At 44.3% G+C, this 276,723-nt stretch overlaps 8 protein-coding genes and 1 non-coding gene across 19 annotated transcripts; 5 read left to right on the top strand and 4 right to left on the bottom strand.

The window, feature by feature from the left end:
* Window positions 1–1,180: 1,180 nt before the first annotated feature.
* On the top strand, window positions 1,181–17,181 carry HTATSF1 (HIV-1 Tat specific factor 1). 2 transcript variants are annotated; one of them, XM_033137272.1, is made up of 9 exons: window positions 1,182–1,423; window positions 7,353–7,557; window positions 7,962–8,009; window positions 9,524–9,678; window positions 10,774–10,937; window positions 12,051–12,150; window positions 14,479–14,568; window positions 15,273–15,410; window positions 16,774–17,181. In XM_033137272.1, exons 1-9 carry the CDS (start codon window positions 1,253–1,255, stop codon window positions 17,056–17,058), a joined length of 1,356 nt encoding a protein of 451 aa, XP_032993163.1. In that variant the 5' UTR covers window positions 1,182–1,252; the 3' UTR covers window positions 17,059–17,181. The 2 variants fall into 2 exon arrangements, with proteins under 2 accessions (XP_032993165.1, XP_032993163.1); XM_033137274.1 differs by lacking the exon at window positions 7,962–8,009 and having other exon boundaries at window positions 1,181–1,423.
* A 5,386-nt stretch (window positions 17,182–22,567) lies between these two features.
* VGLL1 (vestigial like family member 1) lies at window positions 22,568–33,342 on the top strand. The gene is made up of 4 exons (XM_033138059.1): window positions 22,568–22,892; window positions 24,635–24,864; window positions 25,866–26,276; window positions 32,124–33,342. The coding sequence occupies exons 2-4, from the start codon at window positions 24,657–24,659 to the stop codon at window positions 32,162–32,164; spliced, it is 660 nt and encodes a 219-aa protein (XP_032993950.1). The 5' UTR covers window positions 22,568–22,892; window positions 24,635–24,656; the 3' UTR covers window positions 32,165–33,342.
* A 7,223-nt stretch (window positions 33,343–40,565) lies between these two features.
* LOC117039906 (vertebrate ancient opsin-like) lies at window positions 40,566–59,650 on the top strand. Its single transcript, XM_033137292.1, has 4 exons — window positions 40,566–40,944; window positions 48,437–48,768; window positions 51,168–51,404; window positions 59,429–59,650. The coding sequence occupies exons 1-4, from the start codon at window positions 40,566–40,568 to the stop codon at window positions 59,648–59,650; spliced, it is 1,170 nt and encodes a 389-aa protein (XP_032993183.1).
* Window positions 59,651–65,891: 6,241 nt separating this feature from the next.
* CD40LG (CD40 ligand) lies at window positions 65,892–90,338 on the top strand. The gene is made up of 5 exons (XM_033138294.1): window positions 65,892–66,147; window positions 83,540–83,689; window positions 87,129–87,162; window positions 88,843–88,899; window positions 89,730–90,338. The coding sequence occupies exons 1-5, from the start codon at window positions 65,992–65,994 to the stop codon at window positions 90,101–90,103; spliced, it is 771 nt and encodes a 256-aa protein (XP_032994185.1). The 5' UTR covers window positions 65,892–65,991; the 3' UTR covers window positions 90,104–90,338.
* Window positions 90,339–99,964: 9,626 nt separating this feature from the next.
* On the bottom strand, window positions 99,965–134,861 carry LOC117040163 (rho guanine nucleotide exchange factor 6-like). Its single transcript, XM_033137761.1, is given in 23 exon segments — window positions 99,965–100,218; window positions 102,810–102,864; window positions 104,228–104,327; window positions 108,445–108,534; window positions 110,959–111,049; window positions 113,146–113,166; window positions 115,295–115,420; window positions 115,897–115,962; window positions 116,792–116,889; window positions 117,586–117,667; window positions 119,619–119,707; window positions 120,549–120,690; window positions 122,538–122,597; window positions 126,425–126,563; window positions 127,233–127,247; window positions 127,249–127,353; window positions 128,100–128,195; window positions 129,268–129,362; window positions 132,329–132,366; window positions 132,369–132,398; window positions 134,610–134,657; window positions 134,660–134,718; window positions 134,720–134,861. Coding segments are annotated over 23 exon segments (1,869 nt in total). The 5' UTR covers window positions 134,803–134,861; the 3' UTR covers window positions 99,965–100,077.
* LOC117040162 (rho guanine nucleotide exchange factor 6-like) lies at window positions 134,676–173,040 on the bottom strand. Of its 2 annotated transcripts, XM_033137760.1 has the most exons (5): window positions 172,731–173,040; window positions 163,769–163,852; window positions 144,591–144,675; window positions 136,260–136,386; window positions 134,676–134,805 (listed from the first exon to the last, which is right to left on the bottom strand). In XM_033137760.1, exons 1-4 carry the CDS (start codon window positions 172,893–172,895, stop codon window positions 136,262–136,264), a joined length of 459 nt encoding a protein of 152 aa, XP_032993651.1. In that variant the 5' UTR covers window positions 172,896–173,040; the 3' UTR covers window positions 134,676–134,805; window positions 136,260–136,261. The 2 variants fall into 2 exon arrangements, 1 of the variants encoding a protein (XP_032993651.1); XR_004425823.1 differs by lacking the exons at window positions 134,676–134,805; window positions 163,769–163,852; window positions 172,731–173,040 and adding an exon at window positions 152,255–152,431 and having other exon boundaries at window positions 136,330–136,386.
* A 3,379-nt stretch (window positions 173,041–176,419) lies between these two features.
* On the bottom strand, window positions 176,420–188,689 carry RBMX (RNA binding motif protein X-linked). Of its 9 annotated transcripts, none has more exons than XR_004425801.1 (11): window positions 188,577–188,689; window positions 186,280–186,406; window positions 185,988–186,094; window positions 184,673–184,841; window positions 183,298–183,417; window positions 182,566–182,680; window positions 181,825–181,950; window positions 181,636–181,737; window positions 180,455–180,555; window positions 177,771–177,853; window positions 176,420–176,580 (listed from the first exon to the last, which is right to left on the bottom strand). XR_004425801.1 is itself a non-coding variant. In XM_033137031.1 (10 exons), the coding sequence occupies exons 2-10, from the start codon at window positions 186,386–186,388 to the stop codon at window positions 179,651–179,653; spliced, it is 1,260 nt and encodes a 419-aa protein (XP_032992922.1). In that variant the 5' UTR covers window positions 186,389–186,406; window positions 188,577–188,689; the 3' UTR covers window positions 179,359–179,650. The 9 variants fall into 9 exon arrangements, 6 of the variants coding, with proteins under 6 accessions (XP_032992922.1, XP_032992924.1, XP_032992923.1 ...); XR_004425802.1 differs by having other exon boundaries at window positions 180,455–180,540; XR_004425803.1 differs by lacking the exon at window positions 181,636–181,737 and having other exon boundaries at window positions 180,455–180,540.
* Window positions 186,162–186,234, bottom strand: LOC117040537. Its single transcript, XR_004425864.1, has one exon. It is a non-coding gene; the product is annotated as a small nucleolar RNA SNORD61 (small nucleolar RNA).
* A 10,018-nt stretch (window positions 188,690–198,707) lies between the features above and the next one.
* On the top strand, window positions 198,708–246,379 carry LOC117039894 (transmembrane 9 superfamily member 2-like). The gene is made up of 17 exons (XM_033137259.1): window positions 198,708–198,884; window positions 205,039–205,106; window positions 205,773–205,866; window positions 208,354–208,481; window positions 208,966–209,095; window positions 213,835–213,962; window positions 218,594–218,705; window positions 220,014–220,093; window positions 221,343–221,451; window positions 224,662–224,794; window positions 227,032–227,151; window positions 228,050–228,107; window positions 230,288–230,447; window positions 230,965–231,116; window positions 232,106–232,217; window positions 232,990–233,161; window positions 245,731–246,379. The coding sequence occupies exons 1-17, from the start codon at window positions 198,723–198,725 to the stop codon at window positions 245,796–245,798; spliced, it is 1,986 nt and encodes a 661-aa protein (XP_032993150.1). The 5' UTR covers window positions 198,708–198,722; the 3' UTR covers window positions 245,799–246,379.
* Window positions 246,380–276,723: the final 30,344 nt, after the last annotated feature.

Genomic DNA, 276,723 nt, shown 5'->3' with positions numbered 1-276,723 from the left:
TAACCACTCTGAATAATCCTGTATCTGTAAAGTCTGGTGTGTGGTTTCACACTAAGGCCCGGGTGCTGCCGGATCCGGCTCAATCACCTTCCAAATCCAACCCGTGGAAGGTCCGGGAATCATTGTGTTTTTACATGAGTAGAATGTGTCCTTTTTTATTTAAAATGCATCTCTGCATTATTTGTGGGGCATAGGAATTCGTTTTCTTTTTTTCAAAATATAGTCCGCCCCCCCCCCAAGGTCTGAGGGACAGTGGACCGGCCACCCTTGATTTCTGGCTGAGGGGAGCCCAAGTCCACCATACCTCCCACTGAAATTCATCAAGTGGGGTCTTGGGTCTTGATACTTTGGGAGGCACAGCAAAAATGCTGCTTTGTCCAAAGAGAAATAAAAATCGGTTTGCGGCATGAACCCGTGGACGTTGCCTTGGAAACGACCACCCGTGAGTTCGGTGGGCCTTACTTCCAGGTCCAAATAAGCAGAGATGGGCAATCAAGATGATCAGGGGCTGGGAGCCAACCATCAGCCAATGGTTTGGAAAAAGAGCTTGAAAGTCTTGATCCCTTGAAGGGACCATCAGGTACCAGAGTACATGCGCCTTGCTCTCTCATGACAAGAGGTCCGCTTTGTGTGGGGGTGTGTGTGAGCATGCGCACCTGCTTTCTCCTAATCTCTCCCTCACCCCCCCTTCAGATAACGAGGCGTGTCTTTCATTGGCACCCAGATCTTGCTTTTCAATTGGGTTCTTTTAAAAATACACATCACGTGACTACGCCTTTGCTCCTCTCCTCGCGGACTTCCGCTTTTGCGCAGTGTGTGCGCGAGGGATTCCTTCTCTCAGCCTTTTGTAGATAAAACCATCAACCGTATCCGATAAACAAATAAATAAAAGGGGTGGGATGGATAATATTTCTATGCGTGTACGGCCGGGGGGGGTGTGTTAGCGGGCATTTCCCGCGCACGCACCGTTCGCTTCTTTCTTAACCGGCGGTTGTGAGGCGGGGCGTGTGTGGAAATGTGACAGCACCAGCGTCGCATGTGGAGCAGGGCGGAGCCGCGCCTGCGCAAGGGCAGCCGTGGCGCGAGACAGCCGCTCAAGGCCCGCGCGCATGCGCCCGGAACGGCTTCGTGCAGTCCGGCGGCTCCCGAGTAGGAGGCGGCGGCAGCGGCACCTGAGGTGCGGCCTAGCTTGTGAGGCGCTGCTGAGTCGCCCCGCGTTTTCTGCCTCGTCAGCCTGGGCTCCGGCGACAACATGAGTATTGGCGGCTCGGATCGGAACGAGGAGTTCTACCAGCAACTGCGGCTGCAGGAGCTATACGGCAAGAAGGACGAGGAAGGCGGCGAGGACCCATTCACATACACGGACCCGGCGGACGGGACGCAGTACGAGTGGGATCGCGACAAGAGGGCCTGGTTCCCGAAGGTGAGGGGGAGGGAAGGGTCCTGATGGGGAGGGGGAGGGGCCTGTGTACATCATGGTATGGACAGGGAAAGACTGCTGTTGCAGTTGCTTCTTTGCTTCTAATTTCGTTATGTTTGTATGCCGCCTTTCAGCCAAAGATCTCAGGGCGGTTCACAGCACAAAAACACGAAATACATAATATAAAAGCAAGAACAGGAGCAAAGTATGGCTTAGCCTTGCTCTCGTTTATTGCTGCTATTTATACAGTAGCAAAAACGTTCTGAGTGCAGGTTAATAATGATCATGGTAATAATAATAATAATAATGTTGTTGTTGTTCAGTCGTGTCCGACTCTTGGTGACCCCATGGACCAGAGCACGCCAGGCACGCCTATCCTTCACTGCCTCTCGCAGTTTGGGAAAACTCATGTTAGTAGCTTCGAGAACACTGTCCAACCATCTCATCCTCTGTCGTCCCCTTCTCCTTGTGCCCTCCATCTTTCCCAACATCAGGGTCTTTTCCAGGGAGTCTTCTCTTCTCATGAGGTGGCCAAAGTACTGGAGCCTCAACTTCAGGACCTGTCCTTCTAGTGAGCACTCAGGGCCGATTTCTTTGAGAATGGATAGGTTTGATCTTCTTGCAGTCCATGGGATTCTCAAGAGTCTCCTCCAGCACCATAATTCAAAAGCATCAATTCTTCGGCGATCAGCCTTCTTGATGGTCCAGTTCTCACTTCCGTACATTACTACTGGGAAAACCATAGCTTTAACTATACGGACCTTTGTCGGCAAGGTGATGTCTTTGCTTTTTAAGATGCTGTCTAGGTTTGTCATTGCTTTACTCCAAAGAAGCAGGCGTCTTCTAATTTCGTGACTGCTGTCACCATCTGCAGTTATCATGGAAAATAATAATAATAATAATAATAATCATAATAATATTGGTGGGCCGGGTTTGTATGGGGCCTTTTACAGGCTGGCCCAAAGGAGGTGATGGAACCAATGGTAGCTCACTGTGACTTGTTTGCAAAATATTTTGAGCATAAAATTGCTTGCATCCACCAAGACTTTGACTCTGCTGTTACAGCAGATGAATCTCATGGGGCTTCCAGAGCACAATCTAGTCCTGTTGTGTTGGATGAGTTTCAGTTGGTAAGGCTTGAGGATGTGGACAAGGTGCTCTGATCAGTCAGGGCAATCACTTGCGCTCCAGAGTCTAGACCCTTGCCCCTCTTGGCGGATAAAAACCAGCAGGGAGGGAACAGCTGGCTGGGCCAGGGAGGTGATCAATACCTCTTTAAGAGAGGGGGTGGTCCCTGCCTGTTTGAAAGAAGCAGTGGTAAAACCACTCCTTAAACCTTCCCTGGATTCAGAAAACCTAACCAAATACTGGCCAGTTGCTAATCTCCCTTTCCTGGGCAAGGTTGTGGAGTGAGTAGTCATGGACCAGATCCAGGCACTTTTGGAAGAAACTGATTTTTCTGGATCAATTTCAATCAGGGTTTAGGCCTGGTTTTCGATACCATTTACCATGGTATCCTTCTGGAGTGATTCTCCGAACTAGAGGTGGGTGGCACCACTTTATGGTGGTTCCAGTCCTACTTGGATGGTCGTTCCCAGAGGGTGCTACTTGGGGAATGCTTTTCAACCCTGTGGAACCGTCAGTGTGGGGTTCCACAGGGCTCAATCCTATCCCCCATGTTGTTTAACGTCTACATGAAACCACTGGGTGGGGTTATCCGGAGGTTCGGAGTATGTTGTCAGCAGTATGCTGATGACACTCAGCTCTATTTCTCCTTTACATCTGCAGGTGAGGCAGTGGAAGTGCTGGACTAGTGTCTTGCCTTGGTAATGGACTGGATGAGAGCCAACAAACTAAAGCCCAATCCAGATAAGACTGAGGCACTGTTAGTGGGTGGTTCCCCAGACCAGATGACTGGGAGGTCGCCTGCTGTTGATGGGGTTACACTTCCTCTGAAGGAGCATCCTTTGCTGTCACTCGAGTCTCAGGTGGCCTCAGTGGCCCAGAATGCCTTCCATCAGCTTCAGCTGTTGTCTGTGCTCTGGTAACTTCAAGTTTAGATTACGGTACTGCAATGCGTTATACATAGGGCTGCCTCAGAAACTTCAGCTAGTGCAGAATTCAGCAGCCACGTTGCTCACCAGAGCAAGATGATTTGAGCATATTACAGTGTTACCTCTGGTTACGTACTTAATTCGTTCTGGAGGTCCGTTCTTAACCTGAAACTGTTCTTAACCTGAAGCACCACTTTAGCTAATGGGACCTCCCACTGCTGCTGCGCCGCCAGAGCACAATTTCTGTTCTTATCCTGAAGCAAAGTTCTTAACCTGAAGTGTTATTTCTGGGTTAGCGGAGTATGTAACCTGAAGCGTATGTAACCCAAGGTACCACGGTACACCGATCCTGGTCAGACTGCACTGGCTACCAGTTAGTTTCCAGACCCCATTCAAAGTGCTATTTTTGACCTATAAAGCCTTAAACGGTTCAGGACCACAATACCTCAAGGACCACCTCTCTTTCCATATGAACCTACCCAGACTCTGAGATCATCTTCTGGGGCCCTCCTTCATGTGCCTCCTCCTTGAGCGGTCCAGAGGATGGCAACACGAGAACGGGGCCTTCTCTGCAGTGGCTCCCCGTCTGTGGAATGCTTGCCCCAGGGAGGTTCGCCTGGTGCCTTCATTATACCCCTTTATGCGCCAGGCAAAAATGTTCCTTTTTAACCTTTGGTTGAGTGGATTGACATCCGACATCCTGTACCCTTTTAAAATGTGGCTCTTTTTTGGGGGGGTGTTATTGGGTCATTGTTCTTTGAGCTGCCCTGAGACCTCTGGGTATAGGGCGGTATATAAATTCAATAAATAAATAAAATAAATAGCTCAGCAATATATGCAGAGCCAAAGTCCACCCCCCACAGTCCCAGGTCCACTTAGAGCTGGGGTACAGTTAAGGAATCATAATCATAATACAAATAAATGGTGTTAATGTTAGCCAAACTTTTTGTTTTGAGGCTGTTCTTAATATTCTCTGAATTGGACTGGTACTTTTTGCTCTGGTGCAGGGTGGATTTGATTTAAATCACTAGTCATTAAGGGTCAGGGTGGATTTAAATCAAAAAAATCCAATTTAAATAAAAAAATGATTTTTTTTTATTTAAATCGATTTTTTATTTATTTAAATCCACCCTGAGCCTTACTGACTAGTGATTTAAATCAGTTTGCTCTGGTGTGCTTTGCAGTGTAGCAGTTCCTCCCTCCCAGGAATTACAAATTGGAGATCTATGTCTTTTACTTTTATTTCATGTGGGAAAATTCCGTTTATGCCTGGTCCCCACATTGGCAGAGTTAATTAATGTTTATGTGCAAATTTACTTTGGAGTGGCCTTTGTCCGTATCATTTTTTAGTATGTGGATTATAAAACTTACTTTGAAGAAGAAAAACACTATTTCAAAAAGGTCTTGATTTGCAGTCTATTGACAGCAGTACAGTAATTTCCCTCACAGCTCAGTTGCCATGCAGCCACTGTGGAGAATTATCTTAATTGACATGTGCCCTGTGGATGTGAGCTGAATCAGTGATGTAAAATATTTTCAAAGTTTGTTTTGATGCCATATAGGTAATAATAATTTTATTATTTGTATCCCACCCATCTGACTGTACATGTATTTGTCTTTGAAGACAACACTTTGCGTTTCATAATTGATTTTAGAATTTTCAGTGAAATTTGTAAAGAAGAAAGTAATAATAATAATAATAATAATAATAATAATAATAATAGAAATATAAGAAGCGCCTGCTGCATCAGGCCAATGACCCATATAAATCCAGCATCCTGTTCCCACAGTGCCCAACAGGATACCCCAGTGGGAAACCCTCAAAGCAGGGCCCCAGCACAGCAGCCCTCTCACCTCCTACTGTGGTTTCCAGCAACTGGTTATTGAGATGCCTCGCTGCCTCCCAGCTGTGGTGGCAGAGTATATCCATTGTGGCTAGTGGCCATAATGATAGCATTACTGTCCATGAATCCTCTTTTAAAGCCTGTAGGAGAGTGAGTTCCATAGTTTTAAGGAAGTGCTGTGTGAAGACTTTATCTGTCCTGAATCTTCCAAGAGGAAGGTGGGTGAGTGAAGCTCTTGGGGCTCTCCTACAATGCATATTAATATGAGTACAATACAATAACTCCAAAACATCTCCTAAAAAGATCAACATTAACAAATGAAAATAAATAGGGGGAAATACTTTTTAATGTTCATTTGATAAAGTAACCTATAAGGAAACACTATTGCATTATGCTAGGGGTGGCCAATCTGTGGCCTTCCAGATGGTAACTGAATTTTAATTCCCATCAATCCCAAGTAGCCTGGCCAGTGCTCAGGGATGAGGAGAACAGGAGTCCAGCAGCATCTGGAAGGCAACAAGTTAGCCACCTCTGTATTAAACAATACCATACCCTTTTGAATTTCGTAAGGGGTTGTCCTTATAAGTTTTATAAATAAAATTATAATGAAAAAATGCTACAAAGAACAATTTAGAAGGAATAAAAAGATGGCATTGCATCAGTGTCATATTGTGTTTCAGATACGGTGAAGTACCTGCAAAGAATTGCACAGGTCAGACATAATTTCTCTTCCACCCCCCTTCCCCATTTCCAGTTTCTTGGGAGAGAAACTGTTCTTCACTTTATACTTGTGCTTCTGTGCTCAGCCAAAATTTGGGTGGGGGGCTCATCATCCTTGCCCAATAGGGTATGTACACTTGCCACAGTGAACAGGCCTGTAGATCCCTTCTTAGGGTAGTTCACTGTTACATTGGAAAGTTAAAAACAACATATAGTAACGAAAAGGTAAAGAGCTCTTTCCCCTTCTTAACACCAAGCAGTAGTCTAGGTGAAGAGATTTTTTATTTATCCAGACTTTCTAGCTGTTTTTTGAAATCCTGGCTGTACATTATTTTATGCTGCCTCTGTGCAAGGAAGTTGTTTGCTTTTTTTAAATATATTATTGTACAGGGTGAGTCCTTTAAAAGAGGCCCTGTGGATACAGAGTACACATGTTCCATGGGGCCTCTTTTCAAAGACTCAACCTGTATAAAGCACATTCTATATTTTTCTGTTTGCTGCCTTGGGAATGCTTATTAATAGGTTGTCAAAAGTTGTTCATTCAGGATAAATATAAATCATTAGGGACTTAATCTCTTAGATATGCACAGCTGCTGTGGTTCACAAAATGACTTGTACTGATGTACCTATAGCAGCATCCTTATACCTTGTATACCAGCTGGCTGGGACTGATTGAAACTGTAGTGTGAAACAGCTGGAGAGTACCATGTTGGGGAAGGCTGTTATAAAAGATGCATGTTTGTCCTCCTATACTGTCATTTGCAGTTCCATTATGACAGGCCTCTGCCCCATAATTTAAAAAATAGAACATGATCATCATGATTTGTTTCAGTGTTTAGATTGGTACATATATCACATGTAGTAGCTCTGGGGAGCAGGTGGTGCTGTGATCTAAACCACTGAGCCTCTTGGGCTTGCCAATTGTAAGGTCGACAGTTTGAATCTGTATGACAGGATGAGCTGCCGTTGCTCTGTCCCAGCTCCTACCAACCTAGCAGTTCGAAAGCACGCCAGTGCAGGTAGATAAATAGGTACCGCTGTGGCGAGAAGGGAAATAGCATTTCCATGTGCTCTGGCACTCGTCACAGTGTCCCGTTGCACCAGAAGCAGTTTAATCATGCTGGCCACATGACCTGGAAAAACTGTCTGCAGACAATCACCAGCTCCCTCAGCCTGAAAGCGGAGATGAGCGCCGCACCCCATAGTCAAATTCGACAGGACTTAACCATCTGGGGTCCTTTACTTTTAACTTTACCTTTACCTAGTAGCTCAGATGGAATCCCTTATCTATCTCTACTCTGAATTTTCTCTTAGGTTACTGAAGATTTCCTGGCAACATATCATGCTAACTACGGCTTTCCCACTGAAAGTTCAGATAATTCATCTGCATCTCTTACAAAGACTGAATCTAAAACTCCTAAAGATTCAAAGAATACCAAGATCCAGCAACCAACAGATCCAAAAGCATCTCAGGCAACAGATCTTAAACAAAGAGGAGAGAAAAGAAAACCTGATGCAGGCAAGGGGCCCTGTTGTGCATGACCTAGAAGTAGTCTGCTGCTCAAGAAGAAATGTCTATTTCTGTGGAGTTGAGCATTAAACAGCTTCAGTGGCAAAGTTGCATGCATCTTCATACTGAAAGATCTTATTACCATTCAGAAAGACTACTGAATCTCTTCTGAAATTCTAAATTTTAAAGAATCAAATGACAGGCAACTTTTAATGATTTGTTATTTTTGTTAAAGCTGCATAAATATGAATATAGGAAGCTGCCTTAGGCCATGTCAGACTGTTTGTCTGTCTAGCCCAATAGTGTCAGCTCTGATTGGCAGCAGTTCTCTATGGTCTCATGTGAATTTCTGTGGTCTCATGTGCTGGTTTAGAACTGCAACATAACTAATCTAATAATGATCTGCTCCTTAGGATGGTTTCATGTTGAAGAACAGAGAAACACAAATGTATATGTGACAGGTAAGAAAAATACTTTTGGCATTTGCAGATTGCTGAAGATGCATTGGGAAGCATATATGAAAGTCAAACCTTATGGTTTGGAAGACAGTTGTATCTGAATATACTTTAAAAATATATTATTTTACTTTGGATTGCATAAAAGCTTTGCAGTGGAGCAAAACCTTTCTGGAAGTTGAAGAAGAGAAAAATGATGGAATTTTATTCAGGATTTTAATACAGTTTAGCTGGCTGGAATATAGGCAAAAAGAGAAAGGCAATAAAATGATACCACTAGGGAAATCTTAGGTGGGTAACGCTAACAACAAAATAACCTATTTAAAACTGGGTTCTGTGTGTATATTTGAGATATACATAACAGAAATTATTACACAGAAGTTATTTATGCTGAAATGTGTGAATTTTTTTTGTCAGCCTCCTTGCCTTCTCCATTGCCTTTTTGCTTAACTATAATTGAGAGCCACACTTCATCCATTTAGTGGTGATGTGGATACTACTGACTCTTAGGCAAGTGGGACCTGCAACTGCTAACAAATTCCCATTAGGCAAGTTCATCCCCTCCAAGTTAGAAAGCTGCCTTATAGCAAGTCAGGCCATTGGTCCATCCAACAGAAAAATGCCTACGCTGCCAGTGGCCCTCTAGGTTTCTGAAGAAACCTTTCCCAGCCCTATCTGGGGATGCCAGGGGTTGAATCTGGGATCCTTTCTGTTGTTCAACACTTGCAAAGTGCTTACAATTTTCTAAGCACTGTACAGATATTAAAAGTTAAGACAGTTGCTGCCTGCAGGCTTACAATCTGACATATTTCTGTTGAAATACAAAAAAGAATATACGTAAATGAAATGGGGAAATAAAAGGAAAGCAGGCGTGGAACAGCTGTGCTTTAGCAGCTGTTGCATGGGACCAGATTGATCTCTCTCTTGCTACAGATCTCTCGGTCAGTAGCAGAGGCCAGAGTGCGTCTCTCTTCAGCTCTGCAACCCTGATGCAGTTCTCCAGCTTACGTCAGTTGTCCACAAAACCTTTTTTGTGGCCCTGAAACAAGAGGACTGTGACTCCTTTCCTTCCTAGTGCCCCCTCCTGCAACTTCTGCTCCCATCCTGTCTGCTCCTGAACGTGCCAAAGCAGAGTTGATGTTTGAAGTTCCAGATGCTTTCCATGGATTCATTCTGGAAGGCTCCTCTGGATCAGGATCATCAGATTTCAACTCTGGAAAAGGCAGACTGAGGGAGAGTGAGCTCTGCTTCATGACCTCCCTGAATACCGCAAGAAACACCTGCTTTCATTAAAACAATTCACTGCATGGCACATCCTTTGGGATCTTCCACTGTGTACTTAAGTCCAAAAGCCAGGAGATAATGCCAGAAAGCATGTGAGTAGGGAAGACTAAAGGTATGTTAAAGAACACTAGGAACCTTGTCATGAGTTAGAATCCTCTATTCGATTCTTCTGTAAAAATTGATTTTGTGAAGTTGGCAGGTGTATTTCTTGCATTTGTTTAAATTTATTTCCACAGGTTTACCACCAGACATTACAAAAGATGAGTTCGTGCAGGTTATGTCAAAATGTGGTATTGTTATGCGTGATCCGCAAACAGAGGAGCCTAAAATTAAACTTTACAAAGACAAAGAAGGAAATCTTAAAGGAGATGGGCTCTGCTGCTACTTAAAGGTTAGTTGTATGCTTCAGTTACACCATATTTTTCGTTCCATAGGGTGCACCAGACCATAGGGCGCACCTCGTTTTTAGAGGAGGAAACAAGAAAAAAAATATTTTTCTGGTTTTCCTCTTCTAAAAGCCCTGTTTTTTGAGGATCAGCTAAAAGTTTTGCAGATTTTTTGCAAAGGGAAAAGCCCTGGTTTTTTTTAGAATCGACTAAAAGTTTTGCAGATTTTTTGCAAAGAGAAAAGCCCTGTATTTTTTTGAAGATCAGCTTAAAGTTTTGCAGCTTTTTTTGCAAAGGGAAAAGCCCTGGGTTTTTTTTTGAAGATCAGCTAAAAGTTTTGCAAAGGGAAAAGCCCTGGTTTTTTGAGGATCAGCTAAAAGTTTTGCAGCTTTTCTTGCAAAAGGAAAAACCCTGTTTTTTGAGGATCAGCTAAAGGTTTTGCAGCTTTTTTTGCAAAGGGGGAAAAGCAAAGAGTAAAAGCCCCGTTTTTATGGGGTGCAACTCACATTTCTGCAGCTTCTAAAGGAAAGGGAGCCTTTTCTACAGTTTCCAGACAGATAATCTATCAGCCAGTCACATGTCACTGGGGAAACAAACAACCTCCCTCTGCAGTACATTCAACAATGGAGGCCTGGGCAAGAGGGCGGGGCTGAAAGGGAGCCGGGACTCTTATCTCTCTCCCGATCTCTTGCTGATCAGCTGCTGACCGGGGTCCTTTCAACACCCCCTTTTCTCTTTGTAAAATAAAAAGCATGATCCTCTTTTGGCCCCTGGACAATTCAGCTCCAGGGACCACCATTCGCTCCATAAGACGCACAGATATTTCCCCTTACTTTTTAGGAGGAAAAAAGTGTGTCTTGTGGAGCGAAAATATGGTACTTTCACAATGATGCTTTCAATCTTTCACTTGTCTCTTTGTTACTTTGAATTTTATTTTTATTTTGAGCAGTCACTGGGACTTCAAGGTAGCTTATTATGGTAAAAAAATTTTTTTGTAAGTTTTACCTCTTTACAAGCCAGACTTTGTTGTTTAGGTGGGAGGTAAGAGTCCTGAAGTCTGAATTATTTCTTCTATTTTTTATTTTTATTTTTAATAATAGAGAGAATCTGTTGAACTAGCATTAAAACTATTGGATGAAAATGAAATTAGAGGCTACAAATTGCATGTGGAAGTTGCACAGTTTCAACCGAAGGGAGAGTATGATGCCAGCAAGAAGAAAAAGAAATGCAAAGACTACAAGAAGAAGCTGTCTCAACAACAAAAGTGTGTAGTTATTTCTCTAAATAACATTGACTTTTACAGTACTGGGAGGAAATATACAGGCTAAAACCTGAAATCCAAAAATATGTCATTCATTTAAACCAATGAAACAAAGTTTCTAAACTGTCTGGCACACCTTGCAGTTGGCTGTTATACCTTTTATGATTTGTAAACTTCAGAATATTTTGTTGATACAGTGATACCCCGGGTTACGTAAGCGATCTGTTCCGGGTCACAGTACATAACGTGGGCGTGCGTATTATGAATGCATGGAAAAAAAACAAAACCCGGAAGAAACGCGATTTGAGCGCTTATGCACATGCGTGAAGTGCGCAGAATACTTCTGCGCATCCAGGGGTCGCGCACGCTCCAGAAACACTTCCAGGTTGCGGCCGTTTGCAACTTGAACGTCCGCAACACGGGAGATACATAACCCAGGGTTCCACTGTACTGAGTGTGCTGTCGTTTAAAGCTATGCCCAGGTTTATTTTTGTATTAAGTACAGTAAGCCTGCAGCTATACATGCTTGGCAAAAAAAAGAAAGAAGAAGAATTGTAAAAATGAAAAGGGAGGTGGGTGTCTGGGGAAAAATATTTTGACAGTTGCACCTGGCCTTGCATCCAGTGTGTTTTGACTATACACGATATTGTCTTTAGGCGCGATCTTTCGAATGTAACCTCCACATAAGTTGAGGGCTTACTCTAGTGGTGTGACATTTTTACCACAGTTCTTTCTTTACAGCAGCTGCCTGATGATACCTTTATCTCAAAAGCTGCTCCAAATTTCACAAGGGACTAGCTTCAAACTAAATATATACTGCTGGTGCAATCCTTTGCATGTCTACCCAGAAGTAAGTACTACTGAGTTCAGTGGGGCTTAGCCCGAGGTAAGTGAGTATGGGATTGCAGCCTTCCTTAAATTGCCAGAGACTTAAATCAGGTGGTTTACAATAGTTTTTCAGATTCAGGTTGCTAGCTTCATTATGTGGTATGAAATAACTGCCGGTGCTGAAACCTTGATTTAAGAAATATCAAATTTAATGGTTTTTTTCCAACAAACTCTTATAGAAACTGAAGAGATCAGCCCCAACCCCTTACTATTGCTTCATTTCATTAGACTGCTGGATTGGAGACCAGAGAAGAAAGATGGCAGTGTTCGAATGCGGCACGAGCGTGTTATCATTATCAGGAACATGTTCCACCCAAGCGATTTTGAGGTAGGGAAGCACATTCCCCCCCCCCCTGCTGTTTTAATGTAAGGCACAAAAGCTGGGAATGGCAAGTGCAGGTAGTCATGCTAGGAAAAGAATCTAAACTGAAACTGCAGCATGCCTTTTGTTGTTGTTTAGTCGTGTCCGACTCTTCATGACCCCATGGACCAGAGCACACCAGACACCCCTGTCTTCCACTGCCTCCCGCAGTTTGGTCAAACTCCTGTTGGTAGCTTCGAGAACACTGTCCAACCATCTCATCCTCTGTCGTCCCCTTCTCCTTGTGCCCTCCATCTTTCCCAACATCAGGGTCTTTTCCAGGGAGTCTTCTCTTCTCAGGAAGTGGCCAAAGTACTGGAGCCTCAGCTTCAGGATCTGTCCTTCCAGTGAGCCCTTAGGGCTGATTTCCTTAAGAATGGATAGGTTTGATCTTTTTGCAGTCCATAGGACTCTCAAGAGTCTCCTCCAGCACCATAATTCAAAAGCATCAATTCTTCGGCAATCAGTCTTCTTTATGGTCCAGCTGTCACTTCCGTACATTACTACTGGGAAAACCATAGCTTTAACTATACGGACCTTTGTCGGCAAGGTGATGTCTCTGCTTTCTAAGATGCTGTCTAGGTTTGTCATTGCTTTTCTCCCAAGAAGCAGATGTCTTTTAATTTCATGACTGCTGTCACCATCTGCAGTGACCATGGAACCCAAGAAAGTGAAATCTCTCACTGCCTCCATTTCTTCCCCTTCTATTTGCCAGGAGGTGATGGGACCAGTGGCCATGGTCTTAGTTTTTTTGATGTTGAGCTTCAGACCATATTTTGTACTCTCCTCTTTCAGGCTCATTAAAAGGTTCTTGTAATTCCTCCTCCGGTTGTTGATATTTCTTCCGGCAATCTTAATTCTGGCTTGGGATTCATCCAGTCCAGCCTTTCGCATGATGAATTCTGCATATAAGTTAAATAAGCAGGGAGACAGTATACAGTCTTGTCGTACTCCTTTCCCAATTTTGAACCAATCACTTATTCCATATCCAAGCATGACTTTTAGGGCCAACTAAAAAGCAGTGAGCAATCTTCAGTTTGCCAGAACTCCAGCCTAGATACTGATCAGGAAGGAAAAAGAAGGGACAAGTAATGAATAACTGCTGGCTTCTATATTTTTTAAGTGGGAATGGCTATTATTGCTTCACCTCAGCCCGATGTGCTGCAACCTGTTTGCATAGGGCATGGCCTAGCCTGCACAGCCCCTTCTCGATTCCATCTTTAGACTATAGTAGATTGCATACTTTGAGTTACTGCCTCATTTTTCCTCCTCTGTTTTAATGGGTGAGATTGGATAACATTCTAGACCAGTGTTTCCCAAATTTGGATCTCCAGCTATGTGTGGACCACAACTCCCATCATCTGTAGCCTGCAGGACCAGTGGTCAGGGATGATGGGAACTGTAGTTCAAAAATGGCTACAGACCCAAGTTTGGAAAAAATACTGTACTAGACCAAGGAAAAGAGTTCTGGTGAGAGCTTGTTTATTGCTTTGCAACCATTTAGTTGGTGTAATAAAGGGATTGTACAACTGTTGCTATATACAAACCTTTATAAAACTGTCTTAAGAGAAATTACTATTCCCACCAAAGCTTTACTATGTCTACATTAAATGGGCTTCTTAAAAAACAAATGCATGAGTTCAAAATTTCACAACCTGATTTTATGTCTGTGGTATTGCAATGTAACTGACTGCCATTTCACTCTGACTCTTGTAATTTGACTATGGCTTTAAAGATGTAGTCGAAATAAAAAATTGAAAAATAGTCCAGTAGCACCTTAAAGACCAACTAAGTTTGTTCTGGGCATAAGGCTTCTGAAGAAGTGTGCATGCACACGAAAGCTTATACCTAGAACAAACTTAGTTGGTCTCTTAAGGTGCTACTGGACTATTTTTCAATTTTTTATTTTGACTGCGTCAGACCAACGTGGCTACATACCTGAATTTAAAGATGTAGTTCTTTTAATTCTAAGAAAATACTGTATTGTAAAAGGATATTTTATTTCATGTATACATTGTTCATTTATACTGTTTGTTCTTTTTCACATGGGCAACACAGTAGCCCTGCTAAGATTCCATTAATGTTGACCAGGAGCATTCTTCCCTGTAAGGAAGAGGTTTTCCTTTTGGAGTTATGTTTTGAGCATCAGATGAATATGGAACCCAATTTCAATAATACACATTAAACAGTTTGGCCCTGGCTTAGTGGTATAGCCAGTATGTGGAAATTCTTGTTTCTGAAGCAATGTTGGAAAATGCTTTAAAGACATAATCTTGTAACTGGATCTTTTTGCAGGAAGATCCTTTAGTGCTAAATGAGATAAGAGAAGATCTTCGGACAGAATGTGAAAAGTTTGGACAAGTAAAGAAAGTCATTCTATTTGATGTAGGTAATTTCACATGATTGTAGTTGTTAGCCGTATGTAGCAGATACTTAAATTGTATTCAGTGTTAAATATTTTGCATTACCGGTATTTATTTATTTTTTGGAGAAACTGTTTTAGAAGCAGTTTAGATTAACTGCCAGATACGTTTAAAGTTTCTTGGATTTAAAATGCTTCACTTTATTAATAATTGGCCCCCATCCTCCTGAGGAACTCAGGGTGGTATTCCTTTGTCTTCTTCCTCTCCTCTTGATCTTCACAGCTATCCTGCAAGGTAGGTTAGATTGAGAGATGTGGACCAAGGTCACCTAGAGACCATTGTGTCTGAACAGGGAACAGATTCTAGGTCTCCCAGGTAAAAAAGTCTAGTATTCCGTCTAGTACACCATACTAGACAGTCAGATAGTCAGTGAAGATGGTGCCTTGCAAGAATGTGTTTAAGCAGCTATAGAATTCTGATGTTGATACTGCCATTGTAAGTATATAGGCTGACAAATATTTAAGATATTTAGGAATATGATGTGATGATAGCCATCTTGTAATGATTTCAGAATTCCTTTCTGGAAGTGATTCTCTGGTATCATGGTACTTTTATAGTGTTCTTGTTCTTGAAGTCCCAGTAGTCTTCTAAAATCTGTCATTCTGTTTAAGCGTATAAAGGCCTAGATTGGATTTGATAGCCTCTGGCTCTCTTTTGTTTTTATAGAGGCACCCAGATGGTGTTGCTTCTGTGTCATTTAAAGAAGCAGAAGAAGGAGATGTCTGCAAACAGGCACTCAATGGGCGATGGTTTGGTGGACGTCAGCTCTCTGTGGAGACATGGGATGGTGTAACAGATTATCAGGTGTGTCTCTTTCAGCTGTTTGAGAGATTTTTGAAGCTACGTGTATATGATACATGACATAGAGGCTGCTTTCAGGAACCTTACTGTAGGTTAGAAACCAACACATCCCCTCAGGCTGGCTAGCTCAGGATGAAAGCTCTGGATCTCAGGCATTCATAATCACAATGGAGAATTGGAAATTTGAGTACTTTATATTTTCACAGTGCTTTCTCACTTTAAGTTTTGCTCACGGGAAAAGAGCACTGAAGCTACTTAGGAATGAGCCCCTTTTTGAAGTGGTGCAGCAAAGCATGTCCCTTTTAACTCATAACAACAGCAACAACAATGACAAGTCACCTTAAATTTAGCTTGTGGCATAACATGCTGTTACATTCTCCCATCATCCCCTGGGCTGGTCCAGCTTATTACTGTTAATGCAGAGCTTTCCATATATATGTTGCTTTACAAAGAATGAGAAGATTCTCATGGTGGTGTATAATTCAGGAAACAATAGAAGGGAGACAACAGAGGGGACGTAGGAGGAAATGGTTATAGATGTAAACAGAGGAAGAGTACACAATCACTGCAAGTCCCGTTGGGTTTGGTGCAGCTTACTTATTAGCAAAGATGTATAGGAACATTCTTTAGTTCCACAAATCCCATTTATTTCAATGGAATTAAATTAGGAATGATTAATTTTCAAGTTGATTTGAGTGGTACCAGTGTAATTCACAGCACAGATCTATTCACAAGGAAGTCCCTTTGAGCTCAACAGGACTTACTCTTAGACGAGTGTATCCAGGATTGCAATCTAAATTGAGTTGGATCCCAATTCATCATTTTGAATTTTTATTAATTTGTTTTTGCTTGTTTAGTTTACCGTTTTTTAATACCATAATATAGAAGATTATTAGACATCTTAAACTGAGATAAGGATGGGTACAGATATTTATTCTGTGAACTTGAGATGAAGTGTGGTAAATAAATGTAATAAATAAGTTTTTAAAAATCTGGTCTTTCTTATACGTCATACATTTTATGTGATACTCACCTGAATTTAGATCTGATATTTAAAGCTTTGTATACAGAAGACATTGAAACCTAGGTCTGCCTCACACTTAAATCCACTTAGGCTTTCAGCAGCCTTAAGTCTTCTTGTACTGTTTTTTCATAAAAGTTTTATGTGTGTGTGTGTGTGTGTTTTAGTGCAGTTAATTTACTTTAGGTTTGAGGGGCATTCCTGCAATATAAATGTAATACTTAACATAGGTTTTGGTTAGGTTTCTGAAGCTTTGATTATTAAGTCACAAACAAAAAGCTCCCCCACCCCCCCCACCCCCTTTTGGCACAAAACATTTACATATACTTCCATATGTGAACGCAGGTCGAGGAGACTTCAAGAGAAAGGGAAGAGAGACTGAAGGGTTGGCAGAAGTTTTTAGGTGATCCAAATACAGAAATGCCAAAAACAGCATCTGACGCAGATTCTTCGGAAACTGGTGTCCAGCTCCCAGAAGGAGTTCAGCCATCTAAAGATAATAGTGCATCTGAGGGTGGCCCAAAGGGTGAAGCAGCTGAGAGAGGAGATAATGGCGAGGGTGCCACCGAAGATGTCACAGCATCCACAGACAGCAGCGTTGCAGGCAGTGACGAGGAAGCAGAGACCTAACATCTTTAACTCATATGTAAAAGCATGTATGTAGGGTAACCTTTAGACCTCTGTTATCCTGTGCTTCAAAGCAACTGCAGGCAGCATTCAAATGAATATATATGCATTACCCTGTTAAAATATCATCAGCGTGTTTTTGAGGTGTTTCATTAAAAGCAGCATTTAATGATCATCTTCTGCTGCTGTCCAAGCTGTGTGTATGTGTCCATAAGTTGCCAAGAGCCTACTGAACTGACCAGCTGTCTTACATTATACCTTTGCTTGTCAGTGTTCAAAGTCCATCATTGTAAGCAGGTACAAACTTGCAGTTCCTATTAACTATACAATGACCTTTAGAATTACAGAGGTATGAATGCTTTTGATTTTTTTGCTCCCAGTTTCCTAAATGCCCCAATCTTTGGGTGATCCAGTACTTTTTTGGATGAGCTGGCTTTCCTGATACTATGCACTTTTAAAATAACAGATCACTGAGAATACATTACAGTATTGGCACCCTGTACATGTAGCTGGGGAGTGGAAAAAATAATTATCACCCGCAATTAATAAAGATAAATGTTCTGAAAGTACTCTGACTGAAGTTCCCCATTCATTTTAAATCCTGATGAGATTAGATGACAAATAGGAAAAAATGTGTAAATAAGACTAACTGATCTCTAAATTTTTTGATGATAAATTCATATTGGAAACAAAGCGAGAGCTTGTATGGTAGAAGTGTGATTCTTTTCTTCATATTACTGTGTTCAGATGTAGTTTGGTTTCAGGCATTTGTCAAGGGTGATGAGCATATAGAGCCTGTTTTTTTTGTATACTTGGTTTTACTACAGGAGACTACAAACAAAATTGTTTTGCGATTCCCTCTCAAAATTGTTGCTCAGATTTTTAAAGACAGATATTTCTTTACAGATGCAAACCATTCAGAACTAGCAAACATTTGTGTTTTGGTTTTAAATGTACCTGACTTTCCAAATGTTGTATATAAAATTATTTTCCAATATCATTTTTAACAAGATCTGTCAAATCAACTGCACTAAAAACCACCAAACTGTTACTATTTTTAAGCTCAGTTCAGATATAATGAGGAACCATGAACTTCTGTGATGAGAATGAGCAGCAGTGGGCGTCTTCCTCTTAATGTTTAGTATCTGTTTTGTATTTGGTAATATGGGATTATGTTTTAAAAAATTAAAGAGAGATTAAATTTGCATCACATTTGGACTGTTTGCTTGCTTGAACTTGCTGCCAACAGATGAAAAAGCATTTCCATATGAAAACTAGGAATTTGAGTGAACAATGAGTGTTCATTCTAGTGTTGTTGGGATTATTTTTAGATACTATCTGTGCACCCAGAAATAACAGCAACAACAACAACAACAACATTTATTTATACACCGACAATCTGGTTGGGTTTCCCTAGCCACTCTGGGCGACTCCCAATAGAATATTAAAAACATGATAAATACATCAAACATGAAAAACTTCCCTAAACAGAGCTGCCTTCAAATGTCTTCTAAAGTCAGGTAGTTGTTTATTTCCTTGACATCTGATGGGAGGGTGTTCCACGGGGCAGGCGCCACTACCGACAAGGCCCTCTGCCTGGTTCCCTGTAATTTCGCTTCTTGCAGTGAGGGAACCGCCAGAAGGCCCTCAGAGCTGGACCTCAGTGTTCAGGCTGAGTGATGGGGGTGGAGACGCTCCTTCAGGTATCCTGGGCCAAGGCCTTTTAGGGCTTTAAAGGTCAGCACCAACACTTTGAATTGTGCTCGGAAACATACTGGGAGCCAATGTATATCTTTCAAGTTTGGTGTTAATGTGGTCTTGGCGGCCGCTCCCAGTCACCAGTCTAGCTGCTGCATTCTGGATTAGTTGTTTCTGGGTCCCCTTCAAAGGTAGCCCCACATAGAGCACATTGCAGTAGTCCAAGCGGGAGATAACTAGAGCATGCACCACTCTGGGAAGACAGTCTGCGGGCAGGTAGGCTCTCAGCCTGCATACCAAATGGAGCTGGTAGACAGCTGCCCTGGACACTAACTGACCTGCGCCTCCATGGACAGCTGGGAGCCAAAAATGACTTCCAGGCTGCGCGCACCTGGTCCTTCAGGGGCACAGCTACCCCATTCAGGACCATGGAGTCCTCTATTATTATTATGACTGGAACACCCAAGGATTGGGCCATTTAGGAAATTGGGAGCATCTTGGTAATAAAAATGAATGTATTGCCTAGAATGTTATTTTTATTCCAATCTATACAGATAGTGGAGCAGGACACTTCAAACAATGGCAAAATGACATCTCTAAATTTATCTGGCAGGGGGGGGGGAAGCCAAGGATTAAATATAAGTTACTAATGGATGCCAAGGAAAGAGGCAGATTCTCTTGCCAGATTTAAAGTTATATTATGAGGCATCCTGCCTCCACTGGCTTTGTTAATGGATAACGTTAAAGAATTCAGAAATTTTAGATCTGGAAGGTTATAATAACAGATTTGGATGGCCTGCATATCTTTGGTATGGAAAAACAAAAGTACATAAGGGATTCCTGAACCATGTAAGCAAATTTATGCTGTATGGGAAGAATATAAAAATATTTTAGAAGATGAAACTCCATGGTGGTTATCACCATTGGAAGCAATATCAGTTAAAAAAACATGGAAGGTGAATAGGCAACTTACAAAGAACAGTTAACCGAAGTAGGAAACCAATTAAAGGTGAAAAAAACTGAGGAGATAAGACATTTATTAACAGATTAGTTACAATACCACCAACTAAATGATCTGTTTAGGTTGGACAAAGGATTGGGTTTCAGTAAAGAGTTGTCAAGGTTTGAAAAGGATTTGTTGGGAAATAATGAGAGACTATTGTCAAAAATGTATAAACTATTGTTGGAATGGGAAACTAAAGATGAAGAGGTAAAAGCAGTAATGATTCATTGGGTATAATATACAACTTGCTGATTGGGAAAGATTATGGAGGGAGGATTTGAAGTTCACAGCATGCTGTAGCTGTACATTGAAAGAAAATTATATAAAAATGATGTACCAATGGTATTTGACTCCCACAATATTAGCGAAAATGTACAAAAACACTACCAACATGTTGGAAGTGTAAAGAGAATGAAGACACGTTCTACCACATGTGGTGGATGTGCAAAAAGACTAGAGCATTCTGGGAAATTATATACAATGAACTGGAAAAAAAATGTTTAAGATAACTTTTGTAAAAAAAAACACCCAGAAGCTTTTTTAATAGGCATTACAGGAGAAGAAATACCAAAGGACTTAAAAAGACTGTTTACGTATGCAATGACAGTGGAAAGAATGCTTTTTGTCCAGAGATGTAACGAAGACCAACCAAGGAAAAGTGGATAGTGAAAATTATGGAATATGCAGAAATGGCGAAAATGACTGGGAAGATCAGACACCCAGATGATTGTAAATTTTAAAAACAATGGTATAAAATTATAGAGTATATTAAGGAACAATGTAAAGATTTAAAGCCGTTAGCAGGATTGATTTAGCACTTGTAATTTTTAATAAGTAAAGGATTAAATAAGGATTTAATTAAAGTTGGATATATGTAATTAAATGCGGTTAAAATAAAATAAAAAAGTATCTGTGGAAAACCAGAAGGGGGAGGAGGGAAGTCTGGGGGTTCAGGGAATCCCGCAATTGTATAAATATTGTTAAATTTAAGTTTGAATGATGTTAATGATGAAAAACTGAAAATAATTTTTTTTTTAAGGGAAAGGTCATTCAGATTGAAATACTTTTTCGTGTAAGTTTAGCTGTACTAGACTATTAACTGACTAGTGTGATAGTTAATTTTAAATAAAATATTTCTGGAATTGAAATGGCTACTGTTAATGAGAATACAAGTTTTCTGTGAGTCAAGTTTGTGTGTTTTTGGTATAGCACAAATTTACCTTACAATGTTCATTGTTTCAGGGTTGGTTGATAGGCAGAATAAAATCGTTGCATTTCTGATGCAGTATTTCCAACCCAAAACCTCCTGTGGATAACTAGCCTTCTCTGAGGGTGGTCGGCCCCAGAACCAGGTGTATAACCCTAGCAGAGGGGCTTCTGGGCAGGATCAGCCAACCTGCCCAGATACCCAGTCTGCTTACTCCACCTAGAGCAGCATGAAAGGGACTATCTCTACACGCCCAAGAAGGTGGTGTTTACTGATATCATGCGCTAGGTATACATAATGCCTTACAGTAGGAGAGGGGAAACTTTTTTCCTACAGGCCAGTCTTACCCCAACAATGGTCTAATTTGGCCCATGAGGTCATTTCTCTCAAATCACACCCACTTGCAAATCAGATGGCATGACTTTAGGGTTTAATCCTGCATTAATACAGGGAACAGGATTGCACAGCCAAGGCATCATCAGCTGATGAGTATGGATTAAAGCCCTTGGCAAAAGCTCTGGTTGAAGCAGCCTGCCCATTGTTAAGCTACTGGGCGGTGGTGGCAGTTTAAGGCTTACATAAGGGTTACATAGGCCAGAAGTGCCTGGAAAGTAGAGCAGGATCTATGGGAAGCTCTCAGAACAGAGATCCTGCAGTAGATGGCAAGGGTTTCTGACTCTCACTTGTCTTAACAAAATTAGCAACAACGTGATTTACCTAATTAGGCTGTAAAAATGAAAAATGATAATCAGGAATGCATTTTTGTGTGAGCTCAGCTCATTTCTGTTGCTGAAAACAAATGGGCAGGCTTCAGAATGTGCCCAGAACCTATCCTTTAATTCTAACTTCATGTCTCTTGAACCTAGCTTTGGGTGGATGTTCTTGTAGTGAAAAATAAAGTTGATCCAAACAAGCCTACCCTCCCCTGACACAGGCAACTTTGATAGGCTCTAATTAGACAGTTGGGAGAGTCAAGGAGGGGAATGGGCAACTGCCTAAGGCAGAGGCGGAGAACCTCAGGGCTCGAAGTGGGAGACAAATGTGGGCCTCCAGCTCTTTTCATCTGGCCTCTATACTTCACACTGGCCCTCCTTTGCAAACTCCCTTGAGAATTTGTGCCTGGCTGGAACATGTTGTTGAGATCTGATAATGCTTGCTGGCCTGGATAGATAGAGGATATTGAAACCAGTCCTCTGCACAAAGGTAGAATTCAACATTTGTTGGACAACCCACTTTTGCTTATGCCGCTGCCCACCACTGATGTGTAGCGCCCCCACCCCCCAGTCACTTGCCTTGAAGGGAATGTATCCCATGAGCTAGAAAAGGTTCCCCACCCATTGCCAGAAATTCAGTTACAGCTGGGAATGAGGTGAAGTGGGAAGGGATGGATTTAAAGGTTGCACCATGCACAATTTCAGGGAGGCAGTCTATGTTCAGGGAGAGTGGGAGGGAGCTGAGGGTGAAACAAGGGGTTGCCTTTGCGACTCAGTATCTGCACAGTAAGGGGTGGGAGAGAACTGCTTTTTTTACCCTGGCCAGGCACACTGGACAATACCAGAGTCTAGTCTTCTAATATATGCATCAATTCCTCAGGTTGCCTGTGTGCCTCGTTGCCAAAAGCTGCCTTATAGAAACCCACACCAAACAACCCTTTTTATTTTCCTCATTCCTGAAACCTCCAAACCTGGTTGACTTGTCAGGGTGCATTTCGCACATTCCTGCTAGCAAGCCTGAAGGATACGCCTAGTTCAGTCATTGCTGGAAGAACAGAGAACAAGTAGTGTGATCTGACGCAGGCTTCGCTTCACCCTGGGATTGCTGCCGAACTCCAGCATCAGCGTGGAGATGGAAACCTGGAGCGCTGCAGCATGAGCTGTATGGAGGGACAGGAACTCAGCAGGGTGGCTGATAAGAAAGCAGTACGTTGGGGTAAGCAAACCTGGGTAGCTGGAGAAGAAATGCCTTCCCTTAGCCTCCAAATATGTCTTGTTTTGTAAGAGGGATCCCACACTGGAGAGGATAGGGACAATCCCAGTGCATTTAAAGGGCTCAAGTAACATGATGGGAGGACGTGAGGCCTGTCAATAGCCAAATGGGACTTGCAATGACAAAACATTGCAATGTTAATCTGTTCAGGGTTCCAGCAGTTCTGTTCCCCCATCTCTAACAGTCAGTAGTCCACAGTTGATGTGCTTGCTCATACATTTTGGAGGAGGGGGTAAGGAGGTGAGTTTTCCACACACCCTTTTTGCAAACGTGGGTTCCCCCAGAGACCTGCTGAAGCATCCTACTTGTGCACTGGTGCTGCCATTCCTCCCTTTCATGACACCAGAACTCGTGGACATCCAACAAAGCTGGTGTGGTGTGGTGATTCAGGAAGGACAAAAAGAAAGTGTTTCTTCAGGCAGTGCGTCGTTAAACTACAGAAGTCACTCCCACGGGAGGCAGGGAGGGTCACCAACTTGGATGGCTTTAAGAGAGGATTAGACTATTTCATGGAGGAGAAGGCTGTGTTCCACCTTCACTGTTTTATGCTTCTGAATACCAGTAGCTAGGAATTACAAGCAGGCTGTAGATGGGTCATTAGCCCATTCCAACAGGTTCTTCATATGTTCTTATTTGGGCTATCAGCCTATCACAGCTTGAACACTGGAAGGGGCAATATGCCCCTTGAATACCTGTTGCTGGTGAGTCTGAGCAGAGGAAAGCTGGTGTCGTTTGTGTGCTTTTCATGGACTGCCAGGAGGCATCTGCTTTGCAATGGTGGTGGACTAGATAAATTTAACATGATGATCCTTTAAATCATATCCTTTGCAGTTTGCAACCCTCCATACTGACTGGCACATACGAGTCACGTACTGAGAGCATGTCATTCAAATAAAAAAATAAATACAAAGTTTAACGAAGTTCTGGTGGGCTGAAGCTAACTACAATTTCAAGCCTACATGTGTAGGTGCCAACTCCCGAGCACCCACAAAATTCCCCATGAAGGGGCTGGGCACCCACAAATTTCAGTGCCAGGGTCATGCACACTGCATTGCACCCACGGCCCTGGGCACCCACAGTTGTGGGGCCAAGCTGGCACTCCTGACTGCATGTACAGTAATAATTAGTAAATATTATTAATAATAAAAAAAATTTAAAAGCACTCTTACCTACCTCCACCTGCCCTGGGGTCCAGCAACCCTATATTGTATCTATCTCCTTTAACAAGAAAGGCAATTCTTTCTCCCTCATCATCATAGCCAATTTCAAGCAAACAACCCCCTGCCCCACTCTGCTGAGTAATCTGCTCTTGACTGCACAGGTGGCGGTAGCTCAGAACATAAATAGTGACCAGTGATATAGTAAAGTTTGGTGATGTGCTCTTTTAGGGGTAACACAAAAACTAAGGAAAACAATATTGAGACCAGTCTGAGAAAATATGGAAAACCTTTATTGATCACGGTCGGCCTGCTCCCTGCCCTTGATATACTCTAGACTACTCTTCACCTCAAAGCTCCTGTAAAGAAAATATAAAGCAGAAATAAATTATTGAGATTACCAGTATGTATAATTATTGAGTCGTTTTCAGCCTGTTGATTACCCACCCCTTTGATTTGATTTGATTTGAAGCATATTTTTTGAGCCAGAACCCACTCTTCCATTACTATGTTTCTCTTCGTTTTTAGGCACAGACAAAAGTCCCTAGAAATGGAAGAGAGGAAGGACTCCACAAAACTGAGCAAATGCAAGCAGCCAGTGAAAACAGAGTGGGGAGCCCAGTGTGTGGTGTTTACCTACTTCCAAGGAGACATTAACAGTGTGGTGGATGAGCACTTCTCTAGAGCATTGAGCGCATCCAAAACTCCACAGGATTTGAGCAGAAAAAACAGTGGTGAGGATGCAATTGTAAAACATGGTGAGCTTCTCCTCCACATTTTCTGGCTGCTGGTTACTTAACTTACTGCACAGTGACTTATGTAATAATGTTGACTCACTATGGACAAGAAACTTGTACAGCCACAGCTGCACTGTGGTTCACTCCCTCAAAGAATTCTGTGCACTGTAGTTTAGCCATTGCAGAGACACAATTTCCATCAAACTTTAACAAACTACAATGCCCAGAATTCTTTGATGGAGAGAATGTGCTTTGAATGTGCAGTGTGCACACAGCCTCCACGATAGTTTCCAGACAACCTGCTTACTGAGCAGTCATTCTAACTGCTTTGCAGAGAGGTTATACACTGTGGCATCAAAGAAGTGCTACCCTACATTTTCCTGTGTGTTTTCCTGCCCCTTTTTGTGATGAGGGAGGGGGAACAGCTGTCCTCTTTCTCCTCCATTTCATTTATGAATCAAATTGCATGAAGCACCATGAAGTGATTGGCAACCCAGATACAAATACATGAAACAGCCTAAAACAGCCATGGCACATACAGAAGACCAATTCAATTCCATGACAGATACAAACTCAGGAGTGATTGGTAACAACTGGACTTGGTTGGGTGGCCCAGGGTGTGTGGGGTCACTGGAGATGGAGAGATTTGTTTTAGCTTTCTCCTTACCTTCCACTCTTGCAAAGATACTTTGAGGACTTAAGCAATGCAGGTGCTGAAAAAGAAGTAGGTTTTTCAATTGACCAGACTCCTGTGGTTCTTGGTAAACATTGCTGGAGGGCATGATTCTGTCTTTCAATAGCTGAGCTTCCTCGAAGCCTTTGTACAGGGTAAGAAGGAAAAAGATTTCATGATTGTGCCCACTGAGTGATGCTTTCCTAGCACATCCTTTAGTCATGAGTATCCTTATGTTTGGGGTGACGTGTGCTCTCTCTGCATTTTTGGTGGTTGTATTTATTATAAAACAATTTCAAAATGCAATAAAAATGCATTGATTACATCCTTCCTCCCTTTTAATAAACAGAAAGCCACACATCTCCCCAGCAGTGGAACTTCTCGCCGCAATGGGCTAAGCCGTACCATGCACCGCCTCCTTTAAACCTATCCAGCTCCAACGATAATGCAGCTGCTGCAGCGACAAGCCCCTATCCTCCTTCTCTTCTCCAGGGCATCACACCACCAGCTACAGAGCTATGGCAGTTGCCTTCAGGGGGAAACCCAAATTTGACTGCAGCTTCAGTGTACCCTCCCTCCATGCCCGATGTGCATATGACGCAGGGATCTGTGTCAGATGGGAAATACGGGTCCCTGCTGGGTCTCTTGCAACAGGAAAGGTGTCCTTCATCTGTCCAGGAGCCTCTCAATTCTGGATCTGCTTGTCCTACCAGCTCTGCTAGGTTACAAAATATGAGCCAGAGTTTAACTTCTGGGGCTGGTAAGTAAATATTGGCTTGCTTTGATTGTTATGGCTTTTATAAATAGAAAGGAACCAGGAGAGAAGAAGCACTTAAATGAAAAATGCTGGAAGGATATGTTACAACAGCCCATTGCTGCTGTTGAATGAATTAGAAACAAATACGGGTTGAATGATTGTGCAATAGGATCATATGTATCACCATTGAATGATATGATTGTATGATATTATGATTGTATGTTGTTGTGGTTGTATATGATTGTATATGATTGTTTGATTTAATGATATGATTGTATGATAATATGGTTGGATATTATGATTGTATGATATTATGATAAAACATGTAAACAGGAGCATTTGTGAGGGCATCTATTGGGGGAGTTTGAGGGGGAGGCCCGGAGTGCCGTCTCACAGTGTACATAGGACCAAGAGACATGGATGGTGAGGGAGCTGCTGCAGTGACCTGCAACACCTGTGCCGTGTTTCACTTTGTGCCTGAGAATGTGCGAAACTATACCTGCCCCAAGTGAAAACTGGTTGCCTGGCTGGAAGAGAGGGTGCATCAAATTGAGGCCCGTTTATTCACACTTTGAGCTGTTGGTAGAGATGAGGAAATTCTTGATAGAGCAAAGTGGACCGTCTTGGAACAGCAACACAGAGAGGGTGCTCCTAGGGAGGAGGAAGATTGCCCACTGCAGGAGACAAACACCTGGATGAATATAACACACAGAACCAAGAGTGCCAGTAGCCATGCTGTGTCACTGGAGTTGCAAAACTGATTCCATGCCCTCATCTCAGACACCGATTCTGGGACAGAGGAGCAAGGACAGCAGTTGTAGACTTCAGAAAACACAGAGGTGGCTGTGGAAGATGCAGTGTACCAATTCATCCAAAACAACTCCTCAGAAGAAGAAGAGATGTGTGGTGGCAGTAGGGGACTCCCTGCTGAGGGGAACAGAGGCTGTGTGGTGGTAACACGATGTCCTGGAAGGTTCATGATGTGACAGATAAGTTGCCAGGCCTTATAAAGCTCATTGACCACAACCCCTTCCTTTTGATTCATGTGGGTACAAATGATACTACCAGACACAGCCTTCCATGTATAGCAAGGGGCTACGAGACTCTGGGTGGGAAGCAGAAGGGCCTTGGGCCACAGGTGGTTTTTCCATCACTGCTTCCTGTTGAAGGTCATGGCCCAGGAAGAGAGAGGAAAATACTGGAAGTAAACCATTGGCTACACAAGTGGTGTCATCAGGAAGAGTTTGGCTTTTTGGACCATGGTCTCTACTTCCTTGAGGAAGGACTTCTGGCAAGAGATGGGTTGCACCTCCCAGTGGTTGGCAAGAATGTGTTTGCTGAGAGTCTCACAAACCTGATCAGAAGAGCTTTAAATTAAATTTTGAGGGGGAGATTACAGACAACAGGGGAACACCTGGTACTAGGGATAATACACTCACTGATGCACAGGAAACTGACGTGGTGCTGCAGAAACCTGGTAAAGGCTAGGAAACTACAATAAGGAAGCAGCCAGAGGGAATGGCTCATGGTTTCAGATGTTCCTATACCAAAGCACAGAGTATGGGAAACAAGCAAGACAAATTTGAGCCTCCCTAGAGCAGATTGCCAAGCATTCAAAAAGGAGAGATATAGTAGTCAAGGAAGACTTCAACTACCCCAATATCTGTGGAACTCAAACTCTGCCAAGAATGCAAGGTCCAACAAATTCCTCAATTGTCTCACTGACCATTTCATTTCCTAAAAGGTGGAAGAAGCAACAAGCAGATCATCTAGCTTGGACCTGGTCTTCACCAACAGGAAGGAACTGATGGACAAGGTGGAAGTCCTCAGAAACTTTGGAGGAAATGATCATGTCCTCTTGGGTTTCACAGAGGCAAGGGAAAGCTGAGTGTACTTGGGCATGCACTCTGGACTTTAAGAAGGTTGATTTTGAAAAGCTTCAGGAAATACTGGGTGAGATTCCATAGTAGAAGAGGAAGAGTTTGGATTTGATATCCCGCTTTATCACTACCTGAAGGAGTCTCAAAGCGGCTAACATTGTCCTTTCCCTTCCTCCCCCACAACACTCTGTGAGGTGAGTGGAGCTGAGATACTTCAAAGAAGTATGACTAGCCCAAGGTCACCCAGCAGCTGCATGTGGAGGAGCAGGAAAGCGAACCCGGTTCACCAGATTACAAATCCACCACTCTTAACCACTACACCACACTGGCTCTCACAATGGTCAGAAATACTCAAAGAAAAGGGTGTCCAAAATGGATGGGAGTTTCTTAAAGATGAAATATTGAAGGCACAAAAGCAGACAATTCCTACAAAAAAGAAAAGTGGGAGGCATCTAAAGAAGCCAGCGTGGCTGCATAAGGAGCTTACAGGTGAGCTGAGATGTAAGAAGGGTATGTCTAAGAAATGGAGGAAAGGGGAAATCATGAAGGAAGAGTATACACGAGTAGCCAACAGTTACAGGGAATTGCCTCTGTCTTCACCCAGCATGAAAGTAGTGCCCACCCTGGTGTTAACAGAATAAATGATGCAAGAAGGGAAGTGCAGCCCAAGATAGGAAAAGAGGTGGTAAGGGAACACCTAGTTACAATAAATGAATTCAAATAACCAGGGCCTGATGAGCTGCACCCAAGGGTACTCAAGGAGCTTGCGAATGTAATCTCCAAGACTTTGTCTATAATCTTTGAGAATTCTTGGAGAACAGCTGAGGTCCCTACAGACTGGAGGTGGGGAAACGTTGTCCCCATCTTCAAACAGGGGGAAGAGAAGATCCAGGTAATTACCAATTGGTCAGCTTAACATCAATACTAGGAAAGGTCCTAGAGCAGATCAATTAACAGTTGGTGAGCACTTAGAAAAGGATGCTGTGATCACTAAGACCGAGCATCGGTTTTTCAAAAGCAAGTCATGCCAGACAAATCTCATTTTTTAAAATAGAACTACAAGCTTGGTGGATCAGGGAAATGCTGTGGATGTAGTGTATCTTGATTTCAGGAAGGCTTTTGCCAAAGTCCTCCAATATATTCTTGTTGAGAAGGTGGTAAAATGTGGGCTGGGTGAGGTAACAGTTAGGTGGCTTTTTAGCTGGTTGCTCACTAATGGTTCCTCATCACCCTGGAAAAAAGAGACAAGTGGGGGGCTGCAGGGTTCTGTATTGGACCCATCTTTATGGATGGGATGGTAATCAAATAGGGAGAGGTAGCCCTCCATGAGAGGCCCAGAGGGTGGCAACACGGCTTTTCTGCAGTAGCTCCCCATTTGTGGAATGCTTTCCCCAGGGAAATTCAGCTGGTGCCTTCATTATACATCTTTAGCCACCTTTGGCAGACTGACATACAATGCCCTTTTAAATGTGATGTGGGAGGAGGCATCATTGGTTTGTTTTTGTTCTTATTTTTATTATGTATTTTGTGTTTTTTATATAGTAATTTTATGTCGTAAACTGGCCCAAGATCTATGGATAAAGAGAGTTATACAAATTTACTGAATAATATTAATAATACCGTAACTAATGCCTTTGAATACAAAATCAGGATTCAATATGTCCTTAACAGATTGGAGCACTGGACCCAACCTAATAAAATGAATTTCTGTAGGGACAAATGTCAGATTCTACACTTAGGCAGGAAGAACCAGATTCACAAATATAGGATGGGGGACACCTGGCTTACTAGCACTACATGTGAAAAGGATCTAGGGATCTTGGTCAGGGGTCAGCAAACTTTTTCAGCAGGGGGCCGGTCCACTGTCCCTCAGACCTTGTGGGGGGGCAGACTATTTTTTTTTGGGGGGGGGTGAATAATTCATATGCCCCACAAATAACCCAGAGATGCATTTTAAATGAAAGGGCACATTCTATTTGTGTAAAAACACACTGATTCTAGGACCGTCCACGGGCTGGATTTAGAAGGCGATTGGGCCGGATCCAGCCCCCGGGCCTTAGTTTGCCTACCCATGGTCTTGGTGGACCACAAGCTTAACCTGAGTCAACAGATGCAGTAGCAAAAACAGCTAATGCTATTCTAGACTGCATCAACACAAGTATAGTGTCAGACCAAGGGAAGTAAAAGTTCCATTCTATTCTGCCTTGGTCAGACCACATCTGGAATAGTGGGTCTAATTCTGGGCACCACAATTTAAGAAGGAGATTGAAAAGCTGGAATATGTGACCAAGAAGAGGTGACCAAGACGATCAAGGTTCTAGAAGCCAAACCTGATGAGCAACGGTTGAATGAGCTGGGTATGTTTAGCCTGGAAAAGAGGAGACTGAGAAGAGATACGACGACCACCTTCAAATATCTAGAGGGCCGAGGAGGGGAGCAAGCTTGTTTTCTCCTGCTCTGGAGGGTAGGACTCAAACCAATGGCTTCAAGTTACAAAAAAGGAGATTCTGACTAAACATTAGGAAGAACTTTCTGGTGGCAAGAGCTATTGAAAGTGGAAGGGACTCTTTCTGTGGTCTTGGATTCTCCTTCCCTGGAGGTTTTTATGCAGAGGTTGGCTGGCCATCTGTCATGGAGGCTTTAACTGAGATTCCTGCATGGCAGGAGGTTGAACTAGATGACCCTTGGGGTCCCTTCCAACTCTGCAATTCTATGATTATTAGACTATATAGTTTATTAGACTATATAGTGTAAAACTCGAAAATGTATTTTGGTTGCATTTACAGAGTGATAGCACTAGTCACAACTCGCTTGAGCTGTCTTGGGGCTCTTCTTACAACCATGATGGATAGTGGGAGGCTCTTCCTGGTGTCCTAAGTTGCTCCGTGCACCTGTTTTGCTATTGGTGTTGCCTTGGATCTGCTAGGAAGAGTGATGATGTTCTTTGCCCAACAATCGCTTGAAACTGGTGTCTTTTTTCAGAACAACCCGCCTGTTGTGCAGGGCATTTATTAGGGCTTATTTATAGTAACTGAAACAGCAGTTGCCTTGAAAAAATTGCCTCCACCGTGGCCTCTCTTCTGGCTCATCCTCATCTCCCAGGCAGTGATGGAGAGCTCATGCAATGGTTAACTGGCACACCATCCTCTGGTCCCTGAAGCTTATTGGCTGGCTTTGGGTCAGTCATGCTTTCTCTCAGCCTACCCTACCTCACAAAGTTGTTGTGAGAATTAAATAGGGATGTGTGTGTGTGTGTGTGTGTGAGAGAGAGAGAGAGAGAGAGAGAGAGGGGGGGGGGTATAGAATCCAGATGTTCCTGAACTACAACTCCCATGAGCCCCAGCATGGTCAGGGGTGATGGGAGTTATAGTTCATCTGGCAGGCCCAAGTTTTCCCATGCCTGGGTTAAATGAATAGATTTAAAATATTTTGATGGTCTAGCCTTCCACACAGTTAATAAGTGTAAGGATTTATTATTTTTAATCCAAGAGCTTGTAACAACAGTCAAAAACCATCTTAGAATAGCATTAAATGTTTTCTCTTTTGCTCTGGGCCAGGTGTGGGGAACCTGGTGGAATGGCAACATTGGCTAGTGTGAGTTGTACTTCAGCAGCATCTGGAGGGCCAAAAGTTTTCCTACACATAATTGAACCGATTAGTTTATTGAACAGCATGGGCCTAATTATTATTACTTAAATAATTTTTAAAATCACTGAAACTTTATCAGACAAGAAGCACATTAACAACAAAAGTGACATACATAACAAAACCCAACCATGAACTTAGTTCTCACACTGTAGGTTGCTACAGAGAGAGAAAAAATTGGAGCAACCAGAGGACACAAATAATTATCTTTACTCAAAAGTAAATGAAATGCAGAGGTTCCATCAGCCCTCCCTTGTCTCCTGCCCCTGATATCCTCCTCTTTAAGATTAACTATTTCTCCACTAATATCCTCCCTATTTTCCAGGTATCCCTGAAAATGACAGAAGAAGAGATCTCTACTTTTAGAAAATGGACACATTTGTTTATTGTTTCTGGCACAGAGGAATCTCCTTTGTGGACATTTTTTAAACAACAACAATCAGCCACTGTGATGAAGAGGAGGACATCAGTGACCCCCACCTCCAACCTCCGTTTCCAGACCTTCCTGTGCTCCTTTGAAATCTTCAGCTTTCCAGATGTTGCTGGACTACAGCTCCTATCATCAGTGGCCTTTGTCCAGGCTTGCTGGGCTGATGGGAGTTGTAGTTCAGCAATACCTGGAGAGCCAAAGGTTCCCTCCCCCACAACACCTGGACATGCTGCCACTTACACCATGTTTTTTAATTTCCCTTCTGCTTGCCTTTTCAACAGCCCTAATTCTGCATGCTTGGCACATGGGGACTCTTTCCATCTGGAAGATCTCCAGATCCTACTTTTCACACCAGCTGAAGCGTGCCGTCAACTTTGAGAGTGTTTGCTGGCCATCAAAAGAGAACAGAAGCACCAGCTGTGGTGGAGGTGCTTGGCTGCAGGCGTAAAAACTCTACGGGTGTGATAACAAAGCCAGATCTTACGGATCATTGTGCCAGTCTAGATTCTCTAATATCTGATATGTGGTTATGGATGTGAAAATTATTTGTTTTCCTGAAGAACATTCTCAGTTCACCCTGCTATAGATCCCTCAGCTCCCACTCTTCTCTAAAGGAGGGAAATTTAATAAAAAAAATATTATGTGACTGGAAGAAGTAAAAGGAGGTGGAAACACAGCAGTTTTCTTGTTAAATGCTTAGATTTAGCAAAGCAATGCATCTGCAGGCCCTTATTGAAAGGCAGAACTTGCACACTGATGCAACACTGTCTAATTTACATTAAAATCTGGGTTTTCTCGCTTTCAGAACCAAGAGTTGTTTTTGCAACAGAAATCACAACTGCCTGTTTCCATCTCTGCTTTACTAGAAGGGAGGGAGGGGGGGGGAGAGAGAGTAATCATTTTCTTTTTCCACTTTAAAAACCAGCATGAGCAGAAAATGCTATTTCTGCAGGTCTCCCTTGAGGGTGGAAAAAGTCAATAGTGTGTTCTCTGGGACACTGAGGTGTTGTCACACTTGCTGGTGCTTTCATTCCTCTGGGCTCTGTATATTTCTCTAGAAGACTTGGCAAAACATTAGATTGTACTGAGTTGCCACCATCTGGTGCTGCGCGTGTATGTATGTGTGTGTGTGTATATGTGTGTGTATATATATATATATATATATATATATATATATATATATATATATGGCTTCTGTTCCTCCCCAAAATTAAAATATGGTACTTGTTGTACTGTCAGCTCCCATCTGAGATAAACTGGCAATCACCAAGTTCTGAGTTGCTTAAAGTCTGGATGAACTGCAGCATCTAAATTGAAAGAGAATCCATGCATTGATGTATGAGCATCCTTCTCTAGTCTGAAGCAAGTTGTCCTGCCCTACATCTGCATCAGCAGTAGCCAACCTCAAGGGCAGAGCTAGAGGTGTGTGACTGGTTTGGTTACACTGGGCATGGAGCTTCTGGGGTGCAGCAGAAGGCCCACAACTATGAAGTTCAATGGAAGGCAAGAGGCAGGTGTGTGTGTGTGGCATTGCACCACTGAGATTTGAGATGCCAAGGTCTACTACTGCCAGCCTCTTCAGCAAGTGTGCCAAAGAGCCAAGCCTAAAGGATGAGTCAGATTTAGCACTTCAGATCAACCCCTATCCAAAGAAGGAAAATACTGGGCTGACCTGACCCAACCCTGGATCTGGGCTCTGGTTTGATTGGGGGGGGGGCATTCCTAATGCCTAATTGGGGTTTTAAACCCCTAATTAAATTTGTGGTCAGAAGTGGATGGGAGAAGGAGACACTGCATTTAATGTTGTGGGTGTTGCTTCTGTGGTGTGTTCCCTGCAAGGAATCACTGATGAAGTAGACCCAGCATAGGCTACCGGCCTCTTCTCTTCTTCCACATTCCCCCAGCCTCATCACTTTGCCTTTCAATAGCCTCAGATCACTCTGGGTGGGTCCTGTGCAATTGAGGGCTGTCTCAACCAAAGTCAGGTGACTTTGTTTAGGATCTGATGCACAGTCCTATGGAGCAGGAAGTGTGCCGGACTATTGTAAATCTGGTACCTCTCTCCCTGCCCTCATTTTGTGACAAGTCTCTTACATTGTAGATTGACTAAACAAGCACTTGTTTTCTTTAAATCTGTGTACAGTGCTTATTATGCATGCACTTGCTTAAATAAAATGCACCATTGTTTATGAATATATATTTGTACTCACCAACTTGCTTCATGCATTAGGCAGAGGGTTTTTTTGGCCAAGTAAAACATGGTCCACAACAAGGGAGATTGTTCTTCATGGTATCAGCGGGGCAGTTAGGTAATCTTTGGGAAGTTTTCTCCAACCTGGTGCCCTCCAGATGTTGCTGGATTTCAGCTCCCATCAGCCCCAGCCAGCATGGCCAAGGATGATGGAATCTGTAGCCCAGCTACCTGCTTCTCCAGCTCTGACTTACAGGGATGCCTTTGAACAAAAAAAAGTTCTTCAAAATTGGATTAACAAACAATAGTTTGAAATATTTCAAAATGCAGCAGTAAATCCCTCACAGTTTAACACAAATTCAGAGCACTTGCAAAAAGATGAAACAAATTTGCAGCTTATGTTTGTGGGCCACCCGTCTGACTAGGTTGCCCCAGCCACTGGGGCCATTCCCAAGAAAATATTAAAAATACAGTAAAATATCAAACATTAAACACTTGCTGATACAGGGGTGCCTTAAGATGTCTTCGGAAAGTTGTGTAGTTATTTATCTGTTTGACACCTGCTGGGCAGGTGCCACTACCTAGAAGGCCCTCTGCCTGGTTCCCTGTAACCTCACTTCTCGCAGTGAGGGAACTCCCAGAAGGTGCTCAGAGCTGGACTTCAGTGTCTGGGCTGACTGATGGGGGTAAAGATGCAGCCCTGTTTAGGGAAGTTTTTAAACTGTGATATTTTAAATGTATTTTAATGTTTGGTGGAAGCCGCCCAGAGTGGCTGGGGAGACCCAGCCAGATGGGCGGGGTACAAATAATAAATTATTATTATTATTATTATTATTACAAGGCCAAGGCTGAATAAAGTCTGTGGGTGTTTTCAACACAGTCCTAATTTATTGACAGGTGGGTAGCTGTGTTGGTCTGCCATAGTCAAAACAAAATAAAAAATTCTTTCCAGTAGCACCTTAGAGACCAACTAAGTTTGTTCTTGGTATGAGCTTTTGTGTGCATGCACACTTCTTCAGATACACTGAAACAGAAGTCACCAGATCCTTAAATATAGTGAGGGAGTGGGGAGGGGTATTACTCAGAAGAAGCCATCTCACCCCTTGCCTTTCCCTGCAAGACTAATTGCAGCCGTTAACAGGTTTTCCACACCTATCAGCCGATCACCCATTCCCACCACCCTTCTGAGTAATACACCTTCCCACTCCCTCACTATATTTAAGGATCTGGTGACTTCTGTTTCAGTGTATCTGAAGAAGTGTGCATGCACACGAAAGCTCATACCAAGAACTAACTCAGTTGGTCTCTAAAGTGCTACTGGAAAGAATTTTTTATTTTGTTTTGACTAATTTATTGAGTTACCACTAGAGCAGGTGTGGAGTAGTAACCTTTGGCCCTCCAGATGTTTTTGAACTACAACTCCCATCATCCCTGGCTATTGACCTTGCTTGCTAAGCTGCATGAAAGCTGTAGTTCAGTGACATCCACAGAGCCAAAGCTTTCTCACACCTTCCCTAGAGGATAAAGGAGGGCAGAGAAAATATGCCGCCCTCTCTCTTTGCTGTTGCTGCTTTTTTGCCTATGGTTGGGTTGACACCATGATTTTCAGGTGAGTAAACTGAAAGCAGAATGGTCTCTGCATATTGTCCCACACCCCCAAAGTGCAAGCAGCAGGCAATAGTGTCAGGACTGCAGGTTGCTAGTAATGGAAGAGCCTAGACCTATGTAACCCATCATCCCGTTTTCTCAGTGGCTAACCAGATGCCCTAATGGGAAGGACCTGAGTGCAAAAGCAACTCTCCACACATGACTTCCAGCAAATAGTATTCAGAAGCTTCTTGCCTCCAGCAGCAGCAGCAGCAGCAGCAGCAGCAGCCCATCAGAGCCCTGTTTGCTTGGAGATGTTGCCTACTTCATTGTGTTTATTTTGGGGTGTGCTTAGTAAATGTTTTGCCTATTTGTTTTGTGGTGAGTTTCAGTATTCAGTGAAATGGGTGTTCTGTGGCAACCATGACAGTTTCTTACATGTCCAAATGTGCACCGAAACCCACAAAAGTTGCGGACTCCTGGCTTACCTATGTTTTCACCACACCAGCCAACTTGAAGCCCACACACAGGATGCAAGAGCTCCCACTGTTATTCTCCACAGCCACAGAAGTTTTCTTCATTCTGATGGAATAGAACAGGCCTCTGCAGGCTCAGTGACTGGGCTGGCAGGTGGCTTTGAACTTTATGGCTATGCTCAAATGGCTTGTCTTGCTTAGATTGACTCTCTGGGGGAAAGCAGGATTGTGAAGAGAGGAACATCAGACAAGGACAAGGTGTGTGTGTGTCTAGTAACCCTCTTTCAAGTAGCCACTAGAGGCAACTTAAAGGCAATGAAAGAAGTCACCAGACATGAACAAAGACAGATGCCCATTAAAAATGTTGTGGTCGCATGATGTCTGGTTTATAGCACCTGCTCCAAAAACTTGCCCAAAAGCTACTCATCACTCAGAAAACTAGCATGGTACTTACTTGATGCTGATTGTTCTTATGATGTAGGATTTGATCCAACTAAGTTTTACTCAAGAGTTAAGGATAAAGGAAGAAATTAAATTCAGCTTGCATTTAAAGGTGAGCCTACCTAATTGCAGTCTCTGAAACAATACGTGAAACAGAATTTTGCCCATTGTGAAATTGAGAAAAATAGGCAGGACATAAATTGAAATTAATGGATGTAAACTCTGTCCTTACTTTCCAGTGCATCTGCTTTGAGTAAAAAGTAGCAGGATAGAACCCATAGGTGGTTAATAAGATGATCTTTGAATTTATAATTTTATTGACAAACTTTGCTGGTTTAGCTTTGGATCCTCAAAAGCAGGCATAGGCAAACTCCAGCCCTCCAGATGTTTTGAGAGTATAATTCCCATAGACCCTGACTACTGGTCCTGTTAGCTAGGGATGATGGGAATTGTAGTTCCAAAACATCTGGAGGGTTGGAGTTTTCCTATGCCTGCTCAAAAGCAAGTGCCTAGACAGGACACCATCTTGCCCAAATTCAGCACTTTACATGTTTACCCAGAAGCAGTGTTAGAAACTGAGATATGAAAACAAGGCGCTAGTGGCACCTTAAACCGAGGTAATGGGTGCAACAATGGAATGTCTAGGTGTGCTTTTTTATAACAAGAATACAAAGCTGAAAGTGAATAAACTGCAGCTAAAACATTACGTTAATTTTTCACGTGATCTCTAGTCCTTCCCCTGCCCACCGCCTTAATATTCTTTAGAGGGTCTCTTCTCCAGTCTTCACAGAATAGCTGGAAGTGGGGAGGCAGAAAAGGTCCTCCTTTCCTTCCACTCTGCAGTTTTAATTTGAAATCTTAGGCGCGGTACTGTGCCCAGAGCTCAGAAACTGCTCCCACTAATGAAATTCCCTGTTGCAAAATGCGCCTAGAACAATGGGAGTTTCGAACACTGCCCAGAGGCAAGTACCACTGTGCTCAATGAGGCTTGCTCCCAGAGACACGTGCAGCAGCCCTATAATGGGAAAGTTAAATATTTGCTTAAATCTCTCTCTCTCCCACACACATACACCATAATTAAAATAAAGTCTTATTTTGGCTGCATCATGCCAGTTGTCACTGAGAGAACTCTAAGCAGGACCTGACACATTCCTGCCACACACACTTGTGATTACTGGAGAAAAGCAAATACTGGTACATTTCCTTCTCCTGAATTAGTCTATGCATGTGCTACTTTAAACCACACGAGGGCACTATTTGTCTTGCAATCTAGCCAGCACTTGCTTGTAGTCTTCACTTTGTCTAAGACTCTAAGTTAATTCCACCCCTAAAAGTGGAGCCATTATTTGTTTGTTGTCCTCTTCCAGCTTGTTGAGATAGGATGTCTGCTATTTCTCTCTCACCTCTGCTTACCTTGTAAATAGTCCATTCCGTGAATAAAGCCTTTGAACTCCAGAAACTGTAAATGATCTTTTCAATCCAATTCACCCAAGATGCAAGGTCTGTTAACGTTGATGCCTAGCACCAGGCATTCAGACGCATACTGCCTCCAGCAGTGGAGGAGGAACATAGCCAGGGGTCCCCAAACTAAGGCTCACAGGCTGGACAAGGCCCGAGGGACTTGTTTATCTGGCCCATGGCAACCCCCGCCACCTGCTGCCACCGCCCACTCTTACCAGTGCTGCGCTGCGCGGCTGCCCACTTCTGGGTTGGAGGAGCACCGGAAATATTTCCGGTGCACACCCAGGTTGGAGGAGGCCCGTGCACATGCGCGCAAGCTATTTCCGGTGTTCCTCCAACCCGGAAGTGTGCAGGAAATAGCGTGTATGCATGTGTATGGGCATGTGCTCCCCCGCCCTCTGGCCCGCCATGTAATCGACACTGGAGACACTGGCCCGAGGCGCAGAAAGTTTGCTGACCCCTGATGCAACATAGCCTTCATGGCTTTAGTCACCAATAACCTTATCCTTCTGAATTTGTCCAAATATACGAACTTAAGGATTCAAAGGACTGTATGAAATCAAGAATCAGGAGATGATGTGGATATTATTAGGATGCTGCAATAAATGTGAGGTGCTGCAGTCCAAGGCTCCCAGTACTTTCACTTCATAGATCAGTTCCTCATGAATTTGGTCAAACTCTTAACATTTCACATAATGTAGCGATTATGGGGGGATCTAGTCCACACCCCAAGCTCACAAGATCACCCACTAGCAATGAGTATCTGACCCAGCTGTGGGATCTGTAAAATATTTGTCTCATAGAGAAATAACAAAAAAGTTAGTAAGGCACCTAGAAGCATTTGATTTCATACAACCAAGGCAGCACGTGCTGATACTTTTCTGCCATCTTCTCCAGCCCTCTTCCTTCCTTCCAGTCAAATCTGCATTTCAAAAACAGTTTTCAAACACAACAATAGTTATCAAAGTAATTCTAAACCCATTAAACAGCTTGATTTATCAAAAATCCTTCGCCGTATTTCCTGGCAAATAATGCTCCTTACATCCAAGTCTTCGTTGTGCGGCTAGAGGTCTTTTCCTTTTTCCTGCTGTCACTGGACAGCCTCGAGCTCTAGTATTATGAAAAGCGGAATGTGTGTGTTGGGGGGGGGGAGGTCCCTTCCCTCTATTTGCTCCACACGGTGTAGACCCTTCCTGTTTCCCCTCGCAAAGGTGGCGAAGCGAAAGTAAAAAGGAGGCGTAGTAGCAGCCCCTCCCTTCTGGAAGGGAGTTCCCATCCCTTCATTGTCCCGCCGCTGCTTTTGACTGAGCCAGAGGAAATGTATAAAACCCGCCGCACCAAAGCCGCTTTGTTTGGTGATCCGCCTAGGAGCTTGGCGCGGAGCCGCTGCGGAACAGCAGTGCCGAAAACGCGCAGGACTCCCGCTCTCCCTTACAGGGAAATATAGTCTAGACTTCCTGCTACATTGGAAAGGCGCGAGGAGAGGGGCGCGGGAGGCAAAGCTCTCTCCCCGCAAGGCTTGCTTTCTGCACTGCCTTGCCGGGTAGGGGTGGGGGGTGGGGTCGTTGTTTGTCTTTGGTTCCCTCTCGCCCTCCAAGGCTTTGTTAAGGCGGTTGCGTGAGGCGGGGGGCGCCCTTGTGCCATAAACAAAACGAGGGCTCACGGCCGGCCCCTGGTATCCTCCGTGTCTCCATAAGTGTAAAGGCACAGGGATCCCCGTGCGTGCGCTGGCACCACTAGGACAGGGCACAACTTTGCGCGGCATTCCTTCGCATTAGAAAATCGTGGCGAGGCAGGAGGGGCAACGCTTGAAAGGTGCGCTCCTTCAACTCTTCCCTGCGTCTCCGGCTCAAGGCAGGGTGCACTGCTGTGCGAATACGCAGCTCCGTCCTCCTTCCCTGATTTGCGCTCCGTTGCGGCCAAGAGGCTTCTTGGTGGGTCCATGCTCCTCTGATAAAGGCGCACAGATTTCGCCCGCTTCAGGGGTTGGCGCGTGGGTCCCTCTGGAGAAGAATGTGTACTTGAGGGCTTGGTTGGAGAAGGTGCTCCGGGAAGGTTACAGCAGAGCCAGCCGCTGCCCACACGCCTCTCTAGGAACTGTGCTGCATGAGTGTTAGACTAAGTCTCGAGCTGCCCTGACAATTTCTGCCAAATCTCGAAAGGCTTGGAGCAGCTGCTGCCATGCGCTTGGCGCTTGGCGACCGGAGCCTCAACTTTTCCAACCAGAGCGCGGCGGGAAGCGCTGGTAACTTGAGTTTCGACAGCCAGCTGCTGGCCTCTCCTGCTGGGAGCCTGGGGCGGACGGGACACCTGACGGTGGCTGTGTGCCTGGGCATCATCTTGCTCCTGGGCAGCCTCAACAACCTCCTGGTGGTGCTGATCTTCGTCAAGTTCCAGGCCATCCGGACGCCCATCAACCTGATCCTGCTCAACATCAGCCTCAGCGACCTCCTGGTTTGCGTCTTCGGGACCCCTTTCAGCTTCGCCTCCAGCGTGCGCGGCCGTTGGCTCCTAGGCAAGGCCGGCTGCAAGTGGTACGGCTTCGCCAACTCCCTCTTCGGTAGGTTTTTAGAGCAAGGCTCTGGTTTGGCGGATGAGGCTCGAGTCGCGGCATGTTTGGGAAAGCAGAGGGGTTTGCCTTTAGGGTATCCAAAGTTCCTGCGTGGTTTTAAACATCGAAATTTCTGAAGTTCCAGTTCATTTATGTATTAATTTATTAGATAAATTAACTCCTCCACAGTTCTAAAGATCTCCTTCCCTATGAAGTAGGCAGATAGACTGGCCAAATATCACCCAGTGCAAGTGTGATTCATGGCTGAGCTGGGATTCGAACCCTGGTCTCCCAGGTCATAGTCCAACATGCTAGCTGTTACAGCACACTGGCTATGTGGAGACCACACCAGAGAAAGCCATAGAGTTGACCCAGCCTTGACCAAAGAAGCTATGTGTGTGCTGCCGGTGGTCCCATTCACACCAGTAAAGTGCTCCGGAACAGTCATAGAGAATCCTGGGGACTTGTTAAGCATGATAGGAATTGTCACTGTGAGGCCAGCACCCTTTAACTACAGTTCCTTGGGAGAAACTACCGTATTACTGTTAAAGGGTGCTTTAAATGTATGGTGTAGATCTGACTTTTCATTTCTGCCCCCCAAAATTTAGCAAATTGTATGAGTGATGCAAGTTTTCATAATTGCTTCTCTTATTTTGGCCAATTTATGCTGCATTTAAAAAGTATTATTTGCATACTTTACTGTTGCTTTGCCGGTCATGGAAAAAGGCAAAAAGTTATTCTAAGCCTTTGGGTGACTCTGTCCCCTGTGCCAAGTCCAAGACCATTGGCAATTTGACTCTGCAACTCCTCCAGACTTTCAAAACTGTTCATGTACTTTCAAGCCAATCTCCATAGTCAGGAATCTTAGGACTCAGCCATACAGCTGCAAATATAACATTTTAAGTGTGTTTTAAGTGCATAATACAAAAGTTACACTAGAAGTTGATGGCCAGCTTATGACAAATTCAATTTATTTTTTAAACTTATTTTTTTTACATTTTCATAGCATTTTTATATGTGCCTAGATTCCACCCTTGACAGTCTCTTCATTCTGTGTACTGACCAGACCTAAACCTTCAAGGTTGCTGCATCAGTGTGCCCACCCACCATGTGTGTGCTGGGACCTTGCCCTTTCCGTCTTTCCAAACATGCATTTTGCTGCATTCACAGGTCACATTTGTTTGGGTGTACATCTAAAGATGCAATGTGTGAAATTACCATAAACAGCCACTATCTTTAAGGTCGAAAAGTGTCAGAATCTGGGGGTCTGGCAGGGTGGTGGATCTGAAAGCCCAGGCCAGCCCTACCATTAGGTTGAGTGGGGTGGGGTGAATTTGGGTGTCATGAAAGGGCAGCTAATTCTTAGTAGTTTAATTGTGCAAGCTGAAAATAGAAAACACATCTGGACCTGTCATGAGTTGAGCTCAGTGGTTGATCTCTGAGCTGCTACGGGCACCTCTGCAAATGTATTAACTGCCCCTAAAATTCCAGCTTCTTTCAAATATGGCTATCATTTTTGTTGCCAGCAGGGTTGTAGGATAAAGCATCAATGTGCAGCCTGATTCTGCACTAATCTCCTGGGCTTCTGTACCCCTGTAGCTCATCCATTGTTCATGATATTATCCGTATGTGACACAGTTAATCTCTCTAGCTGGGATGTGTCACAGTCCATCTGCTTCAATCAGAATCATGACTTCTCCTGCATGCACTCTTTCCTCTTAGCAGGGACTGGCTACCTTTCCACACATGTCTCACAAAGGAAATTTGGGGTGCCTTGCAGGGGCGTAGCTAGGTAAATTGGTACCCGGGGGCAAAAAAATTTTTGACACCCCCCCCCGCATCTCCATATGTAGCTAAACGTAATGTGCAGAATCAAACCATAGTTTGCTTTTGACCATTTACTGAACTGGATTGGGCTAGTACGTTGGCAACCTGAAATGCTCACATCCATTTCAGCAAGTCGGAAACACACCTTACTGTGTGGATTTCTGGCTGTTAGAAAAGGCAATGCAGCACATTTCCCTTCAGAATAGCCTATTCAGCTATTTTCCTTTCTACTTTAAAAAAAACAAAAAACTGTAATCTTTTGTAAGCAAACTATAACTTGAAACTTAGCCATAGGTTGTCTGCATTGCCCTGCAGAAGGTTTTGTCAATCCCTCTCCCTCCCCGCTCCACAGCCAGCGTTTGCTACAACCTGAGCCTTCTGGCTCCTTTGCTTGATGATCCGTGTTGTTGCTTGTGTCTTTTGCCGGGGCTGCTGAAACGGGTGGGGAGGGGAGAGAGAAAGACGCTGCACAACTGGGGGGGGGGGAGTTGATCTTCCGGAACTAGTAACTGTCACTCATGCATACCCTAAATTTTGGGAGGGGGGCGAGAGATTAAGGCAGCACTTTTCCTCCTGGTTTAATTGATAGCTATAAGATTAATAAGGCAAACCGCAGGAGGAGGCAAGCTGAACGTGATGAAAAAAGAAAGTATCGTGGAAGGAGACTTGCTGCAGAGCCGGTTTGAGACCTCTAATTCAGGAAAGAAAGGATCTCTAATTCAGGAAAGAAAGGATCTCTCCCCCCCCACCCCCCAGCACGCGTTACCCCGGCTTTGCTCCAAACAAATCCATCCCCTCCCCCCAAAAGTTGTCGTTTTACAAGCACCTGAAATCAGGTTTTGTTTTCTTTTTTTTAAGAGAAACCTCTTAAATCGCCAGGGGTTTTTTTCTTTGTGGGGTGGGGGGGGGGGTTGAGAGGCAGTTGTGGGAAGGAGTTTGCAAAAGAGAAAAGTGGGAAAGTTGCCATTTGGGGATCTAGAGGGAACAGAAGCATGTAAAAGTAAAGACAGCAGCTTTGGGAGGAGAAACCTTCGAAATCTTTTTTTTAAAAAAAGGTTTGTGTGTGTTTCCTTTAAAGAAAGCCGGACGGGGTGGGGGGGGGAGGGAGGCAACAGAAGAACCTCCATTCAGAGAGAAAAGGCAGGAAAGAAGTTGGATCTCTCTCGCAATGCTGCACAGAATGTTACCGAACAAAAGATCCTCTTCCCTGACTCCCTCACCTCTCGCTCGCTTTTGCATAGCTGAGTGCCTGGAAGGCATTTCTCATGCTTTTTTTGTCCCTCTTCTCTCCCCCCCAAAGTTGAACACTCTTTGCAAACACCGATCGGATACTCTCCATGCACACGAAAACACACACACACACACATACACACAAACCACCCGGTTCTCCACGAGGGCGCACCATTCTCTGTTTCTCTGTTGAGAAAACAGACGGCAGTTTTACAAAAGAAAAAACCAAACCCCCGAGCAAAAAGAAAGAGAGGTTGGGGGGGGGGTGAGGACATATGCACCCCAGCAACTTCCCAGTTACTTTTCCTGGTCGGTTTCATTTTCTTCCTCGCAGCGTGGGCAGCCTCGGAAAAAGAAAAAATACAAAAGAAAGCTGCAGGCGCGCGGGACGAGGGGCGGGGCCAGCGAGGAGGCATCACGGGCCAGCCAGCCACTAGCGTGGCGCCGCGCTAGCCCGCCCCTCGCCTCCTCTCAGGGCCACCCCCCCCCAAGCCCAGCAGCCTCGGAAGAAAAAGAAAAATACAAAAGAATACTGTAGGCGCGGGCTGGCTCTGGCTGCGTTGCTGATCGCGGGGGTGGGGCCAGCTCCGAGAGTGTCAACCCCCCTCCCAGGGGAAAGCTAGCTGAGCCGGCTGAGAGGCTGAGAGAGCAGCGGCCGCCTGGCGATATAAAGCTAGCCACCGGTCGCACATTGGGCTCACGGATCGCGGCGAGGGTGGGGCTGGCCGCCCGCTTCACCCTCCCCAGGGGTTGAACTGGGGGCGTCCCGCCCCCATCGCCCCCCCCATAGCGACGCCCCTGGTGCCTTGTGTATGAAGATGCAGAGAGCCATAAAGGCAAGACCTGGCTTTTACTGAGGGATAGATGCAAGATGAGATCTACCAGCTCTGAAATCAGGAAACAGGAAACAAAATTCCCAAAGATCACAGAGTCTGGCTTTCTTCCTTGTGAGAAGGTTATTTTCTATGTTTTTATAATGCCAATTTGCAAACAAGCAGGATAAGCCAGTATGGGTGAAGAGGACGGCAGCTGGTTCTGGCCTCTAAATATATGCAGGGTTGGTGCCAGCCTATTTTGCATCCTAGGCTAGGCTAACTACTGTACAGTGGTACCTCGGGTTACATATGCTTCAGGTTACATACGCTTCAGGTTACATACTCCGCTAACCCAGAAATAACGCTTCAGGTTAAGAACTTTGCTTCAGGATAAGAACAGAAATTGTGCTCTGGCGGCGCAGTGGCAGCGGGAGGCCCCATTAGTTAAAGTGGTGCTTCAGGTTAAGAACAGTTTCAGGTTAAGAACGGGCCTTCGGAACGAATTAAGCACGTAACCCAAGGTACCACTGTACTTGCATTCTCCAGCCTCAATTGCTAATTTCAATTTTCAGAAACAGGTGTCTTGTAGAAAAACTGAAATGCACAAAACTTGAAACTGCTAAATTTATTTTAAATTGCAAGAATAAGTCATACAATAATAATGGATTGATTATCTCAAATACAAAAGAAAATGTTTCAACATGCAAATCATCTTGAATAATTTTGTGAACTGTGACCTCAAAATTTAAGTCTCTTAAAAGTTTCCATTTCAGGCACATCAAAATCTTTGCGTGACTTTTCCTTTGCATATTTTGTCACCTTCATCTGCCTTCAGGTCAAGTGAGGATGTTTGGGCATGTTCAATTGATATACCGGTAGTTGCCAGGTTTTTATCAGTTTGAGCTTTGACACTGGAAATGTGAGAAGAATCCTTTGATTAACTGAAACATTAAAAATAGGTAAAGGACCCCTGGATTGTTAAGTCCGGGCAAAAGCGACTGTGGGGTTGTGACGCTCATCTTGCTTTCAGGCTGAGGGAGATGGCGTTTGTCTGCAGACAGCTTTCCAGGTCATGTGGCCAGCAGGACTAAACCGCATCTGGCACAATGGAACACTGTGACAGAAGCCAGAGTGCATGGAAACGCCGTTTATGTTCCCGCCGCAGTGGTACCTATTTATCTGCTTGCACTGGCGTGCTTTCAAACTGCTAGCTTGGCAGGAGCTGGGACAGAGCAACGGGTACTCACTCTGTCATGGGGATTCAAACCGCTGACCTTCTGATCGGCAAGCCCAAGAGGCTCAGTGGTTTAGACCACAGCGCCACCTGCGTCTTATCCACACTTCCTGTTGTCCCATTGCTCCCCCCCCCCCCGGGAAAACAACTCTTTAGTGCTCAATCTGAGCAAACAGCAATTACCGCCCTCCAGTGGATGTCAAAACCGCAGACATCATCTCATTTCACCACCACACCACACCCGCCCCTAGGGGCCCCCCTCCTCCTATGTCACCACCACCCTCCCCCTACTCCTACTCCTCCTACAAACCACCGTAGTCAACACCCCCACTGCCTCCAGCCTGCATCGCCTCCTCCAGAGCCAGGGCAGGTGTAAAAGCCAACTCCATCGACTCCACTGCCACCTCGAGAGCTAGAACGGCCCGAAAAGCCGGCTTCGCCGACTCCACCGCCACCTCGAGAGCCAGGCCAGCCCCAAAACCCACCTCCACTGACTCCCACGCCGCCTCAAGAGCCAGGCCAGCCCCAAAAGCTATCTCCGCCACCGCCTCCAGAGCCAGTCTGCCCCAAAGCTGTCTCTGCTGACTCCACCACTACCTCAAGAGGCACCCCGTCCCCAAAATCTGCCTCCGACGCCTTTTGCAAAGGAGGAATAGATTTGCAAATTAAGTGAGTATTTATCATTGGCAAAATTAACGGCCGCAATAAGAAATCAATCTAAATGAAAGCTAAAAGATGAATGGAAATGCTATGAGGATTACATGGTAAAATATTGCTCAAAAAATAATATACTATCATGCCTTGATTAAGAGATATGAAGTAAATAAAATAGAAAATTTAGAAATGAATTAGGTGAATCAATATACAAATTAATATAAAAGGAAATCTGGAATGCAAGAGTAAGTTTACAACGTTCTTTTTGTGGAAGTCAAATTGGTGATGGAGGGAAGTCAGAGGGGTGTGGGGAGGGGATTTTGGTGGTGGGATAAAGAAAGAAATTTGTGTAAGGAAGAATTACAATGTGATGTAATTTACTGTATAATTTTGATGTATGAAAACTATTGTAATAATTATAAGGTTGTAAATAAATATTTGTTTTTTAAATTTTTTTAAAAAAAACCCAAAGAAAAAGTTAAAACTCACCCACAGTTTTAAAAGGCAAGACTAAAACATCCCATCCCACCCAAAAAGTTAAAAGCCAAAGGCTTTGCGGAAAAGAATAATAAATAATATAATAAACTTTTATTTATATCCCACTCTCCCCGGCCGAAGTCAGGCTCAGGGTAGCTAACATCAGATATATAACATTAATATAAAATCAAACAATAATTAAATTACATCCTTAAAAAAGGTCAAAATCAAATTAAAGTCTAATTAGATGGCTTTCCACAGGGTTAGGGTTGGGAACAGTAAGTGCTCATCGGCCCAACTGTTTACGCTGGTCTTATATGGGCCTGTGAGAATGCTGGGAGGCCTCTTTCATATTAGTTCTTATAAAAAAGAAAAAGAAAAGGGGAGTCAGGCTGAGCCCTGACCAAAGGCCTGGCAAAACAACTCCGTCTTGCAGGCCCTGTGGAAAGATGTCAAATCCTGCAGGGCCCTGATCTCTTGTGGCAGAGCGTTCCACCAGCCGGGGCCAAGGCCAAAAAGGCCCTGGGCTCTGGTTGAGGCCAGCCTAATCTCTCTGAGGCCCGGGATCTCCAATGTGTTATTATTTGCAGACTGTAAGGTCCTCCGTGGGGCGTACCAGGAGAGGCCGTCCCGTAGGTATGAGGGTCCTAGGCCATATAGGGCTTTAAAGGTCAAAACCAGCACCTTAAACTTGATCCTGTACTCCACTGGGAGCCAGTGCAGCTGGTAAAGCACTGGATGAATGTAGTCCCGCGCGAAGACCCCGTAAGGAGTCTTGCCACGGCATTCTGCACTCGCTGGAGTTTCTGAGTCAGCTTCAGGGGCAGCCTCACATAGAGTGAGTTACAATAATCAAGCCTGGAGGTGACTGTTGCATGGATCACAGTGGCAAGATCAGGGCAAGAGAGGTAAGGGACCAACTGTTTAGCACAGCGGAGAAATATTTTTCCCCCCTCCTGGTGCATAATGGTAAGTAATGATGGTGCCTGGCAAACCTCCTTGGGGAGAGCATCCCGCAAGCAAGGAACCACCACTGAAAAGGCCTCTTCTTGTGCTGCACCCCCTCCAGACCCCCCCTTGGAAGGGGCAGATGGAGAAGGACCTCTGGTGACGATCGCAGGTTATGGTTTAGTACATAGCAGGGAAAGGTATTGGGTTCCTGAGCTGGATATCACCTGTCTCCCAACGTCACAGGTTTACAATCCAGCATTCCAAAAGCAGTTCTTTGATCCGTTATCTCTTGGCTGCTCTCTCTCTCTTGCAGGCATCGTTTCCCTTGTGTCTCTTTCCATCCTCTCCTATGAGCGCTATGTCACGGTCCTGCGGAGGCAGGCCAAGCCGGTTGTGTCCAGTTACACCAAGTCCTGGCTTTGCATCATTGCCTCCTGGATCTACTCTTTGTTCTGGACCTTGCCGCCTCTTTTCGGCTGGAGCAGCTATGGCCCCGAAGGGCCTGGCACGACCTGCTCTGTCTCTTGGCATGCCAAGACTCCCAGCAACTTCTCCTACATCATCTGCCTCTTCATCTTCTGCCTCATCTTGCCCCTCCTGACGATGATCTACTGCTATGGGAAAATCCTGCAGACGATTAGAAAGGTAAACCAAAGCCCCCTAACCTCTTTGACAGAATGTGGTGGTGCAGTTGTGTGTGCACACATGTCACGTTGCTGGCCTGAGGTTGTTAGCTTGGATTTGTTAGGAGGGGCAGGTGTGTCTCTTGTTTGGAGCTGTGTCTAGATCAGGGGTAGGCAACCTAAGGCCCGTGGGCCAGATGCAGCCCAATTGCCTTCTAAATGCAGCCCTTGGACGATTCGGGAATCAGCATGTTTTTACATGAGTAGAATGTGTCCTTTTATTTAAAATGCATCTCTGGGTTATTTGTGGGGCATAGGAATTCGTTCTTTTCCCCCCAAAATATAGTCCAGCCCACCACATGGTCTGAGGGACGGTGGACCGGCCCATGGCTGAAAAAGGTTGCTGACCCTTGGTGTAGGAGCTCTTCCAGGGCTCCCACAGAGGATTGTGCAACTTGCACAAAATGTCTCCCTCCCCTTATTTATAGAATCCTACTTCAAGGGAGAAGAACATTTACTTTTGGTGTAAGCTTATGAATGGTTGAATCACAGCAGCATTTTTAAGTTCCCAGGGATTGAGAGGTAGCTGTGAATTCTAGCAGCTGGCAGTTGTGTAAGAGCCGAAAGTTGCGTACTGCGACTTCAGAAAAATCACAGGGACGATAAGACAATTACTGTCATTGACTTTTTTTTTTTTTAAAGAAAGAGCAGAGCCTCCAGAAATGATTTCAGTGAATAGAAGCAGATTAGCAGCAAGGGAAACATGGGAAGCAGTGTGATATATTCTCCTTATATAAATAGCAAAAGCAGTGCCAGGCTTTGAACATATTCATCTGCTTTGTACTGAATCAGATGATTTGGAGAAGGGACACAATTCAATGGAAACCCATTTATTCAGAGTCATGAGGACTAGAATATTTAGTCTTAGGGGTGGAGCCATAGCTTAGCTGTAGAGCATGGATTCTGCATGGAGAAGGTTCCAGGTAGGGCTGTGAAATGCTTCCTGTCAGTGCAGATGTGCCAACCTTGGGTGTGGAAACTTGGATGCCAGATGTGACCCTCAAGGCTTTTCTATTCAGACCTTGAAACTCCCCCCAGGCCAATATTTCTCCCCACAACCCTGCACAGCACCATGTTTGAGTGCTTTCACCTTGCATAAATGTGTCCTGAGATGATGGCAAATCCTCTGTCTTTCTTGGATGTGGGCTTGTGTGGAAACCTCTGGCTTTTGCATGACTAGAGTGTTTGGGGAGCAGCTGGCCCTCCAGATGTTGAACCCAAATATCAGTTGCTGGAAATAGCAGGTAGGGAGAGTGATGTTGAAGCAGACTGGACCTGTTTGCATGCTTCCCATTTGACCTGATCTAGCTTTTCTTATGATCTCCCACCCCCAAAACCACTAAGCTGGCCCTGTATTGTCACAGAGTAATAATGAACAGTCATAACAAGGCTGCCTTCCAAGACCTGGTGCTCTCTAGTTGGGTTGGACCATTCTCATCATCCCTGACCGCTGGTTATGCTGGGTGGGGCTGATGGGAGTTTTATTCAAACAACATGTGGAGTGGCAAATGCTCCCCACATCTGGAAAGAAGGGTTGGAAACAAAGAGGCAAGTACCGGTAAATAGAATGGCAATCTCACTTTTTTGCTAAGTCCATATAAGAAGGTGAGAAGCATCTTACTGGTCCACCAACCCCGTGTGCTATTTCCAACAATGGACAAGCAGATGCCAGAAAGGTTTCAGAAAAGGCCAATTAAAATGATCAAGGGGATGGAGTTATCCCCTATGAGGTTACAGTATTTGGACCTTTTTTCCTTAACAAAATACAGTAGGTTGCATGATAGAAAATAAAACATTATGCATGGTATGGAGAAAGTGGATAGAAGCAATTCCCCCCCCCCCTCCTTCTCATAACACTAGAAGATTCAGGACAGATGCACAGAGTCAAACTATGGAACTTGCTCCCACAAGAGGCAATGATCATCATGTAAAAGAGGATTGGACAAATTCCTGGAGGATAAGACTGTCACTGGCTGCTACTAACCCTGATGGAATGCTTTTGAATACTATTTGCTAGAAACCGTAGGAGGAGAGAAGGCTCTTGTGCTCAGATCCTGCTTGTGGGCCTCCCATAATGGGCCTCAGGATGCCCAACTCAATGGGCCACTGGTGGCACTTATGTTCTTGCACCCCCAGGAAGCTGTCAGAGGAAACTGAAGTTCCTGCTTGTAAATAAATACCTTTGCTACTGGGACCACACAGAGGGCCCCAGGTTTCGGAACGTTGCTCTAAAGAGTTAAAGGAGCTGGTGCAAAAAAATAAATAAAAAATGATTTGGGGAATGGCCTGCGTTTGGGTAAGGTGGTGCAGAGTGCAATGAAGAAGAAACTCTATGAAAATGTCCCCTCTCTCATATTTTAGCAGGTCTGTAGGTTCCACCTGACATCTGTTCAGAAAAGAGAACATCACATCCTGTTCATGGTGGTGTCAATGGTCACCTGTTACCTCCTCTGCTCGATGCCATATGGAATTGTCTCCCTGATTGCGACATTTGGCCAGCCCGGAATAATCAGCCCCTCAGTGAGCATTATCCCGTCCATTCTGGCCAAGACTAGCACGTTTGTGAATCCCATCCTTTATGTCCTCTTGAACAAGCAGGTAAGAACATGATAGCATATCATGAGAACATCAGAAGAGCCTGGTGGAGCAGACCAGTGGCCCATCTAGTCCAGCATCCCTCTTGTGCCCAGGTGCAACACACTCTTTTGCCTGACTCATGGAGAATAACCAGGCAGCACAGCATAATTTTGGGTCAAATCAGGCCGCAACTTTATTGACTACAGATGTAAGAGGTTTGGCATAGGCATTGGGTACAACCATTGGCTTCCAATGTCCTGGTCATAACTTCTCCCTCTGCTCTCCCTTTTCTGACTTCTGCTGTGCATCCATTTGCTGCTACAAACACAGTTTCTCATTGACTGACACACAGTATTACAATAGCCTGTGCTGCCTGGCTCCACCCCCCTCTCCACCCCACCATCTTTTCTCCAAGGTATGTTTAAGCTTCAAATCACCAACTCTCACCTGCTGCTGATGACTTGGCAGGTTGCTGCTGCAGCACTGCTTGCGGCTGTGTGTATGGGGGGGGGGGGACAGTGTGCAATTTTAGCACTATTGTTATGGGAGAGTGTGAAACCTTCCCAGCCCCCTTCTGCTCTGTTTTGAACCAAAATATTTCAACAGTTGGGATGATTTGGGAAAGGGCTTGAAAAAGCATGTGCAGAAAAAGCATCAAAGGACTGTTTGAGAGGCTTTAACTGTGAGCATTTTTGTGACCTGCAAATGGACATGGGTGGCGCTGTGGGTTAAACCACAGCTTGCCGATCAGGAGGTTGGCGGTTCGAATCCCCGCGATGGTGGGAGCTCCTGTTGCTCTGTCCCAGCTCCGGCCAACTTGGCAGTTCGAAAGCACGTCAAAGTGCAAGTAGATAAATAGGTACCGCTCTGGCAGGAAGGTAAATGGCATTTCCGTGCGCTGCTCTGGTTCGCCAGAAACGGCTTAGTCATGCTGGCCACATGACCAAGAAGCTGTATGCCATAAAAGGGAGGGAGAATTTGTGTGTGATTGGGAGGAAGATAGAATGGTGCATATTAGAACATACCACCAGCTTGCAAAACCCAGACTTTGGTTTGGGGACAGGTGGCGCTTACAGCTGAACTGGGTTTCTGGAGATAAGTTTGTGGTGGAGCACATGCTTTGTATGGGGAAACTCCCAAATTCACTCCAGGCATCTCCAGTTTAAAAAGGATCAGATGGGAACAAACCCTTCTCAGCCTGGGCTCTTGTTAAAGGGTTTGTTCCCATCTGATCCTTTTTAAACTGGAGATGCCTGGAGTGAATTTGGGAGTTTCCCCATACAAAGCATGTGCTCCACCACAAACTTATCTCCAGAAACCCTGTGGCACATTGGGTGTTGTTGGGCTCCAACACCCACTGGCCCCAGGCAGCAAGGCCAATGATCGGGAATGGAAGGATATGCAGTCTAGCAACATCTGAGGAGCCAAGGAATTCCCCCTACTGGTAAATTAGAAATGAAGCATAAATGTCAGCATTGCCATTGGTGGCCACAAGGTGGCAGCAAGCAACTATGTCAGCTATGGTTTCTTCAGAAGGCTCAGGAATCTGCCTGCTGTTAGCTATAGTATAATGAGCTAGGACAATTGCTGCTGGGACCCAGTCAGTGTTTTCATAGAATCATAGAACTGTAGAGTTGGAAGGGAACACAAGGGTCATTTTGTCCAATCCCCTTCAATGCAGGAACCTTTTGCCCAACGTGGGGCTTAAACCCACTACCCTAAGATTAAGAGCCTCATGCTCTACCAGTGGTGCTTTCGGTAGATCTGAGGGCCATTGAGAGCCTAACATGAAGGGGTGGGCTGGCTATTCAAGCTGCCTCAAGAGGAATGGGACTAGTTTTCCCACATGTGTTTATCACTTGATGTATGAAAGACAGGAGGACAAACAGCCTGTGTGAAGGAGCTGATCGGTATTATACAACAAAAGCAGTACCATACATCTTTAAACAGCCATGTCTTTCCCCAGAGAATCCTGGGAACTGCAGTTTGCAAAGGGTGCCGATTGCTGGTAGGTATTCAGAATTCTATGATTCGCAGCGTGCTTTAACAATCCATCCCTCTTTGCAGAGAATAGGAGTCTCCTAACTTGCTTTACAAACTACAGTTCCCATGATTCTTTGGGGGTGCAAGTGCTGTGATTCTGCTTTATATATAATGCAGATGGGGCCTTTGCCTAATGCCACAGATTGGTTGTTTGCAGCATCCTAGGAGGTGTTTGAGCAAATAGAGCTGCAGACCCCCCCACACACACTTCATTGAGCTGTCAATCATAATCAAGGAGCAGGGAGGTGAGGCATGTGCAGCCCACACCAGCTGCTGCTGCTGCTGGGATAGGGAAAGACTGAGTGGGTGAACAGCAAGCTGCCTGGGCCAATGGAAAGAGGTGCAATCTGGACTGGGGGAGGCAGTGTCAGGGAGAGGCTAGTTGTTCCCCTAGCAACTGTGGTCCCCTCCTCCTGGAGGTCTTTCTTCTTCTTCTTCTTCTTCTTCTTCTTCTTCTTCTTCTTCTTCTTCTTCTTCTTCTTCTTCTTCTTCTTCTTCGGAATCTTTCCAGACCTGCTGAAAGAGGCGGTCATTAAACTGCTTCTTAAAAAAACATCTTTAGACCCGGCCAGTATGGCCAACTATCGCCCAGTCTCAAATCTACCATTCCTGGGCAAGGTGATTGAGCGGGTGGTTGCTGAACAACTCCAAGCATGCCTGGAAGAAACGGACCATTTGGATCCCTTCCAATCGGGATTCAGGCCTCATCATGGGACTGAAACTGCCTTGGTCGCGCTGGTCGATGATCTCCGGCGGGCTAGGAACAAAGGTGAGAGCTGTTTCCTAGTTCTTCTGGATCTCTCAGCGGCCTTTGATACCATCGACCATAACATCCTTCTGGACAGGCTATAGAGGGGCTGGGAGCTGGGGGCACTGTTATACTGTGGTTCCGCTCCTTCCTCCTGGGCCGTGTTCAGAAAGTGCTGCTTGCTTTGGGAATCCAAAGCAAGAAACTAAATTGAGGGTTGAATGTGATGGCTAAAAAGATTTGCCCAAGTTAACTGCGGTGAGCTTGTTTGTTTTTGCTTGTATGCTGAATTTCACATTTTGTTTGGTTTCCTTCCCCCGCCTCCAGTTTTACAAGTGTTTCATCATTCTCATAAAATGCGGGCCTCCACCAAAGCAACTGCAAACCACTTTGAATTCAAAAGCAAGCCAGGATTTCAACAATGCAGCTGGTGGAACGTTCGAAATCCAATTGTCCTGCATGCAGACAGATGAAATGCCAAACCAAAGGGATGCTGGACTCCCTACTACAAGGAAGCAGAAAACTCTTGTGGCTTCACTATGAGTCCTAGCTTGAAGAGGCTTGTTTTGGCATCTTCAGCCTGATGCCCATTTGGTGACTTGCACCTAGACTTCCAGACTGATCCAAAGTCACACGTGCTTGCTCAAAACTTTGAGAGCAGTTAGAGGTGAGTGGAGGAACTTCTCTCTAGAAATGCCCAATGCTACCCTGCTTATTGCTGGAGTGTAGCACCAGAGTGACGAAGTGTGACCTCTGCTGTATGGAAAAGAAATCAGAAGATGCTGTCAGCTTTTTAGGTTTTGCACAGGAGAGCAGGGTGACTCATTGCTGCCTCTCTCTGCCAGCCAGTTCCAGTCATATGCCTGTCCACACTACTACAACTTTAGGCCAGCTTTATTGCAGTTTAAATGTTGTGGCTTCCCCCAAGATCAGAGGCATAACTAGGCTCTCTTCCACCCTTGGCAAGGAGATTTATTGGTGCCTCCAAATCAAGTGGAGATCATGGACCAGAAATTCAAATGTTTTTGTTGTCACCTTCTGGGCTCTGCAAGTGACTTCCTCCATGGCCATGGGCATTATAAACTACCTTATACTGGTTGCCTTTGTAAGCTAGGCTTCCTCAGTATGCTTTTGACTACAGTTCCCATCAGCCCTAGCCAAGGATGATGGGACTTTTAGTCCCTAGCATCTGGAAGCCACCAGTTTGTGGAAAGGCTAATGCAGCTCAGTTACTGTCAACCCAAACTGGGAACAACTGTCCGGGATCTCAGGCAGAGAGAGGCCTAACTATTGAGAGAGGAGGATCAGGTACTACCTGCTACCCATGCCACCTCTCTCAATCTGTCTTGGCGTTTGTATACTTCCTGGTATGATACAAGCAATGTCCTCAGGCCAGGCCTTGTGCAGAGCTTAGGCCGATGGCTACACAAGGCACCGAGCAGAGCTTAGGTGTTGCTTCAGCGACAGCCAGGGCTCATCCACACCTACGCTTTTCCCGCTGCTTTCCTCCTCTTTACCACTGAATTGGAGTAAACGTCAATTGGGTTTTCTGCAGATTAGCGTTTGCTCTGATTCAGCAATGAAGAATTGGTTGTCCCAGGAAAAGCAGTGGGGCAAACAGAAAAACTGCTCAAACCTGTGGCTAGGAAGCATGGGACAAGCAGAAACTCTCAGACGTATGCTTTCTAGGCATGGGACAAGTTTAAGTATGGACAAGCCCTCAGATGGAGCCCTATGGTGGTAGGTGTATTCCAGCTGCAAGCTTCATATTCACTGCAAGGAGGCTCTGTGATGATGGAGTCCTCCAAATCAGAGATTGGCAATGCTTCATCTGTGAGCCAGAAGAGCTCTGGTGCCACATACTCATATTGTAGATGTGCTTCTGGGATGCACTCTGTGTGCCATTTCCCCCCTCCGAACTAGAGTCCCAAGTCTCACTTGGGATCATGAGACAGGAATGATTCCTGGCTCATAATGCCACCCAACTCACCCTGGTTCAGAAATAGAAGTCAAGAAATGCAAATCCAACCAGCGAGAGGCTTAAAAAAGAAAAGAAAAGATCAATGCAGAACCCACTGTCAGCAGAAAATGAGCCTGAAACTATTGTGACATGAGATCACTAAAAACACAGCACTCAAACCCAACGAAAGAGGGAAACAAAAGAGATGTAAACAGGCTGGAAGAACAAAGGAATCCACCTGACGCCTACTTGTGTTGGTGTGATGTGGCCAGTGGCGGAGCCTCATGCTCTGGCACTGGGGGGGGGAGGCAAAGAGCAGGCAGGGGCAGGGCTGGCGTGCGTCCTGGGGGCGTGGTGCGATCCCCCCCGCACTGCTCTTCCTCTGCCAGTGGATGTGGCTACCATTTGTCAGGTTGGTGCTTCCAATATGTTTCTCCATCTTGAATCTTGAATCACGGAGTTGGAAGGGGCCCTGAGAATCATCTAGCAAAACTCCATGCAGCTGTCTGCAGCCTTGTTGTTATCAGCACCATGCTTTAACAAACTGAGCTATTTTGGGCTGCTACAGCTGATAGGATTTGCAGTCCAAAACACCTGGATAGCACTAGATTGAAGATGTTCTGGGATAGAGTGTCAGACCAGGCCTAGGGAAATTCGGAGTTCATATCTTGCCTCTGCCATGAAGCTCATTGGGTAACTTCAGGGCAATCTTAGCCCAATCTTTCTCAAAGGGTTGTTGCAAGTAAAATAGAAACATCGTCACCCACCTCTTTCCCCCTTTTCTTCCTAATGTCTCAACAAACAAAACTGATTTGTAAAAATGTTACATGGAAAAAATACGAGAGAGACATTGCACATACCTTTTTTAAATCAAGAAAATCTTTAATAAAAAAATAAAAATAAAAATTGCAGAGGTGGGGAGAATCATGTACACCACCTTGAATCCCTGAGCAGTATAGAAATGTAGTAGGATAATAAATCTTACCATATGAATTGTCCCAGACCCTGTAATCATTATTTTAGGTCCTTTTTCACGTGCCTCCTCCATGAGAGGTCTGGAGGATGGCAACATGAGAATAGATATTCCCCATGGTGGCTCCACATTTCTGGAACTCTCTCCCCAGGCAAGCTTGCCTAGCACGTTCACTACATTATCTTTAGGCACCAGCCTTGGGCTGATTAACATTCTATGGCCTTTTACATGTGTCTGTCAGACCGTCGCAACGGGGACACCACCATAGAGCACACCCTCTCCCTAGTAACCACTTGTCTTACCTGCTTCTGTGGCCCGAAGAAGGTCATGCATTTCCCGTAACCCCTGAAATAAAATAAATAAATAAATAAATGGAACATTGCTTTGATGGGACATAAGGCATCTTTCTCAGTTGCAGCTTGAGCCCTGTGACTCAGTATCCTGGTTTCAGAGTCCTCCCAACTCCATTTTAATTTGCTAGTCATTATAGATTGATGTGTGAAAATTAAAACAAATGGATATCTGCCTCTTTGTCTTGTTTAAATTTTTTTTAAAAAGGATCTCGCTGATTGACTTGTTTCTGGCTCTGTTTTGCTAGACCTAGACGTGGCTGATCTGAGCTTATTCCACATGTGATCATGGTACACTTTATTGCAATTTCATTCAGAAGTACAATTCCCCACCCCCAACACTTGCACACTTGCAGTTCGAAGAAATGTAGTCCATTCTACTATTCAACTTGTTTTGCTGGATGTGTCAATAAAATTGTCTAAAACAGGCTGCTGAGTGCTGAAACAAATTGTCCCAATTATCTGGGAAGTGAAGAGAGATCGTTATGGGCCTGCATTGAGAAAAATCCTGTACTGTGCAGTGTGGGTGGGTGGGTGAGGGGAGGGATATACTACAGGACCTCCAGAATTTCTTCTCAGTTTAAAACTGGATAATCATGGAGCATCTCTGAAAAAACGAGTAACTTAGGACCCCTCCTTGAGTTTTTATTCTGATTTGTTCGCAGGAAGGTTATGCAATGATGAGCGTTCATACTGATTTGCTTGTAGCTTGTTTGTGGGTCTTCTCACATATCATTTGTTCACCCCACACTTTTCATTGCACTTCCCCGTCACTTTCTAACTGCAAGACGTCCATGGGGCCCTCCTGACTGGAGTTCTATGGTGAGTGTATTTGGCAAAGTAATAGTACATCACACAATAATAGCACATTAGTGGTGGATATATTCTGTGTTATTGGCTGTTCTGTGATATTTCCTTGATGCCATCATATTGTTGTTGCCCAGGGGAGGTGGTATAGTGTAGCAGAAGTGGGGCAAAAAATAAAGCTTGGGACATTTGTGGTATTAAAGGTTACAAAATTTCATCAGGAAGTTCCAGAATGTGCACCAATTGGAAATGAAGCAGTATGATTGTCCTGAAACCCTTGCAAGCATAAACTGTGGACTCAGCTGGAGAGAGAGAGAAAAACCCCAAGCAATTTTCCATAGCGTTTCCCCCCCTTTGTTATAATAATTTTTAATTTATGATTTATTTATAGAGTTTTTTGTGTAGATCAACCAAAGTATTGAAAGCAGGATCGCATGTGGCCACTTCAGTAGCATCATGAGACCATATTTTCACGAATCCACAAAAAAAAGGATGTCTGGAGGGCCCCTGGTGCTTTTCTTTTTTAATGGAGTTGTTGTGCTGGGGGACAGAGCACTTTAATCCAATTCATCCCTCCTGCAAAACACTGCCAGTCTGGAGGCACCCATAGTGAGACATGGAGTAACTCAGTCCAGAAGAACCCACTCGGAAGAAGGACAAGACAGAGTGATGTATACTACAAAGGTGTGGCTGCAGATTTAACGGGGGCATGGATATACAGGTGAAACTCGAAAAATTAGAATATTGTGGAAAGGTTCATTTCTTTCAGTAATTCAACTTAAAAGGTGAAACTAATATATGAGATAGACTCATGACATGCAAAGCGAGATATGTCTAGCCTTTATTTGTTATAATTGTGATGATTATGGCGTCCAGCTGATGAGAACCCCAAATTCACAATTTCAACTTGGGGGTTCTCATCAGCTGTGTGCCATAATCATCACAATTATAACAAATAAAGGCTAGACATATTTCGCTTTGCATGTCATGAGTCTGTCTCATATAATAAACTCCAGTAGCTATTGAAAACAATTGCTTACGTAAATGGACTTTTCCACAATATTCTAATTTTTCGAGTTTCACCTGTATACAAGTAGTCAACACTGGATTGGGAAGAGCCCAGCTCTTTTGAGGGTGGGCAATTATGCTGTGTCTCTGCATCAGGAGCAAATAAATGAGCTGGTTGGTGCAAATACACTCAATCCAGAACGCTTAGCGGCAGAGGTGTCTTCAGTTCCCTTAAAACCTCCTGGCACAGGGCTGGGCCTCTTCAGGGGGGCAGAGGAGGCCGATCGCCAAGCTGAGCACAGTACAGTTCAGTGGCTGGCTCCTCAGTATGAGAGAAGAAGCCACTCCATTGCTGTGCTTGGCTTCCTCTCGATGTGACATCACACATGTGTTGCGCGCATTACCTCACATGCATGCACTGCATGCTGGGCACATGATGTCACACACACATGTCACATGCCAGCCCCCCCCAGTCTTGGGTGCAAGATGGTGCCTCTGATGCAGAGAAAACTGAGTGGAAAGAGGCAAAGTCGAAACGAAGAATCATGCAGAGATGCAAAAGGCATTATCTGTGGATGGGCGCTTTGGGTGCACATCTACTGTTTCTTGTTTTTTCTCACACTGTGTTAGTTGTTTGCTACGTTGTGCCATTCCTGGCATGGAGTTTGGGAGTTAAAATTGTACCTGCAACTCCTAGTAAAATGCACAGTAGCGGCACGTGGCCCTGCTGCTTCTCCGTGGGTGTGAAAAGCACCAGTGGGACTAGCAGCTCTTGCTTGAAGTAGCCAAGCAACACCAAGTGAAGAAAAGTTGCCTACCCGACAACCACATCCTTTCCTCAGCCTTTGCTCCTTGTGAAGCAACAGCAAAGCCTGTGAGCATTTGTCATAAACACCCGGGAAGCTGATAAGTATTTCCGTAGAACGCAAAAGCCCCTGCGCCACCAGCGTATCTGTTTTGCAATCTACTCATCAGCAGAAAAAGTCCCATAACTAGGTCAGCAAGCATCCAGGTTGCCGATTTCCCATTTGTGTCCATGAGTTGTACTGACCTCAGCAATGGAAGTGAATGAGGGAGCCTCAACTTGGGTGGAGCTTGTTCTGTGAACGTATATGGAGTACGTTTCTGAGCACAATTCAAAGTGTTGGTGCTGACCCTTAAAGCCCTAAATGGCCTCGACCCAGTATACCTGAAGGAGTGTCTCCACCCCCATCGTTCTGCCCAGACACTGAGGTCCAGTGCTGAGGGCCTTCTGGCGGTTCCCTCACTACAAGAAGCCAAGTTACAGGGAACCAGGCAGAGGGCCTTCTTGGTAGTGGCGTCTTCCCTGTGGAACACCCTCCCACCAGATGTCAAAGAGAAAAACAACTACCAGACTTTTAGAAGACATCTTAAGGCAGCCCTGTTTAGGGAAGCTTTTAATATTTAATATATTATTGCATTTTAGTATTCTGTTGGAAGCCGCCCAGAGTGGCTGGGGAAACCCAGCCAGTTGGGTGGGGTATAAATAATAAATTATTAGTAAAGGTAAAGGGACCCCTGACTGTTAGGTCCAGTCGCGGACGACTCTGGGGTTGCAGTGCTCATCTCGCTTTACTGGCCGAGGGAGCCAGCGTATAGCTTCTGGGTCATGTGGCCAGCATGACTAAGCCGCTTCTGGTAAACCAGAGTAGCGCACGGAAACACCGTTTACCTTCCCGCTGGAGCAGTATCTATTTACTTGCACTTTGACGTGCTTTCGAACTGCTAGGTTGGCAGGAGCTGGGACCGAGCAACGGGAGCTCACCCCGTCATGGGGATTCGAACCACCGACCTTCTGATCGGCAAGCCCTAGTCTCTGTGGTTTAACCCACAGTGCCACCTGCGTCCCATAATACATTATTATTATTATTATTATTATTATTATTATTATTATTATTATCCATAGATTGTTTGATCAGGGTGATGGGGTCTAAAACAGTAGGAGGAAACCTTAGGTCCAGGGGCTTGAGGGCCTCTCTAGCTGGCTCTCAAAGCTCTCTGTAGGCCATACATCTCCCTAGCTTACACCTGAGTGCTTTGCCTGGCTGAAATGTGTCCTTCAACATTGGTTGCTTGGCTTGCTGGAAGATAGTGAGGGTTGTGTGAGTGTATGTAGAAACTAGCCCATGGTGTGGAGGTAACATTTATACTTGCTGTTCCACCCACTTTTGCCTCTGGCCCTGCCCACCAATGGCATGTGGCCCTTGGAAGGTTGCCCAGAATGGAATGTGGCCCTAGGGCTGAATAGTTTCCCCCACCTTTGTCTAAATGTTTTGTGAGATTACTCACATCTATAGATGGATGGTACATGTACAGTACATAGGAATCTGCACACATCTGATCTGTTAAGTCCTTCTGAGAAGCTACACTTATTAAATTCTCTTAGGAAACCTAAGAAACTTGTGGGTGTGATACAGTTAGGGCAGGGATGGGAAGCTATGGCTGTTGGACTCCAGATTCCATCAGTCCCAACTGGCATGGCCAACGGCTATGGATGACAGTTGTAGTTCAACAAATACCCAGAGGCCTGCTGGCCCCCCTTCCCCAACTTAGAGGGAATGAGTTGTTGGGAGCATTTTTGAAAAGCTCTTACCAACAGTCAACATTTGTAAAAATGTACACCCACACAGTGAGAGGCACATTGTGCCTTGGTACCTAAAAACAGAGTTCTGAACATGATAAAGGTTAGCTAGATTGAAGTAACTGATGATATCACATATCCTGGTACTATAAACACTTTTGGGGGTTGAACATTCGTAAGATCAAACTTGACTGCGATCCTGATTCAGAATTTATCACTTTGGAAAATCTTGCAGTCACTTTCTTTCTATCTTTTTCTCCTGGTCTCTTTCTTTTGTTGCTGCTGAAATTCCAGATTTCGTTGGCCGATATGCATTGTCTTTCCAGCATGACTCAAGAGCTACGCTGCTGTTGTTTTACATAGACTTTATCCATAATTAGCTAAGTGTTACAAGAAATTCTCCCATGAACAGACTAGAACAGGTCTAGTTAGTCAGCACCATGAGGTATCATGGGCTGGAGATCCTCAAGGCGTTAAACCTCAGCTCCTGTGCGTAACAAACTACTGTTGTGGTTTCCCACCTTTTAGACTCACTGAACCTTGACTCAGCAGAGAGCAGCACTAAGCTGGCATGGTGGCAAGGCACAGTCTTTCCCCCCTTTTTGTGTTAGGGTCATCAATTCAGGAAAGGCTTGCAAATAGCCACTGGATTGGTTGGTTCCCCATGGCAAAGAAGAATGGTCTCCAGATTTGATTGTTGCAATGCATTCTCCATGAAGCTACCCTTAACACTAAAAGTCTGTGGTGGGCCAACTGCTCTAGCCTTCAGGACTCTCCTCAGGCTACAGACCCTTCCCTACTGCACTTCCTATTTTGCACACCCATTGAGTGTTCTTTGCTCGGCTAGAAAGTGTCCTTGAACTCTGATAACACTTCTTGTTTCCCTGGATGGAAGATAAAGGTGCCTACGTTGCTGCTGCTGCTAACCTGCCCTTCACTCTGATCATCCTTCACCTAGTGATCAGAAAATTTTATTCACGTATGCCACAACAGCAGCCCAAATCATAAATGCTTAGAAATGGAAGGAGGGTCTAATACCAACAAAGGAGGAATGACAGACAAAACTGATGGAATATGCAGAAATGGCCAGATTAACTAATAGAATAAGAGATTGGGAAGAAAGACTCTTTAAGGAAGATTGGAAAAATATACGTGGATTATCTACAAAAAAAACCATTGTAAGCAAATTAAGGCGTTAGCACGTTTAGAGTAAATTCAGCAGTATAGGGTTAACTTAGAGAAACTGAGAAGTAAAAGACCAGGGATTTATTAGAATATACAATGGAAATGGGTAACTAAAGCAACCCATGGAGGGGGGTGGAGGGGATGTCGATGTCAAGTATATGATATGTGATTTAGTGACTGTAAAAGTTTGCAAAATTAAAAAATTCTGATAAATATTTCTTAGAGAGAGAGAGAGAGAGAGAGAGAGAGAGAGAGAACACAACCAGTCCTTCTTCCCACAGGACTCTGGGGATTATAACTCTGGGAGAGGAATGGGGGGGGTGTCTCCAAACAAACTAGGATTCTTTGGGGGATTGCTAAAGTGGTATAAGAGTGCTTTAAATGACGCTTTAATTGAAATGCCTGCATTGCAGGGGGCTGGACTAAATGACCATCACGGTCCCTTCCAACTCTACAATTCTATGATTCTATGAATGCCTATAGAATTCTTTTTAAAATGCCTCAAAGAAAAGATGTAACTGTAGTGCTGGATGAACTTGTCTGACTATGAGGTGTGTGTGTGTGTGTGTGTGTGTGTATTGGCATTAGCAACTATATGGAAAGGGATGCTGGAAGCAAAGCTATGTTAGGAAGAGAAACTTAATTTGTTGTTCTCTTTCTTTGTTTGTTTCTGACAGGCAGAAATTCAGCAGGTGAGGAGTATGTGAGTCATTGAAATTAATGTGCATTGCTAACTTGGATTCATAAATTTCCTTGGGACTACTCTATGAGTATGACCAGCATTGGAAACAACCCATTGTAATGAATTGCTTTGAAGTCGTTTCATTCTGCACCAGGTAAAGTAATTTTTAGCCCCCCTCCCAATTCCCCCCTCCAGATTTGTCTCTTATTTTGCACAACCAAAGGTGGCAACCCTAGTTGGATACCACACAATGGAGATAAATTGACCCATTATATTTGTACAAATTTGCATACAAAACCCTCTGAAACGTGAAGCAAAACTCTTTCATTTTTAGACTACAGAGGGTTATTTATTTACTGCAAGCTTTGCTGGCTGTTTAGTGTGTGTGTTTTATCTGTAAAAATATTTCTGGACCACATTTTCTTCATAAGGCCTAGAAGGCATAATGCACCATAGAGATATTAAAATGAATTTAAACACAACAAACTTGAACAACAAAACAAAACAGCTGATCAATCAAAATGCCACAAAGCACTGCAAACTATTCAAAAGCAATTGGTTTAATAGAACTAATATAGCTCATTTCACCGTGAAACAAACTATCTTTATTACAGTGGTACCTCTGGTTACGTACTTAATTCGTTCTGGAGGTCCGTTCTTAACCTGAAACTGTTCTTAACCTGAAGCACCACTTTAGCTAATGGGACCTCCCGCTGCCGCTGCGCCGCCAGAGCATGATTTTTGTTCTTATCCTGAAGCAAAGTTCTTAACCTGAAGCGTTATTTCTGGGTTAGCGGAGTTTGTAACCTGAAGTGTATGTAACCCGAGGTAACACTGTACATCAATTGCAGTTGAATGACCATGGCTTGCCCCCCCCCCCAGTTTTGATCCTGGGTACGCCCCTGTCAGCTACTGTACTTGATGCCCTCCAGAAAGGCTGATAGGGTAACCATTTATTTCCAGTTATAGGTAGGTAGCCATATTGGTCTGCCATAGTCAAAACAAAACAAAATAAAAAATTCCTTCCAGTAGCACCTTAGAGACCAACTAAGTTTGTTCTTGGTATGAGCTTACACACGAAAGCTCATACCAAGAACAAACTTCATTTATTTCCACACACCCCTGTTTTAGATCTGTTATCAAGACATGCGAGGGATCACCCTATTCTTTTTACAAATCTGTGGTGTGACCACGTTTGGAATACTGTGTGCAGTTCTGGTTGCCTTCCCTCAAACAGGTCATGGTAGACTTGCAAAGGGATCAGAAAAGGGCAATCAGCTGCCTGCCTCCCCGGCTCGCTGCATGGCAGGCCAGGTCCTGCTCTCCTTGCTCGTCTATGTCCAGTCCTTAAAGGCTCCTGCGGGGGTGAAGCTACAGCTTTTGCTCCCCCACCATCACGTCCAGAGCGTCTTTGCAGGCTTTGCCCGAGCATGTTGCTTTTGGTTTCCCCACAGTCCCAAAGTCTTTGCTGCTTTTGTTGGGGGATTCAATGAGCTGTAAATCATCCAGTAAGTTTTGCTAATATGAGAGGAAAATGCACATTTCCCCACCCAATGCAGTTTTAGCAGTTTCTAGGCTCATCCTCTCCTGTTGTTCCAGTTACAGGTAGGTAGCCGTGCTGGTCTGCCGTAGTCAAAACATTGCTCTGCAAAAATGTGTACATTAAATGTCACACAAATATGAATATATTAGGAGCGATTCATACTAAAATGCCAACAAATTTTCACAAGGACTTAACAAAAATTGCAAACTGATGTGGAAATGTAGAGAATTTAGTATTGGATGGGAAAAATGAGAAACTGAACCCAGAATTGACAGATGTGCCCGTCCTTAGCCACAGATGCTTTCTTTCTTTGAAGCCAGGAAGAGGTTGGGGTGTGTGTGAAGAGGGGGAAAAAAGTCTGTCTATGATAGGGGGAAAGGTGGGGGGTGGGCAGAAGAATGAAGTTGCTGGAAGAGTAACGCACCAGGAACTTGTGACAACCCATGGAAGCGAATGGCAAACGATGAATTCAGGAAATAACTTTGTTGTCTCTGTTGTTGTGGAAGAGGAGTGTGAACAAATGGAAGATGAGTTTCCTCCGCAGGAAGAGGTGGGCAGGCACACACACACACACACACAGAGAGAGAGAGAGAGAGAGAGAGAGAGAGAGAGAGAGAGAGCTTCACTTGTTGCTTTCTTGCGCACAGTAAGTGGCGAGGTAGATTTCAAGAGGCTCAGAGACGCAAGAATTCAGGAGATAGAGACACATGGACTCCGGTGAGCCTTATCCATCCACAACCCCAAGACCTGCTGGCTTCACCACCACCATGAAAGCCTTCACAAGCTTGATCGCAGTGTTCGTTATCGCACAGCTCATTGGGACAGTGCTTTTTGGCCTATATCTTCACATGAAGGTGGACAAGGTAAGGCTGGTTCCTCGTTTGCTCTGGTGTCACTCTGTAAGGACGGCAAAGGGCCAAATTGAGAAGGAAGGGTTTTCACAAGTGTGAGAACAACTTCAGGGTTTACTGCTGCAGACCATGGTTGGCAAGACTTCCAAGTTGTAGGATCTGCTGTCTTTTTTAAACCAGCAAATTGAGATCCAGTAGCTGGAGGAAGATGCACAGAGGGGTGGGGGTGGGGAAGAGAATACATCCAACTAAATTCTCTTCAGAGAAGACCCGTTGAATTTGTTGGACATTAAGACAATTAGTCAGGTTTCATTTCAATGGGTCTGCTCTGAGTAAGACATGTAACAGAGGGAAACAAATAGCAGGCAGATATGATAGATATATATAAAAAAGTTTTGCATTATGTAGAGAAAGTCAATAGAGAGATTCCCCCCCCCCCCCTCATTCTTTCTCAAAATGCTGGAATCCAGCCAAGGAGCAGGTCACCCAAAGAAGCCAACTGGGGTGAGAGTCATGATAGATAATAGGATATCTTCATGAGTTGCTAATTTGGGGCAATTTGCTGCTGAAAAAATGCTATGATGTCATTACCTCACCTCAGAAAGGATGTTGTAGAGCTGGTAAAATGTTCAGAAAAGGGCAGTCAAAAGAATCAAAGAGGTGGTATGATTCCCCTCTGAGAAAAGGTTACAATATTTGAAGCTTTTTAGTTTAGAAAAAAATATGACTAAGAGGAGAAGTGATAGAGATATAAAGAATTAAGTGTGGTGCAGAAAAAGTGAACAGGCAGAACGTTTCTCTAGCCCTCATGCTAGAATTTAGACGGGAGCAAGCGGGTGTGGAGGACTCCATGCTCCTGAATGGGGTAACTGTGCCCCTGAAGGACCAGGTGTGCAGCCTGGGAGTCATTTTAGACTCGCAGCTGTCCATGGAGGCGCAGGTCAATTCTGTGTCCAGGGCAGCTGTCTACCAGCTCCATCTGGTATGCAGGCTGGGACCCTACCTGCCCGCAGACTGTCTCGCCAGAGTGGTGCATGCTCTGGTTATCTCCTGCTTGTACTACTGCAATGTGCTCTACGTGGGGCTATCTTTGAAGGTGACCTGGAAACTACAACTACTCCAGAATGCGGCAGCTAGACTGGTGACTGGGGGCGGCCACCAAGACCATATAACACTGGTCGTGAAAGACCTACAATGGCTCCCAGTACGTTTCCGAGCTCAATTCAAAATGTTTGTGCTGACCTTTAAAGCCCTAAGCGGCCTTGGCCCAGTATACCAGAAGGAACGTCTCCACTCCCATTGTTCAGGCCGGACACTGAGGCTCCGATGGCCTTCTGGCGGTTCCCTCACTCTGAGAAGTGAGATTACAGATAACCAGGCAGAGGGCCTTCTCGGTGGTGGCACCCGCCCTGTGGAATGCCCTCCCATCAGATGTCAAGGAAATAAACAACTACCTGACTTTTAGAAGACATCTGAAGGCAGCTCTGTTTAGGGAAATTTTTAATGTTTGAAGTTTTAGTCTGTTTTTAAGGTTCTGTTGAAAGCCACCCATAGTGGCTGGGGAAACCCAGCCAGATGGGCAGGGTATAAATAAATTATTATTATTATTCTGAATGTTGGCAAGATTCAGGAGAGACAAAGTCCTCCTTCACATAGTCAAAACTATTGAATTCACTCCCTCAATAATGTAGTGATGTTGCCAGCTTGGGAGTTTTTAAGAGGATCAGGCAAATTCACGAGGTTTTCAATGGCTATTGGCCATAGTTAGTTAGTTTATTTAAAGTGTTTTAATCATTGGCATTTCTTCCTTCTTAAAATAATAATTTTCATTTCTTTGCCGCAGAAGCAAACTAACACATAACCATGTAAGCAGTAGCAGAAGCACAGGTGGAGCATTTTTGGTATAAAACACAAGTTACAGACATGCAGTTACATTTAGCAAGAGTCATATGTAAGGCTGAATATGTAAGATGAGTCTATATAGCACTGATGCAACGAGGAGTGAGTCACAGGAGGAGTTGCTTATATGACTCTCCCAATTTATATAATCAGAAAATGGGAAGCAGTCTGCCTCAGAACTGTCTGATTTGGCTTCACCCCAGATTACACGTCTGGATCTGACCAGATGTTCAGAAAAAAGCAACGCTCCATACATTCGTACGGTTCCCACATAGGAACCTTCGTTGATTTCCAGTGTTTTTCATTAGCATTTGTAAGTTGTAGTACATAAATTAACACCATAAGGCAACAGTAAAAATTAATCATAAAATCAAATTCCTCATTTGTGGAATGTTCTCCCCAGAGAAGCTCGCCTGGCACCATCATTACATATCTTTAGCCGCCAGGTGAAAATATTTCTCTCTACCCAGGCCTATGGCCGTTAAGCAATCTATGGCCTGTTAAATACTTATGTGGAGGGGGGGGGCTGTTATTATGATTTTTATTTTATTTTATTAATTTATATATCACACTATACCCAGAGGTCTCAGGGTGTTTCACAAAATCAAAATATAAAACCACAAAATATATAATAAAAATAAAAATAATTAAGGCGCCAGGTGAACTTCCCTGGGGAGAACATTTCACAGACAGGGAGCCACTGCAGAGAAGGCCCTGTTCTCGTGTTGCTACCCTCCAAACCTCTCGAGGAGGAGGCACATGAAGAAGGGCCTCAAGAAGATGATCTCGGGGCCTGGGTAGGTTTGTATAGAAAGAGGAGGTCCTTGAGGTATTGCAGTCCTGAGTCGTTTAAGGCTTTCAAAACCAGCACTTTGAATTGGGCCCAGAAAGTAATTGGTAGCCAGTGCAGTCGGACCAGGATCGGAGTAATATGCTCAAACCGTCTTGCTCTGGTGAGCAACCTGGCAGCTGTATTCTGCAGTAACTGAAGTTTCCGAACTGTCTTCAGAGGCAGCACTACATATAACACATTACAGTAATCTACCCTTGAGGTTACCAGAGCATAGACAACAGTAGTTAGGCTATCCCTGCCCAGATAGGGGCGTAGCTGGGTCACCAACCGAGGCTGATGGATGGAAGGCACTCCAAGCCACGGATCATTTTATCATTATGCTGTGTATTATTATGCTCTGTATTGTGCTTTTATGATTTTGCTACATAAATTATGATGTTGGGATCTTTGGATAAAGAGCAGTATATAAATAGTATAAATAAACAATGGAAAGATAATATAAACCTGAACACTTCCTTTAAATGCCTGGTGGTATCAGAAAGTCTTCACCATGTTCCTGAAGTGGCTGTCCAATCTGGGGGGGGGGAGTTCCATAAGCTTGGGGGGATACAACACTTCATGCATGATGGCTATGTATCATCTCCTGCATTGGAGGGTGTATGCCTCCCCCCCCCACAATGCCAGTTGCTAGGAATCATAGAATCACAGAACTGTAGAGTTGCAAGGGACCCTAGAAGTCATCTAGTCCAAACCCTTACAATGCAGGAATCCTGCCCACAGCTGTCCTTCGGTGAAGGGACCCATTGTGCCATAATGCTCACAAGTGTGGGGAGTGGTGTTGAGTGCAGGTCTCATTTTCATTTAGTTGACCAGGATGATAGAGTAGGTGGGATTTTGGCCTGATCTATCTGGTTCTGCTCATGTCCTTACCTTTAGGGGTGTGTGTGGGGGGGGATTGGACAAATTAATGGAGGAAATGAAGCATATCAATGGCTCTAACCATCACTTAGAGATTTTTAAAATATTAAGCTGTATATAAAGGTAAAGGTAAAGGGACCCCTTACCATTAGGTCCAGTTGCAGATGATTCTGGGGTTGCAGCGCTCATCTCGCTTTACTGGCCGAGGGAGCCGGCGTACGACTTCCGGGTCATGTGACAAACCATGGAAACAGCGTTTACCTTCCCGCCGGAGTGGTACCTATTTATCTACTTGCATTTGACGTGCTTTTGAGCTGCTAGGTGGGCAGGAGCTGGGACCAAGCAATGGGAGCTCACCCCGTCATGGGGATTCGAACCACTGACCTGATCGGCAAGCCCTAGGCTCTGTGGTTTAGACCACAGTGCCACCCGCATCCCTATTAAGCTCTATATAAATGCTTTTAAATAGATAAATATTGGGGCCAGGTTTCACACAGTGCTGAGCATGACATTTGTATTTAGGGACTAGTGATCATTTCTCTTCTTCACATTTTAATGCAAACCTGCCTCATCTGCACATCCTAAACACATGAGCGAAATGAAACACAGCAGTCCTTCGATATTGGGCACTTTCCTGAGTTTTGTGGTGCAGTTCCTTAACCAAGCTGTCTGCACAAAAAGCAGTATACTTGTGAAAACAATGCAGAAAACTCTATTGTATTATGGGGAAATTGTTTGCAAAAACATGTACATTAGTCAAAACTGCATTCAAGAATGTGCCTGTTAGCAGAAATTTGCACTAAAATGCTTATGAATTCTTGAAAAAATGCAGACTGGTAAGACAGAGGTGGAAACGGTTAAACCCTCCTCACACTTTGTAGCCCCAAACACAATTCCTCCACTTTGCCTACACACACGCACACACACACACACACACACACACACACACTTCCCATTACGAGGTAAAAGAAACCCTCCATGATTAGAGGCAGTCTGCCCCTGAAAGCCAGTTCCTAGGTAGTCACAGCAGAGGAAGGGGTTTGACTTCCTGCTCTTACTTGTGAGCTGTTAAAAGACATCTAGCAGGTCCTTGCTGGAAGAAGGCCAAAATAGACAGGCCCTTGGTCTGATTCAACAGGGCACTTAAAAAACAAAAACACCAAAGAATTTATTTATTTATTTTTTAGAAAAGGGTGTGATAATCTTAGTTTGCTTCATGAGTAGAGAAGTATTGCCTCTTATTTATCATAGAATTATAGAGTTGGAAGGGACTCTGAGGATCATCTAGTCCAACCCCCCGCGATGCAGGAATATGCAGCTGTTCCATGCCAGGATCGAACCTGCAACCTTGGTGTTATCAGCACCACGCTCTAACCAACTGAGCTATACAGCAATGTCATAATAGCATATCAGTCTATAGTGTGCCACGTGTGGGTGACTGGAATTAACCATCCAGGGGTGGAATAAGCCCTTGCCACTTTGCTTATTAGTCTATTGAATAAAAACATTATTTTGCAAAGCTGCAAAGTCTTGAAACTCATATTTGTTTGTTCAGTTTCTTTGCCAAAGTGTTTGGCCAGATGCAATGATGCCCATTTTTGTATTGAAACCTCCATTTTCATCTTTCTAGTCTTTTGCAATTATGGCAGGGCACTTCTGAAGACCTTCAGTAAGGACAGGTGAGAAACTAAATTGGTTTGCAGCTAAATGCAAACCTACCTTGTTTGCACTTTCTGAAACAATATACACACTGAAACACAGCTTTCTTTCAACCCACACTTCTCTGAATTTTGCAATGTAGTTCTACAGCCAAGTAATGTGTAGATATGCTCAGGCAAAGTGTGCATTTATTAGTAAATAATTGCATATAAATATGCATTATTTTAGGAGAAACTGCTTTGCAAAAACATGTACATTAGACAAAACTGTGTTCAAGAATGCGGCTGTTTGGAGTAATTTGCACCAAAATGCTTAAGAAATTTCATAAAGTATTTTTAAAAAATGTGAACTGATATGGAAATGTGAAGACCTTAAGATTGGAAAAATGAGAAATTGAAGCTGGGATCCCTATTCTTGTGTTTCTAACCCACCTCTTTCAGCTCTCTCGTGTGACTCTGACCGGAGAAAGACCCACCAGGAGTTCCAAGCTATGACATTCCTCGCCCCCCCCCATGCTACTCCACTGTGTTTAGCTCCCTAATCTCTGTGGGTTAAACCACAGAGCCTAGGGCTTGCTGATCAGAAGGTCGGCAGTTCAAATCCCTGCAACGGGGTGAGCTCCCGTTGCTTGGTTCCAGCTCCTGCCCACCTAGCAGTTCGAAAGCACATCAAAGTGCAAGTAGATAAATAGGGACCGCTCCAGTGGGAAGGTAAACGGCGTTTCCGTGCGCTGCTCTGGTTTGCCAGAAGCGGCTTTGTCATGCTGGCCACATGACCCGGAAGCTGTCTGCGGACAAATGCCGGCTCCCTCGGCCTATAGAGCGAGATGAGCGTCGCAACCCCAGAGTCGGACACGACTGGACCTGATGGTCAGGGGTCCCTTTACCTTTTAAATGAATCAGCTTCTCTACCCCTTTCAAAAGACATTCTGTCCTCTTACTGAATTTGCTCAGGAACATCTAATGAGAGATCACCTAGTATAAAATCTAACAAATCATTCCTGCAGATTGTTGATGAGGCAGGACTTCTCTTTGCAGAAGCCATACTAATTCTTCTGCAATAAGACTTGTTCTTCAACATGCTTAACAATTTTATCTTTAATAATATGGTTGGCATCTGTCTGTCTCAGGAGTGCGTCTTTGCAGTGAAGTCAAACTAATTTTTTAATAATACTTCCCAACCATTTAATAGGGGTTAAGCTACTTAACCAGCCAGCAATGTTTCTCTTTTTCATTTTAAAACGGTGTTGTGCTCGCTACCTTCCAAGTGCAACCATCTAATATTGATACCAATTTATTTATTGATTGATTTACTGCATTTATACCCCACCTCCCCCCCCAAGGAGCTCTAGGTGGCAGGCATGGTCCCCCCCCATTTAATCTCCATAACCAGGTAGGCTAAGCTAAGTGACTGGCCCAAGGTCACCCAATGAGCTTCATGGCTGAGTTGGGATTTGAACCCTGGTCTCCCAGGTCCTAGTCCAACCCTGTAAGTACGGTTCCCACACCACATGGTTAGAAAATCAGCAGTTTATATTTGGGTAAAGAACTCTTGAATGGGTGCCATCTGGGCTCTGTGACATTTTTTTATTTTTAATCTGTCTCTGAGCCCTTAAATTCCATCCTTTGTCATCTTTGTCTGCCTCAGTTCTTTAGACATCCCTCCAAAAAAATAAAAAAATAAAAAAAATCAATTGTGGTGGGCCGTGTGAAAATCTACCCTGCATCTTCCATAGTGAAGAAAAACTCGAAGAATTCATTCAGTTTCTCTGCAGCCTCCTTATCTTCCTTTAGCATGCCTTTCACTCCTTTGTCATGTAACGGTCCAACTGCCTCCCTGGCTGATTTCCTGTTTTTCACATATTTAAATAAATGTTTGGTGTAGTGGTGGTCATTAAAAAAAAGAATGCTCCTCAAATCCTTTAGTTAGTTAGTTAGTTAGTTAGTTAGTTAGTTAGTTAGTTAGAGCCAGTGTGGTGTAGTGGTTAAGAGCGGTAGATTCGTAATCTGGGGAACCGGGTTCGCATCTCTGCTCCTCCACATGCAGCTGCTGGGTGACCTTGGGCTAGTCACACTTCTCTGAAGTCTCTCAGCCCCACTCACCTCACAGAGCGTTCGTTGTGGGGGAGGAAGGGAAAGGAGAATGTTAGCCGCTTTGAGACTCCTTCGGGTAGTGATAAAGCGGGATATCAAACCCAAACTCCTCCTCCTCCTCCTCTTCTTCTTCTTCCTCCTCCTCCTCCTGCCGTGCAGGCAATTATCCTCTTGGGGCCCACCAAAATGTGTGACCAAGCTTTTGAGTTCTCCAAAATTCTTTATCAGGCTAGCTGTAGAGCAAAGCAGGATTTTTGCTTATTTTTATTTTTGGTAGGTGGGGTGGGTGGTGGGTGGGAGGAAGAAACTGTCATGGTGTTATAGTCATAAAGCCCTCAATAGCCTAGGACCAGGGTACCTAAAGGACCAGGGATGCGGGTGGCGCTGTGGTCTAAATCACAGAGCCTAGGGCTTGCTGATCAGAAGGTCGGCAGTTCAAATCCCTGTGACAGGGTGAGCTCCCATTGCTCGGTCCCAGCTCCTGCCCACCTAGCAGTTCGAAAGCACGTCAAAGTGCAAGTAGATAAATAGGTACTGCTCCGGCGGGAAGGTAAACGGCATTTCCGTGCGCTGCTCTGGTTCGCCAGAAGCGGCTTAGTCATGCTAGCCACATGACCCGGAAGCTGTATGCCGGCTCCCTTGGCCAGTAAAGCGAGATGACCGCACAACCCCAGAGTCGTCCGCGACTGGAGTTAACAGTCAGGGGTCCCTTTACCTTTAGCTAAAGGACCATTTTTTTTACAACCCAACTCTGCCTTCATTCCTTGCTTTGACTCATGGTGAGTTCTGGAGAACTTGAAAGCATCCTCATTATTTTGTTGGCCCTTAGCAAGGACCTGCCCTACTATGGATCCCCCCCCCAATATTCTTCTAATGTGCTAAATACGGCTACTTTGGTTTCTTTTAATATTTGCAAGGCTCCAGTTTTCTGAAGGAAGCTCCATTTTAACCTGCCTGTGGGTTAAGATATAATTTCAGCCAAAGCTTGTATCCAGACTCTGGCCTCCACACGGATCGTTCCTGTTTCTAACCGCAGAGTGGCATTTGACAAGCAGGGAGGCATCTGGAGAGCTGCTCTGATGAACTTGGTCTGGACCCTTTCAAGTAGGGTTAGATTTGGTGGAGGGGCACAGAGTTGAGCCCCATAGAGCAGTTGAACCAGTGCCTCATAGAGCTTTAATGCCGTAGGTATATAGTGAGCACCTTTGGATCTTAAGAAGCTTATAATTGCTGTAGAGAACTTATGGGCTTCGGCTGCTACATGAGTTATATGGGCTTTCCTTAGCCCTTTATCATGGAAAACTATGCCTAAATATTTGAAACAATGTACTTGTTCAATTCTTCATCCATTTATACTCCACGTTCGAATCTTGGGACGTTTAGCAAAAGACATTACTTCAGTCTTTTGGTACCGTGTTTCCCCTATTTTAAGACGTAGTCCTAAAATAAGCCATAGCAGGATATTTTCGCATTTGCGAAATATAAGCCGTACCCTGAAAATAAGACACAGTGATAGGCGCAGTTCTGGAGGGCGCCAAGGAAGAGGCGGGGCTGGACGCAGCGCCTCCCGGCAACAGTTCCAGCCTTGATCCAGCTTCTCATGGGCTTATGAAGCAGTCTGCCTCCACCCTCCGCTCAATTTCCCGTTAAAGGCACAGGTGGCACAACTGGGATTTTGTTTTTTAAAGTTGGCAACCTCTACACCAACTCAGTACCTTTCGATTCTGACTGCATACGGCGTGTGGTGTTTTTCTTTGAGCAGCACCTCCCCCCCGATCTTTGCCCACCCCCAAACCAAAGCTCCCTCCACTGGCTGTGATCGGGGCTGCGTGCATCGAGCAGGGCGCATGGAGGAAGAAGCGCCACTGAAGACGCGCGACTTTGGTGCGTTTGGGGAACAAAAAGCGAGCGGGCGGCTGGCCGAGAAAGCACACACCCGCCTCCCTCCCGGGAAAGCCGTGCCTTTATATGCTGGAGGCTGAGCGCTCACCAGGGACTCCAGTGCCCGCCTCGCTCTCTCCTGCCATCCGCTCTGGCTCCCGCTTGTTGCTCAGGCTGGCTGGCAAGGCGGGCACGTGGCGCGCAGCCGGAGCACACAGCGTGGCGGCGATGAGCCACCTGTGGCCAGGCTGAGCTGGAAGGGGGAAAGCCACAACACTCTGTTGGCTGTTGCTCCCCAAGGGGGGGGGGGCGAATAAAATCCCTCCAGCCTTTAGGGACAAGGCAGACTAACTGGCTCCCCAGGAGCCTCACTACAGCGCCGTTGCTTGGTAAGTTTCCAGCACCATTGTTCTGTGCATGCTTACATAATAAAAATAAGACATCCCCTGAAAATAAGCCATAGTGTGTTTTCTTGAGGGGGGGGGAAATATAAGACGGTGTCTTAAAATAGGGGAAACACAGTAGTTGATAATAAGGTGGTTCTCTTGGCAGTATTCAGCCAGCACCTGAAGCGCCTGTCGTAACCCAACTGGAGTCCTGGATAGGATCAGGGTGTCATCCGCATATAGAAGTATGGATATTGTCCTATCTGCCAGTTGGAGTGGGTGGAAGTCTGATTTTGATAGTTTGGATATAACATCATTGATAAAATAATTGAACAATAAAGGGGCTAATACATATCCTTGATTGACTCCCCGCTGGGTGGGCACCGGACACTCATTGCATATAAAAGTAATATTATTATAATTTATTATTTATACCCCACCCATCTGGCTGGGTTTCCCCAGCTACTCTGGGCTGCTCCCAACAGAACATCAAAAACATCAGAAACTTCCCTAAACAGGGCTGCCTTTTAATGATAGCTCCAATCTCCCTTGACCATTGGTCATGCTGGCTAGGGCTGATTCATGATTGCTGTCCAAAGCATCTGGCGGGCATCCAGGTCTATATATTTAAATATATATTTACACTGAGATCCATCTACCATCTACTTATCTATCAATCTCTAATTGATGTACTGTAATCTAAAAATAGATTACAATTTGCAATATATTTATTGAACTACAATATGAGAATTCAGATTTTATGTGCTCTTAACAGACATGCCTCAGGGCCACCTGAATGCAGCTCATGGACCAAGGTTGGTCTGCAGACCGCTGCTTGGGAACCCTTGCCTAAGGCTGCCCTACCTATGAGGCAAAGGGAAGCAAACCGCCTCAGGTGGCAGGATCCACAGGGGCAGCACTCCTGGTGTAGACCTTTATTCCCCGCTTGTTCCTGATGTAGATCTTCACTTGCCCCTTCTTCCCTGACAGGGAGAAGGGGCACCATTTTGTGATTAGCCTCAGGTGCCAAAATGTCTTGGGCCGGCTGTGCTCCCTGCCATACAGAAGCATAGGTGCTCACACTCACCCTTAATCCAACCCTCATAAGGGTTTTGACTTTTAAGAGAGAGAGAGAAACCCACTTCCTTTTCAGGATTTCAGTATAAACTCAAATGATTGCAGATTCATCATGAACAAGCTGTGGCCATAACTCAAAGGAATCAATCATGTTCCCCTCTGGCACTCCCACTGAAATCAAAAGGGTTAAGCACACATAACTCTGAGTTGGATTTGTAGCTATTGAAAAGGGCTGAACCTACTGTTACCCAGTTAAATCCAGAATGGTTTAAACACCAATCACTCTCCCAAGGGAATTCTATGGAAACCATTGCTCTGTGAGGGAAACAGGGGTCACCAACAGCTCTCAGCACCCTTAACAAACCACACCTCCCAGAATTCTTTGGGGGAAACCATGACTCATAGTGCTTGAAATGTATGGCATGAAGATGGACATGGTTATATAAGACTGAATTTAGCTGGCCTATTATGCATCCTCTCTTAAGAGTCCATATATACCAGAAACAGAAAGTATTTCCCCAAGAAACCACGGCTGGATCTACACAGATCTATAAAAACACTAATAAAACCCCCTGTAATACAGGCTCTCAATGCAATTTCCCACTGATGAAGGTTCACTGCTGTACAGCGCCCTCTGGTGTCACATTTTTTAATTTTTTTGGTAAATAATTTTTATTAAGTTTTCCATTTTTCCATTTTCCCAGAATATCATTATACCAAATATCATAATTCATCATTCCCAAATTGTCCCTCCCCTCCCCCTCCAGACTTCCTTTTTTATATTTAATCTTATAATTTATATATATTTTGTTACTTGTAAATGTTTACTCAAAATCTGCTAATGAGTTCAAATCTTTGCATTGTTTCTGTAGATAAGCCAAAAATGGTTTCCAATCTTCTTTAAATAATTTTTTGTCCTTGTTTCATAGTCTAACAGTTAGTTTTGCCATATCGGCATATTCTGTAAGTTTTTCTTGCCATTCTCTAGTTGGTATTTTATCCCTTTTCCATCTTAGTGCCAATAACATCCAGAGTCTGTGTTTTTCCTTTGGCAAATCTTGACCTAAAATTCCTAACTTCTGGGGGTTTTAACAAAAGTTATCTTAAACATTTTTTTCATTTCATTATACATCATTTCCTTTTTTAACATTCTGATAGCATATTTTATTGTTTTAAGCATAGTATGTTATTTGATCAGTATCTTGAATGTTGGGCTACTGAGGTATCTACCCAATAGATACAGAAAGAAGTTGGTTTTAATATTTATAATTCTGATATACTTCCTTTCAAAATGTTGTAATTTTTGAAAAGTTGTATGATGTTTTCTAGGCTTAACTATATCTTCTCTGCACATATCCTTATGCTATATTTCTTTTTTATTATTGCAAAACTTAACAATGAACATAAAGTGCTTATTATGCATTTTTCATTATCTATCATTTCCCAATAATTTTTAACTATTTTACAATTCCACCATAGAAGATAAAAAGTACCTTCCTTCTCTTTACACTTACAACACTTATTGGAGCTTGCGCTATACATTTTGGCCATTTTCATTGGTGTGATATTCCAACAGTACATCATTTTCATATAATTCTCTTTTAATAACATACAATCAGTAAATTTCAAATTTACTCTTCATAATTCCTCCCAGTCCTCTAATTGAATATTATGTCCTATATCTTGTGATCATTGTAGATTTCACTTCCTCATCTTTGGTCTCCCATTCTAGTAAGATATTATACATCTTTTTTAATGGTTTAAAATTGTCATCTACAATTTCTTTCTGGAATCTAGATACTGTATAACTGAAACCTTTCTTGTTATCTTCTTTAAATATCTCTTTTAATTGTCAATATTGCAACCAATCTTGCAAATGTTCTCTTACTTCATCAAAGTCTTTATGTTTCCATTTTCCTTCTTTCTCCTCTAACAACTCTCCATATATAGGCCAGACTTTTTTTGACTGTTATGATTTCTATTGGGGACAACCACCATGGTGTCTTTTGTTCTAGTGGTTCCTTATATTTCCCCCGCACTTTTAAAAGTGACTTTCTAATGATATGATTCTGAAACACTTTGTGTGCTTTCACTTTATCATGTCCTTCCAAATCTATGAAAGTTCTATGTTTTCTAATTTAATCCATTCCTGTATCCAAGTAATGCAAGCTGCCTCATAGTAAAGTTTAAAATCTGGAAGGGAAAATCCTCCTCTTTCTTTGGTATCTGTAAGTATTTTATATTTTATCCTTGGCCTCTTCCCTTTCCAGATAAATTTTGAAATATCTTTTTGCCATTGTTTAAAGCAGGCAGCATTACTTATCACAGGAATTGTCTGAAACAAGAACATTTTTGGCAATACATTCACCTTAATTGCCGCAATTCTTCCTAGTAATGATAAATTCATTTTACCCCTAATTTCTAGATTCCTTTTTATTTCATTCCAATATTTCTCATAATTGTCCTTATAGATATTAACATTCCTAGTAGAGAGCCAAATTCCCAAATATTTAGCTCTTTTGTGAATCTCTGTCTCTGTAATTTGAGTTAACTCTTTCTTATCTTTTTCTGTTAGATACTTAACTAATAATTTAGTCTTGTTTTTGTTTATTTTAAAACCAGCAACTTGCCCAAACTCCTGTATCCCCCCTCCAAAAACAAAACAAAACAAAACAAAAAACTCTAGGGAGAGAATTATTTTGTTCTTCCACTGTAATAACCAGGTCATCAGCATATGCAATAAAAAGGTCACATTTTTATAGCACACTTTTAATTTTATAACAGTCCAGTGTAGATCAGTCTCATGTCTGAATTAGGGTTTGATGCCACTGTAATTTGCGCAGATATCTTGCCCACTATAAGCACTTCCCACCTTTGCCAAATGACCATCCCCTCCATTAACAGGTGTTACCTAGAGGCATTTCCATTGCGAAATCAGTTCAAATTTGGTTGGTGCTATTAATTCACATTATGTTTTAGGGGGACAACTGTGGTTCAGTAGTTGAGCATCTGCTTTGCACACAAAAGGTCTCAGGGTCTGGGTAGCAGCCTTGTTCCTGATCACCAGATTTTGGAAGGGGCTGGAAGGGGCAACTCTTGTGTCACGGTACTGAAAGGTGTGGAAGATTGCTTTAAAAGAAAAGCTTAAGAATAAGCTCAAAATGGCACGTGAGTGGTAGAAGCTTAAAAAAGCCACAGACAAATTCTTGGCAGAATGGTACTGTTTTATTAAACATGAACAAGACAGACAACAGAGGACTTCCTACAACATGTGAAATCCTTTGGCTGGTTTGATTTGTGAGATTGTGCTACTTTTATTTCATTGTATTGTATTGGGTAATCTGGACTCTCTTTTTTGTGTTCTACATAATGGCTTTATTCTGTGCCATATCATAGTTACTAAGGGGGAAGAACTATTTATTTTGTTGTATATGTGTTGTTGTTTAAGCTGTAAGAAGAAAAGCAATTCCCAGCACCTCCAGATAAGGCTGGAAATGTCCCCTGCCTGGAACTGTGGAAAATTGATTGCAGCTAGATCAGGGGTGGGAATCTTTGCTGGCTTCTTATCTTACCAGATTTTTATTTCCCCACCCCTTGCAGGCCAATGTTATCAGATGGATGGGGCATCCCACCTGTCAGCCACCTGATGCCACTACAGCACCAGGCAGTGTTGGACTTTGAAGCTCCAGTTGTCAGGATTTCAATACGAAGTGTGAGACTGTTTAAAAGCCATTTTACAAATACCCTGCTGCTCTTAGAACCTTAAAAAAAGGAGTCTCAAAGAGCTGCGTGGGCCTGTTTGCAAAAGGGCTTTCAGACAGCCCTGCACAGCTCTTTGAACATTTGGCTGTCAGAGGTTCAAAGAACAGATCTGGGACAGAAAGTTTCAATGGGAAATGATTTCCCATCTGGAGCAAGGCAGGGAATTAGGGAAATGCACCTGAACTCATGTACCTGAACTCATTTGTAGGGTATGTGAAATATACTCAGAGTCAAGTGTGAATTTCATGCTCTTTATTCAGCTCATAGTAGTGAGGAGGAATGCAGTTCCCCCAAAACGTTTGCTTTATATACACTATTTACACATTGGCCCCATGTGATTGGCTAATTCCGGGATACTCCTGTATGCCAATCGGAGTGCGGATTCACTTCCACCTGGGGCTGGATTGGGTGGCTCCTGCGGAACAATCAGACTGCTGCAATCTCAATCCTATTGTTCTGGGACCAGTCAGACTGCTGCAATCTCAATCCTATTGTTCTAGGACCAATCAGACTGGTGCATTTTGGATCCTATTCAACTCAGTACATAACAGTATGTGGGTGTGGTTTGCCCCAAATGGCCTCACTGGTCGAATGGGCAAGCTGCGTGGGCCCACCCCTGAGCTAAATGGATCAGCATTCCTATGTGCTTGGAACACGTTCTTTCCTGGGTCACCCAGGCTAACAGATTAATAACCAAAATAAATTTGTATACATTTGCAATGAAAGAACAAATTTTATTTTTAAATGTTGTTGAGATCCAACTTCCAACAGCTCCCAATAGCATGGTATTTGATCAGGGATGATAGGCGTTGTACCCCAATGAGGGTCAGTGGTTACCCACCTGTGCTTTAGAGTCTAAAAATTGATGATGCCTGTGCATGTTGCATCTGGTGCCATCTTCAGCTGCAATCCTATACCTACCAACGTAAAAAGTGCCTTCTGGATCAGGCCAATGGATCATCTAACCCACCATCTTCTTCTCACAGTGACCAACCAGATGCCTGCAGGAAGCTCACAAGCAGGATATAAGCTCAAAAGTGCTTTCCCCTCCTGTGGTTTCCAGAAACTGGTATTCAAAAGCAATACTGCTTCCGTCTGTGGAGGCAGAACATAGCCTAGCCATGGTGGCCATTGATAGCCTTCTCCTCCATTGATCTGTCTAATCCTTTTTCAAATACATCAACTTGTTGGTCATTACGGCCTCCTATGGAACCAGGAGTCCATTGTGTAACTATTGACTGGTGAGTAGACCAGCCTTCAAGCCATCCAAATCCGTGGTCATCCTGGCCTCCTGGGGAGCAAGTGTTGAATTTATGTACGTGCTACAGGAAGAAGGACTTCCTTTTGTCTGTCCAGAATCTTCCAAAACTAAGCTTCATTGGATGTCCACAAGGTCTAGTGTTGTGAAAGGAAGAGAAAAGCTTTTTTCTATCCACTTTCTCCATGCTGTGCTTATTATTATTATTTTTTTATAAACTTCCATCAAGTTCCCCCTTAGTTGCCTTTCCTCCAAACATAAAAAGCCACAAAACAACATTTCCTCATTGGGTACCGTATTTATTCTGTATGCTTGATTATTTATTTATTTATTGTTTATGGATTTTTCTCAGTTTTCTCTTTACAGATCATATTTCCACCCTTCTACAATAATCCACAAAGACTTCCTCACCCAACTTTCTTTCCATGGCAGTTCAGATACATCTTATTTAACTACATACCCATTAATTTATCCACCCTGTTTTATCCCTTTCCCTATCACTGTTAAAGTTAAATTTAACGTCATATCTTTGTAGATATTCCCCAAAGTTCCCCACTCACTCATCACCTGTTTTTCATTTTGATTTCTTATTTTAGTGGTCATGCTTGCTAATTCTATGTATTCTGTCAGTTTGTACAATCCTTGTTCTTTTCCTGGAATCAATTTGTTTCCAATTTCTAGCGTACACTGTTCTTGCTGCTGATGTTGCGTACAAGAATAAGTTGCAGGCCTTTTTTTGTATTTCATCTCTTATTCTGTATGCTTGATCATACCTGGGAGTAAGCCCCATTGGACTCAGTGGGAATCACTTCTGAATAGTCAGATATAATAAGATGGCACTGTTAGAAGAGACACTCTCTCTTGGGTAAGAGTGAGGAAAGGATGCCTCTTCCAAGATGCTGTTTGCCACCTGATTTTTCTATAAGAATTTATATGTAAACAACACATTAACACTTAGAAAACTGTATGGCTCAGCTGACTGGGAATGCCTCTTTAGTCAATTTGCAGAGCAATCCTATACAGATTTACTTGCTGGGAGTACACTGAATTAATTTGGGTGCAATTCTATTACTGGAACTGTTTTACAGGTTGAAGAAAAGCATTGTATTGTCTATAGGGGTGCCAACTCGTCAGGGCCGAGCCCTTTTGCCAGCCCCCAATATTTTTGGGAGGTGCCTGAGCTCCCCCCCAATGTCCCCCAAAACCAGGGAGCAGAGGAGGTCTTCTCCTCCTGCTGGTGCGACTGCTGTTGCAGAGGGGAAGAGGGTCGAAGCAGCCCACCATCAGTGGAGGGTGGCAGGAGGAGCGGGAGCCCCTGGCTCCTCCCAATGTCCTGACATCATGCATGATGTCGGCTCCCCCAATCAACCCTTGCAAGCTGGAGCCTCTGATTATTTTCATATATGGAATTGTTTTGATTATTGTATTTAGGGAACTGTTTTCAAGCTTGTTTTATCACTCTAGCTATTTTAATTGTTTTATTATTTTGTATTTTATTATTGTAACCCGCCTTGGGATCTTGTGATAAAGGGTGGGTAAGAAATCCCAATTAAAATAAAATAAAATGTGTAGGATTGCACACTGTGAAATGGGTTTTCAATTAACTCATCTAACTAATGAGTCCTTTGTTCTGCTATCTGGTGGCAAGCTGACTTCTCGTGATCATTCCATCTGCCAGGTCGGAGATGAGATCAGCCTGCGGGAAGATTTTGTGTTCCTCAGAAGACTGCAGAAGTGTCGGAAGCCACAATACAGTGATGCAACCTTCCTGGACTGTGCAAAGATATTGAGCAGCTTCCAGGACCTACTACAAGACCAAAAGAGCAAGGTAGAAGCAGGCGTGGGTTGGGGGGGGGTGATTATTGGAACTGGTGGGGCAGAAGGCAGGAATGCCAACAGGAAGTGAGACCAGGGCCAGGTGCAGGCAGAGCTCAGTCTCTTACTGTCTGAGTTCTGCAAGGAGAATGTTGCGTACCCTGCATGACATTGATGGCGAAAACTGGTGTGCCGTCTTCTCATTTTTTCTCACGAAAGGATAGTGGTCATTTTGGGCATCATGATCTCGTGTGATTTCATGCTGAAATTTCTCCTTGAAGAAAGCCACTTAAAATGTGTGTTTTAGGGTGCTATGCTAAGGTTGCCAGACGTCCCCATTTCCCAGGGACAGTCCCCAGATTTACAAATCAGTCCCCTGACAAAATCCATCTATTTAGTAGGAAGTTGAAAAGTGTCCCCAGATTCACTGAAAATCTGATAACCTTATGTCATGTGAGATCACTGCCCTGAAAAAAAGCGTTTTTGGGGGAGGAAATTGCAGTTCAAAATGGCCACCGTCCTCTTGCAATATAAAATGGGACGCCCCAGTTTTTCCAGGACACTTGCAAGGTAGGAACACTGAGACTGTGGAGGAAGAAGCTGGTGAGCAGGCCACTCCCCAACTGGTTTTTATGCAAGAAGACAGGCAGGAGGGGGGGAAGAATGAGGTTGGTGGGGCAGTGCCTTGTTCACCCTTGTGAATCAGCCTCCACAGGGCAAAAGCCGGTCCAGGACTGGTCTGGTTGGTTTTGATAGGCAGCAAGCTCTGCAGAATGAGACCGACCCTCCCTGCTTATTTGTGAAAGCTAGTGGCTCCTCATTTTTTAAAAAAAGGTAAAAGAACCCCAGTTGGTTAAGTCCAGTCAAAGGTGACTATGGGGTGCAGCACTCATCTTCGGTTCCAGGCCATGGGAGCTGGCGTTTGTCCGCAGACAGCTTTCCAGGTCATGTGGCCAGCATGATTAAACTGCTTCTGGCACAACGTGACATAAGCCAGAGTTCACGGAAACACCTTTTACCTTCCTGCTGCTACCTATTTATCTACTTGCACTGGCATGCTTTCAAACTGCTAGGTGGGCAGGAGCTGGGACAGAGCAACAGGAGCTCACCCCGTCACAGGGATTCGAACCGCCGACCTTCTGATCAGCAAGCCCAAGAGGCTCAGTCCTTTTGACCACAGTGCCACTTGTGTCCCTTTACCCACCTCCCCCCTTTTAGTTGCAATCCATGAAGGCATGTGCTGTAATAAATGTGTCAGGTGTTGCAAGCCTGTTTTTTTTCCTGCAAGAAACTAACCTGGCTACCCATTCGGCAATTTTAGCATCTTTGGGTGCTCTTCTTCACCAGGGCTAGGGAACCTCTTTCAACCCGAGGGCCGCATTCCCTTTTGGATAGCCTTTGAGGGCCACATGCCAATGATGGGCAAGCCTAAGGGCAAATGTAAGCTCAGCAATGAATGCAGATTTTGCTTCTGAGCTGTAGGCTACTTGCTATGTACACTCACACAGAGACATTCTCTGTCCTCTGTCCAGGCAAGCAAGAGGCATTATCAGAGTTCAAGGACACAGACCAGCTAGGCAAAACCACTCAGATTGTGAAGTAGGACCAGTGGAATGTGTGGCCTGGGGAGGATTCTGAGGGCCAGGCAGAAAAGCCTGGAGGGCCACATGTGGCTCCTGAGACCAAGGTTCCCCAATCTTGCTCTCTGCTATATGACCAAAAGGTTGAGCGAGGCTGAATGCAGCGATGCAAAGCTTTGGGTCTGGTAGGCTCCATCCTTTGCCTGCCCTCCAGCCCTGCCCTTCCCCTTCATAGCGGTCCTCACTGACTGCATATATGCCAAACACTTAAAGCGCATGCCTAGCAATACTCTAGCAAATGATAATCACCTAATGGTTCCTGAGCAGTTTGATGCACAGGAATGCAGGGTCTGTTCCTATGCACATCTACCTGGGATCAGGCCCCTGCTAAATTCAGTGGGACTTCCTTACACACATATATACATGGACAGAAACCTTTTCCCACCATGGAGGCAATGGAGTGATGGGGAAAGCACAATCAATAGCAAGCATCACGTTCATTGATGCCAGGAAAGGCCAAAGCTCATATTCGAGGGCATCAGCCTTACATGCAGAAGGCCCCACTTCAAACCCCCAACATCTCCAGGTAGGGCTGGAAGTAGCCCCTGGAAAACTGCTGCCAGTCAGTGTAGATAACACTGAGCAAGATGGATAGGCAGTCTGACTAAGTAAAAGGTGTTTCCTATGTCCTGAGTTGCTTCAGATGTCTTTTTGCACAAGCTTTCACTGACCAACAATATTGTACCCTGTTATTTATGCATTCCTGGTTTGTTTGTTTGTTTACTTGTTCTGGTATTTATGATCCTGTTTTATTGAGGTGGGGTTGCACGGCTAAGATTTCAAAATATTAAGCTGTTGAAACATGTTTTTAAATAAATAATGCAGAAAAGTGTCATTTGCAGAATGCACACCAGTCAGGCAGCTGCAAATGCACAGGAGCTCTGTCAGAGAGAGAAAGTTGACAATTCTAAAATTAGCTTCTTATATGTTTTAATGAGCAAGGAAACCTGCAGTGTTTCAGCTTCTTCTTAGAATATGCCCATTGCGTTTTCGCACCCTCATTTTTTACTTCAGCTTGATGAGTCATTCTTGTACTTGTTCCCAGCATTTTAACCATGCAAAGTCAAGAAAAGCAAAATCTTTTGTCTTTCTTTTTGAAAATCTGATTTGTAAGCAGTAGCTCTGCTACACACAAGGGTTTATTTTTTGCAACCAGTGAGAAATAGGGAAAGCAGAATCTGTAGGGCAGCTGGGAATGGAGGTGGCCAAACTGAATGTCACCTGAAGGAGGGGTTAACAAAGACAAGAAAGGAAAAAAAGAAACTTTCCATGTAAGAATTTATGGAGGGGTATCATGTGGTAAGAGCTTTGGGATGCTGCGTAGAAATGAAGGGTCCAAGGTGAGATGATGGACAACCACAGAGGAAAAGTTGGAAGCTGTGGCAAAGTGAAAGATGATGCCCAATGTGTGAATCAAACTTTTCAGCAAGGGGGCAGAGAGGAAGCGGCTGTATTTAAGAAGGGAGGGGATACATGAAAGTATCTAGAACAGCCTTCACTCACCTGATATTTTCTGAATGTTTTCAACTACAGCTTCCATCAGCCCCAGGCAGAACAGCCATGGCTGGTTGGTGAAGGCTGCTCTAGATACACGATAGCTCATTTTTGCATCTCTGCTGATGAAAAAACAATCACCTATTTGGAATGTATTCAGGGTGAGAGGGCGAGGAACGTAACAATGGGCTTGCTACAGAGATGCAATGCTGGTTGGCTGCTCCTAGGTTTTGACAACTGGAGAAGCATGTATGTATTGTATCACACAGATGCTGCCACGCTTTTAATATTATCTCCTGCCTCTTCAAATTGCTCTAGATTCCCCAAGAAAGCCTCCTAGCCAAGAGAACAGGTATGTAAGGAACCTTTGAAATGAAAACTCAAATAGAGAGAATCAGGCCAAAGAGCAAAAAAAAGAAAAGAAGGGGGGGGGGTCTGAAGCACCAGAGCTGGGGTGGAGATGACACTTTTAAAACTCCAGTGCCAAAAAAGAGGTGATGTAATTTGGGGGCAAATCATACTCCCCCCCTCTCCCCAGAAAGCAGCAAGTTGAAGAAGGAGGGTTGGGTAAAAGTTGTTCAGGTTTGGGTGGGCTATGCACTTAGTCACATCTGCAGACCCTACATTTAAACCACATGGCTCCCCCCCCCCCCAAAAAAAAGAATCCTGAGAGCTGTATTTTGTTAAGACTGCAGGGTTGTAGCTTTGTCAGGAGTATGTGGCAGTATCCAAGATTCTTCAGGCAGAGCTGTAGCTACAGGGAAATAAAATCTAGTTTTGCTCCTGCTTTGGGGGAAGCTATGACTGTTACAATAGTATAAATGTGCTTTAAAGGCAGGGTGTGTGAATGTGATCCATTCTGTACAATCTGGGTGGAGACTGGGTCATCGTATCTAAGCTGATCTTCTGAAAACTTGGCCACTTTGTCTTGTTTGTGCAAGCCTTGCTGGGCTGTAGCTCAGTGGCAGAGCTGCTGCTTAACACGCAGAAGCTCCCAGGTTCAATCCCCAGCATCTCCAGGTGTGGCAGGGAACTTCCCCTCTCCAAAAAACTCTAGAGAGTCAACTGCTATCCAATGTTGACAGTACTAACCTAAAGGTAAAGGTAAATGGACCCCTGACCATTAGGTCCAGTCACGGACGACTCTGGGGTTGCAGTGCTCATCTCACTTTAGTGGCTGAGGGAGGCGGCATACAGCTTCCAGACCATGTGGCCAGCATGACTATGCTGCTTCTGGTGAAGCAGAGCAGCGCACGGAAATGCCATTTACCTTCCCACCAGAGCGGTACCTATTTATCTACTTACACTTTGATGTGCTTTTGAACTGCTAAGTTGGCAGGAGCTGGGACCAAGCAACGGGAGCTCACCCCATCACGGGGATTTGAACCTTCTGATCGGCAAGCCCTAGGCTCTGTGGTTTAGACCACAGGGCCACCCGCATCCCAGTACTAACCTAGAGGAACTAATTGTCTGGTTCGGGGGGGGGGGGAGCTTCCTATGCTTTCCAAAATGGGCTACTTCTCTGACACCAGTGTTGCACACACTCCACTCCTCTGCAGGATACTGGTGGTGTTCATAGAATCACAGAGTTGGAAGGGACCCTGAGGATCATTTTGTGCAACCCCCTGCAATGCAGGAAAATGCAACTGTCCACTTTGGGGATCAAACCTGCAACCTTGGCACTATGCCCTAACCAACTGAATGTTGTAGCATTTGCTTTATTGAGCTAATGTGAGGGACTCAATTTAATACTGGAAACATCAGAAACTGTGAGAAACCAGACTGATCGGTTTGTCCACCCCTAGGTTGTACCTTCAATCCCATCATTCAAGGAAGGGGTCATAGCTCAGCATTAGAGCTTTGCATGCAGAATGTCCAAGGGCATCTCCAAGTAGGGCTGGAGGGAAGCAGTCTGAAATCTTGGGAGAGCAACTGCCTGTCAGTATAATAGATAGTGCTCTTCCTGCATGCATGATGGCCCTGAGGTGGGATGAACATGGGCAAAGTCATATGGAGGCTGTTTCTCTTCCAGGTGACAAAAGGCAAGCCGCGAGCATCCACCTGGCTGGCTGCAAGAGCAGCAAGAGAGGTGAGGACTGAGAGTTTGTGATAGTCTATCACTCATACCCATGTGGGGGAGAGTGTGTGGTTTTTGAGGGACGGAAAGAGCAAAGTGATCAACACTTTCCTCTCCTTTTCTTTCTGTGCATGTGAGAAATTTAAAATGCATTCAGCATTGAATACAGAGGAAAATATTTCGTGAGGAATTTGGGTCGGGTTCTACCCACTGAACTCTTGAAATTAGCCCCATTTAGTAATTCAGCGAGTTTTCGTGGGCATCCAGTGAAGCTGGATGTTGGGAGATACAGAACAGAAAATAGAAAAGTCCTCCTTCACACAGTGCGCAGTTAAACTATGGAATTTACTCATGCAGGAGGCAGTGACAAATTCTTGGAGGAGGGTTATCAATGGCTACTAACCAGGATGGCTCGGCTCTGCCTCTGTGGCAGTGATGCTTCTGAATCCCAGTTCCTGGAAACCACGGAATGGGAGAGTGCTCTTGTGCTTGGGTCATTGGGTTTCCCATTTCCCTGAGGCGCTTGGGTGGCCATGGTGGGGGAGAAGATTCTGGACTAGATGGGCCATTGGCTTAATCCAAGCAGGCTCCTCCTATGTCCTTATGACAAGATTTGCCCATCCCTAGAGACAGCATATCTCTGTCTGGGTATAGTGGACATTATTGTGATACTGAGTGGGCTGTCTTCACTTTAGCAGCCCATATGAAACAATACAGAGAAGATTAGCATGGCGCTGGGTGAGAAGTGAGCTATTGAGCTGAAATGCTAAGCACAAACTCATCCAGCAGTGCTGATAGAAATGCTCCTCGAATAAATATAGCCTATCTTTTCTTCCCCACAGTTTTGCAGTGGAAAAGGTCACCCTATGCTCCAATGGATAATGACACATTTTCATACCAAGATGGGAAAATCAAAGTTGGCAAAAGAGGACGGTACTATATTTATTCGCAGGTTGCCTTTTGCACCAAGCCAGAGACACACGCACCGTTCAGCCTCTATGTATATCTGAACCTTCCATCAGAGGCAGATCAGCTGCTGTTGAAAGGAGTGGGGACTCACGCCACATCATACGATCTGTGCAGCCTGCAGTCAATTCATGTAGGGAGAGCTGTTGAGCTCCAGGAAGGTCATGTCATCTTTGTCAATGTGACAAACTCATCTAGAGTGAATTACGACCATGGATATACATACTTTGGCATGTTTGAACTATCCTAGGAGAGGCTGAGAAGATGGAGCTTTGTTGAACAAAGCTGGTCCCCCAAATCCTATTTATAATAACCCACTTCATATTTTGTTTTATTTTTCCCTACACCCTGTATATTTTATTTTATTTATTAATGAGAGTTGGAGCACGACTCCTCAGAACCAAAATGTAATACTGGAAAGCCAGCCTTCAACAGATGCAACACAGGTGTCAGAAGTTGCACTGGGCTTGTTGATATGCTCCATCCTAAGCACTTTTGTGCTGGCACAAGTCTTGGGATTACTTTTCACATTGCTTCCACTTCCAGAGCTACTAGCCAAATAGTTAGAAAAATCAAAATGCAACTCATACTTTTCAGACATGATACATGTACCATGGGGGAAAGCCCATAGCTGATTAGTGCATGTTTTGCATGCAAAAGGTCCTAAATTCCATTCCTGGCATCTCAGAATGGGGCGAGGGGAAACCTCTACTTGAAAGCCTAGAGAGCAACGGCAAGTCAGAATAGGCAATACTGATCAAGCTGTAGCTTTTGAGCTCTTATTTTAGAAGCTACCACTGCAAAGGTAGCAATTTTCCAACTCACCTTTAGCATCACAGTCTTGACGTACATATGATGCAGAGTTGTGTAACATTATTTTCCAATACAGGAAAGAGCATGTTATGTGCAAGAGATCTGACTGAACAAGAGAGAACTTCACATGCAGAAGGAGCTGCAGATGACAATGTTCATGCAGCACTTCCTGAACTTTATGGATGCCCCCGACTCCAGCTATCCCCACTATCCCAAGTTGCAACTGGCATGCAGAAAGTGCAGTACATGCTGGCTTGCAGCCCTTGTGGGGAGAGCTCAGGCAGATCTTCCACGGCAATCCTACATCCCAAATGCATGAGTGTATTTAAGGATCAGTCTTTTTATAATGACCTTCCTAAACTTTTGTGAACATTGTTTGAAACGTTGCTTAATTTAGTGCAGTTCCTCCTTTGCAAGTTAAGTTGGAAAGAGAAAACAGTCTCTAAAAGAACTAAAAGTGTTTTGAAAAAGTCCCACAAGTCATTCGGATGCTTCTTTTGCCGCCATTCTCACCTCTGGTCAAAGAGGTTTGGCAAGTTTTCAAAAGCATAAAACCCTACAAAACCTATTTAGCCTAGGGCATATGCACAATGAGTTTACGGACCATGAGTGCCAATCCTTCTTTCAAATTGCCTTCAATTCTTGAGGTGGGAAACCCCATAAAGTTTAAAACTGACGTATCTTTGCTGTGCCTTATTGGCTTATTGGTTTTTTTTTATTGAAGTGGATATTTTAAGACAGGGGTCAGCAAACTTTTTCAGCAGGGGGCCAGTCCACTGTCCCTCAGACCTTGTGGGGGGCCAGACTATATGTTGCCATGATTATGACCCACATTTTTGGCAAAAACCCTTATTGAGACCAACCCCAATGATGCCCAAATGTGATTTTTTTTTGGGGGGGGTGTTCCCTCATACACCCACGCTGCTTCCTTTGCATTTTACTCATTGACAGTTATTATTATTCTCTCGTAAGTTGGGGTGGGGGGTGAGGGGCTGAGGTAAGTGCGCCATTTCTGTCAGCTCTGGAGAGCATGTGCACATGCGTGGGTGAAGGGAAAAGCCTTTGGCCACGCTAAGTCAGGCCAGCGCCGCTCAAGCAAATCCATTATTTTCCCTGTGTGAGGGAAGACGAGGCGGTGGCGGCTATTTACCTTTCCATGGCTCACACAGTGTAGCTAACGAGCGGCCTCCCCAGCAGAGTGCAGAACTGCTTCGGAGTGCAGAGTCTCCCAGGCGCTCCCCGCTTCCTCTGGCGGGGAGCACCACCACTACAGACACCGGTGGGTGACGCTCCAGAGGTGCCTCCGAGCCCCTGCCACCACAACTGCCCTTCCTGAGGTCAGTCACCGGCAGCTCCATGGTGGAAATCCGAACTGCGGCTCCTTTTCCCTCCCCCCCCCCTCGGAAGAAAAGATTGCTGCGCGTGCATGATGGACGGAAAAGGGGCTTGTCTCCAGCAGGCGCCTGCCCCACTTTTGACCCCCAAGCCTGGCTGAGTCACAAAAACCATCACGCGTGGGTGCTATGCCGGTTGCCTGGATTCCCGGGCCGTCTGCAGGCTGGATCTAGAAGGCAATTGGGCCTGATCTGGCCCACAGACCTTAGTTTGCCAACCCATCTTTTAAGAGGTTTACGGGTGAGGTCCAGGTGCTGCTGCTGGAAATCCAGACTCTCTCTGGCAAGGCAGGAATGGCAATGGAGACACATTCCTGTGCTCTTCATTCCCTTTAGCACCTCCCCCCATTGCATCTCCAGGGTGGGGGGATTTAGACCAGCTCCTGAATCACTCTCCTGTTTTGGGGGTGGGAGAGGCTAGCACAGCTTCACAGTTGGACTGGGTCCATCATTAGGCTTCTGATACTGGTTCTTTCAGGGTGTCTGCAGAAGGAGCAGGAGGTCCGGTATTGCAGGAGTGGAGACCCACAGGCCATGGGGTCAGATGTGGCCCTCCAGGGCTCTCTGCCTGGCCCTTGGGGGGCTTCACACAGGCAACACCTCCTCCCCAGGCCCCACAGCTCACTGATGCTGCTTCACTCTTTCCTTGAGTTTTCATTTACCTTGCCTTGAACTGTAATAACACCTCCTGCTTGGCTGGATGAAGAGATATACATGCAGAAAAACGTTGCTGGGCACAGAGTCACCCACTGCTGGGATGTGGCTCCCAGAGGGTTGCCCAATAGGGAATGTAGTCTCCAGGCTGAAGTAAGGTTCCCCACCCTTTCCATATTGGATCTCCTCCTCTGATTTTGGAGCTTTTTTATCTCTCAGCACACCCACAAGACATATGTAAAGTGGTTTAATGAGCAGTTGCTTCTTCCCAGGGAACTCTGGGAGCTGTCATTCTCTGATGGTGACACGCAAGGTCTCTTAACAATTCTCAGCACCCTCAAGAAACTAGTCCCTAGGATTCTTTGGGGGAAATCCCAAGAGTTAATGTGATAAGAAAATGCTTTAAATATACAGTGCAGACAAATCCTGTCTTTACTAAGAGAGACCCGATAGCTTCCAAGATGCCATACGATCCCACTCTAAACAAGTCAGACTTTATTTTGCTATCTTATGTAATCTGCCTTAAAGGCAGTGATGATAAAGAAATGTGTAATTCAGTAATTTTGTGTTGGAGGTGACCTATGGAAAATGATATTCTGTGCTACTCTCTTCTGAGATCTTGTCATCCTTGTTAAAAAAAACCTGAAGTTTGTCTAAATAAAAAATGTTGTTCTACTGCTGTGGCTCATTTGTGTGCAGTGCAGTCCAATGAGCAGCTGCTCAGAAGGAAGAACCAGTGAGTTCATTGGGACTTACTCTTCTGCAAACAGGTATAGAATTGCAGCCTCTATCCACCAACTGCTTTTTTTTTTTAACAGTTCTTTTTTCCTTTTCAGCTCAGGATCATTGTGGATATTTTGCAATTAATTCTAGGGTTTTTTATTTAAACAATTTTTAAAAAGCAAACAAATTAAAAAGAGATTAGAAGATAAGTCGTAAGGAAGAGCACACATGCATACAATTATTTTTCTTTAAAACCCTTTTTTATTTTTGTTGAAAACCACAATTTAAAAAACTGCTCAAAATAAAAGCAGGTTAGAAAAAGTTGAACACGCACCAGTCATCGTGACAGAAAATAAGAACATGTATGACAGGAAGGAAACACGAGAGGCAAAGGGTTAATGTGTGGGATGCAACAGGAACCTATTTACAAAGAGCTGTAAACAAAGAATATATATCTATATGTTTGAGAACACTGAAGTCAGAGTCACACATGGCTTCTGCTCCTTTATGATAGCTGCATATTCTTCCTTGTTTTTACAGCACAATCCGGTGGGTGTTTTATTCAGAGTAAGTCCCTTTCAGTTCAATGGGACCTCTGTTTGAGAAAGGGTGTTTAGGATTGCAGGCTTAATTTTCCTTAAACAAACCAACACACACACACACACACACACACACACACAAAACTTATTAACATCTGGTGCACACAGTGCAAGCAAATGCTGAATTTGAATAGCAATACCAGAGTTTCCCAAACTTTTGACACCTGGGGTGGTGGTTGGGTGGGTCACAGTGTTTTTTTTAACTGGATCTATGGGAGAGGCTGCACCCCAGCTTTAGCATGCAGGGATTCCTAGATTCATCCCCTGGCACTCTCCAAGTTTCCTTTCTTAAGCAGAGCCTAGGTAAGCAGGGCTGGCAAAGTCTCAACTAGGGCCTTGGAAATCCACTATCAGCTGGCACCTTTCCATACCTGCCCCTGCTCCAAATGTTCTGGACAAGCTTGTTGGGGCTGATGATCGTTGTTGCCCAAGATATCTGGAGGGCTCTACCATTGGGGAAGGCTGGCATGGTCCGTATCGGGACCTGCTAAGCAGAATTCAGTTATATAATGCAGCTTTCCTACATTCAAACCTGGAGGCACTCTATATACCGTAACTCAGAAAAAAAATAAAGAAACCACATATTAGTTCTCAAAACAAGAGTGCAGGCAATCTCCTTGAACAGGGGTCAGCAAACTTACTGCGCCTTGGGCTGGTGTCTCCAGCGCCGATCGCACAGTGGGCCGGAGGGCGGGGGAACGCATGCCCATATGCGTGTGCACACACTTATTTCTGTCGCACTTTTGGGTCAGAGGAGTGCTGGAAATAGCTTGTGCACATGTGCATGGGCCTCCGACCTGGATGTGCACTGGAAATAATGCTTGCACATGCGCACAAGATATTTCCAGTGCTCCTCTGACCCAGAAGTGGGCAGCCGTGCAGTGCAGCGCCAGTAAGAGTGGGCGGTGGCAACGGGCAGCGGTCGTCGCGGGCCGGATAAACAAGTCCCTCGGGCCTTAGTTTGGGGACCCCTGTCCTTGAAACGAAGGGTGTTGCCTGCTTTTGCATTGCCACAAACAAAGGTGAAAGAAGACACATGCCTGCATATTCTAAAGTATATGCATAGATGCAAATCTAGAAAGAATGACCCTAAGAGAAGTACAACACATACTGCCCCAATGGGGGAGATGATGAGCAGAGGAATATTGTGCCTGCTCAGTTTGCTGTCTTGGACCAGGCAGCCATTCAAGCAGAGAATGCCTGCAGACAGACAAGTGTACCCTATACAAGTAGGGCACACAGTCACCTAGTGTGTGCCTCAACCTAAAAGATACCATCCAAATTCCAACATTTCATGATGGAAAACAAGCAAGTTTGAAGGCTTCCCCTAGCTGGTTTCCCTTCTTACGGCCAGAGTCGGCCCAAAGGTGAGGGTGAAGCACACGCCTCAGATAGCGGAAATGAAACAGGCAGGGCGCCTCCCGCCTTATTGCTTCTGCCACCAGTGGAACACACACACCCCTTACCGAATTTCGGCAAGAGGAGAAGTGTTGTGGCGTATTGCGTTGCTGCTTGTCTTGCTGCCCCTGGGGCAGAGAAGGTGCACGGAAATGCCTTGGAGAATAATGAAGATATTATTTATACTCCACCCATCTGGCTGGGCTGCTCCAGCCACTCTTGCTGAATTTGGCAAGAGGGGAGCAGTCTGGCAGCACTGGAAGTGGGTAGTGGGCCACGGGGGTGGGGGCAGAAGGGGGCAAATTCCTGGTTTGCCACAGGTAATGAAATGGGATTACCTTTAAGCTGGACTTGTGCCGGACACCTGTGCTGGCAGGGGCTCATGGGACCTGTGCGTTGCTGATGTGTGCCCTGGCACAAAGTCTGGGATTTTCTAAGCAAGAATTTATCCAGCTCCTTAACAATTCTGCTCCCAACTGGTAGGGAAGGAACCTGCTACGTTTTCAAGTTAACAAAAGCTGGAAACACACAAAAATGTTTTTGGAGCGTCACGGACTCTGTGTCAGTTCCGTCACTGCATTATGTGCATCTTCCTTACCAGGGTTGCGTTCTGGAGCTAGGGGAGATGGTGCAGCCATGTTGGGAGCAGAAGATGGCCATGCACGAGGCTGATTGACCAATATCTGTAACATCACCAAGACACTCCAGCCCCTAGATCAGTTTTGTGCTTTTAAAAATGTTTCTTTTTATAAGGTGACAAATGAGCAAACAAACACATACACATTCATGCAAAGAAGAAGAAAAAGCTGGCAGCATGGGCGGGAGAAGTTAGATGGACCAGTATGGACCTAGTTGGACCAATTTTCTTACTCAGCACAAGGCAGAGTCCTATATTCCAAATCTTTGCACAGCCTGTCTTGAGTCCTTTAAAGGCATGAAACTCTGTGTCCTCCTTTCCGTTCTGCTGCACCAAGATGGTGCCAGCTGGTTCAACAAAAGTGCTTTCCCTTACAAAGTTTAGGGTCACCTAGTGGCAAGGATCTTCCCTCCTTGCTAAAAGCTGACTGTGGGTGGATTAGGAAGGCCAGAGTTCAGCCACTGCGGTGACTCAGTTAACAACTGTTAAAATTCCAAGTTTGGTTTCGTAGAGCTATTGGTAAAATGGAATTATGCCAGCAAAAATAAAATAAAGCCAGGGGAAAGGGAGCAGGAATACTCTTTGAGGAACCTGGAAATAAATGAAATGTGCAGGTTATATTATAGGCAGAACTGGCTGGCCTGCATATTGTTATGGTTAAATATTTCCTTTAAGAGCACATACAAAAAGGAGATTCACTCTTCATTTGATTTAGTCTGTGTTCCCTAAGTATCTATAATCTCTTCTTGTCCTAGATGGAGCTGGATGAAAATTCATCCAGTTTCCATAAAACATTCCTCAAACGGTTGTGAATATCTGAACTATCTCCCCTCCCACTTATGACTACAGAATATACTATCCTGTTTTTAATTTTATTTTTTTAAGTCTCTGCTGGGTACTCAGCACACAATCTCAGCATCAGTGCTCACACTAAAGGGGAACAGCAAATACTCTGTCAAAAGAGAAAAGGAAACATATCATGAGGGCTATCAGCCGATCTACAAAATCGACTGAATCAGACAGGTTTTGCTTTGATTCCACCTACATAAATTAGCTTGCGACTAAATGCACTCTTCTGAGGAAAAGTATTATTTGTTTTTAGCTGTCAGAAGTACCTTTCATCCAGTAAGTATTTTCTCAGAAGAGGCATCCCCTTCCTACAGCAGAGGGAAGGGACTGCAGATTCAAAAGTAGAGCATTGCATTGCATGTAGAAAGTCTCAGGTTCAATTCCTGGCACCTCCAAGTGCAACTCTAAAGAGCCACTCATTCAGTGAAGATAATCCTGAGCTAGAGGGACCAATGGCCACACTCAGTCATCAGTGGCTTCCTCTGTCCCCATTTATCATATCCCTTTATACAGGTCAATGAGGACTAGAATATTTTCTTTTTTAAAGGATCCAGTTAAATCCAGTTTCACAAGGAGCAGGAGGACAGGGGCATTTTTCCTCAGCCTGAGACCAAGGAGTGGCCTTGCTGGAGAGTCTAGATTAGGAATGGGGAACCTCAGGTCTAGGGGTCCTGTGTGCCCCCTCCTCAACTGGCCATCAGGACTCTCCCTAGGCTATGTCCCTTGCTGGCCCTGCTTCACTTCTTCCTTGGCTGCTTTTGCCTGGATAGATTGTGGCTCTGAACTGTGAGCGGTACATGTTTTCTATGTGTGTGTATAAACAGTTGTGTCTGTCACCTTGCCTACATTTGCCTCTGGCCATGCAGCCTCTAAGTCTCCACAGCCCTGGAGTAGCCAACACAGGGCTATACAGTATATGAATGGTCTGACCTGTTAGAAGAGAAGCTCTGCATATCCAAAGAGAGAGAGACTGAGGCCACACCATACATTTGAAGCAATATCATGCCACTTTAAACAGTCAAGGCTTCCCCCAAATAACCCTGGGAAGTCTAATGTATTAATAGTGCTCAGAGTTGTCAGCCTCCAAGTTCCCTGAGTCTCCTGGGAAGAAGGCTTGATTGCAACTCTAGGAGGGGAATAGCTCTCAGCACCCTTAGTAAATGGCAGCTTCCAGGGCGCTTTGGGGAAAGTGGTACCAGAGAGCTTTCCATGTGTGGTATGAATGCCTCTTCTAAGCCAGCAGAGGCATTTTCTGGTGCTGCTGAGTCGTGATACTCATGCAGCCTCCCTCTCTCTCAGACATGGAAGGGAAAGCCACCTCCAAGGTGCCCCTTGCCACTTGATTGTTTTCAGTGCAAGTGGTTTTTACAAAAACTATTTTTAAAATAATAATAATAATAATAATTAAAAAGTTGTGAGCTATATCCAAATAAGTTTTACTCAGAGTTGAGGTTTATCCACGCTATAGGTGGCAGGTTCGATCCCCAAAGGGGAAAGCTGCATATTCCTGCTTGCAGGGGGTTGGGCTAGAGGGTCCCTTCCAACTCTACAAGTCCATGATTCCATGAATCCTGGGAACTATAGCTTGTTAAGGGTGCTGGGAATATTAGCTCTCTCTGTGTGTGAAACTCCAGTTCCCAGGATTCTCTGGGGGAAAGTATGGTGCTTTAAATGTATAATGTGAATCTGATCCAATTTAAATCCATTGGCTTAAGTTAGGGTGGTAATCAGTGCTAGTCCTGCACAGCATAGACTCACTAAAATTAAACAAACCTAGGTCCATTAATATCAATAACTCTATTCAAAGTATAACTTGGTGGAATACAATCCAAGGCCACCCTCATCGTTTTTAAAGGGTTGTATCTAATGCTAGTACTACATAGAGTAGACCCACTGAAGTTAGGACAGGACTAACTTAGGTCTGCTAATTTCAGTGCATCGACTCTGGGTATTACTCATGCTGGGTACAGCCCCTAGGATTGATTGGGGCCACTGTTTTAACTCGGCTGAGATGTTTTAAAGTTGATTCATGTAGCTGATATGTTGAAGCCCTAGTTAAAACCCAAAGGGCACACACATTCACACACATGCATGTGAAGCTCACACACTCCACAGTGGTGAGCAAAGCTCGCTGCTGTGCTCTTAAGCCCTCGCTGCTCAAAAGAAGAACTACTGAGGGATCTCTGCAAACTCCCAGAGAGCTCAGGACAGCAACTTTGGATCAGAGGCACCCAGACAAATGTAGTCGAACGTACTATATTGCCCATTGCATATTCATATCCATAGAAAGGCCATTTCAGAAACAACTGTATTGTTGTGCTCTGTGCCTCAAGGGCGCAGGTAACAAACAGTTGTTATTTAACGTGAGGGGAAACCTAATTCGGTTTTCCTGATTATCTAAAGAAGTGCAAATCACCTTTAACTTTCTTTCCTGATTGTGATTCAAGGAACCATTTCCCCCTTCCCCCCCCCCACCAAACCAATAAATTAAGTAACAGGCATTTAAAAAGAAAAAGAAATAAAGTGGGGAAAGACGGGCGGGCGGGGGAAGCGTTTCCTCTACAGCTTCCACTCAGCGGATCTTCACTCCGAATGGCATTTGGTCAGTTGCAAAGTCCACATTCCTAGAAAAAGGTGCAATGAGGTACCTAGAGTTACAAACAAAGATGGTTCTCAGAGACTCAGGGGCCGAAGCATGGCCTGGGGTGATTCTTGTTTTTTTTAAAGAAAGAATTGCTCACTGGCTGTTGCTGGCTTCTTTGAATTGGGCGGGGGTTGGGGGAATAAAGAAATCAGCAGAGCCTTTTCCTTTCTTGTTTGTAACAGAACAAAACTAGAGCTGTCTGCCGGTTGCACGGACTCCTTCGGAGAGTGGTGGACTCTCCCTCCTTGGAGGTTTTGGGGCAGAGGTCCGGTGGCCTTCTGTCAGGGATTCTCTAGCTGTGATTCCTGCATTGCAGAGAGTTGGGCTGGATGACCCTTGGGAGAGGTCCCTTCCAACGCTAAAAGTCTATGATGCTGTGAAACCCCCACCCCCACCCCGAAACAAAAGCAGAACACAAAGTCCAATATGATGAGTAAGGGGAACCAAACCCCTCAGTTCCAGGGAATACCTGATGTTGTGAGCTAAGCGCCCCGTGTGAGCAGGGTTAAGAAATCAGGCGAGCACGGAGGACCTCCGCCCAGCGTCTTCCCTGACACACTCATCTGTTTGCTTCAGTAACCTCCAAACCAACTTCTCTAGATCTTTCCTGGACTTCAGCTCTTCCTCCAAACACTGTTTCATCTTTTTGTTCTCCTGTAGGCACAGAGGAAGAAGGGTGTTAATATTCCACATAAGAAGCTTCTCACTTTCTCTCCGCTCCCCCAAACCAACCCATCTGCAATGATGTCTTAGTCAGCGACAGAGAAATCTTGACTGCCAAGCCTAAGTAGGCTCACCAAACAGGTCACCGGGGGGGCGGGGGGTGCCAAGTCAGGCACATCTGAGCCAAAAAAGGGGTGTTTTCAGCAACATCAATCAGCTGATTGGCAGAACCTGCAAAGCCCATGGCCTGCAAAGAACCGTACGCAGTGCTTTGTGGGCACAACAGCCAGCTGACTGTCAGGACTTCAAAGGTCCAAATGGGCCAAAACAGGTCCTCTGATGTCATTCTATTGTCAGATAAGAACATGAGAACATAATAAGAGCCCTATTGGGTCAAGCCAATGGTCCACCTAGTCCAGCATCCTGTTCTCACAGTGGATGACCAGATGCCTGTGGGAAGCCTGCAGGCTGGATTGAGGCCCAAGACTCCTCCTGTGGTTTCCAGGAGCTGGTATTCAGAAGCATTACAGCCTCTGACCATGGAGGAAGAGCATTATCATCATGGCTAGTAGCCATTGAAAGCCTGTTCCTCCACTGATTTGTCATTCTCTATCAAACTGATCAAAGTTACCTAGCCATCCTTGCCTCCTGTGGGAGAGAGTTCCACAGTCTATTGATTGGTGAAAAGCCCAGCCTTCATGTCAAATTTGGCCTAAGAGAGGATGGAGGAGACCCTGGCCCACTGGACAGATCCAGGATGGTATTCAACTAAGTTTTTACTCAGAATGGACCCACTTAAACTTATAGACCTAACCTAGTCATGCTCATTCATTACCATGGGTCTATGCTGAGTAAAACCTTGCTGAATACCACCCTGTTTGCCACCTGCTAGGCTAAGTTCTCTCCAACACTGGTGGAAATTACAGCCCACATTTTGATCCCTGGTTTATACATTTATTCATTAGTGTATGTTCAGGGGGCACAGATTTTTTTTTTGGGGGGGCAGCCAAGATGGTGCCTTCCAAATGTAGCTGGGCAACAAGCCCCATCAGCCCTGGCCAGCAGATTCATTGGGCAGGGATGGTGTCATTTGAAGTATTTCTGTATTGCTTTTCCATCAGAAAAGGTCACAGAGCAGTCTAGGAGGAAATCAAATTCAATTAGATATGGCAATTAAATAAAAGAGATGAAAAAAATCAACATCAATGAAGTAGGGTTCCATTCACTCAGAACATTTCCACTCACTCAGTACTCACACAAATCCCCCACCCACAAACACACACACACACACACACACACACACACACACACACACACACTGCATTTGGAAAACTGTACGGTTCTGGTTGCCTCACTTCAAAAAGGGTATTGCAAAGCGGGAGAAGGTTCAGAAAAGGGAAGCGAAAATAATCTAAGGGTGGGGCGCCTTTGATGAAACGAGAAATGAAAGACTGCAACATTTAGGACTTTTTGGTTCAGAGAAAAGGTAAGTAAAAGGCGACAAGTTACAAGTGCATAAAATAATGCATGGCTTCGAGAGAGTAGACAGAAGGGCGGGGGAAAGGTTTGCTTCCCCTTTCCTAACTCTGGAAATCATGAGTATCCAATGAAGCTGAACGTTGGAAGATTTGGGGCAGATAAAAAGGAAGCCCTTCTTCACACAGCACATGGCTAAGTCATGGAGCTCCCTTCTCCGGAGGCAGTAAGGGCTACCAACTTGGATGGGCTTGCAAAGAGGATTGGACAAATTCGTGGAGGAGAAAGGTATTGATGGGTTACTAGCCTACATTCTGCCTCTGTGAATGCAATGATGCTACTGAATACCTGTGGTCCTGCTTTCAGGTTTCCCACAGGCACCTGGCTGGCCACTGTGAGAACAAGATGCTAAGATGCAGGATCAACCAACCATGCGTCTAACCCAGCAGGCTCTTCACTCTGTCATTCTCAACAATTACAGGTCCCAACAACCCCCAGCATACAAATTCAAAAGGTGCACATCACAGTCTAATGGCAGTCTAATGATATGACGCTAAAACCATATTTCATCTAAGGTTTCACTAACCTCAATAAAGTCCTCTCAGTCCATGAACATCTAGGCTATGCCATGTTGTCTATCTTCCCTCTTCCCTCATCAACCTTCACAACAACCCTGCGAGGTGGGTTGAGCTGAGAGATGGTGACTGTCCCAATGTCACCCAATGAGCTTTGTGGCTGAATGGAAGTTTCCTAATCCTGACATAATGCTCTTACCGCTATGCTACACTGGACCTTGCAAACACATCTTGCAATATTGTGCATGTATGCGAGGGTGTGAATAAGAATTTTTCCGGGGGAGGGGAACTAAAACACTGAAAGGGGGGAGCAGGCTAATTTCTCACAACCCCTCCACCTTTGAAAAGAACAACACCTGTACATTTTACTTCTTATCTTAGGTTCTACTAATGTTTGAAACTTCCTCTGTTATTTTATGTGAAAGATGGAGTTAGGGGTCATTCAAGGTGGGACAACTCTCTCCCCCCCCCCCCCGGTGGATGCCCATTTATGTACATGTCTTCCTGGAATAGGGTGATGCTTTTGATTACCTGTCTAAGTTCCTTGACCTCGTCCTTCAGTGCATAGACGGTGTCCACCAGACTCCTAGGAAAACAACCCGACAGTCAGCAGCAAAATGCTAAGACGCAGCCAAAGAGAACTCCTAGACAAACACACTCCCTGCCGTTTCAAAAGGCCCTATAGATTGTTTAATTAGTGAAAAGGCCTGGGAGAAGAGGAATGCCTTTGCCTGGTGCATAAAGATATGTAGAAACAGTGCCTGCCCCCAGGTAGGTAGTGTCAAGGCACCCCCAGACTCTCATATCTTCTGGGAAGGATTCAACGGTGCTCTGGGAAATCTTGGTTTGTGCAATTAAAGCGACTTAAAGCACTTCTTTGCCAGGGTTTCCCAAACTTGGATCTCCAGCTGTTCTTGGACTACAACTCCCACCATCCCTAGCTAGAAGGGCTAGTGGTCAGGGATGATGGGAACTGTGATCCAACAACAGCTGGAGACCCAAGTTTGGGAAACCCTGCTAGAGCAACAGATCATCTGGGGGGGGGGGAGACTGCTTGTGGTTTAGAAAAGAGACAGAAATGTGCTGAAAACACAGTTTGCCTGTCCCCATCTGTTTTTCTTTCAGCTTTGGATTGGGCAGCCAAAGGGTTTGAGTAGATGACCCCCTGGGTCCCTTCCAACTCTACAATTCTATGAGTCTATAGGTCATATGCAGAAGCAGTCAACCTCAACAGGAATGGGATGGGTGCCTCTACAGCATGTTCCCTTTGCAAAGTTCAGGCCTTCTGCAGAACAGCTTTGCAGGGTTTCGTTTTGGTTTTTTTTTGTTTCATCTTGTTTCTTTGTTGGCAAACAAGCCTGTAAGAAAAGGATTCCCGCAATTGAAGAAACTGGCCAAAGCTTAAGGGATAAGCAACAGAAACAAAATAGCATTTTAAAAGTGGCAAAAATTTGCAAATCAACCTCATTTTGAGGGGAAAAAAGAAAATAAAACCTATTTGTTTTGTCTTTTTATATGTCTTTAGGCAATGCTTGGTCCTATTGCCTGCTTAGGCATAAGACGAATACGCAGGGAAGTGCATTGTTGTGGAGTGACATAGCAAAATGCCCAAGTTGTGTTACGTTGCAAAGCTTTATGCTGTGTGGTTTCATGGCGAAGTTACGCAGTACAAAGGTTTGCAACATTCCAATCAAGAGGCAGGATGTGGACACTGGCAACATTAAATGCTGCTTCATCGAATGCCTTCTTCATTGAATTGTTTACCTAAAAATGGATACCAAATGCAGGGCAAGAGCAAGATATTCTGTCCACTAGAACAGAACTCTTGCCACCCTGCAGTTGACCTCATGCACTGACCTCCTCTTGCTCCTTTTGATATTGGGTGGGTGGGAATTAAATTTCTTAGGCTTCAGCTCACCTGTTCTGGGGCCCACCCCAATCTCACTCACTTCTCCTCTGTGATTGTCTGCCCGTTGCTTCTTGTTTCCTCAAAGATGATTTTCTCTTCTTCCGGAAGCAGGACCTGGGGGACGGAATCTTTACGGGAACCTGGTGGCAAGAGAGGACAAATCAAGGGGCAGCTTTATTTTGGTGCACACAACAAATAATCAAGAACATTGGCATGTCCCAGTTCAGAAATAGGAGAAGAGCATTTCCCTGCTCTTTTCCCCACCGGAACATCATCATTGTCAAGACTGAAAACAACAGCAAGAAAGAAAGAGACTTCCTGTCTGGCCACCATGGCGAATGGCTGTCCCCAAACCAGCGGAGCCTTTCTGTGTGGCTAATGAAGATAATATGGGAGTAATTATCCTCCCAAAAAAATCCCAGGGCCGGGGCGCCGATACCTGCCGTCCGTCCTGAAGGAATGTGGGGGGCAGGGGGAGCTGGGTGCTTTGCACCGCGCATATCGGCAACTCTCCAAAGCTGTCGCCATGAGCGGAGGACACCTGCTTTTTAAGATAAAATTCAAACTTAATTAACGCCTGCTTCTTGGGAGAAAAGCAATGACAAACCCAGACAGCATCTTAAAAAGCAGAGACATCACCTTGCCGACAAAGGTCCGTATAGTTAAAGCTATGGTTTTCCCAGTAGTGATGTATGGAAGTGAGAGCTGGACCATAAAGAAAGCTGATCAGAATTGATGCTTTTGAATTATGGTGCTGGAGGAGACTCTTGAGAGTCCCATGGACTCCAAAAAGATCAAACCTATCCATTCTGAAGGAAATCAGCCCTGAGGGCTCACTGGAAGGACAGAACCTGAAGCTGAGGCTCTAATACTTTGGCCACCTCATGAGAAGAGAAGACTCCCTGGAAAAGGCCCTGATGTTGGGAAAGATGGAGGGCACAAGGAGAAGGGGACAACAGAGGACGAGATGGTTGGACAGTGTTCTCGAAGCTACCATCATGAGTCTGACCAAACTGCGGGAGGCAGTGGAAGCCAGGAGTGCCTGGCGTGCTCTGGTCCATGGGGTCCCGAAGTGTCGGACACAACTAAACAACAACAACAACAAAAATTGATTCAGCCACTGGGTGCCAAGGATTCGACCTGGAGAATGACTTTCGTCATAATTGGATTGGTATGTTGGGGGAGGTGAGCCTCCATTATTCTCTCTTGATATATTTTGCATTTGCTGTTTTATTCGGCAAATCTGACTGCTTGAAATATGAAAGCAGGATTGAAAGAGTATCTTGTTATTGTTATGGTTTAACTACAAAATGAGTGTGTGAAATTTTGACTATGATTCTGGCCACAATTCTTAATGGAATGATAAAAAGAATTCATGATGGGAGCTATGGTGTTTTTACTGAGGCATCAGCTTGTTTGGAGCTGGAATGAGATCACAGAAGGGAATTTTGGATATTAGCCCAGCGTTAATGGCAGAAGGCTAGATCTCCCTCTGTCTTGGATGTGACGCATTGAGATTTGCCTTTGTGTGCAGAAAATGAAACTGGCATCGATGAGGACTTTGGACTACAACAGGAAAATAAAGAAGAAGAAAATTAAAATTATTTCACACAGAACTACAAAGGACTAACCCGCTTGCTAAACTAATTCAGAGGCTGTTAAAAATAAATGAAGGATCAACATCGGAAATGTTTTATTGGGATTATTTCGGCTAATTAAGGAATGCAGTAAAATATTAGATCATCACTCCCCGAACTTCAGAGCATAGGAAGTCACCCAAAGATATATAATTTGGCATTGAATATTTGGCTTTTTTATTGTATTATAATTTGGAATGTTTTAATGTGGTTTTTATTGGATTGTTAAAATGTAAAACTTAATAAAAAATATTTCAGGAAAGAAAAAAAGAAAGAAAGAAAGAAAGAAAGAAAGAAAGAAAGAAAGAAAGAAAGAAAGAAAGAAAGAAAGAAAGAAAGAAAGAAAGCTATCCCATAAGTGGGGTGTCACCACCAAGAAGGCTCTCTCCTTTTTAGCTACCCACTTCACCTCATTTGATGGCAGAACATGGAGCAGGTACCAGATATCAGGGGCTGGGAATCACAAATAACAAGAGTGTTGTCACTATTGTGGGCTGACACTTGTGGGCTTCACCATAGGCATCTGGTTGGCCACTGTGAAAACAGGATGCTGGGCAAGATGGGACGTTGGCCTGATCCTGCAGCCAGCTCTTCTATGCTAAGACACTCTTTCAGGTAACCTGGTTCCAAGTCTTTCTGGCTTCGTTGATTAAAACCATCACTTCATAATAGACCAGGAAATGGGCATGTGTTTTCTGATAGCTTAACAGCTGACAAAAGTTACACAAAGCAGCCACATTTCGGAAGGAGAGGGCCACACCCATTTTACTACCCCTCTCTCTCCCCTCTAAGAGTACACAGATTTTAATCTGCCCTGTCAATGCAACTGACTAAATGTTTGCATTTCCATCACTTCAGAAGATGTTAGCACTTCACTCAGGAAGCAGCTTTTTCTGAAAGGTGCAGCAGATTAAATGATAGTGCCCTGTGCTTCCTAGTTGAAGCTATCTCTTGCATTCTGAGATTACCATCAGTTGCTTGCACAGTGGAATGGGAGGGAGCTGGGTGAGAAGGGACTGCCATCGTCCTCTACTGTGCTTCCTTTGCCGCAGGGCATGAGGTAAGAGTGAGGCAGCAGATAGGAAACATAGGAAACTGCCTTATTTATAGGCAGACCATCAGCCCTTGTAGCTCAGGGCAAGTGAAATGATCAAGGGCAACTCCCCTATGAGGAACAGTTGCAGCATTTGGGACAGCTGCAGAGGTAACACAATGAAAGTTTATAAAAACTAAGCACAGCATGGAGGAAGCAGATATGAAGAAGTTTTTCTCCCTCTTTCAGAATGTTGGGCATCCAATGAAGCTTAGTTTTGGAAGATTATGGACAGATAAAAGGAAGTCCTTCATCATTGCAGCACATACATAAACTAAGAACTTACTCCCCAATGAGGCTAGGGTGACCACTGAACTGGGTGGCTTGAAGGCTGACAGGTAAACCATGGAACTCCCTCCCACAGGAAGCAGTGTTGGCCACCAACTTAAGAAGGCTTCAAAAAAGGACTGGACAATTTTTCGGAGAAGGCTATGAATGGATACTCATCACTACAGCTCTGCTTTGCCCCCGCAGTTGGAACCAGTCAAAGTTCCGAATCCCACTTGCTGGAAACCACAGGAGGGGAGAGGGCTCTTGCACTCAAATCTCTCACAAGCACCCAGTTGCCCACTCTGAGAACAGGATGCTGGACTAGATGGGCCATCAGCCTGATCCAGCAGGATCTTCTTATGCAGAACACCTGCTTTGTAGTAGACTGTGACTTAAAAGGCATTTTTGACCACTCTTTACGGAGAGGGCTAATTCATGGCACATTATTTAGCCATGAAGCCTATGTGAAACATTCATATAGAACAGATGATCTACTTCTGAATGCTAATTGCTAGGGGAAAACAGCAGGGGAGGGCAATCACTCAATCCCAGTTTATGGTCTTAAGGTATGTGAGGATGCTGCTCTGCTGGAAGCTAAGCAGGTCTGGGTCTGGTCAGTGCCTGGATGGGAGACCTCCTGGGAACCACAGGTAGGCTACTGTGGATTCCACGATGGAAGAAAGGCAGGACATAAAGGGTTAAGAAGATAAATACGAAAGTAAACATCTTTCTCATGCCCTGCTTGTGGACTTCTCGGAGGTATCCAGTTGGCCCCTGAGAGCAACAAAGAAGATGGGTTTAGATCGACCTTTTGGTCTGATCCTCCAGGGCTCTTTGTAGGTTCTTATGAAAAGTGGGTGCCAGGCACAGGGAAAGGTTAACCTTTGGTCCTCCCAGTGTCACTGGACTACAACTCCCATCATCCCTGCTCAATGCCTGTGTTTGATGGGACTCATAGTGGTTGGAGTCGAACAGCATCTGGAGAGGTTTAGGTTAAAAGAACCCCACTAGGAGCTAAAGACGACAAAGGTAGATAATCCAAGGCTTATAAGGACCAATGGTCTGGCTCAATGGAAGACTGCTTTGTAAGTTCAAACCCCAACTAGCACACAATGCTTGGCAGAGAGCCTCCCACGCATTGCGAGAGGAATGCACCAGGCATAAGCTAAGCTGCCAGCTCGCTGCACCTCACTTATCTCAAAGCTACCCCACATTCAAAAGTTTCTAGGGATGAGGTGCCACCTTCAAGCCACTCACCTGAGCTGAGGGTTTGCTGGAAGCTGGCGCCTGTGCAATAGGCCTCAATCACTTTAAGGATCTGTGCATCTTCTTCCAAGGCAGCAGTACCTGTCAAATGTCGCAAAGGCAGGTGAATGCAAAAGACGACTCTCACCCAATCTGGCTTCTATTAACTTGAGAACCTACACGCGCTGCCACTCCCTCCGTCACCCTGGGAGCGGCAGCGCACGGCCCGACGACGGAGTGCGCCTGCACGCGCAGGCGCACTCTGTCATCGGATCGCCGCTTCCACAGCCTCCTTTTGAGCCGGAGAGCTTAAAAGCGAGCTATTCGGCTTAAAAGAGGGCTGCAGAAGCGGCGCCGGCACCCCCGGAACCGCCCTGGGGGCGGAGCGTCATGACGTCACAATGTGATGTCACGACGCCCCGCCCCCGGGGCGTTTCCTTTGCCGCCCCGGGTACCGCGGAGCCTTACTCCACCACTGGCTCAGCATCTAACATTGATTTCTAGCTTTGCTGTTAGGTGGAGCGGAACAATTTGTTTTATGTTTCATCTCTGCCTCACAAGAGCTAGAACACTCATGTGTTCTAGTCAGAAGCGAGGGTTGTATGCAACTAACTTTTACTCAAAGTAGGCCCAATTAAATTAATGGCAATGACTAAGTTCATCCAGATTTCTTTTTGTGTCCAAGCACTTTTTTTCCTTTTGGCTGTGGTGCTTTCCCCACGAAAACCCGCTCTTTACCGCAATCTACAAAAAAAAAACAGTATTAAAGAAAGGTTTTTCCTGGGGAGAGGGGCAGAGCGAAATAAAAATAAAAAGTCCTTGAGCAGAGACTGTGGGAAAGCACGGAGCAAAAGGTAAGTGTGGATGAGCCATCAATTAGGTCTATGGATCTACTCCGAGTAATAAAATGTAGTTGAATACAACCCTGAGAAACTGCTGATTTTCTAATACAGTGATACCTTGGTTTTTGAATGTAATCCGTTCCGGAAAACCGTTCGAGTTCTGAAACATTCGAAAACCAAAAACTCAATAGTTGACAGCCAGGCCTCAGGATCTTACACTCAGCGGAAGCAGCATTTCATGTTTGACTTCCGAGGCGTGTTCGAGAACCAAAGCATTTACTTCCAGGTTTACGGCATTCAAAAACCGAAATGCTCATCAACAGTGACATTCAGAGTACCACTGTATTTAAAATGGAGGAAGCAGGTACAGTGGTACCTCGGTTTACAAACTTAATCCATTGCGGAAGTCCGTTCTTAAACCAAAACTGTTCTTTAAGAAGGCGCACTTTCCCTAATGAGGCCGCCCACAGCCAGTGCCCTTCCACCATTCGGCTTCCATTCATAGACCGAGGTAAAGTTCGCAACCTGGGACACTACTTCCAGTTTTGTGGAATAGTTCGTAAACAGGGCTGTTCTTAAACCGAGGTACCACTGTATTTATCTTGGCCCCGGTGACCTTGAGAGCAGCAGGCAATCTTTTTGAGTCCTTCAAAACGCAGTGTGCATTGTGTATTCATGAAGTTTTCTGCTCACGGTGGTATTGGGGCAGTCATACGTGATCGTCAGTACCTTTCGCACCTGCAGAAGTTTCAGGGTGGTCTGCTTCATTTTCAAGCAGTGCATGAGCTGCAACTTCCTACAGAAACCCAGTAACTTTTCTTTTCTTTTTACTGCAAATGTTCCAGTTCACTCCCCCCCCCCCCCGTCCCTATGCATGGCAATCATATAGTAACACTGGGGAAGCATCGCAGAACAACTAAGTGGACAGTCCAGTATAATAAATCCATCACTAATGCACTATTATGCAGAATACACCACCCCCAAAAATACAGCAGAGTGGAGGAGCCTACCCACAGCATGCCTCTGAAGACTAGTTGTTGTGAATCGCAAGTGGGGAGAGAGCAGGTTACGTTCGGGTCCTGCTTGCAGGCTTCCCACAGGCATCTAGTTAGCCACTGTGGGAACAGGACACTATATTACACAAGTCTTTGGCCAGAACTAGCAGGACTCCACTGTCCTTAATTGGACCAGCTCTTTCCACCGTGTAGTGAAAAATCACCTCTGGGGATGCCTGCAGTGATTCAGGGGATGCAGAACTCCAGCAGAAGTCTGTGGTTCAGCAGCTGCCCATCTGCTTGCTGGCTGACCAGGGTCACATTCTACTTGCTAAAAGGTGCTGAACGTTGTTAGGAGACCCCACCCCCCACCCCCTGCTTGCAGAACTACAAGTCTCAGAGTGGCTTAACAACCAATCTATTCCCAGGATAGTCTGGGAAATGTAGCTCCGTGAGGGGGATCTCCTGTTGAGATGGGTCTCTTAACAACTCTCAGCAGCCTTAAACTACATTTCCTAGTAGTTGCCAAAATTCTTTGGGGAAAGGCGTGGCTGTTTAAAGTGGCATGATACTGCTTTAAATGTACAGTGCAGATGGGGGGGGGGGTTCTTAGATATTACACTGGAGAATCTGTGTATATTTTTTTTAAATGCAATCACTACAAGTACAAGTCATGTAAGTCAGCTCACTTTTTCTAATGACAAATTCCTCATCAGATGTTTTCCTGTCTTTCCTTTTTGGAAGGAACTTCTTCATTGTCTTTGGGCTCTTGCTTGATTCCTGTTTTTTTAACAACAACAACAACAACAACAACAACAACAACAACAACAACACATATTTCACTTAATAATGAGACAACCAAGGTTATAATAAAGAAATCTTAGCTGACAGTCATCTCAGTCTCAGCTGATAAATCTGGGCGTGTGTGACAAAGCAATACTTATAGGACAAAAAGCAGGGCTGGAACTTGGTAATACAGCCAGAGCCATCTTTCCTATTGGGCTTACTGGCACCTTGCGCCAGGGTGCTGGCCTCTCAGGGGTGCCCCAGTGAGTGGGGGAGCTGTGTGGCTTTGCCGGCAGCCTCCCCTTTCCCTGCACGCCCGCCAGCTGTGCCCCGTCAACTATATGGCTGGCAGGCGTGCAGCTTGCCTCCCAAGCCTCTGCAGGAAGAAAGCGATCCCCACAGAGGCTTAGGATGGAAGCTGCGCCCCGCCAACTATATGACTGGCAGGCTTCAGCTTCCTTCCCAAGCCTCTGTGGGAGGAGAGCGATCCCTGCAGAGGCTTGAACCACCTGCACTTTTTATAAGTATTTTGAGTATCTATTCATCTTTCCAATTAACTGGGGATATCTTTTTAGCAGCCAAAAGTTGTTTTAACTGATGGGGCTAGTGAAAATTAGATGAAACCATGAGACAGCCCAGTCTCTAGCCCTTCTAGAAAGAAAGTTATGAAACAAAATGCGCAGGTAACCTTCTAAGTGATTTCTGTGAAATGAGCAAATCTGGTGAACGAATCAACTCAGAGATGCGATTGCTGAGTGAGTTGTTTGGACACCATGCAATATAAATCTCTGGGGTTCCAGAAGGGATATTGTTTTCCTGTCTCCTATAATGCACTTTTCCTGCTTCTGTCCTATTTTGTAAATTCTGCAGGCTAAGCCTTTTTCTCATATGGGAACATATAATTATGTGGATGCCATCTTGAGGTCATCATGGAAAATACAAATGATTTCAAACCTAGTGCCTTTTGCATATTACTGAACTCCAACTCCACTCCCTGCTGAGCAGGTGACAGCAAAGGTTGCAAGGTTTTTAGCTGGGGCAATCAGAATAAGATCCACTATTTGACTATTGATTCAAAACCCTAAAATGTATTTTATATAATTATTTCTATTATTTGTATGTAGTATTGTTGTTTTATTGCTATGGCCAATGGCTGACACAAATGAAGATTCATTCATTCATTCCCCTCCACTCCCCGCTACCCATTGGCTGTGCTGGTGAGGGGGGGATGAGAGCCATTGGCTGCACTCAAGGGGTAGTTATTCTGTTTCCTAAACTGTTGATTTCCATGTTATTTCTGAGCTCTCGCGTGACCTAGAAGCCATTTCCAGAATCATAGGTGAACATAGTGCAAGTTTTTGTGTTATTTGTTTCCGGGGGGTGGGGTGGAGGAGGGAATCTGTTTGCAAATAAAATGGAAGTGAGAGCTATACTCTAATATAGTTTTATGTCACATGAAAGCTTAAAATATAATGCAGAAATTAACACTTAGGAAAACATCAGGGAAATTGAAGAAACTGCCTCATGAATGCACACAGAGTCCATAACATCTGGACTCTGTGTGCATTATTGAACCTTAATCCCAAGATTTCCAGCTTTCATTAAAAAAGAGAGAGGAAATTTCTAATATTTGCAGATCCTGAGATGTGATGCAGAATGTACAGCCGCTATTCTTCCCAGGGCTTTCTTTTGATAGAAATTAGCTTGCTCCCTCACACACCACAAATATTCCTGTGGGCTCCCATGATCTGGAAAGCACTAGGTTGGGAAAGGATGACCTAAGAGCCACAGACAGATGAATCTTTTTTTCCATGCTCTGAATTCAGCCGCAGCATTAAGTGTCCTTTGCGGAAGTGCTAGAGAGTGAGTCCCACTGCTTGCAGTCAGGACAACGCAGTAAAGTGAACGGCAATGAATTGCAAAACAAACAAACAAACACAGAGCTTTGCTCTGGGAAAGTATGACACACGAATGCAGAAGGTCGTGGGTGGGTGGGGTGGAGAGAGAAGGGGAAAACCCACTTTGTCCTTTGTTAAAACATACATGCAATGCAGCGACCCAGAAAGTCATGGAGATGATTCCATCCTTACCTTTAAAATGTAAGTCATCCTCTACCGAATGAACATAAAAAGAAAAAAAAAACAAAGACAAACATAAGAAGGTAAGCATGATTCATGAAAAAAGCGGCTGACTTTTTTCAGTCTGGTATCTTAACGGGGTGGGTAGGACTTGCCCTTACTGATTCACCACTGGAAGAGCATTTTATTTATTTTGCATTGCTCACTGTTTAAGTTTTACTTTCGCTTATTGCATTTCTTATCTTGTTAAGCCGCTCTGTAAAATGACTGACAAATTTGATTATACTATTCATAATAACAAGGTGGAAAGGCATCGATTAAACACTGGAAAACTCCTGTGGGACGAGAAGCTCTCTGTTCATGGAAGAAGTTTCCTTCTGCAAACTCTGAATGACTCACTGCTCAGGGTCTCCCCCCTTCCCAGCTAGCCTCTGCTGCAGGAAGGGGGCTAAATCTTCTACTCCCCCATGTTGGATGTGGTCAGCTCACTCAACTGCTCCTGAGAAAGGGTCACCCGCCCTCAAAGGGGACCTATTTCCACCCACCTTCACCTCCCGGCTTCATCACACGCATCTCCCAAAGGAGAGTCACTGCTCACTCAAAAAGGGCAGGTGAATAGGCAGTTACAAGGAACAGTAGAACTGGAGCAAGGAAACTCAAGGGCAGGAATAGGTAACCTTTTCACAGAGGAAATTCAACCATGGAGCCTTGGCCAATGGTGGGTGGAGCCAGCCATGGTGGGCGGAGCCAGAACACAAAACAGAAGCCAGCACAGCCTCCTGTGAGCAAGGCTTTATCCAACTACCTTATAGCATGGTTGTTGGATTTCCAACGCCCACTTGATATTTCTCTTTGGTGGGGCAATGCTGACTGCCATGATGAGCTCCCCCCACACTTAAAAACTGATGACCACACCAGTGCTCAGTTACTTAGACCCATGGACAGCAATGGAATATACTCCCAAGAAAAATGGACACAAGCATACTGAGCAAGACAAAACCAAACATCTTTGGCAATGTCTGACAATGTTTATGAAATTTTAGGAACAAAAATAGGACCATCAGCACCCGTGTACAGAAGCCAGCAAGCCTCCAGCACAAGCGGTATGGTGGGTGAGTCGTGTAAAAAAATGAGTCATTAAAAAAAAATCCCTGAAAAGTATTGAAGAGTGATTTTATAGTAACACCGTCCGGGGGTTGTGACACAAGTTTCCTGTATGATGCAAATAACTCCCTATGCCAGCCCAGTTTCCTGTTATAGTGTGAGATTAAATTGGATGGATGCAATTAAGTGGGGAAGTGGATTTCTTTCTCTGTGAGACGTTTGGCTGCTGAAGCAGTAAACCTTTACCTTTTTACCAAATATGAAATATACTTTTATTCCTAAGAATCCCAGGTTTTCTATGGGTTTAAAAAGACAAAAAGACACCCAAAAGATAAAATTGGGGGGGGGACTTCATAAGAGAGTTGCTCCACCCCCTGATCATTCTGGCTGGACTTTCCTGAACTTTTTCCAAATCTACAATATCCTTTTTGAGACAAGGAGCCCAGAACTGTGCACAATATTCCAAATTGCGGTTGCACCATGGATTTGTATAATAGCATTATGATATTGGCAGTTTTCTATTGGGTTCCTTTCCTAATAATGATCCCTGGCATGGAATTTTATCTTTTCTGCAGCTGGCCACATACTGGGTCAACACCTTCATTGAGCTACTGACATGACACCCTCCCCTCCAAAGGAGACATAAGAGCAGCCCTCAAATATTTGCAGGGTTGTCGTGCAGAACACGGAGCAGGTGCCTTTGTTGGACCAGAGTGCAACAAAGCAGATTTCTGCTAACCAGCAGGAGCTGCTCCTCCTCTGGAAGTATTATGTAGAAGCCAAGTAGCCATCCCTCAGGGATTCTGGAGGTGTGTCCTAAATTATAGCTCCTGCATTGAACAGCAGGATTTATAACTAGATGACTTCTAAGGTCGATCCTAAAATTCTACGGCAGTGGAAAACCTTGCCTTTGGGTTGCCCTTCTGCCTGGATTTGTAAACATGTTGCTTAGTGGAGCCAGCCTTCTGTGTTAAGCTTACACATCCAGTCACAAAGTGAGACAGCAATGCCCAGTATTCATCCAGCGGCACAACCCAGACCCATTTGTGACAATTACCTCTTTGTAGCTGAGTGCCACCGATGGCCGGAGGGGAGGTGCTGGGCGGAGGCAACTTAAGGTCCAGGGCTTAAGGATTTTGGGCGGCTCCAACGGGCCACGGGCTTGTCCAGTAGAGCTGAAAGTCTGATGATAAAACAATTCTTATTTATTGATTTAGCTTGTTAACCTGCTGGGAGTTCCCACATCTTCCAAGGAAAGGAAAAAGGACCCCATTTTGGTTGTGCTGCTTCATTTGGGGAAGGGCACCTGCCCTTGCATGCAGAAGGCCCTAGGTTCTATCCCCAGGTAATGCTGGGAGAGAACACTGCCTGCAAACCTGTGGAGCCACTGCCAGTTAGTGTAGGCAATACTGAACTAGATGCTCGACTCAGGATAAGGCAATTTCCTAGGTTCTTGATGTTCAGATTCTACTTGAGCTTTCACACAACATAAAAGCCACAAAGGGAAATATAGTGGAGCACAGCACAATTTATGTTGCTCATTTCCACTACAGTGGTACCTTAGTTCTCAAACTTAATCCATTCTGGTAGACCGTTCGACTCCCAAAATGATTTGAAAACCAAGATACGGCTTCTGATGGCTGCAGGAGCTTCTTGCACTCGTTCGGAAGCCATGGAAGCCGCGTCGGATGTTTGGCTTCCGAAAAACATTCACAGACTGGAACACTCACTTCCAGGTTTGTGGCGCTTGGGAGCCGATTTGTTCAGGAGCCAAACCGTTCGAGTACCAAGGTACCACTGTATTTGCAAACCTTTTGTTAGCGCCCCCCCCCCCCAATTTTTCTTTCTGGAAACTTGCACTAAACTTACACTATTACATTTCCAGAAGTGGCAGAGGAATGGAAATTTTTGTGGGGTATCTGGAAAACAACTGTAAACATGTGAAATCGTTGGTAGGATTAGGGTGAATTCAACAGATAACACATGGCAAAGGAACAATAAAGGAATAAGGCAGTTTAAATGGATATATAAGAATATGCAGGATAGGGTGGGAAAATTAAAGGAACCAGGGAAGAAGGGAATGTTGTAAATGACTGGTTTATTTAAAGAAAGATAGGGATGGGGAAATGTTTGTTTTAATGTGAATGTGGTTTTGTAACATTGAAAATAATAATTTTAATTAAAAAATCCAGGAAGTGGCTTTTCACAGTTGGGCGAAAGCTCAGATATAATGTGGAAATCAACAATTAGGGAAACATCAAGGAAACAGAATAAAGAGCTGCAGGTTTGGCCAACCCAAACAGTTTAATAAATGAGCACACAATGCAAGAGGCTTCAAAAGGGATGTGAGGGGCAGAGGGTGAATGCAACCCATTCTCTCTTCAACCTACATAAAATTCTGATCATAGTGGATTCCAGCACACTAGCAACCCCTGCAGGAATGGAAGGTGTGTTGCCTCCCTCCCAGGAGCTCGGAACCGACCAAGATTGCCCCACAAAGCAGATTCAACTTACAGAATGAGAGCCCAGGAATGTGTCTTGGAGAGGCTGCCGCTTGAACCGTCCCCCTGGTGAGCCTGTGCAAATGGTCAAGCCAGTCGTGCAGATCCTGGCTGCTGTTGCAATGCACTGTAATCCGGTCGACCAGGCTCCCTGTACAACCAGGTTAACTCATTTAAAAACAACAACAAAATAGCCCACTCATTCTGTGACAATCACTTGATTGACAGAAGGAGCGGCCTTGTGGAAAATGCCACCATGGGCCAAACTGGAATGCCCTGCCAGGGTCCGGATTTTAGCCTACGGGCCAGAGGTTCACCACCATTGCAATACACCATTTATTTCCACTAAATAAGGCTACCAACCATGGTGCAGCATCTTATTTCCATTGTCAGAGGCCATCAGAAGGATTCAACTCAGTGTTACTGAAAATATGCACACTGAAACTCATGGACCTCAGTTTGTAATTGTTTTCAGTGAGTCTACTATGAGTAAAACTTAGCTGAATGCCACCTGGCATCTCTCTGAATACCAGTAGCTTGGAACTCACAAGTTGGGAGAGTGGCTGGTGCACTCAGTTGCTGCTTGTGGGTTTCCCCACAGGATGTAGGCATGGCCATTGTGAGAAGAGGATGGTGGGCCTTTTTGCCTGATCCAGCAAGGTTCTCCTGATGTTCTTACGTTCCTATGTATTTTATATTGTATTCAGCATTTTGCATCATTGCTGCATGTTGCTTTTTTGCCTCCTATTGCAAGCCGCTTTGAGTATCATTACAGTAGAAAAGTGGGTATAAATATTCAATCTAATCTACTCAATGCATGCATCTAAGCTGCTAGCAGCACACTGACCTGAAATTTCAAAAGCATGTTCATTGACTTCCACATCTTCTAATTTTGTGACAATCATACCTATTAAAGGGAGCTTTCCCTGCTCGAAAGAAAGAAAGAAAGAAAGAAGAAAGAAAGAAAGAAAGAAAGAAAGAAAATAAAGGTATTATGTCAACGTTTTCTTGAGCAACTTTGACTGACTTTTTGCAGTATGTAAATTTTAGGGACTGCCACCTTATTAAAGAAACCCAAGTCAACTCATCAAATCATTTAGCTGAATATGCACAATCTGTATATGACTCAAATAGTAGTTTTGAAAGGGAGGGAGCAGGGGAGCTGGGTTTCTTTGATCTTAAATGGTACTACACGTATGCCTCAGCGCATCTTAAGTGATGTGTGCCTTCCTGTGTTAAATAAAAGCGAAGAGAGAAAGCCTGCTCTAATCTAGGGCCAGGTTTATGGTGCTTCCATAGGTAAAGGTAAAGGGACCCCTGACATTAGGTCCAGTCACGGATGCCTCTGGGATTGCGGTGCTCATCTCACTTACTAGCCGAGGGAGCCGGTGTTTGTCCCACAGTCAGTTTTTCCGCGTCATGTGGCCAGCATGACTAAGCTGCTTCTGGCGAACCAGAACAGTGCACGGAAACGACGTTTACCTTCCCACCGAAGCCGGTACCTATTTATCTACTTGCACTAGATGTGTCTTTCGAACTGCTAGGTGGGCAGGAGCTGCGACAGAGCAATGGGAGCTCACCCCATCATGGGGATTCGAACTGCCAACCTTCTGATCAGCAAGCCCTAGGCTCAATGGTTTAGACCACAGTGCCACCCGCGTCCCTAAGGTGCTTCCATAAGTATTTATAAAAATAAAAGTTGTATTGCTCCTTGGAAAGATTGGCTTCATAAAGTCTGGAATTTGGCTACACTGTCAAAAGTACATCTAAGGATGAGAATGCAAGTGAATATGGAAATAAATTTTGGGGAAACCAAATGTCAAGAAATAATTATTCCTGCAAAAGCAAATTCAAGGATATTTTGAGGGGGTTCTTTTGGAAGAATATTGTCATTTATCTTAAGTCATCCTTTCTTGTAAAATATTATGATTTCAAGTCTTTTTTTTCTGGAGCAGTTTTGTTGATTATTGTTAATAATTGTCAAATGATTAGATTTTTTTTTTACTTAATGCAAACCTACCTCATTTACATTTCCTGAACTAATAGGGAAACTAAAATGGAGCTCTCCTTTGAATTTCCTGCTTCTTTCTAAATTTTGTGATTCAGCTCCCCAGGCAAAGTGTGTGCACAAAAAAAGCATATTCTGCTGCAAATAATGTACAAAACTACATTATTTTAGGGAAAGCTGTGTATATTAGGCAACCTGCTTACAGAAAAAAAATGCATCTGTTAGGATAAGTGGAAGCGCATCAATGTATGCGTAAGGAAAGTAAGTAAGTAAGTAAAGTAAGTACTTTATTACGGTCGACGACCAGCACACACACACACAAAAAAGACACATACAGAATCAATAATAAATGCAATTTAAAATTGATCTGAGATTTGATCTAAAAAGGGGTTGGCCGTATTAAAATTAAAGTACATTAAAATTAATAATTATTGCTTTAAAAGAATAAATTTAGAAATTAATTTAAAAATCAACAATTCAGATTATTATAATACTTAAATCAAAGAAGATCAGGAGCCACCTAATTGTGCGGACCGTAGCTTAATAGCGACAGCACAGAACATGTATGAGCATTTTTGTGCAGACTTTTTAAAAGGAACGCCATCTCTCTCCCCACAAATTGTTGATGAAACGGACTGAACCAAATGTAAGCTGGAAAAAATCAAGAGTAGAAAGTGAAATTGACAGAATTGTCCAACTCCAGCTGCACCTATGAATGGCAGGGGTCAATTAGCAAAAAAGGCTAGAAAAGTCATAGGTATCCCTCTGGTGGATTTTTTTGGGGGGAAACACGTGGCCATAATGCACAATTGTCCTTCCACAAAAAAAAAAAAAAAAAAGCCAAAATTCCTGCAAACCCAAGAAGACACTACTCACTTGATACATAATCCGCTCATCCGAGGACTGGCAGAGAGAATCAGCAGGGGCATAGAAAACAACATGAGGTATCTCTCTTCTTTTCCTGAAACAAAAAAGGAAAAGTCACGCGTGTTGAATTTTTTCAGTTTCAAATTCCGAAATGAGGAAAGTGCTAAAAGTTGTAACATGACTTGGGGATTCCAAAATATATTTTGATTACCGGTCAATTAATATAATTTAGTTTTGACCGGCAAGTAAAATGTGTGTAAAACTGCACAGAAATCATTAAAAGACTGCCAAGTACTATCAGTTATAAATTAATATTAATATTAATAATATTAATAAATTATTTAGCAATGCCAGCATTTTCAGAAGGCAAATTAAAATTATTCGGGTTTCCAAAAGCAGTTCATGTTCTCTTCATCAAAACATAGGTTTACCAAGCTAACTGTTCTCCAAAAACTTTAGGAGATTTGAATTCCTCACACCTAAAACCACCATTTTAAAGACTCCATTCCTGTAGAAATTTGCAAAATTAAGTTTCACCACTCATAAAATGGCACACCCTGCTGCTACCTGAGTCTCACACCATCACAAGCCCGGGAAGGGGCTGAATTAGATATGCTGGAGAATTCTGCCAGAAATGTAAATGCGAGCGAAAATCCCCACAATCCTCCTGTTCATTTAAGGTCAGGGAGGGAAATCACAGAGGCCAAACACAAGTGGTATTCACTGGTCTTCTTCTCTTTAAGTCTGCCCTCTCAGCTCCCCACTTCTCCCATATTGGACTTGAGATGTGTAAATGAGAGAAACCTCCTTTCTGACGGAGCTGGGGGAAGAGGGTCATACAGGGCCCTTGACCACAGAGAACAGACAAAGAGGTGATGGAGAAAGAGTCCAGCCCTCAAGGTTTAGGATATTAAGTCCTGCCGCTCTCACCTCACTCCCTCCATACTGGACCAAGGCTTGTGACATATACAGGACGTTGCCCATTGATCTTATGTCTTCGCCCTCCCATCCCTGGATGGCCTCTGACAGGATCTGGAGCTCAAGCTGTTTCCTCTTCCTCATCTCCTGACACTGGGACTGCCAAGAGAGAAAAGAAAGGCTTTGGATACAGATCAGAGGGCAAGCATAAAAAGCAAGGCAAACACAAACCCCCGTTTCACTTCCCTCTCCAACAAAAACACAAAGAAATGGGAGCAGAGGGAATAGATGCCTAGTTCTGGATGCCTCATTTAAGAACTGAAGGATGGTTCGTGGCTCCAATGGCTGCTAGACACAATGGCCACGTTCTGCCTCAATAGCCTCTGCTAGTTGCTAGGAATCGCAAGTGATTCGGGTCCGACTTGTGGGTTTCCTATTTGGGCATCTGGTTGGCCATTGAGAGAACAGAGTGCAGGACTAGAATTCCCCTTTATACTGACCCAGCAGGGCTCTTCAGTGTTCTTATGATTAGCAGCAGCTCTCCAGGGTCTCAGGCAGAAGAGAAGGATTTTTCCTGCTCTTTTTTTGTGGAAATGTAGGGGGTTGAACCAGGGACCTTGTGCGGGTGAAGCACAGCGATGCCCCCACTCCCCAGCCATCTGAGCTAACTCAACGCCTCTTTTCTTTCCTGTTTTCAACCAACATTCACCTCCTTCTTTGCACCCAGATTCAGAAGTCTCCTGCCCACCTTCCCACCACAACATGTGCTTCTTCTGTGATGAGGAAGGAAGCGGGTTATCCAGACTGGGCTACAGTGAAGGCAGCGGAAGAGGCAAGAGAAAGAAAGAATCTTTGCTTTCCTAAGAACAGAAGATCAAGCTTTGAGTAGGGAAAGGGTGCCCCCATGTGGAGAGTTTAAGTCCCCCTTTTAAATCTCCACAGCTTCTGAATTTATGTGAGTGAACATTCCTAGGAAAATGCACACGGGGGGGGGGGATTCAAAGGAGCACTCCTTACACATACTAGGGGTGGAAACATCTGTACTGGGGGTCAGATGTGGCCCTCGCAGTCAGATTCTCCCCAGGCCAAACTCCCTCCCCAGTGAACTCCCTGTAAGACACAGCCCTCACTTCATATGCTCCTTCAATATTTTTCTGCCTGGCTGGAATGTGCCTTGAACTCCAATAACTTGTTTGCCTGGATGGATGATAGAGGTGTTGGTGGAAGTAGAAAGGAGCATTCCATGGAAAGGTAAAATTTGCATTGTTGATCTGCCCATTATTGTCTCCAGCCACCCCTCCCACCACTGGCACGTGGCTCCAAGGAAGTTGCACAGAAGTGAACTGGGCGCTTGGGTGGGTTCCTTACTCCTATCCCATACAAATGGTGAACTCGTTCTACAAGCATAGACCCATATCTGGGCAAAACAGCACCATCCATGCATAAGTCAGAGGAAGGATTAGGAAGACCCAAGGTTTGCAGAAATAAAAATAAAAATATAAATATTATAATGGTCAATGCAGACCTCTATGTGTTGCCTTTCAAACAGATCAACTTATTTTCTGTGCAAAAGAATGGGCAGACAATTTGATATGCTCCAATATTTCTTTCAGAGTAGCTTAACTTGTGTTTTCCTTGTATGTAGCAGAACATGCAACCACCTTCTTGAAACTGAAGCACCTTGTTTTTTCCAGTTTCCCTAAATGCTGCGCTTTGGAACACACGGAACAATCTGTCCTCTGTGTTCTTCCTGTGCACATTCTCCAGAGTGACCCTAGGAGCCAATCCTCAGCGGCTGACTCACCTCCTTCCACTTTGATTGGGTGAGAAGGTGAGAAGACACCTTCTCAGTGGCTGAAAAACTCCCCTTTCATGCCAAATGGGCAGACATTGGAGACGGGGACCCCGCTGCAGAAGTAGTCATGGGTCTTTGACCCTCCATTATCCCCCTAGGTTGCTCCACTCCTGGTGATGTGTGGCTCACAGAGCCTGCTTCCAAGACTTACCACAAGACTTGAAGGAGGTGTGATTGCTCTCAAGACATCTTCGTGGTCTGGATGAGCTTCCTAGGAAAAGAAGCTTTAGCGAGTGTGAAAGGCCAGGTACGTGTGTATGTGTGTGTGTGTGTGTGTTTTCATAACACATTCCCCCCAACCTAAGATGCTGCTAGTTGAAACATAGGATGGAGCTGGGTGTGGGTGTGTAAGTCAAACTGCAGTAGATCAAGGGGGCGCAGGTTATATTAGGACCCATTCTTATTTTTTGGAATCATTTATATACTGACTTTTACCCAAAGGATATTAAGGCGGTTTACAACCATCCAAAAGTGGGGTGGGGAAGCTCAGGACTTGTGGGATGGGTTTTAATGGATAGGAGAGGATATATTAATTGCAATTGTCCCTCCAGGTGCCCTCGTCTGTGGGTTGGACAGTTTCAAAATCCCATCTTTGGCAGCAAAAGTAAAAGCATAGGAATTAGACTTTAAAATCTTGTTTTGAGCAAGTCCAGTTAATGAAGTAAACTGGCTCTCTCTTTCTTAGACGCCGCTTAACACAGAGCTGGGCAACAACCTGTAAACTAAGTTTAAAAATCTGATTTACTTACTTATAATCATGCATTGGTTCACAGCAATGGTAGCCATAAAAACTATGCAGGCAAGATACTTATGTTTACTGCATAACCAGCTTCAGGCATGTGCCTAAAGCTAGGGCAAGTGGAGGCATGTCTGCCTCCATCACTGGTCAAAGGAAGAGAGAGTTGGAGGAAGTTTGATCATACTGTAGAGTTGCAGAACCTATAAATTAGGGCTCTTTGCAGATGACCTAATGGTCACAACACCAGACCCTTTAAACACAGCAACCTCCCTAATGAGAGAACTCAACACATTTGCAGTGATATTGGGCCTACAAGTAAACTTTGCAAAATCAGAAGCTATGTGCTTCAACACCCCCCTCACACCCAAAAAGAACTTACTAATATCACCAAGATAAAACTTGGTCACACCAAGTTCAGATACCTAGGGGTACAAATAACCAGAAACCTTAATAAATTATATCTCCACAACTACAAGCCCTTGTGGTGACAATAAACAAAGACCTGAAGAGATGGAACAACACAAATTTCACTCTCTCAGACAAAATAGCCATGATGAAAATGATCACCCTCCCAAAACAAACCCTCCCAATCTGGATTCCCCAAACCCAACTCCGAAGATGGCAGCGAAAATAACACTCCTTTATCTTCTCACACAAAAAACCAAGAATAAGCCCCAAACCCTGCACCTCCCCACCTCAGAAGGAGGATGGGGAATCCCCAACATAGAAACATACTATATTGACAACCAAATATGTCATATAATCCCATATATACTGTACTTGAAGATGAGACAAACCAATGGACACACCTAGAGAGGGACACAATTGAAAATACCTGCACCACAGCATACCCTCTCCTCCCAAACAAACTAAGGAAAATTCCCACAACACTTAATAGGTACACACAGACCATGCTCAAAGCATGGAAAACAGTAATAGGCAAACTATCCCCAACCCCATCCCCACTAATTCCCCTGGCATACCACCCATTATTCCACCACGCAGCACAAAACCTCCAGATTCAAACCTGGCAAACCAGAGGCTTATATCGCCTAAGAGACTTGTATAAAAACACAAGAAATACAAGACAAACTAGAAGACACCCAAATGCCCTGGTTAACATATCACCAATTACATGCCCTCTTAAACAATCCAGCAGTAAAATCAGCAGCAACTAGGCCCCTGATAACCTTTGAAAATCTCACACTAACAACAAAGGGACACGGCAGAGGGATGGTATCCGCAATATACAAAATACTACTCCAAAATCCCACGAACCCTCTAGACACAATCAAAAAACAATGGGAGGAAGACATAGGCTATGAGATTAACCCCACTCAATGGACCAGAAAGTGGTCTAACCCCCCCCCCTTTAAATCCATATCAACGAAAAGAAAAGAACTCACTCTGAAACTCACCTACAGGTGGTACCTAACACCAAGAAAATTACCGTAGCACTAATACGCCCAGGAACCTCACCAAAATGCTGGAGAGGGTGCACCTCCACATGCACATACCTCCACATGTGGTGGGAGTGCCCCAAAATCCATTCTGGCCAACAGTCATACGAGAAATATGTAAAATAACCAAGCAAGTATTAGAAATCACCCCAGAATTGGCCCTACTAAACACCTTCCAAGACAATAATGCCCACTTACACCACAAAGAACTCATAACCCATCTACTCTCAGCAGCCAGAAACATCATAACCAGGGACACTGGAGAGATCTGTCAGGAGTAAGCATGGACCAATGGTACCAAATAGTATGGGAAACGGCCTTACTAGAAAAATTAATCAATAAACTGAAACTGACATGGGGACAAATAGAAGAAGACCCTTCACCCCGGTATGGCTCCCCTTTATCACACACACACAGCCCAACAATACAATGACAAAAATCCACCAACAGCATACAAATCAATATGGCTAACCTGATCCAAAACACCCACCCACCCCATTCACACATGAAAACAAAGACCACCACAGCCAACCACAAATGAACAATCACACACCTACGCCAACCCCAACCTCTCTCACCACCAAAGGAACACAAGCGAACAACAGAGAACCTGCACAAACAATGCTGACACCCCACCCCACATATATTAAGTAAAATAGAAACATCATCACCTCACCCAACCTATCTCCCCACCCCCCTTTTCTTCCTAATGTCTCAACAAATGAAACTGATTTGTAAAAATGTTACATGGAAAAAATATGAGAGAGACATTGCACATACTTTTGTAAATCAAGAAAATCTTTAATAACACACGCACACTGACAAAAAGAATTGTAGAGTTGGAAGGGACCACAGGGATCATCTAGTCCAACCCCATACAATGCAGGAACGTTTCGCATTACCTGGGGCTCAAAACTACAACCCTGAGAGCCTCATGTTCTACCAACTGAGCTATCCCAACTCTTCCTTCCTCTGCAGGAGAGGAGGGGAAATGACATCACAGAGACTCCTCTCTACCCATTGCATTTCTATGGTCTGAGTATCTGCCTCTCAGCAATACAGCTCTGTGGTCTGAGCCCCTTCTCATGCTTGCAAGAGCATGCATCAGTTAGGTTTTGCTGCTAATCTCCCACAGGGCTGGGGTTCAGATTCCTCCAAAACTCTCTATCAGCCCTCCTGAAGCACTTTTGCCTGGCTGGAATGTGCCTTGGACTCTGAAACTGCTTTTTCCTTGCCTGAATGGGAGCATAGATGGTTTGCGAGAGAGTGCATGCAGAAACCAGCCTACTGTATACAAAGATAACCTTCATTTCTCTGCCTGCTTTTGCCTCTGGACCTACCTGGTGCCCAGAAGGTCAGAGGTGAAACAAGACAAGCTAGTATTTGAGGCCTGAAGTTGGGTTACTCGTGTCGGCAAAAGCTGCAAATGAAAATCCACAGAGCAGGGGTGGACAACCTTGGTCTAATTTCATGTGGTCCTTGGTCTAGTTTCACATGGGTGGCAATGAGGGGAAAGCGGGGGGGGGGGGGCGGCAGAAAGAAAAGATTCCTGCATGGCACTAGATGACCCTTGGGTCCCTTCCAACTCTACAATTCTATGAAAAGGAGAAAGAGGAGCTGAAGGAAGAATAAAGGAGCGTGGCCACTTTGCCTTTGGTTCTGCGCATTTTCAGCATGTGGCCTCTGACTTACAATCCCCTGGGGAATGTGGTCTTTGAATGGCTGACCATACCCTGCTGTTGGGAGTTGGCCAAAAGTACCAGGGACATGATTGCTCAGAGGGTGCAAACCAACCCTTCTTTTGCTAGCAGGTATGCCTCTCCCGGCCACTGAGCTCACCTCCATGTGCCGCTCAAGCTCTTGCAGAAGGATGATGTATTTCTCCAGTCGTGTGAATGGTTTGCTGAGGTTTGTGGTTAAGGTCAGTATCCCTGGGCAAGGGGCTCCCTGAATCTCCATGAACTTCTCCAGCTCATCACTGGAAGACAGGTGCACAAAAAAGGCATATGGAACAAAATGGATTCTTGCTCTGAAACAACATGGCTGCTCTTAGGGTCTCTAGCGGGTACCATTTTGAATGGCACTTTTAAAACAAAATAAAATGTTTATGAGTTTAAAAATACACTGTAATTCCTATATCTGGTAACTTATTGTTGCTACATGTACAGTAGATAAGCAATCAACATAAATAAATACCTTATAATAATATTTAATCACACCTAACCAGCAACAAGGTAATAGAGAGGAATAACAGGATGTGCCAAAATAAAATAAAAAATCCTTCCAGTAGCACCTTAGAGACCAACTAAGTTTGTTATTGGTATGAGCTTTCGTGTGCATGCACACTTCTTCAGATGCACACTTCTTCAGATGGTATCTAAAGAAGTATGCATGCACACGAAAACTTATACCAAGAACAAACTCAGTTGGTCTCTAAGGTGCTACTGGAAAGAATTTCCTATTTTGTTTCGACTATGGCAGACCAACACGGCTACCCACCTGTAACTTGCCTTTTCAGATTCTCCATAATTCAGGATTTTAGAGTTCCTGGATTGCACAGGGAAGAAGGGGGGATTTAAAAGGGAAGGAGGAAGAGGAAGAAGACAGGGAGAGAGAAAAGCTAATAGAATAATATTTTAATTTTTACCTGTGCTGAGTCAACGTTGACTGCAGAAGGATGGTTAGCGCAATAGGTGAGGTACAGAGACCTGAACTGGGGCATCAGGCTTATGAAGCAACTCCCCACTTTTTGCTGGTGCTCTGGGAGCCTGCAGGTAATATACAAGGGAAGGGTTTCAGAGCAGGCTTCTGTGTAATGGTTAAGGGAATGGGGAGTTGGTCAGGAGGTCATGTCTTGCACCCCAGCCAGGAGCTCACCTGGCTAGCAAAGCACAATCTCCCAAACTCAAGCCCTTGCCTACAACATGCATATGAGCAAGCAAGGCCAAGAATTTGCTAAAGGTCACAGAACATTTCCAAAGACAAGAAGCATTTTGCAAATCAGGTTTTCTTATATCTAAGCAAGGATGGAGCAATCACTTCCATTTTTTCCTAACCTTAAATTAAGTTTTCCATATTTCAGTTTATACTTTTTTAAAAAGATCCCCCAAAAGATATGTCAGTGTGTTAAGTTTACATTTCTCCTGGCAGATATAGTTTTGTGCACAATTCTGCAAAGTGCGCACCTCCTTGTGAGCGATTTCCCCTAGAATAAAGTGTGGGTGGTATTTTCATGAATGCATGTATCCAACCTTTTTTGGTTGGAGAACTGAATTGGAAAATTCAGAGAAGTGAGAATTTTAAAAGGCTGGCAGTACCGTACTTTGGGTTGTGCATTGCTCTGGCAAGTGTGGCTTAGTCAGGCTCACATTAAAAGCTGAACTGATATGAATTTCTCCCCCTTCCCTACATATATTCCAACTGGACAATCCTTTCCTCTTGACCCCACCCCTCCCAATTAGCAGGCTTCAAAGAAATGGGAAATATTTGCCCGAATGCAATGTCAAGCACTTACTGAGCACATTCTTCCAGCACCTGGTTGAGAGTTTGCTGAAAGGTGCAGATTTCATCCACATTTCCAAGTAAAGATGCAATATCCATGGCACTCAGCCTAGAATTCAAATACCAAGACAGTGGGCAACTCAAATCTGCTCATTAAAAAGCACTGAAGGAATATGGCGGTTTCATTTCATGTAACAGGAAGCTTCCATTGGGCATGGGGAGGAAAACCTTTTAGGGTCCACAGGCTTAATCCTTATTAGGATGGGCCTTGGGGGTCCAATTTGCCAGGCGGGTGAAGCCACGCACATTGTCAAAATCCTTTGCAGGGTTCCCAACCCTCTGCAGACTAATTTGTCTCAATTTTGGGAGCACTGAGGACAGAAGCTACAGGAACCAGGAGACACTGGAGGTTGGAAGCGGGTGTGTGGGAAGGTTTGCAGAGTCCACCTTGCACTGGTCCTTTCAACCTTGGACATCAGAGGTTGAAAGGATCAGCATGGGGAGGCTTCAAGGAGCATCACTGGGAGGAAAAAGCAGGCCCCCCCTCCTTGCACTCCTGCTGCCTTCTTCTGTTTCAGCAAAAGAGCAATCAGGAGGCTATTTTGAGCTCCTGATTGTCCCTTTGAAGCCTTGCCCTTACCCACTCCACCCCTGACATCACGCATGACACTTGTCATAGGGTGCGTGGGTGGGCTTTCCTAAAATGGGGAGGCATGGTGGGTCAAGTCCAGTCCAAAGGTCAGAGGCTGCCCACCCCTGAAATAGACTGTGATCATATCAGTTACAGTGTTTTGATCTTTGATCACCAACAACCTGTTCCTCAATTTCCACAACACACTTGAATTTTGAATATGTATCTCTCCTCCTGTAATAAGAGGACTCTTTTGTCCATTTTGGGGATAAGCTTAAATAATGGAAAAGAAATATAACATTTGAAAGGAACCTTAAAAATCTGTGAGTAGGGTGTTTAAAAGTTTTAAAGCTGTGTCCATCACTAAAACTTTTGGATTCAGAGCACATTCAGGTAAAAATATATTTTAAAGCATGAAGTCTAACCAGCGACAGGCTCTGGAGCTGGGGAAATCTAAATAGTAAATAACCATTCAAGAATTTGTACAAATCAAGGACTAATCTCTATCCATCTTGAGAAGACATCAGCTCAATAGCAAGTTGGATCTTACTTGTCATAGGACTGGAGAGGTCTCAAGTACGTTCCCAGAAGCACCTGAAGCTCCTTGGCATAGTCTCGTTCGGTTTCCAGGATATTCTGAAGTACCTGTAGCAAGTGAGGGTGTGTGTGTAAGAAAGAGAGGGGTGTGTGTTTTGAACACACACACACACACACACACACACACACACACACAGAGAGAGAGAGAGAGAGAGAGAGAGAGAGAGAGAGAGAGATCAGCCTTATCAGGGGCTCATCCACCTGGGAATGCAGCCCATCTAGGAGAGGGAAAGCTGATCCTAAACCTCCACTGCCATGTGGGATATATTCAGGACAAGAAATCTACACAAATCCAGAATGGAGACCCTAAGATGGTTGGATGGCGCCTTGCATGCCTCTTTTCATCAACTCCAACAGCCAAGCGGGTGCCAAACGCCTTGCTCTGCTTTCGTTTGGACCATATCCTTTGGACCAAAGGGAAGGTCTTGTCCTCTGGGCAGCCCAGGACCTCAGGCACACTGTCCACGCTTGCACCCCAGAAAGGTCATTTGGTGCTGCTAACACAGCAGTTTGACTTCACTCACGGAGGTGTATTCGGTTGTTTCTTGAGACAGATGGATGCAACAACAACCAGGAGATGCCAGGGATTAAATCTTGGGACTTTCTGCATGCAAAGCAGATGTTCTGCCACTGAGTTCCCTCATGGGAAAGAGGCCAGCATATCATGCATGAAGGGCTTTGCTTTTGGGAAGCTTCTGGGTTCGAACCTGGATTTATTATTTATTCCATTTAAGATGGATGATTTAAAAGACACAGCAGCTGCTAGAGTGGGCGGTGGGAAGGCGATAATCATGTGGTGTGGAGGGAGAATTTAACCTTTTCCCTGCTGTGGTCTTCTTCAGAAGCTACAATTTGCCTTTCTCTCTCATAATCCCCATAAAGCGGCATTCAGAGGCAGAATCACCTCTGGCAGTGGTGGCAGAACATAGGCATCATAGCTAGCAGCCCTGACAGCCTCCTTTTCCATGGATTTGTCCAATCCTCTTCTCAAGCCATCCAAGATGGTGGCCCTCACCATCTCTGGAAGAGCCAGTTCCATAATTTAACTATGCAGTGCATGAATAAGTGCTTTATTTTCTCTGTCCTTAATCTCCCAACATCCAGCTTCATTAGGTGTCCACAAGTTCTAGTGTTATGGGAGAGGACTGATTTCTGCAGGCTGGGCACCTAATTACTGCGCCATAGAGTCTGCTGCTCTGATGAAGGAACCAGTTGAAGCCAAGGTGCTAACATCAGGGCCAGAATTTACCAGGGATCAGATGCTCTCCGTAAGCCAACTCCATGCCACTTGCATGCTATGGCAATCACTCCATGGTTAAAAAAGGCACGGCCATTGGTAAAAAAAGGATATGCAGAATCTCCCCACTATTCAATCCCTGCTCAATCTCTACTTCTGTGAGGACACAGTGGAGGAGCTGAGTCGTTCTCTATAATCAAACAGGGCAAATAGATACTCCAGCTGCAGAGATCACGAGAATCAGGTCTCGTAAGGAGTTTCAGAAGTCTAAGATTGGCATCCTTTATTGCTTATTTCTAATAACAAAATATTTTCTGGCATACACTGTAGGAACATCTTAGGCTGCACACACAAACATGCATTTAAAGCTCATTCTTTCCTGCAAAGAATATTGGGAACTGTAGTTTCCCCCCCCACAGAGCTACAATTCCCAGCACTATGCTAAAAATGCAACTCAGTTAGGACCCAATGTTCATTCCTCTCTTCAGTTTCTGTTCAAAGGAGTCTGCTTGTGCTGGAACCACCAAGCCAGGGAATTCAACACAATGACGTAGATCTATTTTAAATGCCAATGTATTCTGCCTGCTGTCTCGAGGCCCAACTCTGTTCTCAGCCGGAGCATTTTCCTACCCCATTAGTGTCACATCCTGTGTGTCAAACTCACCCACATAGCACCAAGATGTCTCAACGGTAGGTCAAGCAGATTTAGAGAGAAAGGAAGGGTGAGCAGAGACATGCAAAATGATCTCAATAAATGGGAGCCCTGGGGCAGATCGCTGGGGTAGCCGAACATGCTAGCTTCGCCCAGATGGCTGCTTGCCAGCATTTCAAAGGGAAGATTAGGTTTCCCCGCCCCAGTATTTAACACACATGGGCAGGCTGTTACACTGTGCTTGTGCACCCAATAGACTGCCTCAATCTGCCTTCCATGCTCCAGGTCATCGAGTAACTGGATATAGGAAGGGGTTAATTTCCTTCACTTAATGATATCATTGTGTGATGGTATGATTTTATATTAAGATGTGATATAAATGTGTGTGTAATATATATATATATAATATAATATATATAATATATATATATATATATAAAATATCATCAGGAGCATGTAGTTCAGACTTTGCTCCACTCTTAAATCACTCTGCACATGGCAGAATGCTTGCGTAAATGCCTCCAGAGGGAGCTCTCACGTCTGGTCACTTCCAGATTGTGGTGATCTTGGGATTCAGTCACATCCAGGCAAATTTAGATGAAGCAATCAATGCTCATTCAATGGCCCTGTGCAACAAAACCTGTTTCCCTTGGAAAACTGGACCTTTGCAGGAAGGAAAGTGATGAGGAAAATGCACTAGAAGGTGTAGGGTAACAGTTGCTTGATGCATCGTCGTCTAACCTCCTCCCCGCAAACAAGTCAGAATGAAACGCTCAGTAAATACCGGTAGTTCCCTCGAAAAGCTTTTTGGTACTTCTCTAAATCTCATGGCAAAACATATAATACAACTTAAAAATAAAGAATATATTTACATATATATTTATTTATTTTATATATAAATGTCGACAGCAAATGTTCAAATGCCTCGAGGGAAAATGCTCCCATTTGGAACTCTTAGTAACTTCTCTGGTTCAAATGAGAATATGGTAAGACCTCAAGGACTACACCTGCAGTCTTACAAACAACAACAACACAACAACAACAACACAACAACTCCCTGTGGATAATAAGAGTAATAATTCTAATTAACAGCACTGAGTGATAATGGGGACTTAACAAACTTACCACGGCATAGTAATTTTTGGTGAGCTGAGGGCTTTCAATCCTTTCAAAGCTTTTGGAGAAAGTGGTTTATCTGGAAAAGAAGCAGTGGGAATTGTTACATAGAATTGCCCTTATTCTGTCAGGTGCTGGTGAGAAGAGTGGCATCTCAAGCAAAATTTAAACAACTGTGCAGGCAAGAAACAGATTGCAATTGCCAGGCTGTAGTATTGACTGATGTTGACAATAGGTTCTTTCAGTAAAGCCAGCAAACTGGGTAGTTTTAGAGGTTCCTGAAATTTATTTACAGCAATTTTTTTAAACCACCCAGTACAACTCTGGTGTACCAGGGTGACTCTCACATTTGTAAAACTGGCCATATTCCAGCTACACAAAAGCCAGAGGTTTTTACATTTGCAACCTGTTAGCGTGACAGGACCCAGTCTTTGGAACTCCCTGCCTATTGACACAAGGTGGGTGCCTTCACTGTTCACTTTCGATTCCTGCTAAGAAAGATTTTGTTTAGGAAAGCCACTCGAGACATGTAGAAAATGCTGGCATGTGCCTTAATTTGGTTTTTTAGTTTACTGTTGGCTTTTATGTTGAAGGTTTTTACATTGTTGTTTTTAGCTGAGAATTTCATTGTTTTATTTTTTGTAAACCACTTTGAGGTTGGGTTTTTTACAATCAAGCCGTGTGTAACTTTTATTAAATAAATAAATTCCAGCCCCCCCCCTGCCCATCTCTCATCCAAGCAAGCAAGCAAATAAACACAACAGACCAACAACAGCAGCAGCAGCAACAGCAGCAACAGCAACACAACTTATTATTTATACCCTGCCCATCCAGCTGGTTTCCCTAGCCACTCTGGGGGGCTCCCAACAGAACATTAAAAACAGAATAAACTTCAAACATTAAAATCTAAACAGGGCTGCCTTTAGAGGTCTTCTAACAGTTAAACAAACAGAAGGCATTATTTAAGGGCACATTCCAGCCAGGCAAAAGCAGTGTGGAGAATGCAGAGCAGGCTGTTAAGTCGCGTGGCCTGGAAAAGAGCACGAGAGCTTCGTTTAGCCCAGGTCGGAGTTTATCTGTCTCAGATTTACTTGCTCCTTTATTTCCTTATTTGTATCCATACTTGTAGCTGTTTGTTTCCAATTTTTATATATTACATTGCCTTTAAAAAAAAAAAGCATTGCTGTAAGGACAGCTCCCTGCCCGAAGAGCTTGCGACCCAGTGTTAGAACCTATGGTTTGCCCAGAGAACAAGGCAGAAGTGAAAGCAGCAATGAGCAGAGCCATCTGATTCCCCCCACCCCACCCCCAAGGTCACACTCTGCCTCTATTTATTGCTCATTCCCTTGCAGTGCTTTCTGGCTCTGTAAGAGGGCAGATCCTGTGGCACTTCCAAGACGTCCCTAGAAGCAGGACAGTGGCAAGCCAGCCTTGAGCCCCCAGGACATCCCAGGATGCCAAGAGAGATGACCATCATATGACAGCCACGCTGGAACAGATCAAAGCCTGTCTTGGAGACGTTGTCCTTGTGGGCGGGGAGTATGATCAACATCTCAGTGAGAACTTCGCTGCCCTGATACAAGGAACACGTGTCGATGGCTGTAATGATAAATTTGGGGCTGTTTGGCCTTATTTCCTTAAAGCTGGGTGACAAACCCAAACGGTCCTTTTCATTTAGAGGAACAGGAACAAGGAAGCATTCTCTGCCTTACAGTGACAGACTGAAAAATATGAAAGCACAGCCAGGGGGCCTGGAACAAGATCCTTAAACCAATATCTCACCATCCCAATTTCAACGAACATATGAAGCAGCTAGACCATATGAAGGTTCGGTCTTACTGAGATATGGGCAACCACACGGTTTAATGCAGGAATGTAGAATCTGGCTCTGCAGATACTGTATTGCTAAACTACAACTCACATCCTTGGCTAGGGATGGAGGCGAAATTTGGTCTGGCACAGATTTTAGTGCAAACCTTCCTGATTTGTACCTATCGAAACAGCACGGGAACTGGAACACAGCCATCCTTTGGTATTTGCAGTTTTTCCAAATTTGTGATCACAGTTCTCCAACCATTATGCACAAAAGGCACACATTAGGGGAAAGTGTGCTCTAAAAAGCTATAGTAGGGAAAACAGGAAAAAAGCATTTCATTTATTAACCTTATATTCTGCCCTTCCAAATGAATCAATTGGGGGCAGCTGCTTACAAAAAGTATGCAACCCCATAAGCGGGAAGAGAAAAGAATAACAGTTAATATTAATACCAATTAATAATAGGTTCTCTTACCAGTAGATTTAATTTCTCTGACATAGTTACTGGGGAACCAGCCTGTTTCCCATTAAGGGTCCCCTCCCATCCTCCTTCCTCGACCCGGGTGACGTAAATGATGTCGCCTTATGATTGACAGCTCGTCTTCATTGGTCTGCTTAAACTGGAATCGGGCCTTGACCAACAGCTGGTGATTGCCATTTTCAGTCATCTCCTAATGCACAGGAACATCAGATAAATTATAATGGAAACAAACAAACAAGGAAATAAATGTCAAGGGCGCTTCTCAGCATGGCTGATGGTTAACTCTTTGCTTCTACAGCTCTCGTATCTAAACAATATCTAGCATCTAGGCAGCTATTCCAAGGTCTGCTCTATGGAGCACTTGCAGCAAAGGGGGCCACACACTCCTTCCACCTGCATGGCAGCTGCCGCTGCTCTTCCCTCTTCAATCCCCTCCAAGTTCTGGAGACAACGGTGCAAAGGGCCGGCGCGTCCATTAAGGCGAACTAGGCAATTGCCTACGGCACCAAAATGGAGGGGGCGCGGCCAGGCTTGGGGGGGGAGGCGGGCAGGCTAGCAGCAGCTTCTCGCTGTAGTGGGAGGTGCTGCTTGCCCCCTACACCACCCCGGCTCCCGCTAAAGCAGGCTTTGGCGGGCAGCGCCAGAAGGTGTTCTGCCTAGGGCGCAAGAAACCCTAGCATCGGTCCTGGGTGCAAGAAAGGGCAGGGAAGCATCCAGCCCTTCACTTGTCCATCCTGCCTCTTCTTCCTCTTCCTCCAGGCTGCATACAGCCCCGAAGCTTCCCTGTCTGTGACTTTTTCCTCCTGGCTGATACACTTCCTCACAAATCCATAGTCAGACTCCAGCCCCGTGCACACAGCATCCTGCCAGTCCCTGACAAAAGTTCTGTATGTTCTGGGTAGGCAAGTCATTGTGGTCGGGATAATAAAATCATAGAATCATAGAGATGGAAGGGACCATGGGGTTCATCGAGTCCAATCCCCTGCAATGCAGAAATCTTTCGCCTAACATGGGGCTCGAACCTGCAACCTGAGATTAAGAGTCTCATGCTATACTGACTGACTCATATCATGTTACTCAGCATTAAGCAGCATTTTTTACTCTCAAAAGTGCTCTGCAGAAATGATGAATGTTAGAAGAGCCTTGGGATCAGGAAGCATCCGTTCTCGCAGTCGACAACTTAAGGGGACACCACAGGCAGGATTTCAGCTCAGCAACAATGCTCCCCATTTGTGGCTCCCAGCAACTAGCATTCAGAGGCAAAACTACCTTTGAATGAGTGGAGGAAGAACATATCAATCAAGGCCACTACCTGCCTAAGCCAAAAGCCATCCCTACATTTATCGAAGGAATTCACATACTTCAACTATGCACTTTCAACTGCCCTTGCAACAACCCTGTAGGGTAGACCAATGTTAATATTCCCATGCTGCAGATGTGTGGGGGAGGTTTTCTGGTAGGGTGGGGAGGAGGCAGCAGCTTATTCTTGGGGAAAGTGGGCTTGAAGCTGAGAAATTTCTCTGTCCCAGCTTAAACCTTCCTGCCCCTGCCCCCCAGGCCACAGAACTTGCACCTTAGACTCCTTGCCTCTCCTTCATTTTCTGTCTCCCCAGGATCCTGGGGTAGATTTTGAGCAAAACCTACCACTACTTTGGACTGCCGTGAAATGCTTTCGGCGACTTAGGAGACGTTGTTTGCGTCGAGGGATGGCCGTCACCCGCAGCGGAACTAGGAGGCAACAGATGCAAGCATGGCCGGGTGGAGCTCCGATCTGTTTAAAGACGAAGAAAACAAAATGAATAAAAGTCCGCACTGGGAATTTAAGAAGAGCCCACTGCTGGATCAGGCCAACAGCCCATCGAGTCAATGCCTATTATGAGAAGCCCATAACTGGGGCTTGAAGGCAAGAGCCCACTCTGGCTGTTGCTTCACAGTGGCCAGTATCCAGAGGTATCCTGCCTCATGCACTGGTTACTTCAAGGCTGGAGTACTGCAGTGCTCTGTGTGGGGCTTCCCTTGTGCTTGATCTGGAAGCTGCAGTTAGTGCAGAATGCTGCAGTGCAATTGTTGACAGGAATGAGGCTTTGTCAGCATATAATGCCTGTGTTCAGAGATCTGCAATGCTTGCCAATGTGCTACTTGGCCAAGTTCATGGTGTAATAATAATAATTAATTATTATTATATTATATTATTATATTATTATTATTATTATTATTTATACCCCACCCATCTGGCTGGGTTTCCCCAGCCACTCTGGGTGGCTCCCAACAGAATATTAAAAACACAATAAAGATCAAACATTAAAAACTTCCCTAAACAGGGCTGCCTTCAGATGTATTCTAAAAGTTGAATACAGTGGTGCCCCGCTAGACGAAAATAATTCATCCTGCGAAAATTTTCGTCTAGCGGGTTTTTCGTCTAGCGAAGCAGCAATGCAAGCCGCGTTTTCGCTAGACGAAGGAAAAAAAAGACGAAAAAATTTCGTCTTGCGAGGCAGCCCCATAGACTTTCTCGTCTTGCGGGGCTGCCTCGCAAGACGAATGCCTTCGTCTAGCGAGTTTTTCGTCTAGCAAGGCATTCGTCTAGCGGGGCACCACTGTAGTTGTTTATTTCCTTGACATCTGATGGGAGGGCATTCCACTGGGCCAAGAAGTCCCTCTGCCTGGTTCTCTGTAATCTCACTTCTCGCATTGAAGGAAGCACCAGAAGGCCATCGGAGCTGGAGCTCAGTGTCCAGGTTAAACAATGGGTGTGGAGAGGCTCCTTCTGGTATACTGGGCTGAGGCCGTTTAGGGCTTTAAAGGTCAGCACCAACACTTTGAATTGTGTTCGGAAACATTCTGGGAGGCAATGTAGGTCTTTCACGACCAGTGTTATATGGTCTTGGCGGCCGCTCCCAGTCACCAGTCTAGCTGCCGCATTCTGGATTAATTGCGGTTTCCGGGTCACCTTCAAAGGTAGCCCCACATAGAGCGCATTGCAGTAGTCCAAGCAGGAGATAACTAGAGCATGCACCACTCTGGCGAGACAGTCTGTGGGCATACCAGAAGGAGCTGGTAGACAGTATAACAGTTGTTCTCAAACTTTTTTCCTCTGAGCCACACTTTCAGATTAAAAATTTGCTCATGCCACAATGACTTTTTAATTGATAAGAAGTACATTGGAAAACGAAAAGAAACAACTCCCAGCAGTTGATTTATAATAGAACACAACTACTTTATAATCATGGGAATCAAGGAAGTAAAAGAACAATGCAGCTGAGCTACATAGGAACATGAATCATTCCCAAAATATAATGTTGGTTGTCCTGCCACATTTGCCATCCTCTCCTGCCACACCAGTGTGACACATCACACCTTTGAGAACCACTGTTATAAAGCTCTTAACAACTCACCTGCAAGATTACGTTACCCGCATATATGCAACATAATACAGTACTCATTCTGCATTTATAAGAAGTTGTGGTTTTAGTGTGATTGTACTCATTCTTTGAAACTCCCTGCCTGTTGATATAGGCAGGCATCACCTGTTAAAAACATTACTTGCTTAGAAAAGTCTATCCAGACATGTAGAATGTTGAGATATGTTTTAATCTAGTTTTTAGCTTATCATTAAGGATTTATGAATGTTTTAAATCATTTTTACTGATAATTTAATGGTTTTATTTTTTTACATAATCCTCTTTGACTTTTTTCAGCCTCAGATCCTGAAGTTGAGGCTCCAGTACTTTGGCCACCTCATGAGAAGAGAAGACTCCCTGGAAAAGACCCTGATGTTGGGAAAGATGGAGGGCGCAAGGAGAAGGGGACGACAGAGGATGAGATGGTTGGACAGTGTTCTTGAAGTGACTGGCATGAGTTTGGCCAAACTGCGGGAGGCAGTGGAGGATAGGGGTGCCTGGCGTGCTCTGGTCCATGGGGTCACGAAGAGTCGGACATGACTGAACGACTGAACAACAACAACTTGGACCTTTTTAAAACAACCAAGGAGTATATATATGCATTTTATGAATTAAAAATAAATATAGCCATCTTGGTTAACATGCACAGTGTCATGAATCTGTCTGATACTCTTTTAGTCTTTCTGTGATAAATTTTAGGGGGGGGGCAGGAATTGTGGACCACTGAAGAAGACACCCCTATGTTGAAACATGTTTGGTCTTACTGCTTCTCACACTTGTTTGTGGATCAAAGAATTCATTTGGATATACTGTATTATTGCATTTTAAGTATTTCTATTCATCATTTTATTGTGTCATTTAAATATTTTAACTACTGTGGCATTAAAGTCTGCACAGTCGTCTCTTTAGCACTGCTTTAGCAGAAGTTACATTTTGATTTCTATTCCTACCCCTTTTAGGGTTGCATGCAGCTGATCCACTGAGATGAATGAACCCAAGGTACTTGTGTCCATTAACTTCAGTGGGTCTCCTCTGAGTAGGACTAGCACTGGATACAAACCCTATCTGGTTTTCTCTCAGTAAGTCTGACCACTTAAATTCTCCTTGCGCTGATCGGAAATCTCTTAACAAAAAGTTTGTAGAGTCATTGAACTTTTGGTTCACCTATCTCAGTAATGTTTCACATGGACTGACAGCAGCTCTCCAGGGTTTCAGGCAGGAAGTCTCTCCCACTCCTCCTTCTGCATGCAAGAAGAGCTCTACCACCGAGTTACAGCTCTTCCTCTACAGTATGTCCTAGGAACATTGGAAACTGCCCTATCCTGAATCAGACCATGGGTCCATCTAGCTCAGTAGTGTCTACACCGTGGGAGTATTTCTCAAACTTGGGTCTCCACCTGTTGTTGGACTACATCTCCCATCATCTCCAACCACTGGTCCAGCTAGCTAGGGATGATGGGAGTTGTAGTCCAACCCAAGCTTGAGAAACACTACGAGTGGCTTGCAGCACCTTCCAGGATTTCAGATGGAGACACCTGCAGCCCTACTTGGAGATGGACCTTTGGCCTTCAAAGCATACACTCTCCCTCTGACCTATAACAAAGTGCAGACTTGTTCCCACATAAGACAGGGCATGTGCTCACACATCAAAGTGGCAGATTGCTTGGCTAGGTGGGCTGAGGGTGGAAGGAGAAAACCTTGATCTGTACCTCCCTGCTCTTGCCCTTGCTGCAACTATGCCAAGCTTCCCAGGGGCCTCTCCTATGGAAAGCAATTTTGTTCCAAGCCATTTGCAAGATCAGGGGAGGGAAGGGAAGGGTTTCGCAGAGAGCGGGTCGAATTGCTCACTGCTCTGCATGATTTGCTTGCCGAACAGGACCCTGGATTTTGGCAGAACAACGGATTGTACGCAAAACCCACACTCTGCACACGACTGAAAAACATGCTGACATTTGATGCAAGTCACCACAGCTGTTTGCGGAGAAGTGGGAGGGATCGCAGATGGAGGGGTTCTGTTTCCAACCCACCCCCCTTGCACTGCTGCCTTCCTTCCACTGACAGTGGAAGGCAACTCTCCCCACAACACATCAATGCCATATACTGTCCCGTCCCCCCTCCCCAATCTTGCCATCACATTCTATGCAATGCAACACTCTGGAGTTTCATTTCCCCCCTCGGATTCAAAGGCGAATCCCGAAAGATCAAATACTGAGCTTACACCGTGCGCTCCAAGGAAGCTGCTTGCTGAAGATGCATCACAATCACAGCCCACGTTATTTTCCCTCCAGGGTGGCACGCTGCCAAGGATAGCTTGCCGTTGGAGGGCAAAAGATGATCCAACCTTGCACAGTTCCTGCTGCTCAAGGGCTGCCAGCGTGTCGTTTCATGGGGACACATGAAGCTGCCTTACAGACCATGGGTCCATCTAGCTCTGTACTGACTACACTGGCTGGCAGCTGCTCTCAAGCATTTGAGACAGGGGACATTCCCAGCCCGACCTGGAGATGCCCCAGGGGATGGAACCTGGGCCTTTCTGAATGCAATGCAAGTGTTCTAACATTGAGCCTTAGTAACAGATACAAAGCTGCCTTATTCCAAATCGGACCATTGGCCCATTTGGCTCAGTAGCACTAGCATCTGCACCAGTTGGCAGCAGCTCTGGAGCATCTAAGGCAGGGACATGCCCAGGTCTATGGACATGCCCCAGTTGAACCTGGGACCTTCTGCAGGCAAAGCAGATGCTCTATCACCAACCCTAATTATTAGGGGAGCTAACTATTATTTCTTCCCCTTTTTATTATTTCTTACCAGCATGGTGACAAACCCCAGAAGACAGACCCTCTGTGATGAAGAGGAGGAGACAAGGAAGTCCCGAGGGCAGGAATTACCTCCAGAAGACACCACCCTGTTGGAAACCTCAGTGTAAGGGGACCCCCAGTAGCTCGTCCAACAGCCATTGATCTCCCCAGGCATCAGAGACTCCACCTTGACCTGCCTGCAGCCTCCTTCAGTTGGCTCTAGCATTTTGCTGGTCTACTTCTCTTGGTCATACAGATCCAGCCAGAGGTCTCCATGGGTCTAGTTCCTTGCCTGAACTCTCACTTTGCTTTCCCAGTTTTCTCTGTGAACTCTGCCCAGGACAGGATACCCGATTGTCTCCTGCACACATCTATAACTAGGGAAGGGCAGCACCTAACATTACTTATGCATAGCTTCGTCATAAGTTACTAGCTCTCACTGCTGAGATAAAGACATTATCTTCTTGTAAAGTTCAGCATACGCATTTTGAGAATGTTGCCCGACATGGGGGGAGCAGGTTTCTGTCTACATTTGAATACCACTAGACACCATTTTGAATCAAGATGGCAGACCAAACCATTCCAAGCTTCACTGGTTTAGACACCTCTGAAGATGCAGTCACCCCATTTGTTGTGATGGTTCCTGAAATGGAGTAGTGGGGATATATTTGGATATCATAAGGCAGCACCTGGTATCAAGATTACCCTTTCAAAATTGCACTGTTTTGATTTGTTTTCTTATCATTCCTGAGCAATGCTAGGCACTTTTTGCTAGTAATATAATTACACACATATACATGGATGTATGCCACTATGTTTTACTCAGAGCAGAGAAGAAAAATACAAGGTCACAGGAATTCAAGAAATAATGACCATTTGAATATGCATATACTCCAAGTGCATGTTTAAATAATCATTATTTATTATTTAGCGGGTTGAACTTGGTGACCATTATAGTCACTTCCAACTCCACAATTCTATGATTCCATTATATCCTTTATTTTGCTTTTGGTCTTTGTATTTGGGGACCCTCTTTTTGTTACTCAGAGTAGAAATAATTGAAATTAATGGACCTAAGTTAATAGTGTCCATTAATTTCAATGGGTCTCCTTTGTGTACGAGTAACAATGCATATAACCTCTTATATATCTATGTTAGCATATGCAAATTCTATGCAGGTTTGTGTTGAGGGCCTATGCCTCAAGTATTTTAAGCATCTAGCAATGCCCCTCTCTATCCAAAAGATATCTCTTCACCATTTCTCGATAAGCTGTACTGAACTGCAAAGGTCTGTGGTTTCATTGCCTGTTTCCCAATTCCTTCCGGGAGAAAACAAAAGATCAGCAACCACCAGTATCTAAATACCAACCACAAATACAGAACTCAGTCGTAACAAGGCACTACCCTGCCATGCTTTCTCCCAAACAGTCCATTGATTTATTCTAGACAGCGCTCTGCAAGCAAAATGATGCATGCTGAGACACTGGAGCCAAAGTCTATTATTAGAATCTGGTTAGAATTTAGCTGAAACGTCTGTTCGGCAACATACATTGACAATTCACTGTTTGCATTTTGTAAGGATTTAAACTTTAAACATTGGGTTCCATTGCGCTTTGCCAGCCAGACAACTCTGCAGGAAGGGCGCTGCTTGCCAAATATCTGGCAATAATAGGAGCTCTGGATTTGCTGCCTTCTCCAGTAATGATAGGGTTGCATTCACACGTGGGGTTTATTTTGTTAGTTTTACTTATTCAGGGTTCAGCCACACTTTTGCATGAGAAGCTGATCATACTGCACACCAATTAATTCCCCCTGGTCTGAGCGCTTTTCTTGTTCCATGGTTGGACTTTGCAAAAACCCAGTCTTACCTGCTGAACTGAAGCATGGTTAAGCAAAACCTCTCTCTGGATTTTCCACAATTCAGCAGGTAAGTTAAGACTTTTGCAAAGCACAGCCATGTAATAACGAGAAAAGGAATTGGGCCCAGAAAACCATAAAATTATAGTGTTGGAAGGGACCCCGAGGGTCATTTAGTCCAACCCCCTAATCAGTACACAATACAATCGGAATACAGATCAAGCAAAAGTGTGGACGAACCCTGTAAGGCTAGTGCTTCTGCCCCCTTTCACACTGGCGTACCAATTTACAGCTATGTCACGCTAAATTTCATTCACACCAGTAGGCTGTTGACATCCTTCTGTCTCCAGAGACGATGGACTGCATCTCTGTGGGGTGAAGTCAAACCATTAGCAGCACCAAAGTGACCGCTCCAGGGCACAACCCTGGGGTGCCCAGACGACAAGACACACACAACTGCCCCCCCAACATGCATGTAAAAGGCCATAGAACAATAATCAGTCAAAGACCCGGTTGAAAAGGAACATTTTCACCTAGTGCATAAATATCTATAATGAAGGCACCAGGCGGACATCCCTGGGGAGAGGGTTCCTCAAATGGGGAGCCACTGCAGAGAAGGCCCGTTCTCGTGTTGCCACCCTTCAGACCTCTCATGGAAGAGGCATGCGAAGAAGGGCCTCAGGTGATGATCTCAGGGTGCAAGTCAGTTTATATAGGGAGAGGCGGTCCTTGAGTATTGTGGTCCTGAGCTGTTTAAGTGTAAGTTTTGTTTCCTAGCATTCAGGTATGGGATTTGCCCTGCTTAACAGTCCAGTCCAGGTCATGAGAGTTTGGTTAAAGGGAAAAAAGGAATAGGACTATAAAATTTAATATAGGGGTACAATAATAAAAGGAATGTATTCTCCTTGTTGGATTGGTGCAAAAGCCAATTTATATACTCAACAGTTAGGTGGCACAGTTTCTCCAAGACTGTACCATTGCAGGAGGATGTTTGTGTGTGTGTGTGTTCTGATTGCTCCTGCTTCTTCAAAACAAAAGAAAGAACTCAGTTGCACATGAAGCAGTTGTGCTGTAGAGGAACAAGATGCTGCACTTTCTCACTTCTGCACTGACAGGCTGTTTCAGCAAACTGGCCACACCTCTTTAAAGGCACAAGGGACATTTCCTGCTTTGCACCTGATAAAACGAAATTGGATCATCTCACACTGAAACTACCAATGGGGAAGTGCAAATGCTGCAATGATGGGGGTTGGGAGATGCTTCCGGTAGAGACATTCAGCAGAAAAGGCATAAGGAGAAAACTTTTTTGGGTGTGTGGACAATTGAAAGAAGGCCTAATTCTCTTATTATCACAGAGATAAATGGGCTTAGATATACAGTATCTGGGAACTGAAGCTGATTAATTTTGTTCTCCGTTACTCCTTAATAATATCCTAAATTACGGAATTGTTAGAGCTTCATACATGCATAAACTGTCTCCAAATTGAGGAGAGCATTCATGTGCTACTCTCTGCATTGATAAACAGATGATTTAATAATATCCTGGTCAACGAATGTCATTTTCTGTGCGTAGCTACAGCAACAGAGTATGTTGATCTGGTTTTTTTGCTATGTAACTTGTATAATGAGTGCACAGAGAGGGACTGATTCTCCCCCTGTGAAGAACCCTGCTAGGAAGACCTTCTGCAGATTTGGAATTGTTTTGCTTCAGGAATGCTTCTTCCCAGATTACGGAGGAGGTTGCAAAAAGAAAAAAAAATTATCTGACTTCAGTGCCGATTAGGAGAAATGTTTTGTTGGATTCATAGTTTTTATTTTTTTTAACCAGTTGTACGATTTCAATAGTGTATTTAATTTTATCAGTCCATCGCCACAGCAAACATTTCATTCAGTTCAACTATTTCCCCCCTTCTTCTTACCTTCTGTAGCCTTGTTTATAGCTGCAAGGGTATTCAGTACCTGGGGGAAATTGTCTCCTGTGTATAGATCGTGTGCATCAAACAACTGTGGCCAGAAAAGAGAAGGGGGGGGGAGAGACATCAAGTCAGTCTTCCAAGCTCCCACTTTGCAGCCATGTTAAATGAATGAGACAAAGCTATCAAGACATAATAAAAAAAATACATTTTATAACTCATAAAAATGTGCCAAGCTTTCAAGTTCTCAGCAGGCAAGTGGGGTAGAAAAGCTTTAAAAATATATAGAAAAAGGAGGCTAGAATTATTTGACCCACTGCCCACTGCTTTGCACTCAGAAGATCTGAGTTTCAATCCCTAGCATCTCCAGTTAAAAAAGAAAATGGAAGCAGAAGATATTATGCCTCTGACTGACCCTTGGCAGCGGCTGCCAGTCAGTGCAGGAAATACATAGTAGATGGGCAAATTGCCTGCCCTGGTAAAATGCAGTTCTCCCTTGGTGCTGCCAGGACCGCACTCATGACAATGAGCCTGAGGGCCCCGTAAATGCAGCTAGGGCTGGCATAGAACATTTTAAATAAAGTAAAGAGGGGAGATGTCACCTACAGGTGGAGGTGTTCCGTAAGACCATTAAGTCCAGAGTTTGAAAGTGCTTAACTGCATTACTGCTTCCTGCCTTCCGAAAAAGACTAGAATCATAAGCATCACACTGCTGGTCTAAAAGAGAACTGGGCTTTTGCTCCATTTTCCAGGGTTTCTGTGCAGAGATGCCGGGGGTAACAACCTCACTGTAGTATGCCCTTAGGAGAATCCTGGCTGATGTGACCCTAGTCTTTCTCTAGCTTCAACTACCCACCATTCTGCCCTGAGCTCAGAGTCCATGGTGGGCAAGCATTTGCCTTCAGCCTCAGCTTCCCATCCGTACAACGGTACCAGATATTTTGTTGTTGACAATGTGTTGCACAGGTCATTTGGCTGTTTCGTGCTGATCTTTCATTTTAAGCAAATAAAGGACACATGGTCTGAACACTGGCCTACACCGCAGGGGTGCTGTGAGGGCGAACGTGCTAAATGCCATCATGTGTCTTTTTTAAATAAACAAAAAGTGAGTTGTATCCAATGATAGTCCTATTCAGAGTAGACCCATTGGAACAAATGATTGTGACTTACTTAGGTTCATTAATTTCAAAGGGTCTACTTGGAGTAGATCAGAACCCATAGTGTATTTCAAGCTTAAAATTGTGTTAGAAACTGATTTAGTGCCTTATAACATACCCCACCCCCCAAAAAAATCAATCCCACAATACTTTTCAAACCCTTTAACCCCTAATAATGTGGCCACTCAAGTAAGTGGTTTTTAAACATTTATAATTAAAGGAAATAAACATTTCCCTCTCCCTCCTTCCTTCCGAACTGCTGTTTTGAGCTACATGGGAAAATTACACAGAGTTTACCAATCAACGAATTCTTTAAAAGCAACATGTTAGTTTTTTAGAAAACAATTCTTTTGTTAGTGAGCAAGTCCTGCCTCGTGACAAAAGTCTCAGTGGCTTGTGCAATACTAGATGTGTGCAGGGTGGGGAGGAAGGAACATATCGCTCCCCATGCCAGCAATTTTGCAGCTGTGCCCCTTGAAAACTGCCAATTGGCTCTGTGGCTTTGGCTTTCATGAAGGCTTTCCTTGGTGGCCACGCTGCGACCACAAGGCAGGCAAGCATTTCTTCAACCATGCCCTCAGGCTCCAACCTATAATTTGAATTGGGAGGGGAGGGGGCAAGTTTATTTTCAGCCTATCTGCACGGCCGACTGCAAAGTGGGCAATGAAATCATACCGAAGTGTGTGGTGGTTGTGGGTAATTTTGCGCCAATGTGCCGCTCCCTTGAAACATCTGGAGTTAATGAAGCTGCAGGGAATTTGGGGCCACGTAACTCCTTGTGCCTCGCTCCCTATGCATGGCTTTCCTCATGGCCTGAGCTACGTGGGGATAGTCTTGGAGGGGAGGGGTGCTTATTGGCTTTATTTATTTTTATTGCAGATAACGGCCATTTTGTGTGGGGAGCACATTTCCAACCCCCACCCTGCCCCATGCATGTCAGTGGAGCATGCATGAGCTCCTTACACCCTGCTCTGCCAGTCACTTCTGGGTTGCAGTGATGCACATGCACATAGTCATTCACATGTCGGACAAGCGTAAAAAGGTTGTTGCCTGTACGGTTATTACCATCCCACAAAGGCAGCTCATGCCAAACAAAAATACTCCCACCCGATTTTAAATACAAGTAAAGACCACAGGCTTTATTCAACTGAGCCCTACTCAGAGTAGATCCAGTGAAGTTACTGGACCTAAGTTAGTTGTGTCCATTAGATACAGCGCAACAGCAACCTTCCACCCTTCAAACATGCCAGGGCAGTGGAAATTCCTAATAAGAGGCCTTGAGGTACAGAAAAAGTCTCAGCACCCTTTGAAAGGAGGGAGGAGAGGGAAGGGCAGGACAGAGCTTCACAGGAAGAGAATTCAGGAAATGTGGATGGAGCCACTACCCAAAAAGCCCTGCGCCTGGTTGCTGGCCACTCTGATCTCCCCAGCGGGCGAGCTGAAGGGCTAGATTTCTGAAGATGATTGTAAGACCCTTGTAGACTCTTGTGTATGGTTGTAGCCAGGTGATGGTCAGTGTTGGTCATGCTCAGAGAAGACCCCCTGAAATCAATGGGTTTGGTTTATATAGCCCTTGATGTCAATGGATGTTAATGAGTTAGCTGGGTATCACCCAGCCCTCCTGGTTTTGTTGAACTACATCTCCCACAAACCCCAGTCGGCATGGCTAACAGTTAAAGCTGACGGGCAAGAATTGTAGTCCAACATCTGGAATCCCAAAATGTTAAAGACCACCTTCAGGTGGCCTGCTCCAGCTGTTTAGGGCTATAGGAAGCTGCCTTGGTCTACTGAGCTCCATGTTGCTGAGTGACGGCAGATCACCAGGAATTCAAACAGAGAGTCTTTTCCAGGAAAGGGACTTTTTTGGTAGCAGCTCCCTCCTCACCCGATACCTTCTCAGCAATAACAGGCAAACATATTTTCATTCACCCAGGCTTTTAAATTTTATTTTATGTTGCCTCTATTATGCCAATTCAATTTACAGCCGAGGCTTCACAATGAATGACAAAGCGCTAAAGCAAGGCAAAATCATACAACTGAAGTCTGTAAGAGTTTATAGCATAAAAGTTTAAAATTTCAATGCATTAACATAACTGGAGCAAAGCTTCTTAGCTCCAAGAGCAAATTTGGCTACCAGGTGTTGTAATTTGCATATATTTATTGGCTAAGAGTTCAACTATCACTTCTGGGGCGGGGGGGGGGGGATAGATCTGAGAACCAATAAAAAATAGGAGAGAAGAATTTTTCTCTGGCCATCATATATAAAGGGCAAAACAACATAAAGTGCATGATATCCTGATTTCATCCATAGTCCCATGGACTGCAAGAAGATCAAACCTATCCATTCTTAAGGAAATCAGCCTTGAGTGCTCACTGGAAGGACAGATCCTGAAGCTGAGGCTCCAAGTCTTTGGCCACATCATGAGAAGAGAAGACTCCCTGGAAAAGACCTTGATGTTGGAAAAGATGGAGGGCACAAGGAGAAGGGGATGACAGAGGACAAGATGGTTGGACAGTGTTCTCAAAGCGACTAGCATGAGTCTGACCAAACTGCGGGAGGCAGTGGAAGACAGGAGTGCCTGGTGTGCTCTGATCCATGGGGTCGCGAAGAGTCGGACACGACTAAACGACTAAACAACAACATGCCGTATGAGCTATTCCAATGTTTCTCCCCTCTAAGGATGCTGAGAGCATCTGCTGGAACATACTGTATTTACTCGAGTCTAATGTGCTATCGAATCTAATGCGAACCTTCATTTTCGCAACGTAATTTGGCCAAAAAAGATGAGCATTAGATTCGGGTAATTTCAGTAAGTTCAACAAAGGCCCTGCATAAATTGCTCCTCCTTCCCACTGTCTTTTGATGTCCATTGATGATTTTGAACTATTCCATGTTGTGCTTCTAAACATTGTTCTGCTGTAAGTCACGCAAGGATTATGTACTGATAAGTGGCTACATAAATTCATTTAAGTAATAATAGCTGCAGGTGACCCCTTACAGATGTTTAGGTTGAAGTGCACCCTATGCTTCTATAAAAATGCTGTGTGTTCTCTCTCCCTCTCTGTGTGACTTTTCAACCATAAATGCTTTCATCCATGGGAGCATTTCTGGAATGATGGTTGTGGAGCAGGAACAGGCAGATGTTCGCTCACACAGAATCATAGAATCTTAGGGTTGGAAGAAACCCCAAACGATCATCTATTAGGCCAACCCCTCTGCAATGCAGAAATCTCAACTAAAGCATTCAAGACAGATAGCCATCCAACCTCTGCTTAAACCCCCTCAAGGAAGGAGAGTCCGCAATCTCCCGAGGGAGACCATTCCAATGCAGAACCGTTCTTGCTGTCAGAAAGTTCTTCCTGGTGTTTCGTCAGAATCTCCTTTCTTGTAACTTGAAGCCATTGGTTCAGGTCCTACTCTATGGAACAGGAGAAAACAAGCATGTTCTCTCTTCCATGTGACAGCCGTTGAGATATTTGAAGATGGCTATCATATCTCCTCAGTCTCCTCTTCTCTAGACTAAATGTACCCAGCTCCTTCAACCGTTCCTCACCAGGCTTGGTTTCCAGATCCTTTATCATTTTGGTTGCCTTCCTGTACACACCTTCCAGTTTGTCAGCATCCTTCTTAAATTGTGGCACCCAGAACTAGACACAGTATTGCAGGTGTGGTCTGATCAAGGCAGAATAGAGTGGTACTATGATTTCCCTTCATCTGGACACTAGATTTCTGTTGATGGAGCCTAAAATAGCATTCGTCCTCTTTTTGCTGCTGCATTATAGTGTTGACATGAACACTTTATTTAGAGGAGGGGCTGTAGCTCAGCAGCAGACCACCTGTCTTGCATGCAGAAGATCCCAGGTTCAATCCCTGGCCTCTTCTTCCCTCTGTTGGAGACTCTAAAAGGTGGTTGCCAGTCAGCCAACCAGAGTCAGTCAACATGGTGGTGTCCTGACCATTGGATACGTTGTTTGGGGCTGATCAGGCCAGGGATCCAACAATATCTAGAGGGCACTGTTTTGGCTATCCATTATAATGGCAGTGTTCTTCAACCCCCAAGGAGTTCTTGGACTACAACCCCCATAATCCCTAGCTGGCTTAGTCAGTGGTCAGAGAAGATGCAAATGGCATCATTCATCATTCATTCATTCATTCATTTCATAGTGTTTATACACAGTTTCCTTGTGTAAAAAACACACACACCCTCAAAGTGGTTTACAAAACATAAAACTGTAGAATCAAAAAGAAACTCACAACCAGACTTTAAAACATACAAATGTTAAATACCCACCAAGCTCCCACCTACCTAGATGGGGGCCCCTTTGGCCTGATCCAGGAGGGCTCTTCTTGCACTCTGTTTGTTTGTTTGTTTTAAAAAGGCACTGACATTGAGCGCTGCCTTAACTGTTCAGAGATCCTGAGGAACCATTCCTGCTTTAAAACTCACAGGTGGCCCATGAATAATGGAGAAGCAAGACTGAAGTCAACCTACCTATGGCTGGTGTACACACAAAGGACACTGTGTCATAACTGATAACTGTTCATGTCTTGTGGATTTTCTTTTCCAGAAACAACCACAAGGAACCAGCAGGAGTACAATATTCTGCCCACAGATCTTTCCTGAAAGCTCCCTTTCAGCATTTTGCTTCTATGCAGTAGCAGAACCGGATGCCTTCATCTGCCCCAGCTGCAACAAACATGTCTCTCCCGTATTGGTCTCTACAATCACAGCACGCACTGCAAGCTCCCAGCAGATTGACCTCACCCCCAAAGGCGCACTCCTCTGTTGTCTCCTGAGACAGACAGATGCCAACAACAAACAACGCTAGGTGTGCACTGCATTTAACACACACATCCGCAACATGTATGTAAATAAAATTCTGCCACTTGCATAAATAATGGCAAAAATGGCAGCAAATTACTCATTTTGCATTATTTCTCAAGCTTCTCTAGGTATTCCTAAAGGCTAGAACTGGCTGGGTTCGGGGTTTTTTGTTTTTAAGGAAATTCAGGTAAGTGAATTGCTCCCAATTCCAAAATATGGGCTGCTGTGCAATTCAGACAGCCTTTCATATATAATCTTCTTTGAGGAAAACACTCACACAAATCATGAGTCTATCAGAGGTTGGTTTGGAACAAACACAATCAATCACTTTATTTCAGCTTTAAGCTCATATAAAACAAACTAAGACAAATACACATACACAGTTGAATTTAAAAATTACTGACAATAAAAGCCTTAATAAAGATACAAAATTAAATATGGAAATTATAAGGAAATTTCACTTTCAGAACAGCAGTCCAATACGTCGAAGAAACACATTTATCTCAGTTTCTGGAATTTTCAGCCTTTCAATGGAGGCTCATCCATTGCCCACCAAGCTCATTTGGCCCCCAGGAGCCCCCCCCCCCCGGCCCGCCTGCCTTCCTATGTACAATCAGTCCAGGGGTTGGCCTGGCTGTTAGTCAGCACCACCCCATCTCAGTATTGCTCTTGTAGAGTTTTTAGTCCAGCAACATCTGGAGGGCCATAAATTTCCCCCACCACTGTGGCAGTTTCATGCAGAAAAGCCACACGCACCTGGGAGGTGTGGATCAGAAGAAGTCAGACACAGAAAACGCAAACACTCAGCACATGCCAGAACGGACAGAAAAGGCAGACATCTGTGGATGCAATGGATAGGGGATGTTTCACTGGGGGGTGTTGGTTTGGGTGTGGCAAAGTGGGGTTCTCTGGTGGTCTTTCACATCCCCCGCTGCAAGAAAGAAGTGATGCAGACCAAGGCAGTCCCATGCAAGCCTGTAACTCTCCCTAAGCATGTGCAATTGAAATAACCCCATACTGTGCTCCTGCTTAGCAGTGCCTCCACTGTTGTTTTCCGTGTGTCCAATTTTAGCCTTGTAAGCTCATCTGGGCAGGGACCTGTTCCTGTTTCTGCTCTGTAAAGTCCCCGTGCGGAGTGCCCCGTGCTCTTGCCCGCTGCAGGGTAGAAAGCGGTATAATAATAGCGGTGAGGGAGGGCAAGTAAAGGAGGCAAGAGACCCTAGTGAGGGAGAAGGAAGGAGGGCATGGGAAGAGAAGCCTGGAGGGGGAAGCATGGGGACAAGCTGACCCTGGTATGTACCGGTAGGTCCGGGCAGGAAAGAGCTGAAGCTCTCCCGACCAAAAAGATCAAGCAAGCACCGGCCAGAGAGGGGAAAGTAAGCCTCCGAACGGAGGGAAAGATCTCAGAAGAGACCAGCTGATGAGAAGCAAAAGGGAAGGTGGATGAGAGACTTGAAGGGCGCAGGCAGACATCAGGGTATCTGCAAGCGGAGATGGCGAGGGCGCAGACGGGGTTTGCTGAGGGGCGCAAAGTGTGGGCGCCCCTGCTATGGAGAAGAGGGGGCGCAGAAAAGGCGAGGCGAACGGGGCGGTGGGGCGACGCCGAGCCCATGAATGGAGGGGCTTAGGAGGGAGGGGGATTCGGAGGAAAAGTTGGAGAAGAAGGAGGGGGCGGCCAAGCACTCACCCGGCTGCTCAGGCTCTCCTCCGCGGCCGTCCCATGTTGGCAGCAATCGCCGCCGCTGGGTGCAGCAGACGGAGGGCTGGGGAGGCGCCGCGCTCTGACCCGGAGCTGGATCGCAGGCGGGCGGCGCAAGGAAGGGGAAGTGGCAGGCGGCGGCGGCGAGGCGGGCAGGGTCGGGACTCGGGAGCACCACCCCCAGCCGAGCCGGGAGTCCCCGAGGCGCGGAGGGGAGGAGGAGAAGGAGAAGGAAAGCCAGCCGCCCGCTGCTGAAGCCTGCGCGCACTCAGGCTCCCCCTTCCTCGCGCCTCCTTCAGCGCCGCTTCAAAACTCGGGGCGGGAGCAAAGAGCGTCGGGGCGTGCGCAGAGTGCCTTCTCTCCTGCAGGCAGCAGACCGAGGGCGCGCCCTCGCTCGCGCGCGCGCGCACACAAAATGGACTATTAGTAGTAGGACGCAAATGGTTCCTTCTCCACAAGGGTCTGTCAGAGCTTGATGAACCCTCCGGGGAGCCGGGAGAAACGGGCCGCGCCAGGGTATGGGTTCTATTATGATTTTGTTGAGATTCCTGCACTGCAGGGGGTTGGAGTTAACGACCTTCAGGGGACCCTCCCAACTCTACAATTCTATGATTCCAGGAACATGGGCAGGTGTGTAGCTCAGTATTGCCTACCCTGAATGGCAGCGGCTGTCCAGAGTGTCAGGCACGGACTCAGTGCTGCATGGAGATGCCCGCCGGGATTGAACCTGGGACCTTCTGCACGCAAAGCAGCTCTAGTCCAACTGCTGAGATGCAGTCCTTCCTTCCCTTTGCCCAGAGTTTTTACTTGCTGGAAATAAGGGTTTGATGGGGCGGGGGGGGGGGGGCACCGGTGCCTCTTTGTGTCTGTCTGCATATGTCATCCTTTCCTGTCAGGAAGTTATGGTGACATGCCTGGCTTTCACGCTAACATTTTGCCCTTACAACACACCTGTGAGGTAGGACAGCTAGAGAGGCAGAGAGAGGTTGCTCCAAGATTGTCATATCAGGTCCATTATGAGTACTAAGGGTATCCCAAGAAACGGGGGTTTCAAGAAGAGGTAGGGTGCTTCCTTGCCTGACACACACACACACAGAGAGAGAGAGAGAGAGAGAGAGAGAGAGAGAGAGAGCGTGCTCAGTTGGTTGAGCATGAGACTCTCGGGGACATGGGTTCAAGCCTCAAACTGGGCAAAGGATTGCAGGGAGTTGGATTCGATTACCTTTGTGCTCCTTTCCAACTCTAAAATGTTAGGATTCTCTGACATCCGGGGATCTAGCTTTCTCCAAGGCATGTAAGGCCAGGGATGGCCAAGCCCCTGAACCTGTTCTCATCTAACAAATGCCAAAGAAAAGAGTACATCTGAGCATACACCATCATTTATATATCTCTTTATTTATATCCCGCTTTCCTGCCTAGGAGCTCAAAAGTGGCATCAATGGTTGCTTCCCACCATCCATTTTACACTCAGAAGGTTAGACCAGAAGACTGCTGTGTACACACCATACCTTTGAAGCACACCCAGAGCAAACCCCCTCCCTGAAAGAATCCTGAGGAACTATAGTTAAAGGTGCTGGGAACTGTAGCTCTGTGAGGGGTAAACTACAGTTCCCAGATTTTGTTGGTATAGTCTGTATGCAGTCAGTGGCTGGCCCAACAAGGCACACCCAGTGGGTTTGTCTTTTCTCCTGGGGATGTGTTAAAACCTTCTGCAGGCCAATTTATTTATAAGCACCCAGCACCACCAACCAAACACAGCTCAGAAGCAGTTTCTCCCAACCTTCCTGCTCCTTGTCAACCTTCCCTGTTTTGTCTCTCGGCAAAACCCTGTCGGATTTATCTTCACGGTCTGCCAGTGTGTGGCTAAGTTTTGACATTCCACAGGGTGCTGGGTCATCAGTGAGATGTGGCCATCTCCAGCATTATTACCTTTAAAAATATATCCTGGGATTCCCCAGGCATTTGGTGGCTGCAGAATGCTGGTCCTGGCAACCCTGTGACCACTGGATGGAGGAATGTTTTCTGCTGTAGCTCCTTTAGGGTTTTTAAAAATGCAATTGCTTTTGTTTAGAATGCCTTAACCGTTCCAGCATGTTTTTGCTTTGTTTTCAAGTTGCATCCTTGTTTGCTGCTGAGTAAATGGAAGGGTATAGATCCAATAAATAATAGCCATTTACGCTTGATTGATAGGGACTGCCAGCATGACGCAGTGGAGGGCAAAGCCGGGCCTTGGGGGGTGGAGGGAGACATGCTGGAATGCCACAATTGACATTTCCACATTCCACATTATGTCAAAAGCATTCACTTCTGATGGCCAGATAAAATCCAGGCATCTGCTTCAGTTTTCTATCAAGCCCCTACCGTGGCGCAGAAATCAAGGGATATTCAGAAGCAATTCTGCCTCAGTGACAGTCACATTAGGCTGCGAAACAGCATTTCCACTTCTCGCATCCCCACCTCTTGTTGGAAGAATTAACTGTTCCCCCACATATGGCACTTGGTGGGAGTTGCCATATGTAGCTACAACTAACTTCTTTTTCTATTATTTTCTTCCTTCGCTCCTCTCTCTCTTTCTCCTGCTGCTGTCCTGCTGGTACCTTAAAAAAAAAAGCAACCAAAAAACCAATTCCCTTCCAGGCAAGCTTCCTGGGGGTGCATGCTAGCGCTGGTCAGGGCCAAAGGCCAAAGTGGACAGAGCAACAAATGCTAATTTTTTACCTTTGCAAAGCAAGCTAGTTGACACACTCACAGATGCCCCTCACCACCCTCCACCCATGCAAGCAAGGGGCACCATTAGAGTTTTCAAGAACATGCTCCAGGCTGGGCAAGAGCTCTCCAGGAGGGTGCATAGCAAGGCCAGTAAGGGAACGTGACCTGAGAGGAATCCTAAAGGGGCCCGGAAAGAGACATTGGGAGATACTGGGGCCTGGAAGGAGACATTGGAGCCCCTGGGCCTGAGGCTCCCCCCCCCCTACACACACACACACACACACACACACTGTAAACCCAGCAAAATTAGCATTTCCCAAGATGTTGGAAACAACATCTTTGCAATTTTGCAACAACACATGTGTGAAAAGTGGTGCCTTTGATTCTGGACCCTGTGTAGCTTGACTGAAAAGAAGGGCATAATTTGTGCCACAACTCAGCATCGGAATCTATTGTTATGAGTTGGTGGGTGCCATACTCCTTTAATCCCTGGATCTGGCAAGTATTAGAATTTAATCAAGGCATGGGGGGTTAAGCTGCAGGTCAGACAATTCCAATCTGTGGATCCAGCAAGTGTTAAAACTTTCATAAACCAGGCTAGCTTCCTGTGTTCAGCTGATTGCCTGGATGACAGGCCATTAAGAGAACAAAGCAAATGTGCCAGATGGCAAATGGGTGGGGGCCCTTCTCCAGCTCTTACATAGTGAGAAGGACAAACCCTGAGTTTGAGGGCAGTTTGCTGTGCTGTTGGATTTCCGCTGGAATCCGAGGTAGTGGCTATGGGAGAAGCAAGACCCTTTTGGAATGTTAATGCTGTGAGCCCCTCCATCACAAGATCAGGTTGTATACATGTGTAAACAAACCATCTATCATAAAAACACCACAGTCTCTGCTGTGCCACATTTCCAAAAGGAATAACAAACCCCTTGTGAGTGCCTGGAAGCCCTAGAATCTTGCAGTACTTGGAAACGGGTGGTGTGCAACATTATTTTGAACTGCGGAGTCCTCACACACAGATCATCCCTTCCACTTGCTTTGTCAAATCTCAGTGAAATCTCTCTTTTGCCTCTGGCCCCACCGCAACCATGTGGCCCTTGGAAGATTGTCCAGGATGGAATGCGGCCCGTGAACTGGAAAATGTTCTCTACAGCTACACTAAGCCAAGCCATGGCTTAGCTCAGTGTGCTGCCGCAGCAAAATGACAATTGAGGCACATAGAATCATAGAGTTGGGAGTGTGGGATGTAAGCACAGAGCAGCCAAACACAACACTCCTAGAGAGGACATGAAGGTAACTCAGTCCTCCAGGCTTAACTTCCTGTTTACCTGGACTGAGTTACAGGAACCAGAAGTAGGTGTGGTCTTACCTGGGAACAACATCCCAAAGATCACTCTCCATTTTGCCTCATCCTTTGAAGAAGCAGCATGCTCTCTCTCAGCCTGCAGCTGAGAGAAGCAGAGGTGAAGCCTGTTCCCTCATGGAAGCAGCTTCACTGCATGTAAATACATTTATCTAAGTTTGTCTGCCTCCTTGAAGCATGTACTGTAACTCATGGATGTCTGTAAGTAAACTCCTTTTATATCTTATAATCAGTATTGTGTCTTTCTACTTTTAAGAGGGAACAAGGGGAATATACCAGGAATATAGCTGGCTTAAGCAAGCCTATGCAAACGTTTTTCTGCTGTGTTTTAAAAGGGAATGTAAACTCTGCTAAATTTGGAGCTTGCTCACACAAGCTGGGATTGAGATATATAAATAATATATACTCATCCACACTCCTAAACATTCCCACAAAGGGTTATGGGCCCAGGTATTGCATATTTTTGTGTATTTTTGAAGGATTGCATTGGATTGTGTTTTTGAGTTGAGTTGGATTTTTTTTTAAAGTACTTCCTGGTGAGCACATGTTTCTTTGTCTTTGTTCTTTGTGCTGAAAAGGGATTAACCCCCTCCCCTCCCTCAGAGTTTACAGTACTCAGAGGCAGTGAAGATTTATTTGAGGTTTTTGTATTTTTGAGCATTTTTGAGGTTTTGATTTTTGGAATTTTTGACAAATTTTTGGATTTTTTTGAAATTTTTTTCAACTTTTTGAATTTTAAGATGGCTAGTGTAGCTTTTGTTAGTGAAGCAAGGCCAAACTATATGCTGCTGAACGACCATAATTTTGTGCACTGGAAGCAACGCTTAATGGTATATCTGAGTGCAAGGAACGTTCTGCAGGCTATAAAAGATGAAAAGCCTACAGGAGATAAAGAAGAAGATTTAGCCAAAATTGAAGCCTGGGAAAGGAAGAATAGCGAAGCCAAGCACATAATTTTAAGTGCACTTCGCGATGAGCATCTATCCTTAATAAACATTGAGGATGATGCATCCCAGATTTTAAAAGACATTGAGCGGATTTATGGAGCATCTACACAGAACTCCTACAGGCATTTGCTAGATAAATTGCTCAAGTTAAAGATGAACTCCAGAGAGCAGTTCACAGAGCATGTTAAGAGTTTTTCAGAGATTGTGCAAAGAATTGCTCTCACTCCTGAAGCTCTTAATGAAGTGACTAAGGTGACTTTCTTGCTAGCATCGCTAGGACCAGCATTTTCTTCATTTAGAAGCCTAATGGATCACACAAAAGATCTGACTTTTAATGAATTAATCAGCCACTTAAGAGAGGAATGCAGAGAAAGCTTGGATTCTCAAGAACGCAACTCTAGGAGAAGTGACTGTAATTATGCTTCTAAAGCAAAGAATTCCCAGACCTTTCAGCAAAAGGCAGAAAGGAAGGAAAGATTTAAGTGCTCCATGCTGTTACAAGAGAGGAGTTTAGCTGTCCAGAATTATGAAAATGTGCATAATACGTGGATTTTAGATTCTGGAGCGAGCTCCCATTACTGTTTTTTAAAAGAATATTTTAATGAATTAAATGATCAAGAATCTGAGATCGAAATAGCTGATGGCCGCATTTTGAAGTCGGAAGGTGCAGGTTCTGTGCATTTGGAATTCAATGTAGATAATGAGTCTTTTAGAACCAGAGTGTCTGGTGTTCAGTATGTGCCAGAATTGAACTGCAATTTACTCAGTGTGTCCGCTTTGGACAAGAAAGGCTTCAAGATCACATTTGAGAATGGACAATGTAGTGTAACCAAAGATGGTGAAGTGTATGCTGAAGCCAGACTAACAAATGGAGTTTATGAGCTTAATGTTTCAGAAAAGCAGTCTGCAAAAGTCGCCCATTCCAGCCAGAAGGATGAAGCAGATTTAACGCTGTGGCACCGAAGATTGGGACACAGAGACAGAAACGTCATTCTGGATCTACAAAAGAAGGATCTTGTAAGAGGTTTGCAGGTAAAAGGGAGCAACAACCAGGCTCCAACAAAATGCATAAGTTGTATAACTGAAAAGGCTGTAAAACCTTCTTTTCCACGTTGTGCAGAGCAAAGAAGTACTAAAGTTTTGGACATTGTGCATTCAGATCTATGTGGACCAATCAATGTTCCATCACTTGGAAACAACAAATATATATTGATATTTCTTGATGATTTTTCGAGATATTGTGTTGCATATTTCATCAGAGAGAAATGTGAGACAGTAGAAATGTTCAGAGACTACATTGCCATGGTCAAGAACAAGTTCCAGAGAGCTCCAGGTGTGTTGATGAGTGACAATGGAGGTGAGTACTGCTCACGTGAAATGCAAGATCTCATGTCCAAGGAAGGTATCATACATGTAACCACAGTCGCATATACCCCACAACAGAATTCGATAGCCGAAAGGAAATTCAGATCCATTATGGAAATGACAAGATGCATGCTAAAGGAAGCATCCTTGCCCCAAAGACTATGGGGAAATGCAGCCCATACAGCCGTTTATCTCCAGAATAGATTGCCCACCAAGGGGGCAGAGCGCACACCATTTGAACTTTGGCATGGAAGAACGCCTAATTTGTCACACATACGTGTGTTTGGTAGTCTGTGTTACTATCACGTGCCCAAGGAACACAGACACAAGCTAGACTCCAGAGCACAGGCAGGTATCCTGGTTGGGTACGCCTCTGGAGGAAAAGGATACAGAGTGATGGACTTACGAACTGGTAAGGTCAGCGCACAACATGCAATCTATTTTGATGAGCATGCAAAGGTTGACACAAGGAAGACTGTCATTGACTGTTCCAAGGAGTCAGAATGGACTCAAGAACTTATACACTTTCCTTCTGTAACCCCACAAAGTACTAATCTGCCTTCTAGTGTCATAGCGCCCCCTACAGGTGATGCACCAGAAGACGCAGAGGACCAGAATCCTGGCGGCTCCAGAGACGAAGAGGATCCAGAAGGGGACATGCCAGCGTTGGAGGATGATGAAGAAGCTGATGCGGTTCAGGAACCAGAACCAGAGGTCAGACGCTCATCCAGAACCAACAGAGGTGTTCCACCGGTAAGGTTGTCCTACCTTGCAGGGTCGGCGTCACCACAGGAACCTTCCACATGGGAAGAGATTCAGCGGATGCCAACTGCAGAAGCTAGTCTCTGGAAGAAGGCCGCGCAGGAGGAGATGGATGCACTGCATCAAAACAAGACTTGGACCCTCACAGAACTACCTCCGGGTAAGAAAGCCATTGGCTGCAAGTGGGTTTTCAAGGTTAAGAAGGGGTCAGAAGGGGAAGTGCAACGCTACAAAGCAAGGCTAGTAGCACAAGGATTTTCGCAGAAATATGGTGAAGATTATGATGAAACGTTTGCACCAACTGTAAGATACAGTAGCGTAAGAATGCTTTTGAGCATAGCAGCCTCTAAGCAAATGGACGTGCGTCACATCGATATTTCGACTGCGTTTTTGCATGGCGAGATTACAGAACAGATTTATATGAAACAGCCTAAGGGTTTTATAAAACCGAATGAGGCTCATCTAGTCTGCAAATTAGAAAAAGGACTTTATGGATTAAGGCAGGCTGCTAGAGCTTGGAATCAGAAATTGCACAGTATGCTGGTGCAACTTGGATACAAGCAAGGAAACGCTGACAAATGCTTGTACAGTAAGTCAAGTAATGGACAATTTTCTTATATATTGGCTTTCGTTGATGACTTGATTATCGCAACATCTAATAACAGAGACTATGTGCAAATTGTGAAACACCTCAGCAAAGAGGTGGGAGTCAAAGAACTAGGAGATGTCAAGTACTACCTAGGAATCCAGGTGGAAAGAGAGGAAGACGGATCATTCCTTCTCAGCCAGCGACAGAAAATAAATGAACTGATTGAATGCATGCAGTTGCAAGATGCAAACACAGTTGCAACGCCCATGGCCACAGACTTCCTCAAGAATCAGCAGGATTCGAAGCTGTTGCCAGATAACAGTGAATATAGGTCGGTAATTGGTAAACTTTTGTATTTAGTTACCACATGTAGACCTGACATAGCCAATGCAGTGGGGATTCTTAGCAGGAAAGTGAGTTCTCCCACTGAGCATGATTGGGCTGGTGTAAAGAGGGTGGTGCGTTATCTGAAGGGTACAGTGAACTGTAAATTAAGGTTGCCAGCTGTCAGTGACCCTAAGTTGGTGGGGTACACTGATGCAGATTGGGCTGGGGATAATGCTGATTATAAATCAACAAGTGGTCATGTTTTTATGTTTGGGGATGGACCTGTTGTGTGGGGCAGTTATAAACAGAACTGTGTAGCATTATCTTCCACAGAAGCTGAATATATTTCTGCATCGGAAGCGTGCCGAGAGATTGCCTGGCTCGATGAACTCATCAAGGACTTTGGTTTGGTGAGAAAGCAAGCTGTCAGTTTGCTGGAGGACAATCAGAGTTGCATAAAACTGACTCAGAGTGAAAAGTTCCTTGCCAGGACAAAACATATAGGTGTGAGGTACCATTATATACGTCAGGCAGTCCAGGATGGACTTGTGGAACTGTCGTACTGCTGCACCAATGAGATGGCTGCGGACATCCTGACGAAGCCCCTCCCAAGAGAGAGTTTCCAGAATCTACGTGTCAAGCTGGGACTCTGGGTGGTTGAATAAAGTTGTATATGTTTGTATGTTGTGTTCGTCTGAGAAGGGGTTTGTGGGATGTAAGCACAGAGCAGCCAAACACAACACTCCTAGAGAGGACATGAAGGTAACTCAGTCCTCCAGGCTTAACTTCCTGTTTACCTGGACTGAGTTACAGGAACCAGAAGTAGGTGTGGTCTTACCTGGGAACAACATCCCAAAGATCACTCTCCATTTTGCCTCATCCTTTGAAGAAGCAGCATGCTCTCTCTCAGCCTGCAGCTGAGAGAAGCAGAGGTGAAGCCTGTTCCCTCATGGAAGCAGCTTCACTGCATGTAAATACATTTATCTAAGTTTGTCTGCCTCCTTGAAGCATGTACTGTAACTCATGGATGTCTGTAAGTAAACTCCTTTTATATCTTATAATCAGTATTGTGTCTTTCTACTTTTAAGAGGGAACAAGGGGAATATACCAGGAATATAGCTGGCTTAAGCAAGCCTATGCAAACGTTTTTCTGCTGTGTTTTAAAAGGGAATGTAAACTCTGCTAAATTTGGAGCTTGCTCACACAAGCTGGGATTGAGATATATAAATAATATATACTCATCCACACTCCTAAACATTCCCACAGGGAGGGACCCCGGGGGTCATCCAGTTCAACCCCCTGCAATGCAGGAATCTTTCTGTCCAGCTTGGGGCTCGAACCCACGACCCTGAGATTGAGAATCTCATACTTTTACATTCTAGATTTATATCCTGCCACTAGAGAACAACAACTAGAGCCCATCTAGTCCAACGTCATTTTCTCATAGTGGCCAAACAGATAAAGCTTCTGACAGCGGAGGTAGAACATAACTCGCCACCCCAACCCCCACCCCGGAAAAAGCCCAAACAAGGATTCAAGATTCAAACAAAATATGCATTTTAAAACAACTCATCAGAGAACTAGTACAAAGCCACAGAAACAGAAAACCAAATAAATCTTCAATAGCAGCTGGAGATTAAAACCGTGGCAACAAACAGGAATTCAATCCCTTTTTCCCCCCTTAAGAAAAATATTTCTGTCTTGTGCTAGAAGGCTGTAAATATTGACAGAGCTAGGTATTCAAAACATGCAATGCCCCTCGAGCGCAGGTGAGGGACCTGCTGACAGAGGAAGATTTAGGGTAACACGACCAGTTCCACCACACTGGGTGCCAAGCCTAGGGGGCGCTGTGGGTTGGTACAACTATGACATTGTGAAAGCTCCCATTATTACTGTCATTGGCTGGGGCTTGTGGGAGTTGTAGTCCACTAACTGTTCTGCACTAAAGAGAAGGTCCATTTTTTGGTACCCACAAGCTGAATCACAGAAATCAATAGTTTTCAGAGGACCGTACCAAATAATCTCGGGGGGGGGGGAGTGGGGAACGAATGTAGAGGAGGGCAACCAAGATGATCAAGAGTCTGGGAACTAAGCCTTATGAGGAACAGTTGCAGGAGTTGGGTATGTTTAGCTTGGCAAAAAGGACACTGAGAAGAGATATAATAGCCATCTTCAAATATCTCAAGGGCTGTCACATAGAAGAGGGAACAACTTTGCTTTCTCCTGCTCTGGAGGGTAGGACTCGAACCAATGGCTTCAAGTTACAAGAAAAGATATTCTGACTAAACATGAGGGAGAACTTTCTTACAGTAAGAGCTGTTCCAGAGCTGTTTGGAGGTTGAGGACTCTTCTTCTTTGGAGGTTTTTAAGCAGAGGTTGGATGGCCATCTGTCATGGATGCTTTAGCTGAGATTCCTGCATTGCAGGGGGCTGGACTAGATCATGGGTAGACAAACTAAGGCCCGTGGGCCAGATCCGGCCCAATCGCCTTCTCAATCTGGCCCGCGGATGGTCCGAGAATCAGCATGTTTTTACATGAGTAGAATGTGTGCTTTTATTTAAAATGCATCTCTGGGTTATTTGGGGGGCATAGAAATTCATTTATCCCTCCCCCTCAAAAAAATATAGTCCGGCCCCCCACAAGGTCTGAGGGACAGTGGACCGGCCCCCTGCTGAAAAAGTTTGCTGACCCCCCTATGATACTATGATCCAGGAGCAGGCAGTCCTTGAAATACCTTGTTCTCAAACCACATTATAAAAGCTCTCAGCACTTTAAACACCAGCATGCTAAGAAAACATAAACAAACAAAAAAACACTGGAATGTAAAATTATTTCGTTTATTTGCTTCAACTATTGTGATCTTTAAGCTTAAAGGCCTAAAGAGTCTAAAGTGTAAAAAACAACAACACCAAGACATCCACAACACATAGAATTGTAGAGTTGGAAGGGACTCTTATGATCACCTACTCCAACCCCCCCCCCCTCCGCCCCCCGCTATGCAGGAATATGCAGCTGTTCCTTATGGGGATCGAACCTGCAGCCTTGACATTATCAGCACTACAGTCCAACCAACTGAGCTATCGAGGTGTAAGAGAATGAACTTGAATAAGAAATCCTTCTGCCCCAAAATGAACTTAAATCACATTCCTTTCAATCGACAGTTATGGGAGATACTTTCAGCTGTAATACAGAGATTATTTAGTGAACATCATTTCCCACAGCTCCCTCTGAAGAGGGCTTGACTGTTAAACCACTCTAAGATTTGTAGGTCTGGGAGGGGAGCAGTCCTAACAACTCTCAGCTCCCCTCAACAAACTACAGCTCCCAGAATTATTGGGGCGGAGGATGGGACCGTGACTGTTTAAAGTGGTATCGTGGCGCTTTATATGAGTGGTGTGAACGTGGCCGTGATATGAGGCAGCTACAATGGGTTGGCACTTACCTCGACTTTAAGTGCAGCACACCCGTTTAGGAACTCCTCGATGTTGCCAATGCAGTCGGCTTCTGTCCTGGGCTCCCGGCAAAACTAAAGAGAGAAATTTTTTTGCAGGTTAGGAAAAAAAAAACATCACCTATAGCAGCAGCCAGAAAGAGGTTACGAGCCCCGTGGCGGCTCCTGTCAGATTAACCTGTTTTGTTCTCAGCAAAGCCAGGGAAGATGTTAGACCGCTTGTTGGCAATAAAGCAAGCTTGCTGCTGGATGGATTTTGCAGGAGAAGGTGGATTGCAGCGTGGGTGGCGGGCGGTAGAAAGGAGGGAGGGAGGCAGGCAAGCTGTCAGCCCAGGAAGTACAAACAGGCAACAGAGCGAGCGAACCAGAAAGCGACAAGCTCACATCCCTGCTCTGAACGTCAGAGGGTGACACTGATGGCCCCTGAAGATCTCCCCTCCTCCTACCCAAATTGCAGCCGGATCCTTTCAGAAACGGGTGGACCAAGAGGTGGGGGGGGGGGGGGGAAGAGAAAAGAACCCCAATAAATAGTTGTGGGTTTAATTAGCAATTTGGGGGGGCAAACAGAGGCGCTCCCTTTGCAACTCTGGGAGGCATGATTTGTGGGGCTGTCTTTCTTTCTCGAAATTTATATGCAACTTCTTTGTTAACAGCAGCAAGACTTAAGGTGGTTTACATAGAAGGATCAGTGGAATTATGGGGGTGGGGGATCAACCGTTTAAAACCTTCAAAAATAACTAAAACCAGCAATAACTTAAAACATGTGCCTGCATTCTGCAGGTCTGGCTAGGCTTGCCTAAACAAAAATGTTATTTGCAGGCACCAAAAGAGTACAGTGAAGGTGTTTGCCTGATGTCAATAGGCAGGGAGTTCCAAACATGCAGGTGCTGCCACACTGAAATATCAATTACTTATAAATGTGTAAGGAGTGTTATGAGGCACCTATACAGTGCCAGCGTCTTTTAAGATGCCTTGGGCAATGCAAATTTATTTATTTATTTATTTATTTATTTATTTGTATGTATGTAGGTTCCCCCCACCACCACCATGGTTTTCCCCCACCCCCATTATATCCACTCAACAACCCTAAGAGGTAGGTTAAGGCAGGGGCAGACTTGGGTAATATGGTGCCCTGAGCGAGGGCAAAACTTGGCACCATCCCTAAATATTTTCCCAATGATTCCTTTTGGTACTGTTGCTTTTAAAAATGGATCTTCTCAGTAGGTCCCCATATAAATATAGGTTTTATCATTAACATTATTTTGCACCCCTTGGCTTGGTGCCCTGTGTGGAGGGGCCACCTGTACCACCTTAAATCCAATTCGGACATCCCATCAGATGTCACACAGATAAACAACTACCTGACTTTCATAAGACACCTGAAGGCAGCCCTGCCCTGTGTAGGGAATTTTTTTAATGTTTGATGTTTACTGTGCTTAAGTTTTTAATTTGTTGGAACCTACCCAGAGCAGCTGCGAGAGGCAGTGATTGGTCGAAGGTCACCCAATGAACTTCTTGACCAAGTGGGGATTTGAACCCTGGACTCCCAGGTCTTAGTCTGACATTCAAATTGATGCACCACAAGATGTAGCTAGATTGTTGAAGGAGACCAGAAGCATGGAATACTGTATACATAACCAGCTCTTAAACCATTTCTCTGGTCTGTTGTCCAACCACAATTCCATGCGCTGTTTTTTAACCTTGAAAGCCTTATAAGGTCACAGAGACCCAGCTATCGGAAAAGCCCATGTTCCCACATGGATATGCTAGATGATTGCTGCTCTTTTTAGTATATTGTGGGCCTATTTTAAATTGTTCTTTTATTCTGTTCCTGATTCATTAAAAAAAAAAAAAAGACTTGAACGGGTCAGGTAGAAATATTTCTCACACACAAAGGCTGTGTGCAAACTATATCCTTCACAGAACATTTGAAGCACATCCTCCCCCCCCACCCCGAAAATTATGGGCACTGTAGTTTTGCGCTCACAGAGTTACCATTCCCAGCAGCCCTTAACAAACTATAATGCCCAGAATTTTTGAAGGAATGAATGTGCTTTGAATGATTGTCAGAAGCCCTTTCACTAAGGCAGACCATCAGAGAGTAGCTGCGTGGTGGGCAGAGAGGGGTGAAGCAGTAAATTTTGAAATACAGGAGGTCCTCGTGATGCCCACCTCCCATAGCCATTCTCCCAAGGAAGGTCCAAAAATGCCGCTGGTTGCCTTCGTCTATTGTTACCCTCATAAACACCACAGATAAGTATATAGCACAGACCCCAATTTATAAGGATCTGCATGACTAAAATCATATGCAAAAATGCCTGGGAGTAAGCCTCACTGAACTCCTGGGTGCTTATTCCTAACACGCAGTAAGTTCAGTTTTCAAACACCTTGGGCTTTAACAAAATGCCACTTTTAGCTTTTGATTGGGAATGCAAACAATCTGCAACAAAGTGCTGTCCTTTAAAATGTTGGTGTGAAGTAGGAACACCATCAAAGACAATGGAATTAAGGATCCAGACTTCTCTCCTTGCATTCTGAGTTTGTCTGCTCCAATCTGCCAAAAACAAACTTGGAAGTCTCCATTCTCTTACCAGAGCAAGGAAGATCAGCCAGTTATCCTGATACACCAGCAGATGATGTTATCCCTCCTGCTCTGAAATGAACCCAGAAGTGGTCACTAAACCATTGGAGGTCAGCTATGATTCCCTGTTTATGGAGCATTTTTTGCAGGACGCAGGTGGTGCTGTGGGTTAAACCACAGAGCTAGGGCTTGCCAATCAGAAGGTCGGCGGTTCAAATCCCCGTGGTGAGCTCCCGTTGTTCGGTCCCAGCTCCTGCCAACCTAGCAGTTTGAAAGCACGTCAAAGTGCAAGTAGATAAATAGGTACCGCTCTGGCGGGAAGGTAAACGGCGTTTCTGTGCACTGCTCTGGTTCGCCACAAGTGGCTTAGTCATGCTGGCCACATGACCCGGAAGCTGTACGCCGGCTCCCTCGGCCAGTAACGCGAGATGAGCACCACAACCCCAGAGTCATCTGCGACTGGACCTAATGTTCAGGGGTCCCTTTACCTTTACCTGATGTCAGCTACCAGTGTGCTGGGTGACCACCCTTTCTATTTACTCAGGTCTTTAAAAGCATTTCAACGCTTTCCTTTTTTAGCTGCTAGTGTTGCTGTTTCCTAAAGCTGTTTAGTACTGTACATTGGTTTTGTACTTTTTGGTTGTTGTTGTTGTTGTTGTTGCTTCATTTGTCATGCCGCGTGTTCCCCTGGGGGGGAAGCAAGTTCGTCCTCAAATAGAAGACAACTGTGTTCCACCGTTGCTCCTGCAGTTGCCTCACTCTGCCCAGTGGTAGGGCCAGCCCTGCAGGAGTGTTTTTCCAGTCCTACCTGTTGAGGACTGAACCTGGGACAATGTGCATTAGGACCATGAGTATGCTGCTGAAGTGAAGAAAAGCACAGTCCCCACAGCAAGGCTCTGGGCAGCAGCAGCAGCCTCGAAGTTGCAAAGGTATGCTTGCAAGCAAGACATGGTGAAATCTCAGAAGCCACAGGCATTGCTTAATAATAGCTCCAGCGCTTAGAGGGGTGGAGGATAGGGCTGTGTCCTGCAGCAGCCTGCAGCCTGCCTGCCTTGCATGCGCGCACAAACACACACCCTGCCACCACAGGATTAACAGAAGCAGTAGAATAGTAACGGTTTTCTGACCCGATAAAGAGGAAACCACACACATCCAGAATCCTGACTGTGCATGGCACCTGATTTAGGTCACCAGAGTGTAGAATTTGTAATTATTATTACTTGCAGTTAATTTGATTTCTTACCCACCCTCCACCATGAGGTCTCAGGGCTGGTTGCAGCAATTTACAACTACAACATTAAATACAGTTTCAAACTAATTGTGCAATATAATTGGGTTTTCCTCTCAGCTTGGAACATAGGAAGCTGCCTGATACTGAATCAGACCTTTGGTCCACCCAGCTCAGTGTTATCTACACTGGCTGGCAGCAGCTGTCCAGGTTTTCAGGCAGCAGACATTCCCAGCCCTATCTAAAGATGCCAAGGGTTAAACCTGGGACTTTCTGCATGCAAAACAGATGCCATATCTCTGAGCTCTGTGTGTGTGCGTGTGTGCGCGTGCACACACACACACACACACACACACAGAGAGAGAGAGCCCTGCTCTTGAGCTTCCTTCCATGACAACAACAACAAAAAATGTCTAGGATGTCAATCAACCAACCACTACCTTGAATGTTTCTGTTCCGCCCCAGACCCTCACATCCTTTTATGGGGCATTTCACAAGTATACAGGCCTGTCCTTGAGGTATACATTTAGCCAATCAGAGTGATTTTGCAGCTAAAAGGTTCCCTTTTTTGGAGAACAGGGAGGAACTTAGAAGGCAACAGCCAGGGACAAGCTGGGTGGGTGAATATTTACTATCCCATCTTGCTAACTGTCTTTTATCGCACTGCTATTTCCTCTTTCCTGCAAAGTTCTTTCCATTTTGTCTTTCCAAACATTGCTGATTTGGGCTGCGACCCACAGATCCTCCTGTTCAGCTGGAATGGGGGGGGGGACTTATGAGTTTTTAAACTCAAATGTTGCTTACACTGCTGCTATATTTGCTATTCTCCACCAAACTCCAATCTCACTGCCTTGTTTCCCCACTTCCATCTGAACTGCTGCCTTTCCCAACATTACAGCTGCTGAAAGACTTCACCTGTGCCACATAGATGTTGTCTGTTTGACCTCTGCATGCTGCAGTTTTATAGATGTCCTTGACCCTCTGATACGCCAATGACATGGATCACATGCAAAAACTACATAGCCTCCAACATTTCTTCAATGAAAATAGGGGCGTCCTACCATACCCTCCGGGACGTGGGTGGTGCTGTGCTCTAAACCACAGAGCCTAGGGCTTACTCCCTCGGCCAATAAAGCGAGATGAGCGCCGCAACCCCAGAGTCGTCCGTGACTGGACCTAACGGTCAGGGGTCCCTTTACCTTTACCATACCCTCCAATATATTTATCTGATGCAAATAGGGACTTACTATGGAAAAGCAGGACATTCTGGGATCAAATCAGAAACCGGGATGGCTTCTGTAAATCTGCGAGTGTCCCTGGAAAATGGGGACATTTGGAGGTCTGATACCACCCAGTGCCTACCTACCAGCCAGAAACAGCTCATCTTTTCATTCACATCAATCATCCTACGCAATTGCCCTGGGATGCAGGAGATAAGCTGCAAAGTCAGGTGCTTTGCAAAAGAGCCTTGACATTCTACTCAGTTATATGACCTTATAGCTGGTGAAAACGGGAAAACAGGATGTGCATTAAGAAAAATATACCTGAGTACCCACCCTGATCCATTCCTTCCCTGCCTTTTGGATCCATTTCTGCAGCACTAGCCTCTGCAGGGAGAGGGCTGCTATTAAATGGACCACAATCATTTCCTTTAAAAATGGGCTTGGGTACCACTGACTGCAGCCTCAGCCATGACCCTTGTGACTTTTCAAACCAGTAAGCCCCACTGAATACAGTGGGAGTTATGTCCAAACAAACATAGATCTCGTGTTTTTAAGGGTGCATAGGCTGCAGTCCTAAAGACACCCACCTACTGGAAAGTAGATCCCATTGAGTGGGATTGCTGTTGAGGATTGCACTGTTAAAATCACAATTGACTTGATTGCATCAGTTGCAGAAGTGTTTTCAGGGCTGTACAGAATGACAAATGACTCGTAGAAGAGAATCCAGGTGTCTGTCTGTGTGCACAAGGCTCTTTGGGTCATTGGAATCCCTTATAGCTGTTGAGCCATATGGTTGCAAACATACTGGCAAGACAGAACAGTGCAGTGAGATAATTTTAGGCTTTGGACTTAAGGAGGGCCTTATGGAGGGCTCCTTCTTGGATAGCAATGTGCATAACTCCAAAATGTGGCAAGCTACCAGTCCTGCTGCATGGAGGATACTTCCTGCTCATTCTGCAGAAGAGGGACTTCAACAACTCCGCTCCAAAGTCTTGCCCTGGTGGTGCCACTGCAAGGCATAGGCAGCTGCCTTTTACCAGGCCAGGAATTTACCCATCACATCACTTGCTACCACATCAAGACCTCCTGCATGCAAAGCATCAGTTCTGCCATAGAACCACCAATTGGTATTGCTTTTCATTACACATGCAAATGAATCAAACCATGCATTACATCCACAATCAATGCATGGTGATCTATGGAGGGATCTGTCTCTGCAATAGCTCAGCCAGTACAGCATAAGACTCTCAGGATCATAGTTTTGAGCCCTGTGTTGGGCACAGGGTTGGCGAGTGGATTAGATAGTCCTCAGGATCCCTTCCAACCATTCTATGATTCTTTAAGGTGATTTCAGTAAATGTGCACAACTTCTCACAGTGTGCCATTCAAAGAGATAATAGTGTGGCTGTGTATTTTGTTGATTATTGCTTCTTACACATTATGAAAATAAGTTAACAATATACATTGGGGTGGGGGAGAGAATCCTCTGCCATAGAGCAATAGTCCCTATCTGGAAAACCCAAAGCACGACCTACATGAAAAGATTTTGGTGCCTGGACAGATTCCTATGGAGGTAAGCAGCCCTTCGGGTATCCTGGTCCATAGCCCTTAAAAGGGTAAAACCAGGGCTGGAAGCAATGAATACAGTTCAGTAACTTAGGAAGCTTCAAGACCAGAGGTCCACCTGCCTCAATATTGTCTCCACCAACAGTGGGAACCTCCAGCCATGAGCCATGTTTGGTTTGGTAGGAGTCCCAATTTGCTCTGGGAGCCTATTCTCCCATCTCCATCTGGGCCACACACAGCTAGGAAGTGAATAAATATTAATTCAGTTCACATCTAAAGGTGAACCTACCTAAGTTGCACTTTCTGAAACACAACCATGTGTACACGTTGCACGTAGTGGTGTACAGTGTGCTTCAGAATTTCATACATTTTTATTTCATGTGTTTGTATTTTATTAAATACAAAAAATGCATTATATTTTGACCCGCAAAAGTATGTATATTAGGACAAACCCACAGTACAATGCTGGCAGATTTCCAGGAGGACTTCGAAAGGATTTCTTACCATTGCAAACAGATATGGAAATGTGGAGAACTGAACTCAAGAATGGAAGAAGGATAAATTGACAGAACCTGGATTTGACAAGATTTGCCCAACCCCTATACCTCATCATCATATGCAGCATCAGGTATGAGGGTGGTAGAGAGACGGCTGCAAAAGTACAGCCAGGAACCTTAAAGTGCACTCACACATGCCTAGCTGGGGCTAGTTCATAGAATCACAGAATTGTAGAGTGGAAGGGATCCCATAGTCTAAACCCCAGCAATGTAGGAATCCCAACTCAACTTCTGCTTTAAAATCTCCACTGAAGGAGAGTCTATCACCTTTTGTGGGTGTCTGTTCTCCTGTCTAATGGCTCTTACTGTCAGATAGTGCTTCCTGAATCTTTTGTAACTTGAATTCATTGGTTTGGGTCCTAGCCTCTGGAGCAGGAGAAAGCAAGCTTGCTCTAACTTCCATGTGACAGCCCTTTAGATATTTGAATATGGCTATCCTATCTCCTCTTTGTCTCCTCTTTTTCAGGCTAAACATACCAATTTCCCCCAACTGCCCCTCATAAAGCTTGATTTCCAGACTCTTGATCTTCTTCCTCTGCACATTTTCCAGCTTGTCAAGATTTCAGGTGTGGTCTGACCAATGCAGAATAGAACAGTATATTGATCTGGACACTATACGCATGCTGATGCAGCCTAGAACTGCATTAGCTTTTTTTGCTGCTGCATCACACTCTTGACTCATGTGAAGCTTGTGGTCTATTAAGACCCCCCAGCTCCTTTTCACATTCACTACTTGCAAGCCAGGTGATCCGCTTCTTATGTTTGTGCAACTGGTTCTTCCTGCCTAAGCAGTGCCGGATTACCAAATGGGCAGAATAGACACTGGCCAATGAGACCAATGCCTTTTAGGAGCCCCGTAACAATGGATCAAAATAATATTGATTTGATCTTGAAAGAAAATTACAATCAAGCTTTTTTAGTTCAATGTTATGCCAACAAGAGGGGGACCCCCGAGATTTTGACTGCCTAGGGGTCTCCACAGGGTTTAATCCAACACCGTACCTAAGTGTAGAACCTTACATTTGCCCCTACTGAAATCCTCTCAGAAGCCAATTTGCTTCCATAGCAGGGTTCACCGCTGTGTCCAATCAGTGGGTCTGGGGGGGGGGGGGGATGAATAGCATTTGGGATTCCTCAGCCTAGTCAGTTAGAGGCAACAGAACTAGGAAAGCCGTCTCTGCCAGAAAGCTACTGGTCGAGGAAATAATGTGACCAGTTATAAAGCAGATGCTTATGTCTCAAATTCTTATATCACCACCTTCCATGAAATCAATAGACAGCAATAGGCAAACCACTCTTCTTTCAGCTGCATTATTCCCCCCCCCCTTTCTGCAGTCTGGAGATAACAACACCACCAGCAGCCTACTCTACAGGGCTATTGCAAAGTTTCATAATTGCTGTTATGAAAAGCATTTTATTTTTATGCCAAGACACCTTAGTCACTCTGGTGGCTGATTCTGACAGCAGCTTTAACCCAATTGACAAAGCACTGGCTGCTTCTACATAGTTTGGGGCTTGTTGTCTTAGTGTAGCAGGCCTGTTGTTGCTCCCGTACTAGCAGAGTAACACAACCACTGCGTGCCATGACCATGCTTATTATCATCAACTTTCTTTTCTTCTTGCAAATATTAAAGTTTGTTGGAAAGAACTAGGGGTTCAAATTTAAAGCAATGGCCACATCCTTGCAGCAGGACATTGGAAAATATATAGGATCACTCCCAAATGGTACCTCTATTACAAAGCCTGGAATAAAGGCTTTCATCAGTGGGCAGGTGAACAACAACTTTCATGGTCTTACCTTTCCTACAGATCCTGGAAGAAGGCGGAGAAGCAGTTTGCACAGAACGACCCCATCTTTCAGAGATGTTTTCAGGAACTGCACAGGGTCGCCAATAATCATTTTGGGAGAATTTAAAGCCCCCAGAGAAATCAGCCACGTTATGATTTGCTCTTCTGGATTCATGGTTGAAGATTTAGTGTCTTCAGCTTTGCAGATCTTGCATGCAACGTTGCCTAACCCACATCCGTGACTGTATCTTCCTGCTTCTTCTGGAGTGAGCAGAGCAGCAGTAGAGGTTACTTACTGCCCTGCACTTAAAGCCACAAACGGGTTGATGGGGGGGGGGGGAAGAGAGAGATTACCAGAAACAGACTTTCCTCTGACTGGTGGAACGGGTTTCTGTGCATTTGCATGATGGTTTCTGGTCTTCTGCGATCATTTCTGAAGAAGTAGGAAGGGGAAGAGCTTTTGTGACGGATGTTTTGCTGCAAGTATAGAGGTGCCCTTATCCTGTATCTCTCAAATGTTTACTTTGCACTCCGCGTTAACATAAAACAGAGACCTTGACTACTCTTGCAGCAGAATGAGCCAGTAGAGGGGATCTTGGGAAATGCCCTTTTTGAGTATTCCCCTGTGCAAAAACAATAAAAAGCTCACCAGCAAGCAAGTTAAGCCCAGCCTGAGCCTTGCTGCACTAGCTTTTTACATGCAGGGCTTTCTTTAAATGCAGGAATCAATTAAAAATGCAGTCCTGAGGTGATACAGATAAGTCTACCTCAGTCCCTGTCACTTCATTCTCACTCTGTTCTGCTCAACAGCTAGATCTGCACAGGAAATGTTAAAGAAGTGTTAGCTATAACTTTCAAGACAGCAGCCATTTTTTAATTAAGATTGCCGGAAAAAATATCAACAACCTCAGATATGCTGATGATACTACCTTGATGGCAGAAAGTGAAGAAGAATTAAAGAACCTTTTAATGAGGGTGAAAGAAGAGAGCGCAAAATATGGTCTGAAGCTCAACATCAAAAAAACTAAGATCATGGCCACTGGTCCCATCACCTCCTGGCAAATAGAAGGGGAAGAAATGGAGGCAGTGAGAGATTTCACTTTCTTGGGTTCCATGATCACTGCAGATGGTGACAGCAGTCACGAAATTAGAAGACGCCTGCTTCTTGGGAGAAAAGCAATGACAAACCTAGACAGCATCTTATAAAGCAAAGACATCACCTTGCCAACAAAGGTCCATATAGTTAAAGCTATGGTTTTCCCAGTAGTAATGTACGGAAGTGAGAGCTGGACCATAAAGAAGGCTGATCGCCGTAGAATTGATGCTTTTGAATTATGGTGCTGGAGGAGACTCTTGAGAGTCCCATGGACTGCAAGATCAAACCTATCCATTCTCAAAGAAATCAGCCCTGAGTGCTCACTAGAAGGACAGATCCTGAAGTTGAGGCTCCAGTACTTTGGCCACCTCATGAGAAGAGACCCTGATGTTGGGAAAGATGGAGGGCACAAGGAGGGGACGACAGAGGATGAGATGGTTGGACAGTGTTCTCGAAGCTACTAACATGAGTTTGGCCAAACTGCGAGAGGCAGTGAAGGATAGGCGTGCCTGGCGTGCTCTGGTCCATGGGGTCACGAAGAGTCGGACACGACTGAATGACTGAACAACAACAAAATCCCAATTTAAAGGGGAACTCAGACCCAGACCAGATATGCTGGGCAAGGCTGAAAAATGAACACAGATAATTGCCATTTAGATTCACTGTTACCCTAAACCAGAGGTGGGAACCTCAGACACAGGAACTGAATGTGGCCCTTCAGACCTATGCACCCCCCCAGACCTGTTCTCCAGTGTGTTTTTTTACTAGAATGCATGGCTGAACAAAGCCTTGCCTCTTTTAGACCTGGAGATGTGTAGAAATATCTAGACTTATCTATGACAGTCTTTAGAAGCTAGAAGAGGGCACATAATTTATTGCTAGTCTGACAGTCCCAAAGATGTGGGCAATATGTGACTTATATTGCAAAACATGTTTTGTAGCAAGTGTGATGGCATTGATGCAAAATTGTTTTAAAGTGTTGTTTAGATTTGGTTGACACCACCATTTTTTCCTAACGGGGCTTTCTTCCCCTGCCTTTTAAGCACATAATTCAACCAGCAACACATTTCTCAGCTTAGCAGCAGCACATCCTACTTTGTAATGCAGATGGCACATCTAATGGTCACTTAAACCTGGCTGGTCTCCACTGAAATTCAAGCATCAGTACTGTAGTTATTGCTAACAATGTGTGGGTAGTCAATAATTTCTTAGGACTCTCCTCTGCTGCGGCACTATAGCTCAATTCTTGTCCAAGGACAGGCAGTAAATGTTGTGGAACCACACACATGTAAGCACTGAACCTCCAAGCTCCCCCCTAATTTCGCACCTGTGATAAAATGAGCTACACAGGGCCTTCTCTTGCCCAACACTGGAGCTTTCTTCAGAAGTTAAGTTCAGTATGAGGGCTTTAAAATGTGTAGGTAGGCATGTGGCACCCCCCATACACACACCGGGGCCTCGCCTCCTCCACCGAGCAAGATCAGATGCTCCCAAGGGTGTCTTAGCAGAATGTGCAATTACCAATGCTCCAAATTCAGTAAAAGTTTAGAAGTCTCTTTCAGACCTCTTGGCTCATATAGGAAGGCTGAGGGTTGAATAAGCAGGGACTTATTGAGGTTAGTGTGCTCTCTAAATTTCCTCCATCCATTTGAGTTCGGCCTATGTGGCACTGTGCTTCATTCTGAAACTAGTACCCCCATTTAAAAGGCACACAACTTTGAAACAATGAAACGAGTCTTAAAAAGAAATGAACACTTTTATTCCAATAATGGAATACAATTATCTTGATTAGTGGACCTTTAAAGTTGTCAGAATCTCCATTTTGGGGTTGGGACCTTTTTCTGGTTGACATGTCTGTTTGAACAAGGCAACTTCTTATATCTGTAACAGTAACTCCCTTGGAACCACAAGACACCCCAAGTTTTCTTAATGATCAATCTTCACAACTTTTTCAGAACCCTTTTTTTCCCTAAACACATGCAATTTTGTGCTTCCTGAAAATACTCTAGAGAACGCCTGAGGCATGTTTATTTCATTTGCCTTCTAGCTCTAAACATTAATTTGCCAAGCTGTAAAAATTTATCCTAAATCCATCATAGATAACACTTCAGCTTGCCTCATACCAAAGACTCAAATACAATGTTACAAGCATTTAACTTGCAGGATTTGATCCATTTTTACAAACTTGTTTTTAAAATTTTCAATAAACAAAACACAACATACATGGTTGAAGACTCCTGGTTGAAATCCTGCAAAGTTAAAAGCAAGCAAAGCAGAGAGCTGAAGAGTTTTTAAGCTCTGCCTTGCTTGGGATGGGGGTGTTGAGGCCCTCTTGGCATGCTAGCTCTGGAAACCCTGGGATGCTCAAGTGTGTGGGAGTTCCACAGGCTAGAGAGTAAGTGTTTTTATGTATACATGGAACCCCTGGAATCAAAGTCCTGCACAAGATGTGATCATATAGTATTGTACTGCCAGAGTAACACATTACTGCCAGAGTAGTACATTACATGCCAACAACTTTTGCTACACAGTATTTGTAACAGGGCAAAAACAATCTGTATCCAGCTGTTTCTGACATTTAGGGCTCTTCCTCTTCTCTTCTCTGAACATCCAATGCTCACAGCAATGACTGACACTGGCATTTAAGATCTGACTTCCCTCTGAAATGTCTTCATTAAACACTGTAGACATATTTAAGCTGCTCAGCAGCTGCATTCTCCATGGGCATCCATTCCTCAAATGTCAGCCACAATTAACCTTGTACCTAAGATAAAAAGAGTAACATTAGCAGTGCCTCAAAAGGAAGTTATCAGAAAACTATGATTTGCTCAGGGACAGTCATGAATGGGTATGCTTTGATGCAGATAACAAACTCAAAATAAAGGCTTTATAAACTACTATGGTCTACAACTCAAGACTTGGAAAAAGTGTTATTTTAGTCAGAAGCTGGCACATGATCCTTAAGGGATAGAAGAGGCTTCCTCTAATACAGCACAGCCAAACCCACAAATATTAAGATACTCAAGGATTCTTATTAGGTGCAATGTGGCTGCTGAAAGCCTTATTCTGGTCACTGCTAATGGTTTTTTTTTTTTTTTGCAACTGTTTAGCTATGGCAGGCATCGACAAACTCTGCCCTCCAGATGTTTTTGGACTACAACTCCCATCATCCCTAGCTAACAGGACCAGTGGCCAGGGATGAGGGGAGTTGTAGTCCCGAAACATCTAGAGGGCCGAATTTGCCTATGCCTGAGCTATGGCATCTGCCCACTACCTTTCCTTTTGGGTTTGGGGGGGGGGAGAGAGAGAACTGAAGTGTTTTTTTTTTAATTCTGGCAAGCTTCCCTAGGTGGATGACTATGTCTTTGCCACGGATGTCTTTTGTTTTTAATTTTATCTTGCTATTTTTCTGCTGTTTTAATTTTATTTCATACATCACCTAGGGATGTATATGGAAGGTGAAAAATAGTAATACTCCCAAGACTACTGAACAGCATGTCTGAAATCCTGGCTGAACCTTTTAACTAGTTTTCATCAGAGATTGAAGTCTACAGCTTTCTATGCCACCATTAAGGCCGTTCCAGGTATCAGGGCAACAAGTGAACTGAACCCTGACAGCATGTTTACCTCATTCTTTACACTGGTATTGAAGTCACCATTCCTAGTGGAGCCCCTCCAGATGGCACTCTTATCAGTGGCATCTGCATATTCTTTTCCCGAAATGCCATTCACAGCTTGCCTTTAAAAGAAATCTAGTTTATTCTCTCCTCTTCCCTCAGAAATTTGCAAAGGCTAGATTCCAAAATAGGATGGCTATTTACCCAAATTGAGCAGCCAAAAACTCACCACAAACTTCACTGAAGGTATCAGCAATCTAAGTTGTACACTCTATCTGCCCATCTTTAATTTTCTAAGAGTATGCAGTGTTCCTAACATTGCATCCATCCAGCTTACCTGTTGTACTAATCAGAATAGAAATCCATGTTGTCCACCAGCACTGCCATGCACCAGGTCACATCTTAAAGGCAGCAGTCATCCTGCAACAATTAAAACAGGCATGAAAGATTATTCTAGCACAAACTGCCCAAGCCCCTAACCACCCCCAGAAACACAGCAAGAACGCCTGCATTTGCCAATTAACCTGCTTCAAGCTCTAATGCTTTAAGTTTGAGAGGTGGAAGGTTCACTGGATTGGAATGAACTGGAATGGCTTATGGATTCTCATTTCCTTTCCACTGGTGCTTTTCATGGTAAATCCATAACTTGACTGGCATATGTTTTGAGGATTATAGCAGAACTTTAGTTGGAGGTCTTCAAGTCTTACTACATTTCAAGAGCATCTTTTGGACTTCCTGGCTGCACCTGGGTCATGACAACTTGCCACAGGTTTGCTATTTGTATAAAAACTGCCCACCCAACTTAGTACAAAAAAGTCAGGCATCCAACTAAACATCAGGTTCGTATTAACGGCTTGTCTGAAATTCCCCAAGCTGGTATAGATTTTGGCTATTTAAGCCAATTTCTGATTTGTTAGCATTTTAATTTCCTAGTATAGTATAGTACAAGCAGTTGTTGTTTTTTAAGTTCTTCATTGAAACATACTGGGCAAAAAATAAACCCCTCCCAACCCTTTAAAGAAATGTTTGTCTACAGTGAGTTGCTTTCTTAGTGTTGCTTTCAAAAGCTTTGTGCCATACACAGTTTCATCTAAGATAAGGTTATGTTGAATTTGTAAGGCTTCGCCTAAGGCTATCCAGCAGTTTTTCCATTGGGTGCTGCTTTAAAATTTAAAAGAGCTTCCATTGCCATGATGTACAGCATGTCCTACCGTATTTAAGGACAGTAGTTTTGGTTTCAGTTTGACTAGACTGAAAAACTAGTTCGCTTTGCTTACCATCTTTGCTGTTTCACACGCATTTGATGCTTTAAATCTGTTGTGGAATGCTGAAAGTTGAAACTTGTTTATATGAAGCCATAAGCCTTTCAGAAGTTGGAGAGAAAGACTTCTTTGCTTATCTTATTTTCTCCATTTTGCCTTTGGAGTCAAAGATGTTCCTTTAAAAATGAGACACTACAGGATTGCAAAAATTTGAAACAGTAAGAGCAAGTACCGTTTTGCAGCTTCTTTGATGGAACTGGCCAACCTCTTACTTACAGATCTGTAGCTTGCTTACTACAGGTTAATATGTTATTTTTGGGGGTGAGGTTCTTGCAAATTCCCAAATGAAATATGTAGAAAGGCACAACGTACATTCAGTATTATCCGTATGTCGTTTTGATTTAATGACTGAATGGTATCCTGAATTTTTACACAAGACTGAAGAAATTTTCTATTTTGGAGCATTGTGTGCATTTCAGCATGGAGAGGATGTTTTAACATTTTAGTTTGGCACACATCCCACCACCCTCCAAAAGCTAAAATGGGTTTGCCTAGAAAGAAGGCACACGTTTGCATGTGTAGAACGATCCATGGCCATTTTAGATGGCTGCACGTTGTACGGAAAGCCTTAGGGTTGCCGGTTTCATGGATGAGGTGAGAGCGTTGCATTTCAGGGTTAACCTTTACTTTAAAAAGTTACAACACTAGTACACAGGCTAAAAATGTCATACATTAACATCTGCTTTCTGAGAGAAATATTAACAATTTTGAAATGAATTAAAACAAGTTTACTTTCTCCTCACAAAAAAACATTAAGTAATGGAGGGGAACTTAACAAGCAACAATAAAAAAGATAAAAACAAATGTTTCAGTAGTCCTCTGGAGTGAGGATAGAACTTCCACATTCCATTTGTTGGGAGGAAAAAACTGATTTGGTCCAGCACTTTAAAAGGTTTCAGTATCTGCTTCGGCCTCCACCTCTATCAGAGCGGCTCCCTCCACGGCCGCCACCTCTGGGTGCTCCGCGGCTGGAGCTGCTGTAAGAATCACGTGGAGGAGCATAACCCCTTTCCATAGAAGGGGGGAGGCCTCTGTCTTGTCTTCCCACACGATCACGGCCACTTGAGTAGACATCACTTCTGCTGCTTGAGTAACTTTCTCGACTTCCACCATACCCATCTCGGGTGCTCCCATAATCGTCATAGCGACTGCTTCCACCATAAGATGGAGGGGGCCCTCGTGCAGGTGGAGCACTACGTGAGTTACCTGCAGGTTCAATGGTCAGGTAATAGGACAACACTATAAATCAAATCACCACAACTTTACATCTGAGTTTAAAAGAATTTGTATCAATGGTGTCTGTTACTCTTTTGTATTAACTGAAAGTTTTAATATAATCTCACATGTTGGGACATTTGGCAGGGGAGTATCGGGTAGTGAACGAAATAAAGGCTGTTTGAAGACGATGATATTTCTCAAGGCAGCTCTTTTTGGGATTATTCCAGAACAGCTTGCTATTTTTACAGCAGAAATTCCACAATTTTTTTCCAGTGATAGATGCAATTCAGAACAGTTGAACTTTTGCTTCGTTAGTTTATGGGAACTGTAATTCAATCATTTTGTTAAAAATGAAGTAACGGTGTATTTTCACTGCAGTGGACAAGCCCAGAATGCCAATTCCCCACTTAAGTAGATGCAGTCTATTAAGTCAAGAGTGAGGCCTACTGAGTTCCTTAAGACCTTCAAAATAAGCACTTACCATAACTCTCATAGGAATCTCTGTATGAGCCCCCACTTGGGTGATCAGAATAGTCCCGGTCACGCCCTCCATAGCCATCACGATCGCTGTAAGAGGAATAACTGCTGGGGTTTAGTACAGGCCATCGCTAGGTGACTTTTGCACAGAGTAAGGTAGCCCTTTCACTTATACCCTGTTCTTCCTCAAAAGAATCTTAGATTTGGTTCCCAAGTAGTCTCCCATCCAGGTGGTTTTGAGATGAGCCACCCTTTTGTCCCAATACCCTGCCTGACTCAGTCTAAGTACACATAACTAAAATAATCAAAGATCTATATCTATCTTTGCCTCAATTACCCTTCTCACTATTTCCTTTGTGTCTATGCAAGTCCCTTGGGGGTAAGAACTAGACAAAGCTGTTCTTTGCAGAGCATCATGAATATCAGGGGTGGTAGTCAGAAGATAGATCTGGATCTATTAGTAGATCAGCAAGTATTTGTGACTCCCAATTATAGCAGCAAAATGTAGAAAGCTTGTGGCAACCATTAATGGATCTGTGTGTAGAACATGAGCACTGTTCAGTTGAACTCTTGGGCTCAAAATTCTTTAATTCCAAGAACATCATTTACACTAGGCTCCTGTTAATAAGATTCCTAGGTTTTAGTTCCAAATAAAGTATATTCCACAAGCCTGAAGTCTGTGCCATCCCTGATAAACATAGATGGTGCTATAGAAAATAATGACATATAGCTTCCTATAGACCTACATTATCCACCTTCACATGGCTGGCTAGTGGCTTTAGAACTGCTTAAAGAAAGCCAACAATTGTTCATGTGAGGTATGGCAATTTGGTTTCTCTTGTGTAACATAAAAGGGGTATACATGTTCTTGTAGCACCTTAAATATAAACAGATTTATTATGGCATAAGCTTCCATGGACCACAGTCCACTTCACCTGACACATGACGTACTATCCTTAGTTGCAAGTAGGTATGATAAGACTTCAAAAGTGTCTGATGAAAAGGACTGTAGTCCACCAAACCTTCTGGCTCAAGGTGCCACAAGACATTTGTTATATTATTGTGCTTATCATTTGAATAAATTACAAAGAGGCACACTGCAAACTGAAACATAAGCTTGACTAACTTGTTGAATGATATATTAAAAGATTTGTTTGAGAATACACAAAAGTGAACGTTAAGTACCTGAAACCTCTTGAGGGATACTCATCACGTGAACGGGAATGACCATAGTCACGGTAGGCATAATCTCTTGGAGGTGAAGTATATTCCTTTGTGTCTCTGGAACTTGCCAATTGAACAATGAGCTTGACTAGCTTGTTAATGGAATATGAGAGATTTGTTCAACAACACACAAAATCGAACATTAGCTACCTGTAGCCTCTTGAGGGGTATTCATCACGTGAACTGGAGTGACCATAATCACGGTAGGCATAATCTCTTGGCGGTGGAGCATAATCTCTTGTGTCTCTGGAGCTTGGATAGTCCCGACTGGAATAGCTATGGAAATGAAAACTAAAATATTTTTTTCTGGTAGTGGTGCAGGAGCTCCTCATAACAGCTCACAGCCATACGCTCAAGCAGAGTCCTAATGCAGCAGCAGACACCCTACCATAAAGTGGAGGAGACATAGTGTAACATCTAATTAGGCTTGGCTGACAAGTCACAGAATACTGAACTTCAAAAGGTAGTGTAGCCGCTAGCATCTTAAACTTTGGTTGCAGAAACCTGAGTTAACATCTCTGATTAGCAAATAAGAAATACAACCAATTCTACAATTAATTGCTACAATTTAAATGGCCAGCATTAAGTACAAATTCAATTAAAAGAAAGAAAATATCCAGCCACTTTGATTCTCCTCATTCTTCCTTTATGCAGGTAACAAATTGTTCATAAACAGTAAACACCGAAAGCCTTATTATCTCATTGATTTGCCAGAACAAATCAAAGGTCTGGTTGTCCTGACAGATGGGACACACCCAGTCCAAAAAATGTCCCAGAGATGTGCTCCCCCTACACCCTTTCCATTAAACCACTACTTCTGCAATCAAAATGCAGTAAGATCAATAATTAAGTTCCTTGATCTGAAAAATATCCAACAGGGTTTGATTTTACCTGTCTTTAGTACTGTAACCATCATCTCTTGGAGACAGGTAGACATCTCTTCGTGATGGCAGTGGTTCTCTGCGTGGCGGTCCTCCATAACTGTCTCTACCGCGTGAAAGGGGTGCTTAAGTAATCAAACAGAAAATGAAATATTTTTGAAATAAAGCATTCTGAAAACAAGGTATTAGTAGAGAAAGTTGTTCCCACACCATACTGGATCAAACTTTTCTGTGGTGGTTTAAGTTCAACACCTCTATCAGCAAGATATATAGCAAAGTCCTACATTATACTGAAAGAAAAGTTGCTTTCAGTTCTTCCAAACAGAGGCCTAGTCAAACTAAGCATACATCAACAAGGCTTGACTAAGTGAGTATTTAGCCCATATTCTACAACTCAAGAATCCTTTTCAAATGTGTTGCATAAGACTCACATGTGGAGATATGCTGAACACCGCAGTCATCCAGCATAACTAAGGAGTGTCAATTCACACCTCTTCATCCAGCAAGGGGTATCTGCCCTAACACAGAGACACTAGCGGGGACTTGCTCCCAACATAGGAATGCTAGAGGGTCCTGGAAAGCAGCACATCTACTTTGCTATTTCTGATTGCCAGTAAAACTCAGTACAGTTGTAAAAGCCTTTCTCCAATCACCACAAATTTGTGGATCCATGCAATGGACAATAAAAAATACTTTATTACATTCACATGCTGTTTGGCATCTAAGTGATAAAAAAAATTACCTCTGCCTCCCATTCCACTACTACTACGAACAGGTCCAGAAGGAGCAGGTCTTTTAGGTGGTGGGCCACCGCTACGTGGGGGTGGGCCCCTTTTCATCGGTAGAGGGCCTCTAGAAGAACCTAGAAGCGCAGCAATGTGTCAGCTAGGTAGCAGAAACAGGATTCCTCAGACAGATCTCCCTCACTGGGAGCACAATGTAACACTGTAGCAGTACCCATGATACACACAGAATATTCCTGCACTGTCTCTTCCCAGAGAGAGACTGTCATCTGGAACAGAACAGATTCTCAGCAGCTCTTTCCGATAATTTGAATTACTATGATTTTATTGTTCTGTTTTCATAAATTTGTTGTTTATTCATTTGCTGCTGTGTTTGTTATTACAGGGATCGCAATACTTGTTTTTTTAATGTTACTGTGAATTTTGTGACCCCCTTTGAGCTCAACATTTGTTGTGGGAAAAGTAGAACACAAATATCAATCAAATCAAACCTTCGATTCTAAAATTTGGAGTTCAACAAAGACCATGGGCTAGAAAAGATTCAAACTGCTATTTACTGTTTAATCTCAAAACAGCAAATAATGCAGGACAGCTATAAACAGCAAAAACCGCTGTCAATAGCTTATACGCAAATATTAAGAAACTCACCTTTGTTTAAGACATTAAAAAACCGTGTGGAGCAGCGTAAACTTGTTTCAACATCAAAAAACACTGAAGAACATCAAAACACGGATTGAATAACTTCTGCCTAAACTTGCAAAATTTCAGTTAAGGCAAATCACCAATTTGCTTAACATGAAATTAACCCCTGGACCAATTTCCAAAATACATCTCAATGTTTTAAGCAAGCCTACAAGTTTGCTAGCTTCATCTCTATACTTGAGTACATCAAACACAAGAACAGCATTCATCCTGTGAAATAGCAGAACGACAATCTTTTCCCAAACTTCCAAAAGGGGTAAAATAATCACCAGAAATTCATCATCTGTATTGTGTCTAGAGCTGGACGATATATTGGTAAATTGTCTGAAACCAGTATGGCATTCAGATTGTGGTATGTTTCAGATGTTTTGAGGGGCTTCTTGCCCCTCAGCCAAGAAGTTTAAGTCAATATGGGACCTTACTTAACTGCCTATGTATCTAGGCTGTTTATTCCTCCCCTAAGGTGGAGAGAAGCAGCAGCTGAGATATATCATGATGTTTGGAATGCATCAGTATATCACAATATTTAGCAGCTGATTATATATAAAAATGTTGAAAAGCAGATATTGTAAAGTCCTAATTGTGTCTTGATTTTGAGAGTAGGCTGTAAACCAGCATTCTCTATGAAGTGTCTTGTTTGCTGCCCAATTACACATGGGAAAACACACATACCCAAATAACTCCCTCTTGAAGGAGGACCCCGTGTTCCACTTCCACCTCTTCCGCCTCTAAAACCTCTTGGAGGACCTCTGCTCCTTGAAGGGGGAGGGGGCCCACGTCTACCGGTTTCAAAGGATGGCTTGGTAGCTTGTTCAACTTTAATTGATCTTCCGTCTAAAGACTGAACAAAGGAATCTAACTCAGCATTAATTGCAAATGCTTCTTTTTATTATTATTAAAGATTTTCTTGGTTTACAAAAGTGTGTACAATGTCTCTCGCATTTTTCCATGTAACATTTTTACAGATCAATTTTGGTTGTTGAGACATTAGGCAGAAAGGGGGGGAAGAGGTGGGTGGGATGGGGGAGGGTGGGGTGGGGAGGCGATGTTTCTATTTTCCTTGGTATATGTAGGATTTGGTGTCAGCATCGTTTGTGTTGGTTCTCTGTTGTTCGCTTGTGTTTCTTTGGCGGTGAGAGGTCACGATTGGCGTAGGGTGTGCTTGTTCCTTTGTTGTTGGCTGTGGTGATCTTTGGTTTTCTGTGTGAGTGGGGTGGGTGGGTGTTTTGGATCAGGTTAGCCATATTGATTTGTATGCTGTCGGTAGATTTTTGTCATTATCTTGTTGAGCTGTGTGTGTGATGAAGGGGGACCATATGGGCAAATGCTTCTTTTTGTAGAACAGAGTTCCTCAGTTCTGGTTTCTGGCAAATGTGTTTAGTTTGGTATTATGCAGATAAAAAAAAATCTAATTTTAAAAATGAATATATTGTTTTAACCCCATTTTGTAAACCACTCTAGGATTTAACCAACCAAGGACAACTTAAAAATTGAACACCCATATTCTACAACTACATGCTTTCAGTATGTCAATCTTATTTGTTTACATACAATTCTTCTAGATCTTTAGTTTCCAAGTGCATTCAAACCAATTTTCAGAAGCAAAGGTGTTGCCATGATGTGCATGTTATTAAAAAGCAACAGTTACTACAGGTATTTTCTAGGACTGATTGAGCCATCGCAATCAGGGAACAATTTCAGCAGTTCTTGAGACACCCAGTTTCGTTCTTAATTTAAGAGCAGCCATAGAATGCCCGTACTAGCATTCTTGAAGAAAATATGCCATCAGGCTTTATTTGTTTTAAAGCTAACCCGTAACAACCTTAAACAAATTCCCTTAACATCCCTAAATGCTATTACCCAAGCATTCACTCCATTATAACACACCACTGAACTTGTCTCATTTAATGAATAAAAGCAACTCTGTCAATCAATCAATCCAATCACCCTCAGCTTGACACTCTGCAATTAACACATTACTTCCTACCTTTCCATTCATATCTCTGGCAGCATCCTTGGCATCTGCTGGACTCTCAAAGGTAACAAAAGCAAACCCTCTTGATTTGTTGGTTTCACGGTCTTTCATAAGGAGAACTGAAGAAAGACAAAAGTGTTATTCCACTTTCATCATAGAATGATGTATCCCAAGTTGTACACAAGCCTGCTCAGAACTTCTTAGAGGACGTATAAGCTCTATCATTTCAACTGATCAAAGCTGTTAAGTTCATCAAAGCAGACCTTTAACTTAATATTATGCCCTAAAAAGGCTGTGTGCTTACCCTCTACTATATGGCCATATTTGCCAAAGACAGATTCAAGAGCCTTCTCATTAGTCTCTGTGTTCAGCCCACCAATGAACAACTTGCCAGGACGATCTGCTTCAACCATTTTGACACAGTTTGGGATCTGGAACAACACACATTCAACTTGAAATAGGGGAGAGGTTTGCGTCCTTTGTTAATATTTGACAAAACAACAGGATAATTCCTCAGACAGCAATATGCAGATATTGAAAAAAACTGATTGGGGATTGATGGCCCTTATCAGCTTGTCCAGTTGCTAAACAGAAATGGCAGCATCCTTTCTGTGGTGACCAAGGCCTTGCTTAAAGGCATCTAATTGAGAACAAATATTGACACTAAAAACACATTGTCTCAAAATCCAGAACAATTAATTACTACCTGCAAGCAAAAGCTCTAATGCAAGTAACTGTAATGTTTGCAAGTAATTTTTAAAAAGAAAAGCAAACCTAGTTTAAGATAAGGAAACATTCATAGGGGAAGAAAATACAACAGCTCCCCTATGATTTTTCTAATACTGGAAAAGGTTGAAAATGCACCACAGTGGTTACTACAAAGGAAGCTGTCTCCCACAGGGATATTTATTTATTTATTTTGCTTTTCGTAAACTTTATTGAAATTGATTAATAACAAAACATTCTTTTGCATGGTATGTCCAAATATACAAATAAAAATCTATTCAAACTTAAACAATTCCTTTCACCATACATTCTTATTCAAATACATATGACTTCCCATCACCCCCCACTGTATTTACCATTTCTTTTTTTCTGTTGTACTAATAGTTGTTACTTTGTTCTTTTTATGCTATACTTCCTTACATCTTTTTGTATCCATTTGCATTATTTTTTGCTATTTTACACAGAAATATACCACAGGGATATTTAAGTTGTCCCCCCCACCTGTTTTTGTTTGTTGTTGTTCCATTAAAAGGAAAGCGGGGGAACTACTTAGCCCTTTTATTGAGATAAGGAATACATTAAGAATTCTACCGAACAGTTCACTAAACAATAATATAAACAAGTAACTTCTGAATATATTAGACCACTATGTATGCTTTGCAATGTTTCTATACTCCATCATCACAAAATTATTGGCTAAAGGCTCAGTGAGGAACTTTCATTTCTTTAAAAATTGTGTTCAGCAAGGTCCATCAACAGCCCAATCCTACCCACACATACTTTGAAGTAGCAAGCTGACCCAAATTCATAGCAGAAAGGGAGACCTTAAATCAAGTTATGGTGCTTAAACACACCAAACGGCAAGGAGTCACTGCTCTTAACTCTGTTATATGAATAACAACTTGAGGAATTTACACACAGTAAGCTAATTGGTACATCCAGCTCAGTGTTGTCTGCTCTCCAGGATTTCAGGGGTCTTTGCCAGTCCTGCCTAGAGATGCTGGGGACAGGACCTGAGATCTCATGCCTGCCAAGCAGATGCTCCACCACTGAGCTACAGCCCTTCCCCAAAACTTGCACTTGAGGCGTTTGCTCTCCCCTCCTCCATCCTACACCTTTTAAAATTTATTTTTAGACTCTTAAGCCCAAGGACAGCGGCTGCCATCATAGAGATTTATGCTTTTATAATAGTGATTTTATAAGCCGCTCTCAGAGGCTTTCTTGGCTACAATAGAGAGGGGGGAAGGAAACTCAGAAATTAAAGAAAAGCAAGAAACTGAATATACCCAAAATGACAAAAGGCTACATTTAGGTAATCCTGCGGCCGCGCATGCGCAATGCTGAGACCGCCAAGAATAGGGGTGGGGGGTGAACGCGCGTTCCATTAAGAGGCAAGAAAAGAACGAGTCGCGCCTGCGCAGTCGCGGTTTCTAGCGCCCACGGGGCGCCCTCGCGCGGGATGCGCACTTCGGAGAAAGGGGAGGGGGCCACAAAGGAGGGGCTGAAGGCGATCGCAAAATGGCGGTTTGGGCGACCCTCCCTGCCAGCCCAGCCCCCCTTCCCCTCCCCCTCCGGTTCACTTTTCCCTCAGGGCAGGCGCAAGGCGGCTATCGGCCCCCGCCCGCCCCTCCCTCGCTGTTTAAAATGGCGCCTCCGTATGAATGAGAGGGACGGGCGTTGAGGGGGTGTGGGCGTATGAGAAATTAAAAAGGAATAAACGGGAGATCGCAGAAGGCGAATCTCCCCCCACGCTCACTGCCGCCGTTGGAAAACAATTGGTGTGTGGGGGGGGGATAGTAAAGGGCGGGCGAATCGAAAGGCGTGCGCGCGTGCGCTTCTCTCTGGTTCCCCCCCCCCCCGCCCGCGCGAACTTACCTCCAAACCGCCAGTAGATCAGCAACGACGCACTGAGAAGGAACAAAGGCGCCGAGGGCCTTTATATAGCTGACGTCAGCACATTCGTCTCGAGGCCAGAAAGCCCGGATGTAGGAGTGGGAGGGGGGAAGGGGGCGGAGCAAGGGGGAGCAGGGACACACCAGGCAAGATGCCTTTTCAGATAGGAGGAGGGCAACTTGCTCTAGCGAGCAGTTGTTGGGTTGGTATGTTGCAGCTTACTCTGCAGAACTGTGGGGGGGGGGGGTGTGCATAAGAAAAGAAAGAAAGAAAGAAAGAAAGAAAGAAAGAAAGAAAGGGCTAAATCAGAACAAGCACAATAATATTTTTAAAAAAATCAAATGGAAGGGGGGGGGGTTCTACATAACAGTGCAAAATGGTCCCCGACTGTACTGTATTGTTGCATAACGCCCCAATTTCTGAGTGTGGGGGTTCCTGGAGCTTTACGAAGGGTCTGTGATTTCTTCTGGAAATGAGGCACTGTGTTGTCTTTCTGATATATGGGTAATTTGCACATATATACAACCTTGATGGCTCATCTTCCAGGCGTTTTCCTCATCAGGAAACTGGCCTGCCTTATGTTTTAACCTTTCCTGGATCCAGAGATTCAGGAGACTTGGTTAAATTCTAGCACTTACTGGACCCAGGAATATTATATATTGTGCACACACAGAGACATGCACGTACAATCTCAACATGGATACATGTGTACATACATGCCCTCCAAGATTTCTCCAATTAAAATAAAATGGGGACACCCTATTCCATAATAATAATAATAATAATAATAAAGCAGGAAATCTAGGAACAAATCAGAAAGTGGGACAGCTTCTGTAAATCTGGGACTGTCCCTGGAAAATAGGGACACCTGGAGAGTCTGTACATATATAAGTAGTAGGCAACCCAAATTCTCTTCTAAACGCCATCCTGGCAAAGACTACCTGGTACAGTGCTGCAGATCTTTGCTCAGCATTTTTAGCATTCCCTTAGCACCTGAGAGTCAGTTTCTTTTCACTTTTACCTGGAAAGCAAGCCAACTAACATGGACAAGGATGCCCCAGGGGTACGCAGTCACCCACCATATTCTCCTCAATTCTGCATCAGGATCTACAGGACCTACTTCCGCCTGCAGGGTCCGTGATGTTACAGTACGTTGGTGACCTTTTAATATGTTCTACCATACTAGGGTTAGGGTTAGGGTTAGGGTTAGGGTTAGGGTTAGGGTTAGGGTTAGGGTTATGGATCACTGCCTTGTCGTGGCGAAGGGGCTTGAATTACTCAGGAAGCTATGGACAGGTCAAGATGGACAGGTCATAGTGGAGAGTTTGGACCAAACGTGATCCACCTGGAGTAGGAACTGGCAAGCCACTCCAGTATCCCTGCCAAGAAAACTCCATGGACAAAGACAACAGGCATATAAAAGATATGACGCTGGAAGATGAGCCCCTCAGGTCGGAAGGCGTCCAACATGCTACTGGGGAAGAGCGGAGGACAAGTACAAGTAGATCCAGAGCTGATGAAGCGGCTGGGCCAAAGCCGAAAGGACGCACAGTTGCTGATATGCCTGGAAGCGAAAGGAAAGTCCAATGCTGTAAAGAAAAGTATTGCATAGGAACCTGGAATGTAAGAACCATGAACCTTGGTAAGCTGGATGTGGTAAAAAATGAGATGGCAAGAATAAACATTGACATCCTAGGCATCAGTGAACTAAAATGGACAGGAATGGGCGAATTCAGTTCGGATGACTATCATATCTACTACTGTGGGCAGGAATCCCGTAAAAGAAATGGAGTGGCCCTCATAGTCAACAAAAGAGTGGCGAAAGCTGTACTGGGATACAATTTCAAAAATGATAGAATGATCTCGATACGAATCCAAGGCAGACCTTTTAACATCACAGTAATCCAAGTTTATGCACCAACTACCAGTGCTGAAGAAACTGAAATTGATCAATTCTATGAAGACTTACAACACCTTATAGAAATGACACCAAAGAAGGATGTTCTTCTCATTATAGGGGATTGGAATGCTAAAGTAGGGAGTCAAGAGATAAAAGGAACAACTGGCAAGTTTGGCCTTGGAGTTCAAAATGAAGCAGGGCAAAGGCTAATAGAGTTCTGTCAAGAGAACAAGCTGGTCATCACAAACACTCTTTTCCAACAACACAAGAGACGACTCTACACATGGACATCACCAGATGGGCAACATCGAAATCAGATTGATTATATTCTCTGCAGCCAAAGATGGAGAAGCTCTATACACTCAGCAAAAACAAGACCTGGAGCTGACTGTGGCTCAGATCATCAGCTTCTTATAGCAAAATTCCAGCTTAAACTGAAGAAAGTAGGAAAAACCACTGGGCCAGTAAGATACAATCTAAATCAAATTCCTTATGAATACACAGTTGAAGTGAAGAACAGGTTTAAGGATTTAGAGTTGGTGGATAGAGTGCCTGAAGAACTGTGGATGGAGGCTCGTAACATTATACAGGAGACAGCAACGAAAACCATCCCAATGAAAAAGAAATGCAAGAAAGCAAAGTGGCTGTCCAATGAGGCCTTACAAATAGCGGGGGAGAGAAGGCAAGCAAAATGCGAGGGAGATCGTGAAAGATACAGGAAATTGAATGCAGATTTCCAAAGAATAGCAAGGAGAGACAAGAGGGCCTTTCTAAATGAGCAATGCAAAGAAATAGAGGAAAATAACAGAATGGGAAAAACCAGAGATTTGTTCAAGAAAATTGGAGATATGAAAGGAAGATTTCGTACAAAGATTACCACAATTAAGGACAAAAGTGGAAAGGACCTAACAGAAGCAGAAGACATCAAGAAGAGGTGGCAAGAATACACAGAGGAATTATACCAGAAAGATATGGAGGTCTCATACACCCCAGGTAATGTGGTTGCTGACCTTGAGCCAGACATCCTGGAGAGTGAAGTCAAATGGGCCTTAGAAAGCCTCGCTAACAACAAGGCCAGTGGAAGTGATGATATTCCAGCTGAACTATTTAAAATTTTAAAAGATGATGCTGTTAAGGTGCTACACTCAATATGCCAGCAAATTTGGAAAACTCAGCAGTGGCCAGAGGATTGGAGAAGATCAGTCTACATCCCAATCCCAAAGAAGGGCAGTGCCAAAGAATGCTCCAACTACCGCACAATTGCACTCATTTCACACGCTAGCAAGGTTATGCTTAAAATTCTACAAGGCAGGCTTAAGCAGTATGTGGACCGAGAACTCCCAGAAGTGCAAGCTGGATTTCGAAGGGGCAGAGGAACCAGAGACCAAATTGCAAACATGCGCTGGATTATGGAGAAAGCTAGAGAGTTCCAGAAAAACATCTACTTCTGCTTCATTGACTACGCAAAAGCATTTGACTGTGTCGACCACAGCAAACTATGGCAAGTTCTTAAAGAAATGGGAGTGCCAGATCACCTCATTTGTCTCCTGAGAAATCTCTATGTGGGACAAGAAGCTACAGTTAGAACTGGATATGGAACAACTGATTGGTTCAAAATTGGGAAAGGAGTACGACAAGGCTGTATATTGTCTCCCTGCTTATTTAACTTATATGCAGAATTCACCATGCGAAAGGCTGGACTGGATGAATCCCAAACCGGAATTAAGATTGCCGGAAAAAATATCAACAACCTCAGATATGCTGATGATACTACCCTGATGGCAGAAAGTGAGGAGGAATTAAAGAACCTTTTAATGAGGGTGAAAGAGGAGAGCGCTAAATATGGTCTGAAGCTCAACATCAAAAAAACTAAGATCATGGCCACTGGTCCCATCACCTCCTGGCAAATAGAAGGGGAAGAAATGGAGGCAGTGAGAGATTTCACTTTCTTGGGTTCCATGATCACTGCAGATGGTGACAGCAGTCACGAAATTAGAAGACGCCTGCTTCTTGGGAGAAAAGCAATGACAAACCTAGACAGCATCTTAAAAAGCAAAGACATCACCTTGCCGACAAAGGTCCGTATAGTTAAAGCTATGGTTTTCCCAGTAGTAATGTATGGAAGTGAGAGCTGGACCATAAAGAAGGCTGATCGCCGAAGAATTGATGCTTTTGAATTATGGTGCTGGAGGAGACTCTTGAGAGTCCCATGGACTGCAAGAAGATCAAACCTATCCATTCTCAAAGAAATCAGCCCTGAGTGCTCACTAGAAGGACAGATCCTGAAGTTGAGGCTCCAGTACTTTGGCCACCTCATGAGAAGAGAAGAATCCCTAGAAAAGACCCTGATGTTGGGAAAGATGGAGGGCACAAGGAGAAGGGGACGACAGAGGATGAGATGGTTGGACAGTGTTCTCGAAGCTACTAACATGAGTTTGGCCAAACTGCGGGAGGCAGTGAAGGATAGGCGTGCCTGGCGTACTCTGGTCCATGGGGTCACGAAGAGTCGGACACGACTGAACGACTGAACAACAACACCAGCAAGGAAGCATGCAAAACAGACACTAAACACCTCATCACAGCACTAGGGACACATTCTTGGGGTCGGCATCCAGAGCTTGGCCACAGATAGGATAGAAGCCGTCACTAAAAACCCCTAGCCAAAAACCAAGCACCAACTGTGAGGCTTCCTTTTTTCCCCAAAAGAATTTATTGGATTTTAATAACCAAAATACACAAAACACAAATACAAACACTACAAAAACCACACAAAATACACACAAACAAAACAGTTATTTACTCATCCTTATCCTCTTTATAATCCTAAGCTTGTGACTTCCTCACATCCTCTCTTTTGCGTTCATTTCTAATCTTCTTTGGGAACTTTGTAACATTGTAAAATCTATTTTCTTACATCTAATCTTAGTCTTACAATTATAATCCACATATCTTAAATCCTGAATCTTATTCTTATCAAATAAAACATCAAATTCCACTTCTCCACTTCTTTTATCCTCTCTTCATTTAACTTTGTTGTGCTGTAGCCTATATTTCATCTGATTCCAATTTCAAATATATATACTGTATATATAAATCAATACATATTAACAAATACCTAAGTATTTCTTCCATCTCATAGTCCATTTTCCCTCTGGTGTCAGAGTGCCGTGGTCAGTCTTTATAATACCCCATTAATTCATACTTTACCCCACCCTCCTCCTGTCCATCATCACCCTTCCCTTTGCCTTTCCCATCCCCCACCGGTCTCCCCCCCCCCCAACATTCCCCCAGTCCAGTTTCTTCTTCCTTCATGTTCAGTTTTACTTCTTTTCCTTCTGTTATTTCCTTCAATTGTAGCTTCCACTTCTCCAGAATGTAGCATTCTTCCTGATGAACAGTTGCAGCAACTTTATCACAAAGTAACTTTCTTCCACTCTCAGCTCCGAATTGCATTTTCCATGATTGTTGTTCTCGAACCTCTGGGCTGCCACCCCAGGGGTTCTTTGTACTATCCAAACTGTGGGCTCCCCGCCTCTCACGCCAGGGAAGCCTTTCTTGTTTTCCACCTTGTGTATCCTCCCCTTCAGAAAAATCCTCTGGATCAGCATTATTTCCATCTTTTTCATCGAGTGGGTATATAGAACAGTTATGCAAAGTAGCTCCTATCTGAGCAAACTTGTCTGAAACATTCTGTTGAAGTAGTTGCAGTTCAAACAATATTCTTTTCTGGAGTGGTATCATTGTTGAGTCTAGCACTTCAAGGACACCGTGGGATTTGAGTAGGCAGGAAGTTATTTTTCCAGCTGCGCAATCCGGACCCAAACCGCCATTCCTTGCCTGACCCAGACTCCTTAACCAGAGGGTTAGCGGTATCTCTCCTTTTAATTTATAGTCCACAAGAAGAAATAAATCAAACTCCCAATCTTCCCCCCATGCAGGGTTTTCTAAAGTATACAAAATCAGCGTTAAACTTTAAAGCAAGTCTTAAGCGGCTCCAGCTTCATTGACGTTACTTTGATCTTGCCGCTGTCAGAGAGAGACGGACTTCCTCATTTTAAATCTCTCTCCGTAAGCCAAATTTCAGCCTTTTAGATTCGAATTGAGCTCCGTACTTACAGAGTCCTTGTTTTAGGTCCAAATTGAGGAAAATCGGAGCGCTCAAAATCCGGCAGTACCCGCTGCTTCGTGCCTTCGGTTAGAGATGGCTTCTTCAGCGCTGTCCCGGAGCCCCACTCGCTCAAGCCTCCCTTTTACAAGGGTTGCCTGAGAGCAGGGTCGGGACTTCTGGCACCTGCTAGAAACCCAAGACCGCGGGACGCTCTTCCCGCGGTTTAACGGAGCCCACAGCGTGGTTGCAGTAGCTCCAATCCCCGAAGACACCTGAGCTGTATCGGAGCTGAGACAGCTCCCGACTGCTCGGAATGGCGCTCACACCAGAAGTCCTTGTGAGGCTTCCTAAGCATGGCAGTATTCCGCAGGGCTTGGATAGCTGAGTACAGCGAAATAACAAAGCCACTATCAGCCATGACCTGACAAGACCATCCCAATGAATTAGTTTGGAACGATGATGCATACTCAAGCTTTGAACGCCACAAAAGAGAATTAAGGTCCGCCCCAGCACTAGGTTTGCCAGATTATCACATACCATTCAACCTGTTTATTCATGAACAAATGGGGGGTGGCCTGCGGAGTTTTAACCCAAACTTTCTGCGACTAAGAGAGACCAGTAGCCTACTATAGCCTACAGTTAGATAACACAGCAAAGGGTGCAGTAGGATGTCTGAGAGCCATTGCTGCTGCTGCCATCCTACTCCAAAAGGTGCAAGAGACATTACTATGTCATGAAATCACCATCTATGTCCCACATGCAGTCTCTACTCTCTTAACCCTGAAAGGCTGCCACCACTTCTCAAACCCACACTTAAATCTCTATGAAGCACTCCTCCTCACCCCTTCAAACATAACCATAAAAGAGTTAACTCCTTGAACCCATCTACACTATTACCTTTATCAGAAGATGGCACTCCACACCATGACTGTACCCAGATAGTCCGACAAGCCAATAAACCCCGAGAAGATTTAGACCACCTCCCCTTAGACAACCCTGAATTAATATTATACATGGACGGAAGGTCCAAAGTAGTGAACAGAGAAAGAAAATCTTGATATGCAGTAGTTTCTGATTTTGAGGTACTCAAGGCCAACCCCATAAACCCTCAATACAGCACCCAAGCATTAGCTCTCATTAGGGCGGGGGTGTCCAAACCTTTTTTCAAAGAGGGCCAGATTTGATGAAGTGAACATGCGTGAGAGCCGACCAAAGTTGCTGACCTTTTTTAGGATTGAAGTTGTTGAGGTTTTTTTAAGGACTTCCTGCTTCTTGCCGAGGGAAATGGCTGCCTCCCATGAGATCAGACCCCCAGTGGTGCCAGAAATTCAGCACTGATATGAGAGTGGGAACTACATACACCATACCACCCAGCTTCGTCTGGGCAAGTAGAGCACATGAATCAAGAAATAAAAGTTCAACTAGGGAAAATTTGTAGTGCAACTGGACTTAAATGGGTAAATGCCCTACCTTTAGTTCTACACAATATCTGCAGCTTTCCTAGAGGCCTCCTGAAACTGTCTCCCTATGAACTCTTGTTTGGGAGACCCTCTTCAGTCTATAACACTCAGTTTCCCCTCTCAGAACGGGACGTGGGGGAATTGGAACTTATTATGTTATTCAGCTTCAGAAACAGTTGCGTCGCCTTCACAGCTACGCTGCAATTGAACGACAGATCCTGCCCAATGATGCTCGAGCCCACTCTTTCAAACCTGGTGACTGGATCCTTACAAAGGTGTACCCAAAACAACCATTGCAACCAGCCTGGGAAGGACCGTACCAGATTCTGCTCACCTCGTGTGATGAATCCAGGCGTTCATGAGTCCCCACGCTGCACCGCACTGGTTTAGCACAGCATGCGGGGGACTCGCCGAGTGAGCAGCTCGGTTCGGGGGAAGTTAGTGGGCCGGTAAAACGGTCTTCATGGGCTGCATCCGGCCCATGGGCCGCACGTTGCCGACCCCTGATCTAGTTCATCTAGTCCAATTAGATATTTGCATATATAGGTACATGTGGCATGTAGAAACCTGCAAGCATGATCTGAGCACAAAGTACTATCCTGTCCAGTAGTTACCAGCAACTAATATTGAGAAGCACCTTACAGACTAAAGCTGTGGTCTGATATCCATTTACTAAGGCGTTAGCCCAAAGTGAATGGGATTTACTGCTAAGTAGACATGACTAGGATTGCAGTGCCTCACATTTATTTTAGGATCTTAATAACATCCACATCACCAGATGCCTCAAGTTGGTTCCTAATTCTTAATTTCATACAAGCCAGTCCTGTGAATCCTTAGGTCCATACTCACAAAGGATAAGGCTATCAATTGCTACCAGCCATGAAGGCTATGCTCTGCCTCCATTGTTGGAAGCAGTATGCCTCTAAATGCCTGCTGCTGAGCATCAGTGTTAGCAGATCTTACAGGTTGGGTGAATTGGATGGAAAATATTGCTTACTCTGGAGTACAAAGGATTTATTCACGCAGGAACTATTTGCAGGATGAGAGAGAGATGGCAGACATCTTGCCTCAACAAACTGTGAGAGAAAAACAAACAACAAATGGGTCCACTTTTTGGGGTGGTATTCACGTAGACGAAGCAAAGACTACAAACAAATGCTGGCTAGATTGAAAGACAAACAGTGCCCTTGTGGGGCTTCGACTAGCACATGCATAAACTAGAATGTGTTTGCTTTTCTTCAACAACCACAAATGTGTGCGTGAGCGTGAGCGTGTGTAAGAAAATGTGTCAGATTTTGCCTTGCAGGCTTCCCGGTGACAATTAATGGCATGATGCAGTCCAAATAAGATTGATTTTAATTGTGGTGTGGGAAAGTTTTAAACAAATACTTAACTTTCTCATTATGAGACTGCACATGTCTCTGAGAGTAAGCCCAACTGAGTGCAGTGGCACTTGCTTCTAGGTAAACTTGTGATGTGCCTTATTTTGGCTAGATAATGTCATGTCTAGCCATTCACTGGTGAGCTCATAAGAACCTAAGATGAGCCTTCTGGATCAGACCAATGGCCTATCTAGTCCAGCCTTCTGTTCTCACAGTTGCCAACTAGGTGCCCTTTATGGGAAACCAGGCAAGATGGGACCTGAGCACAAGAGCACTCTTTTGCCTTGGGGTTTTCAGCAAGATTTTCAGAAGCATCACTGCCTCTGACAGCAGTGGAAGAGCATAGCCTCCATCATGACTAGCAGCTCCTTTTGGTAAGAGGACTGACTACCCACCTAGAAATTATTTTATTAACTAAGAGTTATAGCCTGCTTTATCAATGAAGTCCTCAAAATGGTCCAGAGTACCGTATTTATAAAAGGCAGCAGGTGCATTATAAACCATACACACAAAATGAATCAGCCAGGAGCAGATGTTGGACGTTGTTTTCACATGCCTTCTCTTCCTCTCACCTATGGGACAGCCGGTGTTAAATGGGCGATAGATACATGTATACATTTACATACACATCTATGTAAATAAATACGTACAATTTAAATGTGCCTATTTCTATATATCACATTTATTTATACTTGCTCCAATAAATTTAGGAAAGAATGCATGGTTCCCCTACATGTATTATTATATATTATATACTATATTTTGATATACAGTATAAGTATTAGCATGTTAACATTTATGTAAATAATTATAATTTTATATAATTATTAAATATATATATACACACACCTACATATCTCCATATCTATATTTATATCTTGTATAAAATTATACCAGTCTGTGCAAAAAAAGAAAACAAACGTAAGCAGTGTGGGGGTGGGAGGAAGAAAGCCCCCCCCTTCCTCCGCTTCTCTCATTGCAAAGGTTTCGGACAAGGGGGCGGGGCAAGACGCCCTCATCCAAGATGGCGTCGGCGGCGTTGTGTTCTGGCACGTGGTCAGACCCACACACCCTTCCCGCTCCTCCTCCTCGGGCGCAAGGCGATTGTGACGAGTCCGCCAAGGAAGACCCGCCCCGCCCCAGCGCTTTCTCCCCCCTTCTCCTGCGCGTGCGCTCTCTCCACCCCGGCTGGGCTTCCCTTTCCCCTCAGTACCTAGCAAAAGAGCGGTGGTCGCGAGAAAGCCGGCCGGGCCGCGGGAAACAGCCGGAGCCGCCACGATGAGGAGTAGAGCGCCGCCGCCGCCGCCGCCGCTGTCTCTGGCTCTGGCTCTGGCGGTTCTGCTTCTGGGGGGCCCGGCGTCCCTCTGCGGCGCCTTCTACCTGCCGGGCTTGGCTCCTGTCAGCTTCTGCGACGAGGGAGGCGAGAAAGCCGGATGCAAGGTGGGTAGGAGAGAGGGAGGGGGGGGGCCCGAGAGGAGTAGCCCCTTCCTTGGGGTGGGGGAGGGGCGCGCGCAAGGACCCCCTCCCCTTTCCCCCAGGTGTACCCCCCTTGTTCTAAACACCCCCCTAAGCTTTTCGCCTGGGTGGGAAGAACCCCCCCCCCCCACTGCCAATCTTATCATTACCTTTAAATAATTCATACCTAGTACAGTAGTAGTAGTAGTAGTTGATTCATGTGTATATATGTTCCTCTATAATATATTCATTTTCCCTGACAAGGGGCTCAAGGCAGCTTACGGATAAAAGCAGAAACAGATGAAAACCTAGGAGGAAACGATGTTCTTTTTTTTAATTAAATACCGATAGAATGAGCATTTATATACACACATACACACGCACACACTGGGAACTTGACTGGCAGAGCTTTCCCGGGTAGTGCAGGACCTTTTTTTTATGCGGTCTGGTCTGAAGGAGGTGGCAGGAAGGATGGTAGTAGCAGTTCTCTCCTGAGTTGTTTGCAAAGCATTTTGAAGGGTGAAATCTGCCGGGAACATTGACTCTGCTGTTAGAGCAAATGAATCTCAAGGCGTGTCCGGAGCACCGTCCAGTCCTGCTGTGTTGGATGAGTTTCTGTTGGTCAGCCATGGGCAAGGTGCTTGGGTCGGTCAATGTGCTCTGGGTGCTTTCCCCTCTTGTCTGATTAAAAACCAGCAGCTGTGCCCTTATCTGTATAATGACAGCTTAACCTCAGTTGTCTGTCCTCTGCTAACCTCTAGGCTGGGTTACTGCAATGCATTATTATTAATGCTGCCCCTGAAGACTGTTCAGAAACTTCAGCTGGTGCAGAATTCATTGGCCAGGTTGCTCACTGGGGCAAAACACTTTGAGCATATTACACAAATCCTGGTCCAACTGCACCAGCTGCCAATTAGTTTTTGGGCCCAATTCACCTCTTCCCATGGCATATTAACTGACTGGGGCCCTTTGATCATTCTGAGGCCCTTCTCATGCCCCTCCTCCATGAGAGGTTTGGAGGGTGGCAATACAATAACGGGCCTTTTCTGCAGTGGCTCCCTGTTTGAGGAATGCTCTCCTCAGGGAGGCTCACCTGGCACCTAAATTACGTATTTTTAGGCACCAGGTGAAAACACTTCTTTATAACCAGGCCTTTGCCTGATTAACATTCTATGGACTATTAAATGTGCTTGTGGGAGGCGGGGTTATTGGTTTGTTGTGCTCATTTTCTTATGTATTTTGTTTTCTCATTTTTTATATTTGTGTTGAGACCCAGGCTGTGATCTTTGGATGAAGGGCAGTATACAAATTTAATAAATAAAAATGTATTCAGTGTACATAGGTGTGCACAATGCTTTACAAGGTGGATAAAAATCAATGATTTAATAATAATAATAATCAGACTTTTAAAATTTAAATTGGATTTTTAAAATAGAATGCTTTTGGTGGAAAAATCTTTCTAAAGATAATTTTCTGTTTAAGTTACATTATAGTCCAAAGGCTATTCATCAGGAAATAAGGATTTGTTTTAAGTTTTTCATGTGTGCTAAAACTCAGTCTGGGTTTTTAATAAAAAAATTTGTTTAACCACATCAGTTAACAAACATGAATGCATATGCTATAATGTTATTGTTTTAGTTAAATAAATTGTTTAAATTATTATTAAGAAAATGATTATTTTTCTCCTTCCAATAAAGCAGAAAATTTGTCCAAATATAAACAGTTAACATTTTAAACCTCACAATAATTTCATAACTATCTGTCTATGTATTTCTAATAGTATAACCAAATCAGTAATTTTTGATATAAATGTAAAAACTACTCTGAAAATTTATTATTCCAAAAATGAAACAATCTGGTTGTAAATATTAAGATTATACAAGCAAGAAAGTGTCTTTCTGTTAAAAATTTATTTAAACCAAGTCTTACTGACTAGTGATTTAAATCGTGATTTAAATCGATTTGATTAAAAAAAAACAGAGAGGCAAAAGTTGTTGAGCCAACTAATGTCGGAAGAAGTCTAAAAAGGATCACACTTAGGACGCAACGTAGGGACAGAGCAAGGGGGGTGGGGGCAGATACATTCATTATACCGGTACATTGCTTTTAATCCCACGATCAATAAGGATCTCGCGATCAACCACGATCACCCAGGGATCTACCTGTCAATCGCGGTTGACTGGTTGGACATCGCTGCTCTATGCCATTCATAATTTTGTACACTTCGATCATGTCAGCTCTTGCCTTTTCTCTACACTAAAAGTTCCAAATGTTGTAACCTTCTTTTCATAGGGGAATTGTTCTTGGTTGCTCTTTTCTGAACCCATTTACCTCACACTGCTCTGTTGTTATTATTGCTATTGTTATTTTATTTATCAGTTGCTTCCTGTGAAACATCTCAAAGTGGTTTCACAGTGCGGTAAGAACATGTTGCTATGAGTTTGGTTGTGGGGGAGACTTGCCATAACCTCTAGATGCAGTAAAGAGCTAGAATTTGAGCAAACTCATAAGTTCATGAAGGAAGCAAGGTTTGGTTAATTAAAAAGCTAAGCATTTTAGAATCACAAGCCCAGGCAGCTTTACACAGCTAGCCGGGGATAAGCCTAGCACAGCTTTTTCCTGATTGAAGTGCAGAGTGTTTGAGGATTGGGACATTTGCAGGGAAACCAAAATGCTTGTTTACAAAGCTATTGTACTACTGTATGCTTGTGAAAAATGCATCACTTATAAATGCCATCTCCAACTCCTCAAAAGATTCCATGAATGGCGTCTCCGAAAAATTTTACACATCATTTGGGAAGACAGGTGAACTAATACCAGTGTACTGGAAGAAGCAAAGATCACCAGTGTCAAAGCAATGATTTTTCAACATCAACTTCGTTGGACTGTTTGGATGCCTGATTATCATCTTCCAAAGCAACTACAGTACTCTATTCCAAACTTAAAAATGGAAAGCATAATGCTGGTGGTCAACAAAAGAGGTTTAAAGACTCTCTCAAGGCAAATCTTAAAAAAATGTAGTATAAATACCGAAAATTGGGAAACACCGTACTTATGAGCGCTCCAATTGGTGAACAGCCTTTACCAAAGATGTCATGGACTTTGAAGACGCTCAAACTCAGGACGAAAGGGAGAAACTTGCTTAGAGGAAGGCACGTTTGGCAAATCTTCACCCTGTTCAACTCCTGCCAGGAAACCTATGTTGCCACTGTGGAAGGACGTGTGGATCCAGAATTGGCCTCCACGGTCAATTATGGGCTCACTATTAAGATTGTGTTCATGGAAGACAATCTTACTTGGCAAAGTAAGTGATTGCCAAAGAAGTAAAAGAAAAAACTGTAAGGTCTGGACTCCCTCCAACTAAACTTGGGTGTAAATATGTGAATAAGTCATATTTCTTAAAGCCAAGAGAGCCTGTGCTGTGTCTTGATTTTCAAAGGAACATAGACCCTGTGTGAGTTCTTGGAACCCCCTGGAATTTTGCTACCACTCAGCTGAGAGTGAAGGGTGGTGGCATCCAACATTTGTAGCAATATATAAAGCAGTTGCATTATATAAAAACTATTTCAGATTAAATATAGGCACTGACTGGGATAACAGCCTCCACTTGGAAGGCTTGTTTGAAGAGGCAAGTAGGTGCCGAAAAAGCAATAGAGAAGGTGCCTGTCTGAGATGTAATGGGAGTGAGTTCCAAAGGGGAGGTGCCACCACACTAAAGTCCTGACTGACATTGCACAGAATAGCCTTACTGAAAGGATGCCATCTGCAGGATGCCCTCTTTTGCAGACCACAGTGATGGTTTGGGCATATTAGGGATGAGATGTATGAGACTGTGTACTTCAAAGCCAGCACTTTGAGCCTCCCCGTGGAGTTGATTATCTGCCAGTGCAATTTTTTCAACAGCGGCATAACGTGATGGCGATACTCTGCTGCAGAGAGTGAAGGAGCTGCTGCATTTTGCACTGGCTGCAGTTTCCAGGTTGACCTCAAGGGCAGCTCCACATAGAGCACATTGCAGCGCAGCAATCCAATCTGGAGGTTACCTGGACATGGACGGCAGTGGCCAGGCTGCCAAATGAGAGAGGTGGTGTAGTTGCTAAGAGACTGAATCTGGTACTCCCTGGTTTGTATCTTGTCTCTGCCGTGAAGCCTTGACCATTGCTTTATTTATTTATTTGAGTATTTCCCCCCGCTCTTCAGCTGGAGAAGTCTTCCGAAGCAGCTTCCGAAGATTGATAATTAGGCAGTGCCTGCATTCAGGCTTTCATTGTAAAGGACACAGCTCAGTAAGAAAAGCAATGGGGGGGGGGAGAGCACACTCAGGTGCTAGTTTTTAGTTACAGAGCTTTTGTAAGGATCAGGTGGAAAGGGGAAACTGTTTAGGGAGAGGAGGAACCAAAAGTTTCAGGTCTCTCAGCAGAGTTGGTGGAATGGGCTTCTTTACCTTCTCTCTCCCCCTTACATAGACTAATTTAAGAATCACAACTGAATAATGCATGTGGAGCACTTGGGACACTTGAAAGCACTAAGTCTTTTTATATAATTATTTGTAGCAATCAGCTCTTTAAGGAACTGAATATTTTAATACATATTTTTTAAAGTGTTGTTACCTACTGTCTTTATGTGTTTTATCTTGTTTTTTTGTTACCCACCTCAGAAACTTGGCTGAAGGGCAGCTTATGAATATATGAATAAAAATCGTGGTTCCTCGTTTGATTACTTTCCTTTAATAAGCTATCTGAATTTCCTCTGTATGTTACTGATACAGGAAGCAAGGCTGTATTTGTTTTACTACACCAATTCAGCTGGAGTAACTCATTGTGCTGGTACCAGGGGAAAAGGAACCACACGACTCCCCCCCCCCAAAAAACAAACAAACCTCTTTTCCCCCCTCTTTTATTCCCAGGCTACTTCTAGCTTCAGATTTATGGCAATGTAAAGTCTCTGCATCATGGTTTCATGAGAGGCATTATATGATCAGGTGGATTGGAAGACTTAGTTTCAAATTATGCTTCTGCTTTGGGCCCAAAAGGAAGATTCTGCTTATAAGAACATCGAGCGCAGCTGGATGGATCAGGCCAATGGCTCATCTAGTCCAGCATTCTGTTCTCATGGTGGCAGACCGGGTGGCTGTAGGAAACCTGCAAGTGGGACCCAAGCACAAGAGCACTCTGCTCCCCTGAGATTCCCAGCAGCTGGTATTCCCCTGAGAATACCCAGCAGCTGGTATTCAGGGGCATAGTCCCTCTGACATGATCCCTCAAGCTCATTAGTCTGTCTGAAATGGGAATGCTAACGAATGACCTGCTAGTTAACTGTGGGAGTGCACAAATAAATACAACAAGATGCTTCTTGTGTAGAAGAACAGGGATGGGGAACCTATGGCCCTCCACATGCTTTTTGGGCTCCCAGCTCCCATCTGACCCAGCCAGCATGGCCGGTAGTGGGAGAGGTAGTCTGGCAGTATCTGGAAGGTCAGAGATTGTCCACCCCAGCCTAGAATTGTCCATCCCTAGATTGTCCATCCCTAGCCTGGGGTTGTGGAATTGTCCATCATTAGATTGTCCATCCCTCCCTAGCCTGGGGTTGTGGTGTGGCTCAGTTGGCTGGTAAAGTATGCACATAGGATAGGACAACATTTCCAACAGTGAGCCTGCCTGGTGCCTCCTCATTTGCCTCCACTGCCTCTCTTTTGTCCATTCATGGAAATAGGAGTGCATAGCATGGCTGGGGAGAGTCCCAAGGGCCTGATCAGCTTGGCAGTTTCCTAAGCACTCAGGTATTGGACTTGACTCATTGTGATTGCACACAGAAATAATTAAATTTACTGTCTGATCTAACTCTATTTATTGGGCACAAGATCCACTGATTCCAATAGGATTTGCTTCCTGTTAAACCTGCTTAGAATAACAGCATTGTGCAGAAATCCTGAGTACACTTATTAGTGAGGAGGAGTCATTGAACTCAGTGGGATTTACTTCTGAGTAAATATGCTTAGGGTTACAGTGTTGGGATAACTTCTTTAGAACTGTTAAGTGTGTAGAATGCTTTAATGTTCTTTAATAACTTTTTTAAAATTCCGTTTCGGATTATTGCATTCAACTCAAAGTGTCTAAATCAGCTTTTTCTGTTCTTCTAGTCAAAAATAGAGCTGTTTGTGAACAGACTGGACTCGGTTGAATCAGTTCTACCATATGAATATGATGCGTAAGTATATCCAGATACCATTAAGCCTGTGTTTGCATTTCCCCATTAAAATGTTTGTTTAAGCAAAGTGTCATCTAATTTGCAGAGTATTCAGATGATTGCTAACTGAATGGTAAAATTTCTTTGGAATAGTTTGCACAGGTAAACGATAGAGGCAGAATTGGCTTTGAGATGATTTAGGTGTCTAGCCAACGCCATCTGACAAACGGTGGTTTATGAGTGACCTGAAACCGTGATTCGAAACTTTGGTTTTGGCAAACTGTGGTTTAACTTTGCATCCAAATCAACCAACTGTGGTTTGGGATGTTACTCCCTGTCAGAACCTACTGCTTGGGAAGGGGTTCTCAGTGAAGGTTGGTGAAGAGAGTTAGTACAGAAATCAAGATGTGCCTGTACATTAAGAATATACATCATGGTTTGGCATTAGAACTATAATGAATGAAAACCATGTTTTGGGTTGTGTCTACAACATAATCCATCAGTTAAAAAACCCTTAAGGAACCTGCAGCCATCTTTCCTAGCCAGCATAGCCAGTGGTCTGGGATGATGAGAGGTGTAGTCAAAGAACAGAATACCACATGCTTGATTTTGATTAGAACCTAGTTATAAGTGCAACTCTTGTAATGCAAAGTGGAAACAACCTCCTTCTTCTTTGTTTGTTCATAGTTTTGACTTTTGTCAAGATGCAGCAGAAAAAAGGCCTTCAGAAAATCTTGGCCAAGTCTTGTTTGGAGAGCGAATAGCATCATCGCCCTACAAGGTTAATGCAACTTTTCAGTATGATTTGGATGACTGTGTGTGTGGTGTGTTTGTGTGGCTAAATCCTGAAGGTTTGTTTGTTTTGGTAGAGATGGGAAGGCCTGAAAAAAACAGGGAAAATTGGGAAAAAACCAGGTTCCCCCCCATTTTTTCCTGAAGCCTGAAAAAAATGGCTTTGGGAATAAACAGAAAAACCTGTGCCCCCCCCCCAATTTTTCCACCCCCCCTGGCCTTCCAGCACCCATACTTTGGAGCTCCCTGCTGACCGACACCAGGCTCTCACTGTACTTTTTCCGGCAACTGCTCAAAACATTTTTGTTAGGGCAGCCCATCTGAACACGTAGAAGCTGCATTTAACTGTGTTTTATCATTCATTTTAATGTTCTGTTGTATATTTTTGTAAACTGTTTAGAAGCTCTCTTACCATCCTATGGTTTATAATATATAATAACAAATTCAATTTAAAACACACACACACTCATTTTTCTTTCAAACAGAGTTTGAGCCTTAGTGCAACATACTATTCAGTAACTAGATGTTGGTTCCTTCTGGGCCTGGCATGAATTTTTTTTGCCTTACGCCTTGCTCCGGCTGCCCTCAAGTAAAGATGGGAAGGCCTGGGGAAAACCGGAAAAATTGGGGGGGAAAACAGGATTTTCCCTGTTTTCCCCCAAAGCCGTTTTTTGGAAGTCCATGAGAAAAATGACAAAGAGGAAGAGGAAGAAGAAATGGAAAATGATAGCAGTAGTTCAGAAAATGAGATAGAATAAACTGCAGGTTCTGTTGTTTTTTAAAGCACTACTCAAAGGGTAGACCTTCTATGGAGCTTAAATATTGAGGTGGACCTTAACTTTATTTGCTGTTGGTTCTAAGGGGCAAATCTGATTATTATTTATGTTGATGGTTTCTTGCTTTTTTTGTTGCTTTTGAGGGAAAGGGGGATGGTTACCTGTTTTATTGCAAGCATAATACTTTTTATATACACTGCGTTTCATACAATTTGTAAAACTACTCCACACTGAACTTTTTTTTTTCAATTTTTCCATAATTTCCATTTCCCACCCAGAAAAAAGGGGAAAAAACACCCCCCATGTAGTAACTTTAATAAACTATTTCTGCTTTTCAATGCTTAGTGGTTACAAATGTTAAATTTATGTTGGCTTCATTCAGCTCCAGGCATTTCAAGGCAGCATAAATTGGTCTTAGGTCCAATTTGCAAGCATGCATGTTTGTTGGGATGCTGTGTTGTTGATAATGCACCAATATACTCTTGCCCCATGCAGTAGATTGCATAAAATAATATTTGGAAATAATGAGCAGCGATTTTTCTTGTCTTCTAGCATGGTTAAAAAACAAACTATTTGTGTGGTTCAGGAGAGGCATTCAGGAAATGCCTTAGGAGCAAGGACATTTATTTACAATCATTGCAGAACCATTGCTGCTACTTAAGGCAGTTGCTTCTTGAGACATCTGCCTGACCAGTTATGGAAACTGAGTACTGGCCTAGATTGACCAGCAATACATTTTATATGGACTTAGCAAAACAACGAAAGTCGCCTCCTTGTTACTTTCAACTCCTGTATGCCCCAGCTAGCCTGGCCAGTGGTGATAGGAGATGGGAGTTGCAGTCCAGCAATATCTAGAGGACTAGAAGTTGCCTACTCCCGCTTTTCCCAAACCTTCAGATTCTCTGCAGGTACCTTGCTCTGTGTTGTCTCACTTCATTCATCAGGGACTGGTAACTGCTAGGGAAATGACTTTTTTTTGGCAGTGCTCATCCCTGCAAGTTATGGAACAGCCTTCCCTGGGGGTGTTGCTTGACTCGACTCCACCTTTGTGGTTATGTTGGTCCCTGGCAAAGGCCCTGTTGTTCATTCAGGCTTTTCAAATGATTTGTTTAGCCTGGGTATTTTGTTTCTTAATTGTGTGTTTTAACATTAGGAATGTGGAGAATGTTGTACTTGTTGTACTTTGAGTAGCTTTAGATGTGGCTTTATGCCCCTCATTTTGTATATAAAACTTTTTTTTTAAAGTATTTATTTGTATCCTGCCCAGAGAATTTTTTTGTTATGGGGCAACTTCAATGGCCTTCCAATGGTATTTAATTTTTTTTTAAAGTCAGTTAATTAATTTTGTGTTTTCCTTTTTTTAGCTTACCTTTTCATAGGGATTGAAAACTTGCTTTTGAAAGGGAAAGCAAGTATTCTCTGAAAATACCTATATGGTTGCATGTATTGTACCTGGAATTTGCACAGGTGTGTGTGTGTGTTTGGGGGAGCAGGAGGAGGGAAGAGATTTCAATTTGGGAGCACTGAAGAGAAAATAAAACTGCACAGAATTCATAAAGGTGTTTAGATGTTAAATGGCAGCTTTTAAGTTAAGGGTTGGGCTAATGATGATTACAAAAGTGTAATTTTGAATGAAAGAAAACATGTCATTTCCAGTTGCATGGAGTAAAAATGTTAAAACACTTCTGTGCTTATATCAGTTTATATTTAAGAAAAACCAGCAATGCCAAGTGGCCTGTATGAAGTCTTATGACCCGGAGAATACAAATGACAAAAACAAGCTGGAATTCTTGAAGAAAGGAATGCGGTTGAATTACCAGCATCACTGGTGAGTCCATATGTTCTGTGAAATCAACAGTCTGTGGAAGGAAGGAATGGAAATGGTCTATCGAGATTTGAAAGATACCCCAAATTTTGTCCTATACTCATTTCATAAAAGAGAGTGAAGTAATTCACATGCAATTCTGAAATGCATTTTATTTAATTTTTTAATTTTTTATTGAAAAATTTGACACGCTCACATACTAATTCTCACATACATTCTTAACATACATTCATATACACACATACACTTAAATTATCAACTTTACAATAACACGTCTTACATATCTTCAATACATATACCCACCACCACCCTCCACCTTGCCCCCCCCTGTTGTGATAGACTTCCAATCACGTATATTGTAGTATCTTTTAGTCTCTGTTAATTTCCCTTGCGTATTAATATGCATTTTAAAAGCAAATGTGCCAATAAACTTGAGGCCGTTTCTGACTCTTAACAGAATTATCTGCTTGTAATTTTTCTTGTGTAGGATTATTGATAACATGCCAGTGACTTGGTGTTACGATTTTGGAGAATTACATAAATTCTGTAATCCAGGATTTCCAGTTGGATGCTTCGTGGCTTCAGATGGCAGAGCTAAAGATTCCTGCACTATAAATGTAAGTGGTGAGGGTGCATTTCCTTAATGCTTTCTGATAAGGTATTAGATACAGACCTATGGCATTTTTTAGAATCCTGTGAAGGTTCAAATGCAGCACCAAATCTTAGAGCAGTGTCTGAACCCACAGTGTCAAACCATGGTCTATGTGGCCATGAAACCACTTGAAACCATTGGATGAAGCTGGCTTGCAGAGCAGAGCTTGAACAAAGTAGCTTGGCATTAGAACTGAACAGGAAAACAGTGATTGGGATGTTGCTCTGCCCGCAGTGGCTATTGTTTGGGATAGCATCTGGCAATTCTCGGGAGAAAGGGAAACAGTATGACTCCTTAGCATTCTTGCACTTTTTGAACACAAACCATGGCATGAAGTCTAAACTATGCTTAGCAAAAGGCAGTCTCTACCACAAAATGTAATAATGGTCACCAATTTGGATGGCTTTTAAAAGGGATTAGCCAAATTAATGGATTATAAGACTGTCAGTGGCTTCTACTCACAATGGCTGCATAGCATCTCCAGAGTATGCTCAGAATGCCAGCTGCTGGGGAGCACACATGGAGAGGATGCTGTTGTGCTCATGTTCTTCTTGCAAATTCCTCATAGACATCTGGTGAGAACAGGATGTTGGGCCAGATGGGCCTTTGGTCTTATCTAGCAGAGCTGCTCTTGCATTCTTGTGGCTTGGCATTGGCTGTGTTTTTGTGTCACACTAAATCATGGTTTAGCAAGATGGGTGGCTTGTCTTTGACACTGAGCATAGTTGGAATAAACTGCAGTTACTTGGTTATATTACATGATAAGCCAAGATTTAGGAAACTGAAACTACACACTGCAAAAATCATCTTCCTCGTCATGGGTGGAGTAGGAGGGGGAGTGTATGCACCCAAGATTCACAGTGGCTCTTTCCTCCTCGTGCATGCCACACTAATCCGGTTTGCCTCCCCACCACTGGCATGTGGCCCTTGGAATATTGTGCATGATAGAATGTGGCCCTCAGACTGAAAAAGTTTCCCCATCCCTGCACTAAATGGTGGTTTAGCTGGTTGTGCAAATGTTATGCCTGAACCATGCCTTGTTGGTACGTGCAAAAACTCCTGCTGAACAATTAAGAAGATAGATGATGGGAGAAGGAAATACAAAATGTGTGTCATGAAGGATGAGTCTGAGCATGTTTATTTGGACTGGTTGCCAGCTGTGTATTGAAGGGCTTAGTTGATTATCACTTGCTAATTCATGATTTTGATTGAATTTTTGGCCCTCTAAACATAGCCAAAATTAAATAATCAATGAGAGCCTATAATTAAACAGAATTAAAAATAAATGTAGGCTACAGATTACAAGATAAAAGAAAGTAGACAAGAGAATACCAGCATCTGTAACTCAGCTGGGAATGACAATAGCTCACTGGTAGAGCATCTGTTTCACTTGCAGACAGTCACAGGTTCGATCCCCGATATCTCCAGGTAAGGCTGGAAGAGACTCCTGCGTGAAACCCTGGTGACCTGCTGCCAGCCAGTGTAGGCAGTGCTGAGTTAGAGGGACCCAGTGGTCTGACTCTGTATAAGTCAGTTTCCTATGTTCCTATCACCATCATTACTATTGCATTTAAGGATTACTTCCTATGAAGGACCTCAAAGCAATTTACAATACAGTCATACCTCGGTTTACGAACTTAATCCATTCCGGAAGTCCATTCTTAAACCGAAACCATTATTAAACTGAGGCACGCTTTCCCTTATGAGGCCTCCCACCACTGGTGTCCTTCCTCTGTTCGGCTTCCGTTCTTAGACTGAGGTAAAGTTTGAAAACCAGGACACCACCTATACTTCTGGTTTTGCAGAGTTCGTAAACCAAATTGTTCGTAAACAGGGCTGTTCTTAAACCAAGGTACCACTGTACTGTAAAAACATGTAAAACAATTACATATATAAAACAATTTTTTTGCATATAATACAGTTAAAAAACTATGTAAAATCAGTTTCAAATCTGACAGAGGTGCCATCGGAGATAACAAAACTCCACTTAGAAGGCTTGCTGAAATAGGTAAGTCCTCAACAAGCACCTCAAAGACAAGCACTTGTCTCATATGCAATGGGGGAACGGCCCAAAGGGTAGGTATCGCCACATAATAGGTCCATTAACAACATGGTACAGAACAGACCTCCTGATAAGATGGTAGCTGCAGGATTCCCTCTCCTGCAACACAGGGTTTGGTTTGGGTCTATTCTAAATGGAATGAGATGATCTGTTAGGTGTTCAAAGCTCGCTCCGTCATGGAACCAAAACCACCCTTTGCTAGTCTGGTGCCCTCTAGATATTGGCATCAGCTGCAGCCAACATGACTGATGCCCAAAACATCTGTCTAAAACAGCCAGAGGGTCTCTGGTTGACCTAAAATATCTGAGCAGAGCACTTTCACATGGGAGCAGCTTGGCCAGAAAATAGAAAAGCAGTTTTGAATTCCATGGCTAGTTCAGATGCTGTGTTTGTTTGCTTCTGTGTGTTGTTCTGCCCATCCCAGAGTATGCATTAGGTGCCCAGAAGTAATGCGAGAATGAGGCGATGGTGGTTCAGGTCTTGCAGGAGAATTCTCAGTAGGTATTGCTGGGCATTGGAATATCTACAGGAAGAAAGGGCTGCTTAATGTCTCTTTGTACAGTGGCAAATTTCTTTGGCTATAAATATATTATTGCATATTATTATTATTATTATTATTATTATTATTATTATTATTAACAAGGCATAGGACCAAAAAAGCAATCAATGATGGTCACAGGGGAACACATTGATGTGGATGTATACTAAAAGTTTAATTTGAGTGCATTTTTATTTCTTTTGCTTTGGAGCTGCGTCCATGAAAAATAAACAGCAGATAATCAGCGTCAGGTAATGACAGTGTAATTAAATATATTTGTCAGTAGGTTTTCAGAGATTGAGAGACTCATTCTCCAAAGTAGGTTTTAGTAATAATAATAATAATAATAATAATAATAATAATAATAATAATAAGTACTTGAAGCAGCTTTCTGAAATTGTCATTTTTCTTCCCTAAGATTCTACAGCAGACTTCCCAGAGTCATTAGCTTTATTGCATTAGCCTGGAAAAGGCCATTGTTCTCTTGAGGAACTGCAGCCACTCTTCCAAAGCCCACCCTTTATATGTCAGAAACAAAGGGCTGCTTTACATATTGCATTGGAAATTAACAGTGTGCGTTATTGGGTAAGGCTGGAGGTGCATGAAAAAGTAGAGCCTGAACAGTTGAATGGAGGAAAAGTGTGTACAGGGATTGAAATGGGCAGGCCCTTGCAGAGCCAGGCAGAGGCCAGGGCCGGGTAGATAATGTCCCCCCCCTTTTTTTTTTACCCTGGGGATTTCAAGGGTTGAACTGTATCTGCATATAAAGACAAAATGGAAAATATAGATATACATTAGTGCTTTTAAAAAAATGCATAGGGAAAAGGATTATTTTAAGTATTTACATTTAAATAATGGTGAGCGATTGTGAATATGCTGACGGAGGCCCCCTTTGGAATCGTGGGCCCGGGCCAAGTGGCCCATGTGACCCCCCCCCTGTTTGGGCCTAGAAATGGGTAGTGGTTCCTATTCCACTCCCAAGAAAAGCACCTGTGTTTCCGGCACTTGTTTTTGGTTTCCTTGAACCTGCGGTGCGACTCCAGTGGTTGGATCTATCCACACAAGATACAGACTGAATACACACCGCACATTTATTATTACTATTTTTTCCAAAGGTTTTTTATTTTCTAAAATAAGAACATAAAATAAAAAACAATACAAAACAACCACAAAACCACTAAACAAACAAACAAACAAACAAAACTAACAACATCAATACATTATCATATTCCAATACATCTTCCTTTACATGGTCTTAAGGACCTCCTCACACCCTCTCCTTCTGCGTACATTGTATCTCATCTGTAGTAACTTTAAACCACATAAATCTAACCATTAGTGTATACTTTCAAACCTATACTTTTAATTCTAAATTTTACTAGCTGTTGCTTTTTACTTTCGTCTGCTCCTCTTAAATGTTTATTTTAGCATGATTTCTTAAATATTCCTTAAATTTCTTCCAATCCTTCTCCACCACGTCATCCCTCTGGTCACGGATTTTCCCGGTCATTTCCGTGAGCTCCATATACTCGATCATCTTCAGCTGCCATTCTTCAACTGTCGGGATCACCTCTGTCTTCCAGTTCTTTGCTAACAATAACCTTGCTGCTGTTGTGGCATACATAAAAATTACTTTATCTTGGACTGGGATTTCCTGATTAACAATACCTAGTAAGAAGGCCTCTGGTTTTTTAACAAATGTGTTTTTCAACATCTTTTTAAGTTCATTATAAATCTTCTCCCAGAAGTCTTTTACTTTCGGACATGTCCACCACAAATGAAAAAAAGTACCTTCCACTTGTTTACATTTCCAACACTTATTACTAGAACCATGATAAATTTTGGCAAGTAAAACTTGCCAAAACTTACACACCGCACATTTAAAGCGCATGACTATTTCTGAAACATCCTAGAAACTATAGTTTGTTATGGGTGCTGGGAATTGTAGCTCCATGAGGGGTGAACTACAATTCCTAAAATTCTTGGGATTCTTGTTTTTTATTAAAAAAATTAAGCTGTATTAAAAAAACTTGAATAAATAATACTGAAAATAACCATAAATACGTTTAGGCATTTAATGGCTCTATTTCTCTCCCCCGCCCAGTCTGAGTTCAACAAGAAGAACACCTACTATCTTTTCAACCACGTTGATATTACGATCACATACCACAGTGCGCAGAATGAGAACTGGCTCGGAGCTCGCCTGGTTACAGCTCGCCTGGAACCCAAAAGGTAACCGCTGGGCACTTGACAATTTACAGTGTGTCACTTCACAGGCAGATACTATTCGTACTGAGCTCAGTTTTGGTTACCTGCTCTATTTGGTGTTGGGGTGCTAAGCAGTACAAGAAGCCTGCAACATGCACCCGCTTTCTTACACAGTTGCGACCTTTCACAGGTGGGGAATAATAAAGAAATGGAGAGTAGGGGAAGCCCACAGTTCCCTGCTCTCTATTTATTTATTTTCCCTTCCACCCTTTGCATTCAGAGAGTCTTTAAGGCTTTAAGGCGGCGGTGCGAGGGCCCTGGGAGCATTCCACTTTTTGTGTTCCTGCATTGTTCTTTACCCATATATATGTTCTCTTTCCTGTTTATGCTGGATACTGAATCTGTTAAAATCTGTCCTTAAGGAAGTGCAGACTCGGAACACTCTTCGTCCTGTTCATATCTGCTCAATTGATGTACGATTTGAATTTACCGTACTGCAGAGATTCTTAAAACTGTGGTCTGTGGAACACTGTTGGACCCTCAGTGTTGTTCAGGTGGTCTGTGGTGTGCCTGTGGATTTGTGGTTGAAGGTGGGAGATGGCACATTCATTAGAGAATTGTGGAATTGTAGAGTTGGAAGGGATCCCAAGGTCCGTCTATGACAACCCCCTGCAATCTCCGCTAAAGCGCCATCCAACCTCTGCTTAAAAGCTTCCTATCTTATATTTGTGTCGCTGGTTCTTCCTGTCTGAGTGCAGAACCTTACATTTATCCATATTGAAATTCATTTTTATTAGTTTTGGCCCATTTCTCCTATCTCCAATCTGGGATTCATCTGCAGCATTAGCTACTTCTCCCAGTTGGGTGTCATCTGCAAGTTTTATGAGCATCCCCTCTATTCCTTTGTTCAAGTCGTTTATAAAGACGCAGAATCCTGTGCCACTCCACTTTTCCCTTTTTTCCAGGATAATGAGGAATCAATAGTGAGCACTCTTTGGGTTTGGTCAGTCAACCAGTTTGTTGCACCAAGTACTCGTATTAATTTTTAATGGTCTTTTTGATTGCTTATTTTATTTCACTTATTGTACAGTGGTGCCCCGCTAGACAAATGCCTCGCTAGACGAAAAACTCGCTAGACGAAAGGCATTCGCTAGCGGAAGGCTGCCCCGCAAGACGAAAAAGTCAATGGGGCTGCCTCGCCAGATGAAAAAAATTTTTTTTAGCGAAAAAACCTCCGCTTTCCATTGCCGCTTTGCTAGACGAAAAATTCGCTCTACGAAGACACTCGTAGAACGAATTATTTTCGTCTAGCGGGGCACCACTGTATTGCAATCTGAAATCTATGGAATGCATCCAAATGCATTATATAAGAAATAAGAGAAGCTGCAAAAATGCAATTAAAAACCACACAGCCTTTAGCACAGCTCATTATGGTTCCTACAGCAAGGCAGAAAAACCATTAAGTGATCCACCAAGAGTCTCAGCAATTTTCAGGTGGGGGAAAAAGAGTTTGGGAACCACTGCCCTCCTGAATGGCTTGCGATAACTGTTTTCGGGTAATACATTCCACAAGGGGGCATAGCTAAGTTTTCTTTCACTGCCTTGTTTCTACCCATCTCTCATTCTCTAGTGTTTGTCTTTATGGGAGGCACCGTGAGATTTTGTGCTCAAGAAGAGGTTGAAACACATTCTCTCTGTGTGTATCTACAATATCTGTCTATCTATCTATCTATCTATCTATCTATCTATCTATCTATCTATCTATTATCTATTACAAAACTGATGTTCGCTGCCACATGTAGTCTGAAGATATATTGTAAGAGAGTGGTTTGAGGTGCTTGAAAATACGGGTTGCTTCAGCTGAAATGCCTGCAATCTTTTCTCCCTCCATTAGGTGGTCCTGTAGTTCCTTGTAAGAGTACTGATCTACTTTGCTTCAAGGGAAGGAGACGGGTTAGAGTGAAAAAGTTAGTCTTTTCCTTTGGAGTTGAGCTTGACCTGGCCTGTGTTTCTTCTGTGTTGCTGTCAGTGGCATTGAACCTGCTCTGCAAGCAGCGGGAGGGCACTGCTGGCGAAATGTGGATGGAGTTGCATCTTGTAAGGCTTCTCAGATCACAATGAAGATTGCTTTTATTTTTTTAAGCTCTGCATTCTGGAAACTTAACATTAAACAGAAGCGGGGAGGTGTTCAACAGTTTGATCCAACACCCCAGCAAACTGGGGAGGGGCCATAGCTCAGTGACAGCACTTTGCAAGCAGAAGGTGTCATGTTCAATCCCTGGCGTCTCCAGGTTGAACTGGGGATGCTCCTGGTCCGAAATCCTGGAGTACCATTTGCCAGTCATTGTGGACAATCCTGAGCAAGATGAACCAGGAGCACAAAAAGCTGCCTTATACCATGTTCTGGCTCCCCAGTTTTGGAAGCAGCATCAAAAATAATTTAGATGCAATGCTGGTTGAGCAGAGCTCTGTGCCCTGGTGGGAATGCAGATATCCCAATCATCAGATCAGAAATGGTGCTGGGGGCAATATCTCCCCCCCCCCAAGCTAATCTGCATGTGTCAGCTGAGGAGGGTGGACTGTACGTGTGTCGTGAGAATGTGCGTGCAAGATTGTGGAGTGGTCATACCCTCCGCTTTCATGTGCTGCTTGGCTAAAATTAAAATTAAAATTGGCCGTCCTTGTTCTACAGCTATTTAAAGGAAATAACTGGCAGCAAAACATTAACTGAGAGGGTTGAAATCTAAGTGTATTATGGGTCCAAAAGAGCTCTTATAGTAGCTGTTTCCAGGCTGTTGGAGCTGACCCACAACTACTGGAGGACTGTTGAGAGAGTGTTGTTTCTAGGGCTCAGCATCAAGAGTAGCCTTCTTAGGTTAAACTCTGCTCTGTTCTCCCTGCCCCTCTAGTTGGTCTGCTTCCTGTGTCTTGAAGCTCCTTGCCAGAATGATGGGGAAGGGTTGTGAACCAGATACCAGATAGGGATGGGTAATGCGCATTAGGAGCCACGTGGCCCAGATTCTACCATGGTCATTTCCCTTCCCTTCTGACAACCCTCTGATGTCAGAAGCAGCTCCACAGGTATTGCTTTTTCTGCAGGTCTGCAGGGATGGTGAAAGTTGCATCTTACGAACCCTTTCCCAGCTGCATTGCTTTTTAGAAGTATGTGAGCTCTGTTCATGGTGAATCTAACAACCTTAGGCTGAGTTGTTTGCATGGAATTAATATGCAAATATTAAAACTTCTCTTATTTGTCAGGGAATCCTAAGATTTCAATCCTATTTACCTCTTCAGTGGGCATACCTTCATGTTTAGGAACCCCCCCAATTCACGGGCAGGTATTGTAACTGGGGCACAATGAGTCAGTTGCAGAGGTTATTCAAGGTGTCCAGGCCTCTTTTTTTTCTCATGTTGCTAATTGTTAGGTTCACACAACATGAAAGTTGTTACAAAACTCACCTGGACTTGAAATAATAATTTTAAAAGCTGCCCTTTGAATTCATAGCTGCAGGGTAACTTAAATGTCTTCCCATTGCTTTGTTCGCTGCAGATTCTTCTACATTAATAAATAAATTGCAAGTTGTATTGCTATGCTTCGGGGATCTGTTCCTTTGCTTTGGGGTCTGTTCCCAGTCTTCTTGCAGAAGTAAATTCCGCAGGTTGCTTTCAATTGTCATACATGAAAAATGGCTCAAGTGTCTTTTCCACTGCAATTATCAGAACAAAGCAGCTGATACATCAGGGATGGGGAACTTGTTGCCCTCCAGTTGCATCCATCTTTTGCCTGCACAGCCAGAGGCTGTATGCTTCTGGATATCAGTTGCTGGAAAATGCAGGAGGGGGTAATGCTCTTGTGCTTGAGTTTTTGTTTTGGGCTTCCCATGGGCATCTGGCTAGCCACTCTGAGAACAGGATACTGGACTGGATGGACCATTATGTTCCTATGCTTATAGTCAACATCTGGGGTGCTCAAGGTTCCTCAGTTGTGTAATAGGTGTCTTACATATTCCTGGGTTGTGCTGGGTGGGAGGGGATGCTGGTACTTCATAACATAGCAATGTCCATATTCTTAAGGAAAAATTGATAGTTGATACCGGTAACTTGCAAAGTGGCCCTTAACCTTATAATGCTGCTTTTGATTCTGCGGGTCCTCTTGGATCTCACTTTCTTCAGGTTGCATATGGCTACCCACCTTGAATTAGTCAACATAGTGTGGGGGACAATTGTTTAATGACCATATTATACCTGGCATGTATGCTGGAATGTCTGGTTCTTGGCCTCTTACGTGGCGTGTATCTAATACTAATATTAAAAAACTTTTTTGGGAGGGGGGGAAGTGTTATGACCCTGGATTTTGGAGCTGGTGCATAAAGCTAGCTTGTGGTTTGAAGGAATAAGCCCCCAAACAACACTGGAGTTTACATTCAGACTTGTTTTGTGCTCAGAAGCCATATTCATTGTTTTTGTTCATGGGGAAGTTTTTGCAATGTGCGTTTAATTCACAAAATGTCTCTGGACTCTGAGGAACATTTGGCACTTCAGGCAAATAGATTCAGAAAAACAAAAACCTTTAACACTTTGCCAGTGAATCTGTAAAAATTGCAACGAAGGTTCTTGCATCATCAGGTGTGATAAACTATATTTTATCTTTGTAGTTATAAACAAACGGATATAAACAATTTGTCTTGTGAAGGCCCCCCCATGGAAATTTCTGCAGAGTTTAACAGCAAGCTGAATCTGATTTACAGTTACTCTGTGAAATTTGAAGTAAGTACAAGAGAGATGTTTTGCAGCTATAATTTCTTAAAACGGTTCAGATTATCAGTTTTTATAGGCAATGGGGGAGCAACCTGGGTACTTACTTTAAATTCGGAGTTAGCTGTCTATTTAGCCTGAAACCTCAATAAGTTGTTTAACGTAGTTCATTTTTAAATAATCATACAAACATCCCACAATTGAACACGTAAAATATACATTGCACTCAGTTACAAATGACATAAATAGTCGATTAATATTTCTCCAAATAGATCTTGTTTTTCATGATTATGATTAATATATACCATGTGCTATCCAAGAATAACCTTGGATTTTTTTCTAAGGGAGATTGGGAGCCTTTTCGTCACAAAGGAACAAGCCCTTCTCTTCTAGTTGCTTAGCCTATATTGAGCATGCATTTAGTTGCTGATCCAAATTGGGGTGGAAGGAATGACTCTGCTTTAATCTCTTAATGAAAAGTTGGTGTTGGCACTGAACGACTGATTGACAGCCTGCTTAGAGGAGAGTCCTGATTGAATATGACACAGCATGGTCAACTGCAGAGAGGGCTTAGTAGCTTGATTTCCATATCCACTCCAATCCCAATAGCTGTGTTGAGACTAACCCCAAAGGGTGGCAATTAAAGTTAGGTTTTTGTGATGCAAGACACCTGTATTGCAAGGAAGTCAGCGGAGACCATTAGCTAGCTTTTGCCCAGGCAGCCAAATGGCCGTCACGGGCTAACTACTTTCATTTTTCCTTCCAAATGGAATGTGACTTGAACCCATGACCTTGAAGTGCAAGGTTCTGTATCCTGTTACCATTCCATTGAGCCACTCAGTCCTCTTAATTTGACAACATGAATGAACTGCCTGTCAATATTTGGCTTTTTAAGAAGACTTAATTTAACTTGGGTATGTAACGTTAACTTCATTAAAAAGCACAAGATGTGTTGTGCCCTATGGGAGTATCTGCTTTTACAGGTAAACCGCCTTGCACCAGTACGGTAGCTGTAGTGTCCAGACTGAGCTCAGTATATGCAGGTACTGCCCCCCCCTTGTCTATCAATCAGATTTTTCTATGCAGCACCATTGCACATTCCTCACTATAGAAGAGGACAATTCTTGAGCGCATGGATTGAGACCTCCTTTTAGCTTTCGGTTGCAGCTAGTGGTTTGTTTTCTGGTGCTAACAGACACAGTTGTACCTACTCCCAGGTTAGCTTACCCAATGGGTTAGTTTAGCTAGTGATAATTATATGTATGAAGACTTATTTTCTGATAAGTGTTTCATTGTTCATCTCATACTTTTTCCATGCAGGAGAACAACAATATTAAGTGGGCTTCGAGATGGGACTACATCTTGGAATCCATGCCCCATACCAACATCCAGTGGTTTAGGTAAGGGATGTTGAAAGTTCTGAAAGAAATAGCTTGCAGCAAAACTTGGAAGATCTGAATCTTGCTTTATTTTGGGGGGAATTGGAACTTGTGGTTAGAAAGCAGGCAGCTAGCATTCAAGCCAGCAAACGTCTCATGTTTTCATTTGTGGACTTACTTTCCTCAGGACTGGCCCTCTTGGGAGCTGCTCGAAGTATTGTGTTTCATGCAAAGAATGTGCCTTCTGTATCCTGAAGAAAAGCAATCGGCACATTTTACTTTTATCTTCTCGTTTCATAGAATTTCTGAGATGTTACAATTGATCACATTCTTTTAATGCTGTCATGTGATTTGCTTTGGAGTTTTATCTCTGAAGTTAGTATTTACTGTTAAGGAAAAAAGCTCACAGTGAATATGGATTGAGTTCCCCCCCTTCCCCTTTAAAAAACAATATGATGATAAAGGGGAAACCTCTTTTCAGTCTTGAGGCACACAGTACAAAGTAAGCGTGTATCAAACATTAAACTATGGTTTGAAAAACCAGACTGTGGTTTGTTACATCTGAACAAATATCACCTGACATACCATACTTTGTAAATGGCCAGAAACTAGGATCTGATACTACATTAGAAAACCACAGCTGAAGAAAAACTGTAGCTTGTTGTTCACATCCAAACAAATAAACCAAGGTTTGGGAAGTTGCTCTGCCCTTGGTGTCTGATGTTTGAGATACCATCTGCAATGTGCAGCTGGAGGCGAAATGACCAAACTGTGTCTTGTCTGTACTTGGAAACCCACTTCATGGGTTAGAATCTAAACTCTGTTTAGTGCAAATCATGGTTTGTGTCGGAGTTCAAAGGGGCATAAAGTTCATATTCACGTGTGCTTCTGATACATATATTTTAATCATGAAATGCTTAGTGAAGGGTTATAAGGCATAAGTCAGATATTTTAAGAGCCTGTCATAAAGCAGGTCTGCAGGGTTTCAGTCGTTGAGTCTTTCCCAGTCCTGCCTAGAGATGTCAGGGCAACACCTAAAACCCAACCTAAAATACTTTTCATCAAGCAGTTCATCATAGCACCTTCCCTTGTTCAGTTTTGACTATTTAATCCTTTTTAAAGTTTCTAATCACTTTTGCAATGCTGCTAGTTTTGGCACTGATCTCCTGCTCTGGACTCGAGTGTTCAGTGCCACGTCATAGACTTAAGAATTGTGTCTGATGCCACATGGGATCGGTTTACTATCTCTGGGTTTGCTTTTCACTTGCAGCATAATGAATTCCCTTGTAATTGTGCTCTTCTTGTCTGGAATGGTTGCCATGATCCTTCTGAGGACTTTGCATAAAGATATTGCAAGATACAACCAGATTGACTCCTCGGTAAGTAAAATGGGGTTCTGAAATTGAGGGGGGGGCAGAGCTGTACTAATGTGCAAGTGCTGCAAGGCTCCTTGGAACAAGGGGGATTCTGAGTAGGTTTGTGAAGTCTGGAGGCTAGCATAGCAGTCCTCCTTCACGGTTGAGGGCAAGATGTGCCACTTTGCTCCCTACCTTCTTAACACAAGAACACAGGAAGAGCCCTGCTGGGACAGGCCCAAGGCCCACCTATTCCACCACCCTGTTCTTCTCACAGTTATCAGAAAGATTTCTATGGGACACCCACAAGCAGGACATGAGTGCAACAGCAATTCTCACCAATTTTGATCCCCAGCAGTTGGTATTCAGAGGCATGCTGCCTTCTACAGTGGAGGTAGAACCTAGGCAATATGGCTACCATCCATTCATGGCCTTGACCTACACTGATTTCTCTAATCCTCTTTTAGAGACATACAAGGTTGTGGCCATGGCTACCCCTAGGGAGAGCAAATTCTACAGTTGCACTGTGAAAGAAGTACATCCTTTTGCCTGCCCTGAATCTTCCAACATTCAGCTTAACTGGAAGACCCCCAAGTTCTAGTCTTGTGGGAGAAGGAGAACAGATGATGCAGAGCTGAGAGGGAGGTGACAGAGGAACTCTTGCCCCTTCTGCAGCAACCATTTGTTGCCTTCCTTGGGAGCTATATTCCTAAAGGCCAGGCATTTCTTGCTTTCCTTTGTCTTTCCATTTTCTCAGCAGCTCACTAGAAAGCTACAGGTGGTCTGCTTGGGAAGTGGCTCCAGTGGCGGCCTCAGTGAAAAGCTCTTAAAACTTTAAGCAAATAGGTAGTATTTACTTAGCTAATTAAAGCAAAAGTCTGCAAAATACAGACTTTCCATCAGCTGTCATTTGGAAGTAATGAACAGCCTTACAAAAATCCTGCTTTCCCAAGGTGAGGAGTGCTTTGCTTCATATGAAACAAATCAGGGGCTCAGCTCTCATGCTTTACTTAGGTAATTTGATTTCTTCTCTGGCAAGACACTATCAAGCTTTAAAGACGGCAGTGTTGGTGCGGCAAGAACTTTCTATGTCTCAGGTTTCTAGGGAAAATATTTTTTGCTGCATTGTCTCTTTGCAGGGGGAGTTAAACTTCCCCAGATATGCTGCATGAGCAGTGATTTGGCAACCTAAACATCATATGTTGGGGAACCTTAAACTTATATTCTTAACTAACCCCATAGAAGCTTTTCCTTTCAGCTTCCTAGGTATTTGGCTCCCAGGATTCCAACCAAGGTCACATAGAATAGAATGTGTCCTGCCACACCCGTCTATGGAAAGTGCCCACCTTTGGAGGGTGGAAGAATTGCTGGGTGCCTGAGTACCTAGAATCATAGAATCTTAGAGTTGGAAAGGACCCAATGATCATCTACTGCAATGCAATAATCTCAGCTAAAGCATCCATGACAGATGGCCACCCAATCTCTGCTTAAAAACCTCCAAGGAAGGAGAGTCCCCCCCCCCACCTTTTGAGGGAGACCATTCCACTCTTGAACAGCTCTTACTGTCAGAAAGTTTTTTCCGAATGTTTAGTCAGAATCTCCTTTCTTGTAATTTGAAGCCATTGGCTCGAGTCCTACCTTCCAGAGCAGGAGAAAACATGCATGCTCCCTCTTCCATGTGACAGCCCTTGAGATATTTGAAGATGGCTGTCATATCAGTCTTCTCTTTTCCAGGCTAAACATACCCAGCTCCTTCAAGTGCTCCTCATAAGGCTTACTTTCCAGAGCCTTGATCATCTTGGTTTCCTTCCTCTGCACACCTTCCAGCTTGTCAACACCCTTCTTAAAGTTTATCCTACCTAAAGTGTCTTTGTTTAGTGCAGGAACAAGATTGCAGAGGGCAAGAAACAATTTCCAGGCCACGTTTCAATAAGGAATGTAGCTTCTATTGGTAATGATAGGGAAGTGAAGAAAGTTATTGAGCTTCTATTTCATTGTTTTCCCCAACTGCAAATTTGGTAGAGAAGGAACGTGTTTGAAGCAAGGTTGTCGCTTTCAGAGGAGTTACTCTCAGAATAGCTCTGTGGCCTGTTGGCTAACACGCTCTTCCCAGAAAGGCCTCCAGTCAACCCAGAGAAAGAAAAACATGTTTGCAAACTGCCAATGTGTTTTATATTTGGAAAGATGAATTGCCTTCATTGGGGCATCTTAGCAACACATTTTTAAAAAAGTATCAGAACAACCCTTTAAAATAATTTCCCCTGAGCTATCTCGCCATGGAGGCTCAGCAAAATATGTGCTCAAGTATTTCTTAAGTGAGTGTTGGCACCTCCTTTTTCTAGACTGGCTTTTGTTAACTGGACAGGAATGGAGATGCCCATTGCCGAATACTTTGAGATACATTGCACAATGTTTGATTTGAAGGAAATTTTGAGCTTGGAAAAGGGAATTTACCACTAAACCTTTGCCATGAATGTGTTGTTCTCTGCCATTGGGAACGAGAAGAAAAGTTAAGGATGTTAACAATACGGACTGAAAAAAGGGGTGACTAGTTTTGGGGAGGAGTATTCTGCCACAAAGATCTGTTTAGAGAATTTAAGCTAACATTTGGTCACATTGGTGCAGTAATTAACCCCAGATGAAAAAGAGGGAATCAAATGCTTCAGCAGTGTTGGGGGTGCAGAACACAGCATCTTTGATTTGGAACAGCGTTTTGATTTCATGTTTTATTCCACTGCCTTGTTGCTCTCTATAGTGCCACCCTATAGTGTGTGGAAACCACAGGAGATGACACCTGATAGAACCTAGACCTTGGTTTTGTGGCATGGTATTTCCTTTCCTTTCATGTCAGATTTGAAACTGGCTTGTTAGGCAACAGAAGACAAAGATGGATAAATGTGTTGAGTGCTCGTGATACCACTTAAATTGAACATGATCTTTTGTTTAATATCAATTAACATTGCGGCACTCTAGCTAAGCATGTTAATGTTTGTTTCTCCTTCTCAAGATAAGTGTTTCTTAATATATCTGCATCCTCTGCACACGCAAGCTCCCTCCCCCCAAGCAGCAGTCCATTAGGGAGTTGTAAAACCAGTGAGTAACAACGCTGATGCAATTAGTCGCCTTCAGAAACAAAACCTGGAAGATAATCAGGCTAGGAAAGTGAATTTCACGTCTGGCTTGTACTAATTCACTGTTGCATGATGTATGCCTAATAAAGAGATGTTATTACAGGAGGATGCCCAGGAGGAGTTTGGGTGGAAGCTGGTCCATGGAGATGTGTTTAGGCCTCCCAGGAAGGGCATGCTGCTCTCTGTCTTCCTGGGGCAAGGGACGCAGATTTTCATAATGACATTTATTACCTTATGTAAGTAGCAGGAGGTTGGCTGAAATCATCGTTATTTATGCAACACCAGCTTTCTGTGTGTTTGTTATTACCATTATTATTATTAATATTTATCCGCCTTATGCCAAGTCAGACCTTGGGTCCACTTAGCTCAGCATTGTCTACACAGATTGTCAGCGGCTCTTTTGAGAGCAGCTGCCAGTCAGTGTTCACTGTACTGAGCTAGATGGACCAGTGGTCCGACTCTGAATAAGGCAGCTTCCTGTGTGTTCTTGTGCTGCCTGTTTTGCATGTGCAATTCCACCCTGGGTAAACCTGGGGACAGCTGGCCGCTGGGAAGATGGATACTTTGAGGCAGCAGCTGTAGCCATCAGGAGAAAAGATTAAAAAATAATAATTGTGTAAGCTCACCACCCTACAGTTATGCACAGTGGAGCTGAGTGGTCACAAAACCACCTGAGATCTTGAGGACTAAACCTAGGAGGATGCCTTATTCCAAGTCAGACTATTGTTTCATCTAGCTCAGTATTGTTGTCTACGCTGACTGTCAGTGGCTTAAGGTGGAGGCATCCCAAGTCCTACTTGAAGATGCAGTGGGGTTGAACCTGGTGTGTACTGCTTAGCTGCAACCCTTCCCTCACACACACAAAAAAGACAGACAGGAATGGTGTACTTTTCTAAGGCAGAGTATTTCGTTGTTTGTTGTTTCAGGAAACTCTGAGCTTTAGCTGAGATTCCTGCATTGCAGGGGGTTGGACTTAGATGGCTGCCAGGGTCCTTTCCAATTCTACAGTTCCATGGTTCTTTTCATTGGGAGCTTGCCAAGGGTTCTTTGGTTGGGAGGATCAGTACTGACAAGCAGGCTTTCCCTTTCAGAAGAAGCCTTGCTATCAATACTGATCATCTGCACCCTCAGTTCTAACTGCAGAATGGTAGAGTTGGAAGGGACCCCAAGGGTCATCTAGTCCCTGCAATGCAGGAATCTTTTTTGCCCAGCGTAGGACTCAAACCCACAACCTGGAGAATTGTAGTCCTGTGCTCCGCCGACTGAGCCATCCCAGCAGTTCAGTGAGGCTGCCTAGTGCTCCCATGCATTTGTCTGCAGACATGTCCCAGAAGCCTCTGCAGCGTATTGGGGTCCTGCGATGGGTCTTCCTTGTCAGGTGATTCTCATAGGGGAAAGGATTCCCCACAGGACATAAAGCTGTTCTAAAACTGGGATGGGGAACCTCTGACCTTCCAAAAGCTTGCTGGGCTCCTAACTCCCATTAGTCCCAGCTGTTGTGGCCATTGGTCAGGGCTGACACAGGTTGCAGTCCAATGATAGTTGGAGGCCCACAGGCTCCTGACCCCTTTCAAAAGCTTGGTGGGTGAGGGGAAGGCCTTATCTTGATGGTAGAGCACCTGCTTTGCATGCAAAAGGCCCCCTCATGTCTCTAGGCAGGGCTGCCCCCTGACCTGAAATCCTGGAGAGCTGCTACCTCCCCACAACTGTGTACAAGTGTGGCACAGGAAATAATTAAATAACATGTTTTAAACTGCAAAATGTCTGGAAAGGGGCAGAAACAGCCCGAAAAGAGCAGGAAAACTGCAAATATGGTATGAAAAGAGTGGGGAAATGGGTAGCAATCTCAGGGGCCTTTACAGCTTTGACCCCATGAGCCTTTGCATTGACCTTTGAGGCCTGTGGAGAGTTGGAGTTTGAGAAAGGAAGTCTGGAGAGAGCGATTGTGGTGGAGTTTGGCGGAGTTTGGCTTCTTAGATGGTTTTCCCCACTATATGCGATTTCACATGTATGCACGGTACCCAGGAAAGTTGACTCTTGCGTTAGTGGGGAGATAACCTGTATTGAGCTAGATGGACCCAATGGTCTGAACTTACATAAGGCAACTCCTTAGATTCCGATTTTGGGTGGGCACATTTATGATCTTTAAATTATATCCTGCCTTTATTCCCTTATGGAGCACAGGGCAGCTAACAGCAGGTCAATCAAGCAAACAGATGGAAAAAAATTCCCATCACTAAAAACCACAATATTGCAGTTGAAATACAGTAAAACCAGCAGTTGGTAAATACCTGTATCTTGGAAAATCATATACTTCAAGATCTAAATGCCTGGACAAATAGGAAATGTCTTCACCCTGTGTTTTGAAAGTTTCAACCCTGGGGGCACATTTGCATTTTTGGAACATTGCGCCAATTTACACCAGGGAACCTCTTCTGTCACACACTTTTGTTCTCTGTGTTCACACTTTCAGTCCTTGCCTGCCTTGGATTCCTTTCGCCAGCCAACAGGGGGGCCTTGATGACCTGTGCCGTCGTGCTGTGGGTCTTACTGGGGACCCCAGCAGGCTACGTATCTGCTCGGATGTACAAAAGTAAGTGCAAGTCTTGTGTAATGGAATGTGGCCAGGCTGTCGTTGAAACCACAGAGATTGTGCTCAGCGGCTGGTGGTACCCAATTGAGACTGGTAGGGTGGAAGGTGGGGGGGGGCAACAGTAGGAGGACAATGATAGGCTGTTAGAGCCAATGACTGGCAGAGCCTTCTGAATCTAGTTTTGAAATCATACTCCTCCCATCTGAATTCTATAAGGGCAGCACTGAGGCTAAGGAAGCCAACAGACAGTACCACCCCCTGGGTTGTTTATATGTTGGAAGGCAGGCAAGTGTGGGCTGGCTGGGGGTGAGGGGGGGCAGTGCCCCCATTCACCTCCACTGATCATACTTGGAAGTGGAAAGCCAAGGGTGGTTCCTGCCCAGCCCTTGATTGGCTGTCCTGGGTCAAATCTCTTAGCCTTCCTTCTGCCTTTGTAGAATGGGAACTGCCAGTGATTTTTCACTGGTTTAGCAGGGACGGGAAAGACCAAGAGGTAACAGAATAAGAAAATGGTGTTCTTAGCAGTGCTTTCCTCCCCACTCCTTTTCTGAACTGCAGTGCCCTCTCTCTTTCTCACGACCCTTTGCAAATTAGTTGTGAAATATGGGGAGGTTTGCTTGAAATGTAACACAAATACATAGGGTGGGGAGAGAGCCTGAAAAGCTTTCCTGGATCCTGGCTGTCAATTATGAACAGGATATTGAGCCAGTTTGAATTATGGCAGAGGATCATTATCAGCACTCCTTGGGGTTCAGATTCTATAAGCAGGGAAGATTCAGAGCAGTTCATAGTACTATGGTGAGCAATCTAGTGTTAAAATGATTGAGACTTTAATTTTTTTTCTTCCAGCTACTATAAATGTGTTAAATGTAGTGATTACTTTTTCTCCTCTTCTCAGCATTTAGAGGTGAAAAATGGAAGACAAATGTGTTGCTCACAGCTCTGTTGTGTCCAGGGTTAGTATTCCCCATGCCTTTCTTTTTATAAAACTCATTTTCTGCATTGCAAATTGCTTAATATGCACAAAGGCCTATGCTTCTTACATCACATGACTGACAGTTGCTCCAGTTCTAGATTCAGGTAGGTGTTGGTCTGATGCAGTCGAAATATATAAAAAAATTGTCCAGTAGCACCTTAGATACCAACTAAGTTTGTTCTTGGTATAAGCTTTCGTGTGCATGCACACTTCTTCAGATACACTGAAACAGAAGTCACCAGACGTCAACGGGTTTAACATACCCTGTCAATCACTTGTCAATTACTACCCTCCTGACAAAAACCCCACCCCACCCTCCCACTATATATAAAGGTCTGGTGACTTCTGTTTCAGTGTATCTGAAGAAGTGTGCATATTCAGTTACTCCAGTTGTAATCTAATCCAGTTGTACACATGCAGCTCCTCTTCATTTCCATGTTCTTGAGTGCATGCAACTATGAACCAGATCCCCATGTTTGTAAGTGCATCAATGTGTTCCTGTTTCACTTTGTTTTCAAAATCCCTCTCCTATTTTAACAAACTATCTTTGGAAAGTCTTGAGTGCCTTAACTGTGGTTTGTTTAGTACTGAAGCAAAACTTAACTGTGGTTTGCAAACTCTTCAAGCTATGGTGTCATGAATTGGCTTTTAGTCGATTATTAGTGGTGCTTTAAGTCAAGAGTCTCAGATTCTAAACCTCTGCTGCCTTGTGGGACATCTTTGGGAGGAGAAAAGGCTAAGGAGTAAAGTCTACCCAAATCTGGAGAGTGAGTCCCTGCGGCGGTTGGGTGGCACCTTTTACACCTCCTTCCGGCAACTCCTGCAACCCAGCCATTGCTAAACATATTGCTCTGCTTTCGTTTGGACCACATCAGCAAGGCTGAGATGGTTAAGAGTCACTTCTGTATTGAGCAAACTATGGTTAGGGCAGTGTTGCCAGTGTTTCTGCTTGCAAAGTGACATGTGGGACTTGACAGTCTTAGGAAGCATGGTTGTGTTAACCCTTTCATTTCAAAATTTAAAAATATCAATAGACAGTGGACTAGAAATTTGACTGTTTGGCAGCAGGGTGTGAAATAGCCTGACACTAGAAGTCCCAACCAGAAATGTACATCTTGGCTGTCATCTAGATGACTATCTTGGCAAAGTCCAAAATGGCAAAATACCACGCTGGTAGTTTAAATTCCAGTGTGCAAATTCAATTTCATAGAAGTTGAATAATTGCCTGGGGTAGTGGGGAGAGCACAAAATAAGAACAGATGTCTTGATTATGCTGTGCTAGTTCGGCAAATTTGCATAATGCCATAAACAGCCCAAGGCAGTTACGTACACTGGATTGATTTTGAGAATTTGTAGACTAGCAGGATTCCCCTCCCCCAACCCCCTTCTCCTTTTGGAGGAGTGAAAGAGATTTGCTTTGCTTAGTCAGAGCTTAACAACAACAACAACCTGCCTTTGTACACAACAGTGATAGGTTTGCAAGGATATCATCTTGCAGGAGATTAGATGGCATTTGCCCCCTAAATATTCCTGGCTGAAAAAGAAAGATACAATTTTTCTATGACTTAATTAGAATTGGCTTGCTCTTTGCTTTTGGTCCAATATGGCAGTGCATGGAGCATTGTACCTTTGGCTCTAAGAATGCTTTTGCAATGAGTCCCAGGCTGCAGAGTGTGGCAACGGCCTTGCCTGAAGCCAGCTGATGTTCAGCTGATGCTCCCTTTTGTTCATTGCATGGTGGTGGTTTCAGCTGCTGCTAATTTGCTACAGTGAAACTATGGCTTCTGTAGAGGACGCAATATATTGGTGCAGGCATAGATGCTGCTTGTGGTAGGATAAGGAAATGAATTCCTTCCCTTGAAGGGCCCTTACATGCACCTGTTGGTTAGGAAGGGGCTGGGGAACCTCAGGGTTCTGCCTCCACAGTCTGAGGTAGTAATGCTTGTGAATACCAGTTGCTGGAAACCATAGGAAGGGAGAGTTGCTGTTGCTCTCTTAGGTTCTGGTTGCAGGCTTCCCATTGGGGCACCTGGTTAGTCACTGTGAAAGCAGACTACTGGCCTGGACGGGCCTTTGTCCTGGTCCATCTGGGTTCTTGTTAGGTTCTTAAATTAGGAATGCCATGCCAACACTGAACCTGGTCGTCTTCTGTTCCCTCAGAATTGTCTTTGCTGACTTCTTCATAATGAACCTTATTCTTTGGGTGAAAGGATCCTCAGCTGCTATTCCCTTTGGCACACTGGTTGCTATCTTGGCCATGTGGTTTGGAATATCTGTCCCATTAACCTTTGTTGGTGCATACTTTGGATTCAAGGAGAAGGTGGGTTAGAATTTTAGTAGAATGTATTATATATATACATATTAAAAGCTCCTTATTATACCACTTGTGAATTCCTTTCCTTTCCTGAACCCATGGACCTGGGTCTAAAGGATGATGAGCAGAAGGAGAAAATATATTCATGTTGTTTGGCAACCTTTGCACAATCACTGCCAGAAGACTTCTTGCGGTATAGCACCACTGTGTTGCAGCCAAATTAAAGAAGTTCCAGGCTGTAGCATTTCAACTACAGCAGCCCATGGAAAGTTTTTGAGGGGGGTCTTCTGCAAAGAGAGGAACATCTCTGGATTTGGGACTGCTTTTCTTACACAGTGGTCTTTCACTCAGATCAGAAATGGCCCTCCCAAGTACCTGGGTGCATTAGCCATAATTATTCACTGTTGTGGGAATAATCATATTTCTACATATTGAAATTGTTGCACCTTTTAAACGTGGCTTTGCTGTTTCCTTAGATGTGTCTGCCATGTTTATTTTTTTTAATTTTTTTTACTTTCCCTAGCCCATTGAGCACCCGGTGCGTACAAACCAGATTCCTCGTCAAATCCCAGAGCAGTCCTTTTTCACCAAGCCTCTTCCGGGCATCATCATGGGAGGCATCCTCCCCTTTGGGTGTATCTTTATCCAGCTCTTCTTCATTTTAAACAGCATTTGGTGAGTATTTTCCCCTTTTCTGAATTCGAACTTACCAAGCTACATGCCGGGCACACTGCTGTTTCTTTGTGAGAAATAATTAAATGAAGAAAGACTGCTGTGTCTGCCCAAAGCACCCATCTATAGAAGAGGTTGCCTGCTGGCTCTCTGCATGGTTTACTGCTCTGGGCTTGTCTCCTTCCCATAGCCTCCTGCTGGGGTTTGGACATTCATTTGTTCTTCAAAACAGCAGGGGCTAGTCTGGGTGCAGATCCCTTAAAGATCTTGCCCCTAACTGAAGGGAAGTGAGTGCAATGAAATACAGATGTTGCTGATATACAGCTCCCAAATGCCCCCAAAAGGGGAGGGACCTCAAAAAAACTTGGGAAAGGAACAAAAAAGTGCAGAAAAAGAGAATATATTTTACAATGAAGCAACATCCAAACTAACCAATATATCATTCAGGAATTGATGTTATCCAATTATGGAAGTTTATTTATAAAGTTCCATAGAATGTTTTATATAGAATTTCAGTTGGGCCACGAAAGGAGCCAGAGAGGATCTTGCATACTTAGAAAGTGGTTCTAAAATTGAATCACACCCTGAAGCTGTTGTGTGTCTGTTTGAGTCACTGTTCTGGACCCATTGCCTTCCAGTTGGTAATCTATGTACAGAACAGCGACTTATTCAGAAGCACAGGTGCATAAGTTGGTATGTGATAGAGAGAGGCTTCTGAGTTCAGGTAGGTGAGAGGTGGGAACCTGACAGAGGGAAGCTAGTTTGGCTGAGAATTTGTGGCTTTGGATACTCAAAAACCACAGCCTAATTGCCAGGCATTAAACGTATCATGAACTGTAGTCCTTAACCAATGGGGGGGGGGCTGGGACTCTTCCTATTGTGACAGTGCCATCTCCAACCTTGTTAGGACTTCATGATGCTGAACCTTGAGAAAGGAGGGCGGGTGCAGAGATCTTGGGCAAAGGTTGACCTGGTGACTTCTCTCATTCCAGGTCTCACCAAATGTACTACATGTTCGGCTTCTTGTTCTTAGTCTTTATCATCCTCCTGATTACATGCTCAGAAGCAACGGTCTTGCTGTGCTATTTTCATCTATGTGCCGAGGTAAAACCGACCTGCCGCTTCCGTTGCCAAGCTTAGTATGTTGCTGGACGGGAATCGGCTGCCAGCTGGCAGCATCAGGGAGGCTGAGCCAACACCTGCAGTTTGCTGGTGCATCAGTGCCCCATTGCGTTGGAAAGATTTATGTGTGTTGCGGCTGCCAGCTGTGCGTAGTAGACCTGCTGGTTGGAAGGGAAAGTGGGTGACGCTGTGCTTGGGAAGCCTGGACTCCTTTCTGTGGAATAAGCAGCTTGGCTGTGAGGGCAACTGTTTAGGAGTAGCGGCAGAGGAAAACACTTCTGCATGGTGGCAGTAGGCCAAGATACCAAGGGGTGGGGAGTGAAACTGAGGATTCCCTCCCTTTCTATTTGTTGTTGCCAACGTAACAGACTGCTGCAGCTTTCAGTGCCAAATCAGTCTTTTGTAATGTATCCTCAAGATGCGTTTGCATCTGCATACCAGCTGGAATGAAAGAACCCCAAAAGCATAGGTTGTTGTCCCAAAGAAGCACCTAACTTTGCAGGGGCTGGCAGGCCATGGAAGTGGCTTGGTAGGCCAGATTTGTCCTGCAGGGATTTGTGAAATAGAATTCTAGGAAACAAATCTAATAAAGCATAAAGTTCAGACTAGTAAAGCATAAAATTCAGACTAGTAAGTGTGTACAGGTGCAAGGACAGCTTAAGGCTGGTCCACTAAATAAACATGGGAAGCATTTTTTTTTGGGGGGGTCTTTCATGCTTTCCCTGCCTCTCAACCTCTTTTGATTTGCCTCTAGGATTATCATTGGTGGTGGAGGTCATTCTTAACCAGCAGCTTCACCGCCGTCTATCTCTTCATCTATGCAGTCCATTATTTCTTCTCAAAACTTCAGATCACAGGAACTGCCAGCACCATTTTATACTTCGGATATACAATGATCATGGTCTTGATTTTCTTCCTTTTCACTGGTGAGTCGATTTCTCAAGTCTTTGAGTGTCTCAGAGTTGGAAGATGTGTCTTATGTCTAGGAGCATATGCGAAGGCACCTTTTACCAAGCTAGACTTGGTTCCATGCAAGTCAGGATTCTCTGCCCTCTGCCTTAGGTGAGTCGTCCTGACTGTGATCCTTTGAACAGGAGGTGCTATGGACTGAAGGTGAGGCCTTCTGCTTGCAAGGTTCATACTCTGCTACTCAGCTGCGAGCTCCTCCTTTCTCCCCCACCCCTGTTATCTTAAAGTCCCAGTATTGCACAATATGGGCTTAAACAGCCTTCCCTATCTGGGTGGCTGCCATATGATCGGGACTACGAAAGGCCAATGGTCAGCGATGTTCAGAGTTGTAGTCTAAAACATCTGTAAGGCACAAGATAGGAGTATGGGTGGGATTAGAGCATGTGACACATGGGACCCACTCAGAGCACAAAGGCATCAACCACCTTCCCAACATACATTTAATGCACTTTGATGCAACTTTCAGCAGCTGGAGCTTCCACCAAAGAATTATGGGAACCAGTCTGTTAAAGGTGCTGAGAGTTCTTAGGAGACTCCTATTCCCCTCACCGAGTTACAGGTACCAGAATGGTTCAGCAATCAATCCTTCCTAGGGAACTTTGGTAATTGTAGCTCTGTGAGGGGACTGGGGTGGGGTGTCTCCTAACAACTCTCAGCACCCTTAGTTAGTTGCAGTTCCCAGGATTCTTTGGATGAAGCCATGGTTGTTTAAAGTGGTGTGATACTGCTTTAAATTTTGGGTTTGAATAGGGCCATCATTAATTCATGCATTCCTGGGCCATTTTATTCTGGGTGCTTTTTTCCAGAGTATTACTATGAGGCTGTGAATGCTCTTCTGTCATATAAAGGGCTCATTCAGCACTGAAAGGAGATTTCTAACATTCACCTGCCGGTAATCAAATGTGCACATATGCTGATTTCTTAATGTACGTGTGAACCAGGACAATGTGCATTTGAAGGGTGGATTGAGCTTACAAATGGATAGAGTATTCATGGAGCATAACATGATAAAAGTGAAAAAATAATAATTCCCCAAATTCTGCTAGAATCATGTTTCTCTTGGTATTCATGAAAACAAAGAGTCTTTTTGGCACCTTAAAGACAAACAAAATTATCAGGTGTTTATTATGATATTTTGAGTCTTTAAGGTGCCACAAGACTCTGTAAAGGCTTTTGGCTGATGGCAAGGGTAGAGTGGGGGCTTTAGCTCTATGGCAGAGCATTTGCCTTGCATGCAGAAGGTTCCCAGGTTCAATCCCTGGCAACTCCAGGTGGGGCTGGTGGGAAAAAAAACTTTTCTCTGGAAAAACCCTGGAGAGTTGCTGCCAGTCAGTGTAGGTATTACTGAACTAAATGGACCCAATACTGTAGTCTGAATCTGTATAAGGCATCTCCCTGTGTTCCTACTCTCCCTTGCATAAAAAAGCAAACATGGCTGCTCTCCTGGAAGCTTTCATTAAAGGGTTTTCTCATCCTTGCTTGTGGCCTTGCAGAAGGATTTCTTCTTTAGCTGTCTTCAGTCTGATGGAGGTAGAAAGCGAGTAGGATTTAATCTCACCAATTTAAAATTATTAGTAAGTAAATATGGGAATTGGTGTTCCCAGCTAAACCCTTCTTTAAGTCCACAGCTCTGCAGGCAAGTTCCAGATGGCCCCCCTATAATTCACCCCAAATAAATTCTAGCATTAAAAAAAAAGTTTTAATTCTGAACTAAAGCAGTATGCTAATGCCCGTCTGGGTTTAGCTTGGGTTAGCTGCCAATTTCAGTTTCGCTTGTGTGATGTAAATTGCTAGAATCAGAAATATCCTTTTCATATAGGAAATGATAATTGAAATTGTTACAGCTGCTGCTGAAAGGGATTAAAATCGTCAGATATGTCGGCCGTGATCTCCTTGATACAAAGGGCAGTGAGGCTTAAATGTGCCGTGGCAAAGTTTACACCTGTGTGTTCTCACGTTAAGGTCTGGTTTAGACGTCATGTGCCGATCACAGTTTGGAGGCTTAGGAACATATTACTTTGCTTGCTTGTTCTAGCCCTCTGAGTGCTGATTATTGTCTCCAAACTGTGGCTTGCAAACCCACTTTCAAACCACATTTTAGAATCATGGCTTGAAGGCAATTCCTGGTTTGCACTATTGGCAAACCATGAAAAAGAGGAGGTAATCAGCTTGTGAGAAGGAAGATGGGTGTGTTCCTTATCATTCAGACGGTGTTCTGACTGACGGTCGAATAAATTGTTATTATTATTATTATCATTCAGACTTTGGGTTGGAGGTTTGTACTCACTGAAGAGTTGCAGTCTGGCCAAACAAGTGCCATGGAAAATACAAAGCAACCATGATATCCAGCCTCTCTGTTTTGCCTTCTGATCTCTCCCCAGAATATGCCCCCCTTTGAGTGCTTTCGCCTGGTTGGCATGTGTCCTTGAATGATAATGTTGTCTCTTGCTTGCCTGTAAGAGGGGGAATGAAGTGTGTGTGTGTGTGTGTGTGTGTGTGTGTAGACCTGTGGCTTGCATGGGTGGGAAATAACCTACTGAACTACAGCAAGTTATGTCCATTGTTCTGCCCACTTTTGCATCAGGCCCAATCCAGCATTGCTATGTGGCTCCCAGAAAGCTGATTTGATTTACAGTGGTGCCTCGCAAGACGAAATTAATTCGTTCTGCGAGTGCTATCGTATAGCGAAAATTTCGTATTGTGAAGCACGGTCAGAGGAAGCACGGAAGAAGAAAAACCACAAAACGTTTTCATTTTGCGAGTCGCGGCCATAGGAAACTCCGTCTTGCGAAGCACCCTTTCGCTAGCGAATGCCTTTCGTCTAGCGAGGCATTCGTCTAGCGAGGTACCACTGTATTATAATTCTATTCTGCTTCTCATTTGGATGCATCCCAAAGCAGTTTACAATAAATAGCAATAACATTATAGAACATCCCACGTACAGCATAAGTCATATAGAATAATCAACAAATAATTGGTGGAACAATTACAATCCCTAAAACACTGTTAACAAAGCAGCAACTTAATAAATGGGCTAAACATCACAATTAAAGCAAAGGTCATATTATATGATGAACAAATCAATACAGCATTTGTAGTCTATAAAACAACGTTAACAAAATAGCAGCCAAAAAATAAATTAAGCACTGCTAAGTTCATGCACACATACTCCAGAGACTCCCCTGGAGATGCAGCTGCACAGGTGAAACCAACTACCCCCTGATGGCAAACAGTCTCTCACCCCTCTGTTCTTCCTCTGGAAACAGCTCTCTTATGAAGGCTCCTAGGGCTGGAGGGCGGAGCAAGGCAGGTGGGGAAAGCCTTTACCTGCTGGCCAACACTGAGTCTCTCACCCCTCACAGCTGTTCCTGCAGCAGCAACACCCTCCTGAAGGTTCCTTGGGCTGGAGGGTGGGGCAAGGCAGGTTCCTCTTTAGGGTATGTGGCCTTCTGGCTGAAAAAGGTCCCCCACCCCTACATTATATGAAACTGCCTTTGCTAAGGTGTCTTTCATCCAGCATTGTGTCATTGGTCTGGTCTTAGCATCTCTTTGAAGTCTCAGGGGAGGGGCTTCCACAGCTCTGTGGCTGCCAGGATTTGACCTGGGACCTTCAAATGAGCAGAGCCCCGTGTCATCTTGTGCAATAGGTTTTTTCCTTGCTGCCAGTCAGTGATCCTCACTGGGTTCCCATGCCCAGGCAACAAGAGCCAGAGCACTGAAGGAGAATGTGGCTGGGTGGTGCTCTACCTTTCCACGGAAGACAAGTGGTTTTATGGGTGAGGTGGCAGTGCCTGGATTTGTGTGTCTGACTCTAACCCCCTCTCTCACCCCTTCTGGGCCCCTAACTTGGGCTTCTTCAGGGCTCCTCCAATAGCCCATGAGGGTAACACAGGACCTCGTTGTGCTGGCCTAATACCATGCTGCTTCTTGCAATTATTATTTCTGTTCTTCTAAATTTGTAGCTAGCAATTTTCAGTATGATTCTCCGGGTAATAATATGGTAAGTGAATGGGTATATTTTGTGCAGGGATAGCTTTATGATTACTGTCCTTCTTACGTGCTTGGACACAGAAGAAAATGCTGCATTTAGTTGGAAGCAGGTGGCTACTCTACACCCTCTGTTTGTGATCATCATTTTCACTTGTGAGTTCATGCCATTTTCAAAATTGAGTTTTGATCTCCTGGGTAAATTGTGTTTAGAATTCCAGATTCCAAAAGCAGCCCCCACTGTGTGGCGATTGAAAGCGGTATGATGTAGAGAGTTCTTGGGTTCAGAAAACCAATGCGCGCGCGCGCACACACACACACATTGCCAGAGTGCAGAATATATTCTGTTTTTTGCTTTCTTGCAATTGGCCAGAGCTTTGAATTATTCTCTCTCTCTCTCTCTCTCTCCATTAAAGAGTGAGGTGCAACATAGACAGTCTCATTTCAAGTACTGTGACATTACCTAGGAACATAGGAAGCTGCCTTATGAAGCATTGGTTCCTCTAGCTTAGTATTGTATACACTGACATGCAGTGACTCTCCAGGAATTCAGACAGGAAGTCTTTTTTGCAGTCGTAGCTGGAGATGACGGGGATGAAACCTAGGATCTTTTGCAGAAATTTCACCACTGAGTTATGGTCATTGGTGGTGGGGAACCAAGAAACACACTAAATGTAAAAATGCAGCTTTTCTCCATGTCAGCACAGAGTACTTCTATAGAGCACTTGCAGACTGGAAGTAGTTCCTGATCTGTTGCATTACTGACTTATAGGGTGTTTAGAGGAGGGGGAGAACAAAAGATCAAAGAGAAGAGGTTGGGATTTTAGTCTGAACATAATAAAATGAGCCTGCATGTTGACTAGAGAGGATGCTTTGGCCAATTGCAAGAAATTGTGTGTGTAACATCCCATCTAACACTTTTATGGCAGGGCAGCACTTCAGTGAGCAAGGTTGTCCTACATCTCTATATAGAATTGGGGAATGCAGAGTGACCAGCAGTAAAACGCACATAGTTAACTTGTGGGATTTTCTGCCACAAGACTATGGCAATGACCACCATCCTGAATCCACCATCCTAAAAAGGAATTACTTGTTTTATTATTAACACCTATGTCCCACCTTTCCTCCAGGAAGCTCAAGGTGGGGTACATGGTTTTCTCTCCCCCCCCCCATTTCATCCTTGAAACAATTCTGTGTGGTGGGCTAGGCTAAGAGGCTGTGAACTTTGGGGCTGAGTGGGGTTTTGAACCCTTGTCTCCCAGGTCTTCTTCCTACTCTCAAACCACACCATCATACGAGCCTACATGCATATCATTCCATGGAGGAGGAGAGGTCTGCCAAGGTTTATTAGTCATGGTAGCTGTATGGCACCTCTGGGTGAAGGGTCATTGTGCTTTCTTGGTTCCTGGGAGGCACCTGGTTCTTCACTGTCGGAAATAGGTTTTTGAAGTAGGCATGCCTTTGGTCTGATCTAGCAGAGCTCCTCCTTTGTTGTTAATGAACTCTGGGCTGCTTATTTGGCAAGAGTGATGTGCCACAAGTTTGGAAGTACATGTCTGCACACCCAAGGAAGAAGCAGTGCTCACTGCATTGGACCATCTCTAAGTGCCAAACTACAATGATTCTATGACCAGACTGGTGGGAATAGGGTTGGGATGTTTCATACAAAACCCCTCCTAACATATATACGTGTGTGTGTGTGTGTGTGTGTGTGTGTGTGTGTGTGTATTTGGGGCTGTATCCAGTGCTATCTGCCTACTACCACCAAGGCTCTTGCACTAGCATATGGGTGAGTTGCAAAGTTGTGCAACAGAGGAATAAAATGCAACTCTTTTGCTAGTGGAAACTCGTGCAGTATATTGTGCAACAGAGTTACTAGCAACCAGCTTGTCCGTTCTTTTGTACAGCAGCGTTTCATTAGCGCAAAGCATTTCTCTGATGAAACAGGTATACCACTGAATGACTTTAACTTACTGCTGTACTGGATACAACCCATAGTCTCATGTGTGCGCACACAACACCAAGATGTAACAGAAAAGGGAATTGACTGACCTCGTAGCTTGGCTATAAACACTTTGCAGACATTCACGATTTATATGCATACACATGAGATTTCCAGCTGAACCTCATTGAGATGCATCCTGCCTGGTGAGCCTCTCCTTTTTTTGTGCAATGTTATGCCCTTTGCATTCTTCATGCACTCAGAGCTTCCAGAGCTAGTGATGGAGGCTCTGGCTTGCAGAATGTTGCGGCAAGAGATACGTGAATGCTGTGCCCTTTCTAGAAGAAAGGGCACTTTGGACAAACAGGCTGCTTCAGACATTTATTAGAATGATGTCTATAATGCAATAAAGGGGGAGGGAGGGGTGTAATCCAGACAAGATTATGAGGAAGAGAATCTGCTACCAGATGTGTGCTTGTCTTTCAGTGTTGCGTTTTAATTAGAGAAGTGGTCCCTGTAAATACATGGTTTGGAAATAGCTGGTTCCCTCCGCTCAGGCCTGTAACTAGAAGGCATTGCCATCTACATCACCAGAGTATTTTGCGAACCCCTTGTCCAGTGTGATGCAGTGAATCCTCCAGTTTAGCTAATGTTCCATTGAAAAAAGTGTCCTCTGTTGAAGTGCATTAGGGCAAATGGGACGCTGCCCCACCAACTTCTGCCTTTTTACCAGCCTCCACCAACAAGCAGTCTGGGTGGTCTGGGTCGCTGTCAGTTTTGCCTTCCTTAGCCTCAGGTTTCTTCTTGTGGAATTTAGCAGGGAGGAGGATGGGGACAAAACCAGAAATAGCTGGCACCAACTGCCCTTGGCTCTTTCTCCACCCATGGTTAGCCTCCCAGCCTTCTGCCCTTTCAGTCACAAGACACTTCACTCTCGGGGCTAGCAGTAGCCAGAGATCAACAATGGAGGAGAGAGCTGTTCATCTGGCCCACCTCCACAGCCACTGGGATTCCCCCTCCTCTCGAGGAAGCAGGCATTTTTGCACCTTTGGCCAGTGGAGGGAAGACTGCCCTGTTCTACCCCCTGCTGACTGGATGACTGAGAACCCACCTGGGCTGAATCTACCAGGGGAGTAGGGGCTGACACTGCCCCCTTTGTAGGGAGCGGCATCAGGGAGAGGCAAGCACCATCCCCATAACATTATTTTCTCTGGGGATGGCCTTGCCCTAATGGTTTAAAATGTTTAATTTGTTTTACAGTAACTGCTTTTTATCGTGTGTGTGTGTGTGTGTGTGTTAATAATTTGGGTTGTCCCCCCCCCCAAATTAAGGGAGGTAAGGTGTGCCTGGAATGAGAGGAGCTGAAGAGAGCAGGGGAAACCCCAACTGCAGTGGTTCTAGGCAAGGGGGAGATACCATATGTGGGGTGGGGCAAGCCTGGTGAGGAGCACAAAGCAGAGGCAGTTAGTGGCTCCTTCCAACCTGGGGAATTGTGGTTGTCTTATCAGCCAGCCCTCAGGTCCGCAGTGCTGCTGTTGAATGGCAGGTTAGCTTTGAATAAGACCTCCCTCATCCGTGATCTGATTGGGAATGAGGGGGCCAATCTGGCCTGTATCACTGAGACTGAAGCAGTGTTGAGGGACCTCAGCGTCCATGCCAAAGCAGGTGTCTCAAGACTTCATGGCAGCCACAACAAGCACAGGGCTGCTCTAACATATCATTGACCCAATGCATGTGGCAGGTCACACTCTGGACCTTGTTTCCTTGGCTGGGCAGGAAGAGGGTGATCTGAAAGTGGGGAATATTGACATCAGTCCCTTGTCATGGTCACATCACTTCCTGATGAGATTTAGGCTCTCAGCACCTCCCCCCCCCCGCAGTGGTGAGGGACCTATGAGGATGTTCGGCTCTCAGAATTTGATGGATCTAATGGTTTCCCAGATAGCCCTGGGGGATTTCCTGGTTTGTTTTTATTATTACAGTATGAATTTTGTATTTGTTTTTGGCTGAAGGGCAATGCACAATTATAATAATAGATATCAACCACTGGAGGGGGACTTAGTTTCTTCATGAAACGTAAATTCCATCTTCAGGAATTCCATATTTTCTTCAAATAAAGAACAAGAACTCCCTTACTGGTGAGAGCAAATGGTTCATTTATTCTAGTATATTCACCTCTGATAAATCCTACTATCTAGTGTTCCATAAAATGCCAAGAGATGTGTGGTGTTCTGCCTTCAAAGGCGTTCTTCTCCTGATAAGGGCTTTTTTCAGGCTTAAGTTTTTTGGGGGGAGGACATGAGCAACTTAATGGATCTCCCCCGCCCCTCGTGTCATCTGGCAAGCTGCACAGAGTAGCCTCCTTGTTCTTCACATTCAGCCTGTAACCTTTAAGATAGGAACCCTAGTGACAGTTTACAATGAGCTATCAGAATGGTATTTTATGTTCCATAAAATGCTTTTATTTAGGAAAACATCCTGTTTCGCTTGGTGAAAGCTACTGATAATGCAAAACATAGCCTTGTCAGCCAGGCACTTTTAAGTTGGATGTTATAGGGAGGTTGGATTTGGACAGCTACCTCTGTAGTGAGAGAGGTGCGTTGAAGGGTCTCTGTTTGCAAAAACACGGGGAGTGGGGAATGCAGCTTTGTTCTTGACCTGTGTTTCCAATTATTTCTTTTGCTTGCACTAATTGATCACAGGTTTTAGTGTTGGCAAGGACGGCTGAACTTGGATAGCTGAACAGCTTTATTGAGTTTCCTTCCAGGCACTACCGTATCGCTAGATCGCTGGCGTTGTGGTTTTGCTAAAGGAGATCTTGGTTTGCAGTAATTCTGCAGCGATGGAATTCTGACCTTTGCTCTTTACCTTGATGGAGCCTTTGGAAGCCACACTTTGACTTTGAGTCCAAATAATTAATATGGGAATGCCCATTTTATTATTCATGTATTAAGATCCACAGGCTCTCTGGTTGCTCGAACTTTTCTAAATCTTCAGCTTTTTTGTTGGGAATGCAATATGTTTATGACATAAGATCAAGCCAATGGCCCATCTAGTCCAGCATCCTGATCTCACAGTGGCAACCCAGATAAATGCCTGTGGAGGGCGCACAAGCCAGAGTACCAGAGCACTTGCTCCACCTGCAGTTCCCAGCAGCGGATATTCCGAGTGTAGGGAGCAGATAGCCATCGTGGCTAGTAGCTGTTGAAAGTTTTATCCTCCATGCATTAGTCAAATCCTCTTTTGGTGGCCATCACTATCTCTTGTGGAAGCAAGTTTCATAGTTTAACTTTGTATTGTTTGAAAAAAACACTTCCTTTTGCCTGCTTTGAGTCTTGCAGCACTCAGCTTTACTGAGTGCTGCATGAGTTCCTAGTATTCTATAAGGAGTAAAACTTTTCTCTTATCCAGTCTCTCCACCCTATGCCTGCTTGAGCTTATATTAGAACACAAATAGACTCTTGGCTGTGTTTTATTCTGCTTGAGATGGTAGGATCCCAAGGGAGTTTGGGGAGCCTTGGTCCTAAGGGAGGCTAGAACTGACTCATTGTGAGGAAGTGTACCGGTAGTTCTGGCATTCCATTTAAAGCTCTTCAAGGAACTACCAGGGGTGAGAGGAGAGGTTACCTCCCTCCCCAAATCTACCCCTCCCAGATTCAGTGGGTGTTCTTAGCTCAGAAGGTTATAATGCACCCATTACTTCCTAAAATAAAAAGATAGATGTATTTTACCATTTTAGAAGAAAGCTCTGCTAGATATCCATCCCATTGGCTGCTGGTTGGTCACTGGGAGAACAGGATGCTGGACTTGATGGGTAACTGGCCTCATCCAGCAGGGCTGTGCTTATGCTCTTATCCTGCCCTCCCCCAGTTGTTTAGGACTTTAAATATCAACAATAACACCTTGAATTTGGCTTGGTAGCTAATAGGTAGCCAGTGCAGATCTTTCAACACCAGTGCAATATGTGTAAAGCCTGTCGGAACATCTAGGAATTGGGAATACTTTTTTTGAGCTCCTAGATGTTTATGTGTGCATGGGGAGTGTGTGTGTGTGTGTGTGTGTTTATGTTCATGTTCTCTCTGTCTGTCTAACTCTCCATTTATCCATCTGAGGATCCCTAGAAATCAAAAATTCTATATGTGAGATCTGGGAGGCCACAGAGGTCACACTAGCGCCAGATAGGAGTGCCTCACACAGTGGGGAGGAGTGAGAATCGACTGCAGACTGGAAAGACTTTGAGATGTCAAGCCCATAAAGGAATTAAATATCCTTTTGTGGCTGGCGTATGATCTCCTATCAAGCGCAGTAAATCTGCTGTCCCCCCACTGTTTGAAAGGATGATAGCTGCAAACCCTGTGGAAGAGGGTAATCTGCAGAACATGATAGCAGGCTGTGGGGGGAAAAGAGAGAAGTGTCAATATGAGGGGACTAGAATAGCAAGCCAGGTGTGTGTTGTGGTGGTGGGGAAGAGGGCAGCAGTGCTTGCAGGGGGAGAGAGTTGGGGTGAACCCTTTTATTTTTCCTTTGTAAGGGTGCCTTCTTTTGGTTAGCAGCAGCTACTGACCTGCCTAATCTGTGTGCATGCATAAGGAGTCAGTTCATAAGGAGGTGCTTACAAAGCCATTGTGCTTCTCTTATGGCTCGCTATCTAGTAGGGCGTATGGGATGCATTTGTGATAGAGATAGTTCTGCAGGAAATGTGAATATCTTCGAAACAGATAGCAACCAGAGTTTATTTCTTAATGCTGCTTTCCCCCCCTTAACCCATAACACCCCCTCCCCCACCTCTAAAAATAAGGCAGCTCAGAAGAGTGGCCACAGGTGCAAAATTTAAGTAGTAAATTTTAAGTAGCAGAAATCAGAATGTTGGCTTCCTAGCTTAGTATTATCTACCCAGGCAGTGACTCTCTAGGATCTCAGTTACTGGTCTCTCCCAGCCCTGTCAGGAGATGCTGGGGGTTGAACCCAGATACTTATGTGTGCAAAACAGTTGCTCCATCCACCACTTGAGCTATGTCCTTTCCCTGAAAAGAATGTGGGGGTAGGTCATTGTGTTCTTGCCATGTCCACATATGGTGCGAAGAGCCATCCACCTCTGTACAGGGTGGCAAGGGAGTTGGGACCCGGTCTGGTGTCCTCACACCTCCGTCATTGTGCTCCTCTTTCCAGTGGATGTTTGCTAAGCTGAATACCTGCAGAGGGACACCTGTGTGCACCTAGCTGTGCATGAACCCTTGATCACATGGAAGATGCATGCATGAAGACTGTTGCACATGCATAAGCACCTCTTGGCAGGCATAACTAATCAAGCTCAGGTGTGCCCAGTGGGGCACATCTCCACTCCCTCTTCATGTTTGGTGTACACATGGAGGGAACACATGACATGAGCATTGCTTTGTAGTTATTTGGAGTATTGGAATTCTGGCTTTATGCTCAACCATGATAGACCTTGGTGCGCATACTGTTATTGGCATCCGTTTGTCTCGGGAGACATTGGAAGAGTGCACCTTCAGGGGTAAAGTCAAACCGTTGGGAGAGTTACAGCTCCTGCTGTGCCTGTAGAGACTGACACAGGAGAGAGACATGTGTTGTTGCAGGTGGGGCGCATGAAGGGGCCTGGTGTTGCTGCAGATGCACCATGGCGTTTCTTCTCTCTGCATTCCTCCTCTGGTTTCTGCTATGGATGCACAACTTGACTGTCTCCAGGCACTGCGGCGATCTGCAAGGAATTCCCACACAGCAGGATTCATGTTGCAAGCCTTCATGTCACGTTTGCAGGCACGTTTGTAACATAGAGTCAGTGCACAAAGAGGCAGGCAATTCCATTTGCAGTTGCTGGAAAATGCAGGAGGAGAGAGTTGCTTTTGCACTGAGGCTCTGCTTGGGGGCTTCCCAGAAGCACCTGGTTCACCAGTGTGAGAACAGGATGCTGGATTACATGGACCACTGGCCTGGTTCATAGAACACTTTTAGTCCAGAATGATTGACTTGAGTCCTTCTATCTCCATTCTCATAGTGGTGTACTGTACATTCTTCCCAGCTTCCCAGAAGTGACTCTGGGTAGTGAGTTGCAGGGTTAGGCCAATGGCATTGCCACTGAGAAAATGTTGGGTGAACAATACAGTGGATATTCAGCTTGGATTGTAAAGCTTAAATGTTAAAAATGATATATTGATACACACATACACACACAGATGGCTGCTAGGTTAACAGGAACTTTGTTTCTTCTTGAGCGAGGGTGGGTTAACTTCAGCCTTACATGATCTATTATTATTTTAAATAGATAATCCCTGCATGTGACTTAAGTTTTCAAGGCAACTTTTCACACTCAGGATCTCTTTAACTGCAATTTTGGCGTAATTGATGTGCATGTTAAGTGATCCTGAGCATGTGGTTTTGCTTAAAAAGGAAATATGTGCCTTGCAAACTCAGACCAACACTCCCTCTAGCCTACCATTCTCTGACAAAAGAGAAAGTAACCCAAGCAAGTGCTAGGTGGTGTAACAAGAACTACCCAACAATTTGCCCTGTTCAGGAATGGCACCTTTTGCATTCCAGGAGCATGTAAACATCTCAACTTCTCTTCTTCTTTTTTAGGAACGATTGGATTTTTTGCTTGCTTCTGGTTCGTTAGTAAGATTTACAGCGTTGTCAAAGTAGACTGAAGATCTTCCACATTTCTCTTGAACATATCCAGCAAGTCAATGGATATATATATTTTAACCATGTACTGGGATAAACACGACACCTTAAAAATAGACATGCAGAGTTGGTAACTTGGCACCAAAAAGCAGAATGGGACCCAAGGAATGTTGGACAATCCCAGAGAACTTGACTTTTATCACTTTTTACAAATGCCGCATCCCAAGTTGTTTATTATTATTATTGTTGTTGTTGTTGTTTGCAGCTGAAAGAACGAATCCAGTTTAACAACGTGTGTGTTGCACTCTTTGCTTCTCCCAAGCTGGGGTTTCTTGTGACTTTGCTACTTCTCTTTTTACACAGTTATTTGATTATTCTGTTCACAGTATAGGACCGTCCGGTAGAATCCTATGTAAAAAAAAATGTGACTTTTTGAAACTTAACATTTAAGTACAGCTGTACATAATAGTCTGCATCTCCTTTGCAGGTTAGCTGGACACCTTATACAAATGTACAAGAATTTAGTGTCAAATGCAGATCTCTTGGCAGGAGGAGAAACACCACACTGTCTTCGCTTTGAATAAAGCTGCACAGTTCCAACAGACTGGTGTGTGGCTGCTTCCTCAGTTACCTTGAGTTGGTTACTTTGCTGAAGTCCCAAAACCATTTGTTTGTGCATTGTTATAATAGGAACATAGGGAGCAGCCTTATCCTAATTAGATCCTTTGTCCATCTAATGCAACGTTTACCTACATGAGGCGAGGTGTGGGAAACCTTTGGCCCTCCAGATGTTGCTGAACTATGGCTCACATCAGCCCCAAAAAGCATGGCCAGTGGTCAGCGACAAGGGCGTAGCAAGGTAAATTGGTACCCAGGGGCAAACTTTTTTTGTCACACACCCCCCCCCAGGCATAGGAAGGTCAGGTGGTACCCAGTGTGGAAAATTTCTTGTCAAACCCCCCCCCCCCATTGATTCCCCCCTGCGCAAAAATGGTTTTACGTTATTTCATATTTTCTTACAAAGGAATAATAACAAGTAATAATAATAAACTTTTATTTATATCCCACCCTCCCCGGCCGAAGTCGGGCTCAGGGTGGCTAACATCAGATGCATAACATTGGTATAAAATCAAACAATAATTAAATTACCTCCTAAAAACATCTCAAAATCAAATCAAAGTCTAATTAGATGGCTTTCCACAGGGTTAGGGTTGCGAACAGTAAGTGCTCCCTGAACTGAAATTTCAGCCTTCACGACATAGGAAAACAGCCAAGTTAACAGCTATTTTGGTGGAGGAGGGTCAAGATATTAACCGATATGCATGAAATTTCATATATAGCTATATAATCCCTAGTATAGTAAGATAAGACCTTCGGAGCAGGCATTTAAAAAACAAAATTCTTTTTTTTTTTTGTTCCTTGATAATTTGTCACCCCCTCTATTATGGAACCCAGGGCGGCCCGCCCCCCTTGCTATGCCCCTGGTCAGCGATGAAGGTTGTAATTCAGCGACATTGGAAACTGCAGCTAGTGCAAAATTCGGTATCCAGGTTACTCACCAGGACAAGGTGGGTTGAGCATATAATGTCAATCCTGGCCCAACTGCATTGGTTACCAGTTAGTTTCCAGGCCTAATTCAAAGTGCTGGTGCTTACCTATAAACCCTTAAATGGTTCAGGACCCCAATATCTCAAGGACAGCCTCTTCACATGGAAATTGACCAGACCCTGAGATCATCACCCAAGGCCCTTCTTTGTATTTCTCCTCCATGAGAGGTCCGGAGGGTGGCAGCATGAGAATGGGCCTTTTCTGTGTTGGCTCCCCATTGTGGATACTCTCTGCAGGGAGGCTCACCGGACGCCTTTCTAACATATCTTTAGGTGCCAGACAAAAGCATTCTTCTTCAACCAGGCCTTTGGCTGTTAATCAACCTATGGCATCTTAAAGTGGGTGGTGGTGTCCTTTTTATTATGTGTTCCATGTTGTAAACCACCCCGTGGTCTCTTGATGAAGAGTGGAATATAAATTTAATAAACAAATAATAAATAATAACATCTGGTGGGCCATAGGTTCTCTACCCCTGGTTCCACATCTACCTAGAGATACCAGCAATCAAACCCCAGAACCTTTTACATGCAAAGGTCTACAACCCTCTCCTCTGTTCCCTTCCCTTTGTTTTGGCTTGTTACATACGGCTAGGAAGGTCTGCCCTTCTGCAGTGATGGAGCCAGGGATTTATAGTTGACATAAGCATCTGTAGTAGCTGATGTGATTTATTGTCTGTTTTCAACTGGAGGAAAAACACTTGGACATCTGACTCGCTGCATTGAAAACACAGATTTATTGCAACAGTGAAGCAGAGGGCACCCCTGGGTTGTTCCATAAAGAGCCAGATTAATCAGTTGTGCACGTTGGCCATATTTTTGTGTTTTGCTTTATTTCCCCCTCCTGTGCTGTTTGTTGACAGGCATCTTAATATATTGAAAGGCCATGGAGCCGTTGTCAAAATGCCTTAGACTATATGGCCCGGAGATCGTATATATTCCTTCTTCTTCTTTTTTTAAACACCTCCAAGGAATTCTCCTTTTCAGGCACAGAATAATGGGCAAATAACCGTGTGCGGAATCAAGGCTCCCATTGAAATTTCAACTTCTTCCAGAAGGTTTGGGAGGGTGTTGGGGGGGGGGAAGGGGAGAAGAAGCACACCTTACCATAAAATTGTGAGAAAATGACAGTACTGGAACCAAACTGGTAGTTTACTAGTAATGTTGCTTTTCAGAAAACATTTGTGTCGTTATCACTTGAGGGCACCCGCACAAATGGGTAAAACACATGGCTTGATCTGCCTTTGGTGCCAATTGCAGAGGAGGAAAATAGGGAAAATTTGTATTTGGAAAGGGCAAAAGAAGAAGAGGAAAAAGAAGCAAGCTGGCGGACGAACTCTTGAGCGATTTGGTTGTCCAGAGGAGGGCAACCAAAATGGTCAAAGGCCTGGAAACGATGCCTTATGAGGAACTGCTTAGGGAGCTGGGTATGTTTAGCCTGGAGAAGAGAAGATCAAGGGGTGATATGATAGCCATGTTCAAATATATAAAAGGATGTCATATAGAGGAGGGGAAAAGGTTGTTTTCTGCTGCTCCAGAGAAGCGGACACGGGGCAATGGATTCAAACTACAAGAAAGAAGATTCCATCTAAACATTAGGAAGAACTTCCTGACAGTGAGAGCTGCTCGGCAGTGGAATTTGCTACCAAGGAGTGTGGTGGAGTCTCCTTCTTTGGAGGTCTTGAAGCGGAGGCTTGACAGCCATCTGTCAGGAATGCTTTGATGGTGTTTCCTGCTTGGCAGGGGGTTGGACTGGATGGCCCTTGGGGTCTCTTCCAACTCTAGGATTCTATGATTTGGTTCCATGAAGATTAAGGAATGGGGTTTTTTTCTCCCCATAATGCACAGTAATTCTGAGCTGTGTGTTACAGGTGGTAGGGAGAAGGCTGGAGTCTTGCATTTAAAAGTTTCTCTGCAATCATTACTTCTTCCTTTGTTCTATCAAGTTTGTCATAATTTCATCAATACATGTAGTACGCCTTCTAATCACTATCATACCATCCCTTCCGCTTACAACGTAGAATGCACCATCATATATGCATGTCCACAAGGCCCACCCTCAACAACACAGTGTTCATTTATTTTGAAGAAGGAAATGTCTAGAATTTTAGTCTGGATTGGTGAGAAATGTATACCGGTAATTGTATGCAACGTGTATAAATGTATGAATGCACTATTACTACATTCATAGCATATGTAATCGACTCCTAAAACGCAGTATATTTAATCATTCTATATTTTTGCAGCAACTACTTAATATACATTGCGTTAAATTTCAGGCTGCATTTAGGTATAATCCAGTGCGTCTCATTGTGCTGTGATTTCTTTTCTGAATATGTAACAGCCCTGATTTCAGGGCTCCTGGTGGTGGCAGCAACACCTTGTCACAGATGGTGGATTTCATGCTAGTCCTGATGAAACCATGCAACAATTTACACATAGGTATATACAGTGGTACCTCGGGTTAAGTACGCTTCAGGTTAAGTACGCTTCAGGTTAAGAACTCCGCTTAAGAACAGAAATCGTGCTCTGGCGGCGCAGCGGCAGCAGGAGGTCCCATTAGCTAAAGTGGTGCTTCAGGTTAAGTACGCTTCAAGTTAAGAACGGACCTCTGGAATGAATTAAGTACTTAACCTGAGGTACCACTGTATCTCTCTCTGGCTCAACTTTGCCTTTTGAGCCAAATGTGTGAACGGCCAACTTCACTGAAAGTATTTGAATATAGAAACACTTGTCGTAGTCCCTTGTTCTCTGATGGTGGAGTCTTGCAGTCCCTTGAAGATGAACAGATTGGCTGTAGAATCAGCTACGATTAATGTTGGTCTTTAAGGCATCAAGTGACTCTTTGTTGCAACATGCTAAAATGGTTGTCCCTCTGGAAGTTGCTCTGTGGCAGCTATTTCCTGTGAACACAGGAAGCTGCCTTATATAATGTCAGACCATTGGTGTAGCTCAGTGTTGTCTCTACTAAATGGTAGCAGCTCTACCATGGATTTCAGACCATGGCTATTCCCACTTCTATTCAAAGAAGCCAGGGTTTGAACCTGGGACCTATTGCATGCAAAGCAGATGCTCTACCACTGAGCCACACAGCCCTTGACTGAGTTTTAGTGGTTTGGAAAGCCTTTTAGGATACCCTACAAGTGAGAAGACCTGCCACGAAGACTGTTTCCTTACAAAGTTATATTGCCTTATACTGCATGGTTTAGCCATGGTCCCACTTTATGTGGGTCAGCCAAGAGGCCTACCCAGCCTGAGTGCATGACTTAAAGCAGTGTTTTTCAACCACTGTTCCGCGGCACACTAGTGTGCCGCGAGATGTTGCCTGGTGTGCCGTGGGAAAAATTGAAAAATTCGAATATCAGCTTTGTGTTCAGCCAAACAGACCCAGGTTGCGCACTGAATAAAGTATTTTATAATTTTTCATATTTCTGTTTACTTACTATTTCATAAGAAAGTAATTATAAAATACTTTCTTTGTGTTTATTTGATTCCTATTCAAGAGAATTACTTTATATATAGTCAATATAGGCACAGAGTTAAATTTTTTAACATTTTCTAATGGTGGTGTGCCTCGTGATTTTTTTCATGAAACAAGTGTGCCTTTGCCCAAAAAAGGTTGAAAAACACTGACTTAAAGGCACCAGCTTGCTGAAGCTAAGTAGGTTTGGGTCTGGTCAGTACCTGGATCAGTGACAGTTTTGGAACCAGAAACCCCCAGTTTTTAATATAACTGCAAATGTGTGTTCAGTAACATGCCCCCAGCACCCTCCGCGACTCACACTAATCGACAGAAAGATGATTGAGGGCCTGCAGTTCAGTGGTAGAGATAATGTGTTGCGGACAGAAGGTCCCAAGTAGGTATCAAGGTGGATTTTAAAAAAAAAATTATTTATTGAATTTATATACCACCCTATACCTATGGGAAAAGGGACGCGGGTGGCTTGCCGATCAGAAGGTCAGCGGTTTGAATCCATGCCATGGGGTGAGCTTCCATTGTTCGGTCCCAGCTCCTGCCAACCTAGCAGTTCGAAAGCACACCAAAAAGTGCAAGTAGATAAATAGGTACTGCTCTGGTGGGAAGGTAAACGGTGTTTCCGTGCGCTGCTCTGGTTTGCCAGAAGCAGCTTAGTCATGCTGGCCACATGGCTGCTGTCTGCGGACAAACGCCGGCTCCCTCGGCCTATAGAGCAAGATGAGTGTGCAACCTCAGAGTCATCTGCAACTGGACCTAACGGTCAGGGGTACCTTTGTTGTCTTTGTTGTTGTTCAGTTGTTCAGTCGTGTCCGACTCTTCATGACCCCATGGACCAGAGCATGCCAGGCATGCCTATTTTTCACTGCCTCCCGCAGTTTGGCCAAACTCATGCCAGTCACTTCGAGAACACTGTCCAACCATCTCGTCCTCTGTCGTCCCCTTCTCCTTGTGCCCTCCATCTTTCCCAACATCAGGGTCTTTTCTAGGGAGTCTTCTCTTCTCAGGAAGTGGCCAAAGTACTGGAGCCTCATCTTCAGGATCTGCCCTTCCAGTGAGCACTCAGGGCTAATTTCTTTAAGGATGGATAAGTTTGATCTTCTTGCAGTCCATGGGACTCTCAATAGTCTCCAGCACCATAATTCAAAAGCATCAATTCTTTGGCGATCAGCCTTCTTTATGGTCCAGCTCTCACTTCCATACATTACTACTGGGAAAACCATAGCTTTAACTATACGGACCTTTGTCAGCATGGTGATGTCTCTGCTTTTTAAGATGCTGTCTAGGTTTGTCATTGCTTTCCTCCCAAGAAGCAGGCATCTTTTAATTTCGTGACTGCTGTCACCATCTGCAGTGATCATGGAGCCCAAGAAAGTAAAATCTCTCACTGCCTCCATTTCTTCCCTTTCTATTTGCCAGGAGGTGGTGGGACCAGTGGCCATGATCTTAGTTTTTTTTTTTTTTTTTGATGTTGAGCTTCAGACCATACGTTGCGCTCTCCTCTTTCACCCTCATTAAAAGGTTCTTTAATTCCTCCTCACTTTCTGCCATCAAGGTTGTGTCATCAGCATATCTGAGGTTGTTGATATTTCTTCCGGCAATCTTAATTCCGGCTTGGGATTCATCCAGTCCAGCCTTTCGCATGATGAATTCTGCATATAAGTTAAATAAGCAGGGAGACAATATACAGCCTTGTCGTACTTCTTTCCCAATTTTGAACCAATCAGTTGTTCCATATCCAGTTCTAACTGTAGCTTCTTGTCCCACATAGAGATTTCTCAGGAGACAGATGAGATGATCTGGTACTGCCATTTCTTTAAGAACTTGCAATAGTTTGCTGTGGTCGACATAGTCAAATGCTTTTGCGTAGTCAATGAAGCAGAAGTAGATGTTTTTCTGGAACTCTCTAGCTTTCTCCATAATCCAGCGCATGTTCGCAATTTGGTCTCTGGTTCCTCTGCCCCTTCAAAATCCAGCTTGCACTTCTGGGAGTTCTCGGTCCACATACTGCTTAAACCTGCCTTGTAGAATTTTAAGCATAACCTTGCTAGCGTGTGAAATGAATGCAATTGTGCGGTAGTTGGAGCATTCTTTGGCACTGCCCTTCTTTGGGATTGGGATGTAGACTGATATTCTCCAGTCCTCTGGCCACTGCTGTGTTTTCCAAAGTTGCTGGCATATTGAGTATAGCACCTTAACAGCATCATCCTTTAAAATTTTAAATAATTCAGCTGGAATATCATCACTTCCACTGGCCTTGTTATTAGCAGTGCTTTCTAAGACCCATTTGACTTCACTCTCCAGGATGTCTGGCTCAAGGTCATCAACCATACTACTTAGGGTGTATGAGACCTCCATATCTTTCTGGTATAATTCCTCTGTGTATTCTTGCCACCTCTTCTTGATGTCTTCTGCTTCTGTTTGGTCCTTCCCACTTTTGTCCTTTATTATGATAATCTTTGGACAAAATGTTCCTTTCATATCTCCAATTTTCTTGAACAGATCTCTGGTTTTTCCCATTCTGTTGTTTTCCTCTATTTTTTTGCATTGCTCATTTAAGAAGGCCCTCTTGTCTCTCCTTGCTAATTTTTGGAAATCAGCATTCAGTTTCCTGTATCTTTCACATCTCCCTCGCATTTTGCTTGCCTTCTCCCCCCCGCTATTTGTAAGGCCTCATTGGACAGCCACTTTGCTTTCTTGCATTTCTTTTTCATTGGGATGGTTTTCGTTGCTGCCTCCTGTATAATGTTACGAGCCTCCATCCATAGTTCTTCAGGCACTCTATCCACCAAATCTAAATCCTTAAACCTGTTCCTCACTTCCACCGTGTATTCATAAGGGATATGATTTAGATTGTATCTTACTGGCCTAGTGGTTTTTCCTACTTTCTTCAGTTTAAGCTGGAATTTTGCTATAAGAAGCTGATGGTCTGAGTATAAAGGGGTACCTTTACCTTTACCTTTATACCCACAGGAAGCAATCCTGAGAGGTGACCTCAACCTAAATATGAGAGGCATCTCCCTGAAAGACACCCACCCTACAACCCCATCGGCATCCTTCCTTCGAAGGAAACCCCAAACAATTAGGCAGCAAAATTAATGTTCAGCATTCCCTTACTCCACGCCACCCCATTAGATTAGATGGCATGCTTCCCCAAAAACCAGTCCCAGGGGATCACATCGATTCGTAGATGACCGTATTGCTATGAACATGTTAACTTTCAGTGTGAGGCGCCATTAAAGTGTTCATCTGTTTGGATCAGCAATGGCTAAGCCTCAGAAATGTGAACTCCATTTGGAGAACAAAACTGCCCCTTACCAATTAGTACCTGCTTCTGACTTTTGCTTCTAGGGTTCTGTAGTGCTGGCCTTTTTTTATCCACTGCCCCATATACTTTGTGCTTTCCTTTGCTCTCCCTGTTAATGAGTTATCTCATGGCAGTGGGTAACTTCAGAACTTGGATCAAAAGACATGCAGAATGCAAATCATCCGCCTTCTGAAAGTTCTTTTAAGTCGCTACAATAGACAATTATACTCCATTACTCTTAACACTTATATCCCACTTTTTCTGCAGGGAACTCAAGGTGACATACACTGTTCTTTCCATGGGTGTAGCCAAGGGGGGGGCAGGGTTGGGCAGTTGCCCCCCCCCATCAATAGAAATCAATAGAAATACATAGCTAACTGAGGTTCTGTCCCCCCCCCCAACAAAAGTCCTGGCTACACCCATGGTTCTTACCTTCCTTCATTTATCCATGCAACAACCCTACAAGACTGGTGTAACGGATCAGCCCTTAGGGAGGGTATGGTCAGGAGCCCAGCGTGCTAGGAGTTAACATACACTCTATGTGACTGGCGGCTCACTCGCAGGAGGCGGGACTTTTCGCCCTTTAAAAGGGGGGAATGGCAGTTGGTCAAGAGGGTTAGAGGGTGAGAGGGTTGGAGAGAGATAATGAGAGGTTAGGCTTTAGGGGATGGGAGGAAAGGTCTTTACCATTGCTATATTATAACCAAGCTGAATTACATGAGAAGAAGATTTGTAACAGTAATAACCCTGGACATCCATGTTTTCAAGTTACCTAAATAAAGTTAAATGTGTTTCAACTTTCGTTGACTCTGGCAGTGTATCCGTACCTTAGGAGGTGTGACTAAGAGGAGAGAACAAGATTTTCCTGTGGAAGAGGAAACGGTTTGCTTATTCTCCTGTCATACAGAGGGCTGGACAGTGAAGCCAAAGGTGGGCAAAAATATCTGGTGCTGGGAGGAGTGGGAATGAAACGAGGTCTTGCAGAAAATGGAATGGATGGCTGGCAGACAGGAACACTCCACACTGCAATATTTTGTTGCAGATCCCACAGCCTAAAGTGGTTCAACAATCCCAGGAGACTCTGGGGATTGCAGCCAAGTGATGGGAATAGGGGGTCTCCTCGCAGCTCTCAGCAAATTACAGCTTTGGAATTCTTTTGGGTCAGGGGAGGGGGGCTATGACTGTTTAAAGCAGCATGTTCCTGCTTTGAATGCATAGCACACATGGGACCCCATTCAGGGCATAGAGAACGGCTGAGCTTACGGCACCCCCCCAGCCCTATTTTACAGAAATGAGTATTGTTCTGATATTTAGGACGTATAACAGCATAATCCCTAGGGGTGGAAGAGGATCTCCACTTTTACAATGCCTTTACAAAGAAGCTGAAAAATATATATTTAAAATGGGGCTTGTTAAAAATCGTTAATTCTCATATAGGAATGACAAAGGGAAGGGCCCCCCAACTCCGCCCCGCACAATTTAGCATCCCTTTTTCACCTGCAGCAGAATCTATAAAGCTGAATGTGTGACATAATTTCTACGGCTGCCTGCTGTGATTTCATAAACGAGGGAGGGCGATTATAGTGCAGGATCAAGGTGAAGCTGGATTGCAGAGGAAAAAGAGCCCCTATTCAAATGCAAATTTTCCAGTAATAGCAAAAGGAACACCACAAATTACAGGCAATTTCTTTTATTTGTGAATAAGCATCCCATCCAGCTTTCTCTCTCATATACTCTCCTTCCTTCCCTCCCCCCCAGTGTAAAAGCTTTAGAAGTAATATTGGAGGGAGGGAGAAGCAGAAATAAAACATTTCTTTAAACACACACTCTCCAAGGGAATAAACATAGTTTGTGGAGCAGGGATCAAAGTAATAATCAGCTAGTATTCTTAATGTACGCTAACTCAGTTCCTCTTTCCTATAAAATCTCTTAAAGTGCTTCCAGGATATTAATGGATTACCCTTTGCAGAATTTCCACTGAGGTGAATCTTATTAGCACCCCCCCCCCTCTGCTCTTTTTAAAAAATGTACGAAAGGTATGTGTGTGGGTGTGGAGCCTTTAAGTTTAAGATCAGGTTAGTTGGAGAGGACATGTGGAAACCAAGGATGGGTATCTACCTAAAATATAACCTGTGGCTGTACGTCTAAGTAGTTATAGCTGCAGTCCTGAACACACTTGCTGGGAGCACACACCCCTCATGAAACACAGGGAGACTTACTCTCAAGTAAACATACACAGGCTTAAATGCTGAACGTGGATATTTGAATATGATTGGCAAATCGGAAGGAAATGCAGGGCATTCAGTTTTTATGTTTGTATACATACCATGCATTTAAAGCACTCTCCAAAGAATCCTGGGAACTATAGTTTACCCTTCAATGAGCTACAGTTCCCACATTTGCTTTTCCTCCAGAGAGCTCAAGGTGGCCTACGGACTTGTTCCCCTGCACTGCATTTTATCACCACAACAGCCCTGTGGTGTAGGTTAGGCTGAGAGCAAGTGACCTGCCCAACATCACCCAGAGAGCTTCACAGCTGATTGGGAATTCGAACCCTGGTCTCCCATACCCTCGCCCAGCACTCTAACAATTACCTCACACTCTCTAGTAACAAATTACAGTTCCCAGGGTTCTTTTGCAAGGGGTGGGTGGGATTAATTTGCTTTAAATATATGGGAGCAGCTCTTTTACACGTGGAGAAAATAGGAGAAAGCAGACAGGGCGTCTTTTAACCGAATTGTTTGCTGAAACGCAATGCAGTAATTTTTAAAATGAAATGAAACATGGTGCTGCTATCTGTGTATGAGTTCTGGTTTTTCTGCAATTGTCCCCTGTTTCCACAGAAGACAACCCCCCCCCAATCACCCCCCCCATAAACCTATATGCTGGCTGTGGGGCCTGCATGGTACCTGCTGCTATTAAGCTCAGAAGCCGTAGAAGTCATAGTATTTCTTGAATGGGCCTGCTCTGTGGAGTGTGCTCAGAGGAAAGCTGGAAGGGTTAGAGAGAGGGGCGTGTGCGTGCACCAGCGTGCAAGGGGGCATTATTTATTTATTTGCTCCAAACAAGCTGGCATTTAAACAGTTTAATCCAGGATTAAACTAATTGCTTCTGTTAAAAACACCATTCCCATACCATCTTGCCTGCATGTGTTTACCCTGGGAAGGGCAGCGTGTGGGGTTGAGGTGGGGAAGGGGGGGGTGGATCAGTGTGATTCAGCAGCAGGCAGATGGTCTCCTGGATTTGAGTGGCTGCTTGCCAAGAAGGTGCCATTTGGTCGCTGGCGGAGACAGAGCAGAGTCGTCACGCGAGCCGCGGAGCCCATATTCCCTGCTCAATCACTCCTGCTTGGCTTTTAATGAAGATGAGGTTTAATGCATCTAGTCCCCCCCCCCCAACCTGGAATTGATGAAGGGTGAAGTCTTGTTCGTGTCATGGGAGCCAAGTTTTGACCTTACTCTTATAGGATGTGTACACACTTTGCCTTTAACGCACATTCAAAGCACAGCTTTCCCCTCAAAGAATTCTGGGCACTGTAGTTTGTTGCCAGGAACTGTTTGCTCTGTAAGGGGTCAGCTGCAGTGCCCAGAATTCTCTGAGGGGGAAAATGTGCTTTGAATGTGCATTAAAGGCAAAGTGTGCACACAGCCTAAGCAAATGAAAGTACGTCTTCTTCTAAGGCAGCTCACAAATCACAGTAGGCAGTTAAAAATAGAGAATCCTAGAATTGCAGAGTTGGAAGGGGCCACAGGGATCCTCTAGTCTAGTCCAACCCCTTGCAATGCAGGGAATTTTCACCCAACATGGGGCTTGAACCCATGACCCTGAGATTAAGAGGGCCCACAAACTGAGCTGAAGCTGCCTGATACTGAACCAGGCCATTGGTTCATCTGGCTCAGTGTTGTGCACACAGACTGGCAGCAACTCCCAGGGGGTTCAGACAGGGGATATCGCCCCCCCTCCACCTGAGGATGCTGGAGATTTTACCTGGGACCTTCAGAACACAGGTCATGTGCACTACTTCTGGTGGTGCAACACATCTGCAGAAACATAGGAAGATGAATTACACTGGGTCAGACCATTGCCCACACTGTCTGACAGAGGCTCCCCAGGGTTTCAGGTTGTTTCCGCCAGGTTGTTTTCTATGGGGACAAGGAATCTTTTCCCAATCCTTCTTTGAGATGTTGGAGATTGAAACTGGGACCTTCTGTACGCAAAGCAGATGCTCTACCACTGAGCTACAGCCCCTCCCCAAGAAAAACAGCACACCGAAAGCCACAAATAACAGATATTTATTAAGAAGGGGGGGGGGAGAGAGAGTTCAGTTTGGTTTGCATTTGAATACGAATCTACCTAATTTGCCCTCCCCAATACAATATGCAAACCAAAACACAGCTATTTATTTATTTTTAAATCAGCACTTCTCTGAAGTTGGTGATGCAATAAATGTGAATGAAAGTACTAACATTAGGAGAAATAATAATTCAGTTTACCTGTTAGTAAGTCCAGGGCCTTTGAACTCATTGGCCAGAACGCTGGGACGTAGGAGCCAATCAGTATCTTGTGAAACCTGCACAAAATGCTGCAGCATGAACTGGTTCTGTTTAGTTGTTTTGTTAGCAAAAATGTCTATACTGCATCATTAAGGAAAAATATGCAGCAATGAACAACAACAACAAAATATCTCTAAGTTTATATCCATAAAACAAATCCAATAGACGTTGTTGCTGCTGCTGCTGCTGCTGCTGCTGCTGCTGCTGCTGCTGCTGCTACTGCTGCTGTGGCTGTAGAGACCAAAATGGGAGAGACATGTGTTGTTGTAGTTGGGGCAGATGCAGGTGCTGGCTTGTGCTGATGTAGGTACACTGTGGCGTTTCTTCTTCCTGCGCCCCTCCCAGCAGTCATTTCTCTTCTGGTCACTGCTGTGGATATGGCATCTGACTGATTGTCTCCAGCTGCTGTGGCCAACTGCAAAAACAACCCCAAAAGCAACCAAGATAGATTTTAAAGCAGCAGCAGCGGCAACAACAAAACAAAACAACAACAACAACAACAATCCATAAAGCTGGAGAAGCTCGTCAAAACAAGAATGTTTTCATTTCACTCTGGAAATGACAAATAGTGGGTGCTTGCTGTGCCTCAACAGGGGATGCTGCTCCACAGAACAGGGTCAGCCATCTAAAGCCCCACTTTGAGTTATTTTGGTGTGAGTTTCTCAGTGGTGGCTGGGGCTGAGGGCAGAAGGCAGGGAGGACAAACACAGGTGGAACCAGAGTCAATGATGGGGAGAGCCAGCTATTAAGGACCGCATCCAAATCATACATTTGGAGCCATAGCCTATCATTTTCAGCCATCATGGCTTCCCCCAAAGAACCCTTGGAAATGTAGTCTGCTAACAGCACTGAGAGTTGTTAGGAGACCCCTATTCCCCTCTCATGAAGCTACAATTCCCAGAGTCGTCTAACCATCCATCCCTCTTTCCTGGAAACTCTGCTCTGTGAATGGAACTGGGGTCTCTTAACAACTCTCAGCACCATTAACAGACTTCAGCTCCCAGGATCCTTTGGGGGACGCCCTCCCTCCTTCCTGGGAGGGTTCACATGGTGAAAAAGAATGAGAACAAAGAGGCTGGTAACCCTTTCCCCCCAAGGTGTGTGACCTAGCTAAGCCTGGCAGGACAGCTTACTCTGTGGTCTTAACCCTTCCATGCATTAATCACAATTAAGCATGTTGGTTATATGAGGCTGGATACATCCCACAAAGGCAAGCATAGGCATTTCCAGAGGTAGCCTAGTCCACATTGTTTGGGATCCAGTTGTGTGCCTCTAGGGGCAACAACCCTTCTCTGTGTTGGGCTGACAACAACCTGTGTCAGCTCCATGCTTGTCATGGAAGCCACAAGGTCCTGAGCTGACCAACAGGCAACCTCAGTGGGAATCTTGAAGTTGCCCCAAACAACCATCCTGGGTTCCTCCTACTCCACCTCAGGCAGGTGAGTTATATACTAGCAGCACCCCCAGTCTGTCTCTATGCCGATTGCCAGATTCAGGCTCTCAAGTCCAGTTCCAGAATCATTTCCTGATGTTGAAGATGGATGTCCTGTGAGCTACAGCAACACCTCCCTGACCCCAATCTGGTTAGCCTTGCACTGACTACTCAGGCAGGGAAAGCTGAGCAAGATTTGGCTTACAGGGATCTTGGCAATGAATGCCAGGTTGGCACCCTAATTCCTGATCCAATTGTGAAGGAGTGAAGTTTTGCTCTGAACCAACCTGGCATTAAGCAATAGTGCCATCAGAGCAGGGAGTTCAGTGGAAGAGCAGCCAAGTACACAGGCAGAAATGCAGGAACCACAGAGGGAGGATGGGTTGCAAGCATATCTGGCCCTGCTTTTCTTTCAATTACCGGTACATTTTCTGGTCAGGATGGTCTGGTGTTGCTGGTGGGGTGCTGAAACATCTGCCCCAAGATTCCTGTGAGCTGATAGAAAGAGGCCTCTCAAAGTTTGGCCAGGCCAAGGCTGTTTCTGGGGAGTATCAAATGGCAAACGAAGATATTAAGAGGGTGCACATATGGAAGCAAGATGCCTTGTGGAAATTAGTGGCTTAGAAATCCAGGCAAGCTTGATAGGGTGGAGTGGTCCTGTAAGAAGATTACCCAGAATCACCACCTAATCACAATGATCCTGAGCTCTTGGCAGCAAGCTGACCTTCAGCCATGAAGGGCCCTGTGCAAGCTCCACCAGTGTGTATGTCACTCAAATTGGCATGCTGTGGGGTGCAGCTTATTAAAGAAGGTGGAAGTGGTCTCTCTCCCTCTCCCCCCCCCTCTGTCTCTCTGTGTGTGTGCACATGTGTGCGCTTGCTTTTGCTTACACAGGAAGTTGCACTTTGGGAGAGCTAAAGGTTAGGCAAAGAACAAGACTGTGCCACTGTGCCTTTGTACAAAGGAGCTTATGGGGCAACAAATATGTTTGCCAATTGCTTACTATTTTAACGACCCACAAATTTTAAACTGTCCCATTGGATAGCTAAGATGGCTGTCTGCGAAAAGGCAGCACAAACAGAGTTTTTGGCAATGGTTGGATCATGCCACTTCCATTCTGCAATGCAAGAAGTTGTGTTACACCAGGGCAGCCTGTTTGCCTATCTAGCTCAGCATTGTCTTTCCTGAGTCACAGCAGCCCTCCAGGAAGATGACAGATTATCTTTCCCATGGCCTGCTGCCTGGGATGCTTTCAAATGTCACTGCTGGGGATTGAACCCAGGACTGTCTGCATGCAAACCATGTACTTTGCCACTGACCTACGTTCCTTCTGTGGTTCCTCTGACCTGCCACATTCTTCTTGCTTCTTCTACTGTCCTGCCAGATTCATTTGTTTGTATTCCTGCCCTACTGTTCATCCAAGAAGCTCAGGACCTCTGATTCCCTGTCCCTGCCACCCACATTTTATTTTCCCAACAGCCAAGTGAGGAAGGTGAAGCTGAGAGCACTGACCGCCTTAAGTATGTGAGTTTCACAACTGAGTGGAAATTTGAACCTGGGTCTTCCCAGACACGATACTGCACCAGAGCCAGTTATTCTTTAAATAAAAAAACCCTACCTGCAAATCCTTCAGCAGAGCACAACTGTAGGGCTCATTTTGGCTCCATTCTGAGACCCACCACTTAACAGACATGGTATTTAAAACAGAGGCCGTCACGGCAGTGCTCCTGGGCAGTGGTGTGCCGGCTAGGGCCTCCTATGGCATTTCAGAAGATATCCCCTAAAACAATCCAGAACACATGAGAGACCGTTCTTCCTGATCAGCTCTTCTTTGCATGGGCTCATGCCCTTCAACACTGAACCCACTACATGGGGTGGGGGACATGTTCTCTCCCTTTTGTGGTCCTACCTCTTTTTTCTGGGCCCAGAAATACCTGAAGGAGCGTCTCCACCCCCATTGTTCAGCCCAGACACTGAGGTCCAGCTCTGAGGGCCTTCTGGCGGTTCCTTCCCTGTGAGAAGCAAAGTTACAGGGATGGGATCAGGTGGTGAGGGGTGGGGCTGTATCCTTCAGGTGACTGGTTCATGGAGTGGCTTCATCAGCTGGAACTAACAGATGGAGGAAGAAAATGCCAGGGAGATCAGTGTTCCACTCTGGTGCCTCCAGCTCAGCCTGTGTGGGATAGATGCATGGTAGGCCAAGCTGCAGCCCTGTTTGCTTTTGGGAATCATTTGCAAACTATGGGAAATGGCCATGTTGTTTTACAACTCTCTGGGCTAAGGAGAAGAAGAGTTTGGATTTGATATCCCTCTTTATCACTACCTGAAGGAGTCTCAAAGCGGCTCACATTCTCCTTTTCCCTTCCTCCCCCACAACAAACACACTGTGAGGTGAGTGGGGCTGAGAGACTTCAGAGAAGTGTGACTAGCCCAAGGTCACCCAGCAGCTGCATGTGGAGGAGCGGAGACGCGAACCCGGTTCCCCAGATTACGAGACTACCGCTCTTAACCACTACACCACATACCCCCCTTTTTTACTTGCAAAAATGAATTGGGGTGGGTGGGGGAGAGGACTCGTCTTTACATTCTTTAATTTCTGTTAGCAGAAGCAGACACAGTTGTAGTTGCAGGGTTCAAAAATGATTGCTGTAGTTAACTGTAGTTGACCCACACCAAGTTGCAATTCTCAACAACCCTTTGCAAACTACAGTGCCCAGAATCCTCTGAAGGAAATAATGTGCTTCAAAATGTGGTTTCAAGGTACAGCGTGTGCACACAAGTCATGCTACTTCCACAGTCCCCACAGCTTCACACCAAATGGCAGGTGTGGAACAGGAGCTATGAGGCGAATGCTGTCTCCGCATTCTCCCTCTGCTAACTTTTGTTTCCTTTCTCATGCAGGCCCATCTTTGCAGCTTACAAACCAATAAAGCACAGCCTTAGAAGTGTTTGCTTTAGCTAATTATAGGCCTATATGAAATATATAGGATGAGAGAGTGCTGAGACTCGCAGAAAGGCTTGACTTGTGCGACAGTGAGAGCGCTCAAATGATGGGCTGTTTCTCTCCCAGCAGAGGGCGCTCCTCTGTAATTAAAGCCAAAACTGCTTGGAAAAGCCTTGTGTTTAAACTTGAAGCCTTGTCCAACCATTTGCTGAAAGGGAATCCAGGTTTCGTGTGTGTGTGTGTGTGTGTGTGTGTGTGTGTATAGCCTCCTCATTTTTGTCACAGTCTGTTCCACATTTCTTGCTTAGGCTTAGGCTTGCTGGATCACAATATCAAACCAAAGGAAAGATGGAAGCTCCATGTTGCAAACCAAAAGGGTTGGAAATGAACAGTATTACTATGATACAGTGTTGGACTAAGACCTGGGAGAGCAGAGTTCAAATCCCCACATGGCCATGAAACTCACTGGATGTGACCTTGGGGGGTCCAGCCACTGCCTCTCAGCTTAACCAGCCTTGCAGGATTGTTGCTGTATGGATAAAATGAGGAGAAGTGTGTATTCCAGCTCCTGCTACTTGGAGGAAAGGTGATATAAATAAACAAAGTAAAAAATAATAATAATCACCCAGAAAAGTTATGTTCTGCTTTAAATAAGGGTAAACATGAGACGCCTGGCAAGAGCCCTTTATTTTTGTAGTGTGCACACACCATACTTAGTAACATAAAATAAAAAAACAAATTCTACTTTACCCAGGCATTCCAAATTCTGGGTTCCTACCAATTAAGTTCTATTCAGAGTAGATCCATTGAAATGAATAGATCAAAGTTAGTCATGCTCACCAATTTCAATGAGTCTACTCAGAGTAAAACTCAGCAGCTACAACCCTCTGAGTCCAGAAAAAATGGACAGTGGGTAGGAAGCTTGTACTTTGGGGGCACTTGTGGGTTCCCTGCCCCCATCACCCTGTTGAAAGTTGTGACCCAGGAAGAGAGAGGAAAATACTGGAAGTAAAGCACTGGCAGCACAGGGGGTGTTGTATGGAAGGTTATGGCTTCCTGGACCAAGGTCTCCACTTCCTTGAGGAAGAACTCCTGGTGAGAAGGGGTGCACCTCATGGGGGTGGGCAAGAATTGGAGCTTTTAATACAAGATAGCAGATTTGTGGCTTTTGGGAAGTTCTGGGCAAACTGACACATGCTGCTTTGTGCATAAAGGCTATATGAGTGTGCTTGGGCACGGACAAGTCATGGCGACCTCTCACTGTTGCTATGTCCATCTCACATCTGTAAAGGCAGTGAGGGTCTCTACATGCTGTGTTGTAAGTTTACACCTTAATAAAGCACTAGAATGGGCCATTCTGGCATTTTTGTTGTTTGGTATACCTGCATCAAACCACTGGCACAGGCCCTCCTCTGGGCCTATGGTTCAGAACATCTTCAGTATGGTTATTCACTGCCAACATGCTGCTTTTTGGGATAATTGGTCAATGCCTTTTGAAGTGACATAGAAGAAGAAGAAGAAGAAGAAGAAGAAGAAGAAGAAGAAGAAGAAGAAGAGTTTGGATTTGATATCCCGCTTTATCACTACCCGAAGGAGTCTCAAAGCGGCTAACATTCTCCTTTCCCTTCCTCCCCCACAACAAACACTCTGTGAGGTGAGTGGGGCTGAGAGACTTCAGAGAAGTGTGACTAGCCCAAGGTCACCCAGCAGCTGCATGTGGAGGAGCGGAGACGCGAACCCGGTCCCCCAGATTACGAGTCTACCGCTCTTAACCACTACACCACACTACACCACATAAGAAGAACCTGCTGGATCAGGCCTATGGCCCATCCAGTCCAGCATCCTACCCTCACAATGGCCAACTAGATGCCTGTGAGAAACCCACAGGTAGGACCAGAGCAAAGGAACAATTTCCTCTTTTGTGGTTTCCAGCAAGTGGTCTTCAGAAACATTGCTGCCTCCGACTGCCTCGGAAGCCCTCTCCTCCTCCCCCTCTAAAGCCATCCAAGTTGGTTGCCATCACTGCCTCCTGTGGAAGTGAGTTCCACAGTTAAACCATGCACTTCTGGAAGAAGGCCTTTCTTTTATCTCTTCTGCATCTTCCAACATTCAGCTTCACTGCATGCCCAAGAATTCTAGTGTAATAAGAGAGGGAGGAAAACTTTTCTTTATCCACTTTCTGGATGATGCATAACTTTATAAACTTCTATTATGTCGCACTTCTACATGTATATATGTGTGAAGGTGTTCCTGTTCTCCAAAATACTTTGTATCCAGAGCCTTTGACAACTCCAAATGGTGTGCATGTGTGTGTGTGTGTGTGTGTTTTAAAAAAATTCCAGGACCCTTGATCATTTGTAACTTGAGCTCAGCCTTGGTTAACGTCGCTTGCGCTGGGAGGCTCTGATGACGGCAGAAAGGCCTTCTGAAAAGATTTCATTTAATCACTTCTCCTGCATTCAATTAAAAAAGTTTCGGTGCCTGAAAGTTGCTCCGGCAAAGGAGCATGTTGGGCTTATTATAAGTGGACTTTTGCACCCGAATAATGGGTTGGATTGTGTGACAAAACATTTCGAGGCTCAGAGTGATGTGAAAATAGCTTTGTATAAATGTGATAATTAGATGAAGAGGGGCATTTGGCATTCGGCTAATTAAATTTGCATTGATAAGTCAACACATTGGTCTCATATGGCTTAAAGAACCCCCTCTTTTAAAACTGTTTCTCTTGTTTAGATAACATTAATTAAATTCACACATTTTTCCCATCTGAAGTGGTTACCTTTTTTTTTTTTTTTGGTAACGGCTCCCAAGGCAAAAGTTAAAGCTTTGGATTCACCTTCAAACCAAGCCTTCAAATTGAAAAGCCTCCTCGCTTCCCCTCACCCCCTTTGCTTTGCAAATCGGTGGTTGCTCCCTCCCTTCCCTTTTCTGAGAGTTTTTTTGGGGGGGAATTTTGTAAGATATTGTCAGAGGATGACTCATTTGAGAAAATGTGATTCCTGCACAATGAAACCTTGTCAGAGTGATCAATGCCTGTTGCTTAAAAGTCAAGTTCCTAACCACAGCTTTAAATTACACACCATCATTGAGAGGTCATAAAAATGTTTCAATAAATATGTCTCAAAGGAGAACTTGGTAGGGAACCTGCCCCCGCAACACAGTTCTTCACAATAGCTCATATGTTTGGGTCACTAATGAAAAATGGAGGGTCACACACCAGAGAATTATGACCTGTTGCTGGTCATATTTTCAGAAGTCAGAGGACCATAAATGCAGCAAGTAACCTGAGAAAGTTTGTCCCACAACAGTGAACAAATGTAGCAAGGTTTCACCACCTTTTCTTTTTGAAATCCCATCCCCTTTCAAACTTAAATATATTTTGCAATAGAACAGTTAAGGCAAGAGTATCACCTCTCCTCCTCCTCCTCCTCCTCCGGATAAGGTCATTATTTATTTATTATGGGTCATTTTATTTTTATATAATAATAATAATAATAATAATAATAATAATAATAATAATAATAATAATATAATGGCTTCTGTATTTTCTCTAAACTCAGGTTTAATGGATTAATTAGATTTGGCTTATAAAGATTTAACCAACTAAAAGGCTGCTCCAATCATGGAAACATAGAACTTTAGGGTTGGAAGGGACTCCAAGCATCATCTAGTCCAACCCTCTGCAACGCAGAGATCTCAGCTAAAGCATCGAGGACAGATGGCCACCCAACCTTTGCTTAAAAACTTCTAAGGAAGGAGAATCCACTTCCCTTGATCTGCTTCTGTGGGTGCAGCCTAGAATAGCATTAGCTCCCCCCCCCCCGTATTTTTTTTTTGGCTGCTGCAGCACACTGTTGACTCATGTGAAGCTTGTGGTCTATTAAGACCACAAAATCCTTTTCACATGTACTACTGCCAGCCAGGTGTCCTCATCTTAAATATATTCAGTTAGTTCTTCCTGCCTAAGTGCAGAGCCTGACTTTTGACCCTATTGAAGTTCATTTTGTTAGCTCGCTCCCAGTTCTCTGATCCATTAAGATCATTTTGAATTCTGGTACTGTCTTCTGCAGCATGAGCTCCCCCTCCCAGTTTGGTGTCACCTGCAAATTTAATGAGCATCCCCTCAGTTCCTTCATCCAAGTCATTTTAAAGACGTTGAACAATCAACCAGCTACTCATACATAAACCACGCATGCACAACAACATTAACAACCTATATAACAAAGGATTGCAGCCAGGCTTAAACCAGTACAACTCCTTCCCATCTCTGAAACACTGCGCCATCTTCATTAACTCTGGTTTCAACACAAGTGTTGAGAAACATAGGGACCTAGCCTGTGAAGGAGTGAATGGTGACTGAGGGAGCTACTGCTTCCCCATGCAACCTGGCACCTGAAGCAGCTGTCTCCCTTTGAACAATGGTCAGCAGTAGTGCCAACTTGGCCCCATGACTGTGGGTGCTAGGTGCCATGGGTGCCATGCAGCGTACATGAGCCTGGCACTGAAATTTGTGGGTGCCCAGCCCCTTTAAGGTGGAATTTTGGGGTTGCTCGGGTGCCCAGGCTCCCAATGGAGTTGGCACCTATGATGGTCAGGCCAGCTCTGCATGAGTGAGGCAACTTCCTAAGCAACTAAGGTCAAAGAAAAAAGAAAATAAAAACTAAAAAATATTCCTTCCAGTAGCACCTTAGAGACCAACTAAGTTTGTTCTTGGCATGAGCTTTCGTGTGCATGCACACTTCTTCAGATACACTGAAACAGAAGTCACCAGACCCTTATATATATAGTGAGAGGGTGGGGAGGGATATTACTCAGAAGGGTGGTGGGACCGGGTGATTGGCTGATGGGGGTGTAAAACCTGTTGATGACTGTTAACGACTGCAATTAGTCCCAAAGGAAAAAGCAAGGGGTGAGATGGCTAAAGATAGCTTTTTCATGTATAATGAGATACGAATAAACAAACTTAGTTGGTCTCTAAGGTGCTACTGGAAGGATTTTTTTATTTTTTATTTTGTTTTGACTATGGCAGACCAATATGGCTACCTACCTGTAACAAGGTCAAAGAAAGTAATCATATTTAGCTTGTTTCAGAACAATTGTTTTACTCGGATGCAAAGTTAATCAACATGATAGAAGTTTATAAAATTATGCATGGCTCAATTGAGATTCCCCCCCCCCCCCACTCTCATAACACTAGAACTCGTGGGAATCCAGTAAAGCAGAATGTTGGAAAATTCAGGACAGATAAAAGAAAGCCCTTCTTTATGCAGTGCATAGATGATCTATGGAACTCTCATCCACAGGAGGCAGTGATGGCCGCCAACTTGAAAAGAGGATTAGACAACTTCATGGAAGAGGAGGCTCCCAATGACTACCAGTCATGATGGCTATGCTTTGCTGCCATAGTTGGAGCAATGATTCTGAATGCCAGTTGCTAGAAACCACAGGAGGGGGAGACTTGCTTTTGTGCTCAGATCCTGCTCCATGGTTTCCCACAGGCATCTGGTCGGCCACTGTGAGAACAGGATCCTGGACTAGATGGGCCACTGGTCTGATCCAGCAGGCTCTCCTTATGTTCTTAATTAACCCAGTGGTCGGCTCAGATTCCTTTAACTGAGCAGACATCAGTCATAACAAGCACACAATTTGTAACCGTCACAGGTGTACTCTCAAAAAGTCTCAGGCACACACCTGCTTGTGTAACAGGTGAAGAGGCCTCTTCTCTAGAACTCACTCAGCATTTTTTTCCATTCCATCCTGTTTCATTTCGAGGGCGCTTCAGTTTCTGCAAACAGGCAGGAGGCCTCCTCCAGGCAGCTCAAATTGTCTGGGTGCTTTGCTCTCCAGACTGACTACCCACAGCGATGGCTTTCATCAGGAAGGGTGAAATCTTGAAACCAGAATCCTTTGTACGGGTATGTAAAGCAAGCACTATGCACGATAATACTGACTCATCACCCAGTAGTCATTAGCGAATATTCTATTTTCTGTCAATAAACGGAATTTAAACACTTAGTAGCTAAGCTTCTTAAAATTCATAGCTGATGAGGGAGCAATTAAGGCAGGATTTTAATGAATACCCATAAACTCTGACAGCTTCTCCCAGGAAGAAAGCTTCATTGCTTGCTCGCTTAGTAGGCTCCTTTTTCGTATTTTAATTTGGAATATTGTTCAGACAGATAAATGGCAATGAAACACTATTAAAGAGAAAACCTTTATCTTTCCAGCTAATTATGTTAATCTTTCACCCATTATCTCATTTTATCAGCTGACTGGGAAACAGGTGCAGTGTGCCAAACTGGGGGAGAGCCGCCATGGTGGATGGGGACTTGGATGTGGGAAAGAAGGAGGAGCTGGGTTCAAATCCCTGCTGAACTTACAGCTCCCCAGTTGACTTTGTACCTCCTAGCCTACCTTGCAGGTCTGTCATGAGGCAACTGGCCCTGAACCCCTTGAAGAAAAGCTGAAGTGCTAATATTGGGGAGGGGGGAATAAATAAGTGATTGTACCCCATAAGTTTTCATTGCACTGTGAAATCATTTTGAGATGCTTCATGGGAAGCGATTCAATAATAATAATAATAATAATAATAATAATAATAATAATAATAATAATAATAAATTTATCCAGCCACTCAGGGCAGCTTCCAATATCATCTCTGAGGGGGACTTGCCTTTGAAAGACAACATGAAATAACAATAATGAAATACTATTGTTACTATGACTAACTACTGTAATATTAAATTTAATACCAAACTGTCACCAGCATGTGGGTTACAACCATTTTAAATTCAAAATTAGAAGCAGTCAAAACAACTCAGAATGATAAAAATAAGGTGGGAGCTAAAAAACAACAACATCAAGTGTCAAGAGCCAGGGTGTGTCCTTAGCATTTGCTGAAAGCTGTATAGTGAAGTTTCCAGAGACCTCTGTGGGGAGGGAATTCTGCGGCTTAGACACTGCCACAGAGGTTGTCCTCTCCTGAGCTTTTGAGGGTGGTGGAGCTAGCAAGAGGTTTCTCTCTGCTGATCTTAACACCCATGAAGGCCTGGAGGAAAGTAGGCAGTCATTCAGACATTTCTTTGGACTTCAGACACTAGCGTGAGCAACTTGAATTAGACTCGGAAATGAACAGGGAGCCAGTTGTGATAATAAAGAGGGTTTCTGAATATGAGGTGAGGACCCCTTTCAGTCACCACCATGTAAGCAGTGCTCACGTCCACCGCCCCACAACTAGGCTTCCACAATAGGGATGATAGGCCAAGTCACTGCCGGATGGAGCTGTCCATAAGCAGAGGTGCCACCATGGATGGAAAAAGTTTAGGACTCAGAATGCCATCTGGAACAGATAGGCCTTCAAGGCAGTTTCATGTCATGTATGCCAACCTCCCCCAACCTCCAGATACCATTATTGGATACCAGCTCCCATCAGCTCCAGCCAGAACAGCCAATGATCTGGTTTGATGGGGGCTGTGGATCCCATGACATCTGGGGAGATACTACTACTACTACTACTACTACTACTAATAATAATTTTATTATTTATGCCACAACCTATTTATACAGCTCTCCCATCCTGACTTTACCAGGAAACTTGGGCCAGTTGGCATTTTCATATTCCTCAGTCTATCCTACCTTGCAGGGTTGCTCTGAGGATAAAATTGGTGCACTGATCCATATGCACAGAGGCTCTATTTAAATGTACCGGTATATGAACTTATGCAGGTGCCTTGTACAAAGCCAAGCCCTTGGACCCTTAGGCCCAGTATGGCCTGCTTCATCTGGGCACTGCTCTCTGGTACACGGCAGCAGAGATCCCATCTCAACGCTCCCATCATCTTTCCCCATTAGCTACGCAGCCTGGGGACGATAGGAGTTGTAGTCCAAGCCATTTAGAGGGTAAGCGAAGGCTGCTATGAAACAAAGCTATGAAACAGTGAACAAGGCTGAAGAAATACGTCAATTTCCTTTTCTGAATTTCCCCAGTCTTGAGTGCAGTTTGTCACCTAGTTGCATCAGTTTGACTAATATAATAATAATAATAGTAGTAGTAGTAGTAATAATAATAATAATAATAATAATATAGCCTCGTGAAAATGTACACATTTCTTCTAGTATACACATTTGTATGAAATCCCCCCACATGTGAGCAATATTCATCCAATGTGCTATTTTCAATAAAATATGCATTATTATGTGCACTTTCCTCTAACATACGCATTTTTAGACACATCTTTTGGCTGGAGAACTGCACTGCAAAATTTGGAGAATTGGGAATTCAGAAGAACAGGTGTACTTCAGTTTTCACATTCTTCTGGGAAATGCAAATGAGGCAGGTCTGCATAAAATTGCCAGATGAACCAATTTCTCCCCACATTCCTACCAGCGATGCACTTACTTCTCCCTGAGTTTGTCCAGTTGTTATAAAAGGAAAGCAAAGCCAGTGGCTCCGGCCACCCCTTACAGCCTCTGACAAGTGTATTCTGCAGGCATGTGGAGCACAGCTGGGTTTGTGGCCGCTGTACCACTTGCCCATGTTGTACCCTCCACCTGGTGCAAGAATCTCATGGCACGTATGACTTTTTGGCGACCTTCTCTTGTCAGTCACTCCCTCCGTTTGCATGGTTCAATTGTGTGCCAGATGAAATGCGATGCGCTCTCTGTGCCTTTGGCGAGAAGAAAATTGGCCATCTTGGATTCCTGCCACACCCGTGGGGGCCTTTGCTGCCAGCACAGCGCTCCCCTTGCACACTGCTGCGTGGGTGTCCCCCCCACCCACCCCCCACAAATTTGCTTGCACGAAGGCACATTTGGACATCCACAAGACTCCATTTCTTAGCACTCCCGACTCTGCAAGACCTCCGCACGCCACATCGCAAATCCAGGTGGGGATTTGATTCAAATGGACAATTGACTTTTTCCTCTGTGCCTATTTCAAAGCACTGGAGCAGAGAGGCAGGCGCTGGTACACTCCGGAGCCATCTGGGGCATCCGTTGACCTTTCGCTGGCCTTGATTTGTAATCAACAATTTTGTGAATTTCAAATCACATCAGAATCACAGTGTGTAAAAAACTGTCAGTTTACCAACCATTAAACATGCAGTAAGCTGCCTTCGGGGGGTTCAAGATACCATGATACTCCCCCCCTCCAGACTGTGTTTTCCACATGACGTAATGCGAGAAACCTTGAGAGAGTCTCAGAAACATTCAACTGTATCACTTCTTGGTCAGGTGATGCTTTCCTGAGCAACACACGGGAGACTGAGGGATGTGCAAGCGAGGATCTTAAAAAGAAAAAAGAAAAAGGCGTTGGACCCGTATTGAGCCTATAAACATGGGTGTTGAGTTAACAAGAGTGTTCTCTTTAAATATAGGTGAGCTTGCAACTTAAAATGCACACCCAGTTTCAAACACGCAGGAAAAAGATGCAAGGCTCACATAGGATCCCTGGTCTTTTTCTTTGGTAAAGCTGAGAGGTTCTGTGAGGGACAGCTTTGCATTCCCATGTTTCAGGCCATACATATTCATTACTTACAGACACCAGTCAGCTGACTGGTTCTGTTTGCTGAGGCTTATACTTACCCCTGGAAGTGGGGTAGGTGAATCTGTCAACTGCAGTGACTCCCATTTCCCTCACTTTTTCCAATCTGAAGTTCAGTTCCTCACATTAGTTTGCATTTTTAAACAAACAAACAAACAAACAAACAAACAAACAAACAAACAAACACCCTCATGAAAATTCACCAGCATTTTGTGTGAGTTTTGCCTAAGATGCACATTCTTAATGCAATTTTGTCTCACATCTTTTTGCCCAATGTAATGCAGATTTTTTTTTTTTTGCAAAGCAATGCCCCATGATATAACACATTTTTGCATATGTTCTTCAGGAATATATGTAGGCACAAGAATCTTTGGCAGCTTTGCAGGACCCTCCTATGATATTTCCAAAGTCTGGCAAGGAAGGAAAACCCGCTGGGTGTGCAGGTGGGATAGGAAAATAAATAAGTGGAGATCAGGGAACAGTGGGTTTCTCCCACTTCCATTTATTTATTTATCCCCGCCCCCCTATCCATGCAAAGCTGCAATTGCATAAGTGTAAGATGTGCATTGCCTGTACTAACTATATTAAATGGGACGTGGGTGGCACTGTGGTCTAAACCACTGAGCCTAGGGCTTGCCAATCAGAAGGTCAGTGTTTCAAATCCCCGCGATGGAGTGAGCTCCCATCGTTTGGTCCCAGCTGCTGCCCACCTAGCAGTTTGAAAGCACATCAAAGTGCAAGTAGATAAATAGGTACCGCTCCAGCGGGAAGTTAAACGGCGTTTCCGTGCGCTGCTCTGGTTCGCCAGAAGCAGCTTAGTCATGCTGGCCACATGACCCGGAAACTGTACCCCAGCTCCCTCGGCCAGTAATGCGAGATGAGTACCACAACCCCAGAGTCCGACATGAGTGGACCTAATGGTCAGAGGTCCCTTTACCTTTACTATGTTAAATAAAAAATATAAATAAATAAAATGCTACTCGATTATCTTGCCTTTGTCCTTTTAGTCAAATGAACAATTTATTTCTATGAGTGTACGACTGTCTCACAGGAGTGAGGAATTTCCATATTTTATGATACCTGGAGCAACCTATTGCAGTGTTCTCCAACCTTGGGCCTCCAGAGGTTGCTGAACTACAACTCCCATCACCCCCAGCCACCTTATCCAATATTCTTGGATCTGCTCAGTGCAGCAGTTTTGTCCTCACAGTGGCCCTGCAGGGTGGATTAGGCCAAGGAGTAGAAACAGGCCAGCTGGCCCAAGGTCACTTGGTGAGACTGAAGTCAAGGTGTGGGAGATGCGGCTGCCTAGATGTTCTAGGACCCACAACTCCTGTCTCCCCTGGGCATTGGCTGTGCTGGCAGGGGCTGATGGGAGCTGGCATCCAACAGCTATTTCTGGAGCCCACAATGCCCCCACCCCTGATCTTAAAGAACGAGGTGGAGATTTGTGCCTGGATCTTCCCGGTCCTAGCTCAACATTTTAGGCAGTTTCTGAAATCAGATGCTATGCCATGTCTACATGGAAGCGGTTGTATTATAGTGACTGCATCTCTAGCTCAACTCTGGCTAGGACTGTCCCTGATTATGTCTCTTGCATTTCATGACCATTTGACTCCGCTCTTTACACCACTGCCCCTCCCCTTTGGGTATGTTTGCATTTTGCCAATTGAGGGCAACAGCTTCATGTATCTGACAAAGTGGGCTGCAGCCCACAAAAGCTTTATGCAACAATGAATCTGTGAGTCTTTAAGGTGCCATAAGGACTCTTTGTTGTTTTCATCAGGAACAGCCTTTGGGAGTTGCAGGTTGGTAGGAAACCAAGACCGTCCCGATTTAAATGGGCAGGGACGATGCTTTTCTTTGCCGGTCAATTTCCCCTTGAAAGAAAAATCAATGTGCTTCCTCTTGGCCTAGTCTCTCTGGACTTCAGTGATCTCCTGAAGCTGCTGAAATATTGACTTCTTGGCTGCCGATCCGTTATGAGATTCTAGAGATTTTTATCTGCAGTGGATTTGGCAACCAGAGGCACAATGCCAAGTACACAACTAGCCCATGACACATTTTTGCAGATGGGTGCGGAAGTACATGAAATGGTAGAACTTTCAGTAAATGGTAGGGCTTTCAATAAATTCCTGCTGTAACCTTAAGGAGGAACAACAGCAGATGATGACTGTTGTTGTTGCTGTTACATTTCTATCCCATTTTTTCTCTAAAGTGCTTGAGGCGGCATTTGCGGTTCCCCCTCTCCATTTTACCCTCACAACAACGCTATGAGCTAGGCCAGGTTTGAGAAGGTGAATGGCCCAAAGCCACTCAGTGAGTTTCATGGCTGAGAGAGGGTTTGATCTCTGGTCTCCAAGGTCCTAGCCTGAAACTCTAACCACTGTGCATCCCTGTCATCTTTGGGAAAGTGCTGTAGCTCAGTGGCAGAGCATCTACTTTGCATGCAGAAAGTCCCAGGCAGGGATGGGAGAGACTTCCTGCCTGAAATCATGGAGAGACTCTGTTAGTCAATCTAAACTGCTTTGAGGCTCCCCATTGTCATCTGGTTGGCCACTGGTCCGAAACAGGATGCTGGACTTGATGGCACCATCCCTAATCTAGGGACCTGAGGTTGAGGAACACTGATGTAGTTGTAACTTTTATGACAACCCAATATTAACACCCTCCATATTGCGGATGGGGAGGGCTGAGACCTTGCTTAATGGTATTGAGCAAATTCATGGCAGAGGTGAGTTGTGAACCATTGACTTCCTAATCCACAGTTCTATAATTTAGTGACAGAGCATTTGCTGGGTGTGCAGAAGGTCACAAGTCTGATCCTTTGCATCTCCAGGTAGGGTTGTGAATTGTCCCCTGCCTGAAACCTTGCAGAGCCTCTCACAGTCAGTGTAGACAATACTGACCTACATGATCTCTCCCTGGGATAGCTCAGTCAGGAGAGCATGAGACTCTTAATCTAGGGTTGTGGGTTTGAGCCCCACCTTGGGCAAAAGATTTCTCCATAGCGGGTGGGGTGGGGTTGGATTACTTAGATAACCCTTGTAGCTGCTTCCAAAAATACAATTCTATGGATCAAGAATCTGAGTCAACCTAGGGAAGCTTCTTACATTCCCTTTCATTATAATCACAAAACCTAGAATATTCATTTAAAAAAAAAAAGGGAAAGAACAAAGTTCAATGCATGACAGGATACTGGAGGGGAAAACAATATGCTATAAGAATAAGTCAGGGACAAGGGAAAGGGTCTTAGCTCTGTGGTAGGGTAACTGCCTTGCATGCAGAAGGTTTCAGGGTCAATTCCTAACATCTCCAGGTAGAGCTGGGAATATCTCCTGCCTGAAACCCTGCTGCCAATCAGAGTAGACAGTACTGAGCTAGGCAGACCAGCAGCCTGACTCAGTATAAAGCATCTCCCTAGGCTCCACTAATTATTATAAAAATTATAATTATTGCACCAGTTATTCTTCATCATCAGCATCCGTATCAAGATAAGGATAACGACGACCACGATGATGATGATGATGATAATTTGCAAGCCTTTCCTTTCTCTCCCCCCCTCACTTTTTCCTCCATAGAAAGCAAGGGGGTGGGGGGAGAAAGTCGTAGTTTTGTCAGTACTCCTGTCTCTTTTGTTGTTCTCTTTTTCTCAGAAGTCTTTGCTGCTTTTATCCTAATCCCAGTCATGCATGAGGGAGCAGTTGCGCCCCTCTTGTTTCTCTGTTCTGCTGGTTTTGAATCGGCAGGGGCTCCCCCTTTGTTCCCTTTATTTTTGGAACACAGAAAAGGTAAAAGAATAGGAACAGCGATTGAAACTCTTAAGAAGAGTAACCTTCGATAGTTATTTAGATTTCATTCATTTTTGCCATGTTGGTAATTATGAAGGGGCCATGGCAATTATAAAAGAAAAAAGATTGAGAGGAGGAGGAGGAGGAGGAGGAGGAGAAGAAGGGGTGAGTTTGCATCAACTTAGAAAACTTTATAGTCCATGAGAGAGTATATGCAGTTTAAAACAAACAAACACATCACATGAAGGGAGGTAAATGACACAAGCCCTGCCAATATTTTGTGTGGGTTTTTGACTCCGTA

Source organism: Lacerta agilis, chromosome Z (genome assembly GCF_009819535.1).
Source record: "Lacerta agilis isolate rLacAgi1 chromosome Z, rLacAgi1.pri, whole genome shotgun sequence".
NCBI classification, from domain to species: domain Eukaryota; kingdom Metazoa; phylum Chordata; class Lepidosauria; order Squamata; family Lacertidae; genus Lacerta; species Lacerta agilis.
This window is presented reverse-complemented; position numbering and strand designations above follow the sequence as displayed.

Excerpts from the sequence above, each read along its gene's own strand:
- HTATSF1 (XM_033137272.1), top strand. The coding sequence starts at position 1,253 with ATGAGTATTGGCGGCTCGGATCGGAACGAGGAGTTCTACCAGCAACTG. Across the intron at positions 8,010-9,523 it reads CACAAATGTATATGTGACAG|GTTTACCACCAGACATTACA; the intron begins GTAAGAAAAATA and ends TTATTTCCACAG. Across the intron at positions 15,411-16,773 it reads ATGGTGTAACAGATTATCAG|GTCGAGGAGACTTCAAGAGA; the intron begins GTGTGTCTCTTT and ends ATGTGAACGCAG.
- VGLL1 (XM_033138059.1), top strand. The coding sequence starts at position 24,657 with ATGGAAGAGAGGAAGGACTCCACAAAACTGAGCAAATGCAAGCAGCCA. Across the intron at positions 24,865-25,865 it reads GGATGCAATTGTAAAACATG|AAAGCCACACATCTCCCCAG; the intron begins GTGAGCTTCTCC and ends TTTAATAAACAG. Across the intron at positions 26,277-32,123 it reads GAGTTTAACTTCTGGGGCTG|GTATCCCTGAAAATGACAGA; the intron begins GTAAGTAAATAT and ends CCTATTTTCCAG.
- LOC117039906 (XM_033137292.1), top strand. The coding sequence starts at position 40,566 with ATGCGCTTGGCGCTTGGCGACCGGAGCCTCAACTTTTCCAACCAGAGC. Across the intron at positions 48,769-51,167 it reads TCCTGCAGACGATTAGAAAG|CAGGTCTGTAGGTTCCACCT; the intron begins GTAAACCAAAGC and ends CTCATATTTTAG. Across the intron at positions 51,405-59,428 it reads ATGTCCTCTTGAACAAGCAG|GAGCAAATAAATGAGCTGGT; the intron begins GTAAGAACATGA and ends TCTCTGCATCAG.
- CD40LG (XM_033138294.1), top strand. The coding sequence starts at position 65,992 with ATGGACTCCGGTGAGCCTTATCCATCCACAACCCCAAGACCTGCTGGC. Across the intron at positions 66,148-83,539 it reads TTCACATGAAGGTGGACAAG|GTCGGAGATGAGATCAGCCT; the intron begins GTAAGGCTGGTT and ends TCCATCTGCCAG. Across the intron at positions 87,163-88,842 it reads CCTCCTAGCCAAGAGAACAG|GTGACAAAAGGCAAGCCGCG; the intron begins GTATGTAAGGAA and ends TTTCTCTTCCAG.
- LOC117040162 (XM_033137760.1), bottom strand. The coding sequence starts at position 172,895 with ATGAATCCAGAAGAGCAAATCATAACGTGGCTGATTTCTCTGGGGGCT. Across the intron at positions 163,853-172,730 it reads TTCCAGGATCTGTAGGAAAG|TTTTGCCGGGAGCCCAGGAC; the intron begins GTAAGACCATGA and ends TTCTCTCTTTAG. Across the intron at positions 144,676-163,768 it reads GTGCTGCACTTAAAGTCGAG|TTGTTTGATGCACACGATCT; the intron begins GTAAGTGCCAAC and ends TTCTGGCCACAG.
- RBMX (XM_033137031.1), bottom strand. The coding sequence starts at position 186,388 with ATGGTTGAAGCAGATCGTCCTGGCAAGTTGTTCATTGGTGGGCTGAAC. Across the intron at positions 186,095-186,279 it reads ATATGGCCATATAGTAGAGG|TTCTCCTTATGAAAGACCGT; the intron begins GTAAGCACACAG and ends GTCTTTCTTCAG. Across the intron at positions 179,962-180,454 it reads AGATTCCTATGAGAGTTATG|GTAACTCACGTAGTGCTCCA; the intron begins GTAAGTGCTTAT and ends TTGAACCTGCAG.
- LOC117039894 (XM_033137259.1), top strand. The coding sequence starts at position 198,723 with ATGAGGAGTAGAGCGCCGCCGCCGCCGCCGCCGCTGTCTCTGGCTCTG. Across the intron at positions 205,867-208,353 it reads TAGCATCATCGCCCTACAAG|TTTATATTTAAGAAAAACCA; the intron begins GTTAATGCAACT and ends TGCTTATATCAG. Across the intron at positions 209,096-213,834 it reads AAGATTCCTGCACTATAAAT|TCTGAGTTCAACAAGAAGAA; the intron begins GTAAGTGGTGAG and ends TCCCCCGCCCAG.